The following is a 288,358-nucleotide window of genomic DNA, read 5'->3' on the forward strand; positions in this document are numbered from 1 at the left end:
TAATTCATTTTCTATCCCTGACTCCCTTCTGTTTGCTTCTCTGAAGAGAAGCCCAATGACCTAGAAAAGTGGGTCCAAGGCTGAGGGCCTGAGCACTCCCAGAGGATTTAAAACTCACTCTTGACTGGGGTCTAGGCAGGATGGAGATCTCTGTCTGTGGAAGTGTTTTTCAAAGACTGGATCCACACTTTCCGAATGGTGGGAGTTTGGCTCCCTGAAATGCTGTACTCTCAGGTGAGGAGGAAGGTGATCCCAGAATTAGCTGCTGGATGAGGATTGACGTGCCTTTCTGACAGATAAGGAGCCTTCTCTTGGGATGAAGAAGTATGTGAGGGGCCAGAGGCATGCCGCAAATTGGCTGTGGACACGTGGTCCGGCCCTCGATGGAGTCTTCCTCCTAAATGAAATGGAAACAACAAAATATTAGCAGTGGTTGGGGCACTGGGTGGAGTTATTGCCTATCCATGTAGGGTGGGAATACACAGTATCTTTGTTATGCTGTTCCTCTGTGCAGTAAAATAACAGACAATATCCCAATGAGTTCCCAATAATAATATTTTATTAATAACCAAAGCAATTTAGGAACAGAGGGTTTAAGGAAGACAGTGAGCAGTAGTGGAGCTAAAGCATTGCTGACTCCAAGACTGAGCAGGAAACCCCATTGAAAATAGTGGCTTCATGAGTCTTTGAGGCACCTAGAAAAAGAATATTGAGGAATGGGATCTCTGAGAAGAACCCAAACATTCAACCACACAACAGTCAAGAGATTAAGAAGGAGACATGATATGCTATATACTAACCCTGCAAGCAGCTCTTATCTGTGAAGCTGTGAGCCTGTGGGCCAATCTCAGGCTTTTTCACAGAATCATAGAATCACAGAATATCAGGGTTGGAAGGGACCTCAGGAGATAATCTAGTCCAACCCCCTGCTCAAAGAAGGACCAATCCCCAACTAAATTATCCCAGCCAGGGCTTTGTCAAGCCGACCTTAAAAATATCTAAGGAAGGAGATTCCACCACCTACCTCCCTAGGTAACGCATTCCAGTGTTTCACCACCCTCCTGGTGAAAATGTTTTTCCTAATATCCAACCTAAACCTCCCCCACTGCTACTTGAGACCATTACTCCTTGTTCTGTCATCAGCTCCCACTGAGAACGGTCTAGATCCATCCCCTTTGGAACCCCCTTTCAGGTACTTGGAAGCAGCTATCGAATCATAGAATCATAGAATATCAGGGTTGGAAGGGACCTCAGGAGGTCATCTAGTCCAACCCCCTGCTCAAAGCAGGACCAATCCCCAATTAAATCATCCCAGCCAGGGCTTTGTCAAGCCTGACCTTAAAGACTTCGAAGGAAGAAGATTCTACCACCTCCCTAGGTAACGCATTCCAGTGTTTCACCACCCTCCTAGTGAAAAAGTTTTTCCTTATATCCACCTAAACCTCCCTCACTGCAACTTTGAGACCATTACTCCTTGTCCTGTCCTCTTCCACCACTGAGAATAGTCTAGAACCATCCTCTCTGGAACCACCTCTCAGGTAGTTGAAAGCAGCTATCAAATCCCCCCTCATTCTTCTCTTCTGCAGACTAAACAATCCCAGTTCCCTCAGCCTCTCCTCATAAGTCATGTGTTCCAGACCCTTAATCATTTTTGTTGCCCTTCGCTGGACTCTCTCCAATTTATCCACATCCTTCTTGTAGTGTGGGGCCCAAAACTGGACACAGTACTCCAGATGAGGCCTCACCAATGTCGAATAGAGGGGAACGATCAAGTCCCTCGATCTGCTGGCAATGCCCCTACATATACATCCCAAAATGCCATTGGCCTTCTTGGCAACAAGGGCACACTGTTGACTCATATTCAGCTTCTCGTCCACTGTAACCCCTAGGTCCTTTTCTGCAGAACTGCTGCCGAGCCATTCGGTCCCTAGTCTGTAGCGGTGCATGGGATTCTTCCGTCCTAAGTGCAGGACTCTGCACTTGTCCTTGTTGAACCTCATCAGATTTCTTTTGGCCCAATCCTCTAATTTGTCTAGGGCCCTCTGTATCCTATCCCTACCCTCCAGCGTATCTACCTCTCCTCCCAGTTTAGTGTCATCTGCAACCTTGCTGAGGGTGCAATCCACACCATCCTCCAGATCATTTATGAAGATATTGAACAAAACCGGCCCGAGGACCGACCCTTGGGGCACTCCGCTTGATACCGGCTGCCAACGAGACATGGAGCCATTGATCACTACCCGTTGAGCCCGACAGTCTAGCCAACTTTTGATCCACCTTGTAGTCCATTCATCCAGCCCATACTTCTTTCACTTGCTGGCAACAATACTGTGGGAGACCGTGTCAAAAGCTTTGCTAAAGTCAAGGAACAACACGTCCACCGCTTTCCCCTCATCCACAGAGCCAGTTATCTCGTCAAAGAAGGCAATTAGATTAGTCAGGCATGACTTGCCCTTGGTGAATCCATGCTGACTGTTCCTGATCACTTTCCTCTCCTCTAAGTGCTTCAAAATTGATTCCTTGAGGACCTGCTCCATGATTTTTCCAGGGACTGAGGTGAGGCTGACTGGCCTGTAGTTCCCAGGATCCTCCTTCTTCCCTTTTTTAAAGATGGGCACTACATTAGCCTTTTTCCAGTCATCCGGGACTTCCCCAGATTGCCATGAGTTTTCAAAGATAATGGCCAATGGCTCTGCAATCACATCCGCCAACTCCTTTAGCACTCTCGGATGCAGTGCACCCGGCCCCAGGGACTAAATAGTCCCGAACCACGTCTTTCTCCACAGAGGACTGGTCACCTCCTCCCCATGCTGTGCTGCCCAGTGCAGTAGTCTGGGAGCTGACCTAGTTCGTGAAGACAGAGGCAAAAAAAGCATTGAGTACATGCGCTTTTTCCACATCTTCTTTCACTAGGTTGCCTCCCTCAGTCAGTAAGGGGAATCTGAGCTTAACTATGTGGCTCAAACACTCATCATCCCCTTCTCCCTGTGCACTAATGCACATAATGCAAAACTCTTTTCTTACCAAGAATCCAGCACTGACTTCATGTAGTCCATCATCTAACAATGGGTATTCAGACTGAAAATGAATAAAAACACAGACACTAGGCATTAGAAAAATAGAGAGTGTTAAATAACTAGAAAATTAAATAGCAATGCTCTGGCCAAAGGAATTAAGTGCCTAGCGAACTAATGGAGGTTCTGTCAATGAAGATGTTCATAAGTGAGTTAGATCAGTGTATTCTCTATTTTCCATGATGTAGTTAATTTGGTAAGAGTGTTCCATTGTCATATACTTTCTCAATCCTCCTTTATTTTGTTCTCATTTTTTTTCTTCAAACCATCAGAAAGAGCTGTATTTCCCTTTGATGGTCCATGGATAACGTCGAGAGATTCACTGGGTTGGATGAATTTATAGTAGATTAATATAGTGGAGAATCTTAAATGATGCGGTGGGGAGGGAGGTAGAGTGGATGATGTTTCAAATTCCACCCAGTTCTGATCAGCAATGAAACTACTGAGGAAAGGGTATGTTTCTCATCATGACTATCACCTTGTTTTATTGTCACCATCCTCTGCAGCAGTGAAATGCACAGATGCTATGGTGATTGGCACTACCTAAAAACCTGGGATCGCTAGCTAGAGAGGAAATTATACTTGACATTGGAAGGACTTTTCCCAGGTGATTACCACATCATTAGTGACACAGCACAGGAATTTACCCAGCAATGATGTGATTTCTGCAGCCTGGCGTGGCCTTCCCTTCAGAAGCCGCCAGTGAGCAAGTGTGACAATGGAGTGCTCTGCTAGTTCCTTCAGGACAAGTCCAAAATTAGGTTTGGAGCCCTTGGAGAGGCATTTTGCTGCTTTGCCCCACACAGTAGCTGCTTTCTTCCCATGCAGTTAATGTATCCATGAAACAAATTGTCTGTATTGCTGTGGCTGTTAATTCTCCCAGTGGGCTGTAGCTCACGAAAGCTTATGCTCATATAAATGTGTTAGTCTCTAAGGTGCCACAAGTACTCCTTTTCTTCTGTAAAGAAACGTCATAATATGCAGTCCTAGGTGCTGCATTCCAGCACATGATCTCTGATCAGTCCTTTCCCAAATGTGCCCATCATGCACCACAGAACTGGATAATACACAGGGTGCTGCCCTAGGATCATCTAGGAGCTGCTTTAAGTCCCTTCAGGAGTATGTTTGAAATCTCTAAACCAGGGAGTGGGCACAATTGAGGATGTGGGAAGATTGCCATGACAACTACATCTTAATTGTAAAGGGTAGCTCACCTTAGAGTAGAAACAGGTGCCACTACTATTTCCTTATGAAGGACACAGTGAGCCTCATTGTTTCTGAATTCATGAGACACATATCAACCCATGACATGGACTTCAATCTAGAATTAGTGTGGGAGAGAGTTTTTTATGGCCCATAAAATTTCTTCAGTTATTTTCAGCAGGAAGTGATGTTTCCCCCTGAAACTTTAAATATCACAGGATTGGAAGCAGAACCGATGTTCGTAAATTTACAGAATCAAGATTATATGGGGACTGAGTGGATTAGGGGATTGTCTCTAGGATACTACTACTTATATGGGCCAGATCAGTAGGAATAGGAAGCCTGTGGCAGAATTGGGATTAGATCTCAGAAGTCTGGCTCTCAACCCCCCGCACTCATTACAAGGGAAACATCCATTCTGACAACCAGTGATCCAGGTTAAAATCTCCATGACTGAGGAGGATTTATAATCTCAGATGTCAATAGGTGATAAGCTCTTTGAGGATATTAAAAAAATGTTCAGGTTAGACTGAAATACACAAGAACCTTGAAAGTCAGCGCTGCAGGTGGATTCAGCATCTCAGTTGGCCTGTTGTCTATAATTCCTGCCCTGCTCGGCTAAGTTTCTTTCCAGGCTTTGCTTTATTGACTTTTGCTTTCCCTAGGAATAGTCCAGGTTCAAATTAGGAAAAATCTTTTCAATATCCACTAAGACTGGGCTGAAACACTAGTGGCCCCAGAACTCCCTTCTCCTCTATTGCTATCAAATAAGGGAGAAGAGAATCGCTTTCTTCTATATGAAGTTTGAATGGAAAAACTGGAATCTGACTCAGCAGAACTTCTACAATAACTGTGATACAGCAACCCACTCACCAGCTCTTCCTGATACAAAGCTGAGCCCTGACTTGAGCTGAATGCACTGGTAGCTGGCCTTGGCCTGGGGGACTTCATAATGAGGGGTGTGGTAGAAACGCCATGCCAACCAGGTGCTAATTCCGTAAAAGGGAAATCCACAGGCTACTATGTATGTATACAGCCTTGCCCTGCCTACCCTGCCTAGTGTTTGTGTTCTCTATAGGCTAGTTCAGTCAAAGCCCAGTACGAACACGCAACGTTGCTGCATTTAAAGAACTATTGACGAATGTCCTTATAAATACTGCACTTTTCAACAATGAGTTTTTTTATACTAGTCAAGGTGCCTGCACTAAACTAGCAACTTGCTTCCAAGATCCTTAAAATGGCAACAGTTATTAAGCCGGAATACACAGTGTGGAGTAGGTAAATATTATCTCCATTTTAAAGATGGAGAAACAGAGGCTCTGTGATGATAAATATTGGAGATAGATCCTAATATCTATCAACCATGAAATCAATCAGTTTCTATCTATAGGAATAATATTGTCTGCATTAAGTGTTGGATTGGAGGTAAACAGTAGTCAATAGGGGTCTCCATTGAATGTAACTGGTTTTGAATTAGGCCCTTAGATAACAACACATGCTTTCAAAGATCTCAAAATGCCAAATAATAAGTTATACAACAACTTTTCAAATCCTTACCATTAACTTATTTTAAAGGTGAATAAAGTGAGGCGCCACGAAGGTAAATGATTTCACTAAACCCAGAGCAAATCAATGCCTGAAGTGAGAGTAGAGCCCAAGAGTTGTGCCTCCCTAATCTAACCACCAAAGACCAACTTAGTGAGAATGCTTGCTGAATGTCCAGCTCTAGTACAGACCCACCACATAGACCCACCATGTGGACAATGCTTGAAATCCTCAATCTGATTACAGTCAGTGGGATTTTGTATTTTATTGCCAAAATGTACTAGTGAGCGTAGAACTCTGACTATCCCACAGTTGGACAACTGTCCCAGTTGACATTCTGCTACAATTCCTAACATGGTGAGCTACATGTAGCCTTTTATTTATTCCTCATGTTTTCTGTGGGAATAGTTTTACTTCAGAAGGACAGAAGAAACGTTTTAAACACTCAGTAACAACTGGTCTGAAACCCCTGTGGACCCACAACTCAATTAATAGACAGTTTACACAACTGTGTTACGTTGGCCATCTGAGAAAACAGAAATCAAAGGTCCGAATGCCAAGTGTCGAGTCTGACACCACAGGGATTTCCAAAATTGCAGCAGTACAGCACAGCACCAACCAGCTCTCTGGGAGGCCAAGTTGAGCACTGACTAGAGCTCAGTGCCCCAGTAGCTGTGCTTGGGCCAGGTGATGTCATAATGAAAGATGTAGCAGAATTGCCATGACACCCAGGTGCTAATTCCCCAAAAGGCAATATACTGGGTCTTATGTATGTGTGCATCCCTGCTTGGTCTGCCCAAGTGTTTGTCATTATCTTGTCCTCCCTAGCCCAGAAAGAGAATAAAAGCTGAAACATCAAGGAGAGCTGATGGTGGTTCTTCTTTAGATCACGTGACAGGCCTGAGTTTTTGGAATTCATGATCCTGAAAGCTTAGCACAGGAAACAAAACACTTGGCTTCTGTTATGTCTAGCTGTATTAAGCCTCAAAAGTAGTAATTTATCACACGTGGGAGAATAGTTAACTCTGCTGGAGTTTCGAAGGGAAGAATGAGAATCAGGAGAGCTGGATTCCTTTTCTATTTATGCCACTGATTTTCTGTGAACTTGCCTGTTACTTAACAACACTGCCCCAGTGATAGAATGGGGATAATATTTGAACCATATAGTCTTTTAGCTAAAGCGCTGTGGGTTTCATCACCAGGATACATTGGTGGAGGGGAGACAAATAATTTTGTTCTATGGGGGTACATTGGGGGTAGAATTATATTGATTTTGAGCAACGGGGATAAGTTGTGGAGATGGGGAGAGCTGAATTTCCTTTTGTGGTTGGGGTGAGTTTCAGGGAGGGAGATGAATTTGTTTGTGTTTTCAGGAGAGATTTTGTTGTTGTTGCTGTTGTGGGGGGAAGTTGAATTAATTTTGCTTCTCTGGGTGATGAATTGGGTGTAGTTGCTGGGGATGGGAAGAGGAGTTTAATTGTTTTTGGTCACTGGGTGCACAGGACAGAAGAGGGTCGAACTGTTTTGTTCCATGGGGGTCCCTTGAGGGGGGCATTGAATTGGTTTTGGTCATTGAGTGATATTAAGGGGGTGCTGACTCTCTGTTGAGTTGCCTGGGCATGATGGTGGTGTGAAGAATTGAATTGTTTTTTTGTCACGGGACATGATTTTAAGGAGAGATAGAGGCACTGTGTTTTGTTACCCCAGAGTGTTGGGCGGGGAGTTGAACTGGGCTTTGTCACTGGGGTGTGCTGGGTGAAGGGGGAAATTGCTTTGGGTTTGGCTGTTGCTGTAAGGGAAGTTGAATTGGTTTGGGTTGCTGGGGTGGGGGAGTTGTATTTGGCTTCGTTATTGGGATGCTTTCATGGGTGGGGGAAAGGAGATTGAGGGGGTGGTAACTACGATGGTGAAGCTTATTCCTTCTCCTTTCTCTTGTCCTTCATTCAGCCAGCATTTCCCTTTGTTTTGCCTCCATGTGTCCATATTTCCCCTCCAAAATCTTTTTTTTAAAAATCCCAAAAGAGAGTGCTGGACAGAGTAGCATATCCCCTCCTTATTGTGTTCACCAATTAGGCCTAATTTGTGACACCTGAATTTTGTCCATTAATTTCCAATCCCACGCTGCTGTTCTTTACCAGACATAATTTTAACACAGCCTTTGAATTATTTCAGCAGGCCCTTTTGTTTAAACTAATTCAGCCTTTGTCTCCGTCACACTGTCAGGAGAGGCTCACAAGCATTACTGTCAACCTCAGGCAGACTGAGCTGAGATAGTAGAAAGTTGCTAAGAGGCTGGAGGAGCTGAGCTGCAGAGGGCGCTCCTGGCTGGCTGAGGGAGCTGAGGAAGGAACCCGAGGCCTGTACTGAACCCTCTGCCAACTCCCACCATTTTTCTTGTGAGCAACAGGGTTTTTTCTGGGGTGGAGCCCTGTCTGGAGATGATGCTAGAAGCTCTAGCCCTCTGGGAAATCCCCCTCTGGCTGGCTGCCTGCCCGCCTGGCTTGCCCGCTGCCTAGAACAGAGCAACCAGTCAGAGGTCCTGTAGAAAGAGCTCTCTCAGGACTCATTTGCCTGTGAATATCGGGTGATCCTGGCTGCTTAGCCTACCTAACTATCTGAAGGCCATTTTCAGGGGTCTTTTTCAAACCCACTAATTGACAATACCTTTGATGTCTGCGTTTAAAAAACCACTAAGCTTTTATCCACCCAGATTAAACATGCAGAATTTTCTAAGGTTAATTTCCTAGGAACTTTCCTATCTCATCCCTTGCAGAAGCCAGTTTCAAAGGTTACCCAGAGGTGAAGCTCTGTGGTATTAGAGGATAGTATTGGGCAGATGGAAGGAGACAAAGGAACATTAGACAATTAGCAAAAGATTTTCAAAGGGAGTTGTGATGGGGGCCACTCACCTTAGTGCTCCTACTGGTAGGGTATGTCTGCATCTGCACTCTCTCTCTCTCTCTACTTGTGCTGCTTATGGTGACCCCTGCTGGCAGTCAAATTTTTTCATGCAGGCTTCAGTGATTCAGCCCTCCAGGCAACTCATGCACAATCTGTATGTGACCACACACAAAACAAACTCCTTCCAGGGTGCAAGGTTCAACAGGGCCTATCACATTCAGTACAGTGATTGCCATATTTGAGGTCAGGAAGGAATTTCCCCCCCAGATCAGACTGGCAGAGACCTAAATTCCTGCTAAATTGTGTGGACACCGATTAAGTGTTGCGCAGACTCTCAGGGCTGCGGCGGGGAGAGATGCCTCTCCCCAAGCCCCAGGCCTGCCCCAGCACCCTTCTCCCAGCCCCGACCCAACCCACCCCTGGACCTGCCACAGCTGGGGGACAGGTGCCCCTCCCCTGGCCCCAACCCAGCCCCAATTCTGCTACGGCTGGGGGACAGGCGCCGCTCGCATGACGCAGCCCAGCCCAGACCTGCCGCAGCGGGGGAAGAGATGCCCCTCCCTCCCAGCCCAGGTGCTGCTGTGGGGAGAGAGACCTGGGCTGGAGAGTCCTCTCTCACACATCACCTCGATATTTGTGCACATAACAAAATTCATTCTGCACATAGGTGGGAAAAATTAGAGGGAGCACCTTCCTCTGCAGCATGGGGCACGGGTCACTTGCAGGTTTAAACTAGGGTAAATGGTGAATTCTCTGTAACTTGAAGTCTTTAAAGCATGTGATCTGAGGACTTCAATAACTCAGCCAGAGGATAGCGGTCTATTGCAGGGGTGGGTGGGTAAGGTTCTGTGGTCTGTGTTGTGCAGGAGGAGATCAGACTAGATTATCATGATGGTCCCTTCTGATCTTAAAGTCTATGAGTCAGTAAAGTTTTCATCTACAGCCCTGTCCCGGGGTTCAGGCCCTGTTGGACTGATTGAGGATCTATCAGAGTACTCTGGGAAATAAACAAGATGATCATGGAAATGTACACACAGTAATGCAGTTTCACTACATTAATACAGAACTTTTAAATTGCCTATTTAAACCTTATATAATGTTAACTACTGACCAGATTAACTGTTAGAGTGTAAAATGGTCACTTACTAACAGAGCTTTCCACGATTCTGAAACAGCACGTTGTACATTGCCAGGCTGTCATCTTTGACTGAGCATCTGTCATCATACAAGATAACTTTGTAAGATGAAAATGATCTCTCACAGTCTACGCTGTTACTGGGCACCGATAAACACCTCAAAGCTATTATGGCCAGGCTTGGAAAGCGATCGTTTAAGTTGCCCCAAAATTCCAGAATGTCAAGGCACTTCAGTTGCCCTACTGTAGCTACAAAACTCGGGTTTTGCCATCTCATTGTCTTCAAACATGGGGATAGACTCAAATACATTTAGTGATGCAAGGTCAAGAAGTTTGGCCTGATTGGGATCAAACGCTCAGCGGGGTTTAAGAAAACTGGCAGTGGGTTGACAAAACTGTTCAGAACCAGTCATGTAGGCTTCGACTTTACACTGTCTTAGCTAACAGGTGGTCAGTCGTGCCACTGAAGGACTTTGACCAACTGGCAAGATCAATCAAATCATTGACCACCTTATGTGATCTGATTTCTGGTTTTTCATAAGCTGTGCGAGTTGCCATTATTCTTGGTGCAAATGCTTCAATTGCTGCAATATCTTCTTTTATTTCCGCTGATTTACTTAAAGTGATCACATCTGCAACAGATGAACTACAGCTTCCCTCACACACCTCCTCAAAAAAATCCACATAATCCTGCAGGTGGCTGGTATAAAAATGGACAGCTTCAAACCAGCTGTTGCACTGTCTGATTACTGGGGTAGGTGGAATCGCAGGCACTTTCCCTTTTTTCTGCAATGATTGACAGAACCATGCTTTGCGGGCTGGGCAGGCAGTGAATGCATGTTTTACCGCAATGCAAGTTCATTTACTTTTCCAAATGTTTTTTTTCCAGGTATTGCCCACTAAGTTGAGAAGATGTGCAGAGCATGTTACGTGCACTGCACTCAGAAAAAGTGGTTTGAGGCTTCGTTCCCAGGTTTTGTTCATATATGCAGCATTGTCAGTGGCAAAAGCAGTGACTTTATCAAAAGGAATTCCCTATTTCTGAACTGTTTCCACCATTGCATGACTTACAGCTTTAAAGTTAACAGTCTCCAAACATATACACTCTATTAGCAAAGACTTCAGTTCCAAACTATCTTCCCCTTGTCAGCTTGAATTTCTGTAAAAGGCAAACAGGGCACTGCCAGGATATTCAATATGTAGCGCTCTTCAGCATCAGTTGTTTCATCTGCTTTGAGACTAATTCCAAAACATTGATTCAGCAGTTCTTTCAGGTCATTGACATGCCTTTCAAATTTTTTTGGCAAGTATGCTCTTCAGAGGTGATCCGAAGTAGGTATAACACCAATGTTTTTCAAAGAGCTTTCCAGATAGCTTTTCATAGCAGGGTTATCTTGGACATGTCGGTACAGAAAACCTCTGTAAGTCAGTAACCTTCTATCCTATCATGCAGCTGTTCTTTGATCTTTACAGTAAATAGTCACTCACTGTTCTTTGTAGTTTAGCTTTCTCACTTGGGCTTGATTAAAGTTCTTGTGCCTTACGCTTATGCAAAGCACTTTATATATGTTTGTCACAGCTTCCTTTTCATGTGTAATCTACAGGAACATTACATGCTGTACAAAACATCAACCCGCCACTTTCATGAAATTTTCCCTTTGGGTACTGATTACTTCTCTGCTTAGCAGTGGTTTTTGCAACTTTGCTCTTTAGTGTACTTGGGGTTGCCATTTTTTTTCCTCTCAGCCAGCTAAACCTTACACACATGCTCTGGACGCTCCAATAAGATTTTTTGTAATTAAACAGTTGCTAAGCAACAACCAGGACCTAGAGTGGCCTGGGCCTAGGGCAGAAACTAAGGCCTGGGCCCGACTCTGCCTCCTGCTGCCAGGAACTGAAGTGGAAGCCCAGCAGCCAGGGGCTGATTGCCCAAGCCCCACCTACCACAGCTAACAGCCCCTGAGAGCCTGACTGCCCTAGCCCCAGTGGCGGGGGGGTTGACAACTGGCTGTGGTTGAATGCCTAAGCTCCTGCTGATTTCTCTCAGGCTAAATTTCTCTCAGGGTCCCAGGAACTGCTGCTGGGGCTCCTGCCTCCACCAGCCAGTTGCTGGGCGGACTCCTACAGGGGGGCTGTTCATATGTCGGTTGCTGGGCGGGCTTCTGCAGGATGTGGGGGAGGGCGGAGGGGAGGCTGCTGTCCACGGCCAGTTGCTGGCCAGACTCCTTTGGGAGAGAGGGGGCTGAGTACTCCTGCCCCAGGGATGCTGCTCCAGCGGCTGCTGCAGGACCCTCCCCTGACCAGTTGATCTGTGGGCTTCCTGCTGCGGGGCCATCCTCCGACCAGCTGATGGGCGGGGGCCCTTGTGCCATCACGGGGCTGTCCTCCGACCAGCTGATGGGCAGGGGGAGGCTCCTGGTGTGCAGGGCCGTTCTCGGCTGAGCTGATGTGTGTGGGGGGGCTCCTGTGGCGGCGCTGTCTGTGGGCCAGCTGCTTTTATGGCCCTGGGAACCCTTGCTCAGGGGACTGCTGCACCCCTAGGCTGACAGCTGCTCCAGCCCTGCCAGGGTGGAAGAAGTCATGGAGGTCCCCAGAAGTTACGGAATTTCTGTCTTCCATGACCTCTATGGCCAACTCATAGCCTTATGAGGTCCTTCTGTGACCTCCTCGGCTAGCTTTCAATGGTCCCGCAGCCCCTCCTGGCATCGCTTAAGTGTTGTCTCTGTTCTGATATGAAACAGTATCCCCAGGGCTTCTTCCCTGGAGACTCTTCTCTCTGTAGCAAGCCTTTCTGACCCCAGTTCTCCAGCTGAGCCACTAGTTCAATTCAATCCCCCTCCTGGGGATTAACATAGTTCAATTAAATGTTGACCCTCTTTGGGGTCTTTTGTCCCCTTCTCTGGGTTTGGTTAAGCTCCCCTCTCTGCGCTTAGGCCACTATGCCTGTGGGATGTGGATCTGCACCCTCCCACTACTCTGGGTCCCAGCCCAAGGACACTATAAGTAGAAGCCACCTCAACTGCTTGCTGCTGCATTTACCTGGGCCACTTCCCATCTCAGCCCCATTTTCTTTCTGCTTGCCTCGCTCCAGCCAACAAGTGATCTGTCAAGCCCTGCAGCGCCTACAGCCGGCCAAGAGCATAGTCCTTGCTCCCTGGTTTCAGGCAGCAAACTGCTCTGTCCAGGTACTGCAACTGTTGCAACCAGCCAGGAGCACCATCCCTACTCCTCTAGCTCCAGCCAGAAACTGAATCTGCTCTATCCAGCAGCTCCTTTTATATGAAACTGCTGGGCTCTGATAGGATCCTCCCTGTAGCCTCTCTCTGATTGGCTGCTTCCCCACAGCCTCTCTGGGCAGGCTGGAGGACCCACCTCAACTGCTTTTTCCTGGGGTGGGATTTGGTGGGGCTGTGAAGCCTCCAACAGGGCTTCCAGGCCTGGTACAACCTCTCATAGAGGCAAATTTATGTAGTTAATTTTCAGAACATACTAGCTACCAACTCTAAAAACCTGAAAGTGCTTGGAGGCTTTGTTTTAAATGTACAAGGTTGTTCCAAATCCGCCTTATAATGGCATCTGGGTGCAATCCTGGATGTGAGAGAGGCTACAACACTCTATAAAGCAATGAACTGACAGCTGACTGGGTGAGGGTGAAACTGTGACTTAAAAGTCAAAGAGCACCATTAATTCAGGATCAGATACAGAGAAATCTCCTGGGAAGCACCTGCCAGCCAATGCCCTTGTCTGTTTTTAAAATTCTCCTCTGTGTATTGAAGGAGAGGCCTGTCTCTTTAAATCTCAAGAACTGTGGGCCCCTCCCTTCTCTCCATCCTGCAGTGGATGTTCTGGGAAGCAACAGTTGCTGCCCCACATTCGTGGTGCCAGGACCTCAGATTGCTCTAGAATGCACTGCAGGAGCTGGAGCCAGAGAGTGAAGCTGCCTGAGCCTGTACAGAGTGGATCCTCACAGCAACCTTGGGGGGTGGTAGTGGTGAAGGGCTGCCCCTCTCTCCCCTGAGTCCTGATGGGGAATTTCAAGAGCCTGGCTGAGCTCAGGATGCTCCCTGCAACAGTAGCTGTCTCCTGGCTTGCAGGGAGGGTGGATGACAAGTGTGTGATGGCTTCCTCAGACCTGGTGAAGCAGTGAAGAGTAGCAAGTAGCCCAGGATGTGGCCATGAAGATGAGCCTCCAAATAATTACAGGGAAACTAAAAGTGGGTTTTGCAACAGAGGGTGAGTTTTTGGGGTGGTATTGCATTGTTTTTGGTCTTTGGGGTGCCAGGAGGGAGAGGAAATATTGAATTGGTATTGGTTGCTGGGAGTGAGGGATTTTTTTCTTTTGGGGTGGGAGGCAGTTGAATTGGTTTCGGTTGCTGGGAATGAGTTTTTTTGGCATAGGGTACGTGTTTATGTGATGCTGTGTGGGATATGGGAGACCCTTTAGGATATCATGAATACCAATATTGTAAAATGGCAATAAGTTGTTCCAGATATACCATGTGAGGTATCTGCAAAAATGTTATAATTTGCCCAGTATGATAATCTTGTTTATATATTTGTATCACCTTTGTATTATGAGTTATAAATATGTAAGGGATGTCTGTATTTCCAACTTGTGCTGTGTGACTGGGTGACACGCCCAGACAGATTGACATTAGCACTGCCTAGCCTGCTTGATGCCCCATCAAAGACATCAGATATACAATTGACCCATTGAGAGAAGGCAAGGGATACACCCTATGCAAGGCATGCAGGGATATGCCTATGGACAGAACTCTCAGGCTTCCAGGCCATGTGCTAGGCAACTTGTGTTTGGAACAAAGAAAATACAAGCTGCATGGCAAAAGATTATAAAAGGCAGCTGCATCTTCTCCATTTTGTCTTCATTCCTGCTTCTTACCTCTGGAGGAACTTTGCTACAAACTGAAGCTCTGAACAAAGGACTGAATGACCCATACAAGCTGTGGATCTACTCCAGAGAGACTTTCAAGCCAGCAAACTGACCAATACTGCTCAGAACCTGATACATGGACTTTGAATCTTTGTATGTATGTGATTGCTTTACCATTTAACATCTTTCTTTCTTTCTTTCTTTCTTTCTTTCTTTCTTTCTTTCTTTCTTTCTTTCTTTCTTTCTTTCTTTCTTTCTTTCTTTCTAATAAACCTTTAGTTTTAGGCACTAAACGATTGACTGGCAATGTGGTATTTTGGGTAAGATCCAAACCTATACTGACCTGGTAATGTGGATGACCCTTTGGGGTCAGAAGAACACTTTGTATATGTGAGAAGAGTTTTTTAAATAACTTCTTAAGCTGTCCTGGGATAATAGGGAAGGTCTTCTCATGGACTGGTAACTGGTTAAAGGATAGGAAATAAAGAGTAGGAATAAATGGTCAGTTTTCAGAGTCTAGAGAAGTAAATAGGGATGTCCCTCAGGGGTCTGTACTGGGACCAGTCCTATTCAACATATTCATAAATGATCTGGAAAAAGAGGTAAACAGTGAGGTGGCAAAATTTGCAGATGATATAAAACTACTCAAGATAGTTCAGTCCCAGGAAGACCGTGAAGAGCTACAAAAGGATCTCTCAAAACTGGGTGACTGGACAACAAAATGGCAGATGAAATTAAATGTTGATAAATGCGAAGTAATGCACATTGGAAAAAATAATCCCAACTATACATATAAAATGAGGGGGTCTAAATTAGCTGTTACCGCTCAAGAAAGAGATGTTGGAGTCATTGTGGATAGTTCTCTGAAAACATCCACTCAATTTGGAGTGGCAGTCAAAAAAGTGAACAGAACGTTGGGAATCATTAAGAAAGGGATAGATAATAAGACAGAAAATATCATATTGCCTCTATATAAATCCATGTTATGCCCACATATTGAATACTGCTTGCAGATGTGGTCGCCCCATCTCAAAAAAGATATATTGGAATTGGAAAAGGTTCAGAAAAGGGCAACAAAAATGATTAGCTTCCATATGAGAAGAGATAAATAAGACTGAGATTTTTCAGCTTTGAAAAAAGATGACTAAGGGGGGATATGGTTGAGTTCATGACTGGTGTGGAGAAAGTAAATAAGTATTTTTTCACACAATGCAAAGTCAGTCCGTGGAACGCTTTGCCAGAGAATGTTGTGAAGGCAAAGACGATAACAGGGTTTAAAAAAGAACTAGATAAATTCATGGAGGAACGGTCCATCAATGGCTATTAGCCAGGATGGACAGAGATGGTGTCCCTAGCCCCTGTTTGCCAGAAGCAGCGAATGGGCCACAGGGGATGGATCACTTGATGATTACCTGTACTGTTCATTCCCTTTGGGGCACCTGGCATTGGCCACTGTTGAAAGACAGGACACTGGGCTAGATGGACCTTTGGTCTGACCCAGTATGGCTGTTCTTGTGTTTTCTCTGTCCTGGACCGAGGTGCTGATTAGGAGCCAGAGAACTGGAATGCAATCAAGGGGGCTGTGTGATTACTTTTCTGCTTCTTGATAACCAGTGTGGGGGATGAGAAGAACTGTTTGTGTGTGGTTGGGGAGTTTAACGTCAATGTTACCCACCAGTCTTGGGAGTATCTTCTCTCCCTTTTGCAGCCTGCCCTGCCCTGGGCATTTCCAGTGCGGGATGCCCTAGGCAAACCGGGTCACATTGGTGCAATCAGCAGGATCCACAGAACCAGATCATTTGGGTTTTGGATCAGAACCCCACGCTTTTCCAAATTTGAAATTTGATAGGGAGAGTGTTAAAGGTTAAAGTTAGTCAGAATGAGTGATCCACAATCACAGCTGCAAGCCCGGGAAGATTTGTGCTCACAAAGGACTTTATCCTTTAAGAAGAAAGCCACTGATCAAGAACTGAAAAATCTGCTAAAGGACTTTGACCAGAAAGAGGGTAACCAAATATACCCCACCACTGCCACCTTTTATGAAATGCTGTTACTGTGAGCTCAGGAGGAGGTAACCCCATAAATAGTGCCCGTCTTATGTATCCGTGTGGTCATAGGAAATTCCTAAAGAATGTAAAAATCAATGGGCAAGTTACAGCTTCTAACATCACTCTAGTTAAAGCAGATCTTGTCAGAGAAGAAGATTACTTAGCAGATAAGAGTGTGAATATTGTAATCCTTTATGAGTTTACTGTGAGTGTGCCTTTAACCAAAATCCACCCTGAATGGAATGGTATGAAACATGAAGTTGTAGTAGGTGTAAGGAAGTTATTGCCAAGAGATCCTTTGATTGGGAATGATATTAAAGCTACGTTTTATCAGGGTAATGTCAAAACGCAGCCCCAGAAAAAGTATGAATGTGAATCCTCTGTATTATGTGTATGTATCAGGGAGCTTTGCGAAGGGGTATGTGTGTGTATGACCAGGTGGAAGACCTAACTTAGGAAGGAAAGAGTAGATTTTTGGTGGGTGATGGATTGTTGGCAAGTAAAGTTTGTAAAAGCGAACCTGAAGAAGGTAAAAGTAATTTGCTTGAAGTAGCCCAGTAGGATGAGCCCCTGTTTGCGAAAAAGAGCAGTTTATCCGGGGGAGAAAATGTCTCCAGTTGTTTGTCTCTTGGGAGTGGCAACGTGCCTGTTAAGGAGGCTGCCCCAGTCTCCCACTATTTGTCTGTAAAGAGCCAGGAGTGCTGGGATAAGGAAGAGAAAGGCTAATAAAGTTCAGATGAGCCTAGGCAGCCTTGTGAGCTGATGGCTTTGTCTGATCAGGAGTTTGGGAAGGCAAGCTTAGCAGACCACGAGTATCCCTCTACCTTACCTGTTAACGAGTGTGGACAATTGTGGCAGTAAAGGAAATGTTCCTGTGTCTGTTAGGAGTAATGACTTGCCCAGGGAGGGAGCTGCCCCAATCTGCAAGCAGTTGTCTGGGAACAGCCATGTGTGATGGGACAAGGGAAAGGAGATCTGAAATTGTTTGCCTGTTTAAAAATAGCAGCAGGCCTGCTGAAGGAGAAAGTACCTCCAGTCCAGCAGCGCAAGTAGGGCAGCATGGTCCAGTCCGTTATACCAGGAAGATATTTACAGCTGGTATGACATACCGGAAAGAGGAGGAGCAGAAGGTGGGTCCGCTCATGCATTCTTACAGGTTCCGCACCATCATGCTGAGAGAGAGCAAATAATGGAGAAGGCTGATTCTCCCGTAGTAGAGAGAGACAGAAACCAAAGAAAGAAGTAAAATGATTATTTTATTTTGTTCAATGATGTGCTCAGTGCAGTACGAAACAGAAGACAGTTCTTAATCCCAGGAAGTTGACAGTGGAAGAAACGTATATAACTTTTCAGTGGAGGATATTGCAGTCGATGATATGGAGTCTCACAGGAGAGCTTTCTCCTGATGGAAATATAGCCCAGTGGTGCAAGATCTCACAGGAGATGTTTCCAGTAGAAGAAACATCTATCAGCTACGGCTGATTGTATGTGGTCTTACAGGAGATGTTTCCCATGGATATTTGCCAAATAGGAGGTCTCGTAGGAGTTGTTTCCTAATGATGACGCTGGACCCTGATGGCATGTGGTCTCGTGGATGCATTTCCAGATGTTTCTTTCCAGCCTGATAAATATTCTATTTTGGACAAACATGGAACCTAGAAAGCAACCCAAAACTTCCAGTTATTTTTCCATCTTCTCTTTGACACTTTATATGCTCTCATTTCTTTCATATTAAAGACATATTTCTTTCATATTGACATATCATTTAAAATATCAAGGACATCATTATGCTCATACGATCATCCCTGGGACTGGGGAGAATGTGCAGGGAGGATGTGGGAGATGTTGTCTGTGTGATGGAGGCTGAGAGGTTAATCGCTAAAATAGAAGAAAACAGAAGGTGGTGAGCAAAAAAGAGAGGTTTTTGAAACCCATCTTACTCTTACCTGTGAGCTGGGAAGCAGCTGTTCTAACATCAGCACGGGTGTTTTTTCCTAGATCAATACATCTGGTGATGAGGAAATTCAGCCTTTGTCAGTGGTTCTGTACAAAGCAAAAAAGGAAAGGAATGTACAATATTCTAGAGCTCTGTTTGGTGGAACTCTTGCAACTAGGCACTGTTTAATATTTCTTTGCAATTACGGAATACAAGGGGTAACGTGAGGAAAAGATACAACATACCTTGGGTGTTCAATAACCATTTGCAAGGTTTAGCCAGCCTGTACCCTGAGCCTGGCTGCCGGCTGACATCTCTATCAGATAGGTTTCAGAGTAGCAGCCGTGTAAGGTGCCACAAGTACTCCTTTTCTATCAGATAGGACGCCCTAAGCTGACAATGCGGCAGTGTGTGTGTCTGTGTACAGTTTGACCAGATAGCTTACCTCCACTACAAGACTTGTAACGATCACAGGGCAAGCTGCACAGGTGGTTATTATATAAGAGTGGAGCGCAATAAGCTGCGAGTGCCAGAGGATTGTCTACTTACTGCAGTGTGGTTATTGAGAACCACAATGAAAATCCAAACTCATTTAAGAGTTGACGTGTTTTTACTTTTCACTTCTCTCCTCCTCCTCCTGATCTCTCTTGCCTCATCTTCCTTTGGGGACACCCATAGTCCCCGTGTGAGTTCAGTGGGTTCACAGTTCCCCTCCACGCTCCCTGATCTTTGGGCAGAAGTTCACAGACAATGCTGTAATTTCCCCCAGCAGAGATACCTGAGATACTAGTTGAGAGGTTCAGACTGAACAGATGTTGCATTGATACTCATGTTTTTGTTGGAATTGCCTCAGGTAGTTGCTGAGTCTTTCTCTCCTCCTCCTTATGGCCAGCAGTGTCGCTCCTTGAGAGAGAGAGAGAGAGAGCACAGATATCCATTTGGGAGCACCTGAAGTCTCTCTTTGGTGCACACACCTACAGGGGACAATAAGCCCAGGGTCAGTCTGTTTGATGTGTTTCTACTTCCAGGCTCTCCCTTTGTCCCTTCTGAAGTAACGCTGTCGCAATAGATGAGGTCTTGGGGTCCTGACTGTCCTGACTTCAAAGTCGTAACTGCACTGAAGCTTTCTTGCAACTCATACGCTGCATTGCTAGACATTGTGGGAACTTCAACAGTGGTGGCCATATCTGTGTGATGGGGAATCCGATTCCCTGTCCTCTGGGAGGGACAAAATATCTGATCAGTGCCTTGCTGGGGAGTCTAAACCTCTGCCCAGCGTTCACTGGGGGAGAATAAACCTCTCTTGAATGATCTGTTGCGTATGGGGGTAGAAACACCTCTCTTTATCGAGAGAGACTAAATCTCCAGAAACGTAACTTGTCGTTGTCATGTATTTTCACCTTCACTTGATGCAGTATGTTGTGCAGTTGCAACACCCTCCATACATAGAATAAGGAACTGGACTAATCCCTCTGTCTTTTTATCCTCTTCCCTGCTAAACCCTGAATTCACTTAACTTTCATTTTCAGCTCTGAGTTACTGGATGTAACTGTGATGGGGAATCTGATTCCCTGTCTTCTGGGAGGGACAAAATATCTGATGAGTGTCCTGAGGAATCTGGAATTTGGTGCCTCCTTAGAATGCCTGGAGCAACATAATCATCTTCTATTTACGTTTTCGGGTAGATGGCAACTCTATTCCATGCTTTAACCTGAGCCTTTATGGACCCCTCTCCTCACAAAAGAAAGAAAGATGTACCTGCACAGTAGATCTCCTGTACTCACTGAATGGAAGAGGGTCTGCTCTAAATTAAAGCAAACCTCCTTCTGGGTCGAATGGTTGGACTGAAGCCTCCCAGGGCAATGAACACACTGTGATCTGTTCAATGGCCAGATGCTGGAGTCCACATCCTAAAAGGACAGAAATAGAAAACTAAATGTTCACCCAAAGCTGAGAAATCGCATTGCATACTCTGTATAGACCTGAAATTTGACATGCACATCACAGCGGTAGGAATCCACTCTCCTTCCCGCAGACTACTCATCAATTCCATCATGTTTTCAAAGAGAACATGCAAAGCTTCTCTGCCCATGGAGGGCAGAAGAAGTAAGTAAAGGATTGTGGTAGACACCAGCAAACTCCAGTATATTACGGAGAACTTGCATTATTGGAGGGCAGTGAGGGGCAGAGTTTGGTGTAGGCTGAATGGTTGTAGGCTGTCGTTCTAAATTTTCATTTTCAGCCCTGTACAAATAGGTAAATAGCATTTCTAAGGTACACTCAGGGAAGAATGGCTGAGACTCTGAATACTCACTGCGGGGAAGACAATGAAGTTCAGTTGTCTGGAAAGCCCCAGTCCAGAATATGAGGTTGATCTGGGGTAAAATAAGGGTCTTCAGTTGCCAGTGATGCTTTAATGGCTGATGTAGAGAGCTCAACCTTTAAGGAAATGAGTTGAAGGATCAGCTGCTGTGTAGCAAACCCCTTTTTCCGCTCTGCTAATCTGTATTTAAGTCATATCTGTATCAATTCTCCTCCCTTCGCGAATAAAATGGGTATTGCTTTAAAGGAGGCAATACGAGCATCTTTCTTCTGGGTGAGGATGAAGAAGCAACAGCCAAACACTAAAGGAAGGGGAATAATGGGTTTTACGTCTTTCCCTTTCCCTTGTCAAGAGAGATTGTAGGGTCTCCAAGCAGGGACCTTGCCTTCATCCTTCTCTGTAAAGTAGTGTTGGAACGATATAAATAAGGAAAGGGTGGGACAAATAGCTCTAATTATGGATGTTAGGGTGTGGAGTGTTATGGATGTTAAGGGGTGGAGTCATGGCCGGGACTATTCAGGGGTTAGACAGTGCCCAAGTTGAGAGAGAGAATGTCGAGCTTTCTTACAATGCCCAGACGGAGAGAACTGTCCTGCATTTTCAGGAAGGTGGCAGCACTATTGCTTACATGTCTCTGAGCCCTTACGGACCCCCTCCCACACCATCCTTAATGTACACACAAGCTAGAATTAAGGAGAACTTGAATACTCACTGAAGAGGGAAGAGGGGATTGGAATTACATGGCCCGCCCAAGCTTCTTGGGGCCGATCACTGAATGTGAGAGTCTGAACTCTCGGCTGATGTATACTGTGTCCTAAAATAAGAGAAATAGATGCAAAATATTATTAGGAGCTGAACAATGTCCTACTTGTCCTAAATATGCCACAGTGGCTCCTGTTAATGCACAGCTAAATAATTGTGGGAAGGGGACCAAGCAAAGCTGCTTTACCCAAACAAGTGTTACTATTACTGTATTACAGAGATAACAGGATCTCTCCTACAAGTAGCGGAATTCAAATATCATACTCGGAACTGCAGAGTTGTCAGAATGGCAGGTGGTAGGCTAGAGAATTCAGGATAATCTGTAACTGGGCAGTTCTGAGTTCCCACTATAGGAATAGTAGTAAACTCCTTTGCCAAAGCAATAACTGACTCTTTGACTCACTCTGCAAATATGTTAAGACTTTTCCTTTCCACTGAAGTGCAGTGATACGGGAGAATATGACAATCACACAAATAAAGAAGTGAAGCTCTCAGGAGCCCCTTCCCCACATTGCACTGTAGAAATACCTTGATAAGTACTTTGTCCTCTTAGTAGAGCTATTCCTCACCCACTGCCTACCCTACAGTCCAAATGAAATACAGAGAGCAAAGTTGAGATCACACTAGACATGTGACTGCTGCATTTTCTGTTCCTAATTCCCTTATTTTCTCACTCTTGAGAGCATCATAACTTAGAAAAATGGGTCCCAAGCTCCAGACGTGGACATTCGCAGAGTATCTTAGACCCAGACTTTGCAGGGGTCCAGGCAGGACACAGACCTCTGGCTAAGGAGGAGTTTTTTGAACAGCGCTGCATCCATCCATCTTATTTTCAGAAAGATGGGGGCCCTGTTCCACACATGTACCTGAAACCCTGCAGTCCCCAAAGTACTCTCACCGAGGGCAAGGAGTATGCTCATTGCCAGAATTACCTGATGAATGAGGATTGATGGGACTTTTTGAGAGGGGAGGAGGCTTCAAGTGGGAAGAAAATGTATGTGAGGGGCCAAAGAGTAGCGGCAAATTGGGTGTGGACACGTGGTCTGGCCCCCGATGGAACCTTCATCCTAAATGAAAGGGAAACAACAAAATGTTAGAAATGGGTCGTGCACTGTCTCTCGGTTTAGGGTTGGAATACACAGTATATTGATTATTCTGTTCCTCTGTGTAAAATGACAGAGAATATCCCAAGGAGTTCCTAATAAGAGTATTTTACCCGTAACCAAGGCAATTTATGAACAGTGGGTTTAAGGAATGCTGTGAACCGTAGAGGAGCTAAAGAATTGCTGACTCCAGCGTTGAGCAGGAAACGTAATTTAAAAGAGTGGCTTAATGAGTTTTTGAGGCACCCACAAATATTCTTTGAGGAAGGAGAGGAACCCAGACATTGAACCACTCAACCGTTAACGGGGTTCAGTAGGAGACATGCGACACTATACACTAAGCAAAGTTGCCTGCAGGATTGTGTGTGAAGCTGTCAGTGGTCTACATGACATTCGGAGGCTTTTGGCTACACTAAGAGGCCCAAACTCTGACCTTTTCCACCGTCACCACCCCCGCATACACTCTGTCACGCTGTACAGCGTGTACAATGTAAAACTTCTCTTATCTTCTTACCAAGAATCCAGCATTGACTTCAGGTAGTCCATCGTCCACTAATGGGTCCTCAGACCTTAACTGAATAAAAATAGAGACATTTACATTAGACGTTAGGGAAATCTTCCATGCGGTTAAAGAGAGATGATCTGACAATGGGAGTATCTTGTCTTCTGAAAGTGACCAGTGCCAGATGCTTCAGAAGGAATGAACATTACTGGGCAATTTCAAGTGTTTACAGTCCCAGCTTCTAGCAAGCAGCCTGACGTTTAGGATACCCGGAGCATGGGGATTGAGTCCCTGACCATCTTGGCTAATAGCCATTGATGGACTTATCCTCCATGAATTTATCTAATTCTTTTTTTGAACGCAGTTATCCTGTTGGCCTTCACAACATCCCTTGGCAATGAGTTCCACAGGTTGACTATGCATTGTGTGAAGAAGTATTTCATTTTGTTTTAGATCTACTGCCTATTAATTTAATTGGGTGACCCCTTTTTCTTGTGTTATGTGAAGAGGTAAATAATACTTCCCTAGTTTGATAGATGGCTAGAGAGATGTTGTGGTGATTGGTGCTATATATATATATATATATATATATATATATATATATATATATATATATAGTATCACTGGCTAGACAGGGGATTAGTATTGTCTTTTGAAGATCGGGCTGTTTTTCAGGTTGGTACTCATCTAATTAGTGACAAGGCAAAGGAATTCATTTGAGGCATGAGGTGATCTCTGCAGCTGACCATGGCCTGAAAACTGTTCCCGTATCTCCTACAATATCCCTGTGGTTTAAGGGACTGATTAAGTCATGTTTAAGGTTCTTCCCGGCAAACAAACCCAGTGAGCTAATGTGACGGTGGAGTACTCTGCACTGAGGGAACCGAGTGGATTAGGGGATTGATCCCGAGAACACTGCTCTTTATATTGGCCAGATCAGTATTGAAAGCAGGCCAGTGGCAAAGGTGGGGACGAGATCTCAGACGTCTGGCTCTCAAGCCCCAGCACTAACTACAATGAAAATAGCCACCCAAAAAACAAATGATCCATGTTAAAACCCCCATGACGGAAGGAGTTGAAATCACAGGTGTAAGTTAGACCCCAAGTAATGTTCAGGTATGCCTGAAATGTCTGGAAAGTCAAAGCTGCTGTTTGATTCAGCATCTCAGTTGACATTCTATCTATAATTCCTGCCATACTCGGTTAAGAGTCTTTCCAGGCTTTCCTTTGTTAGCTTTGTTTTTGTTTGGAATCATCTCGGTTCAAAGGTACAGGAATAATCTATCTAATGCCCACGAAGAAGAACTAGGCTGAAACCCCTGTGGCCCCACAACTCCAGTCATAAAAAACTCACACTGTTCTATTATGTTGGGTACATGAAAAAATGCACTTACTTCTGAGGTCTGAGTGCCAAATCTTGAATGCAAAGTAACAGAAATGGTCAGAATTGCTGCAGTACAGCACAGCACCAACTGTCTCTCTCTGAGGCCAAGTTGAGCACTGACTTTTGTTCATTGCCTCAATAGCTTTGCTTGGGCTGGAGGAAGTCACAATGAAGGCTGTGGCGCAATTGCTATGACAACCAGGTGTTAACTCCCCAAAAGGGGGTGAGGTAGTGGCTGTTATGTATGTGTGCATCCCTGCCCACCCTGCCCATTTGTTTGTGATGATATGCCCTCTCTAGAGACTAGCCCCAAAAGATAAATCAAAGCTCCAATTTTAGGGAGAACTGGTGGTAATTCTCTTTTTGCTCAAGTGACAGGGGCCTATTTTTGGAGCTGAAGATCCAGAGTTCTGCTTCCCCTGCTTGGCTAACAGCTGGCATCTCTGGTGTGTGTCTGCAGTCAGCCCTTTTTCTCAGTAGAAGTAGTTCATCCCATAAGGGATGAGAGGTAGCTCTAGAGAGGAGGATAGAACAGGAGAATCAGGAGAGCTGGGTTCTTTTTATGGTTCTGCTTCGACTGAGTGGGACTCGTTGAAATGACTTCACATCGGTGCCCTGTGCCCCAGGGACAGACTACAGATGATTTTTCAATTATCTGCTTTGTCTTTTTCAGTAAAGCACCTGCTTAGGACATTTTGTTACAGGTTACAGGATACTGGGCTAGAAAATAGGTTACAGGATACTGGGCTAGATGGACCTTTGGTCTGACCCAGTCTGGCTGTTCTTATGTTTTCTCTGTCCTGGACCTAGGTGCTGATTGGGAGCCAGAGAACTGGAATGCAAAAAAGGGGGCCGTGTGATTTCTTTTCTGCTTCTTGATAACCAGTGTGGGAGATGAGAAGAACTGTTTGTGAGTGGTTGGGGAGTTTAACGTCAATGTTACCCACCAGTCTTGGAAGTATCTTCTCTCCCTTTTGCAGCCTGCCTTGCCCTGGGCATTTCCAGTGCGGGATGCCCTAGGCAAACTGGGTCATACTGGTGCAGTCAGCGGGATCCACAATGTTCCGAGAGCTTATTCCTTCACTCTCTCACTTCCCTGGTCCTTCTCACATGAACAGGGAGCAACAATACCCAAAGTCCGAAGGTGCAAACAATTCAATGTTTATTGGGGTGAACTTCCAGCAAGCTTAAATCCAAGTTCCTTTTTCCTTATTTTTGAATCCCAACTCACTTCCTGTTTGCCCCTAGTTTATATAGTAATATTCTTAGCTATACCTTAACCAATCAGTCTTCTGAAATTTAACTAACCAATCCTAACATACTGTAACATGATTACCTAACCAATTATATCCCACCACCTTAATCAGTTTAGGCCCAGCAAAATTAATTATACAGCAGAGAGAAACAATCACAGAACCAGAGAGAGAGACGGTGCCAATAAACAATAGCGAAGTGGGAACTATAATGACAAAACAATACAGAAGTGAGGATTTCACAACAACATCTATAAAGACTGTGTCTATTGATAAGTGAGTTCTTACCAGACAGAAAACTACCAACCTAAATTTCCTTTTACATCTTCTAGGCTCTTCCCTTTCTCTGGAGGTGATAGATCAGATCACCTTCCTAACAGCCCCAGATTGTCTAGTTTGGAATGTGAGGATGTGACCGTACGCTTCCCAGCTTATGGCTGCCTCTGCTGCTTAGCCAAAGGCATTGGCCTAAGAACAGGGCCTCAGACTGTCACAGTGAGAGAAGGCCCTTACACGGATTCTTTCTTGTATACCTCTATTACTAGCTAAATGATAAACATAAACCTACATTCTTAGAGTATAGGCCTTTACAGAAAGGCCTGAATCTCTATATCCTAGAACAAGATCATTTGGCTTTTGGATCAGAACCCCACGCTTTTCCAAATTTGAAATTTGATAGGGAGAGTGTTAAAGGTTAAAGTTAGTCAGAATGAGTGATCCACAATCACAGCTGCAAGCCTGGGAAGATTTGTGCTCACAAAGGACTTTATCCTTTAAGAAGAAAGCCACTGATCAAGAACTGAAAAATCTGCTAAAGGACTTTGACCAGAAAGAGGGTAACCAAATATACCCCACCACTGCCACCTTTTATGAAATGCTGTTACTGTGAGCTCAGGAGGAGGTAACCCCATAAATAGTGCCCGTCTTATGTATCCGTGTGGTCATAGGAAATTCCTAAAGAATGTAAAAATCAATGGGCAAGTTACAGCTTCTAACATCACTCTAGTTAAAGCAGATCTTGTCAGAGAAGAAGATTACTTAGCAGATAAGAGTGTGAATATTGTAATCCTTTATGAGTTTACTGTGAGTGTGCCTTTAACCAAAATCCACCCTGAATGGAATGGTATGAAACATGAAGTTGTAGTAGGTGTAAGGAAGTTATTGCCAAGAGATCCTTTGATTGGGAATGATATTAAAGCTATGTTTTATCAGGGTAATGTCAAAACGCAGCCCCAGAAAAAGTATGAATGTGAATCCTCTGTATTATGTGTATGTATCAGGGAGCTTTGCGAAGGGGTATGTGTGTGTATGACCAGGTGGAAGACCTAACTTAGGAAGGAAAGAGTAGATTTTTGGTGGGTGATGGATTGTTGGCAAGTAAAGTTTGTAAAAGCGAACCTGAAGAAGGTAAAAGTAATTTGCTTGAAGTAGCCCAGTAGGATGAGCCCCTGTTTGCGAAAAAGAGCAGTTTATCCGGGGGAGAAAATGTCTCCAGTTGTTTGTCTCTTGGGAGTGGCAACGTGCCTGTTAAGGAGGCTGCCCCAGTCTCCCACTATTTGTCTGTAAAGAGCCAGGAGTGCTGGGATAAGGAAGAGAAAGGCTAATAAAGTTCAGATGAGCCTAGGCAGCCTTGTGAGCTGATGGCTTTGTCTGATCAGGAGTTTGGGAAGGCAAGCTTAGCAGACCACGAGTATCCCTCTACCTTACCTGTTAACGAGTGTGGACAATTGTGGCAGTAAAGGAAATGTTCCTGTGTCTGTTAGGAGTAATGACTTGCCCAGGGAGGGAGCTGCCCCAATCTGCAAGCAGTTGTCTGGGAACAGCCATGTGTGATGGGACAAGGGAAAGGAGATCTGAAATTGTTTGCCTGTTTAAAAATAGCAGCAGGCCTGCTGAAGGAGAAAGTACCTCCAGTCCAGCAGCGCAAGTAGGGCAGCATGGTCCAGTCCGTTATACCAGGAAGATATTTACAGCTGGTATGACATACCGGAAAGAGGAGGAGCAGAAGGTGGGTCCGCTCATGCATTCTTACAGGTTCCGCACCATCATGCTGAGAGAGAGCAAATAATGGAGAAGGCTGATTCTCCCGTAGTAGAGAGAGACAGAAACCAAAGAAAGAAGTAAAATGATTATTTTATTTTGTTCAATGATGTGCTCAGTGCAGTACGAAACAGAAGACAGTTCTTAATCCCAGGAAGTTGACAGTGGAAGAAACGTATATAACTTTTCAGTGGAGGATATTGCAGTCGATGATATGGAGTCTCACAGGAGAGCTTTCTCCTGATGGAAATATAGCCCAGTGGTGCAAGATCTCACAGGAGATGTTTCCAGTAGAAGAAACATCTATCAGCTACGGCTGATTGTATGTGGTCTTACAGGAGATGTTTCCCATGGATATTTGCCAAATAGGAGGTCTCGTAGGAGTTGTTTCCTAATGATGACGCTGGACCCTGATGGCATGTGGTCTCGTGGATGCATTTCCAGATGTTTCTTTCCAGCCTGATAAATATTCTATTTTGGACAAACATGGAACCTAGAAAGCAACCCAAAACTTCCAGTTATTTTTCCATCTTCTCTTTGACACTTTATATGCTCTCATTTCTTTCATATTAAAGACATATTTCTTTCATATTGACATATCATTTAAAATATCAAGGACATCATTATGCTCATACGATCATCCCTGGGACTGGGGAGAATGTGCAGGGAGGATGTGGGAGATGTTGTCTGTGTGATGGAGGCTGAGAGGTTAATCGCTAAAATAGAAGAAAACAGAAGGTGGTGAGCAAAAAAGAGAGGTTTTTGAAACCCATCTTACTCTTACCTGTGAGCTGGGAAGCAGCTGTTCTAACATCAGCACGGGTGTTTTTTCCTAGATCAATACATCTGGTGATGAGGAAATTCAGCCTTTGTCAGTGGTTCTGTACAAAGCAAAAAAGGAAAGGAATGTACAATATTCTAGAGCTCTGTTTGGTGGAACTCTTGCAACTAGGCACTGTTTAATATTTCTTTGCAATTACGGAATACAAGGGGTAACGTGAGGAAAAGATACAACATACCTTGGGTGTTCAATAACCACTTGCAAGGTTTAGCCAGCCTGTACCCTGAGCCTGGCTGCCGGCTGACATCTCTATCAGATAGGTTTCAGAGTAGCAGCCGTGTAAGGTGCCACAAGTACTCCTTTTCTATCAGATAGGACGCCCTAAGCTGACAATGCGGCAGTGTGTGTGTCTGTGTACAGTTTGACCAGATAGCTTACCTCCACTACAAGACTTGTAACGATCACAGGGCAAGCTGCACAGGTGGTTATTATATAAGAGTGGAGCGCAATAAGCTGCGAGTGCCAGAGGATTGTCTACTTACTGCAGTGTGGTTATTGAGAACCACAATGAAAATCCAAACTCATTTAAGAGTTGACGTGTTTTTACTTTTCACTTCTCTCCTCCTCCTCCTGATCTCTTTTGCCTCATCTTCCTTTGGGGACACCCATAGTCCCCGTGTGAGTTCAGTGGGTTCACAGTTCCCCTCCACGCTCCCTGATCTTTGGGCAGAAGTTCACAGACAATGCTGTAATTTCCCCCAGCAGAGATACCTGAGATACTAGTTGAGAGGTTCAGACTGAACAGATGTTGCATTGATACTCATGTTTTTGTTGGAATTGCCTCAGGTAGTTGCTGAGTCTTTCTCTCCTCCTCCTTATGGCCAGCAGTGTCGCTCCTTGAGAGAGAGAGAGAGAGAGAGAGCACAGATATGCATTTGGGAGCACCTGAAGTCTCTCTTTGGTGCACACACCTGCAGGGGACAATAAGCCCAGGGTCAGTCTGTTTGATGTGTTTCTGCTTCCAGGCTCTCCCTTTGTCCCTTCTGAAGTAACGCTGTCGCAATAGATGAGGTCTTGGGGTCCTGACTGTCCTGACTTCAAAGTCGTAACTGCACTGAAGCTTTCTTGCAACTCATACGCTGCATTGCTAGACATTGTGGGAACTTCAACAGTGGTGGCCATATCTGTGTGATGGGGAATCCGATTCCCTGTCCTCTGGGAGGGACAAAATATCTGATCAGTGCCTTGCTGGGGAGTCTAAACCTCTGCCCAGTGTTCACTGGGGGAGAATAAACCTCTCTTGAATGATCTGTTGCGTATGGGGGTAGAAACACCTCTCTTTATCGAGAGAGACTAAATCTCCAGAAACGTAACTTGTCGTTGTCATGTATTTTCACCTTCACTTGATGCAGTATGTTGTGCAGTTGCAACACCCTCCATACATAGAATAAGGAACTGGACTAATCCCTCTGTCTTTTTATCCTCTTCCCTGCTAAACCCTGAATTCACTTAACTTTCATTTTCAGCTCTGAGTTACTGGATGTAACTGTGATGGGGAATCTGATTCCCTGTCCTCTGGGAGGGACAAAATAACTGATGAGTGTCCTGAGGAATCTGGAATTTGGTGCCTCCTTAGAATGCCTGGAGCAACATAATCATCTTCTATTTACGTTTTCGGGTAGATGGCAACTCTATTCCATGCTTTAACCTGAGCCTTTATGGACCCCTCTCCTCACAAAAGAAAGAAAGATGTACCTGCACAGTAGATCTCCTGTACTCACTGAATGGAAGAGGGTCTGCTCTAAATTAAAGCAAACCTCCTTCTGGGTCGAATGGTTGGACTGAAGCCTCCCAGGGCAATGAACACACTGTGATCTGTTCAATGGCCAGATGCTGGAGTCCACATCCTAAAAGGACAGAAATAGAAAACTAAATGTTCACCCAAAGCTGAGAAATCGCATTGCATACTCTGTATAGACCTGAAATTTGACATGCACATCACAGCGGTAGGAATCCACTCTCCTTCCCGCAGACTACTCATCAATTCCATCATGTTTTCAAAGAGAACATGCAAAGCTTCTCTGCCCATGGAGGGCAGAAGAAGTAAGTAAAGGATTGCGGTAGACACCAGCAAACTCCAGTATATTACGGAGAACTTGCATTATTGGAGGGCAGTGAGGGGCAGAGTTTGGTGTAGGCTGAATGGTTGTAGGCTGTCGTTCTAAATTTTCATTTTCAGCCCTGTACAAATAGGTAAATAGCATTTCTAAGGTACACTCAGGGAAGAATGGCTGAGACTCTGAATACTCACTGCGGGGAAGACAATGAAGTTCAGTTGTCTGGAAAGCCCCAGTCCAGAATATGAGGTTGATCTGGGGTAAAATAAGGGTCTTCAGTTGCCAGTGATGCTTTAATGGCTGATGTAGAGAGCTCAACCTTTAAGGAAATGAGTTGAAGGATCAGCTGCTGTGTAGCAAACCCCTTTTTCCGCTCTGCTAATCTGTATTTAAGTCATATCTGTATCAATTCTCCTCCCTTCGCGAATAAAATGGGTATTGCTTTAAAGGAGGCAATACGAGCATCTTTCTTCTGGGTGAGGATGAAGAAGCAACAGCCAAACACTAAAGGAAGGGGAATAATGGGTTTTACGTCTTTCCCTTTCCCTTGTCAAGAGAGATTGTAGGGTCTCCAAGCAGGGACCTTGCCTTCATCCTTCTCTGTAAAGTAGTGTTGGAACGATATAAATAAGGAAAGGGTGGGACAAATAGCTCTAATTATGGATGTTAGGGTGTGGAGTGTTATGGATGTTAAGGGGTGGAGTCATGGCCGGGACTATTCAGGGGTTAGACAGTGCCCAAGTTGAGAGAGAGAATGTCGAGCTTTCTTACAATGCCCAGACGGAGAGAACTGTCCTGCATTTTCAGGAAGGTGGCAGCACTATTGCTTACATGTCTCTGAGCCCTTACGGACCCCCTCCCACACCATCCTTAATGTACACACAAGCTAGAATTAAGGAGAACTTGAATACTCACTGAAGAGGGAAGAGGGGATTGGAATTACATGGCCCGCCCAAGCTTCTTGGGGCCGATCACTGAATGTGAGAGTCTGAACTCTCGGCTGATGTATACTGTGTCCTAAAATAAGAGAAATAGATGCAAAATATTATTAGGAGCTGAACAATGTCCTACTTGTCCTAAATATGCCACAGTGGCTCCTGTTAATGCACAGCTAAATAATTGTGGGAAGGGGACCAAGCAAAGCTGCTTTACCCAAACAAGTGTTACTATTACTGTATTACAGAGATAACAGGATCTCTCCTACAAGTAGCGGAATTCAAATATCATACTCGGAACTGCAGAGTTGTCAGAATGGCAGGTGGTAGGCTAGAGAATTCAGGATAATCTGTAACTGGGCAGTTCTGAGTTCCCACTATAGGAATAGTAGTAAACTCCTTTGCCAAAGCAATAACTGACTCTTTGACTCACTCTGCAAATATGTTAAGACTTTTCCTTTCCACTGAAGTGCAGTGATACGGGAGAATATGACAATCACACAAATAAAGAAGTGAAGCTCTCAGGAGCCCCTTCCCCACATTGCACTGTAGAAATACCTTGATAAGTACTTTGTCCTCTTAGTAGAGCTATTCCTCACCCACTGCCTACCCTACAGTCCAAATGAAATACAGAGAGCAAAGTTGAGATCACACTAGACATGTGACTGCTGCATTTTCTGTTCCTAATTCCCTTATTTTCTCACTCTTGAGAGCATCATAACTTAGAAAAATGGGTCCCAAGCTCCAGACGTGGACATTCGCAGAGTATCTTAGACCCAGACTTTGCAGGGGTCCAGGCAGGACACAGACCTCTGGCTAAGGAGGAGTTTTTTGAACAGCGCTGCATCCATCCATCTTATTTTCAGAAAGATGGGGGCCCTGTTCCACACATGTACCTGAAACCCTGCAGTCCCCAAAGTACTCTCACCGAGGGCAAGGAGTATGCTCATTGCCAGAATTACCTGATGAATGAGGATTGATGGGACTTTTTGAGAGGGGAGGAGGCTTCAAGTGGGAAGAAAATGTATGTGAGGGGCCAAAGAGTAGCGGCAAATTGGGTGTGGACACGTGGTCTGGCCCCCGATGGAACCTTCATCCTAAATGAAAGGGAAACAACAAAATGTTAGAAATGGGTCGTGCACTGTCTCTCGGTTTAGGGTTGGAATACACAGTATATTGATTATTCTGTTCCTCTGTGTAAAATGACAGAGAATATCCCAAGGAGTTCCTAATAAGAGTATTTTACCCGTAACCAAGGCAATTTATGAACAGTGGGTTTAAGGAATGCTGTGAACCGTAGAGGAGCTAAAGAATTGCTGACTCCAGCGTTGAGCAGGAAACGTAATTTAAAAGAGTGGCTTAATGAGTTTTTGAGGCACCCACAAATATTCTTTGAGGAAGGAGAGGAACCCAGACATTGAACCACTCAACCGTTAACGGGGTTCAGTAGGAGACATGCGACACTATACACTAAGCAAAGTTGCCTGCAGGATTGTGTGTGAAGCTGTCAGTGGTCTACATGACATTCGGAGGCTTTTGGCTACACTAAGAGGCCCAAACTCTGACCTTTTCCACCGTCACCACCCCCGCATACACTCTGTCACGCTGTACAGCGTGTACAATGTAAAACTTCTCTTATCTTCTTACCAAGAATCCAGCATTGACTTCAGGTAGTCCATCGTCCACTAATGGGTCCTCAGACCTTAACTGAATAAAAATAGAGACATTTACATTAGACGTTAGGGAAATCTTCCATGCGGTTAAAGAGAGATGATCTGACAATGGGAGTATCTTGTCTTCTGAAAGTGACCAGTGCCAGATGCTTCAGAAGGAATGAACATTACTGGGCAATTTCAAGTGTTTACAGTCCCAGCTTCTAGCAAGCAGCCTGACGTTTAGGATACCCGGAGCATGGGGATTGAGTCCCTGACCATCTTGGCTAATAGCCATTGATGGACTTATCCTCCATGAATTTATCTAATTCTTTTTTTGAACGCAGTTATCCTGTTGGCCTTCACAACATCCCTTGGCAATGAGTTCCACAGGTTGACTATGCATTGTGTGAAGAAGTATTTCATTTTGTTTTAGATCTACTGCCTATTAATTTAATTGGGTGACCCCTTTTTCTTGTGTTATGTGAAGAGGTAAATAATACTTCCCTAGTTTGACAGATGGCTAGAGAGATGTTGTGGTGATTGGTGCTATATATATATATATATATATATTTAGGATCACTGGCTAGACAGAGGATTAGTATTGTCTTTTGAAGATAGGGCTGTTTTTCAGGTTGGTACTCATCTAATTAGTGACAAGGCAAAGGAATTCATTTGAGGCATGAGGTGATCTCTGCAGCTGACCATGGCCTGAAAACTGTTCCCGTATCTCCTACAATATCCCTGTGGTTTAAGGGACTGATTAAGTCATGTTTAAGGTTCTTCCCGGCAAACAAACCCAGTGAGCTAATGTGACGGTGGAGTACTCTGCACTGAGGGAACCGAGTGGATTAGGGGATTGATCCCGAGAACACTGCTCTTTATATTGGCCAGATCAGTATTGAAAGCAGGCCAGTGGCAAAGGTGGGGACGAGATCTCAGACGTCTGGCTCTCAAGCCCCAGCACTAACTACAATGAAAATAGCCACCCAAAAAACAAATGATCCATGTTAAAACCCCCATGACGGAAGGAGTTGAAATCACAGGTGTAAATTATACCTCAAGTAATGTTCAGGTATGCCTGAAATGTCTGGAAAGTCAAAGCCTCTGTTTGATTCAGCATCTCAGTTGACATTCTATCTATAATTCCTGCCATACTCGGTTAAGAGTCTTTCCACACTTTCCTTTGTTAGCTTTGTTTTTGTTTGGAATCATCTCGGTTCAAAGGTACAGGAATAATCTATCTAATGCCCACGAAGAAGAACTAGGCTGAAACCCCTGTGGCCCCACAACTCCAGTCATAAAAAACTCACACTGTTCTATTATGTTGGGTACATGAAAAAATGCACTTACTTCTGAGGTCTGAGTGCCAAATCTTGAATGCAAAGTAATAGAAATGGTCAGAATTGCTGCAGTACAGCACAGCACCAACTGTCTCTCTCTGAGGCCAAGTTGAGCACTGACTTTTGTTCGTTGCCTCAATAGCTTTGCTTGGGCTGGAGGAAGTCACAATGAAGGCTGTGGCGCAATTGTTATGACAACCAGGTGTTAACTCCCCAAAAGGGGGTGAGGTAGTGGCTGTTATGTACGTGTGCATCCCTGCCTGCCCTGCCCATTTGTTTGTGATGATATGCCCTCTCTAGAGACTAGCCCCAAAAGATAAGTCAAAGCTCCAATTTTAGGGAGAACTGGTGGTAATTCTCTTTTTGCTCAAGTGACAGGGGCCTATTTTTGGAGCTGAAGATCCAGAGTTCTGCTTCCCCTGCTTGGCTAACAGCTGGCATCTCTGGTGTGTGTCTGCAGTCAGCCCTTTTTCTCAGTAGAAGTAGTTCATCCCATAAGGGATGAGAGGTCGCTCTAGAGAGGAGGATAGAACAGGAGAATCAGGAGAGCTGGGTTCTTTTTATGGTTCTGCTTCGACTGAGTGGGACTCGTTGAAATGACTTCACATCGGTGCCCTGTGCCCCAGGGACAGACTACAGATGATTTTTCAATTATCTACTTTGTCTTTTTAAGTAAAGCACCTGCTTAAGACGTTTCGTGTTACTGACTATAGATTAACTGACTTTTCTTTTAAAAATAAAACTGCTCCATGAATGTGATATCTGAAACTTTACTTAGCCAATACTACGTAGATATGTAATTCTACTATGTACGAAAGGGCTCAGTTACCTTAAGTTCCTTCGGCCATTTGTCAATTCTCTCTACTTCCCTTTGTGTGGTGTGCTACATGAAATGCTGTAGCAAGAGTGTCTCTCTTTTGGCTTTAAAACATACAATTAAGCGTTGGTCTCTGCTGCTATGTATCTTACCAAACGCTACAAAAAGATCTGATGTGATATCTACATTCTTGACAGAAAGCATCACATGTGAGATTGCCAGACATGATGGGTGTGATCAAAGATGTGAGTCCAGCTAAACATTGGTGCCCTGCCTTAGCTGTTCTGAAAGCCGGTGGTGCATGGTTCTGCAGTGCTTACAAGGAAATTGTTAAAGTAGAAATTGTTGCCATGGAGGTGCTGTCACAGAGGTTTCAGGAGTGTTCCAGAACCTGGACGGTGAAGGAAATGGATTGTTGTGGCTGGATTCTTAGGATGGGTTTTTCCTCAAAGGGTTCAGCAGTCTGGTGTGTTGGGGGAGCTGTTATTCCCTCCAGTGCTTGTCCTAATTTGTGCCCACAGCTTCTGCAAGCAGTGGCTGGTTAAGGTCCTTATCTGCCAGAACCAAGGTCATGTAATAGATGATTCTGCTTCTTTCTGTGCAGGGAAATAAGTGTAGATGTTAATTTAGTCTAGTCACAAAACACAGTGTGGAGCAAATAGGTGTTATCTCCATTTTAAAGATGGATACTCTGAGGCATAGTGAGAATTAATACTGATAAATAGCCTATTAAATATCAAACGTTAAATGTGTCACCTTTTTATTTATATGCCTCACTTTTTAGTTATCTCATGTAACAGAACTGTCATATTCACATGCACATTAATCAATGATATACCGCTTCCCTCTCTTACTTTCTCCAAGTCCTTCTCCCAGTATCCTAGTTTATTTTTATTTTTTATTTATATTCTTTGTAAAGAACAACTCAGAAAACAAGAAAAAAATTGCATATTTTATTTATCACAACTTAATATTAGTACTGCTTCCTGTCTCTAGTTTTTAAATTCTTTTTTCTGACTCTACATTGTTTTTAGTTTCTAATTTTATTTTCACTTTTTGTCACTTTTGCAGAGATATGAACATGATCTCTGAGAGCACGTTTGTTGTAGTTGTGTGCTTTTTCAGATATCCAAGTCATGTGTAACTTACAGAGTGATTTTGTGTGGTAACATGCTGAAAAACTTAAGACATTTTAATTCAGCAACAAACTAAACAGAATGACTGATGGCAGTGGAGGTGGGAAGATGGCAGAATGCAGCTCATTCATCATAATAGCTTGATATTAATAGATTATAAACAAATGTTCTCTATTACTAACTGCTGTTGGCAAGAGATTTGTGTATCTGGCGATGTGGGCATCATGGCAAATTTTAGTAAAAGTCATAGGAAGGTCATAGTTATGTTAAAAATAACCAAATTTGGTTGTATCCAAATTAGCCCTTTAACTTTATAACAATAGTATTAATCAGTTAACTTCTCCGTACCAAAGCACTCAGCATATAGTACAACTATATTGTTCAGGTACATTACATATTTATGTATGTGCATGTGTATATGTGTGTGTGTGTGTATATATATATATAATTAAAAAATAATAAAATTAAAGCCTTTACCAAAAATAGAAATGTAATTTCTAAGATATAAACAATTTTGATTGAAAAAGATGTTGAGAAGATAACAACCCAGAAGAAAAGATGGGAGAAGGATTTGGACAAAAAATTGATCTGGAAGAGTGGGTATCTATGTGGGAAAGGGGATTTACATCTTCAATTTGTGTAGCTCATAAATAAAATTTATATAAATTTACTGTGTAAATGACATTAGACTTCAGTTAAGATCCATCATATTGTTGTTTCTACAGAAAAACTCTGTTAGAGAGATTGTGGGGAAATGGGAACATACTTGCACATGTGGTAGTCCTGTCCATAAATTAGAAAGTTTTGAGAGGAAATTATTAAAGAGATTCATTTTATGACAAAATGCTGACTTTCTAGAGATCCCCTGACCTGCTTACTTAATGCTCCATTAAAGGATCTGCATTTTAAACAGAATGACGAAGTTCTTGGTAGCAGCTAGACTTTGTATTGCACATTACTGGAAAAATGTGACTCTTCCTCCTAGGGAATTGTGTTATATAGAAAGTAAAATGTGGACTGTCTTTGTCATGGAAAAGCTTTCCCACCAAGTACGTACACAAGAGAAACTCCAGAAAGAGGATAGGTTTTTAGAAATTTGGTCATCCTTTTTAACATACTCCGAGGAGGAGAACTCAGACAGCAATCCAGAATCTTTAGCCAGGTTCTTTGAATATTAATCTGATCCTGAATAAGTAATAAGTAATGTATAATTAGTATGATTACAACCAGTAATGTAACTTTGCCTTAATAAGAAATTTCAAAAATACAAATAAATGAAAAGAACCAAAATACTGAAAGTTTTTCCAGCACTTATGAAATAAACTTGTCTCCAGTGGTTTCAGGAAGACGAGGATGAAATGGTTAAGTCAGATCTCCAGTGGTATAAGAACAGTAAGAAAAATGTATGCGCATTGCTAACAGTGGTGAGCTTTGGACACTTTCCTTTTCCTAGAAACATTTCTTGGCACACCTTACACCTAGAAAGTAATGGCCATTCATATGTAAGCATTTGTTAACAGTTATTGCATCATGGCATCTGAGATTATTTCTTGACATCTGTTGTCTTTTAGTACCTTCTTAGATATGTAGAAAAATAGAAACAATTAAAAATTCTATTTGGACAATTCCCAGCAAGACAGCAACAAAATGGAGGATTGTGAACAATTCGTACAAGAAGGGCGGACAAATAAAGAAAGCAGACAAATAAATGAAACTGTGATGCGGTGTTCACCCCACACTTTCCTTGAAAGGGTTAATGCAGACTGAGAAGAGGGCTAATTAACCCAATAGGCCACAGCGGAGAGGAATCAGGTGACTAAGCAATCCACTGATTGAATGAGGAAGCCAGCTGAGGAGGAACAAGCTGGGCTGGGATTATAAAGGCTGGAAATTGGCAGCCGAGGAGAGGAAAGTCTGTAATCACTCCCTGGGAGAAGGGAGGTGTGTTTGGGCTGGCAAACCCAGTGAGAGGAGAAGCCAGGTCAGGGCTCAGGGATGGCTGGCTAGAAGGTCCCTGAGCCAGAACCCAGCGCAGCAAGCTGGCCCGTGTTCCCTTGCCAGCCGTTTAGGGAGTGGCACTACAAGGCAGCGAATAGGAAGACTGCTTAGGACTGCCGAAGGAAGTCTTTGGTACCCCAGAAGAGGAAAACAAGAAGAGTGACCCCGTTGGAAGACTGAGTCATAAACAGGCAGCAACAGCTCATGGTGTGATAGAGGGGCTGCAGACGCAGAGAGAGGTGGAGAGACAGTGGGCAACTGCAGAAAGAGGTGATGCCCTTGCAAGCTATTCTGCAGAACTTCCAGGAGGAGGTGCCATCTTAGTGGAGTGGAACCCCTCATCACAGCATCTTTTATTTATTTAAAGAAATAGTATTCTTCTTCGAATGCTTGTTCATGTCCATTCCAATCAGGTGTGTGCACGCCGCATGCACGCCAGACAGAAGATTTTTCCCTTAGCAGCATCCGTAGGGTTGGCCTGGGCGCTCCCTGGAGTCACTCCTTCATGGCGTCCAATATAGGGCCCTGCCGACCCTCCACCCTCTCAGTTCCCTCTTACCACTGATGACGGCTAGCTGGAACAACTGTTGCGCTTGCATTGCAAGCGTTTTTGGTAGTGTCCACTTCAGTTTTCATAATTTAAAATAGTTAGTTAGTTATTAGCCATAGTTAGTTGTTGTATTTATTAAGAATTACTGGGGGTTCCCCCCAACAACGTTTTCCCCGGTTCTGGGGTATGCCCTGGTCCCCAGGGTTCAAACTCTGCAAGGTCTCTGGCAAGTTTATGCTGAAGAGTGACCTGCACTCTTCCTGTCTACGGTGCCTCAGGGAGAGCCACCAGAAGGACAAGTGCAGAATCTGCAAGGGATTTCGTCCTAGGACCCTTAAAGACCAGGATCAAAGGCTGAAAATCCTGCTCTGACTGCAAGCCAACCAGGGGTTGGCAGAATCCACGCCAAGCACTTCCTCGTCGGTCTGCAGTGCTCCGGCGCCAACGGTCCACAAGCTGGTGCCGAGGAAGGACCCTAAGGACTCACGGCACCCTCATGGCTTCGCCCATAAGAAACCTTCTTCTGTCGGGCACCGTTCTCAGTCCCCGGTGCCGCAGAAGAAGAAAAGGCCGGATAGGGGTCACTCTTCCCCTCCAAAGACCACGGGACCTGTGGCATCAAAGCACTTTCCGAGCCAGGCCACCTTGTCTCTCCCACCTTCCAGGGTCTTGTCGACTCCTGCCCTGTATGGGGGTCCGAACCCTCAATGGTCCCCAGACCTCCAAGAGGATCACCTCCAGCTTCCCTCGATACTGGAGGCATTTGAGGCAGCCAAGTTCTTTATATGCCTCACAGTGCCGTCCTCCCTGCAGAGGAGAGACAAGTCACCAGTGACCGTGGGGCCCCAGTTCCAATCAAAGGGCAAACCAGCGATGATGGCATGCCAATCACCATCTCCAGCGCATCTCTCCCTGGCATGGCCCATCCATGGGGAGCTGCACTGGTCCCCAACCTCTCGGTACCACTCTCCGGTGGCCCAGAGTACCATGGTCCTCCTAGTTGGAGACCTTGGAGGTGGAATCCTACCACTCTGATAGGACCAGGAGCAGGAGGTCCAGATCCCACCACGACCACCAGCCCTACCCAGCACTCTGCCCTCCACAGTGGCAAGCTTCAATGCAGTGGCCCTTTTGGACATCATGGGCATATCACCAGAGCCAAGATAGATCCAGGGCTTTAGGTCCAGGTCGCTGTCCTTAGCATCCTTCGTCCCCCTGCAGGCACTGCCAGCAGAAGCACCACCGACACCGCTGTTGTCCCCTGAAATTCCGGCACCGACCGTCCCAACAGCGGCACCACTGACAACTGCATCCTCGGTGCCACCGACGTCAACAATATTGGCACCGCTGGAATCAACAACTTTGGCACCGCCTGCCTAGGCAGCGATATTTCTGCTCCCAACAGCCCTGGCACCGCATGCTTCGGACCTAGGGGGTCAGCAATACCGCATGCCATGAGACCCACAGGGTGCTGAAGGGAGTGAGCAAGGCCTGCTCCTAGGCCTCTCCTCCTCATCCTCCCCGGATGAAGCTGTGGTGGGGACGCCGATGGCCCCAGCTCTGGAGGATAGCTGTTATGTCGTGTTGCCCAGAACTTGGGCATACAGGCGGAGGAGGTGGTAGAGGAATCTGACCCAATTGTCAACATCCTTGTGTCTTCTGGACCCTCTCATATCGCCTTGCCCTTAATAAAGATGATTACAGAGACAATGAAAACCCTATGGCAGACCCCTGCATCTCTGGCCCCTATGGCCAAGAGGAACGAAAGGCGGTACTTTGTCCCTTCTAAGGGATATGAACATTTGTACACCCACCCACCCCCCCGACTCCCTGGTGGTTGATGCAGCCAATCAGTGAGAGTGCCAGGGCTACCGGGGCCCCTTCCCTAAGAATAGGGATGCAAAAAGACTAGACCTTTTCAGCAGGAAGGTCTATTCCACTGGGGGACTACAGCTCCGCATTGCAAATCAACAGGCCATCGTGAGCAGATACGCACAGAACACCTGCGCTGCGATGGCCAAGTTTGCAGAGCTACTACCACAGGACTCTCGTGCAGAGTTCTTGGCATTGGTGGAGGAGGGAAAGCTGATCTTCCGAGTGTCCCTACAGGCGGCATTGGATGCAGCAGATGCAGCCTCACGTACAGCGGCCACGGGGGTTGTAATGAGAAGGGGCTCCTGGTTGCAGGTCTCTGGTCTGCCCCATGAGGTCTAGGACAATCCAGGTTCAGCCCTCTTCTCCGATAAGATGGATAAAAGACTCCATAGTCTGAAAGACTGCAGGACCACCCTCAGATCTTTGTGGCTCCATACCTGCGCCACTCAACGTAGGCATTTCTGGCCACAGCCTCCCTCTAGGTTCTGCCAAGCTCAGAATTGCCAGGATGCTCCTCATAGGAGGAACAGGAGTGGTAGAAGGAGGCAGCACCCCTCCTCAGGCCAAGGCTTGGTCCAGCCTAAGCCACCGCCTGGCCCCAGGCCAGCCTTTTGAGGGTGCAGTTGAGGACAGTACACCAGTGCTGAAACTGGATCCAACATTACTTACCTTTTCTTCCCAACTATTCCCTTTCTACCGTTCATGGTCCCATATCACTGCTGGGTGCTCCACATGGCAGAGAGAGGATATTCCATCCAATTCTGTGCCCTCCCACCTTTCTACCCCCGCACCCATGTCCCTCTTCAGGGACCCCTCTCTCAAGCAACTTCTTATACAGGAGGTACACTTGCTCCTCTCTATAGGGACAGTGAAGAGGTTCCTCAGGAGCAAAGGGGCAAGGGCTTCTACTCCTGGTATTTCCTAATATCGAAAGCCAAGGGTGGGCTCAGGCCCATCCTAGACCTGTGAGAACTCAACAAGTTCATCAAAAAACTCAAGTTCTGCATGGTCTCTTTGGCCTCCATTATCCCCTCCAGGAGACCGGTATGCTGCCCTCAACTTGAAGGACGCATACTTTCACATGGCGATAATTCCACCCCACAGAAAATACCTCAGGTTTGCGGTGAACAACAGCCACTATCAGTCTCTAAGGTGCCACAAGTACTCCTTTTCTATCAGTTTACTGTCCTCCCATTTGGCCTGTCGGTGACATCTCAGGTGTTCACCAAGTGCATGGCAGTCGTGGCGGCATATCTGCACAAGCAGCGGGTACAGGTGTTCCTGTACCTCGACGACTGGCTGCTCTAAGGCCACTCCAGATCTCAAGTGGAGGCTCAGGTCAGCTTCATAAGAAGGACGTTCGACAAACTGGGTCTCCTTCTAAATGATGCCAAATCGACACTGTTCCCTGTTCAGAAGATAGAATTTATATTGGCAGTCCCAGACTCGACTCAAGCCAGGGCATACCTCCCAGAAGCCAGGTTTCTGTCACTGGGCAACATCATACGGGGCCTCAGGCAGTTCCCCACCACTACAGCAAGGAATTGCCTGAAGCTTCTAGGGCACATGGCTGTTTGTACCTATGTAGTACACCATGCCAGACTCAGGCTTTGCCCACTTCAGTCATGGCTAGCATCGGTATATCGACTAGTTCAAGACTCTTTGGACAGTATCATAACCCTGCCTCGCCCGATACTAGACTCCCTCCTGTGGTGGGTCAACCTGCAGGTAGTATGTACAGGGGTCCCCTTCACCAGCCCACAGCCATCCCTCTCATTAGTGACAGATGCATCAGATTTGGGATGGGGGGCACATTTGGGAGACCTGAGGACACAAGGCCTCTGGTCTCAGGCAGACCTTGCTCTGCATATCAGTCTCAGAGGACTGAGAGTGGTGCGCTTGATGTGTCAGGTTTGCAGAGTCCATATATGAGGGAGATGTGTATCAGTCTTCATGGACAACACCATGGCAATGTTTTATATCAACAAACAGGGGGGTGCATGCGCCTCTCCCCTGTGCCAGGAAGCCCTCATGCTGTGAGACTTCTGTGTAGAGCACTTGATACACCTGTAGGCATCATACCTCCCTGAGATACAGAACTAGCTGGCGGACAGTCTCAGCAGGTCTTTTCACAGCCTCGAGTGGTCCCTCTGGCTGGACAAAGTGAGCTCAATCTCCCAACACTGGGGCTTTGCCCAAATAGACCTGTTCACCACACGGCGCAACAGGAAGTGTCAGCTATTCTGTTCCTTCCTGAATCACAGCCCAGGCTTCATCGCAGATGTGTTTCTACTTCCGGTGGGGGGGTGTCTCCTATATGCGTTCCCGCCAGTCCCTCTCATTCACAAGGTGCTCCTCAAGATTTGCAGGGACCATACAGACTATACTCAGAAGTATGATAGCCTATCCCAGCTTGGGACCTCAATCTGGTCCTTTTCAGACTTATGGGATCACCATTTGAGCCATTGGCAACATGCTCCCTGCTTTATCTCTCATACAAGGTGGCATTTCTGGTAGCGATAACCTCAGCTAGGAGGGTGTCTGAGCTCAGGGCCCTAACATCAGAGCCCCCTTACACTGTGTTCCCTAAGGACAAGGTTCAGCTCAGACCCCACCCGGCTTTTCTCCCAAAGGTTGTCCCCCAGTTTCACATCAACCAGGACATCTTCCTCTGAGTATTCCACCCTAAACTGCATTCCAGCGGCAGGGAATGGAGGCTTCACTCACTGGATGTCCGCAGGGTGCTAGCCTTCTATATTGAGAGAACGAAACCGTTCCAAAGTCCATCCAATTATTCTTGGTGGTGGCCAATAGAATGAAAGGCCTCCCTGTCTCATTGCAATGTATCTCATTGTGGATCATGTCATGCATTCAGGACTGCTATGACTTGACAAAGGTACCCGCTCCCCTGACCACCGCACACTCCACCAGGGCTCAGGCCTCCTCAGCAGCATTCCTGGCACAGATCTCCACACAGGAAATCTGCAGGGCAGCAACATGGTCCTCTATACACACTTTCACCATGCACTGTGTGATCACTCAGCAGGCCAGAGACAATGCGGCCTTCGAATGAGCAGTGCTCCAATCAGTGGATGACTCCGACCCCACCTCCTGAACTTAGGCTTGTGAGTCACCTGATTGAAATGGACATGAACAAGCACTCGAAGAAGAAAAAATGGTTACTCACCTTCTCATAACTGTTGTTCTTTGAGATGTGTTGTTCATGTCCATTCCAATACCCACCCTCCTACCCCTCTGTTGGAGCAGCCAGCAAGAAGGAACTGAGGAGGTGGTGTGTTGGGAGGGCCCTATATTGGGTGCCATGAAGGTGCAACTCTAGGGGGCGCCCAGGCCGACCCTATGGATGCTGCTAAGGGAAAAATCTTCCAGCTGGCATGCACTCAGTGCGCACACACCTGATTGGAATGGATATGAACTGCAGATTTCAAAGAACAACAGTTATGAGAAGGTGAGTAACCATTTTTTCCCCTTTCAGCTTAAAAGTCACAAGAATAGACTCAGAAAAAGAAAGCCACAGGGATTTGTTTGAAGTTGTAAAAAAAACACAAAGAAGAGGTGATGAACTTTCAGGAAATCTGGAAATCCCAATTAGAGCAAAGAGAGGACTGACCTACCCTCTAAATGATCTACTTATTTTGGCCCTCTTTGCTTGAGACAATAAGTTTGGAGGGAAGAAGATGCAGGAAGACAAAACAGAAAACTTCCTGAGCAATTTAGTCAAAAAATTGAAGTATATTTTAATGCATTAAAATAAATGTACATAGCGCATTAGGCAACTCCCCATGACATGTGATGGCTTGGGTATAAAATCTAAAAAGAAAATGAAAAAATACCGCTCCCTCCCAAAGAGATTTATCACAAGACCTAGCCCTAAGCAAGGCCAAAAAGTCTGAAGCTTTTCCAGCTCCAAGCATCTGTTTGTTTTTTGCTGACAGTCTTGAGGAGTCAAATTTTTATAGAGTCCTCAACTTGATTTCTAAGGCCCTGATCCTGCAATGGGCACTTTGTGTATGGATCCCTGAACCTGCATGGAGCCCCCCGACTTTCCTGGGACCCTGCATGAGTGCAAATCAATGTGGAGCTCACTTGCAATCACAATGTTTCACGTCTGCTCATTAGATTAACTCCCTGCACAGAACTTACAAGCACAAACATTTATGCAACGACTCAGGTCATCGTGCATAATTGATGGCAGAAGCTTAGAAACTTTTTGATCTTTAAATTGACTGACTAATTTAGAAAAGAACAAATTGATATAAGTGAAGATAGATTTCTCTTTGGGCTGTCCCGTCATTTCCTTAACAACCTAAAGGATAAGTGCACTAGTGTCCTGCACAAAGACTGACAAAATGGACTTTGTGCAGGAAACCATGAGTGGCTTGGGGAAGGGCAAAATGACAAGGGTTTGTGTCCACTGGATTCATGTAATTACAGACTCAATTACTTTGCTTGATGTGTCCCTTGACCTGTTCTCCTCTGTGGTGGTCTCTGGAGAGCTGGACCCCAGGTTTGCTACACAAGGCTTTGTCTTCCAACCCTGGCACATCAGAACCATAGCAGTTCTGTTGGGATCTTCTACATCCTCTGCACCTCCTGGTGATTGCTTTCTACCTGCATTTAAAATGAATGTTTATTTACTGCTGGTGGCATGGTAAGTGGGTCACAGACTCCTATTTCTGAGAATCTTGGATGGTTTTATAAACTCCTGGCTCATATTTTGCAACTGAAGTTCTCAATATTAGCTTTGTGTAATGAAGATTTTTATAACATCCCACCTCCATCTCAAGTAAGTATGCATGTGCCTTGAAGTCCAACAGGCATCTGTGAAAATGGCATGCATTTTGGAATGTCCTTAAATACAGATGCTAACTTTTCTGGTGATTGCCTGAGAATGATTATGTTGCAGGTCAGTAAGTTCCAGTGTGTTCATGAGTCATAGTCAATATTTTGATGTTAAAGGTCACTAACAAGTTAAATACTTCGCGAAGTTTCTTTGACGTGATGAGATGGAGTGTTTCATTTTTGGAGAGTTAAATTTCCCAGGAGATTGGACTCCAGTTGTGTGAAATGCAATAAAATCAGGTGGCTAGAAGGGAAAAAGCTTTTAAAGTTGAACTAAGGAGTTTTTTCTTTAAAATAAAGGATTTTATGTTTGTGAAGACTATAGAAAGATGCATAAATACTAACAAACACATGTAATAGAAAGTATGGGAATTACAGTCCCTCTATGTTTTGCCTCCCCAAGAGACAAGCCTATGCTGCAATTTCAGAGAAAGACATCTCACAATGTGAAGGTGTTCAGATCCCTAGTTCTGCTTTGACCTATTTTAAAGACAGCTCAGATTCAAAATTTTTGTCTGGATTTTGAAGAGTCCCCAAGGTTTGGCATTGTTCTGGTCTGGGATTTTGATTCAGGGCCATCACTACTGTAAATAAAGGAATCCAGAGCCACTTTTGCATTAGACATCTTCGAAACCACCCAGGTCTAGTTTATTATCCTCGCCTTTACTGTTGGTTAGACTGGGTTTGATGTCTCAGCTCGTGCTGTGGGGAGTGAGGAGTGCGGGGAGGAGTCTAATGGAGTGTATGCTGGAAGAGCAGCAGCAGCCTTTGAAACAGGGAAGTATGAGCCTCTCCCACACCAGTCTAGCAGAGAGCAGGGGAGAGGAGATGATGCCAGGGCTCAGCATTCACTCTCGCTCCCTCCCCTTCCTGCTACCAGTTGCTCTAGCCTGGATCAGTAAATTCACTCTCAGCAGGGTTAGAGAGTCGAAGAAGGCTCTTTATGCCCTTCCTCCTTTGTTCAATTGTGAAGAGCCAGCTAAAATCTGCCCCTAAATGCACAGCAAATGCTATACATCTCTGCAACCTAACAAACTGATAGAAGTTAGAAAAGGATCAATATCTATCTGAATGAGTTTGCCACTCAGTAACATCTCTTTGGGTACTAAGCCTTTGCTCCTAAGCTTGCTTGCTGGCAGTCAGCTTGGAAACTGAAAGGCCAAACTGCTCTGATCAGACCAGCTTGACTGCTTTCCTGTCTGATAATGCAATTTTCTGTTTGTAATGTCTCTGTGTGGATCTTGTATGAAGTGTTGCCCCACAGCAGCAACCCATTCTATATCAAGCTCTTGGTCTGGAAAGTGATAGCACTTCCACTCCCTGTGTTCTGAGACCAGGCAGGAACCAGCTGCCTGCTTGTCTCCAGGCTGCTCTAATTTATGCTTTGCTTCCCAGAACATCCTGTGGGTCTCAGGGAGCAGCTAATAGACAAACTATAGTATGCTCTGGCCACACCCTTTCCCTGCCACCAACAACGGGGGCTAGGAGCAGCTTGTACATGAATCAGAGTTGGGGATATTTTCTGGGAGTCTTTTCCTCCCACTTCAAGATACCTTTACACTGTCAGAATGGCATAGATGGGCCTTGGTGTGCAAATGAGAAGAAGGTCCGTACACTCTTCTTCTTCTGAATTGTGTGCTGCCTGAGCTGCTGAGGAGTGAATTGGAAGCGCAACCCAGTCCTGTGCTAGAAGTTAGATATGGGAGACTGGTTATTGCTTGATCTTAGGGAAGAGCGATATCTGTGGCAGTAGCCCACATCACTGAATAATCCTATCTACTTAATCAGTGTTTTGAATCTTGAGGGAGCTAGGAGGTTTTAAAATGGGAAATCTAGAAGAACCACAAAGGGATTGTCATGATTCAAGTGAGGTGTCTTATTTATTCTTTTATCCTCTTTCTATGGTGCAACTAATCAAAGGGCTTTGTCAAACCTGACCCATTTAAGGTCAGGCTTGACAAAGCCCTGGCTGGGATGATTTAAATTGGGGATTGGTCCTGCTTTGAGCAGGGAATTGGACTAGATGACCTCCTGAGGTCCCTTCCAACCCTGATATTCTATGAATGTTTGTATATCAGACACTCCTTATATGCCTGTGTGATACCATTTCCTTTACATCTACACATTCTGACTATTTCTTCAGAATGAAATTCTGTTGATAGTTTCAAACTATCCAGTTCATAGTACACATTATGTACATCAATGATTTCTTCTTGTTAGGGTGACCATACCTCCTGTTTTGGATGGGAAACTCCCTTTTTTTAAACCCTACCCCAGCCTTCCCAACTTTTTTGCAAAAGTGGGCATTTGTTTCATTTGCTCTTGCCAACTTGATCAGTGGGCAAGATTAAACAGGAAAAAAGCCCACTTTTGTCAAAGTGGGGTGTGGAGGAATGGTGGGGGAGGCAAGGCTCAGATGAACTACGACACCAGTCCTGCGTGGCGAGGGGAAGGCTCTGGATGAGTGGCTTGAGCTAGCCCCATGTGAGGGGTGTGTGTGTGTGTGTGTGTGGTGGGGGGGCGGGGGACTTGGCTCAGGCTATCCCCAAGCAGTGTCCTCTTTTCCTTTTGGGAAATATGGTCACTCTACCTGTTGTGTGTGTGGGGCAGGCCCACTGTTAGTAAATTTGTTTCTTTCCTGTGGATTCTAAAGATCTTTGTCACACAGGGTGAAATTAAGCTCCATACAGAGGGATAGCACAAAACCAATGCACCACTGAAGTATCACTCAGTCCCTATATCAGGAGTGGTGCACGTACCATTTGCTGGCCCATTCACAGAAGGATGAAATTCACTCTCAAAGCAGATTTTCTTCAAAACTAAGTTTCAGAATCTGGGGGAATAAATAATATTTGCACTTGACTCCTCCTCCAACAACCTGGAAACATTTTATGAACATTAAATAAACCTTGCCACACTTCCTGTGCAGGAAGTAGTATTGTATCGATACTACAGATGGGTAAATTGAGGCAGTGTTTGAATCACTTTCTTACCAGGCCTGGATCAGTTATTTTGACTTCCACTCTCCTTCTCTAACCACTACATCAGTCTCTAGTTAAGCTTTCCATAAGTTCTTCATGCCCTTATATTTATCTTACAGAGTATGAGAAGGAGAGTGAATTTTGTTATTTCTATTTTTAAGTGCTTGGGATGCACTCACATATTAAGATTATATATTCCCTATCACAACATGAGTAGAAAGTGTTTACTCAGCCCTTGTTCTTCCTCTCCTCTTTTTGCTAACATTTTGATCCACACTAATCTTGTTAAACAAGCTTTTAACTTAGTTTTCTTTTGTCACTTTACAGCAACTGTGGATAATACATTTCATTCTATCTCTCATCTGATTATCCCTTTTATCCAGCTTTGTAGATATCATCTTAAATCTGTTCTGGTGAATTGCATTGACTTATGTGCAATCACATCATTGATAAATTTGACTCATCCTCTTTTCCCTTTGGGTTTTAACCTCATATCTGTTCCTCACAAAATCCTGCACTGTTTCCATTTTACTCTAGGGAATCTCCACAGACTCTCTTTAGGTGCTTTAAGGATGAGGTAATAGTGTATTTTATGTGTCAGATGGCATTTTCTCTCTGATTCCTAGAGCTGTGCAGTTTAAATAAATCACCTAAAGCCATACCCACTGAATCTGTGTTTTAATGGATTATTTCTTTGGCAGGCGACTCCAATGAAAACCAAAGGGTTGCAGGATATGATTTAAGTATGTTACACTCTTCCCTCTGAGTCAGTAATAAACTCATGCCACAACATGACCCTAGAACAGCCATGTCCCTTAAGTAGTATCTTTTAGAGGAGGTGTTAAAATTAAGGCCCTGACCAATGATCTGTCAATTTCAAATAAACCTATTGTTAGGTCTGTTAGGTTAATGACATTCCACGTATCTAAGACAAACCTGAAATTTCGGTTGCAGATGATATTCTTCTTTCCCTGTCCTATACTGTTATGTAGAGTTTCTGTGCTTTTTAAATTGGTGAGTCATTGCACCCTAAAGGAACATTTCAGCTGTACATTAGATGCACACACAGTGAGATTCTAAAGCATAAATCATGTTTATTACAGTAGTGACAAAAGGGCATCGAAGAGCATGGCCCCATTTTTCTAGGCACTGTGTAAAAACAGAGTAGTAGATGGTCCCTGCCCCAAAGAATTTACAATCTAAATAGACACACAGACACAGGGCGGGGGAAGGGACAGAACACACAAGCAGAGTGAACTATGTGATGGCAGAAAATGTCATGTTAGTGCCACAAGATTTTTGCTTTGGGTTGAGTTATGAGGGGATCAGCTAAATGGAAGGGGATTAAAGCGACAGGGTGTGGAGAAGAGGGAATAAAGGGCAGGTGTGGAATGAAACTGAGGTGAAGAGATTGTGAGATACCAGGTGGAGGAGACAGCTGGAGCAAAGAGTCAGCACAGGTCAGAGTCCAGCCCAAACTGTAAAAGTTCTCAGTGGCCAAACGTCCCCTGCTTTGGCTGCTTCTGTTCCTACTGGATGGATCCACTCTGTAGTTTTCCCAAAAGGCTACATGGTTGAGGCAATGGGATATACCACCTGGGACCTACTGCCTGCAGGCTTAGGGTAGAGATCTCCCCTGCCCAGTTCTGGGTCCAAGAGGATGCTGGAGGGAGGTCTGACCCTGGTTGGGCCCCATTTTACCCTCTCTCCCTGCAGTACAGCAGTCCCTGCTTTGGATGCTTCTGCTGGCTGGAGTCTCTGGCTGGCTCCTCTTTGCAGTTTTTCCCCCAGGCCACAATACAGGAGTAAGTTTTATGCACATATCCAAGGGATGTGATTCAGCTTGTTTTTGATTTTGACTATGTTTTTTCCCCCACCTACATTGTTTTCCTCAGTCCTGCTATTGTAACTCCAGATTGTTTGCGCTCCACTCTTCTAAGCGACCAAAATATTTGTTCAAGCAGTTTCGCAAATGGAACAAAGCTCTCAACCCATCTGTTCAGGTCTGGCTACCAACTCCATTTGGTGTACATCTTTTATCAAAATGACCTGATGTGATGCTAGTATTGCTGACTCTGCAGCAGTGTTTTCTCAACATGTCCCCTTTATCAGAAGCTGGAATGCCACCTCGAAGTGTCATGACTCAGCTTCATTCTTTGGGTGGTTATTTTCTCCTGTCAGTCGAAGTTAGCATTTAGGGTCTTGAGAAAAGTAATTAAAATGACCATTCATGTGCTGTAACTATCTTTCACCTTCCAGTAAACTGGGTCTAAACCATTAAGTCAGTTTGCAAAGAAAGACCCTTCCTGACAGCTTGCTCTCTATCACCATGAGAATGTTCAGACTCAGGCAGCAAACAGTACTCTACCATTTGTTCCCTTAGCTCCTCAAAAGAGGAGAGATAATTGGGGGAACTGGACATATGTCATACATTAACTAGGACAATTTTATGCTGATTACTATAGTGCTCTTTATTCTGCACCTGCTTGTATCCTTCCTCTGTATCCCCCTCAAGGTAGCTGACTGAATTCTTACAGGGCTAAGAGACCAAATTAGATGGTTTCACTGTCTCTTAGGGAGCTGTCTTTAAATCTCTGGACAATACATATTAGCCAATAATCATGTTTTATACCAGTTTATTTATATAATAGGTACCCACACAGGGAGGCTATGCTAATTAGGGCATGGAACCAAATTCCAGGTACAGTTTGTGTAAACAAATGGTATGGGTATCTCTGAATATACAAATATGCTTCCCCACTCTGACACTGAAGGCAGAAACAGTTTAGGCTGGCTCCTAGAGGAGGTGCAGGAACCTAAGCAAGCTGCTGCCTTTTTAAAGACAATTTTCTTGTTTAATAATCCACATATATGTTCTCTGCTGTATTTTACTGTATAATTTATTTTTATTTGGATTACTTTCATTTGCACTCAAAAACCAGCACACGAGCAATGTCTATTGCACCACAAAATTTGAATGCAATAACATTTTGTTGTAGTGGAGTTGTGCTAATGCAACACAAGAGTGGTTTTTTGTAAAGCCTGACAATGCAACTCATTGTTCTGATGCTGAGAGTAGTGCAAGATGCTGCTCTGAACGTGGAACCAGGAATTCCTGTGTTCTAATTCTAGATCTAGCCCTAACTTCCTCTAATGGTGAGTAGAAGCTTTATACAAGTAGAGAGCAGGGAAGGGGTTAATTCAGGTCAGAGGGAGATTGGCAGTGGATCAGGTGGGGTCTGTTAATAAAAAGACTGGGTTTTCATAGATCACCCTCTTTGAGACAGCAGAGAAGGAAGCTCTAGAGTGGGCTTTATGTACCTCCAGGTACTTTCATATGTGGAAGTCTGTGTACCCCGACTTTCTCCAGTATGCCTATGTAAGTGGGGGAATAGTTCCACTCTTGTGGGGAACTTTCCTGGCTTCTGCACTACCCCGGTGAAGTGGGCTAGCAAAAGGATCTGAGTCCTCGCTCCCACTTCCTTTACTCAGTGGCCTCCCTGCCCTTGAGGACTCCCCTTCCACTCTCCTGTCTGGCAGAGTCCTCGTAACCCCAACAAGGCTGGGCCCAGGATTCCTGGGGGCTCGACCCCCAACCCTGCTGTGGTCACCTAGGACAGTGTGTCCCCACTCCGGGGTACTCTTTCTGCACTGGGCACTTCTCTGACCCACTGACCATTACATACAAGTTAAAGCAAATGCAAGTTATTTAATCAACAATTAATTTTAAAAAGAATAAGGAAAAATGGGAAAGGTTAAAGGAAACACATCAATCCGCTCTGTGGCAGGGAACAGCACAAACAGTGTCTCTGGGATGTCCGGGCAGTTCAGTCTGCTCCTTGTAAGTCCCAGGCCTCCTTCTCAGGCCCTGGCTGTGCTGTAGGGGTGCTGTGGGTTGGACACTTGCTCTAGTGGTGGCCACACGCTCTCAGGGCCTAAGTAGTAGGACCCTTCTTCCCAGTGTCGCCCCCGCCCTGTTGGGGTTATGATCCAAGCCTGGCCTGCAGAGCCGGTTGGCTGAGGCGTCTCCGTGTGCTGGGCCCGCTGCCCAGGGTCCCCCTCGGTCTCCCTGGCTGCTCACTGCACTCAGCTCCGGACCGCTCCAGCCCCAGCTCCACCACTCTGTCTCAGTGCTGCTGCTGCTGCTCTGCCTCCAGCTCCCTGGGCTGCTTCTCTGGCCCCTCTGGTTGCTACAGCTCTGCTCCCAGGACAGCTCTGCAGGCTGCTTCTGTGACTCTGCTTCCAGCACTGACCTGCTTCGTGGGCTGCTTTTCTGGCCCCTCTGGCTCTGGTTGCGGCAGCTCTCCTCCCAGGGCAAGTCTGCTGTCTCTGGGCTGTGCCTCTGGCTTTGGGGGCTGCAGCTCTGCTCCCAGGACAGGGGCTGCTTTTCTGGTCCCTTTGGATCTGGCACAGCTCTGCTCCCCAGCTTAGCTTGTGCCCCTGCTTTCTCCTTAGCTCGGCCCCACTCGGTCTGACTCAGGCAAGTTCAGCTCACAGGGAGGACAGGACTTTCGTGGCCTCCTGACTCCCTGATTAGCCTGCTTGCCCTGTCATTCAGGCTGACCTGGAGCATTGCCCTCTCCCTATTGTTCCTGGAGGCTGTCAGTCTCAGGGTCCTGATTCCCCATCGACCCTTCCCCCTTTTTAGTACTGGGAGCTAGCCAACCAAAACACCCCACTGAATGTTAGTAAGGGGCCAGCAGTCCCCTGACACCTAGAGCACAAAACTGCCCTTCCTGCCTAACAAGCTGGGAACAAGTGGGAGACTGAGGTAGCAACTGTACCCAGAAGAAAGAGGTAAGGCACTCCTACACAATCGCACTATGATGCTAGTCCTATCACTTGACCTCTCTTTCCCTAAGGGCCTACCTTGTAAAATGCATATAATTTAACTATCCAATTTAAAAGAATTTGATGTGCATAAATTCACCTGTACTGAGAATATTCTTTGAGATGAAGAAGCTAAGTATTTTGTTCTTGGTATAGGAAAAGTAAGAATGTCCTTAAGAAACAAAGAACGCTATTAGACTTTATGGGAAGTTCTGCAATCTTAGAGGCCACAGGGCTGTGAGAAAGCCGTAGCAAAGATCAAAGAGAAACAGTGCCTAAGAAACAGGGAATCCTGCGGGAGAAGCACAGGCAGCCTGGTTCCCTTCCCCCTGCCCCTTTATTTACACTGGTGTGCATCAGGAGTAATTCTTTTCTAGTCAGTGGCAATACAGCAGTGGAAAACCAGTATGAGGTTGGACTCCAGCCTGGACTCTGGAATTTGTGATTATTAGCTAGAATCAAAAAATCACTGGAGCCTCAAGAGAGTGCTAATGAATGGATACAGTCATTAAGAAGAGCCTGATAAATGACCCTGCTTGTAAGGGGAGCCTTCATTAGATTCAGTCTGGTTTTAGCTACAGTAGCAACAGAGCAAATAGCTGCAATTTTGCATAAACTGTTGAATTAGCATGTTAAAGGAATAATGCTAACCCAGCACAAGATCTACATTTTGTTTTTTCATTCAAAGGCAGTTACAGTATGCTGGCTACTAATATTAAAGATCTCAATGTCCTTTACAAACAGTAATTAGTTTAGTGTGTCATCACTCCTGGGAGTTAAGCAAGGCAAGAAAATAGGCAACATTTTAAAAAATGGATAAAAAAGAAACTTTTTTTTGTAAAACATGATGCATAATTAACATGTTTAACAGTGAGATTCAACTGAGATATCACTCAGGCCAAGATGTTAGCATGCTTAAAACATAAGGATTAGTCACTTTTTATAAAGCCAACATTCAAAGTGGTTAGAGAGGCTGCAAAAATGTATTAAGGGTGTAAACCTTCATGCAGGAGGGCATAAACCAGCCACTAGCTGTCTGGGTTAGGAAAAACCTCTTTCCTATGGGCTGGTTATTCCATAACTGTCTATCTTTGGGTTTGTTTTACCTTTCTCTGAAGCATCTAATACTGGCTCCTGTGGGATCAGGATACTGGACTGTGTGGCTCATGGGTTTGGTTTGTTATGGCAATTTCTAGGATATCCTCCTTTTGAAGATGGAAAAAAAATGAGGTAAAATACACAGTGCTAAACTTGCTCACAGTTACACTGCAAAGCCTGAATTATAACTTGCTTCTCTGGGCGCCTGGGCCTGGGCCTTAACCCCCAGTCCATCTCTCCTCCCCTCTCCTGAAATCGAGATTACAAAAGAAAAAGGATTAATCCAAATGATTACTAATCAAGCGTTTAGATTCTGAGATCTCAAGATTCTTTTGCAGAATAGAGGTGGAAGGGAGGAATGGGCAATAATGATGTTAAAGTGGTCCTATATAAAGAGGATCATAGGGATCTAGTAAATGGCAGCAAAAGAAATGCTTCCTCTTGAAGGAGAGCGACTCTGGGTTCACAAAAGGAAAACCCTTCAATTTAATTACTAATCTTAACCTGAGTCAAGATATCTTTTCTTCCAGAGCTGTCATTTGCTTGCATAAAAAAGGCAAATGGCTGGAGGAGCAACTTGATGATTATGAAGCAACTAAGAGAAGAGAACTTCAGTTATGTGCTATAAGTGTGTGACTTTGGTTAATTAAGGCTATAATTGTATTGCCACGTCTGCAGCTAAGTGGGATTTAATATCCAATATCTTGCCCTAATGACTTTTCATTGCCTGTCTGAAGCCATGTTTCAGATTTGTTTTATCATTTTATAACTTTTCTGACTAAATCAAAGAATAAAACCATCTCTTCCCTAAGAGCATACGAAGGAGCATAAAATTAGTGACCAAGACCCAGATCCTCAAATGAATGTTGTCACCTAATTCCCTCTGCAACCAATGGGAGTTTGAGGTAGGATCCACATAGGTACTTAGGTGCCTAAGTCCCTTTTTAGGCCCCACTGAGATCCACAAAACTCCCCTTGGCTGCTGCTTACCCCCTGTAGGTTCCTAAACTAATTCAGTGCCAAATCATGCGCAGAAAGAGTACCCTTGGCGCCTACATTTCTGTGTGCATGTGCTCTGCTGCCTCACCCAAGGCACCCAGACGCTGTCTCCTGTCTATGCTCCAGACTGATCCACAAACCAGGGAAGACAGGCATTTGTCCGCCTAAACTGCATGCTGGGCCTGATCAGGTAGGCATGCCCAGAGGCTGCTTACTGGATCAGGCCCATCAGGTGAGTTAACACAACAGTTGCAGGTGGAGGAGGGAACCTTCCTATATAACCTTTAGCTTAGTGGTTATGGAATGTGGGAGACCCCCAGTTCAAGTCCCTCCTCTGTCTAATGAGGTGAAGGAATTTTAACAGGGATCTAACCACTCAGGTGAGCGCTCTAACCACTAGGCTATAGTGTCATTTAACTTTGTCTAGCCCAATTAATATTTAATTATTCAATTATTAAAGTTGAAAATCTTCAATAGAAGAGACCGAGGGAACCCCATATCAGGATATTCCATACCATCGTAGTTACGGTACTCACTTCAGATGTGGCAGATCTCTATTCAAATCCCTGCTTTCTCTCAGGAGGTTGGGAGCTGGGGGACTTAAACGGTGTGGGTTGTCTTCCACATCCCGGGTGAGTACTCTAACCACTAGGCTAAAGGTTAGAAGAGAGCTGCTCTCTGTTCCTCTTTCCCCAAACCCCAACTGTTTTGTGTAAACTCATCTAAGAGTCCTGATCCAGCTGGTGGTGCCTGAGCACACCAGCCAAATCTGGCCCACACACCACTTAGGTGGCCTAATGCTGGTCTTACCCCAGTTTGTGGCTCACTAGCCGAGATAGGTGCTGAACTCTGAGAGAAGCATGGGACTTGGATACACCCCTGTTTTCTGCATCTCCTGCTGGCTGGCTTAGGTGGATCCTAGCATGCTGGCTTTGTGGATTGCATTCAAAGGTGCCTATCACTACCTGTTCATTGCCTAGGGGCCTAAAAGTTAGGTGTTGTGATACTGATCATCCTATGCCTAAGTCCCTTTTGTATATATTAGCCTAGGTACCTAAATACCTTTGAGGATCTGGGCCAAACACATTTCGATGTAGGTGAGAGATAATTGGCTGACTTGATATTTTATGGACCCAGTGCTGTAATCCTTACTCAAATTGGAATTGTACTTACACTTGTGGGCCTGTGCGATGGGGTGTCCATCCCATACTAGGCCTGGTGGTGAAGATTAGACCAATTAGGCCTTAACATTTCCTGGCTTTCCTCCATGTGCAACCTGTGGGTAAATTGGCATAACTTACCCCTTCAGGCCATTTTGGGGGGTGAACACCCCATCACAGCCTGCTTGCCTGAATCTGCACCACTCATGAGTAAAAGATTCTGTAGCGGGGTGGTTACCCCACTCTGGCCCTGAAGGGCTTAAAACAGCCCTGGGAGAGGGCTGTGGCAGGGGAAAAGCTGGACTGACTGGGAAAGCAGCCACAGCTGTAGCCTGTGCAATCAGGGCCCAGCTGACCCTTATAAGAGGGCAGTGGGCTAGAAGGAAGAGATACTCTCTCTAGCTTCCTTGAGGGAGAAGGACCTGGGAGCTGAGAAGGGTACCTAAGGTGGAACAAGGCTGGGGAAAGGCAGAGGGAGCTGAGGCACTCTAGCCTAGCAAAACCTCAGGCTGCAGGCCTAATTAAAGGCCTACAAAAGGTACTGGGGTTGTAGAGGGGCAGCCCAGAGATAAGCAAAGGCAGCTGGTCCAATCCCCCCCCCCCCCTTGCCAATGATGAGTGGTTTATAGACTGCAGTCTGCCCCAGGGAGTGGGGCCTAGATGGTGACTGGCAGTAGCCACTGAGGTAAGGTGGGGCTAGAGGGTTGGGAGTTTCTGTGCGTGGGGAGACCCTGATTGTGGGTTGTTTCTAGGGGGCAGAACCTAGATGTAGAGTGGGGTCTGGGAGGGACATGTGGGGGGAGGGGGCAGCAATGGGTGAGACACTGGCCTGTAGAGGGCACTCTGAGCTGATTCCTTAGATGACCAGCAGGAGGTGCTGTGCTGATGAGTCCTCACTCCAGCACAGATGCAAAACCAGGAGCTTTTATTTGAAAGGATATTTATCAAAACCTTACATATGTTAGTGTGGTCTCTCATTATGCACAGACTCAGCAATATTTCCCACTCTGATCTACAGTGTGGATCTCCATAGCATGTTCTGCATGCAAAATGCCAACTGCCATCTAAGGGAGTTCTACTCGTGGAATGAAATGCAAATCCATAGCAATTGGGATCAATAGTGATTCAGACTGGAGGGGAGTTGGTTTGTAAAGCATGTTGGGATCCTCTGGTATGAAAGACAGATATTATATAAATGTAAGTTTTTATTTTTGCTTCCATGCACAATTTCATCTTTGGGTTTTCTAAAGGCTTCTGCTCTGAAATGTCAGGGTGTAGTGGTCTGAGGAGTGGAATTCAGGAACTACTAAGTCCTGTTCTTTGGCTTTGCCTCTTTGGTCTTGAACAGGTCACCATAGCTGTAGTTCTGTTAAAGGAGGGAGTAATACTTGCTCCACAGAGATGTAGTGAGGATTAATTGGTCAACATTTCTAAAGTACTTTTTAGATGAAACATGCCATATATTTTTCTAAGGATGATTATTCTTGCCAAAATAGATATAGGCTGTTAACCATACTCTCATTTATATTGTGATTTCCAGAATGTAGTTAAAATTAAAAGCATGCGGGAATTATACTTTGAACAGGGAAATTGGGAGGTGTGATTGCCATATGGCAATCTGATTTTATTTTTTTTTCATCAAGAATAAATGCTGCTTATAGCTTTGATTAGGAGGTGGACTGGCAACATCTTTTGGTTTTTTTGCCTTAAACGATTTAAAAGGCTGGTTAGCAGAGATTTAAATGTGATCTGATATTGTGTAAAGAGGAGAATGTAACTCTTACACAATGATTTAGTATTTCAGAGTAATTTATTGCACTACTATGTATGTTATGCTAATGTTTATTACTACATCACCTGTATTGACTTAAATGAGAGTTTTTTGCACATGTGAGATTACAGGGCTAGGTCCTAGTAGATGTGTTATATTCTAGAAGATCATAGAATATCAGGGTTGGAAGGGACCACAGGAGGTCATCTAGTCCAACCCCTTGCTCAAAGCAAGGCCAATCCCCAATTTTTGCCCCAGATACCTAAATAGCCCCCTCAAGGATTGAGCTCACAACCCTGGGTTTAGCAGGCCAGTGCTCAAACCCCTGAGCTATCCCTCCACTCCAAATATCAAAAAGAGCACTGGAAAAAAGTTGCTTTTCCATTTGCCATCATTACTGATCTACAGAAGCCGTTTGATGTGAGGTGCTCATGTCGTCTTATGTTTAGTAATTTGTTTTCTGATGGTGGTCTGAATAGCAAGAATGAAGCCTCCTCAACAACTTAATCCTTACAGGGTAGTTACAAATTGCTTTAAACCTAGCTTTAGTGGAAGGCAATAAAGATTTTCATCTATCTGAGATTTCTTAATGACCCCTCTGTAATTTGCACAGTATTCAACTTGTGTGTGTATATATGGATAAAATCATGTCACTGCTTGTTAATGTTTGTTTCCTACCAGAAGTGGAATTTTAAAAATCTGAGTTAATATATTCCATCTCCAGTTGAGAACAGGTGCATTTTGAATATTTCAAAATGTACCATGCTAAGACTCTTGGGATCAGGCTCAACACATTAGAATTTCTCTAAGGATCTTAGCCTGGAAGAGTGTGTATGGGGTGGGGGGTGTAAAATCTCAGCGATATCTTCAATCTCTAGTTTAATTTTCCTTTGACGTTCTTTGCACACTCAAATCTTTTGACTGGCGGAAGGACGCATCATCTTCTCTTCTGACCTCCCCAAATATCTTACTCCTTTAAGGCCCATTCAAAAACACCTTCATGGGTCATCACTATAAGTAGGCCAGCCCACTTTGACCATTTCTTCATTAGCTTCTACCCTCTTCACTGCATTAAATAAAAGCTTGAGGACCAATGAGACTTAGCTGCATCTTTACTTAACACACTATTGACCTATCGGTTTCTGCCTGTGCTTTGCTGCTGATGCCAACTTTATCCTCCTTTACCCTTGGGTTTGTTCCCCCTCCCACCCCCCAGCAGTCACCTTCTGTGCATTCTGCCAGGCCATGCCTCTTATGCCTGGGAGGAATTAAAGTCACTATCTTGTCCTTCTTTAAAATGACTACAAAGCTGCTGTGATATGGTTGCTTCTTATTAAACTAAACATAATCATTTTTGCTGTTTCCATTATCCTCTTGGATTCCCCTGGTTGTTTTTTACCTGTTATTGCTTGTCTTCTGTTAAGATTCTCTACTCCAAAGCATTTATAATCTTATCACATGTATGCAGCATCTAGCATAGTGGGGCCCTGATCACTGATTGGGGCTTGTAGGCATTGTGTCAATACTGTTAAGTATCTTCCATGAAACTTTCCCCCTACATTAATTTTTATATGGAAAATGAGTTTGGTTTTCTGTGTGTGAAAATTTTAATCAAGGGGGAGAGAAACTTTCATTATTCCCTCTACTGAACTAAGTTTTACAAGTGGGGAAATAAGGTGAAATCCCACCCTGGAACAGACTACATTTTCACATGTGCCACAAATTGAAATTAGCCATGTTTGTAGATGACAAGCTTTGCATTTGCTTGTGGAAAATGCAAAATTATGATATTGAATTTTAGAAGAACCTCCTGAGGAGTTCAAGGAATTAAGCTTCACAGCTCCTGGAGTTAAGGAGTGGAGCTGTGTGACTAATGGGTTTTGTAGTTTGCTAGCCTTTCTGAAAAATAATAAAACAAGTTCAGGTCAAACCTAGACAGATTTTTTGCGGGGTGAGGTGTGGGGGAGGATTTTCAGCAAATTGAGAAGTCAGAATAATTTTGCTTTGGGCTGAAAAATTTTTTGGTTCAATGTTGAGCATTATTAGCCTTTTAAATAAATAGGTGAGCACCCTAACCATTATGCTATAAGGGATTCTGGGGTGGGTCAGTGTCTCCTCTCCTATAGAAGCTGTTCAACTTTGTTACAATACTTGAATAGTTTATCTCCTCCCCTCCCCCATGCCATAACTATCAATGGGCTATAAAGTCATTAGGGCCCTCCCCTGGGAGTGTGGACACCTGTCTCTGCTCCGATAAATACTTTATTATTTGTACTAAGTGGATCTAGCACCACAAAGTTTTTGGCTGAAACTATTTGCAAATTCATTTAGAATTCACAAAATAGTTTTGGTCAACCAGAAACCTTTTTTTGGCGAACAAGCTATTCATCTGAAAATTTTTGCCCAGCTCTCATAGGGAGGTATAATTATCTATCTTTTTATGTATGGGGAAAATAAAGGCATGGACAAATTAAGTGACTCGCTTAAGGTTGCATAGTAAATCTGTGTCTGAGCCAGAGAGAAACAACCTAATGTTTTTTGTTTCCAAGTCCTGTGCTGCTAACCAATAGCTCCCTCTAACAAAAACTGAAGATAGAACTACAAATTGTTTTTAATTTTCTCAAAGGCAAATACAAATGTTTACCAGCCATGTAACTTCTTGCCCATCCCCTAAACTCAGTTTTATTGAGGAGTAGGGCAACTGGGCAAGAGTTGGTATTTAAAAGATTCACTGCACTGTCTCAGACTGGCCTAGCAGATTTTAGTATGGCAAAACTGAAAATCGAGTTAGTCAGTACTCTCCCATGCAAGTGTTACTAGAGATGTAGTATCTAATCCATAGCTACTGCATTAAACTGCCACTTAAATAGAAATGATGAAAATTTAATATTAATGCATTTTACTGCACATTATAGCATTAACTGGTTTGTATCACATAAAGGACCCACTTCTTACCTAGATAACACAAGATAAATATACATACTTGGACAATCCTTGATGCTGTACCCTGAGTTGCTCCAGTTTGGAATAAAGATACCATGATGTGGTAAAGCCGCTCACACTAAAAATCAAAACACAAGTTTCAGATGGTAAGAAAACCACTTCTGTTAACAGACTCCTCATAAATCTAAATGATCTTATTACTAGTTTTGCTTGCATAGTATTTTGTGTCTCAGCCATACAGATTTCTTTAGTACCAAAAGGTACATAGGCCACAAATTCTATGCATTTAAAGCATGCACTGCTGATTTGGCATTTGTCACTAAGCTCTGCTGAGCAGAACAAATAGCAAGCGCCCAGTTCTTTGAATAGGCTGGTGTCCTTCTCCTTGTAACAGGTTTCAGAGTAGCAGCTGTGTTAGTCTGTATCCACAAAAAACAGGAGTACTTGTGACACCTTAGACTAACCAATTTATTTGAGCATAAGCTTTCGTGAGCTACAGTTCACTTCATTGGATGCATGCAGTGGAAAATACAGTAGGGAGATTTTCTCCACAGAGAACATGAAACAATGGGTGTTACCATACACACTGTAATGAGTGATCAGGTAAGGTGAGCTATTTCCAGCAGTTCACAAGAACATGTGAGGAAAGGTTGGGGGGGGGGGAGGAATAAACATGGGGGAAATAGTTTTTACTTTTTGTAATGACACATTCACTCCCAGTCTTTATTCAAGCCTAATTTAATGGTGTCCCGTTTGCAAATTCCATTTCCCCATGTTTATTTCCCCTCCCCATACCCCACTGTTCCTCACATGTTCTTGTCAACTGCTGGAAATGGCCCACTTGATATCACTACAAAAGGTTTTCTCTCCTGCTGGTAATAGCTCACCTTACCTGATCACACTCACTACAGCGTGTATCATAACACCCATTTTCATGTTCTCTGTGGATATAAATCTCCCCACTGTATTTTCCACAGCAGCTCACTTCATCAGATGCATGTAGTTCACAAAAGCTTAGACTCAAATTTTAGTCTCTAAGGTGCCACAAGTACTCCTTTTCTTGTTTATCTTCTTGCTGCAATAAGTAAAGCAGGCCTGTGAATATCAGGTCTTGGGGGAAAGATCTTCACCTCCTCTCTAGTATGGCTAACTCCCTCTGCATCTGGCTGAACTAAGTGAAGTTTGGTGGGTTTTTTAACTTGGAGTGGAGGTGGCCCTCACCTTGGAGATGTGCATGCTCTAAGGAATTGTGAACTTTGTTTTTCCTGCTAGTCTCAGACCAGCTGGAGTTGGTGGACAGCTGCTCCACTCTTCAGGCAAAAACCCTAATAACTACTGTTTTAAAGACTATTGACAGAAGCATGGGTTATGTATACAGATGCAAAACTTAGTATTCATAGCCTAGGAGAACAAGGTGGTTGACTGTATTTTTTTTTAAAATAGCCAAGCTATCAGAGGTGGACAATAAAACACTATGACAGTAATCACAAAAACTGTTTAACTTTCAACACAAATGCCTGTTTGTAGAAGTGTCGGAACTACAATTACTATGATATTTCTCCACTTCATTCCCTCCCCACTTTGAACAGTATAGATAGTTACTTGGATGAGAATAAGTAATTCTCTTTTATTACCTTAAATAATCAGTGGCATACAGAGATGACTTAGGTCATTCTGTACATACTTTGCTGTTTTCAGTATGTATTCCATATCTAAAGTGCATCTGCAATGGCACATTCTTATGTAAGAGAGCCCAAATATTAAATGAAACAATGCCCTTCATTCCCATGCCCAACAATCCAATGGGCTGTATGGCAGTGTTGCCGGCAACCAGTGCTGAGAGGCTGAACAACAGCTTGAGCGGTTCGTTACCCGGTGTGCTACACCCAATAATCACAACGGGGTGGAGAAGCAGAAAAGTTTATTTGAAGCTTCAAAAAGGTACAGGGAGAGTTGAATCTCAAATCCTGTACAACAGAGCAGGAAGTTACACAGGCTTTTATACATCCTTTTTCCCAGCATACTTATCCAATAGCAAGCTGCCCCAAGTATCCATATAGCCAGCCAATCCAGTTCCCAGCTAGTTCCCTGATTCTCTGTATCATTAAACTATACATAAAGCTGCTTTATTCAGCATTGTTCTTCCATATCTGCCCTGTTTGGCCTTGCTTAGTTTCAGGCAGTCTGACTCTGCAACATACTGTTGCAGAGTCTCAGCATAACTGCTGTGTGTGCCTCCAGGCAGGGGGGCCAAGGACACTTGGGCCTAGCATGCAGAGCTGCTGCAAGTGCCTCCAGGCAGGAGGGGGGGGGCCAAGGACACTGGGGCCTAGTGCGAGGGGGGGCTTCATCGACACTCGTGGTCTTCCATCCCCTCGAGTTAACTAGTGGCTATGCCCCAGTGTCCCCAACAGCAGGAGCATCAAATAATCAGCAGGTTATGGCAATTGCTTAATTTCTTTTAGCAAAGTAATTTTGTAGTAAGGAACACACAAAGGCCACCTGAATATTCTAGAGTTTTTCAAATAGGACAACTCAAACTGCACCTTAAAAAAAACCAGAACAATATTAAACATCCACTCAAACCTTGGACTGAATATTGATGATACAGCAAAGTCACTGCTATTGTACAGTCACTCTAAAAGATGCTCTAGAGTCTGGGATTATTTTCATATGTTAGTATGCTACCCAACATAATGGAGTCCAATCTGAATACAGTTCAGCGGATGCTACTGCAATATTAAGCATGGTGCATATGACTTTAAGAAGGATGGTTTATATTATGCCTTGATATAAACTTACCCACTTCTTTGAAAAGATGTCACACTAAAACTTCATAGATAATAAGGTCAGAAGGGACCATTATGATCATCTAGTCTGACCTCCTGCACAACGCAGGCCACAGAAGTGCTACATTTGAATCTTGACTTAAGGAAAGTGGTGGTTTTATATGTAGTCTGACAAATTTCTCCTTATACCTTGCAAGAGTAATGTTCCCTCTTCTCCAGGAAAGCCTTAAGAGCTTATTTACAGGCACATTCAGTTGGTTAATAGGGGAGAAGCTCTGATGGCTTGATCGATAGAGTATTGTCTATTCTGTCTCTTACAACAAGTTCTCATTAACAGTTCTGTCACTGGGCTTCATTATTAGAAGCCCATCTCATTTGAGGTGTGACTAAACCATTAATTCATTGCAGCAAATGCATGTTGAAATGAAATGAATTAGATTTCTAGCACTCATTTCTGTTAGTTGCCTAAACAGCATGGCTACACAAGTGTAATGGGGATAATATCCTTCAACTAAGGCTAAGCCATTGTGTAGCATTCACCCTGGTGTGTTTTCATCTGCATTATAAAAACACATTAATATGTTAAACTTTATGCCCTGTCCTAAAAGATACGGAGCATCTTTGCCTCATCTTGCCTTTGATGCAGATAGAAGATACTTAGCAGGATTGGGTCCTTAGGAATGCAAAATGGAACTTCATTCATGTTCTTAATTAGCATTATTGATGTTAAAAGCTAATTTTTTCTTAGTTGCATCTGACTATCTTGGTGCATAGTTCTGAATTATATTTGAAAGATCAAATTTACAATGCTTGCAGAGAACTAAGCTCAGTGCTTAATCAATGCCTCCATTTTCTGAACCAAAAAAATCAATATTTGCTGTTTTTGTGCTAAACTAGTCAGTTAATGCCTGCATAGTGCAGAGATGATTGTGTTTGCACCAGATCATACAGTTGTTAGACTAACATTCATCTTCATAAAGGTTTCTATGGCTTACCTTTATTTCAAAGATCCTATAGGGAGACTCTGCTACCAATCCTCAGTGAGATGCATACAGGATATTTGAGATCTGTAGCCACTTTAATACCCAGCTGTGATGCAACACTAGATGGTGCTGATATAGGTAGAACTGGGTGACACTTCAGTGGACTAGTCCTGTTCAACAAAAATTGCAGTTTTGGGGCAAAGGTGTTAATTAATTTAGGTCAAATTTGGCAAATACCTTCAGATGACAGAAAAAATCAAACATTGAAACAGTTCATTGGCTGTTTGTCAAATGAAATTTCAAATTGTTTCATCTTGAAACAATACTTTGTTTCACATCTCAGCTAAAACTAAGTTGAGGTGAAAAACAGCCTTTAACTGTCCAAGCTGAGTATACTGTAATATAACAGGATTTAGATCACTGGCAATTGGAACATGTTATAAAGGAACACAAGACGACAAAATGAGATTTGTTTTGGTCAAACAATGGGGTGTGTAGGCCAAAGTAGCTCGCTGATCTTTTCAGGGCTGATGGGTTTGATCTTTGACACAGCAGCTTTTGTAAGGGAACAGTCAGCTGGAAACTGAACTCTTTATTTCCACTTGGTACACCTTCCTTTTTGCCAAAGGCCATTAAAAGGCTCAGTCTCACACCACAGGTGAAAGGCTCCAAGCAAGGAAGCTGTGAGACAGTGGTTAATGAGAGAGGAGGCTGAGCAATGCAGACATGACAGTGCTTGACCAATCACAGCACATGGCTTTTACCTCATGCCTTGCACACAACTTGCCCATAAACAAGCTGCCTTTTAGTGCAGTGAGGTTTTTACAATGAATGCTTTAAAGATCTATGGGCTGAATTTTCATGTATGTAACTTGAAAAATGCTATGAAAAATTGAAAGTTTTTTGCAAAAAATTTTCATGAATTTTCTTTTGCTAGCTTTCTGAAAGACACTTCTTTTGAAAGAAAATGGACACTTCCCCTCTGATTTTTAAAAAAAAAAAAAAAAAAAAAAATTTTGACCAGCTGTACTAAAAATACAGGTTTAGCTCTGTTTGGAAACATTAAGTCCTGTCATCAGTAAAGAAGTTACTACATCTGACATCTCTTCAGATTACACTTGATTAGGCTAACTTGTAATCTTTACAAATTACTATAGAATGACAAACTAATCGGCTAGGGACCAGAGGACTAGAAAAGAGGTAATAGGAGGTTATGGCACCTTTTTTTTTTCATCTACCTCCAGGTCACATACTGGGTCACCAGCAGAAGCTGCTCCCCTTTCCCTGCTGGCACACTGGGGTCCCTCTATCCAAAACCTTGCTCACCCTGATACAATGGTACCAACTAGAATGGAAATGAAGGACCCAGTGCATAAGGGGCTAAAAAGGGCCCAAAGTTGATGTCCCCAGCTCTTGTAACAGCCACCCAAGAGAAGGGACTAGATAGCAATCCCCCTCATCTATCCAGGAATAAGATAGATGCTACCAGCAGCCAAAAATGGGAATATGAGCAAGTAGAGCTTTACCCCTGCCTTTTAATCCTTTGAAGTACTATAAGGGCTGTCACAACAGATGCTGGGATATTGGATCATGAAGCAAACTGCAGAATTCCTCATCCTGTGAGGAAGGAGTTGGAACACCACTGCTTCAGGCAAGGGCCTCTGATTGCCATTATCAACCTGTGACAAAAGCTCTCAGTTCCCAATAGTCTGCTTGGAGTGGATTTGTGATTACAGTCCACCTCAGAGCTGACACTTGTTTAATTCAAGTGCAGAAAAAAAACCCAATTGGCACCCTTTCTGGTGCTCTTGGAGGCAGGCCCCTCATTCTTAGAGGAGGTGCCTCCAGGTGAAGTTTGAAGCCCTTTTGCCCACCAGTGCACCAGCCTCTTTCCCTTACTGTTCTTTCTCCTCTTGTTGCTTTTGATATTGGAAACTGAAGAAACATAGGCCAACTCTATCTCCCTCTCCCATTGTGGAACTGTGGGGACTGAAACTGTGTCTAGCCAGTGATCAATAAGAAAATAATATTTATGCTTTACAAGAGGTAAGAAAATTACATAATAATCAAATACCCACCCTAAGTTAATGAAGGAAATGGGATGCAGCCAGGGATGCTCTTTTGATTCCTTTCTGTCCAAGACGTACATCAGGCTGCGAATGAATGGTGTGACCATGGCTCTGCTGCTTCTCAGCAATTATTCACCCTCAGTTGAATAAATTGTTTCTGAAGTGCAAAGCTGTGCAAGACACTTGCATAAAAAGTGAAAGCAGCACTGTGTGCTGACTCCATGAGTAGATGTAAAAAGACCCTAACCTTGTTGCCAGAACCCAGTGCCGAGAGGCAAAACAACAGCGGGGGCGGGGGGGGGGGGTTCGCTACCCGGTGTGCTTCACCCAATAATCACAACGGAGTGGAGAAGCTGCAAAGTTTATTTGCAGCTGCGAAAAGGTATAGGGAGACTAGAATCTCAGCCTACACACAGAGCAGGAAGTTACACAGGCTTTTATACACCCTTTCTTCAGCATACTTATCCAATAGCAAGCTGCCCTAAGTATCCATATAGCCAGCCAATCCAGTTACCAGCTAGTTCCCTTGTTCTCTGTATCATTTGTTAAACTATACATAAAGCTGCTTTATTCAGCAGTTTTCTTCCATATCTGCCCTGTTTGGCCTTGTTTAGTTTCAGGCAGTCTGACTCTGCAACATATTGTTGCAGATCCTCAGCATAACTGCTGCGAGTGCCTCCAGGCGGAGGGGAAGGACACTTGGGCCTAGTGCTGGGGGGGGGCTTCATTGACACTCGTGGTCTTCCATCCCCTCAAGTTACCTAGTGGCCGTGTCCCCAACAACTCCCTCCTTTGAGAACACTCAACAGCCTTGGCTCTGAGTTTTCTCACTTTGGCTACTTATTTCTTTACAATAGGACTTTGCATAAGCACTTTGTTATAGCCCTGAAGAGAATGACTTACTAACTTCTGCAAAAGGGCCCTGACACATGATACTGCACAGCAGAATACCATTAATACAAGCAATACAGGAAAGAGAAGTTTCAATAACAGGCTAAATAAACCACCAAGACTACAAACCCCAGCCTGAAAACAAGGTTTGCAACCAATCACTCTCAGGGGCAGTATAGGCAACCTGTGCTCCGGCTCGGGTATGGGCCTCATCAAATCTATGAAAAGGTGGTACAGGCTAACTGCTATCATTTACATATACACAACATCGGGGCCTGATAAGGGCACAAACCCCTCCTTGGGATGCCAAGAGAGTCCAAAGCCAGCCTGTTTTGGAGGGAAAACGTCCTGAGCTGCTGTACCTCTTTATTTTAATGTTTTTACTGCTGACCCTAAATCACTGAGTCCTCTAACTCTAAGGCAACTTTCTCAGTACCATTTGCAGCCTTACAGTATAGCAGCCTATGCATGCCATGGCTGGCCTGGAAAAGAGTGGCGCTATTCCCAGTACGGAGCGCTCTACAAGCTTCTCGGTTGTGAGGGTACTCTTCATATTGCCCTCCAATGCCATAGTCAGTCGCCACTGGGTCTTTTCTCGTGACTCAACAGAGGTGTCTTGGGCATTTCTAATCTTTCCTTTGGGCAGTGTGGCAGTTATTAACAGATGAGGAACTCCATGAGCTATATAACAGCTACCTGTCCAGTTGGCTGGCAGCACCTTGTAAGCCTTTCGGCCACATACAAAATAATCACCCTGTAGGGCCCAGTAAGGACTGTTTCTTAAGGGGATTCCTGGGATATTTAAGGCTGCTTTTCCAATCAGTTCATATGCCCCTAAGGGGGCATCCCATCCTCCTTATGGGGTACAAGTGGGGGTGTTTCTAGTTGTGCCATTTAAATTACACTTGCCATAGGGACCACTACAAACCCACCATTGGCCTGCTACATTGGAGATATTACCTGGACGGCAAGTTATATTTCCAAACTCTCCTTCTGTGGTAAGACTATTTGTAAGAGTTTTTCCCTAAAAGGGGAGGAACCATTACACCCACACTACTGTCCTCCCCTTTTGGTCTTTGATCCAATACCCATCAGCCCACTGTGTGATAATAACACAGGAGCTTTTTCCCACAGGACACCCATAGTGATCAGATTGGTTTTGGGTAAAACAAAATACTCCCTCAGTGAGTACTGCAACTGAATACTCCTGGTCCTGATAGGTGGCTTGCTGTAAAGAGGTCTTGTTCCAGAACGGCGAGTCCGTTCTTTCCTGCTCTTTGGTGGCGGCTAATTCTGCTAGGGTCAAAGGCGGCATGTCAAGGGGCATTCCCGTTTTGGGGGACAATGGAGTTGGAGCACATACCCAGCAATCAGTCTGGTTTGTTAAAGTAGTAACATAGTGCACAAGTGAAACAAAGGAGTTATGCTCCTGATATGTACAGTTTGGAAATACCAATACAGAGAATAACAATGTTACCCAATTAATTATCACCAGAGTCTTCCCAACCCAGGGTCTCCAGTACCTGGGTGGGCCCATTTTAGCATTAAGGTGCCCGCTATTTGTGTCTTTTAAACAGTAGCTTTAGCCCGAGATCATCACTAGATGAGGAGTCAGCAGGTTGGATGGTCCACTGCTCTGCTGACGAGGGGGTGGGTACTGCCTTCAGACAAGAGTGATGGATCCAGTTCTTGTGTCCCTCGATCTTTGCCGCTGTATGGGAGACCAGCAGGACGGTATAGGGTCCTTTCCACTTTTCCTGGAGAGGCTCGTCTTTCCAGGTGCGAACAAGCACAGAGTCACCAGGCTGTAAGGAGTGGACGGGAGAGTCCAAGGGGAGAGGCTGGGAATCCTTGGTATACCTGTGAAGAGACAAGAGAACAGCACACAGGAAACACACATACTGTGACAAAAAAATCATTACCCAACTCCCATTCCCCTGACTGAACCAGGGTGCCATTCATAGGCCATGCCCTTCCAAACATAATTTCAAAGGGACTGAGCCCTAATCTACCCTTTGGGAGAACGCGGATATGGAGTAGGACGAGGGGCAAAGCATCAGGCCATAGCAGTGAGGCTTCTTGGCACACTTTTGAGAGATGCCGTTTAAGGGTCTGATTGGTACGCTCCACTACCCCACTGGCTTGCGGTCTCCAGGGCGTATGGAGCTTCCAGGGGATCTGTAAGGCATGTGAGATGCTTTGAATGATTTTTGGCGTGAAATGTGTCCCGTTGTCAGTGAGGAATGATCTCCTTAACAAACTTAAGGGCCACTGTTCTGGCAGTGCAATTACAGCATGGGAAGGCTTCTGGCCATCCACTGAACCGATCCACTAAGATGAGGAGATATCTGAACCCTTGGGTCCGGGGAAACACAGTAAAGTCTATTTGCCACACTTGTCCAGGGCCTGGAGTGGGTTCTAAGGCAGTTGGTGGCACAGAATATCCCGGTCGGGGGTTATTCTTTTGGCAGACTAAGCAGTCCGCTTGTACCTGGGCAGGTAGGGGTCGGAGTCGGGAAGTGATAAAGCATTTTCCCATTAGTTGGATAAGTGCTTCCCTGCCAGCATGAGTGGTTTGATGTAGTTTCTGCAGCACTGGCCGGATTAGGCCCTTTGGTAAGAGGACCTTCCCTTCTGGGGAATGGAGCCATCCCTCCTTTTCCCAGAGACTGAGTTTGTTAGTTAGCTGTCTCTCCTCCCCAGAGTACTGAGGGGTTGGAAGCTCCCCTACTGATGGGATAAGGGCATGCATATGGGCGTTCTCAGTCTGAGGGGATGGCAGGGTGGCAGCATGCTTAGCCTCTCTATCTGCCCAGGCGTTACCTCTGGCCACATCTTGATCCTCCCTTTGATGGGCTTTACAGTGTACCACCGCCACTTCCGAGGGAAGTTGTATGGCTTCTAGGAGCCGGAGGATTTGGGGCCCATACTTGACTGGGGAGCCTTGGGCTGTCAGCATTCCCCTTTGCTTCCATAGCTCAGCATGAGCATGCAGCACACCAAAAGCATACTTTGAATCAGTAAAAATGTTGACCCGCTTTCCTTTTGACCGTTCAAGTGTACGGGTCAGGGCTATTGGTTTGGCAAGCTGAGCAGAGGTCCCAGCAGGCAAACCTTCAGCTTCCACAGTGTCATGGAGGGTCACAACAGCATAACCAGTCCTCCTTTGCCCATCTTTTACAGTACTGCTACCATCAGTGTACCACTCATAAATCTGCATTTGGGAGGGGTACATCCTTTAAATCTGGACGGCTGGAGTACTGGGCATCTATGATCTCTAAACAGTCATGTTTTTTTGTTCCTCTGTTTCTGGCAAGAGTGGCTGGGTTAAGGGAGGGGCAAGGCTGTAAGGTGACTTCAGAGTTCTCTAACAGCTTAGCCTGGTACCGAGCAATCCGAGCCTGGGTGAGCCAAAGCCCTCCCTTTGCATCCAATAAGGCTTGGACCATATGGGGAGTATAGATTTGCATAACCCCTCCCAATGTTAGCTTCTCAGCTTCCTCAAGCTCTAGGGCAGTAGCTGCAACTGCTCGTAAACATGCCGGCCAACCCTTTGCAACCTGATCCAGTGGCTTAGAAAAATAAGCCATGGGCCGTCTCCATGCTTCTAAGAGCTGTGTGAGGACTCCTAGGGCCACCCTCTCTAGTTCATGTACATACAACTGAAATGGCTTAGAGATCAGACAGGCCCAGAGCCGGGGCTTCCATCAATTTTCTTTTCAGGATTTTAAATGCCCTGTCAGCCTCTGGGGTCCAATAGAAGGGGTCATGATCTGCTCCTTTTAGATAGTCGTACGGGGTTTAGCCCACAGTCCAAACTCTGGGATCCATATCCTGCAAAAGCCTGCCATACCCAGAAATGCCCTGAGCTGCTTACGATTACTTGGGGTAGGAACTTGACAGATAGCTTTCAAGAGAAAGAAAGGAAGCTGACGCTCCCCTTGCCGTATGTGAAACCCGAGGTACCGTACCTCTGGGAGGGCAATTTGAGCCTTACTCCGTGCTACCTGATATCCCCGGAGTCCAATAAAATTCAGGAGGCTCACACTGGCTTTAAGGCAGGGGGTTTGGCCCACAGTGGCAATTAACAAATCTATCTACATACTGCAGAAGGAGGGCCTCCTGATTATCCCACTCCTCTAGGTCCCTGGCCAGAGCCTGGCCAAAGAGGGTGGGGCAGTTTTTAAATCTCTGGGCCAACACTGTCCAGCAAAGTTGCTTTTTAACCCTATTTCGGTCCTCCCACTCGAAGGAGAAGATCTCCTATGACGGGGTGGCAACTGGGATGGTAAGGAAAGCATCTTTCAGATCGAGGACTGAAAAATGGGTATACTGTCCCCCTATAGAAGCCAATAAGGTATATGGGTTAGGGACAAGAGGGTGCAGAGTCTTAACCCGTTCATTGACTGCCCTTAGGTCCTGTACCAGCCAATACGTGCCATCAGGCTTCTCTATGGGTAGAATGGGAGTGTTCCAGGCTGACGGACATTCCCGGAGAATACCATACATTAGGAATTGATCTATATTTTCCTGTAAACCTTCTCTGGCTTCCCTCTTGATTGGATACTGTTTTACTTGCACTGGGCCTTTCCCTGGTATGAGCTGAATAGTAATGGGGGTCTGGTGGGTGGCCTTTCCTGGGATCCCTGATGCCCACACGAGGGGGTACACCTGGTCTTCCCACAGACTCCATTCTGGGGCTTGCATAGCTGAGGGCTCAACTGCAAGGGGCATGATCCATGCATTCTCAGGGGGTAAGGTAAAGGTTATTTCATCCTCAGTAAAATACAGGGTGGCACCAAGGCAACAAAGTAGATCCCATCCCAGCAGAGGTGTTGGATACTCAGGGAGGTATACCAGCTTCTGGGATATACTCCTGTTTCCCAAAGCGCATTCCGCTGGGGCATACACTGGGCACTTGGTGTCCCTGCCTGTGGCTCCCACCACAGTAAGGGAATCTGCTACTGGCAACTGAAGGGGTTGATTTATGGCAGTTCATGCCGCTCCAGAGTCCACTAAAAAATCTATTTCTGAGCTTCCCACCCGCATCTTTACTCGGGGTTCCGGGAGTAGGGTGGTCCTTCTCCCCTGACACCCCTATTCCTGCTTTGCCATCATAGAGGCGCTCCCCTTTGAGCACTCATTTTTCCAGTGTCCCTCTTGTTGACACAAGGCACACCGGTTGCGACCCCAGTCATCTCTCCTGCGAGCCCAGACGTTCCCGTCCACGGCCCCTTCCTCCCCGGCCACTTCCCTTAGTGCCAGCCTGTACTGCTGTTACCATCAGTCTCACTTGCTTTCTCTCCTTCTCTGTCTCTCTGACTATAAGCTCGGTTTGCAGTCTCTAAGATTTGTGCCATGGTCATGCCCATTAGATCCTCCTTTTTTTTGTAACTTTCTCTTAATATCAGGGGCTGCTCTGCTTGTAAAAATTCCCTTAATTGACTCAGTTGCCTGATCATCAGGGTCTGCATTAGTGTTCTGTCAAATTGTGTCCCGAATACGCTGTAGAAAGGCCCCTGGGCTTTCTTTTAGATCCTGCATTACTTCATATGGCTTTGCCCAATTATTATGTCGGACAGCTGAGTGACGGAGTCCATGCAAAAGCAACTCCTTATAGGAGGTAAGGCGGGTCATATCCCCAGGATCATTTGGATCGCACCTGGGGTCTGCTCGGGAGACTTGTGCATCCGGGTTAGGGACATTAATATGATCCCGGTAGTACCGTTTCTCGTCTCCTCCCTTGCTTTGAACACAACTTGTTGTCTTTCAACCTCAGACAATAGGGTTCACAGGAGGATGTTACAATCATCCCAGTCCGACTTGTGACTACTGAGGCACCCCTCAAAGACTGATATAAACCTGCTTGGGTTGGTGGAAAACTCTCCTGCCTGTGCTTTGAAAGCAGCCAAATCTACAGGATTAAAGGGCACATGAGTATAAACCTGCATAGTCGTGGCCGGACGCCTGTCCAATCCAGACCGGGCGACTTTAGCTTCGGTGATTAAGGGGTATAGGCCAACCATTGGGGACTTACCAGGTGTGGGTTTAGGGGCCGAAGGGGCCACCAGCTCTGCCATTACAGTGGGGGTGGGGGTCTGGGGACTAACATTAGCTGCTACCGAACCAGTTGGAGTCAGATTACAGCGCTGTAAAATATATGGTCGAGTACATAAAGTCAGAAACAAATGCGCATACATATGTTCATTCCACTTCCTTGTTCTCTGACAAAACAAAACTAATTGGAGGATCGTGTTGTAATTAATTGACCCTCCTGGTGGCCACCACTTCTGGTCCTCTAGTTGATATTGAGGCCAGTCAACTGTACAGAATTGTTTTAATTGGCTCTTAGTCATCAGATCCACACAACATACCTTCCAGTTTGTTAGAATGCATTCTAGGGCCGTACACCGTGCCCTAACCCCTGAGCTCTGTCCCTGTCCCATACCTACGGGGTAACTCTAAGCATCCCCAAGTTCCAACAGAGCATACAATCCAGATTTCAAAAGGTTCCTACCTTATCCAAAGGACCGGTTTCTCACCGTCGTCCACAGCCGCTTCTCCACTATATGAGTGCGTTGCACCGTTGTGCCCAGTGCACTCACCGGTGCGCACTGGGCGTCGGTTCTCACCGCAATCCTCGACCTCCAGGAGGGGTCCCGGCAAGGCTAAATAGCAGCCTCGTCACCCACTCAGGGACGCCAAAAGCTGTTGCCAGCACCCAGTGCCGAGAGGCAAAGCAACAGCAGGGGGGGTTCGCTATCGGGTGTGCTTCACCCAATAATCACAACGGGGTGGAGAAGCAAAAACATTTATTTGCAGCTGCAAAAAGGTACAGGGAGAATAGAATCTCAAATCCTAAACACAGAGCAGTTCCCTTGTTTTTTGTATCATTTGTTAAACTATACATAAAGCTGCTTTATTCAGTATTTTTCTTCCTTTTCTGCCCTGTTTGGCCTTGTTTTGTTTCAGGCAGTCTGACTCTGCAACATATTGTGGCAGATCCTCAGCATAACTGCTGCGAGTGCCTCCAGGCGGGGGGGACCAAGGACACTTGGGCCTAGTGCGAGGGGGCTTCATTGACACTCGTGATCTTCCATTCCCTCGAGTTACCTAGTGGCCATGCCCCAGTGTCCCCAACAACCTCTCCAGAAGAATGGATTTCAGACTCAGACAGCGTTTGTGGAGCAGTCCTTGCACAGTGCTTGAAGTAATGCTCTGCTTCTGTTCAAGGCTGTGCCTATAGGCACACTCTAGTTCTAGGTTTGCATACTTAAGCATTTGCAGTGGAAGTGATCTGTTTTTATATGGGATGGGACAGTGCTTCAGGAGGTAGGCAGATGGGATGCCAAAGAGCCAGGGCATGCAGGTAATTAAGAGCCTGATTCAAAGGCCACTGAAGCAAATGGAAAGACCCCTATACTTGGGCTGTAAATGAGCAGGGCCCAACAGCATTCTTTGCAGCTAGGACCACATACACATAGAGGATAACTTTCTATCAGTACTGCAGCCCAGCAAATTCAATGTGTTTAGAATATTTTATATGGATTCATTTAATACAGCAGGAGGCTAGTGCTCCCATCCCCCACCTCAGGACTAGAGATGGTTGAAAAACATGTCTCTCAGAAATCATGAGCAATTTTTACTGTTTTTCTCAAAAAAAATATTGGCGAAATTTTCAAAAATCAAAACATTCTCTCCAGATAGAAGGGGAGGAAGGAAAACTAGTTTTCCTTAACATTTTGATTTTGAATTTTAAATCAATTTATGATTAAAAATTGTAAAATTCATCAAACTCAGAACCCTGGCAAGGGGGCAGAGAAGTGCACCAGATTGGCAGCTGTCTGTGACCTTTGCAGCTAAGACAATGGACCCTAAATGATTTTAAACTGACTCATCACATTCATGCAAATATAAACTCTTCACTCAGCTAATAAATCTTTAGAGCAGCCTTACTCTCTTGGGAATGATTCCTTGGCAAGGCTTACATGGCCCCAAAGGGAAAAGACTGCATTTTCTGAGTTTCCCTAGCCCTTCTGTTTATACCTTCTACCTACCCTCAAGGGCTTTTCTACAGGGTCATGCATTAACTTGCACTTGCACTAACTAGTTAATTCACAAATGTCTTGTGTCCACACAACCTGTTTTCAGTGATTAATTTGGTGGCATAGGTCATAGTAAATAATCCTCCTTGGAACAGGAGTAATTCCACTTTTGAGGTGAGTTTGTTTGCTTTAGGATTCAAGTGGACCATTCCTGATCACTACACTGCCAGCAGTCCTCCAACTGGTATCCCACACTGCACTAGACCTGGATTGACCAGTCTTGCTATCTGTATGCCCTCCACTACCCTGGGATCAACTTGACTGGATGTACCCTCTGTTTAAATGCTGGCTGGCCCCTTCTTAATACCAAGAATAGTGAGTTTGCATATCTGTTATAGCACAGTAGGGAGCGTGACTGCTCCCTTGACTCCACAAATGCTATGGGGTCTAACCAGCAGGAGCTACTTGGTTGGGTTTTTTTTTTTATGTCCCTTAGTACCTCTAACTGTGTGTGAAGAGGGTAGTTTATCCTCTGCAGCGAGGCTGTCAATTGTTGGGAGGTGTGGGGGAAAGATAAAGATCTGTTCCATGAAATACTCAGTTGATGTCAGCAGAGGGCCATGAACGTAGAGTTGTGGAGGGCAGTTTTCTGGAACATTCTCAAAAGATCAGAATGGAGCATATGGCCCTTGAGAGGGATATGCTGTAGACAATGTAGAAGCAAAGAGCTGTGGTGGGGCACCTTCTGCTGTAAACGCCAAGCACTGCTCCCTAACATTCTAATGTCCCTCAAAATTTAGAGGATATACCATACTGGCACCACCATTTCAGTCAACTTAACTACACATTCTTCCCACCACCATCAACCCCCAGGAAATGGAGACCCCTGCTGAGCATATCACCTATAGTAGTTCATGAGCATGCCTTGGTGCTCAATACCAATCCCCTTATGTTTGCACAGCCTTCCTTGTTAAACTCTTCAATAAAAACAAAGAATCGCTGTCACTTTTAAAAACTTAATAAATGTATGTTCAAATATGTATTGAAAAAAGTGAACTCAAGTACAGCTCAACCCATAACTGGCATAACTCCCACCACCCCATGCAATTAATTCATTATAAAATCAAACCAAAACACATCTCCTTGATTACAAAGTGTTCATTAATCACTAACCACCATTAATATTGGTGAGTCTTCCATTGTGATTTGTGCATCAGCAGGGGGGAAATAACCCTTCTTGTTGACAATCTTTTGCTTGAGGTGGGAGGCAAAGAACAGGTCCTATGTCTCATCAGTAGCACCTATGCAGTTTGGGAACTCTGTGCAAAGCCAGTGATAACCTCTTGGTCATTGCCAAACAGCACTTTCCACAGGTCTTCATAAACCTCCATGAAAACAGTCCTGAGAGTTGAGCTACAAACAATAAAGCAGATAGCTATTGATGGGGCTGCAATTGGGGGTGGTGAACTTTTAGATGGTGATAGCAGCATGCTTCTCTATGCTGAGAGGAATGCTTGTGTTAGTCTTCTGCTGCTGCTCTGGAATGAGCTCTGTGCAGATCTCCAGGAAAGTAGTCATCCCAGTTCTGCATCACTATCCCGTCCCACCAGTCCCTGCTAGCTGGCTGAGCCTATAAGTGGTGCTTCACTGAGAAAAGTACTCAAGGTACATGCGCTGCAGAATTAAATAGCCAGTTTCATCCTCTTGCTCCACGTCCACCATTAGCCATGCTACAGCAGCATCACCAGCCCTATGAAATTTCAAAGCCCAATCCATCCACCTGCAGAGCTCAAAACACACGTGCATTATGATGTTTGTAATGATGACTGTGATATGGTGCCCAGGCCTAGGTCCTCCACGCTGCCTGACACCTATTTGAAAATAGTGCTGGCAAAATGAATGGATGACAGGAGACAAATCATAGATTTTTTTTAGTTAGACCCTGTAGTTTCCAATATGTATCCCAGAATATAGCACATGGAAAAAACATCAGCTAGAGCAGCAGAACAGTGCACCATGGGATATCTACCTAGAATGCTGAGTGGTGAATTTGCATTGTTGCAGAGTGGTGTGGACACAATGAAAGTTCCATAACAAAGTGGTGTGGACTCACTTTGGTTTGCTACGGTTAAATCACTGCATTTAGGGCTAACAAACAACACTGATGTAACATCTCTGTGTATATGTGGCCTAAGAGAGTCAAAGCCCTTTCTTCAAGCCCTCCTCCTGATTCTAGGAGTTATGCTCATTCAGTCTGGGGACACAGCCAATGTTATGTGACCAATCACATCAATCTAAATACGTCAGCAAAGGATTTTATTTTGTTGAATAAAAGTCACAACCCCCCCCCCCCACTCCCAGTCTATAATTTCAAATAGCTGCTAAATGTGAAGAAATCCTATTCAGCCTATGGAAAGCAACAAAGACTACGTTAACTGAAGATATTTTGTTGTGAATTATTTAACTCTTACCTTGAAACACAACAAATAAATTATGCATTGCAAATATTAGTATGGCTACTGAAACCTACTTGGATTGAATTTAATGCTCCTAAAGTCAATCATATGCCTTAAGAAAATATTTTTTGTTCATACCGCTCTATACTTGCAGGCTTTTTTAACCCATAACTTGAGAGTGAGTTCAAAAGGACTTCTAGATGCCTTTTTACTTTCTTCCTTCCCATTTAGTATGTGCAAAGATATTTAAAGTGAATGGAGGCGGTCTAGACAACAGAAGCGTTATGTCCCTAAGGTACAACTATGAATTTCAAATCTGATAGTTGGAGACATCAGAAAACTACTTTGTAGCTTAGTTGGACAGAGCTGTGCAAAATCTTTTTGCATCAAAAATAGTTTTGTAGACTTTAACCTCCAGTATGTTATAAGCCATTAAATTTCACCCACATGGCCGTTTACTCAGACCAGGAATGGAAGAGGACTGTTGCCCATCAGAGCCTCTTTAGGGGGAGGTAGGCTGGGTGTGGAAAGATTGCCTTGTTTGGTTTCCAGTTACCAACTTAGGCTTGTACACCCAGGATGGGTAGAAGACTTTGTTTTCTTGTTATACTGTGGAATGGGGGAGGAGTAAGAGCCTGCCAAGCACTGAGACCGCTGGGAAACCGAAGCAGAGCCATTGCCACACTGCACTGTGTGTGTGGGAGGGTGTGTGACCAAAGGCATAAAGATAATGGGGATAAAAGAAAGGTCCCATGTACTCCTTCTGCTCCCATTTCCCCACTGGGGAAAAGAAGAAAAATAGAGGAGCAGGTTCACATCTCCCCTGACATCTTTCCACCCCCTTGAACACCTACCAAATTTGCATCACCCTTTTCAATTTTGCATGTTCTAAGATTGGTAGTGTCTCTTCTATTAACAGCCTTAGACTGAGATTCAGTCTGCAGTCTTACTCTGAATCTATCCACGATGGACCAGATGAGAGATGCCTCCGTTCCCACCACAAGATAGGAATGGGTATGCTACCAAGCATACCTCATAGATACACACCATACCATTGCAGGCACTGTGATAGGGAATCGGACACAGAGCATTGGCAAGAACGGCAGATGTCTCCTTAGGTTAGATGATCTTTACTGGCCTTCACCTAGATAGTAGTGGCACACTGATCAATCTCGTCCTGACAGAAATCCCTCCCCTACTACAGTTCAGAGAAAATCTCAGTTGGTGGATCCAGGACTTTCAGATCCAGTTTCCTGTCTGGGGTCTAGAGGGGTCATGTCATTCCCTGACATGCTTTTGGAGGGGTACTACTTGGAGCCAAGGGAGCAACAGCAAACAGATCTGGATCAGGATGAGCAGTCCTCTCCTGATGACACTCTGGGAGTTGCCTCTGCATTACCCCCACATCAGAGCATGTACTTCAGTTCCATGACCTGGTAGATAGAATGACATAGAATTTAAAAATATCTTCTTTCAGTGGAAAAGACCTCCCACCAGGTTTTTAATATTTTGGGCTCTCTTGAAAACAGGAACAACCTATCTCTCTTGGAAGGGGTGCTACAAAGAGTTTGAACACTCCTGCTTCCAGCCCATCTATGGCAAACAAAACTGACCCTGCATGAGCTGCATTCTGAAGGATTTTCATTCTTCCCTGCCCACCTGGCTCATAACTGGTGGCAATGGCAGTCCAGGGGTCAAAAGGAGGTGAGATACTTTCCACTCCATGAGAAAGAGAGGGCAGGAAGTTTTTTTTTCTCCTCAGCATCTTTGGTAATCAAAGATCCTAATGCCCAATCTGCAATGTCCAGGTATCAATGCCATCTGTGGGGAATGGCATTAGTTGCTAAAATGATGCCTGATGAGCAAAAGAAATTAGCCAAGGCCTTGATAGCAGGAGGACAGTTAGTGGCAAACACGAGCTAAGAGCATCCTTTGATTCCGCTGATACTGCTTCAAGAGCAGTAATGTGATGTCTCAATGTTGTGACTGATATCTGGCACAGATAATTGAGTCTTCCACCAGAAACTAGAACAAGCATGGAAGACCTGCCTTTTGAGGGTGATGGCATGTAGTGTGAGAACTGACAAGTCCTGGAAAAAATGAGAGACTGGGTTAACAGCTAGATCCTTAAGGGTCAACCGACTATCAAGAAGAAAGCCTTCATGAAACACTTCTCGCTAGACCTAGCATCTTGGTTGGATGCTCAGTTTGGAAGAGCAGTACTCCAGTTGCTATTTAATAGGACTCTGTGTCGCACTTTCCTCAGTTAATGGTAGTGCTTATCAAAGTACCCCATGAGTAGGAATGTGCGGAGGCCACTCAAAGAGGAAAGGAAGGATACACTTCTGTAACTGTAGAAAGGAAGGAACTGTAAGGAACTTGAAAATTCACACTCCCAGTCACATTCCCCTCTGCTTTGGAGTCCTAATTACAAACTCTGACCTGAGAGTGTGGTGGAAGGAAGTACGTCAGCCAGAGCACCATGCCACTTTTATGGCCTCATCCTCAGATGTTCCGGAACAGTGAGGAGGAGAAGCAGGAGGACACATGATAGTGCTCAAACAGGCAACATAAGAAATGTTGCACCATCAGAACTGCACCATTGGCATATGCCATGAGTGTGAATATGTAGAGTCCATCTCTAAGAATTCTGGTTACAGATGAGTAACCTTCATTTTTCCTGTTTATAAGCTGCATCTACACAAGGAAAGTATACTAGTCTAGCTATCCTGGCAAACCTTTTCTAGTATAGACTAGCCCTTAGTTCCATAGACAGGACACACCTGAGTGGAACAGTATAGCATCAGGATGATCCTACAGCAAAAAGCTCTTGTCAACACTTTAATTAAACCCTCTTCCTACATGCTCCCTCCTTTGCTGTGAGTAAATTGTTCCAAAGGAAAGCTTGGTTCCTAGGCTTCTGACTTGAGAATTATTGCTCTCGGTAAAAGTTGACCAAGGGTACTTCAATTTAGTTTTTGTTTTGTTTTGAGAAGAGATTTCCGCCCCCCCATCCCTTTACCCTTCCTCCTCCTCACACATGCTTGTTTTTGATACAGGCATTGCGTCTTAGGAAGAGAAAGGTGGCTGGATCTTAATATTTAAACGTGACAGACACTAGTCTGTCGTTTTGGACAACTGCTCTTAGGAAAGATAATGTTTCATACAATCAAAAAATGTTCATTTTAGGCATTTCCCACAAGCTCTCCATGGATGTAGGTTTCAGTGCTAAAATATTAATTTCACTAGAAATCTGCCATGACCCCCACTTCTCTCCCCAAATGAATGAAATTTCTAACATTCTATTTAGTACCAGGGAAGATGGCTATCAATTATAACTGCAGCCTCTTTGGAGGCTTTTTTCTCATTCATTTATTAATATTTCCTGTTAGTTCTAATAGCACATTCTGAAGGAAGTGTGTGTGTGTGTGTGTTACAAGCACAGGGAAGAAAATATCTGAGGATTTCTTTAGTCCAAACATTTATAAACTTATTTCTGAAGATGATTCAAGACTTGTCAGTGCATATGTTAGTTTACAGTTTGGGATGATACAGTTTGGAGGCAAAAGTTATCATCCAAATAGCTTAGGGTCTATATTTAGACATATTAGTCTCCGTTTCTCATAGACTGACAGTTTTCCTTGGTTTTTTATCTTTGTTCTGTGAGCTGGAAAAATAATTCAGCTACCCAGACGAACTGACAGAGGAGTAGCTTCAGAGGACAGAACCACTCTCTTACAAGTATGAAATACTCAAAAATATTGGCAAATTCATTAAGCTCTTGAAAGGAAACAAACAGCTGTAGAAATTGTTAAACCTTTTGATGTGGTTTTATGCAAGTCTTAGTGATGTTTGCAGGATTTATCAAATTGCACTAGTTTTGTTTAAGGTCTACTTATAAAAAACAATGGTTTTAATATGCTATAGTGACATAAAAACCGAGCTAGACAATAGAAAGCCAGTGATTGATAAAGGGGATCCTTACTGGAGCTGAGACAAATTTGGTTTTAGCATCATTCCACTGTGTAAGGTGGAATTGGTGGCACTCTCACCCTCACCGACTCCGCTGTGGTTGGAGGACAAACAGCATAAAAGTATTAGATTGTGGTAAGGCTCGGGCAATGTCAGTCTCCCAGGCAGTATGCCCACCCCTTTGCAGAGGACCAACACAAGGCCTCAAAACAGGGCTTAAGAGGGATTTCAAGTGGAACATAGGCCTTTCAAAATAAGTTCAAGAAAGTACCTGATTTTTTCTCATTTGCTTCCACAGCTCCTCTTGGGAGGTGTTTGCTGCTTACCCACACCCATTACACACCTAATATTTCTTTCCATGAGGCTCATACTGTCCTGACCCCATGAAGCTCCCTGTTTAACAACGAGAAACTTGCTTTATTGCTGCTACCTCCGCACCCAGTTCTGAGGAAGCACCAGGTGTATCCTTCGATGTCACACATTCCTGGGACTGTCTCTGGGTAGAAGGCTGAAGAGAATTCAGAAATATTTTCTTGGAACAACTCTTTTCCTTTGTCCCTTAGGAAGCTTCAGACTCTCGGGTGGCTCCATGGGGTGCCACAAGACATCCTTTCTACCCGTGCACTGTTATACGGCTACTCTAGGCAGTTGCCATTATAGCTTGCTGCATCCAACTTTTCTTTAGACATAATGGTAGCTGAGTCTTTCAGACTGTGCAACCAGATTAGACCTTGCTTTCAGAACTGGGATGTAGAATCTCACCCACATTGAGTTGGAGGCTGGTTTTGGCGTTTTCAGCAAAATGCCCACCTACATGCTTCTGAGAATCTGCTTTGTTGTCCATTCTTTATCCAAGTAACTGAAGGCACTCATTTCCTTTTTTGTAAAGTTCCTTAAGAACAAAGTTTAGGCGGCATTTATATAATAAAGCAAATTCTAAAAATAGTGATCTCTAAAGTAAGAAAAAACAAGATTATTAATAAATTAATGCATACAATTTGACTAGAAGCAGTAATGTTTGCTACATGAAACAAACCTGACACAGTGATGTTGCACTCCATATGTTTTATGGAAATATGCTTATGAGTGTGAATATAATGTAACTGGAATATGCTTTATGTAAAAGGTCTCATGTAAGGTGTCATAAAAAAGGTTATAAACTACTGAATATTTTCATCCTATTTGTATGCACGTATCATTCTTGTATCTGAAGCTAGAAATATGAAGTATAACTCTGAGGTCCTATTGTAATTATGCAAAGTGTGGGCCATTAATGGTGGTTTAGAATCTTGATGGCTCCCATTGACTAGGACAATTGGTTGTAAACGGTTTATTTACCTGCAAGCCTTCCTGTGTACATGTGGGCCAACCCAGGAAGAATGGAGACTAGGGGTCTTACAGTGACATGATACTGGAATCCATCTTAAATCTGATACTTTTCCATTGAGGAGGAGGTGGTGGGGATCCAGATAGACAAGATTCCCTCCTTGTGCCAAAGCTATAAAAGGGGGTGGAGCAGGACAAAAGAGGGGGCCAGTCATGAGAGAACCCTTGCTTACCACCTGAGATGTCTGCTGGAACTAACAAGGACTTTACCAGGAGAAAGGATTGGGCCCAGACTAGGAAGGAGTATAGTCTGTGAAAGAAGCTTATTGGAACAACTCTGAGGGTGAGATATTGCCTGTAATCAATTTCTTAATGTATTAGGCTTAAACTTGCATGTTTTTGCTTTATTTTGCTTGGTGACTTACTTTGGTCTGTTTGTTATTACTTGAAACCACTTAAATCCTACTTTTTATACTTAATAAAATCACTTCTGTTTGTTAATAAACCCAGAGTAAGTGATTAATACCTGGGGGAGCAAACAGCTGTGCTATCAGTGCTTCTATCAGTGTTTATAGAAGGCGGACAATTTATGAATTTACTCTGTATAAAGCTTATACAAATAGATTTATTTGGGGTTTGGATCCCATTGGGAGCTGGGTGTCTGGGTGCTGGAGCTGGGTGGTCTGCCGAGCTGTTTTCAGTCTGCAGCTTTGGGGGCATGGACCAGACCCTGGGTCTGTGTTGCAGCAGGCTAGCATGTCTGGCTCAACAAGACCGGGTTCTGGAGTCCCAAGCTGGCAGGGAAAATGGGCTCCGAGGTCATTTCAGCACATCAGGTGACAGTCCCAAGGAGGTCTCTGTGACTGAACCCATCGTGCATGTACTCTTTACCCTTTCACTCACAGACACACACCCTGTATGTTACTGTGATGAACTGGGAAATTTTTAGAAATAAGATATACACCAGAGGTGGGCAAACTACAGCCTGCAGGCCACATCCAGCCCATGGGACCCTCCTGCCCGGCCCCTGAGCTCCTGGCCTGGGAGGCTAGCCCCCAGCCCCTCCCCTGCTGTTCCCCCTCCCCCACAGCCTCAGCTCGCTCCACTGCCAACACAATGCTCTGGGTGGCAGGGCTGCGAGCTCCTGGGGCAGCACAGCTGCAACGCCCAGCCTGACCTCATGCTCTGTGCTGCACGGCGGCGTAGCTGGCTCAGCCATGCAGTGCAGCTGTAGCGCTGCCAGTCACCTGTGCGCCAGGCAGTGTGGTCAGGGGGCAGGGAGCGGCGGGGTGGGGGTTTGGATAGAGGGCAGGGGAGTTCGGGCAGGTGGTCGGGGGTGGGGTGTGGATAGTGGTCGGGGTGGTCAGAAGGCAGGGAACAGGGGAGGGTTGACTGGGGGCAGGGGTCCCGGGGACAGTCAGGGGACGGGGAGGGGGTTGGGGGGTTGGATGGGGCTGTTGGGGGCAGTCAGGGGTGGGGTTTCCGGGGGAAGTCACAGGAAGGGGGGCTGGATGGGGTAGGGGCCCTGGGGGGGGGGAGGAGAGGGGCTGGGCTAAACTTAGCTGTCCGCTTCCTGGCTGAGTGACTCAGAATATCCTCCTAAGCTCTCATCCCACATATGTGACAAACTCAAATCAAGGGACACAAAACATTACAGGAAGCAATACAGAACAAGTGGAACCTATTCTGGCTCCCACTGAAGTCAATGGGGGTTTTCCATTTTATTTCAGTGAGTAGTGGGGTCCTTACATTTCATCGATGAAGTTAATTGTTACACTTGGCAGTAGAACACACATAACAGGAACTGGGGAGCTACATTTTCCTGAACAATATCTAGTTTTCCTATTAGGTTGAGCTACTTACTGAGTCTTGTAATTTATCTATATGTGTACTGGACCCTGATTTGAAAAATGGGGCACTCACTCCCAATATCCATTAAGTACGTACTATTAAAATGCAGCACATTGCAGCACAATATGCTGATCTCCAATCTGATCCAATCTCCAACAGCAGACTTATAAACTTGCTCGTCACTGCTTCCTCCTGGTTTTCATTGGCTTTCTGAAGTGTGCTGATCCTGTCTCTCTCTCAACTCTTCCTTAAATGCAAATCCAACAATGTCTGGTAGAGACCAGTGTGGCAACAGATGGCCACTACTCCCTGATTTGTGGGAGAAATTTGCTTATCTGTACAAAGATTTAGTTAGTAAAGACACACTGGGAAATTCTTAGAATTTTGTCTACCATTAAATTGCATGGCATGGCTAGCAAGGAGGAACCTAGGAAAAGCCAGCCTGGGTCAGACAAGTGACTATCTAGTCCAGCCTCCTGTCTGACAGTGGCTAGTACCAGATGCTTCAGAGGAAGATATAAGGAACTCCATAATGGACAATTATGGAATAACCTGCTTGTGACATTGCAGCCCATATTAATCATAGTAATATTATTACATGATTATGGCATAAATACGATGGATTTTGTACAAGATAAGTCATGTGAGGTGTCATTGGAAAAGTTATGATTTGCTGAATATGATTATCCTATTTGTATTCATGTATCGTTTTTGTATCTGAAGTTATGAATATTGACTAGGGATCTGTATTTCATATGGGCTTACTCTGGACAACACCCACAGCTAGCCTGTTAGGTACAACAATGAAGAAGCCAGACGGGGCTGGTGACCCACCAGGAAAGACAATGGTCTATGGAATAGCTTAACCTTCCTGTAGGCATTTTGGCTAGCCTGTAAGCAATGGCTGCTATGACACTACAAGGGCATGTGTCCAGATCACCTGTCTCTGGACTCTATCTTGGATACCAATGTTTTTTCCACAAACTGAGTTGGAGACAGAGTTACCACCATGTGCTAAAGTTTTATATAAGGAAGGGAGTGATATCATCTGGTGTTCTTCACTCCCCACATAAGAGGATTCCTGGAAACACCTGAGGAAGAAAGACTGAACTTGGGGAAGTGCTGGACTGAGACTAAAGAGATTTTTAGCCTGTGTATGAAAACGTGGGAAACCCAAGCTCCAAAGCAAATACAGTTTGTGCCTTAAGAATCTGCAAGCTTGCTTGTACCATCACTCAGGGTGATAGACTGGATATGAATTAGCAGTTTATCTAGTACAGTGGTTCTCAACCTATTTATCATTGTGGGCCACATATGAGAGTGGGCCCAGGCTCTCCTGCCAACCCCTAAAAAGAGTCAGTGATGGAAGTCTATCCCTTGGGGGAAGATTCTGAAGTTATGAGGATCCAAACCACAAGACTCGAACCCAAGGGGAAGCCCTGAATCCCTCGCTGAATTCTCAAGACTTGCCCATTATCAGACTCTTTATATGCACCCTGCTAGGGGTGGACTTGAAAGTGTGACCTGTCCAGAGGGCTGAGCCACTGAAAGGACAGATCCATGACAGAGAAGACCTTTAACAATTAAGTGGAATGCCTCAAAGGAAGACAACCTGCCACCCCCCACCTGACCACTGGGTGGCACTGGCGGGGAGTCGTCGTCTTTCATATGGCAACTGGGTGGCGAGTGTTCCCTTTCACAAGGTCAAAAAGGTATTAGATGTAAATCCCATGAAGCAATTAATGCCAAGGAACCAGAGTCCATTAACGAGTAATGAATTAAAAAAATGGATACATGTCTAGTTTATTCTTCCAGCTAAAAATGTGTTTACTAAGCTGAACAAGAATTTTAAACATACAGGTACAATTGAGCAGTCACATCCATACCCCATATCTAGTCTCAAGATATACTTGCACTCTCAACTGTATGCTTTCCATTTAAAGAGAGTCTACGGCTTCACACAGTATATGAATCAATTAAGTCTGTATTTCAGCACTGGAAGTCTCACTCATTTCCAATAAGTTATTAAAGAAAATAATTTAAAACATCCAGCTTGGATTTAATTTGAGTGCTAGATTTGCCATTGTTTAAAATCGAATGCAATAACCATTAATATTCATTGATTACTGCAGGTATAGGTTGAGCCATCTTGATGGGGCAAATCCCAGCCCTTCTCTTTCTGGGAGCAATGTGGCATATGAGGCAGGAAGGTGGCAGGGATATCATACAATAGCTGAATGCAACAACCTCCATGAAAAAGAAAATGAGTTGGGGAGGAAAAAACTTTTCTTCATAGGTGGGGGGAGCTTAAGACTCCCTGGAGTTGTGCCATCTGTCTGATTATCTGGGGAGTTAGGTGGCCTTCAGATTGAGGGCACGTGTATCTTTAATTCTTTCTAGCTTCTATTCAGTAATGGGAGATCTCACTCCCCTTATTGGGACATTAGGGAAGCAGTTGCACCAATTTCATTGCTCCCCAGGTTATCTGGAAAACATGGTAGTTTCAAACACTACCTCTGAGGGACTGAGCATGACACTCTGGCCCCAGAGCAGCTACATGGTGGTGGCAGCTGCTGCGGGAAACTTCAGCCCCAAAAGATTTCATTTCTCTTCAGTGTTGTAGCACCTGACTGATCCAGAAGGCTTCACACCCAGTGCTTAATTTGTAATGGATGAGGCACCAGGGCTCAAGCAATTTTTTTTTACTTTTGTAACTGTTGCAGCAATTCCAGAGGTGCCAGGGCTATGAACTGCCATGCCTAGAGTTGCCAGGGCTCAGCCCTGGCACAAATTAAGGACTGTTCACACCATGGAGGAAAGTCACATGGGTCAGGATTTGTGCCATTATGTTTATTACTGAGCCATATGCTTATGGGAAAGAAACAGAATTTGCCATTATCTGCCTTGGCTTCCATTCTTTTCAGGAAGCAGGCTGTACCCATGGCATCTGAAGGGAAAACATTGTCCTTTAGTTGTGAGTAGTCCATCCTGTTTCTTTTGACCAAACACTGGGGCACAGCTCCCTTGATGTGAATTCTTAGTGGATGGGATGCAGACAACCCCCAGAAGTTAGCAGTGGGGGATATAGGGCTCTTCACTTCTAATTTGAAGATGGCCGAAATCAATAACAACCAGAAGTTGTCACTATTTGTTAAAAGGCCTCTCTCTAAAACAAACGAGGGTCTCAGTCCAGTTGCTAGTAGACAGGTGAGCACATCACAAAATCACCTCCACTGCTGGGATTATGTTCTTCTGCCAGGGATAGCCTCTTCTCCTCATCTCCTCTCAGTGCTCATACCTCCTTGTTGCCCTCAGCTTCATGGGCCTTCTCAAGACACTCAGAAGTTGCACCTGCAAGCCCAATTCATAGTCTTTCTTTAGATTGTAAGAAACTACCGTTCACATTATTCCTCCACACATCTTTGGAGACAGTTGTCTGCTCTTCAGGATGCAGATGAGTGAATGCAAGATGCATTGTCAATCAAGTCAGGAATTAATTGGGAGGAGGGGGATGCCACTTAAGTTGATTAGTGCACCATTAGATCCACTGGGGTGGGAGGGATTGTGAGATGTAATGCTATAACCAGAATGTGTGTGAAAGGGATAGTGAAAGATTTCTTCAAAATTCCCTGCTACTTGAAGTCAGTTTCTGAGGAGTGATTTTTGAAATGGACTTTAGTCATGGGGTTGTAATAAGACATCATAGGCTGGTTATTACAGTCTGTCTTATGGCAGAGTAATGTATCGTGGTGGAAGCAGCCTCATGTAGTATTTACCTTTCTGAGCAGGCTTCTTCACCTAAATTATGGTTTGAAACTCCAAAGCCTTGATTTTTCTGCATACCGCACCTTTATACTTCTAAGCACATTGCCCATTTGGAAAGACAGCAGCTGCTTTTTTCTTCATTTTTTTCTCAGAGTTGAGCCTGTGGTGGAAAAGATGTCACTGTGCTGTCTCAGGGAGTCTTTACATTTGTTCTATTTTTCTTCTTCTTTTTCTTCATCCAAAATGAAAGTAATTTTAGACTGAAAGTATGTCTGTGTTTCTGCATACAGAACATTGCTGCTGCATTATCACATATCATTTCAGTCAACAAAGATTGTTGTTCATACTCATAACTTTTAACTGAGACATTTTTGGCTTTACAACCGCTTAAGTAAATTCCATTAATTATGAGCACTTGAAACTAGATCCAAAGTAAAATGTCTCTGATCTTAGTTTTAACTCGAATCAGAAGTACTCACACAATTCTAGTCCTGATTCCCAGTCCATTGAAAAAGCCTTTATATGCTCTCCTTAATTAAACCAGGTTCAAACTTTTAAAAGAATTACTGTGGCATTTTCTCAGATAATCTTTAATGTGCAAAAAAGAGACAACTGATTCAGGGAAATAAAAATTTTCCCAACAGTGATAATTAGGAAAGAAAAATGTAGGTGCTACAGCTAAGAAATGTTGTTGATCATTCAGCAGTACACTCTCATTGAGTCCATACTGACTGCTAGGGGCCACTGAGCTGCTGGAGGGACCATTTGTCAGATGGACCCTGACCACTGGTTTCCATTAACCTTACTGCTCTGAAGCGCTCTTCTTACCCAGACACTGCAGTGGCATGTCAGGCAAGCTTTGAGATCATATGCTGTTTATGTGGCAAGCCTTAGAACTGATGTAGCTGGCCAGGAAGCAGCTTTTCCTAAACCAGTTCTGTAGCTCTTCCCACCAATGGCCTTTCCTCCTGCCTTTGTTGGGCCCTCTTTTGTCTGCCTGCATCCTGCTAGTATTCAGAGGCAACTGAGTTTAATGGGTTTTACTATAAAAACTCTTTGTCCAACATCCCTTATTTTAAAAGGGACAAACAAAGCAGATCTATTGAGTCTTTGATTTACAGTAACAATCTGAACATTTAGGGCTGTGTTTGGAGTCAAATGATGTAAGTTTTGTTCAGGATTGTTTTAAAGTTGTTAGCTTGTTTCTTACACCATTAAAGACACAACCTATAGAACTACGGTTGCACAAGCATTTCTATTTTCAGATGTAATATTCAGTTACTATTAACTCCCTGACTGACATTTGGAAGGTTTTTTCCCAATCCAGGAGTGAATGTTCTCATAAAGTTTGAGACAAAATGGTTCAGCCTTTCATTACAACAAAAAAGGAAAAATTCATCTTAATAAATTTTTTGGTTTTGATTTTTGAACAGCGTTAGCACCTCAGTGGCAGATAGTTGAAATTTGATAAGCATATAGTTCTTAAGTCTCAGCTCTGTCTCTGAAAGTTAGTTTTGTTTGTCCATGTTAATGATTTGTTGTACTTCATGCATGCATGCATCCTGGATTTTGTAATGGAATTTCTTACCAGTCTGCTAATGTCCTTTGTTCCAGTACGTGTGTGTAGCTATTTAAAGGCGAGAAATTAGATATATGTCAACATTTACAAGTTTTGCTTCTCAGATAACATTTGGGAGACACTGGCTTTTGTGGGTCAGGAAAGAAGGCCTTTGGTTCCAATTCATTCCATATTTAGAAGGCTATATCCTCTGATGGTGAGCCTTCCAGAACATGAAGTGCAGGCCTTGGGCCCATGGCAGTCTGCCTACTTCCAGGCTGATATCCACCCCACCCTGAGCAATGCTAGCTAGCCTGAAAAGTAATGCATGAGGTCCTCCCTGCCCTTCTCCATCCCTCCTCTTATTTATAGGATACTGGCTTACTTCCAGTCTCGCTGTGTTTCAGTTTTTTGTGTGTGGTGGGATGGCTCCTCATGATCTGGATTCTCAGCCATGCGAGAGTGCACTAGGCTCACAAACAGTGGCTACTCATTGACAGGGTTTCCTCTTGGAACCACCTGCAATCTCTGTGTTTTGGAAATCAGAACTTGCTATGGGATCAGTTGATGGTTTAGATTTTTAAGAGCTTTAGTAAAGCCCTTCTCCTCATCCGACAACCAGTGTAACTTCCAGTGGTAGACTCCTAAATCAGGTTTACAAAAAACAAAAAACAGCAACCTGCAGGAGTCTTTCGATGCCTGCCTCGTTCTGGATCAGTTAGCTCCTAGTAAATGGTGCTTTATAATGTTAATTGCTCAACTGCCTAGAGGTGCCACAGAGACACTTCTGCAAAGTCTAGAGGTTGAGCAGATTGCTCTGAGCACACAGGAAACACCACCAGGAGGTGGTTGCTGAGTCCCTAAAGTGGAAGGTTGAGATATGGCCGCTGAGAGATGGAAGGATGGTTTGGGAAACAAATGTAGCTAGGTACGTCAAAAAGTCAGAAACAACTCCTCTCAGGGGAACCAACAGAAAAAAGAAAGAGGCCAGAGGCAAGAGAAGCATTTCTTATCTCCATAGAGGAGCCACTGGATCCATCTGCCTCTGAATACTAGCAGGATGCAGGCAGACAAAAGTGGGCCCAACAAAGGCAGGAGGAAAGGCCATTGGTGGGAAAAGCTACAGAACTGGTTTAGGAAAAGCTGCTTCCTGGCCAGCTACATCAGTTCTAAGGCTTGCCACATAAACAGCATATGATCTCAAAGCTTGCCTGACATGCCACTGCAGTGTCTGGGTAAGAAGAGCACTTCAGAGCAGTAAGGTTAATGGAAACCAGTGGTCAGGGTCTATCTGACAGATGGTCCCTCCAGCAGCTCAGTAGCCCCTACCAGTCAGTACTGACTCAATGAGAACATATTGTTGAATGATCAATAACATTTTTTGGCTATAGCACCTAAATTTTACCTGGAGGTTTCTCACCCCACTTCCCCACCATGCTGTTTGGAAAGACACTGAAAAGCATGGGTGCTGATCAACATTTCAGAAACTTCCCAATGCACAGAATAATCTACTACAGACTTCATGTACTCTATGGGTCCAGACCTGTATAAGCTACAAACCAAAGCTGAATTAATTGAACTATTGTTAGGTGACTGGGAAGATAGGACTGAACAGACCACCCATTGGGCATGGATAGAATTAACCATCTGAAAAAGATGAGACATAATTCATACAGTTTTATCCTAGATAATTTGGCTTTCACATGAGTTATATTGTAGAGAGCAACATTTATAATGTATAGCAGGCACAGACCAGGGATGAGGTGAGCTATTGGTTTGGAATAAAAATATGCCTACAACTCCAGTATTTTACTCCTTTTAACTTATGTTCTATTCTGTTAGAGAATGGGTGTGTGGGCCCTGCTCTCCCTGGATGGTGCCTCATTGTACTTATCACATGGATTTTTTTTTTTTTTAGAAAACTTCAAAATCATGATTGAATTTCTCATGAAGTGATGATTCAACAAAGGAATGAAAGAAACATGAGTCGATGCAGATATAAATAAAACAGCCTTTGTGTTAAATGTTTTTCTGGGCGCAAGATTTTGTGAAATGACTAATTCATATCTTAAAGTATCTGAGAACAAATAGAAGTCCTGTAACCAAATAAGTATATAGAAACTGAAAAAAATAAGTGTGTGGGGGGGAAGGATTAAAAAAACAGAAAGATGAGAAGAAATGAGTAAAAAATCTGAAGGGTCCAAATGCAATTGTAATTTTGGGGAGATTTTTTTCGAAGAACCTAAGCAATTTATAAAAAGAAAAGGAGGACTTGTGACACCTTAGAGACTAACAAATTTATTTGAACATAAGCTTTCATGAGCTACAGCTCACTTCATTGGATGCATTCGGTGGAAAATACAGTGGGGAGATTTATATACATAGAGAACATGAAACAATGGGTGTTACCATACACATTGTAACGAGAAAAAAGCTAATGCGGTCTTGGGATGCATCAGGCGAGATATTTCCAGTAGAGATAAGGAGACGTTATACAAGGCACTGGTGAGACCTCATGTGTGTGCAGTTCTGTAATACTGTGTGCAGTTCTGGTCTCCCATGTTTAAGAAGGATGAATTCAAACTGGAACAGGTACAGAGAAGGGCTAGTAGGATGATTCGAGGAATGGAAAACTTGTCTTATGAAAGGAGACTCCAGGAGCTTGGCTTGTTTAGAAGGTTGAGGAGAGATATGATTGCTCTCTCTAAATATATCAGAGGGATAAATACTGGAGAGGGAGAGGAATTATTTAAGCTCAGTATCAATGTGGACACAAGAAAAAATGGATATAAACTGATCATCGGGAAGATTAGACTTGAAATTAGATGAAGGTTTCTAACCATCAGAGGAGTGAAGTTCTGGAATAGCCTTCCAAGGTAAGCAGTGGGGGCAAAAGACCTATCTGGCTTCAAGATTAAACTCGATAAATTTATGGCGGAGACGGTATGATGGGATAACATGATTTTGGCAATTAATTGATCTTTAACTATTCATGGTAAATAGGCCCAATGGCCTGTGATAGATGTTAGATGGGGTGGGATCTGAGTTACTACAGAGAATTCTTTCCTGGGTATCTGGCTGGTGAATCTTGCCCACATGCTCAGGGTTCAGCTGTATTGCCATATTTGGGGTCGGGAAGGAATTTTCCTCCCGGGCAGATTGGCAGAGGCCCTGGGGGTTTTTCGCCTTCCTCTGTGGCATGGGTCACCTTGAAGTCTTTTTAAACCATGATTTGAGGACTTCAATAGCTCAGACATAGGTGAGAGGTTTATTGCAGGAGTTCGTGGGTGAGATTCTGTGGCCTGCATTGTAAATATAAACACATAGCAACCATATAAGGAAAGTCATTTTTAAATCACTACCTAGCATAAGTGCAACAGGCCAACTCTTCAGGCATTTTTCTTTTCATTATCTTTTTCTTTTTCTTAGTTTCAACTGGTTCATCCATATCTTTGTCATCAAATTCATCTATTTTATCCTTCTTCCTCTCCATCTGATGAATATTGAGTCAACTCTTCATCTGCCATTTTCTTCTCTAATCTTAAATTGTGGTATACAGTCATCAGCTTCCCACCATTGGTCTGTTTCTGGTTTTTGAATGAATGGTTCCCCAAATTGTCCAATTTCATTCCACACATGCAGTGATACATGGAAGTGTTAAAAGAATTTCTGACACTGCAGCTAGAATACAAGGAGGACACAACCCTTTCCACTGTGACAGCTGCTGGGATTGCACTCCACTTTATTATTATTTTTTTGACTAAACAGGCTGCTTCTTGCTTTATAATTTGCTGCCTCTTTCAGAATTGTTTGTATATCATTTAAAATTTGCAACAGTCATTATGAGGTCACAAGCTGCATCAAATTAATCTTCAGAAAGGTCTTGGTCCGGGAAGTATGGCTCAGGAAATTAGGCAGCATTATGATTTTTCTGTGATATTTTATTATGTTTCTCTTCAGCTTTTGTAAGTGGGCTGCATTCAGTATTTTTAATATTCAGGAACTCATTCGTGACATCAGATGATGTCGAACTATCATTTTCCATGTTCTGAATGGACTAAGGTATGGTTCAAACAGTGAAATTAATTTTGCGTTTCACACCCAAAAGACATCATCAAGAATGTCAGTACTGATTATATGGGTGCAACACCTGGCCACCCCTTCTTCAACAGCAGCTGCTTGAAGGGCTTTCTTGCATATTTGAGGATCTTTGAGACGTTTAATAGAAGATGATGCTTAAGACTTAATCAGTATGGATAAAACTGAGTGCTATACTGTCACTGAAAAATGGCTGCTGGTAGGATTTTTGACTCTATGAAATGGTGTGTTGCTGGCAAAAATACCTCTAGCAAATGTTTGGTCAAGTTTTTCTGTTCATGGGACACGTTATCCAAAAACCTCATAATACCAATTTGTTGAACATCTGAAGACTTTCCAGACATTATCTGGCTAGTTCATTGACTGGCTTGACAAGCCTCTGCTGGCTTTGTTGGTATAAAATGGCTGTTGCACACCCCTGATATTGAGAGAGAGAACCTGCCTCCAATGTTGTTTATAAGACAAAGCAGAATCTCGGGGTAACTGGAGGTGGTGCATGGTGTGTCCCCCCCCCTTTTTTTTTTAATTCCACTGGGGTCATTCCAGTGTGGTCACTGACCAGAAACCTCAATATGGGGAAAAAATTAGACAATGAGGAGGGTAATTTAAAGAGAGCTTTTATTTTTAATTTAAGAAGAAAGAAGCAGTGTAACTTTTAGGCTTAGACTTCATAAATCAGGGTGACAACAAAGATTGAGCCAAAGATGTGTCAGCAGCAGTGAGACAAAAATAGAGCTAAGCACCATCTCTGCCACTGATCCAGGCTAATGGTGAAATGAAGCACAGAGAAGAAATCTCTAAATACTGCAGAGCTGAAATAATTCAGCCTCGTAACTCCATAGTGCACCCTGCCTAGATCAAGGAAAATGAGACTCCTAACTATAAACCAGGATTTCTTTTCATTTTAGCAGCGAGGATTAGGAAAGCTCTGATAGGAAGGTTTTATCAAAGGTAAATTGAGGGTAGATAAAAGAACAACCCATAGACGCAGAAGTAACTGAACCCATTTCAACACTAGTTTATCTCTGCACAAAGTTAATTATGTACAGTACATCTACATTGCAAATTCAGGTGTGATTTAAGCTCATACCACCACGTCTTCATTAGTATTGTCACCTCCGCTAGCTAGATTAAAGCTAGCGTGGTGTATACCTATCTGTGCTACAAACATACTTTGTGGTGTAGCGAAGAGGCTAGTGAAGTGTCAGGGACTATCACACAATACAGTGTGTATCTGCTTTGGAAAAGCAAACCTGGTATTTCTAATTTAATGTCCTCTCCATAAATAATAAGAGGTTCCATTGCCATTTTTACAGAGATGTTCATGTGGGTCAGTACTCTCTTACTTCACAATGGAAGCATACATGAGCAATGGATGAAATAGCTGGAAAAATAACAGTACTGGAAGTTCTCACTATTAATATCCTTTGTAAGAAGGAACAGTGTGTTCACAATTGAAGTGTATTCTGAGGATCCGGAAACAATAGAACTGGATAAATAATTCACAGCAAACAATTTCACTTCCGTACTGTCACTTTTTCTGCTTGCATTTCTACAAAATTCCAATTTCTGGCAATTTATGTGCCAAATCTCTTCATTGTACTTAGTCTAGTTGTTGTGAATATTCCAAATTTAAACTCTTGCTTTAGTTGTGATATTGTTTCTTTTGCTTGTCTGGATCAGTGCACAATCATATCTGTTACAAATACCAAAGTTAGCTTTTGGCATAAAGTCTCTTGGGCTCTGCCCTGCTAGGCTTCTAAGTCCTGTCAGTGTATGATAATGGTTTGCTGAGATGTAAAAGTCCTACTTTGCACTGAGTTCATGATGAGTCAGTTGTACAACTGGTGAGAGGGCTTACTCTCATGTCATTATTTCCTTTATTTCTTGGCATGTAATGCAGAAAGAAAGTGGTTAGTCACACTGAATTGTCGCCCCAAATCTCTGCTTAGTAGTGAAAAGTTAATAAAATTGAGTTTTCTTTTTATTATGATAAGAGATGATCCATGGACAAAATAACACACTATGGCCAACTCCTGATTTTATCAGGATTCTGGTGATATTTAGTGGCTTTCCTGGAATCAAATGATTGCATGAGAATCTCAACTTTTTGTCCTTAAAGTAAGAGTCTAACCCTCTTGGTTGCAGAGAAAATAGTGAAAAGGCGAACTCGTAAGGGGGTCAGTGTAGCCCAGTGGTTAGAGGACCAGCCTAGCACTCCAGACTCAGACTTGCATTCTATTTCCAGCAGCTCACTTCACTGTTCTGTGACTCCATTTCCCCATCTATAAAATGATGTTACAGATGCCTCATTTATAGAGCGATTTAAGATCTACTGATGAAGAGCAAGCTGTTATTGAAGGCTTAAAACAGCAGTTGAATAAAAAAACCTAAAATTTGTTGTTTCTAACGGCTCATGGTTTTACAGGGCCTGACTCCTGTTTTTTGAGTGCTTGGGTCTGGCAATACGGTTGACATTCCTCAAACTTGTCTCACCCAAGTAATAATGATTAGAACTGTGCAAATGCAGTAAAAATATTCAGTGGATTTTTAAAAAATTGATTCTCTTTGACTGGATACGTGCCTCTCATGTCTGCAGAGTACTGAAAATCTGCAGATATCCACAGATCATGTTTGCAGATCACAGATCGGATACAGGTACAAATTTTGTATCCACACCAGGTTCTACATATCTGGTCTTCGCAGATTCTAGTGAATGAGGTTGTTGGCTGGAATGTCCTTTGAAACAGCAATTTTTTTAAATCAAGTATTGTAGAAAGTGAATTTTAAATTCATAAAGCACTTCCTCTAAAAACTTGATTCTGAGAGTTGTGTTTAGGAAACAGAAACACATGTGATCTATATGTCCAATCAAATCAGCTCAGATTTTCAATATCAAATACTGCCATTAAACTGCTCACCAGTAAGCTAAAGATCAAGAATTATTTGCTGCAATTATTCAATGAGTAATTTCAAATAATAACTAAATGAGAATAAGTGTCTCATTCATTGAAAACTTGCATAGTCCAAAAGAGGTGAGATTCATTTAATCCATTTGAAATTAATTACAGAATTTTCTCTGCGCTAATAAAAATACTTAGCACTTTTATACTCCCTTACCTGTTAAAATTCTGTACTCCCATTATATAATGAATCTAAATGAAGTCTAAATTATAATCTTTTCAATATCTCTGCAACAAGCCAAGAAGAAATTCTGGGTTGACTGGGTTTGATCGAGGCCATAAAATTTAATGAGGGAGGGAAGGAAGATGTCTTTCATAATGGGATTAGAGAGGCTTTTAAAATACACATTTTTGGCAGAGCAGTTCATGCAGACCATTCTCAGTTGCTCTAGGTAAAATCATGAATGGCAAGAGGTGATCTTCCTAATCTAGGATTTGCACATTTTAAAAAAAATCTGGAAATACTTGAGTCCACTCAGCTATTGGCTGCAGGTATAATATGGTTGCACATGTGGTTCTACTTGTCTATTTCTTATCTTTTTCCTTTTTGGATATTCCCTTGATATGCTTGACTTTCGGTTCCCTCTATGTTGTTGTTGCTATTTATTTATAAACATTACAAAGAAATAAATCTCACAGGCCTTCAGAGAGAACAGTCACACAGATTTTTCTCTTTCATGAAAATATAATCTTGCATTAAGAAGAATAAAATTGGGTTGTGGCTTCTATTGTTTCTAGCTATTTCACTAAATAAAGGGGTTTAATTTCTCCTTGCCCATGGGCCTGAAAGAAGGGTGCTTAGGAAACCCAATTGTCTTTATGGAGGGCTATAGATCAAAGACTTGCTGAAAGGCAGTTGCCATTAATATATTCTAGCATAACCTTACCTAGCTCTGAGAGGTTAATGCTGCTGTATGACAAATCTGTTACATTCAAGCAAGTTGGGAGTTGATCAAGCTGCACTGTGCATGAAGAGAGCATTGCTGAATAGATGGCAAAATCTACACCAACCCACAAATGAAGGAAGGTTTCTCTGTGCAGGGAATAGAATATATATGAGCTGCTCTTATGTCAAGCACATGGAATCTGGGAAATAAAAGTGGCTAAAGCTAAGACACAAAGGGTAGGATTAACAAAGGTGCCACTGGCATTCACAGAACCCCTGCTCAGCTTCCTCCTAACCCTGCAGTCATCTAAAGTCCATAGGCACCTAAGTTTCAGTGGGCTGGGTCCGTGGTCAACCAAGTGAGCCCTGACACTGCTCAGCAGCTGGGCATTTAACTTGTACCTAAGCCCCAGCAGGATTTGCACCCACCTATCCTGATTTCAGGGTCTGGTCAGATAGATGTGCTTAGAGCACTCCTAATCCCCCACAAATCATGGCAGTGGTGCCCTTAGAACCAGTGGCTAAAGGTCAGAGCATGCACCCAGGATGTAGGAGACCCACGTTCAAATCCCTCCTGCCTGCTGTGAAGCAGGGATTTGAACTTTAATCTCCCACCTTATAGGTGAGTGGCCCAACCATGGCCTATGAGGTATTCTGGGGCAGTCTCGCCTGGTGAAGCTCTTCCACAGTATGTCAATATTGATTGGGCTATAGAGAGAATGACTCTGTAGCCCATTGGTTAGGGTATTCAGCTGGATAATAGGAGACCCATGTTCTAGTCCCTCTGCTCTAATGACTGTTTATGTATACAGAGTGGTAAACCTTCAACAGGTGGGACCTGCTTCAGAGTACCTCTCAGCCCAGGGGTTAGGGAACTCACCATGGGAGATGCATGTGCCTGCTCCACTCAGCCCAGGTGAGTGCACTAACTAGTGGGCTAAAAGTTATAAAGGGGATGGCACCACTTTCTCCCCCAGTTTATCACAGCGTGCTGGCTTTCATGAATCCCATTCTAAGGAGCCTCTCTCTCCCTAGGCATTATATAAGAAGCCTGTGTCCCTAACGCAGGATAATGACTTCCACTCAGTGGCAGAGCACCAAAAGTTAAGTGTTGCAACACTTAGCATGACAGCACCTTAATCTTCCTTGTGATTCCCACCCAAAGGTGTTTGGAGCTCCTGCTCCCAGACAAGTCAATGGGAGCTAAGGAACAAACTCCCATTCCTGCCTTTGAAAATCTGCCTCTAAATACTTATATATTTCATGGTACAATATTTAATATTGTGGTGGAGCGATTGCTGACCCATAGTTAAGCCTGTGTTATGTTACATCTGGATTCTAAGACTTCCATTTGCATATTCATTCTGTTAATATTGCTGTATCATTGCTTTTTACACATGTAAATGTGGTGGAAAATTAACCACGCGTTGTGTTTGGATCAGAACAGGCTAAAGGCCCCCTTTATTGATTACAAGTGCAGGGAGGTAACAGCTTGAAGTAGCTGCCCCCCGATGCAAGGCGCACACAGCTTTTTAAAGCTTAAAACTACAGACAAATTACACATACTTCCGTATTAATTATCTTATTTGGAATACATTGCAAAATTAACACTGGTCAAAAGCAAAAACAAGCGTCTCCTCCACTAGGCCCCTTCTTAATGACAGCTTTCAGAGTAGCAGCTGTGTTAGTCTGTATTTGCAAAAAGAAAAGGAGTACTTGTGGCACCTTAGAGACTAACAAATTTATTTGAGCATAAGCTTTCGTGAGCTACAGCCAATGAAGTAAGCTGTAGCTCACGAAAGCTTATGCTCAAATAAATTTGTTCGTCTCTAAGGTGCCACAAGTCCTCCTTTTCTTTAGGCCCCTTCTGTTATTCACTGTCTGTTCTTTTGCGGTCAGCGACCTTTCTAACACAACTGTTGCGGTTATATATTTCATAAGCTTGACTATTGCAAATTTGTTCTGCCTGGGGACTTTTCCCTGCCCCTTCATGCCCCTTGTGCACCGAAAACCATTGTTCCGTTTTGGGGTCTTTCTTCTGTGACTTCTCCTACCCCTTGACACACATAAGCAAGCAGGAACTCATTTTACAGACTGCAGGTAAGCTTGACCAAAGTCAGGGCCTTGACCGGAGTTTTATGTCCCGTTGATTTTCCCTCACGCTTCCCCCCCTTTGAGGCCTTTTGGCCTCACTTTGTTTTATCATACCTCCATTGTCATTAATTTCCTCTTTCTTCCTCACATACTACCTGCATTTCCTCATCTTCTTTTCCTCCGACCTGCATTTCCTCAAACACATTCATTGCTGCCTCTTGCCTCCTGTTATCATAGAGTTTATGACAATCATTAGTGCCACTTGTTCCTTTACATTGAGCTTAACAGGTCTAGGACCAGGCAGGCAATGATAAACACATCTACTACAACAGCAATAACATAACCCCATACCAAAAAATAATAAAACCAACAACATTTCTATGGCAATAAAACGGTGGGGTTGAGATTGCTGAATAGTCTTAGTCACAAAACACAAAGCATCATACTTAGTACATAAGGTAGACTCCCTATAGGCTGTATGAAAGGCATTCTTTTCAACTTGATATATATTTTGGAGCATGTGAATCTGTCCCTGTAGGTCAGAAATTTTCTGAACCTCTGATAGAATTGAAAGCAAATTTTGGAATTGGTCAGGCACTAGGGTAGTCCAACTGAAGGGTATGTTGCCGGCACCCAATGCCGAGAGGCAAAACAACAGTAGGGGCTCGTTACCCGGTGTGTTTCACTCAATAATCACAACGGGGTGGAGAAGCAGAAAAGTTTATTTGCAGCTGCAAACAAGGTACAGGGAGAATAGAATCTCAAATCCTGCACACCAGAGCAGGTCATTACACACACTTTTATATTTCTTAATGCTACTGCACTACACATCAGCCAATTAAAACTTTGCACAAATACTCTGCCTTCCTTATATGGGTTACAACAATATTTATTTCCTGCAATCTCTAACGAGCATTCCTAGCAACCAGCTAGGACAACCAGCACATTCTGTCTGGCCTTGTAACTATCTCCTATTATCTTTAACTTGGCGTCAGCAAACCTTACACTATAAGGCATTATCTGCGGCTGCAACATTGTTTTAAGAGCAAAAGAGCTCACTCAAACCAGCCAGGCCTGAATTCTATTAAGGGGGGTTAAGAAGAAGCCCTTAGGCCTTCAGCAGGGAGACCTCCTCGACTCTTATGGCCTTCCATCCCCTTGACTTAACTAGTGGCAATGCCCTGTGGTCTCCAACAGGTATTTGAGGTTGAAGGGCCGACTGCAAAATTCTCTCTGCAGGCCAACATATGATATGGCTTCCTGTAGCAGTGGTAAGATTAAAATGTATATTTTTCAAGATGGTGGCCTTAACAAGCACACAGCTGTCATTAGCTTGGAAAAGTAGGTATCCTGTCAGGGTAGTTGCTTGTCCCATACCCTCCCAACAAACGCCGTCTTAAACTGTGACAACTTTTCCTGGCTTCAGTTTATGTACACACGGAAGCTGTGGGGTTCTAGCTGCCAGAGTGTCCATTGATTTCCTATTCCTATCCAGATAGCGGGCATTATTTCAGGAACACTGACTATAAATTGGTTAGGCATACCAGGTGGTTTAATTTCCCAAATGTCTGGGTGAATTTCCCAATTCCACATGCATCCTCCCCACGGACCCAGCAGGATTCGGTATGTAGAAGCCCACATCCCTCCGACCAGCCCATATGCTTGGAAGGAACACTGCGAATGTCTGCATTTCTACCCAGAGAATCTTCAAGTATGTCTCCCTGGCCACAGATCAGATGGTACTCCCGAGGTGGCTGTAAGGGCAGAGGGCCAGGCCTGATGCTTGAGGTCTCTCTGAATGTCCTTTAGCTGGTTATTTAGAAAATTTTGGATCTCCAAACAGGTCAGATTCCACTGCAAAGCCTTCCCAGCCCCAGCGATACTAAGCGCCATATCTGTTATAAGTGTCTGGGTCATTGCACTAAGGGTGGAAAGAATATGTAATTCACCTACTCCCGCTTGTGTCTGGGTTAATTGTGCTCCAGTAATAAGGCCTGTGGCTTTTTCTAAGTGCCCCAATTTTTTTTCTCGTGTTCTTGACTCTTATGGATATTCCGGATTGCAGCTACGCTATTTGCACCATCCCATAGATGTCCAGCCATGTCCCTTTTCTTTCTAGGGGAAACCCAGGCCCTTTGCTGTGCTAACCTGATGGCAGCCCTTTTAGAGCAATTTGGATACGTAGAGGTAATTTAAAAACTGGATAAGGGCAATATGAATTTAATGGTCCCTAATGTGGCATTAATTACAGTCCATTGGTGTCCCAACACACTAACACATCTCTCCCTTGTGAAGTATTATACCACATTTGTTGGCTAAACACCTTCACAAAAAGGCGGAGAGGCATCAACATCAGTGGCATAGGAAGGGGTATATTGCAATAGGGCACAGGATTAATTATTAGTTACAGGAGTAATTTTCAGTACAGATAAAATCTCCAGTGGCAGATCAGACTTTTTGGGTATACGTTTGATTATTTACTAGTGAGGCTACTGACTGGTCAAGATCTAGAAAAATATTACTTTCCCATCCCCACCCTAAATTTGTTAAGGAGAGGCTAAGGAATATTAAAAGTTTTATCTTCAGGTAGTTTTGGCTAGCTTCTGCAAGCTATTCTTCAAGATTTCATAGTCTTAGTTCACTTAGCTGTCCAGCAATGAGGCAGCAAGGGAGAGGTTACTAGCGCAATCACTTTGCTTGGTTGGAGTCTTTATTATGTCCATGGGTGGAGAGGTTGTTCTCTTCAGGTGGAGAGGTTGTGCCTTCAAAGGCATGGTGGGTCTGTCAGTGGACAAAGGACAGGCTTTTCACCTTGTCCTTCACTCCTGCTGTCCAGAAGGAGCAACAACGCCAGATGGAAACATAGACCGATCATCAGTCGGAGAGCCATTACAGTGAGAAACATGGGCAGGTAGTCAATTCTCGGCACTTCACAGTGGTGTTGATAATTAACAGGACTTGACGAGGGTCTTTCAGCATGGGGTCAGGGCGGTTCCTTGCTGATGGACCTCTATGTAGATCCAGTCTCCTGGTTTCAGCGAGTGGCAGGTCTGCTGTATATAAAAAGACCTAACACATTTCGTTAGTGCCTGACAATAATTAAGCATTGTGTTGTTTATTAAATGACTGTGCATCTGAGCCAGGACCAGTGGGGCGCAGCCAGCAGTTGTATTGGGTGCCCTGTTAGAAATCTTATGAGGGCTGAGTCTGGTTTTTTGATTGGGAGTGGCCTTCAAAGGGCATTTGGCCATATTGGATCTGTGAAGCTGCACATAAATCTTTTATAATCTGTCCAGGTGTGCCAAATTGTGATACCAAATCCTTAAGCAAAAGTTTTACAACAGTTTTGGCATCTGCCTTTTACAAGGAAATACGTTACTAAAATGAACACATACTCACAATTACAACATTTAAACATTTGAATCAATCTGAATATTTACAAAAGGTCCCTAGGAAGGGGGATGTGCTGCCTGCCTAACCTTGACAGCTTTGCCAACATTATGGTGCTGGCAGGTTACACACTGTTGGCAATATTGCTTAAAATAGTCCTTTCTTTACAAATATTCCTTTGCTGATTGCAGGCAAAACTGAGGAATTACTTTCCATATTTTCCTGTATTTTGTTTTACAGGCAGGTCAGGTTTTAATGGTGTTTATTTTTATTTAGGTGATTTGCATTAACAGACATTTTTGGTTTGCTTTTGGATTCAAAGTTACCAGCCGACTCTGTCTCAAAAGGACACAATTAACTTTTAACTCCTGTTTTTAAACACACATTGATTTTGAAAAGGAAAACACAACCCATTTTGGCTCCTCTTTGGCTGAGTGCCTGTTGATTACACAGCTTAGTGTGGAGCACTGACTACAGCTTTTATTTGCTATTTGTTACCAAACAGATTTAAATCTTTTTCCATTTTTCTGGCTTTGTCTGCCCTACTGCAGCCACAACTTGGGTCTTTATTTAAAAACAATTAAAATTCTGTAAAGCATTAAGTCACTTTAAGGATTAAATGCTAAATACCAAAATTAAACAGTACTAGTTTCTTTTGTCTGGCAAAAGTATTTCTTGGTCTTACAACCTTAAACAACACCCATTCATTTCAAACTTATAAAACAAAGATTGTATACACCAGGAGTGGTGTTTAGCAAATTCGACTAACTTGTTTATAGTCAAATGATTCCACTTAAATATCCTCTTGCCTGGATTATCTACAGACATTCCCAAAGGAATGGCTGGAAAGAAACCAATAATTTTCTTTTTATAACACCTTCTTTTAACATTTTTACAAAGTTTTTTTTTTTTTTTTTTTTTTTTTGCTTTATTTCCTTTCAGTAACTACAGAGTTAACTTCTCATTTTTTTTCTTTCAACTTCCTCAAACTGCGGTTGCCTGCTTGTCTGGGCCTGATCTTTTTTTCTTGCTGCATTATTATTATTATCATATTATTATTTTTCATGGGCACAGACATTGTTTTACTACCAATTTAGGAAGGAGAGTGGGCTTTTTGACTAACCCCCCTTTTATTTATTTATACACACCTTTTCACATACACTCACACACTTTTTTTTTTTTACCTCATTTAGGTGCATCTTATTTAATAATAACCTTAATTCTTTATGTCCGGACTTAATACAATTTTTTCTTGAGGCGGTAACAACCCCTCAGCACCGGTGCTTTGTAGGAAAGGATAGTAGCAGGACTAGGGACAACGGGAAAGGTAGGGAGTACAGCAGTATTAACAGCACCGTAAATGGGGGAGTTATACTTACTGACCGTAGGAATAATGAGTCCTTGCTGAATGCAGGAGGTAAGAACAGGTTGGATTTTTTCCTTGGTCTGTTCTGATAGAGGGCACTGCTGCACCTCGGGAAGGGGTCTTGCTGGGTTTAGGCAAATCTTAACGGGTTGAGCCGACCCAATGCACCCAACTTGGTTGGCATGATCAGCTCACAAGGCTTACAAGGAGGGAGAGACCTTAGCTAGCAGTTCCTGTTGCAACGAGGAAGGGCTTGGGGTCGGTCTTCTCCTGTAAACTGCCAGGACCTCATTGTGAATGGGATCAGGCACGTCCAGATACACACCACAAGGGGTACAGCAGATTATACAATTTAATTTACACAGCAAGTCTTTTCCCAAAAAGGTTAGCTGGTGAACAAGGGCTTAGGAGGAAAGCATGACGGTCAAACAAAGGACCGATGCAAACGGTCAGAGGTGAAGAGACAGGGTGGGGAATAAGAGTATTACCCGTGCATGTGCAGACAGCGAGGTCTCATGACCCGAAGCACCAATGCCTGAGAATTGGCGCAAGGGGAACATTTCCTCAGTACGGAGAGTCACTGTCTGAGGGGTGAACGTACGGGGCTTTTGTTGCTTAATATTTCTTGCCGGCTTAGTTGGATTTAAATTCTTTGCCAATTTTCTTTTTATCTCTTTTAATTGTGTTGTAAGTTTCTCCTGGGAGTCCTTGAGACTCCTTATTTGAGATTCATGGTGCCAGTAGGAACTCCTCATAATATTGTCTGTCACGCCATCCACATGGAAAGAATTTAAAATGGGGAAACTGACGGTCCTGAACTACTGTGAATGGCATTAAAAATTGTAATAAATAAAATCCTTAACTGTGCAATGGAATTTTATTGAAACTTTGTATTCAAAAGACCTAGAATAAACGATCCAGTGACTACTGTGACCACTTTAATTGCCATGGAAGGGAAGTGTTGTTTAATGTTTGTTGAATAGCATTCATCATATGATATGTTTCAACTTTTGTTCTTCGAAGATTGTTTTCCTCACTTTGCTTTAAAATTAATATTTTTGAGAGCAAACATCAGTACTTCTGAGTTGTGTTAAGTGACAATGAAGGCTCTCTGATTAGATTCATTTGAGATGTGCAACCACTACACCACCCTCGTTTGCACTTTGAAGAAGGTACAGTTGAATGTCAGCTGATAACCACACTGAAATACTAAGCAACCACATAGAATAATCGGCTATAAAATGAATGGTAGTCGCAGCTCTGCAGAAAGAATTGGCTTCTGCCTAAATGCAATGGGGCATATCAATCATGTTTGGAGTATGGGGGATGTATTTCATTTTGTCTTTTTTGAAAAGTCCCTTTCTGTGACTGATCACTTTCAAATGTTAGTTAACCTTTCTCTAAGAAATCTCATTTATAGACGATACTGAGTAAGAATTCAGCAGATGCCATGCACTCATGGCAGTTGTATCTCTTCAGTTGGTGATGACTCAAGTGGCTCATTATGAAGCAGAAATCTCTTAGGTTGAATTAGAAGTAGTCATCATGCATACACTGATTTTTATCTTCAAATCAGGCCTTTTAATCAAAGATGAGTAGAAGTGGTGTCTAAAATGAAAAACAACTAGCTTTATAATGAAAAACTCTGGGTTAGTCCATGTCTACCTAATTTTTCTTTCAGTAAAAGGGCATCATTTCCTGACTAATCGTTTATTTTGTCTTTATCTGGTTTTGCATGGGAGGCATTATTTTTAATTCACAATATCTTAGAACTGTTGCCTAAAATAGGATAGATTAGTCATAACCTCTGGGATTATTACTTGTGTGACAGTAGTGCCTGGGGACATGAGGACCCCATTATGCTTAAGCTAACAGTATGTCCAATGAAGCCATTGGTGAACAGGATCTATAAAACAAGAAGATGCATTGCTCACCAAGTGTCATTCTTCTAAGGATATGACTTCACTGCACAGTTAACTTCAGTTATTTACACTTGAGTTACTCATTTTGAGTTAGTCTAGTTTGAGTGAGAGCAGCCACCCTGCTAAATAACACTGGAGCTGCTATGTCCACACTGCACTCACTTGTGTGTGACGCTAGGACTTCTGGGGGCATATCCCATAGTTCCTTGTGCTTCAGGAAGCTGGGTGGCTCTCTGAATTCTTTCCCAGTCAATTGTGGGAGAACTTATCTGTTCTTTCTGGGCACACGGGGGAAATTGTGGGAAAGCATTGGAAGAGCCGGGGCATTTAAGTGATGCTAGCCTGTGTCCACACCAGAGAATGGTCATATTAGCAACTGACTAGTTGTGCTAACTCAGGCTGTAGCATACACCTCCTGACAAGCCAACCAACTTGAGTTACAAGCATCACCACACTCGCATTAGGGGTGGTTGTGTGTGGATAAGGATCAGAGGCAAAACTCCTGTTGTAGCTTGTGTTAACTTTGCAGTGAAGACAAACCCTAAGCTATCACTTCTACTGTGCTTGGAGAAATAGGTGCCAATGCACAGACTGAGCCAGCTGAGCCACACTCTGAGGAGTAGCTCAAAGTGTGGGGCAGAAGGCATCTCTTCTCAGATCATGGAGTAGCTGCTCAGCTATCCTTGTGCTAGTTCAAGTATGGAATAACCTGTGTGTGGCACCTGTATCCCATAAGTAAAAGGAAACCACTGGTCCTAATTTCAGTGTAGTCCTGACCCAATAAACCTGATCACCGGTGGAATGCAAGGAGTCCTTGCAGAGCTGGGTTGTGTGTACTCTGTGTGAGCACCCCAAATCCTGTTCACCCTCCTCTGCAATGAGACCATGCCCATAAAAAAAGGGACAGGATTTGAGTTGTGTAGCTTATTAGTCAAGTAACAGATATCTCTGTTGTAAAGCGTGTGGTGCAGGCAACAATCTTCCTAAATATATTCTTCACTGAAGTCTTTAAACCTAATGTGGTTATAGGATAAAGGAAAGGTGGGAGGCTGTTTCTAACCATAAAATTTATAATGTTTGATTCTGAATGGCAAATGCTTCCTCTGCAAATAATAGCAGATGTGATTGTAGACGTATGGTTTGCTCATAAATATTTACAGTTCTTGAAAGCATGGATGCTGAAAAAATATTTTTGTTTAAAATAAAACAAATCCTCTTATGCCAGATGGTGCTCCAAGTAGTCACCTGCGGAGCTTCATATAGTGGAAAATCATCAGCTTCAGCAATGTTCCCACTTGAAATACAATTCCGTAAATTTGCCATAGAAATAGTCATGAAAGAGAAGGGGGAAATGTATCGGACCTTATGACTTATGTAGTCAGGACAAAATACTAGTGACTATATACACTATGCTGACAGAGAGGGATCAAAAGGCTTGGGTGGAATTTTCCATCTAAAGATTCTGTGGGTTGGATTCTAATCTAAAGCAGAGTAGCAGTGGTAAAATCAGTAGTCTTTCCTACTGTGCTTAATCTCCTGGGTTTTTGAATGGTAGTAAGCACTACATAGGCAGCAAGTTTTTGCAGGATTGGGCCCATAGTCTTTGCTGAGTATTTGTCTTTGCTTGGTTTGGAATGGGAGGCGGGGGGAAGGTTTTACATTAACCAAGATATTACGACTTGCAGACTGTATGCTGAGGATATGCAGTAGAAATGTTCTTTAACATTATAGGTGTGTCTTAAAGCAAAGACTGCTGTGCAAGTGTGTGCAGCTAGGTAAGTGTGCAGATATGTGCATGCTTGTTGACTTAAAGAATTCAGTGCCTGGTGAAGCTTACAAACTCCACTGTCAGTTGTAAACTCTCTACTCTGAACATCTTACACATTCCATTGGTTTTATTCTATGGCATCTGCTTGCAACCGCTCTATGGGATGTGTGCAGAGGCTCACATCAGGAGGCTCACATCACACCAAGGAGACATGGCTGATTGGTAATCTGCAATGCTCTTCTCTACCTGGCATAACTAACCCTATGGGCTATTACTGGTGATGCAATTTAGATCAACCCTTGTGCTGGGGGCTGAACTGGCCCCTGTATATTCCTTGGGATTGGAGCTATACAGCTACCTTTAGCTGTCCACTCATTATCGCCGACCTCCCTGGGTTCTGTGCCAAGCATAGGTCTGCCAAGCTTGAGGCATGTGTACCTTAAAGCCGAGTGGGAGACAACAATTCTATTTTGTGGCAACTTCTGAGGTTTTTGAAGTTTGTTTTTGCTGCGTATTTGAATGAAAACCAAACCTTTCAAACATTTTCACAAAACCAGAGTTTTGTCAATGTTTGTTTCCAGACTGGAGAGAGAGAGTGTGACATTCATGGTGGCCTGGGATGTTAAAGACCCAGGTTCAAAACCCTGCAGCTGTTTTTCATACCAGGTCTCTCTGAATCAGGCAGAGCAGGGATTTGAACCTGGGTCTCTCACATCCCATACCAGAGGGACTGGGGTAAATCAGGGTAATAACTTGTAACCATAAATGTATGTTTAATGTCTTTACCAATTTTATCACCCACAACAAAATCAGGGCCCAAGTACTCTGACTCCATGGCTGAGCATTAACCCATACAAGACATGCCATTGCCTTTGATGGGAATCTTGTGAGTAAGTTTCTACCAACTATTCAATTTCAGGACCATTCAGAACTTAAGGCCTTTCCTTTCCTCCTCCTGCTCCTTCTGGCAAAATCAGCACTGTTTTTTCCATCAGTTGGCAATGAGAAGGTCAAACAATTTAAGGCACGCACCATTGTTAATGTGATTAACAGGAAGGAAGTTGGATTTGCAAGGAGGGGCAGAATGAGCTTGGGTGTTGCCTTGTACTCTCACACAATACTCACATCTGCAATGTACTAGGCTCGGACAGGGTTGGAGCATGTCCTAAATCCAGCTCTCCCAGAGCAATTATGTCCTGTGTAGCCAAATTACTTATCTTACATCTGGCATCAGTGATATCTAATTGGATACTCTTGTAGTGTGGATACTCTTGTAGTGTAGGGGTCAGGGGAGAGAAAACCTTTTGTAGTGGTAAACACCCATTTTTTCATGCTTTGTGTGTATAAAAAGATCTTCTACACTTTCCACAGTATGCATCTGATGAAGTGAGCTGTAGCTCACGAAAGCTCATGCTCAGATAAATTGGTTAGTCTCTAAGGTGCCACAAGTCCTCCTGTTCTTTTTGCGAATACAGACTAACACGGCTGTTACTCTGAAACCTGTAGTGCTTTTTAGGCTACCATGGATTTTTCAGTGGCACTAGTCAAAGGTCATTTTATAATTCCTCACGGTGAAACAGCCAGGTCTATAAACAACAGACTCCTTTTGTTGCAGTCTTACAATTATCTCTGATGGGAAATAATTAGTTGGAAATCTTGCTGATCATAGATAGTACTCAACTGTAGTACTCTTTGAAGAATGTGTCACCTTAGACCAGCATTACTCACTGTATACAATTCTTAACAGACAAAGAGGTAAACAAAATATTATTGCTCTCTTGCCCAAAATTAATTGAATATGTATTTACCATTTTACAGTTACATATTCTTAAGACCCTTAAATATATCCTTTTGTACGAGTGAGATTTTAAACTGTTTTCTCTGCAAAGTCTGGGAACAATACCACGCCGTTGTTGATAAATACATTAGTGAAAAGACTGACCACCTGAATCCTTGGGCCAGGTCTTAAGCTGTGATGTGAGTGTGAGTGTTGTCCTGAGGGCCAGCCAACCCTGCTTTCCTTATGGGAAAAAATACCCATGTAAGAACTACATTTTCAAACAAGAAAAACCTGAAAATGTGTTGGAGCTGGCCAGAAAACAGATTTTTCTGCCCGGCAAAAAATTTTGTGTTTTTTTTTTTTCATCTCCAATCAGGACAAAAAAGGCAAACCTCAAAATTGTTCATTTAAATTAAGTTCCAAAAACATCTTAGTTTCAGATCAGTTAAAAAACATTCTGCCAATTTTGACCATTGTAAACAAACAAACAATTAATATAAAATCAATTTTGAAATGAAAAATCTTTTTGAAAAAAACAGTTGAAACTTTACAGTCTGAAAATGTCAAAATGGTTTTGACCTTTAGAAATGTTTTCTGTTCTTCAAAAGAAAATTTTGTCAATAGATACAGTTTTGTGAAAATTTGTTTAATTGAAACATTTTCCAATGAAAAACTGTTTCAGTAAAAATCTTTCAACCAGCTGTAGTGCTAATAATGCCAGATACCTGATCTTTTATGATTTTCCAAAATCTCCGCATCACGGCGTAGTATACATATACAGTTGGATTGTAGCCTATGTTACAGACCTGTTTGACTTGAGTTCAGAATGAATTGTTTAAAGTAGCCAGAATGTCTGCATGTACAACAGACCTGTTCAGACACTTTAGAGACCGCTCATTGTATAGCGAAAGGTGTGATGGGTCATCAGTAAAGAATAGCAGTACAAAATAACCATAGCAATTTGATTTTGCGCTGTTTGAGATGAAAGACCCTAACTGAGTGGTTTTTGTTTGTTTGTTTTTTAAAGAATGATGAATGACTTACGGCTCAGGATAATTTGATTTCAATAATATAATAGTAAATCCTGAGAGGTGCTGACCTCCAGGAAATCCCATTAACAGGAGTTGCATGTGTTCTGCATACCTCTCCTGATTTCGCCCAGGAAAATTTTATATATAAAAGTCATTAATATGTTTGGCTTAGTGCCATATTGTCTGATTCAGGATGAATTGTGTCATCTGGGCAAAAGGTGAGACTATTATCTAATAATGAATGATGTGCCAAATTTGCCAAGGGTGAGCAGATTTATTGGTTATGATTGATTAAACCTCTTAGAAGAAAAGTCAAGAATAAAACTGTTTTTTCCAATTAAAACAATATTTGAACAGCGTTAACAGGTCCATCAATCATATTAATGTAGCTGTTTTTGGGAGAGGGCATACGGGATTTTAGAGGAAAATATATAATGGAGTTTAGAAATGAATGAGGTTTAACATATCTTGCAGGAGAAGCCAAGCTCTCCCAAGAAAATGTTTTGCCTCGTTTGCCATATCCTTTCTGGTTTTGGCGCAAGAAATGAGAGTAGTAACTGAATCTTGTACAGGCAGAATATATAGTGGACAACACCATCATTCCACCTGTCATTCAGGCCTGTCACCTGGGTATCCTCTTCAACTTGGACTTCTCTCTAGGTCCTCACATCCAGGCTATGTCTAAGTCTTGCAGATACTTTGTGCATGACATTTCTAAGATACGGTCTTTGTTACCCATCTACAGAGCTAAATCTCTTGTCCAGGCTCTCATCTCACATCTCTGTTACTGCAACCTCCTTTTCTCTGGCCTTGACAAATGCAGTTTTGCCTCACTGATATCTATTCACAACAGTCCGTGATATCAGTCTCCATTGCCCGCTTGTTAAACTTTCAAACAAGCACTTTTGTGTTTTCTCCTATGCTGCCCCTCGTCCTTGGGAGAAGATGCCTATCAAATTAACTTTTTATCCTCCTTTAAAAGCCTCCTTAAAACCTATGTGCCATGAGGTCTACAAAATACTTGACTTTGATTAGGCTGCTGAAATGCTGAGACCACTACCTATCATGCTGCCCAATACAGTTTCATTGTTTCCTTATACTTCCCCATCCCTCCAATTTGTCTTTATCCATCTGTTGTTTCTTGCCTTATACTTAAATAGGAAGTTCTTCGGGGCAGGGACTGTCTTTTTGTTCTGTGTTTATACAGCATCTAGCACAATGGGGTCCTGGTCCATGACTAGGGCCCACAAGTGCTATGACACAAATAAATAATGTTTTTTGAGTGAGCTGAAATATCATGTCTTTGCATCATAAAATCATTGGAAAAAGGCATCGTATTTTTAATGGTAGGTACTAACGGAGATTGGGACCCTGTTGTGCTAGGTGTTGTACAAGCACAGAGCAGTAGACAGTCCCTGGTCTGAAGAGCTTAAACATCTTAGTAGTTTTTGGTCTACAACATGGCTATGGTTAAAGGTCAGAAAACATGACTTGTGAGGAAAGATTGAAAAAAACGGGTTTTGTTTAGTTTGGAGAAGAGAAGAGCGGGGTGGGGCAGGGGTGGAACTAACAATCTTCAAGTATGTAAAAGGTTGTTATAAAGAGGAGGGTGATAAATTGTTCTACTTAACTGCCATGGACAGGACAAGAAATGATGAGCTTAACTGGCAGCAAGGGAAATTTTAGGTTAGTTTAGGAAGTCTTTTCCTAAAGTCTGTAAGGGTAGATGAGCACTGGAACAAATTACCTTGGGAGGTTGTGGGATCTTTGTCTAACCTGTTTTTAAAAAAAACCTCTAATGACAAATACCTGCCAATGATGGTCTAGCTCTGTGATACTCGGACCTCAGTGGTTCAGAAGCTAAATTAGTGATCAACATTACCCATAAGAGCTGCAGTAGTGTGAATTTATTGTTTCATTTACTGTAGTACTGTATATTCATATTTAAACAGGATGACCAGGGAAATATTTAGTTTTATATATATAATTCTCACAGCAAAATGACTGACCAAGTATTATTATTCTGTCAACTACAATTGATTAATAACATAGTAAAAGCATCCTGATTGGTTAATAACTTAGTTCACTAATTAAATCACCCAACGTTTTAATATAATGTGCTGCAAAGAGCCACAGGAGACACATTAAAGAGCCACTTGTGGCTCATGAGCTTCAGTCTGAGTATCACTGGTCTAGATAATACTTAGTCCTGTGTCAGTTCAGGGGATTGAACTAGATGACCTATCAACATCTCTTCAGTCCTACATGTCTATGATTTCTATGAATGTGTTATATGAATGTCAATAAATGTCTGTCACATAAGGCATAGTTTTCGGGGGCATTGATCTCTGGAATCTCCTTTTGACTTCAGATGGAGCTGAAAGTACTTGACATCTCTGAAGATTAGAACTGCATTTCACCAAGGGCTGAAAATGGTCAGAAAACAATTAGCTCTAATGTGAACTCGTACCTCTACCCAGACCTTAATTAAACTTTTTACAAGAGATGGGACAAACTCTCTTTTCTTTTTCTTTAAAGAGGAGAGGTGGGAAAAGGCAAAAAAATTTTACAGTTCAAAGGAACTTCCATCTGATGTTTTACAAAGCATTAGTTAGCTATGGCCATATCTACACCACAAACTTTGGTCAATGCAAGTTACTCTGGCATAAAAGCCGCTGCAGTTATATTGCTTGTGAGTGTACATGCTTGGCTCTTCGTGTTTGGTGCTGTGCATCTTCACGAGGAGTTCGTGTGTCAATTCACAGGGTGGTGAACTATGGGTAGGTATCCCACTGTCCAGTGTGCTGTCTTTTGGGAAGTTTTGGCAGTGCATGATGGGGCAGAAATGAATTGCATAGGGGTGCAACCCATGCAGGCCCTCCTCACGGTCTGCCATCTCTGACAATCATGGAGTCTGCACAGCTCTTCACTATTGCCATAAGCATTGCATGCGCAGGCTGCACGATCCTGTGGTATTTACAGAGCCATAAGAAGACTCATATCAGCAAGAAACATGATGATTTTTTGGTGGACAGATTACCATGGGATATAGGACCACTTCCAGGCCTGAGAAATGACCACTGACTAGTCAGAAATCATTTTGTAGTTGGAAAATTTACTGAGATGGTCATTGTCATGCAAGTGTGCAGGACCATAAATAGTTTCCTGCAGTGCAGGACTATGACTCTCGGCAATGTGCAGGACATAGTGGGTGGATTTGCAGAAGAGGGGTTCCTGAATTGCGATGGAGCAATAGACAACACACACATCCTATTTTGGCATCAGACCACCTTGCCACAGGGTACATCAACAGAAACGGCTATGGTTATGCAAGTGTTGGTGGATCACTGGGGATGCTTCACTGACTTCAATGTGGGCTGCTCAAGGAAGGTGTATGATGCTCATGTTTTTAAGAACACAGGATTGTTCAGAAAGCCGTGAGCAGGAATTTTCTTTCCTGACTGGCAGATTACCACAGGTGGTGATGAAATGCCAATAATGATCCTTGGAGATCTAAACTATGCCTTGCTCCCCTGGCTCATGAAGCTGTACACCAGCCACCTTGACAGCACCAAGGAAAGGTTTAATTACCAGCTCAGCAGGTGCAGAATGACAGGTGAATTCACTTTTGGTAGACTGAAGAGACGCTGGTGGTGTTCACTCACAAGTTTGGATCTCAGTGGAAAAAGCATCCCAATGGTATAGTTGCCTGCTATATAATATCTGTGAAGGAAAGGGGAAAAGTTGCCACTGGGGTGAAGGTAGAGTAGCTGTATGCTGAGTTTGAACAGCCAGATACAAGGGCTATTAGAAGAGGTCAGCACGAAGCTATATAGATCAGAGAGGCTTTGAAAGACCACTTTAACAATGAGCCACAGTAATGCATTGTGGTGTACTGTGCTCTTTCTGGCCCTGCTGTTTTGGGGCTGTTAGGAATTGTGTGGTGCTTGGTGTACATCTATGCATATAACACTATCAATACAGCTATTAATTTTGCAGGGCTTGCTGTACATTTATGATTATCACTCTGTGTTTGCTACTGATTCTATGAGTTGTCACACACAGTAATAAGTGGGTGCTTTCAGAACTCCTGGGCACTCTGGAACATATTGTGAACTGATAAAGATGAATTAGTTTCCAAATAATAGAATTTTATTCAGTAACAAAATCAGTGCAAAGAAAAATCTGTGCAGTTTAAAAGCAAATACATTAAATACTTTTAATAAATTAATGGAACAGAACTTAACAAGGGGAAAACATTCATGTCCATTTCACCTACACATACACTGACCTGTGAAAACCACGGTTGCTGTATGTGAAGCTGTGGCTGTCCTTAATATTCCCTGGGGTGAAGGATGTGGCCCCTGAGCCACATGAAATACAAAGGGAAGGCGGTGCAGGGATGTGCTGTAATGAAGTTCTTACGGGCTTGCCTCCCTTCACAATCCATTAATTGTTGAACCTGTGGGTCCACAAGAGTCTGAAGCATCTGTGTTTGCTGCCAGAGACAATCCATTATGTCCTGGTGCATCTTCATCTCCTTTTCCTGTTGGGACTCCTGGGCCTTTCTCCTGTCTGCTCTTTCCTTGAGAACATAAGAATGGCCATACTGGATCAGACCAATGGTCCACTAGCCCAGTATCCTGTCTCCTGACAGTGGCTAATGTCAGATGCTTCAGAGGGAATGAACAGAACAGGGCAACTATTGAGTGATCCATCCCCTGTGCAGTCCCAGGACCTGGTAGTCTGAAGCTTAGGGACATCCAGAGCGTGGGGTTGAGTCTCTGGCCACCTTGGCTAATAACCATTGATGGAGCTATCCTCCGTGAACTTATCTGATCCTTTTTTGAACTCGTTTATACTTTTGGCCTTCACAACATCCTGTGGCAATGTGTTTCACAGGTTGGCTTTTTGAAGAAGTACTTCTTTTGGTTTTTTAAACCTGCTGATTATTAATTTCATTGGGTGACCCCTAGTTCTTGTGTTATGTGAAGGCATAAATAACACTTCCTTATTCGCTTTCTCCACACCAGTCATGATTTTATAGACCTCCACTGTATCTTCCTTACTCATCTCTTTTCCAAGCTGAACAGTCCCATTCTTTTTAATCTCTCTTCATATTTTCCATACCCCGAGTCACTTTTGTTGCCCTTCTCTGAACGTTTTCAAATTTGAATACCTTTTTGAGATGGGGTGATCAGAACTGCATGCAGTTCTGAAGGTGTAGACAATACCATGGATTTATATAGTGGTATTATGATATATTCTGTCCTATTATCTATCCCTTTCCTAATGATTCCTAACATTCTGTTTTCTTTTTTGACTGCTGCTTCACGCTGAGCAGAAGTTTTCAGAGAACTGTCCATGATGACTTCAGGATCTCTTTCTTGAGTGGTAACAGCTAATTTTGATCCCATCATTTTATATGTATAGTTGGGATTATGTTTTCCAAAGTGCATTTCTTTGCATTTATCAACATTGAATTTCATCTGCCATTTTGTACCCAGTCACCCAGTTTTGTGAGATCCCCTGGTAACTCTTAGTTTTAGACTTAACTGACTGTTGTCTTGAGTGATTTTGTATCATCCACAAACTTTGCCACCCTACTGTTTACCCCTTTGTCCAGATCATTTACGAATATGTTGAATAGCACTGGCCACCTGTACAGATCCCTGTATTTCTCTACACTGTGAAAACTGACCATTTATTCCTATCCTTTGTTTCCGGTCTTTTAGCTGGTTACTGATCCATGGGAGGACCTTCCCTCTTATCCCATGACTGCTTAGTTTCCTTAAAAGCCTTTGGTGAGGGACCTTCTCAAAGGCTTTCTGAAAGTCCAAGTACATTGTATCATTTGGATCACCCTTGTCCACATTGTAAGTTTGACCCTCTCAAAGTAGTCTAATAGATTGGTAAGATATGATTTCCCTTTACAAAAGCCATGTTGACTCTTCCCCAACAAATCGTGTTCATCTGTGTTTAATAATTTTGTTCTTTACTATAGTTACACCCAATTTGCCTGGTACTGAAGTTAGGCTTACCGGTCTATAATTGTCATGATCACCTCTGGAGCCTTTTAAAAAAATTGGCATCATATTAGCTATCTGCCAGTCAACTGGTACAGGGTGATTTAAGTACCACAGTTAGTAGTTCTGCAGTTTCATATCTGAGCTCCTTCAGAACTCTTGGGTGAATACCATCTGGTCCTGGTGACTTATAACTGTTTAATTTATCAATTTTTGTTCCAAAACCACCTCTATTTACACCTCAATCTGGGACAGTTCCTCAGTTTTTTTATCTAAAAAGAATGGCTCAGGTGTGGGAATCGCCCCCACATCCTCTGCAGTGAAGACTGATGCAAAGAATTTGTTTAGCTTCTCTGCAATGACCTTATCTTTTTTGAGTGATCTTTTAGCATCTTGATTATCCAGTGGTTCCACTGATTGATTGTTTGGCAGGCTTCCCGCTTCTGATATGCGTAAAACAAATTTTGCTTTTAGTTTTTGTGTGTGTTTTGCTAGTTAATCTTCAAATTCTTTTTGGCATGCCTAATTATACTTTCACACTTGCCTTGCCAGATTTTATGCGTGTTCCATTATCCTCAGTAGGATTTGATTTCCAATTTTTAAAGGATGTCTCTAATCCAGGGGTTCTCAAAATGTGGGTCAGGGCCCCTAAGGGTCTCAAGGTTATTACGGGGGGGGGTCAAGAGCTGTCAGCTTTCACCCCAAACCCCGCCTTCACCTCCAGCATTTATAATAGTTTTTAATTTATAAGGGTGGGTCGCACTCAGAGTCTTGCTATGTGAAAGGAGTCACCAGTACAGAACTTTGAGAACCACTGCTCTAACCACCTCTTTTACTCCAAAAAAAGAAAAGGAGTACTTGTGGCACCTTAGAGACTAACCAATTTATTTGTCTCTAAGGTGCCACAAGTACTCCTTTTTGCGAATACAGACTAACACGGCTGCTACTCTGAAACCTCTTCTACTCTGTCTAGCCATGGTGGCATTTTTTGTCCTCTTATTATTATTTTTTTTAATTTGGGGTATACATTTAATTTGAGCCTCTATTATGCAGGGGTGGCAGGTTTGTATAATTTTTGGCAGTGCCCAGAATGGGTCCAAGTCCCGCCCCCACCCCCACCACACCTGTCTTGTAAGGTGATATATATTTTTTAAAATGTGAGGACTCTGGGGTGGGGCTGTGGGAGGGGCTCGGACAAAGGGTGGGGGTGAGGGCTGTGGCTTGAGGTTGGGGATGAGGGGTTCACGGTGCAGGAGGGTGCTCAGGGCAGGGGCAGAGGGTTGGGGTATGGCGGGAGTGAGGGTTCTGGCTGGAGATGCAGGCTTGGGGGTGGGGCAGGGCTGGGGATGAGGAGTTTTGGGGTCCAGGCAGGCTGCCCTTGGCTGGAGCCAGACAAGAGGACTCCCCCCAGCCCTTTCCCACCCCCGGTAGCAGTGAGCTCTGGGGGAGGAGCCCCTGTCTCCTCCCTGGCAGCACACTCACCTCACACCACTGTCACTGCACATGCTCCTAGGGCCCCTCTCAGGTCCAGGAAACTCCCTCGCCTCCCCTGTGGTGGGTGCAGAGCTGGGGGGGGGCTGCCACCACATGTGCGTCTCCTCAGCTACTGCTGCCTCTCACTGTAGCCTCACTGGGGATGGGGGATGGGGCTGCCCCTTGCCCAGCATGGGGGCCCCCTGTGCTGGTGGAGGGTCCCACTGGAAAAGGGAAGGGTCTGTCCGTCCGAGGCAGAAGGTCAGGGTCAGCCTGGATCAGCCTTCCCTGGCACTAATGACTGGGGGGGGCGCTAGGACCCTGTTGTTGCAGTTGATCCTAAGAGCCAGCAGAGCAGAGTGCAGCACAGAGCTGCAGGGGGCAGTTGCCTGCTGCCTAGGGTGCAGGCAGGGATGCTCGGGGGAGGCGTGCATTGGCGGCAGGCAGGCTGAGAGAGAAACCCGGCCCCGAACATTGGTGGAGCTGGGACCTCAGGCCCTGAATATTGCTGGAGCATGGGCACCACGGGCCCATATAACTTGCTAGCCCGCTTATGGTGTTTTAAAAAAGTTTCCATGCAACTTGCAGGCATGTCACTTTTGTGACTGTTCCTTTTAATTTCCATTCAACTAGTTACCTTGTTTTAGTGTTGTTCCCCCATTTGAAGTTAAACACTACTGTGGTGGCTTCTTTGGCATTCCTCCCCTCCTCCCACTCACCCCCACCATTCCCCAGATGTTAAATTTAATTATATTATGGCCTCTACATTCAGCTCTTGGACCAGATCCTGTGTGCCACTGAACGGGAGAGGCAATTCTTGATTTAGTCTTGTGGGTTCCAGGACTAGCTGCTTCAAGAAGTCATTAATAGTGTCTAGAAACTTTCTCTCTGCATCCAGGCCTTAGATGACACGTTCCCAGTCAATATAAGGATAATTGAAATCCCCCATTATTGAGTTTTCTACTTCTATAGCTTCTCATCTCCCTGAGCATTTCAGAATCACCATCACTCTCCTGGTCAGGTGGTCAGTAGTATATTCCTATTGCTATACTCTTATTATTAGAGCATGGAATTTCTATCCATAGATACTCTATGATACAGTTTGATTCATTTAAGTTTTTTACTGTATTTGTTTCTATGCTTTTTTTCACATATAGTGCCACTCCCCCACCAACATGACCTACTCTGTCATTCATATGTATTTTGTACCCTGGTATTTCTGTATCACATGGATTATCATCCTTCTCCAGCCTGTCTTCAGTTTTCACCTACAAGGACCTTTGCTCACGCTCTGATGCAGCACTGGATTGCAGGATCTCACTGAGCATGTCAGGCCAAGTCCATTTCTTTCTCCTCCTTATCTGGCTCAGGCATTCCACAGGTGTGGAGGGGGAACCCCTCAAGGCTGCAACAGCAACATCTGCAGATAAAACAGTCAATTTGTGCCATTTGTCAATATAGTCACAACAAAGGGAAAGTTAAGTTTCAGAACTCCCTTCCCTTGCTCCCCTAAGTTTTAAACAGGACATACTTATTGATACTTCTGCTTCAGAGTGCTTGTGCATAGCGCCACTCACAGCACCAGCCATAGTGAGTATGGCCTGTGGGGGTGAGAGAAATTAGAGGGAATTGCTCGGTTGAATCATATAGGGCAAGGGTAGTCAATAGGTGAGCTACGGACCAAATCTGGACTGCCAGATGCTTTTGAACATGTCCCAAAATCTTGCCTATACCTTGACAAAGCAATGTGGACCTTGACAAAAAATAATTGACTACTCCTGATATAGAGGAATAGCACTGAATAGTGGCACCACTTTCCACAGGCAATTTTAGCTGGTATCTCACTCCTGAGGGTAACAAAGGCACAGAGAGCAAAGCTCTCAAGGAGAAGCTGCCAGGGTCCCATATGCTGCTAGCATGTGTACTGCAGTGGTGCCTGCTACAGTTATCACTGACTGGCATGGGAAAGCATCCTACCATGGAGGAAGAAATAAGGCTGATATACCTAGAAACCTTTGAGCAAGGATTGCAGAATACTTCCATGAAAGTTTCATTGAGAGATCTCAGGAGGATTTAATGGATATCGCTGTGTATATAAACAAACTGCTTTGCATGCCTGTCCCCACATCTGCTTGCCTAACTCTGCAGGGGAATAAAAAGCAGATAACTACTCTACCTCTCTTTGGGTAATTGTATTTCCCATTACAATGGTATACTGGTGGCGCCCCAAACTTAACAGGCCGCAGGGATCGACTTTTCATTGATTTACTCAAACTAGAGGAGGTAGTAGTATAAGACTTACCGAAGGTTCCTTCCCCTGCATCAAGCTTGCCTGTGTTTGAGTGCCAGGACTGACTGGACTGTGGTGGAGTGTCAAACAGGTCCTGGCTTGTGTAATAGCTGGACCCCCTGCTTGCATGTGCTTCGTCCTCCTCCTCTTCCTCATTGTTCACACCAGGGCCTAGGGTGACCAGGTGTCTGGTTTTCTACTGGAACACCCGGTCGAAAAGGGACCCTGGTGGCTCTGGTCAGCCCCGCCAGCCAGACTGTTAAAAGTCCAGTCGGCAGAGTTGCAGAGCCAAGTCAGGCTAGTCCCTATCTATTCCAGGGCACTGTGCTGCGCCCCGGAAGCAGCCAGCAGGTCCAGCTCCTAGGTGGGGGGCCACGGGGCTCCGTGTGCTGCCCCAGCCCTGAGCACTGGCTCCGCACTCCCATTGGCTGGTTCCTGGTCAATGGGAGCTGCGGGGCAGTGCTTGTGGGTGAGAGCAGTGCGTGCTGTGGAGCTTCCTTCCCCCCGCACTCCCTCGCCTACAAGTAGGACCTGCTGGCTGCTTCCGGGGCATAGCACAGAGCCAGGACAACCAGGCAGTGTCACTGACTGGGAGCCACCCAAGGTAAACCCATGCCCGAACCCTGAGCTCCTCCAAACCCAGAGCCCCCTCCTGCACCCCAAACCCCTCATCTGCACCCCCAGCCCAGAGCCCATACCCTCTCCTACACCCCAGCACCTCCCCAAACCCAGAGCCCCCTCTTGCATCCCAAACGCCTCATCCCCAGTCCCAGCCCAGAGCCCGCACCCCCAGCCAGAGCCCTCATCCCCTCCTGTACCCCAACTACCTGCCCCAGCCCAGAGCCCCCTCCCGTACCCTGAACCCCTCATTTCTGGCCCCACCCCAGAGCCTGCACCCCCATTTAGAGCCCGCACCCCCTCCCACACCCCAGCCCGCTGCCCCAGCCCAGTGAAAGTGAGTGAGGGTGGGGGAAAGTGAGCCACCAAGGAAGAGGGAATGTAGTGAGTGGAGGGCCTCGGGGAAGAGGTGGGGCTCGGGTGTTCAGTTTTGTGCTAACAGAAAGTTGGCAGCCCTACCAGGGCCTTGTGACTCAGGCTCCTAGCAGATATCCACAGCACGATGGTGGTAGGATCTCTGCCAACTATGGCATGCAGGTCTTTTTAAAAGTGGCCGGTCTGCAGCTTAGCACCAGATTGACTGTTCACCTCCCTGGCCTTCTGATATGCCTGACACTGTTCTTCACTTTCATGAGGCACTGCTGCTGGTTCCTGTTGTATCCCTTTTCCTGCATTCCCTGTGCAGTCTGCTCACAGATGTCCAGCTTTCTGTGGCTGGGCCATAGTTGTGCTTGCACAGCCTCTTCTCCCCACAGCCCAGGAGCTCTATATCGCCTGTCTACTGCAAGCCAGAGCATGTAGCCAGCATGGTCAGCTGGGCAGTTGTACACAAGATAGAGAGCTGCTAGGTGTGTCAGGAAAAGGCATATAAAAAATTCACAGAGCTTTAAAGAGGCGGGGGACTTCCAGTCCCCATGACTCCTGAGCAGTGGAGTTCACAATTGTGACCAGAGCTATCTATGTTGGGCATTGTGGGACAGCTGCTGGAGAAATGCTTGGGTCAACATAAGTAATACAGTGTCCACACTTGCACTGTGTTGACCTCAGTACACCAATCTTGGCTCAACACCGCAGAGGGAGGTGGTGTTACTGTGTCACTGTAATAGGGCACTTACATCGGTGGGAGACAAATTTTAAGTGTAGACACATGCAAAACTAGGTTAGTGCAAGGTGGCTTACATTGACCTCACTTGTAGTTTAGACCAGGCCTGAGATTCAACACATCTCTCTGGTAGGTTGGTATGTATTTTCATCCCCATATAAATGGGAAAACAAAGGCACAAAGAAGCTATGTAACTTGCCCAGGAAGAGCTAGGAACAGAACTTATTCCTGTGCCCTAACCACAAGACTCTCCTTCCTGTAACTACCATTTTACTCTCCGTTCACTCCTGAGAGACTAGCTAATCTTTAAAGAGACATAGCTATTCACAGAGCTGCTGCAATAGCTATGAAGTTACTACCTTCTTATGTAATGTCCTTGACCTAAGGGATCTCAAAGTACTTTAAAAGCCTATTTTACCTACATTATTAGAAATGCTTCACTCACCACATAGTTACTACATAGACACTTCTGGAGCTGAATATTAGGATAAGCAAAGATAGTCTTCCCAGTCATGAGTCACCATTTCCAAACCTGAGCATTCACTAAACTCTAGTGAGAGTATGCTTTGTGGTGCAAACACTTGAAACTTGGCTCCTGAAACTGCACAGGAAATCTTAGATTGGTAGGATTGGATTATCAGAAATGGAAAATGGTGAGGGCACTTGGCCATCAAATTCAATGCCTCCAGATTTCACGAAGTGTTGATTTGATCTTAACATTCAGGACTCAGTTCTATGTCTCTCTGGAAAAATAGCAACTCCATCAGCACAGTGCCCCCAACCTCATGCTAATCCTTAGATATAATACTGACTCAGAGGGAAGAATGGCAATTACTGAATTCCCATCACTAGTTTCTACTATCTACTATCTTAATTACAGAAAGACTGACTCATTACATTTTCCTTGCTATCCCAAGGTTCTCATAAAATATTTCTCTTAGAAAGAGACGTAGGTCACAAACTTTGGATTTGAATCTCAGTTTCCTAAAGTTCAGTCCAGGACTGAAGCTGGCTTCACGACTCACCAGAGTTGGCAACGTGAGTGAGTTATGGCTTCAGAACTTAATCACAAAACCTCAAAATGTTTTAAAAAAAATTTGGCCCATGTCTATTTAGCAAGGCACTTGAGGCCAGATTTTCTAGGATATTTAGGTGCCTAAAGACGCAAATAGGTGCTTAGTGGGATTTTCAGCAGCATGCCCTGGGACTAAGGCACCTAACCTGTTGAAGCACTTTTAAAAATTCCACTAAGTTCCTATTTGCATCTTTAGGTGTGTAAAAACCTTTGAAAATCTGGCCCTTGTGGCCTATTCCAAAGCCACTGATTTGACGTTGTAGCCCATAGGACTAGCTTGCCTATATTATATTATATTATTTATTTATTTAGCAGTAATGCAAGGAATCAAGGCCTGTATCTTGTAAGACATTAGGTTCAGTAGTTAGCATGAGGCTTGAGGCACAGATAAATGATCCAACAGTCACCCCTAAGTTTTGAGGAACTGGAAATAGAGTGTAAGGGGGAAATTTGGCTATAACGACACCAGTGAATCACAGAAACATGAGCTAACATCAGCTTTTGGAAACTTTTGGAAAGAACATCCAACCACAAGAGTTCCATGGCAACAAATTGATGTATATGATAATTTGAGATCATTAATATACTCACCTATAAGAGAAGGGCACCTCAACATTAATAGATTGAGGAAATACAAATAAGGAAGAAAAGAAATACCCTTACTGAATATGCATTAAATATAGTGGTGTCAGTGTTACATATTATAAAAGTTACATCCCAGCCTGTGGGCTGTAGGAGAGAGAGATGTAGCCCTTGGGAGATGCCAGAATGATGGACACTGGTGGGGATGAGGAAGATAATGGCTAATATTTCAGGTTGTTCTGCAGGAGATGGTGTGAGTATATGGATGTTCCGATGTACATTTTGTAGTCTCTCTATTTACCTTGCTAGGCTAGAGTGTTTGTCACTTTGCTAAATGTATTAATAAACTATATGTAAATATAGAAGTGTGATAATGTGAGCGTTGCAAATGTGCACATCAGGGTTCCCGACTATACAGTAATTTTAATAATACGGGGCCTGATCTTGGGACAAGAACCAGTCTACCCTCAAAGTGATAACTGGGAATTCTTAAGTAATCAATATAATAAATAATCTGTAGATCAGGCTACAATGTCAGTGGGAGTCTTACGGTTGATTTTAACTGGTGCTGGATCAGGCCTTTGATTGTGTGGGATACTTATTTTGAAAGCTGATCATATAGGACTTCATTTTCAAAGTTGATTTCAGAAACTTTGTCCACACATTAGATATAAGCAAAGCATTGTTCATACAACCTGAATTTGCAAGTGCATGAAACAATGTGTTCACAAATTCGAAGTTATAATGTGGTTTCTGATTATTTAAAAAAGAAAAATGCCCATTTTATAAATATAGAAACAAAGTCCAATGATACTGTGACAGACTGACAATATTCTGGACAAACCTTATGGAATTAAGATAAACTTTATTTAAATTAATCCTATTGAATGAAGTTTAATACTTTATGGAGTCCATTGTATTAAAAATACGATTGTTTATGTGTTATCGTAGGATTGTATTTAACTTTTCTAGGGATGTGACTAAAGAAAGTGTTAGGAATGGTTTGGGACAATATGTGTGAAGTGGGTTTCCGAGGAGGTACTTGGGAGGCCTTTGGAACCTATGTGTGGGGAACGGAAGGGAGTGATCCATTGTTGACGAATTACCTACTCCTAGAAACTCCAGCTCAAAGACCCCTGAACCGTATAAAGGAAGGACTAATCTTTTCATGAGGGTGCTAGTTCTGAGCTGAGACTGTTATGAACTTGTGACCATAGAAGAGATCCCTGCTCCTAAGTCAGAGTTGGGATGATGAATTATAAACTTGTAGGTCCTTTCATTGTTTTAATTAGGGCTGTCAATGAATTGCAGTTAACTCATGCGATTAACTCAAAAAAATTGAGATAAAAAATTAATCACAGTTTTAATTGCACTATTAAACAATAGAATACCAATTGAAATTTATTAAATATTTTGGATTTTTTCTACATTTTCAAATATTTCAATTACAATGCAGAATACAAAGTGTACTGTACTCACTTTATATTATTTTTCTTACACATATTTGCACTGTAAAAATGATAAACAAAAGAAATAGTATTTTTCAGTTCACCTCATTCAAGTACCATAGTGCAATCTCTCTATTATGAAAGGTTTCAGAGTAGCAGCCGTGTTAGTCTGTATTCGCAAAAAGAAAAGGAGTACTTGTGGCACCTTAGAGACTAACCAATTTATTTGAGCATGAGCTTTCGTGAGCTACATGAGCTACACAAAAGCTCATGCTCAAATAAATTGGTTAGTCTCTAAGGTGCCACAAGTACTCCTTTTCTATTATGAAAGCGCAGCTTACAAATGTAGATTTTTGTTGTTACATAACTTCATTCAAAAACAAAACAATGTAAAACTTTAGAGCCTACAAGTCCACTCAGTCCTACTTCTTGTTCAGCGAATTGCTCAGACAAACAATATAATATTGTTTTTATTACATTTATAGGAGATAATGCTGCCCGCTTCTTATTTACAGCGTCACCTGAAAGTGAGAACAGACGTTCACATGGCACTTTTGTAGCTGGAATTGCAAGGTATTTATGTGCCAGATATGCTAAATGTTCTTATGTCCCTTCATCCTTTGGCCACCCCATTCCAGAGGATATGCTTCCATGCTGTTGTGCTAGTTAAAAAAATAATGGGTTTAATTACATTTGTGACTGAACTCCTTGGGGGAGAATTGTCTGTCTCCTGTTCTGTTTTACCTGCATTCTGCCATATATATCATGTTATAGCCATCTCGGATGATGACCCAGCATGTTGTTCGTTTTAAGAACACTTTCACTCTGCAGATTTGACAAAACGCAAAGAAGGTACCAATGTGAGATTTCTAAAGATAGCTATAGCACTTGACCCAAGATTTAAGAATCTGAAGTGTCTTCTAAAATCTGATTGGGATGGGGGGTAGAGCATGTTCTCAGAAGTCTTTAAAAGAGCAACACTCAGATGTGGAAACTACAGAACTTGAACCACCAAAAAAGAAAGTCAACCTTCGGCTGGTGGCAGCTGACTCGGATGATGAAAATGAACGTGCATTGCTTTGGATCGTTATCGAGCAGAACCCATCATCAGCATGGATGCATGTCCTCTGGAATGGTGGTTGAAGCATGAAGGGACATATGAATCTTTAGCGCATGTGGCACGTAAATATCTTGCAATGCTGGCTACAACAGTGCCATGTGAATGCTTATTCTTATTTTCAGGTGACATTGTAAACAAGAAGCGCACAGCATTATCTCCTGCAAATGTAAACAAACTTGTTTGTTTGAGCGATTGGCTGAACAAGAAGTAGGACTGAGTGGACTTGTAGGCTCTAAAGTTTTATCATTTTATATTTGAATGCAGTTATTTTTTGTAGATAATTCTACATTTGTAAGTTCGACTTTCATGATAAAGAGATTGCACTACAGTACTTGTCTTAAGTGAATTGAAAAATACTATTTCTTCTTTTTACAGCGCAAATATTTATAATAATAAATATAAAGTGAGCCCTATATACTTTGTATTCTGTATTGTAATTGAAATCAGTATATTTGAAAATGTGGAAAACATCCAAAAATATTCATATAAATAGTATGCTATTTAGTGTTTAACAGCACACTTAATCGTAATTAATTTTTTTTAATTGCTTGACAGCCCTAGTTTTAACATATCTCCTCTGTAAGGCTTTTTACCTTAAAAATAAAATATGCTTGCATAAAAAGAGCTGTATGGTAACTAACTGTGGATAGTTACACGGTTAACACTTTGAAGGGAAAGTAAGCAGGCCTGCTTAGGCAGAGCCTCTTGGTGGGAATAACACAGCGAAGCCAGAAAACTGTTCAGAAAACTGGAGATATCCTAGTCAGAAGGGAAAGATGCTGGGTCTCCACTCAAGAGAGGTGATGCTCAGGGGAGCAAGGAGCTGGCAGCCCGAGAGTGGGTGTCCTTGCTGTATCATAGAGGGGAATACAGATGCAGTTGTCTTGAACTGTGACAGACCCAGCCTCTTATTGTAAGTGTCTCTACAACTGGGCTTTTCTTGTAGCTGATTGTGGGACCTGCTTTTTGTGCAAACAATCAGCTATATGTAGATACCAGTCTAGCAAATAGGTGATATGCGTGTTGTGTGGGTTTACAAGCAGCAGCTTTGCATTCAAAAATGAGAGTGCAAGGAAGATAGCAGCTTCAGCCTGGCTGAAAATGTGAATAAATGAAGACACAGAGTGTGTTAGAATGAGTCTTTCAGTAGGCCAATATTTCTATAGGCTTTCCATTACTCAGCCCAGTGTGATGCAAATGATAGACCATTATATTACACACACGGAATGGGAGTATGAGGATCTTTCTAGGGATTCTGTAATTGTTTTAAAAATAAACTAAGTAACTCTGAGCTGGTCTACTGTGAAAAATCTAGTGCTCAGTGGTCCTCAAAATTTCTCATTGCTCACCAGTTGTGCAGGTGCCTAGTGCCTACACATTAGGTTCTCTTTCCATGCCTGGGGTTTGTGGTTCTTTTAGCTGTTCAAGGGACCAAAGATCTCTCTAGGATGCTCTCAATTTCACTTTCCCTCAAAGGCCCTATTGTGCTGACTCATATAAAAGGCCTACAGTAGTGGGGGGCAACCTGTGGCCCATGGGCCACAAGCGGCATGTCAGGGTAATCCTCTAGCAGGCCGCCAGACAGTTCGTTTACATTTGCACAGCCGCCCGCAGCTCCCACTAGCTGCACAGTCGAAGTAAACAAACTGTCTCATAGCCCACCAGCGGATTATCCTGACGGACCGCAGGTTGCCCACCACTGGCCTAGATGTATGAGACCTATGGATAAAGAAAGAAAACGAAAACATCCTCTGCCCACACCACCACAACAGGAGGAAATAAAGCTAAAACTCTATTGTAAAAATCCTGGAAAAGTCACATAAAAACTTGGTTCGTGGGAAATGCCTAATTGATCAAATTAGGGTAGATAGACAAATTTTGTGGGCAAAGAACTGGACGTTCACCAGTTACTTAATGCTGGTTACAGCCTTTGAAGATACAGCACTCTTTTCAGTGGTGTGAAAATGAAAGTCCAATTTTTAAGTTGCAGAACTTGACTATATTATTCTTTACTTTATACCTGCGAGAATCTTGTCTTCATGCCAGGAGAGCAGGGTATTGTAGGCTAGACCTAGTAGGCAGATCATAAAGGAGAATTTTGCTCCTCATGTTTAAAGTATGGTTCTATTCTGAAAGTGGCTATGTAAAAATGGCACCTCCTTATTTTAAAGATCTTGTCTGTGTGTCTTTAGGGTCATAAGCGCATGTCATTGTTGACAAAACTATATTGCTACTGTTTTTATTTCTCCCCTAAAGAAGTAGATTGAAAAATCTTGAAGAGAGTGTTACAAGAAGTTAGTTTGGAGAACTTTAGCTTCTGTCCTACTGGCTGAGAAGTTTGTCCAATATAAGATATTACCTCAGCCACTTTCTCTCAAATATCCTGGGACTCTCACAGCTACATAAACGTTGCAAGCTACTGGCTGATTAGCAGTCATGAAACCACTATCTATATTAAGCCAGTTTTCATGATTTAACCTTTTTAAAAACCATTTTACCTTTCATGCAGCAAATAAAGCAGTGATTATTTGGCCTTTGAAGCATGGGGAGAGAGGCCACCTCTTGTTTTGAGTTGGAAGAGGCATGCTGGAAAGACATGTTTAAGCGTGCCTCATTCTTAAATTTGTTCTTCTGGCCTCCATTTTTTGTAGGTATGTGTGATTTCAGACAATGCTGCCTTAGTTTCCTGTTTAAAAAACATCAGCCTTGTATGTGTAAAAACATAAAATGTGAAAGTGATGAATGAGTTCCAGGCTTAGGGAATAGTCACATCTTCCTGGTAAATGGTGATACTAACGTATGGATCTACAAAATAAAGCATTCCCATGTAAACTGAAACTTGCACCTTGGATTTTCCCCTTGTAGTGATCTTCACTTGTAGGCCAGTAGGCCTAGTGGTCAGGCCACAACCAGTCTCTCTCTGAGACTGGAGACAGCTCTTCCAGGCAGACTGAGGTCCCGGTGGCCAAGCTACAGTTTGTTGCCCCCATGGAGTCCTCTGGGATCTCTCAGGGGGCTGGGAGAAGAGGAAAGGATAGGGGGACCCCGGGCCTCCCTCTTTACCGGATCCTGGCCCAGAGCCCTAGGAGAGAGAAACGAGGGGTGATAGAGTCCTTTCTGGCTGCCACTGCAGATCAGCCTTCCTGGACTGCTTCCTACTTTCCCTGTTTCCCTTCAATTTGGGGCTTAGCCCCAGCCTCCTGCTTACACAGTCTCAATTGTGTGGGGCTTCAGCTGGGAGGGGGAATGCTTCCCAGCTCACCCTCAAGGTATGTCTACCCTGCAATTAGACATCCACGGCTGGCCCATACCAGCTGACTCCAGCTCACAGGCTCAGGCTAAGTGGCTGTTTAATTATGGTGTAGACATTTGGGTTCAACTTTCAAGGTCCTTGAGCCTGGGCATCAGCCCAAGCCCGAATGTCTACACTGCAGTTAAACAGCCCTGCAGCTCAAACCCTGCGAGCCGGAGTCAGTTGGCATGGGCTAGCAGTGGGCTTTAACTGCAGTATAAATGTACACTCAGAGTCCATTTGTTCGTCCCCACGCCTTAGTCAGAGGGAAGCAGGGGTCCTGACCAAGTCTTACTGCCCAGTCCTTCCCCTGCAGATTGCTCTGCCTCAGCGGCTGCAGCTTGCCTGCCTTCATGCAGCCAGTCTCTCCTCCACACGCCCTCTCTGCTGCATTCCCAGAGCTCCCTTTTAAGCAGGTCCTCCATAGGGAGCATGCCTGGAAGCTGCAGAGGGGCAGGGCCTTCACAGCCTAATACTGTACCATTCCTTTTACCTTAGTGTGGGTCTGTAACCCGCATCCCACCGATTGATGCAAAGAAATCTGATTAGAGCTGTAGCCCTCCATATTCATGGTCAGATGGAGAAATGTTTGGTTATTAACATTTTATCCTCCATCAGCTTCCTATTCATAAAGAAGAGTGTACTGAAGGAGGAATTGGGAGCAGAGAACTAATGGGGATTAGAGTCAGAAATGCATATGTATGAAATGTATGATATTGCTAACCTTCACCATAATCATCATTTTCCAAAGAGATGTGATCTTTCTTACTGTGTTACATCCTACTGGTTGTTTCTCTACATTTACTCTGGCTTTAGATGTGTGTGCCCTCTTCATTTTTCCCTTTGGGAAGACTTATCCTCTCTGTTACTATCAAGCATTTATATTTGTTCTTCTTTCATCTGTTTGGTCAGGATCATCTTTGAGAGCTGCATTAATTTTAACTGGCATTCCAGCTGGGTCACTTTGCAAGATCTGTATATTTAATCTCATGCAAAAGAAGAGAACAACATCAAAATTCTGGAATCTGATTCCAAAGTGGTGGTAATAAATTTAAATTGGCTATCTGAGCTCTTGCACTTAGAAGCTGCATTTTGGTGAGGTTTCTTTGCTACAAGAAAAATCTCAGGACTCTGCGCAATCTGTTGAAAAATATACATTAAAAATTACAGACAATAATTAGGTGTGACAAAAAAAGCAACCTAGACAGAAGGATAAGAGGAGTAGGGATTCAAAATATTAATTAGTAGGTGAAATGAGGTGTATACTTATGGGAGATATGAAAGTGATTCCTAGTGATTAAACTATTCAGTGCCATAGCCTGTTAGACATTTATTCATTTAACTCTGCAGATGGGTGGACGAATTGCCCAGATGCCTGAAGCTCTCCATTTATTCAGTTTATGGATATCCCATGGGTGGTGGTGGTGCCAGGTATCTCACAAATGTGTCTTACCTTAGAACTAGATGCAACAGCATGCACATGCAGTCCTTGGCTTCTGTACTGAGGCTATTAACCAAGGTACTTGTGTTGCAAGTATTCTTTTGATGTTGGCACTTGTCCATTAGGAAGTAGAAGGAGACCCTTAAGTAGCTGTCAGGTACAGTAACCGTCTGAGCCAAGTTCAATGCTGGTATAAATGGGTGAACTGAGAGCTGGGCAGAGGGGGACAATTCTGTTTTGTGAAAGATTTTGAGATTTTAAAATTTGGTTTCATTTTTAATTGAAAACAAAACCCGAAAACTTCAAAATTCTCTGAAGAGAAATTCCATTTTTGGGACCAATCAAAACATTTCATTTTATATTTTATATATAATAAAATTCTTAAAATTGTTTCAAAATGAAAAACGGAAACGTTCCAAAAGTGTTGACATGGGATATTTTCAACATTGTTAGAATGCTTCCTGTTTTCTTTTCCTCCAAAACAAAATTTCAGCAAAATCAACACTACTTCATGGAGTATTTTGATTTCAATAGACTGCATTTTCCAATGGAGCATATTTGTGTCAAATTTTTTCTGAGTCGCTCTAGTGACGCTCTCTTAAAGACAATGGAGCTGGGCAAAAAAAAATGGTCTTCTTGCTCTTACCTGGGCAAAATACAAACCAGAAGCTTGGAGGTGCAAGATTCAGATCTCTTACCAATCCTGAGCCATCTGCTTCCCTTCCCATATATGTGCATTTGTATATAGCCTGCCAGGGGTACTTGAATTCTGCAATGGGATTGATTTCAGAAAGCATGCAGCACAAAACACCTGCAATACAAATAGTTCTGACCAGAATGCTTGTGCTCTCCTATGGACTACAGCGTCCCTTCCACACATGCACAGAAAGCCCCTTTTGGGATTGCACTTCCCCTGCCAGTACAGCAGCAAGGGCAAGACTGCTTCTATGGAAATAGGTGTACCTATTGTTCCCCGGGGGCACGTATCTACTGGTATTTTGGGCAGAAACAGCTTCACTGAATAAAGGTGATGGAGTACAAGGGCTGCTGGTCTCTGTGGTATTATCCTGTGCTCAACCTGTGGATATCCTGCAAGTATCTTAAGAGTCAATGCTGGGAGGTCCCCTCGTTTAGAGGCTGCTGCTGAGCTACTGATGTAGTGCTCACTAATAGTAGCATGGCCCCAGCAATAGCTATACCATTATGTGACTGGGAGGCCTTGGCCCCTGCCAACTCTTTGATCCCCAGGACCTTCTCCACCTTTGGGAATGCATCTTGGAAAACTCTGTGGGATGAACGTCATGGTGTTTTCTGGTCCCCTTCTGTGGGGTTTCCTAGGGGGAGAACGATCTGACCCATAATTCAGTTTTCACATCAAACCAGTACTCCGGATGTATCTAGACTGGTAGTGTTGTACAAACTATATATAAAAGAACACAATCACCTGTGCAGTGAAGGTTGGCCATCTTACATGAAGACAGAGTCCTTTATGTAATGCTTTTTTCTTTCTTAGATTTATTTAAAGAGGAGTTAAAATTGCCCAATGTGTGCATAATATATAATCTCAGTGATGTCTGGGAAAGGCAGTTATGGGTTATAAAACAGATGTTATTTTAAAAGCCAGCAAGGGACTGAAACATCAGTTGTGTAATGAGGCAATTGCAGTTCTAACATTTCAAAGCACACAATTGTTACATCTCCAGTAGTGACTGTCCAAACAAACCAAAGTGTCTTGATAACATAAGATCAATAAAGGTGCAGTGAATCATTGTAACTTGCAGAAATTTAATTCTTTAAATCAAAGCTATAAATTATATAAGCCACAGCAACTGCCTATGCTTAGATATACCCCCCTCATAATTAAGGTCATTAATGCATTTTAGACCAAGAAGTTAAACCTTTTTCCAAGCTCTCTTGGAGCCGTGGTTGTGCAGAAATATTGGGGTTGCTCCCTCCTTTTTTTTTTTTTTTTTTAAATAAAGGAAAAGGACACCCTTTTCTGAGCTTGTGCGTAAGCATTGAGAATTGACATATCTAAGTCTAGCACTTACAGAAATGTGTGCAGACTACATGTAGGGGTGCATTGGTTTGGGTATTTATGCATCCAATCTCCTTTCTTCCCATCTCTGAATATGCTGCCACAAAGTGGCAGTCTTTTCAAATTTCATAAGTTAAGCAGCATTGGGCTGCATCTGTTCTAGGTTGGGTAATATCTAAGGAACACCTTACCCATATTGCACTCTTCATTCTATTGGTACTAAACCAATACTCCAGCACAGGATCACAGAGTTGCCAACTCTTGCAATTGTATTTCAAGTCTCACGATATTTTGTGTATTTCTTAAAGCCTTAGCTCTAGCAGTAATGTGATTATGGGAGAAAATGAACTTTCACTTAAAAACAAGTTTTCTGGCCCTCATTGTTATGGAGAAAAGCTTTAAACCATCCATTCTAAAAGCTCAAAAACAAGAAGGCAAATAGAAAGAACCCAACGTTTTTTTTTTGTTTTTTTTTTAAAAAATCTCATGAGACTTGTTTAAAAATGAGGATTATGGGGGCCTGGCTCATGGTTTTTGAATGCTTGGCATTCGCAATACTGAGATTACAGGGCTCTGTGCTGTTGGAGATAACGTTTTTCAGATGATATGTATGAGAGAGACCCTCACCATTTGAGGGTCCTACGTACACCCCACTTTTTAAAAGAACAAAGATGGTGGCCTCACTGAGTTCTGGTCAAATGCTAACATTTAACTTTGGATTCTGCCTAACTAAAAATCACACTCTTCCAGTTGGTGTAAAGGTCTGCTTCACTTCGTATCTGGAACTATGTAATGTTGTTGTGTTCTGCTGGATGTCATGCTTCTCCCCAGGAAGTGCTGCAGATAGGGACGAAATCCAAATCACTCCTCAACAACCGCAGTGAAAGGGAAAAAGTATTTCCTCCGTTGTCCCATTACAAGAGATACAATAATGAGGCCAAATTCTGTCGTCGTCGTTCACATTTGAATAGTAGCTTATTCGGTGAGTAGTCCCATTCAGAAACAATAGGATGGTGGCACTGGCTACTGTTCAGTGTGAATAATAATGGCAAAATCTGGCCCTTGACATGGAAAATTTCAAAGAAGATTTAGGGAACAAAAACCTTCCTGTGCTGGTGTCTCACTTTGTAGCTATAAACTCTCTGTATTTCTTTCAGTTCTTAATGGGGAATGACATGGAAAAGTGAGAATTGAGCCCACTATCTTCTCTTGAACCAGGTAGCTAACAGTGTTTCATTGTCATTTTCCTGTTTCATTTGTGTTCATGGCTCTACCCAACTAAACAAGGAGCTGAAAATCTTTCTCTGTTCTGGTGTTTGTTTTGCAAGCCATCTTGTTTCTCAAATTGCCTTTCTTTCTATTTTCATCAGTTCCAGCACACTGTAATCTTTTACTCCTCAAATCCATTTAGGATTTGCTTTATCTTTATGCCATTTCTTGAATTTCCTACCTTTCTACAAACTATTCCTTGACTGCTCAGTAATCCTCTTCCCTGTGGGGGTTGGCTGAGAACTGAATACGAAGAATGTTGCTTTTGTTGTTTTCCTGTCTAAATACATTTGTTTATAAGATTTCTTCCACATTTTGTGCAGACCTCTCCAGATATAAAAGGGAAATATAATGTAACTGGGTTTTACCCTTGAGTGAATTATGTACTCATTGAATTACTCTTGTTTAAATGAATTACTTACTTAATTGGCCTGTAAACTGGATATGTTCAGACAGTTAGATGAGCAATGTACTGATATAAGCCCTGTGGCTTGAGTCTTTGGAGGGTAAAGAACTCTCTGCTCCCATCTGTTGGTGAACAGGGGAAGTACAGCTCCAGTTTGATTCATTTGCAGAAGTTTTCTACCCAGAATTCCTCCAGTGATGATTTGGGAACCACCATAAGTGTACACAAACTCAGAATTGGGTTGGGTAATGGAACTGAACTGAGAGAAGTGAAGGGTTCCTACTTTGTGGTAAGGGCTTGCTATTTACAATGTGAAATTGTGCATGGGGTTTAGTGGAAGTGAAATGATGAAGTGGTAAAGTTACATTTGCCTACTGGGCATTCACACCAGCAGGTGGGGAACTAAGTTAACAGACTACTGCCGAGGTTACTGTGGGGGAGTCTTTTACTTATTGATCACATAAGTGTGTGATTGCTGTGTTTTCCCCAAGTTGATGCTATGTTTCCTTTTTCCCTCTTGTTTCATACACTGACTCAGTACTTGCAGTCTCAATAGTACGGAAACCCAGTCTTCTGGATGACAAACTAGCGAGACTAATCGAGTAGGCAATAAATTAACAAAAGGAGAGATTGTAAACAGTGGTAGTGCTCAGATATATAATTGACTTAGAGTTATTTGAGGTCTGGAAATCAGGCTTTAGTGAGAGTTAAGAAGCTCAAGTTATTTTGTTCAAGAAGAAGGTTAAGAGGTAACTTGATCATCATCTAAAGGTATCTACATGGGAAAAAATTTTTTGACAGAGGACTTTTTAATCAAGCAGACAAAGACATGACATAAGATTTAGTAGCTGGAAACTAAAGCTAGGCAAAATTGTAACTAGAAATATGGTGTAATATTTTTACAGTGAGGGTAATTAAGCATTGGAACAACCTACCTAAGACTGTGCTAGATTCTCCATCGAGTGAAGTCTTTTTATCAAAGATAACATATTTGAAAGATATATGTCACAAGGTAACTACTTCTGTATTCCCCTACCATGGTCCCTCAAAGGCACTTCCTTAAGTTTTCTGGCTCCCAGCCATTGTCTGTCTTGGGTGGAGATCTGTGTCTTTCTCCTTTCTGATTGGGGGTTTTAAGGCTGCACAGTGCCCTGTCTACACTGTTATATCCTCAACAAGCTAGTCTGCCGAAAGGCCAGCACCTGTGCTTTGCTTTCTCTTTCCGAGGGCTATGAACAGGGTATTGCCAGCAGTTACAAGTTACCGCACACCTCTTTCTAAGCAAGTGTGTTTATTCTTAAGGTAAAAACATTATAGAGAAAACATATAAAAACAACAAAAGTTCCTATACAATGCAAAAATTTTACAAGAGCTCACCCATCAGTCTCATTGGGCTTTAGGAAATCAAAGTCTTTCCAACTTTTCAAGGATCAGGCCTGCCTTGAACAGAAGGTCCTGCCCATTTCTGGATCAGAAAGAAGGCCCTGTGTCAATTCAAACTCATCCTTCTATACCAGAAGATCTTTTTTGTCTCCCGGTCTCTGGAAAACCCAGCTTGAACCAGTATATGCAAATCACACCAGGGATAGTACCTCTCTAGAATTGTTTAGTCATAGTGACTCACCTTAATAATTCCCCATTGGTTTTAGTTCATGCAGGAGCTGTAGCAACCCTCCCCCATGGAGTAGAATATAATCATACATACGCCATTCATAAATTTAATCCAGTGTTTCCCCAAAGATATTGCATGGGATTGCAATATCTGTCACCATAAGTTGTAGCTAAACCAAGATTTATGGGCTTGATTATTGCATGAAATTCCATGGCATATGTTTTGCAGCAGGTCAGTCTAGGTTATCTGAAAGGTCTCTCCTGGCTCTAAAATCTGTAATTGCCTCTGGGAATGGCCTCTAAAGCAGAGTCTATAGAGACATAAGAAAGGAAAACTAGTCAGGTTTGAGAAGTACCATTTCTGTGGTTATATGTTCATAAAATGCTAACACAGTCTTTTTAACATGTCTCACTGTCACACATTTCCATGTTTCACTCACTTTTCCATCAACTGCCACTAGCCTTTCATGCACAAAGTCAAAGTGCCCTGTGATGTGTGGTTACTGTCAAGTACTATAAAGAGTTGAAAAGCTAAGTGAAAGAGTCTGCTTTTTTTGTTAATGAGCACAGAGTTGTTTTACAAGCATATCGTCAGGCAAATCTCATTGTTTTCTGAGCATCGCCACAGAGGGACATTGCCACAAATGAGCTCTTTTAATTGTTTCATCTCTAAGTGCTACATTAGAGAGTTGAAAGCCTATTAGACTTTCATTAAATTCTCTTTCTAAAGGTTACATGTCACTCCATTAAAAGGAATGAAGTAGAATGAGAGTAGGTGAAATCCAATTTGTGTTCCCTATAAAACATCTCTTTCTAGGCATTTGTATCACACTCTGAGCTGGTATCCAGCATAGATAATTGAGATGAAGCATTGTATATGCTTGATATAGATAAAGGAAAGGGAAACTCAACTGCCAGAGGTCCCTGATGTAGATGCAGGTGTTGGACCCGGTGTCCCGTATCTGTTCTGTATTTTGGCTAATTGCAGTCTCACTTTTCAAACTCAGAGCCACAGCTGGTCAAGATCTTAAACTGTCAAATTCTTTAGGGCCTTCTCGAAAGTCCACTGAAGTTGTTGGACAGACTGGATCAGGTCCTCAATGAATAATATTTAACTATAAGAACTGCTGGTTGACAGTAGCTAGCTAGGCATGTGCCTAAATGAGACTACAGCCTACCGTGCAAAATATGTTCATTTTATCATTTCCTTGTCCTCCCACAATGTTCACTCAGCTTGTCTGTTTGTCCACCTGTCTTGTCTTATAAACCTAGATTATTAGTTCCTTAGGAGACAGGCTCTTAGCATGTACTGCTGTGAGCATAATGGGGCCCTGATCCTGGACTGGGGACCTCAGGTGCTGCTGTAAGACAGATAGTAATAAAGCTGTTCAAAAACTGACGAATATATTAATCAAATAAACTGTTCAATGATAAACTGGAACAACAGCTATAAGTATTAAACCACCTCTAATGGGAAGCCAAATTCTGCATTTACATGTTCAAACAGCAGTGAGAACACAGCACAGTTGTTTAGATGCTTACGTAGAGATTTGGACTTTCTGTAAATCTGCATCTCTTTGAAAAGTGGACTTTCTAGAGCGAAAAAAAGATTGTCTTGTGTGTAAGATGAGGAGGCTCTGGAGACTGATTCACAGCACAATTGAGATATGTGGGAGTCTCTGTACCCCATCTGTAAATAGAATAATAGAATATCAAGGTTAGAAGGGACCTCAGGAGGTCATCTAGTCCAACCCCCTGCTCAAAGCAGGACCAATCCCCAATTTTTGCCCAAGATCCCTAAATGGCCCCCTCAAGGACTGAACTCACAACCCTGGGTTTATCAGGCCAATGCTCAAACCACTGAACTATCCCTCCCCCCATTCCATTAGGGATAAGGGTAAGAGTGTTGTAAGGATAAATTGATAAATACTTGTGAGGTATACCGGTATTACAGTGATGAACACCATAAAAAGCAAAGAAATACTATAGAAATACAGATTCTTAATTTATTCAACTAGGTTTAACTGTATGCTCATTTTAATTTTCAGTGGTCTCTTTTGAGTTGCCTGAAATAACCTATCACTATTCAGTTTTCTTCTTTGTCCTTTTTTTCCATAAAGGAATAGAGATTATTAGTAAAGGCTCTCAAGAGAAGGATTTAGAGTAACACACACGTTTGTCTGCTAGCCTGAAAAGAGACATGCAAGTTTCCCTAACGTGCATTAACAAATACCATTTAACAGTTTGGTGGAGCAGAAGTATCTTTTTAAAATGTTTTGCTTTTGTGTACAGAAGAGTACACTTACAAGATTTCCCTGTCACCCTTTCCATAGGCATTCTTCAAAATAGACTGCACAGTATGCAAATGTACATAGGTTTGTGCACCTTGCTTGCCTTTTCTGTACTCAGAAAGCATAATAGAAGCCTCTTCTGATAGAAAACAAAATGAAATCCTCTACAAAAGTTATTTTTAAATAGTCCATATAAGTGTCTTCTGAATGTTATTGTCTAGAACAATGCATAAAGCAATGAAGTATGTCAAAAGATCCTTCATTCACATGTTTCGTTCCTCCCAACCCAAACAGATTTATCATCTTCACACACTCTTAGATTAACTATCTGCATCATTGATCCTTCTCTAATCCTTTCCTTTCATTCCTCCTGAACTTGATACCCCATTCTGGGCCCACTCGAAAGTCTGTTCTACTCCCAGGTGCCTCGCCCTATCCTATACATTGCATAGTGTTAGTATGACAGTCAGTCTCTGGATTGTGTGCTTCATACTGTACCTTAGGAAAGATTAGGCACTTTGGAGATTTAAAGAAAGGAGCTTGGCCAACATAGGTTGACAGATATGCTGATCTGTTGCACTGTATATATGGGCTATTGATGAAAGAAAGCAGGCCTGCTAGGAGCTTGGACTGAGTAGAATGAGTATATCCCAAACATCTGAAAAAGCTTTCATTTGGGATACTTCTGTCTGTCTTCCCTTTTTTTCCAAACCAGTTCATCCCTCTCTAGTCATTTAAAAAAACCTTCACATTTCCGAGAGAATTTACTCTGACTCCAATGCATACCCCCCAACCCAGTGTTAATCTAACAGTGATTTATATCTTATTGCATTTTAAAAAAAAACTCCTCCATTCTCAACTTGGTTCCAGAATATGTGCCCTTGAATTCTCTCTTTTCCTACACTCTTTCTAACATCATGCACTTGTTCATTACTATTAGGTCATCCTTTTAATGTATCCAATGCTTTGGCTGAGATTCTCTTTTTAAATCTGATATTTACAGCTTCATACATTTGTTTTGGGGGGGGGAAATGATATAAAGCAAGAGTGACATCCTGTGGCCAGAGAGATTAGTGAAGATGGCATAATATGCTATGATAGACGGAATTAGATTTTCATTTTTATTATGGTACCTCTAGTTTTGTGACATCAAGTTATAGCTGAGGAATGCACACCTATGTCTAAAATGCACAGTAGCAAGAGGTCTCATGAAAAGAATAGAAATGTATTCATTACCTATAGTGAGCCTTTAGTATTCTCTTCTCAGCTATGTGCCTATAGTTACATCTATGGAGGGAAGAATACTTCAGCACATCCAGATTTACACCGTTGCCCAAGAATGCCATTTTAGGAGTACAACTTTTTATTACATTTGTTGCAATAATAAAGAAACATGACACCATCCAAGTTGATAACAATATCCCCATATCTATAAGTTGAGTCAGCATTTTTATTACAGGATATGAAACTTCAGTGATTTCAAGGATTATCCCCAAAAGACTGATACAGTAAACTAGAAGACATTTATTCATGCACTATTATTAATTCTCAGACCCTCCAAAATAATCTGATGATCTCTTTCAGTTGTCATTAAATGCATAGTATTGGAAACATAGCAAGCTGCCTGAGTTAAATGTTGCTGTTCAAAAGTGTGTTATGTTCCAACATTCAGTGTGTAATGGACTTCATTGGACAGAATAGGACCTGTAAGAGCATCTATAGTTGCAATGCACTTCCTAAATCAATCACATATTCCATCCAAACCAATGCTGACATGTTAGAGATTAGATGTGCCCAAACTGAGACAAAACCAATTCTGGCACTGTAGCAGCATTAACCCCAAAACGTTAAACAGAATTAGTGCTTTGATATTTATTCTAACCTCCAGCATAAACTTTTCTGAGAACTTGTCCATCCCCTACAAAACAGATACCCCTACCAGGAGCCATGCTAGCCTGAGAGCTGAGGTTTGATGAAGTCCTTTTCTTCTCATGGTCTTCCCTCAGTGATGCTGGAAAGGCAGGGCAAGTCCCACTTACTCTTCTTCCTTCTTGAAGGAATTTTTAGTGCTAAAGGTGATTAAAGTGTGGGGCATTTTAAAAATGCACCTAATTAACAATCTCCTCTCCCTAAACTACTGCAAACTTGTTGATAATGGGGAGACATTGCAAAACGTCTACAGCACATTTGTGCAGATCCCTGAGATTTTAGATAGGATTCCTCCTCCTCCTCCTATTCCTGCTCAAAGCCACTAGGAGCTTTCTAAACCAAGAAGAAATTGTGAAGGGGCTGACTGGATTCCTTCAGTAGAACATAGTGGGCAAAGAAATCCAGAATGTACTCCAGTTTCACAAAGCCTCCAAGCAGAAGAAAGAATCTGGATACAAATGTGGTTGAAGAGGGTTTAGCTAATACCATACATAGTTTCCAAAATTATGCTGGACACAGGGGTGAAAGTAAAATTGAGCTTTTACCGGTAGGGGGTGGAAGGGGCAGGGCCTCGGGCAGAAGGGGCGGGGTCAGCAAGCCCATCTGCGCTGCCTGGCCCGCGCCGCCCAGGGCTCCAGCGGTGATTTAAAGAAAACACAGGGCTCTGGCTGAGGCAACAGCAGCCGGAGACCCAGGCCCTTTTAAATTGCGGCCCCAGGGCAGCTACTTCTTTTGCCCTCTCCCCTGCCCGTCGGCTTTAACGTTGCTGCCCCTTTTGCACCCCCCCCCATTGGCAGCTCTGCCGGTAGGGACCCAGCAGGGCTGCCGACAGGGGGCGCAAAAGGGGAGCGACATTAAAGTGTGGCTGCAGCAGCACTTTAAAGTCAGCGGTACGGGCCGGTACCGGCAGCCACCTTTTATCGGTATGCTGTACTGGCCCCTGCCCCCTTACTTTCACCCCTGGGTGGACAAGGGAGTTGTTACAAAGACTGGGTGAATTGTTTGGGTGGAAATTCTAAATGTACCCAAATGTTCAAGTCTGAATTCTCAGATGTGAGTACAGTGCATCAGCCAAGACTCTTGCAAAGCATGAGTGGCAGTAGGCGGCCAGCTACTTTCCATGGCAAGACGAGGGCAGCTTGTATTCTCTGAGCTTATCCCCAGAGCACAACAGCAGGAGAGGGCCTGCCATATGGAGAAGCAAATGATCAAGGATATATAGTGGCTGGGAGCCCATGCCCAAAGAGCAACAGGAGTTCAATTTCAGGTACTGCTAATATGCATGCTCACCAAGCTTTGTGATTAACAGAAGCTGAAATTCCATTGTGCCTCCTCAGCCATAGATTAAATCTTTAGCTGCAGGGGGCTCACCTGAGTACAACTGAGGAGAAGGTAACTTTAAGTTATCTTTCCGCCTCCCCCATTCTTGGGGCTGCCAGGATCCCAAACAGCCCCCAAGGTAACTTTGATCAGTCTATGGATTGTTCTAAATTATATCACTGGCAGCAGGGTGCTTTCCAGCCCCTTGGCAAACAATTGTGCTCATATTCTCCAGTACTTTTATATCTTTTCATAGACTCAAGCCAAATGTTGAGGTTCCAGGTTAGAGGGGATTGTACAAACAGTCTCTTGGTCTTAGCTGAGTGAAGCCAAAACCACAAGCTGAAAATTCATAAATGTAGCCTGGTTTGGGGGCCAGAACTGTGAATCTTTGACAATTTCCATCTGTACCATCAAAACTGTTTTTAAATCCAGAAGGGACTGTTATTATCTAGTCTGACTTCCTGCATAACACAGGCCATAGAACCTCACTCAATTCCCATATCAAGCCCCCACTTTTTCCTGAGCTATTACATATCTTTCAGAAGGACATTCAGTCTTGATTTTAAGACTTCAGGTGGTGGAGAATCCAGCATGTCCCTAGGTATGTTGTTCCAATGGTTAATTACAATTCCCCTTCACTTACAATTCCCCACTTATTTCTCGTCTGAATTTGCTTTGCTTCAACTTCCAACCTTTGGATCTTGGTATGCCTGTTTCTGCTAGAGTAAAGAGCTTCTACTGTCAGACTGCTAAATCGGTCAAAGCTAGATCAAACCATAGCTGAAGTTTACTTTTCTGACTACAGTTCCATCGAAGTTCCTCCAGCCAGCTGTAGTAAGTATCATAAAAATGAAAATGGAGAACTAGAGCAGAGAGAGTGTGGCTGATACAGTGCCTATGCCAGGAGGAGTGAGATAAAGGATCAAAACATTGGGATAAACTGTCTGCATCGGAGTTCTAGCAATGATAAATTTTGCTCATTTTGCCTGAATGTGCTGCTGGTATTTATCACTTCATGCAGGCAACCCATTTGGTAGAAGCAAACCTGAAAGGAAGAAACATGCCTCTCCCACTGGAAGGCTCTATTGGGGTGAGACAGCTGATCTACATAGGGCATATCTAAAGGAAGATCAGAGCCTAGCCATGAGGGAAAGAACTCTGCTGTTCTGGCTGCCTCTGTGAGGCGATGAAAGTACTTCAGTGAAATAAGCTCTTCCCTGCAGATCAGTGAAAGCCTGGACTAAAGCTCGGTGTCCTTCTATTTTTCCCAGCTCCTGCCTGCCCATAAGGAACAGGATTTTGTCGGTCATACTGAACACATCCTGTACAGTAATGTAATGTACCTCTTAGCTGCCTGAGAACACAGGAGAGACTGTTTGGCCTGGGAAGCCAGCTTCACAGCAATTGTTACACACTCCTCCAGAGTGCCACCTGATGTCCTGGGATACCACTGAGCCCGCCAGTTCCACCAGCCTGGGCTCCCATACACTGTCCTGCTGAGCCAGGCCCTCAACTGCCTCAAGCCTCCACCAGCACACACACAGGTAGGGACACACCCAGCTGCAGAAAGACACAGACATTGAAATCAGCACTGCATGGGAAGGCTTCAGCTAAGGAATTGTCCAGCACTCAAGTGCACACCCCCTGTGGAGTGTAAACCCAAAATTGTATCAACTTGCGCTGCATAGAGAACTGTACATTTTAAACTCATACAATTCACTTCCTCCCTCAATGCGGAGGAAGATATGCACGGCTTATTGCCTCCCCAGTTATGAATTCCACAAATTGGTTTTAGAGAAAACAAAAACAAGTTTAGTAACTACAAAAGATAGATTATAAGGGATAGCAAATAGACCAAAGCAGATTACCCAGCAAATAAAACAAAAACGTAATATGAGATTAAGATACTAAAAAATTTGTTACAAGTAGTAGTTTCTTACCCTAAATGTTGTTTTAGGCAGTTTGCAGAGGTTCTTGCAGGCAAGCTGCTCTTGATTGCAGTTTAAAACTTCAGGTATTTTTTTCACAGGCTAGGCACCTTCCCAGCCTGGGCTCAGTCCTTCCCCCAACCCCCCACTTTGTCTTTGTGTCTTAGATGTTAGCTGTCACAGCAGTCATCCAGGGAGGGGATTCAGCGAACAACAAATGCTCATTGTGTCAGTCTCTGCCTTAAATAGGTTTTACATAGAGCGGGAATCCTTTGTTTTCCAGTGTAGTTCCTCCGCCCCCCACAATGGAAAAATACTGGCATTCTACGTGGAGTCCAGTACCAGGTTACATAATCACATGACCCCGCAGTGTCAAAGCAGCCATGAGTCAAAGGTCGTTTGTAGCACCCCAGGAAGGTGGGAGATTAGCATTTTCAAAGTCCTATTGTTCTCCCAAATGGTCCATTGACTTGTTCCTTGCTAGCCAGCCAGATTTATTGCATTCTGTCTGGTGGGTGTTCTCCAAGTGCAAACACTTTTGTAGTACAGATGTTGCAATAAATGAAGGGCTGGGGGTAGCTCCCTTTTATGGACACCCAGACAGCCAGTTAGCTATAAAGTCTCTCTTGGTTGCTCCTTGCTTTACCTGTAAAGGGTTAAAAAGTCCCCCAGGTAAAGAAAAGGGAGTGTGTACCTGACCAAAAGAGCCAATGGGAAGGCTAGAACTTTTTAAAATGGGAAAAAAACCTTTCCTTTTGTCTCTCTGTTGTTCTCTCTGGGCTGAAGAGACAGGGGCAGCTGGAATGCTGTGTAAAGTTTGACCAGGTATGAAAATCGTCATCCATACCTAGAAGAATTCATTAGGACAGAAAATGTTTAGATAGACGCAATTAGGTTTATTTCTTTTATTTTCTGTAAGGCTTGTGGACTCCTCTGATTTTTTTGTTTGCTTGTAACCTTTAAACTGAACCCCCAAGAAAGCTATTTTTGGTGCTTAATTTTTGGAATTGCTTTTTTAAAATCTAGCAAAAGCCTAAGTTCCAGATGTATTTTCTTTCTTTTTGTTTTTAATAAAATTTACCTCTTTTAAGAACTTGATTGGTTTTGTGTCTTAAAAGATCTGCGTGTATGTTTTTCAATTAGCTGGTGGCAACAGCTGGGTTTCCCTTTTGTTTGTTTTCTTTCCCGTCTTCCCTGAGGGATGGGTGGAAAAGCTGAGGGGCCTCAAGGAAAACTTCCCAAGTGAGTTTTTCCAGGATTTGCAAGAGGCAGTTTTTCACTTGGGTGGTGGCAGTGTTTACCAAGCCAAGGTCAGAGAAAAGCTGTAACCTTGGGGGTTTAATACAAGCCTGGAGTGGCAAGTATTATTTTTTTTAAATCCTTGCAGGCCCCCACCTTCTGCACTCCAAGTGCCAGAGTGTGGAATCGGCCCTGAGAGATGTATAGTCAATATTCCTAACTTTAGATACAAAAATGATACATGCATACAAATAGGATAATCATGTTCAGCAAATCATAACCTTTCCAATGATATCTCACGTACCTTATGTCGCACAAAACATATCATAGTAATGCTATAATCATATTATAACAATATTTCTATGAAGAATACGGGTGTAATGTTACAACATTATCTTCCTGTTTTTTCTCCATGTCCTCATATCCATTTGGAAGGAAGGTGGAACATGCCCTGTTCTGCTAAGGGCTGGACAGGAACCTCATTTTTTCCATTAGGACATTCTGACATAGCACTGCAACGGCATATAGTGTTGAGCAAGATCCATTAAATAGCTCCAGCATAACACAAGCTCACTCTCAAACAAGCACAGTAGCCACGCTGTCTGGAGCAGTAGTTTTCAAGTCTGCAATTGCATAACTTCTAGTAATGCTGCAGAATCGGAACAGCATGCTGTTGAGGGTTGGTGTGGGAGGAGTGGAGTGGAGTGGAGGAGAAGGTGCCATCAAAAATTCTCACCTCAGCAGTCTCTGCACGCCAGCCTAGAAGGGGGAGTTGTGGGGAGTGCTTCTTTCCCAAGTCAGGGAAAGGAGAGGGAGTTCTCCCTTATTCTAACCACAACTCACTTTGTGTATCTCTCGCATTGAGCCATAAACTGGAGTGAGAGGAGAACCATGACCTTTAAGTCCATTGACTTTAGCAGAGTTAACCCTGATTTACACAAGTGTAGCCAAGAAGAGAAGGATCTACAGAGCTGTCAGCAGGCACTGGCACTGGTGTTGGGGATGTGAGGGAAAAAGAGCAGGTGAAGAGAGGGTAATGTAGGATGAGGAACCCCAAACTATTAGCCTTTTTGATAGCCTATTATTAAATGTTTCTGGTGAAGTAGTTTTCTAGAAGTCCCAGAGTGCTAGGCACTACCTTCCCACAAGACAGCCAATGGCCCGAAGACCTTTAGATTGTGTATTATAATGTAATAAAAGGGCAGTTCTTTCTCAGGCTTGGTATCTCAGTTAAAAAAATGCTGCAACTGTTCAACAGTTAAAGAAAAGGTAGAGGGAATGCAAAAATAACCTCACCAAATTGCAAATCAACAATGTTAAAGTTCTGTAAGGTACATTCCTTATCTGGGAATTTGGGATTACTAGACCTGGTTGCAATTTTTCAAATGCATCATCTCCCGCCCCTTTTAAAAACCCTCAAATTTTTCTCAAAAAATTGTCAACATTTGAAATTATTTTGCAACAAAATTTAATTTGTTTCAACTTTGGAAATCAAAAGCATTGAAAACAGTAAAGCATTTTGTTTACTGAAACCTGGATTTTAAGTTAAGACACTTCAATAAATGTTTTAAATATAAATGTAGAAAAAATAGTGGGAGAAAAAGCCACAAAAAGGTCCACTCTGAATACCTCTGATTGAGAACTTCAGTATTTTGAATTTTTTCATAAAAATAGGTTTTTATTTTTCAGCCAGCTCTGGTAGCCATTTAAACTTAAAGTATGTATTGCAAGATTGTGTTACCATGCATTATTGGATGTGCACATGTACTGATGGATTGCATGTGCAGACATGAGTGATACAAGTTTGGTTCAGTCAGATCATACAAATAGCTAGACAGACATCTATCTAGCCATGTACCCATGTAAAATTGGGGGGATAGGTGTACTTACCTGGGAGAGGGAAAGTAAGTTCCATGTTAATTTGAGCCCAAAGGCATACTGAAAAATAGACTTGGAATTGATGATGTTAGCATTTCATTTATACTAGACATTCTTTCACCATTTGATGGCACTGTTTAATCAAAAAAAATTGTATAAACATTTGACCTAAAAAGTAATTTTTGAAACAAAACATAACAAAACCCACCTTTCCTCTGTTAGTCACTGAAAAGGTATAACTATTCCTCTAGGTATTTTGATTTTTCTTTTTTCACAAGGGGAAAAAAAACCCTATACAATTATTATACCAATATAGTGGAGGCTCAGGAACCATGCATCCTTATTCTTGTTTTTATTTTTATTTAATGTTTATATTCCAGTAGTGCTTGGAGTCCTCACTGGGGTCAGGACCTCATTGTTCTAGGTTCTGCACAAAACACATGAAGAAGCAGTTCATGCCTCCAATAATTGAATGTTTTCAGTATAGCCAACCCCTTCTTGACAGCACACACCTTCTTTTTTAAAAGCTGTAAGTCCTATCCCCCTGCAGCCTTTGTAGTAAAAGGTGAACATTGTTTAGGTATGAAATATGACCTACTGTAATACACAGAGAGAAGCTGCCAAATCATATTGTTTCTCATTTTCCCAAGGTGTTGCTCTTATATAAATCACTAAACTACATAAAATCAGGTTTTTTTCCTCTCTATAAATTGAGATCAAGCCATGTTTTCTGTTAGAGCTGGAAGAAGCTTGTAGGTACTTTATACTTCAGATGCTGATTCAGCCAACCTGGGGACTGACACAAAGAAGCAGAGTTCCTGGCTCATAAAAACACTTTCTATTGGGTTTGTTTGTTGAGTAAAGGAGGGTTTCCTGGGATGCAGCTGTACATTATGTTCTGCCTATGTGGGAATAATGGGCTCATTATCCATTTAACTAAATTGTTTTGCAGCCTCCACAGTCTATTGGTATGCAGAGTATTCTCTGTGGGTTCAGCAATATGGAAGCAAAAATCCTACCCACTCCATTAATATACATAGCTGTCACTACAGCAAACAACTCAGTGTATATGGTTCTGGCTGTCTAGCAAATAGTCATACACAAAATGGCACAAGTGCATTAAATGTCCCTCAGCACCGTGAAATCATAGCCTTTATGTAATGAGAAGTAAGTGTTGTGTTGTGTGCTATAGAGTAAGTGCTCTAGAAAGTGGGGAGCTGCCACACCTCCTGTACACTCTTCACGCAGACCTTGGGTTCCTGTGACACTTCCTGTAGGCTGGGAACTTGGGGAGCCTGGGACAGAAACAAAGGAGCACACAACACCGCAGTTACACTCTGCAGCTACGCAGTTTACTTCATTACTATATATTGTTCCTGTTAACAATAAAAAGTTTATCCTGACATCTGTTTGCTCATCAGTAAGATACTACATGGCACTGGGAGTGGAAGGCACACTTCAGTGGGGAGGTAGCATTGAAATGGCTGCTGCAGGGCCTCTGCAGCTGCATGTAACTTCCCCATCAGCCCTGAGTATTGTGGGGGATGCTGGATGTGCCTGGAAAAGACTCAAACAGCAATTTGAGCTGCATGAAAGCCACCGGGGCAAACAAACTGGAGGATCAGCGAAAGATTGCTCTACTCATAAAAGTGGCAGGCACAGAAGCCCCAGATGTAGATAATGCCTTCTGTGCAGATAGTGGTGGTGGGGAGAGAGGAAAACTTTGCAAAGCTAATGAAAATGTTTGAGGATCATTGTGTCCCTAGACAAAAATATTACGTATGTAAGATATATATTCAGGAGGAGAACACAGAATGAAAAGGAATTTGTCACAGACTTAAAACTGAAAAGTCAGTCTTGTGAATATGGGGTATTAAAGGACTCTCTCATTAAAGACCAGGTTGTCTTGGGGTGTAATGATAAAGTCTGTGAATGGCAACTAAGGAAGATGGATCTGACACTAGAAAGGCCAATATGTATATACTAACCAGCAGAACAGACAGAAGAACAAATATAAAGCCTAGAGAAAGGCACAGTGCATATGATTTTAAGTTCCATAGCTAAACCAGCAAGAGAAAAGTTCACAGAAATTAAAATGGCCAAGGACAAAAACACGGGAAGGCAGGAAACAATGCCAGCAATATGGCAATCAGTATGAGTTTAGGAAATGCCCAGCATTTGGGCAAATATGTAGAAACTGTGCAGAGAAAGCAGGAAAGTACAAGTATTATGTGAAGGAAGGGATTCCTCAAATGAAGAGGAAGAGCCGTTCTTAAGTACAGTAAGCAGGGAGACTGAAAATTCAAAAGACTGTCCAATTAAAATGTGGAGAAGTGGCACATATGTGACACAAAAGATAGACACTGGAGCACAAGTAAATATAACATAAATTGAAATAGAAAGATGGAAGGATCACATAAAAGTTGAAGAATCAAGAATGTCTGTGAAAGGCTATAACGGAGGAACAATTCCAGTGGTGGGAAAGTGCACACTGATACTTAAATACAAAGGAAAAAATTATAAAACAAGAGTCTCTGGTGGCATACGGAGGTAAGCAACCAGCCTTGAACCTACACATATGTGAGGTGCTTGGGCTGGTTAAGAGGATGTACATCGCGGAGAATCAGAAAACAACACAGAATCAGGAAGACAACGCAGAGCCAGATAATTAAAGAATTTAATAGCATCCTATGAAGATGTATTAATGGAAAATGTGTCCCTCCCAGTGACATACCAGGTATGGTCAAGAGAAGATGCAGAACCTGTGGTTACATAGTACTTGAAAAGTTCCACAAGTCTTGGAGAGGCTAAAAGAAGAGCTGTGAAATGTGACATGGTATTGTTTGGAGAATAGGAGAACCGACCGATTGGGTTCACACCTTAATAATTGTAGAGAAAAAAGGAAGGGGACTACAGCTGTGTATGAATCCCAAATAGCTGAACAAAAGTATAAAATGAGAACACTTCCACTTGTCTGGGATGACAGGACACAAATTCTTCAGCAAAGAACTGAGATATGCTCCTTCAACACACCATTTGGCAGATAGTGTTTCCTAAAACTGCCTTTTGGAATCTGTTTGGCTCCAGAAGTATTTCATCATACAAAGTCAGATGCTAGAGGAGCTAGCAGGCGTGAAAGTATACGTTGATGACATCATAATTAGATTGCCATTTCCGTTGAACATCAGGAACGACTGAGGAGAATACTCCTTTCAGTGAAAATGTACTTGGGAGAGAGACTGACCTCAAAGGAAATCTTGCCCAATTAATCAAAGATTTGGGCAATAATGAACATACCCAGGCCTGAAGAGAAAAAAGGAATTCAAAGGCTGCTAATCATGTTGAATTATGTCAGAAAGTTCATACCTAACTATACAGCTTGAACAACACACCTTAGACATCTCTTCCACAAAGTCACTGAATGGGCATGGATGCCAGAGCATGAAAGAGTTCAGTGATTTAAAGCACATTCTGACATCAGCACCAGTGCTGCCATTTTTTGATCCACTGAAAGACAACAGTCTCTCCATGCAAGCCTCAAAAAGGGGGCTGGGAGAAGCACTATTACAAGGTCATGGAACTGATGTGTTGCCAGGGCTATGACAGCTGCAGAGCAGATGTACATACAAATTGAAAAGGAGACACTACATCTTGTGTATTAGGGTGTACAAGATTTCTGAACATTCTCTATGGTTGTAACTTCAGAGCAGAAACTGTCAAATCACTGATTGCAATACAAAAAAAGGAACTTGGAGAAGCACCATCAAGGACACAGACTACTTCTGAAAATACAAAAGTATGATTTTGTGTTCCAGCCTTTATGTCACTTAGTAATGGCAGACACACTCTTAGGAGTACATTCTCCACCTGTCAGGACACAGTCTGATGATGTGGAACAGGTAGTAAACATGGGAACATGATAAAAGCATCACATGCTTTATCTCCAGGCTTATGAGATGAATAGAAGAGAGAGATTGCTAACAATGAAGTGCTGCTAGAAGTGATACCAATGATAATTAACAAAGGAAAACAATCAACACTTCCCAGACACCTATTTCCACTATAAAAATGAGCTCTCCGTGAGTTCGTTGGAGGGGACACAGATTATGGTTCCCACAATGGTGAGAAGGAAAATACTAGTACAAATACACGAAGGGCACTGGGAATGACCAAATCAAAAAGGAGAGCTAAGAAAGTTGTATTCTGGCCTCAGATGAATAGTGACATTGAAGAAATGGAGAGCCGGTGTAACATTTTAGAGTTAGAGATTCCCAGCAGAAAGAACCAATGATACTACAGAAACAACTCACAATTCCACAATTCCAGCATTGTAATTGACATATTCATTTTGAGAAGACATGAGCACCTGGTTGTAAATGGCCTACTGTACTGGTTTCCCAGATGTGGTTACTCTTGAAGATACCAAATCTCCAACACTAATAAGGCATATTACATCTGTATTTGCACATCATGAAATTCCAACAACAGTAATAACTATAATGGACCACAGTTCAAGAATAGAGAATTCTTGGTCTTTGCTAAAGTGTACAACTTTCATCATGAGACATCTAATCCCAGATAACCTCAAGGCAATGGATTAACTGAATATGGTGTATGCATAGTGAAGAATGTGCTAAAAAAAGCAAGGATACAAGAGAACATCCATATTTGCCACTACTATCCCATAGAGCTACCTCACTGCAATGTGGAAAGTCACTGATTGTATGCCTCTACAATAGATGTCTAAATACTCGATTTACCAGATATGGGACAAAAGCAAAGGATGATAATGAGGAAAAGACTGGGAAAGTACAATTAGACAAAATATTACAATATAAGAACAAGACCTTTCCCACTGTTGAAAAACAAAGACACAGTGAGAATTTGGCAAGATGGACATTGGCCAGTTAAAACTACAGTGATTAAAGAAGAGTCACCTCACTCATAGTCTGTGATCACAAATGAAGGCAAAAGCATCTGCTCAAGATACCTGAGAACTTAGCTGAGACAAGTGAAGTCAGGGCAGACATACAAGTCAAAGATAATTCACAAACTGATGACGTTGTTGACTGAGATTGAACAGTCTGTTACAGACAAGGATTTGACTAAACAGGGTTGGCAATACAGAAGATCAGGAAGATTGCGGAAATGCCCTAAGAGACTGATCAAAACATGTAAATGTTGTGTTAAAGTCAGTTATTGTGTTTATTATAGTTTGTTAATTTTAATAGTGTTTTAGTTCAGTCAGGAAATTTAGAAAGGGATCTAAAAAAAGGGAAGGTGTACTACAGGGTATGTTCTCCAGGCAGTGTAGAGATCCACACCTCCTGTACGCTCTTCATGCAGACTTTGAGTTCCTGTGGCACTTTCTGCAGGCTGGGGAGCAGAAACAAAGAAGCCCAGAACAGGGCAGTTGCAGGCTGCAGCTACAGAGTAGTAAGAAGTTTGTTACCTCATTTCCTGTTAATAAAGAGTCTATCTTGACACTGCAAAAAGAAAAGGAGTACTTGTGGCACCTTAGAGACTAATAAATTTATTTGAGCATAAGCTTTCGTGAGCTACAGCTCACTTCATCGGATGCATTCAGTGGAAAATACAGTGGGGAGATTTATATACACAGAGAACATGAAACAGTGGGTGTTACCATACCTGATCACTCTCATTACAGTGTGTAAGGTGAGCTATTACCAGCAGGAGAGCGGAGGGGAGGGGAACCTTTTGTAGTGATAATCAAGGTGGGCCATTTCCAGCAGTTGACAAGAACATGTGAGGAACGGGCCCAACAAAGAAAATAACAGAACGCCACTAGCCATCACCTTCAGCCCCCAACTAAAACCTCTCCAATGCATCATCAAGTATCTACAACCTATTCTGAAGGACGACCCGTCACTCTCACAGATCTTGGGAGACAGGCCAGTCCTTGTTTACAGACAGCCCCCCAACCTGAAGCAAATACTCACCAGCAACCACACACCACACAACAAAAACACTAAACCAGGAACCTATCCTTGCAACATAGCCCATTGCCAACTGTGTCCACATATCTATTCAGGGGAGACCATCATAGGGCCTAATCACATCAGCCACACTATCAGAGGCTCATTCACCTGCACATCTACCAATGTGATATATGCCATCATGTGCCAGCAATGCCCCTCTGCCATGTACATTGGCCAAACTGGACAGTCTCTACATAAAAGAATAAATGGACACAAATCAGACATCAAGAATTCTAACATTCAAAAACCAGTTGGAGAACACTTCAATCTCTTTGGTCACTCGATTACAGACCTAAAAGTGGCAATTCTTCAACAAAAAAACTTCAAAAACAGACTTCAACGAGAGACTGCTGAGTTGGAATTAATTTGCAGACTGGATACAATTAATTTATGCTTGAATAAAGACTGGGAGTGGATGGGACATTACACAAAGTAAACTATTTCTCCATGTTTATCCCCACCGCCCCCCACTGTTCCTCACACATTCTTGTTAACTGCTGGAAATGGCCCACCTTGATTATCACTACAAAAGGTTCCCCCCGCACCCCCCGCTCTCCTGCTGGTAATAGCTCACCTTACCTGATCACTCTCGTTACAGTGTATGGCAAAACCGATTGTTTCATGTTCTCTATGTATATAAATCTCCTCACTGTATTTTCCACTGAATGCATCCGATGAAGTGAGCTGTAGCTCACGAAAGCTTATGCTCAAATAAATTTATTAGTCTCTAAGGTGCCACAAGTACTCCTTTTCCTTTTGTGGATACAGACTAACACGGCTGCTACTCTGAAACCTATCTTGACACTGGTTTACTCATCAGTAAGATACTACAGTATTAATTAAAGGGGTTGCCCACATGAACAATTAAGTCACAGCAAGCTGGGGTGTGAATCTGTCCCAACTAGTCTGTCTTGGTCTAAGTGTTCCTTTGCATCCTGCTGTTGAGTGTTAACAATTCATTAGAGCGCTTTGAGCTATTACTGTTTCAAACAGGAATAGATTAATGCACTCTAACGAACCGTTAATATGCATCAGTCAGCAAGGTGCATTTGCCCTGAACTTGTTTGCATAGACAAGCTCTCAGATCCATTTATTTGGGTGAAAACAAATACATAGGCTATTATACCAGAAACATTCCCATCCAGGTTTTGTACAATGCCATGGCACTTTTCATGTAAATAAGGGCAAAATCCTCAATGTCCTGGAAACATTTCAGTTTGGCTATTTACATTCTGTTTGACTGAAATTCCCATGGAGTTTCAGTTGGCACAGCTTGGAATGAATTGATGATTAGCTTAACATCACCCTGACTGAAATGCAGTGAGGCAGGTAGTTGCATGTTGGCAGCAACCTTTAGGTTCAGAAGCACCTACATCTGTCCGAAGGAAAAGTTAACATCTGATCATAAAGAAGTATATAATAATTAGCATCTGTGGGGCTATGATTATCTACTGGTATGAGCTATTCTCACAGTCCCATGTAACTGAAATACACTTAGTACCATTTTAGGTTCTACTAGGTATCCACATGAGTGGGACTTAACTTCCAGAATATGTTGAGGTCAAAAAGTAGAAGATAGCTTAAAACTGCCTGAGTTTTGGTTTGTTCTCCCCTGTAGGCTTCTGCCCTTGGCTAATATGCTATACAAATTCAGGGACACATAGCTACATCCTTGTCTTTTTTCTTCATTTCAGAGGCCAGCTTGAAGTGTGTTTATTTCCAGGATTGTGTAAGAGCTTAGAAACCTGTCTTCCCAGGTACATAAATCAGAAGCTGAGAATGAATTGCACACTGCTGAAAGAGGGGAAAATTAGTATGTTTACCTGCTTTGCACCCAGACAAAGCCACACAGATTGGCTGGCTTGTGTCTACGGGTATATTTTCCTCTATCTTCCTTACCCTCATCCAGCTGCGGTAATTGTATAAGTTCTAATGTTTTCCCCAAAGTGTGAAATAAAGAAATCTCCTTACACATTGCTACACTTCTCTGATTGTATAATTTCACTCCTGTGTCAACAGTGAACAGACAGTTTTTTGGGTCACAGAATTTTTGGTAGGTTTGAGTACAAGGACATAAAATGCCATTCAGAATCACAGCAGCAATGGTGAAATGGATTAAAAGTGTATCCATAAAATTATACAGAAAAAAGTACCAAAAGAAGAGGTACAATTATTAAAAGGGCATGTAACTCACTGGCTGATTGCATTTTAAGGGGCTGGTATCACCATTATATAATCAGAGGACAAGTCTAAGCAGCAGCTTTGTTACCAGTACTTTAAACAGTGACCTACTAATTGAAATCAACAATAGGAGTCTACTCAACTCCAAGTACAGTGCACATGGCATGCTTCCAGGAAGCCGGAGTTAAAATGCAGATTTAATAAGTGATCCAATTCAAAAACTTTATGATCTGCTACAAACAACAAACTCCATTTAGGGAGTGACTACGGCTTTTCTACTGATGAGATAACCTTTTTCAGCTCACTCAAGATTTTACCACTCATGGGTTACTCAGTCACCCCAAATCATGAAATGTAAAGGTAGATTCAGATTCCAAGTACAACATGTGATATGTTAGTGTAAAACTTGTACACAAAGGGTATGCTGGTGAGCAGAGGAAAGTACTTTGAAAAGTTTGCAGCCTCAGTGCAGTCTACTTTGGTTGAAGGCAGATATCCACAATCGGTTAATTCGGTTTGGGCTTGCTATTGAATTTCACGCTGATGTTAAGCTCTCACATAGAAAGCATTACTCATGGCAGTGTCTCTTGTTGTCCTGGAGACTCCATCCCATCCTGGTGAACAAGGACCAAGCCTCACTTCTCATCTGGACTACAGAAACACGATATATGTGGGCAAGAAGCCCCCAGCCCCTAGGAAAATCCAGCTGCTACAGAATGCTGCAGTGTTCTCTCTTCTCAGATACCACAAAAAGGAGCATTTTTGTAAACTGGAGAAGACTGTAGCTTGTATCAGGTTTCAGAGTAGGAGCCGTGTTAGTCTGTATCAGCAAAAAGAACAGGAGTACTTGTGGCACTTTAGAGACTAACAAATTTATAAGAGCATAAGCTTTCGTGGGTTACAGCCCACTTCATCAGATGCATAGAATGGAACACATAGTAAGAAGATAGATAGATATAGATACATACATACAGAGAAGGTGGAAGTTGCCATACAAACTGTAAGAGAGCTTGTATGTTAGACTAAACTGGGTTTGCTTGTGATAGACCTAAGGAAGAGTCCTTACCTATCTCTTTTCTTAATTTGTCCTTATTTATGACATATTGTTGAAATAAACCTTTGCAGCACATCTCCTATGTGCAGATCTGATTTGAACTGACTAATGTGAGCATTATTTTCAATTTTCATCCTAAAATACTGTCTCTGCAATAACATTTGAAGTAAACTGGGGAGTGTATAAGCAGGTATATTTTGGAAGGACTGGAGAATATGGATATGAGAAGAGATCAGAGTAGTTAAATCAGAAGAAGGCCAACATGTGGATCAAGGCACAAACAGGTTAGACAGAAAGGGTAGCATCCTTGATATGCTGCCGAGGAAGAAGCAGTAAGGGCTTAGACTTGGTGATAGTTTGGACAGGTGTTAAATGGAGGGAGGAGTCAAAGTGGACCTCAGAGTTGAGAGTCTGAATGACAAGTGCCACAATGGTAGCAAAAGGAAGAGGTGGAGCAAGTTTGGGAGATAAAAATGAGGACAGTTTTGTTCATATTTAGATGTGGTGGACTCTCTGGAATGTTGTGTCAAAGATGTGGTATTGGACATGAAGCTACAGGGTAGGTGTGGAGCGGTAGATTTCTGACTCGGCAGACTCATGGCTCCACTTTCCCTTGCACACCAATAAGTGCTAGGGGGAAGCACTCGCTATGCCTTCTGAATCTGAAGAGTATAACAAATCCTGCTGCTCATTGCTCTTCCACAGGAGCCAGGACAAATCAGTTCTGGGCATTTCCAGCTTACCAATGCTAGCAGGAACAGTAATTGCTTCTAGTATGGGGAGATGGTAAGATAAGAGACCTTACAATCTGAGTATTATGTATGGGAAAGTTATTCGATACAGGGTTTTTATAGGGATTCCAGGGATTTAATTTCTCACTGCCTCCCAGCTTTGCACAAGCCAATTTATGACACAACAGAACATGGCTTTACAGGTAGAGGGATGTGAACACAGTACTTTTTTTTTTTTTTTGAGAATTCAGGTTTGTTTTTAATTGTCCCAAAGATTTCAAAAGTAACTTGTCAATAAAAGGTACCATACGCATGTTGGGGGTGCTCATCTACTCATGAGTAATATGACTTTCCTAAAAATGTGATATGACAGTTTATTCAAACCCTCATAACTTTTTCAGAACACAACCAATTGTCACCAAACCACTGAAAGGCACTCTGCGAACCAGGGATTTTGTCAGATTTTTATTTCAAAACCTCTGAGAATCTATAGTTGTTCAAAGAGAAAAGTCACAACATTTTATTTAAAATGGGAAAAGTGTACTTGGTTTGATCTTTGTTTTCAAGAAAGAACATAACGAATTTTGCTTAAACTTGTCAAGAAGATTCATTCCTAGACTGAGATGTGATCTACCAAATTTCAGCCCCCCAGAATACAGATTGGGAAAAGTTATAAGTAGCTGAGCATGAGCCCTTAGAATGAAAACACTTGTGCAGCCATTTCAATCAGTGTCACGACTTGCTGTGCCCACTGGTCCATCTAGCCTAGTATTCTGTCTTCTGACAGTGGCTGGTGCCAGGTGCTTCAGAGGGAATGAGCAGAACAGGGCAATTATTAAGTGATTTATCCCCTGTGATCCAGTCCCAGCTTCTGGCAGTTAGAGGTTGGTCAGGGGGTATTGGCTAGTAGCCGTTGATGGAGCTATCTTTGATGAATTTATCTTATTCTTTTTTGAACCCAGTTATACTTTTGGTCTTCACAGTATTCCCTGGCAATGACTTCCACAAGTTGGCTGTGCATTGTATGAAGAAATACTTCCTTATGTTTGTTTTAAACCTTCTACCTATTAATTCATTGGATGACCCCTGGTTCTTGTGTATTGTGAAGGGGTAAATAACACTTCCTTATTCACGTTCTCCACACTGTTCATGATTTTAATGACCTCTTATTATATTCCACCCTCAGTCATCTCTTTTCTAAACTGACCTATTTACATCACAATCATGTAGTGAAGATTTACTGGTGTTAGATGGCACATATAGCTCATTAGTTTCAAAGTGCTAAGTATTATCCTTATGACCATAGGCATACAAAAATCCAAAGAGAAGATTATCTGTGGAAGTTTCATACTTGCTGGGCCAAATTCTTCTCACTTGCACCACTATTCACTGGAGTTACTCAGGATTAAATTAATAGTGGCTCCAGACTTTTACCAGTGTGGCTGAGAGCAGAATTTGTTTCCTTATGTCATTAATAAGAACATTAACTATGGCTATTTGCAATATTAACACAAATTTAAGAGCATAAGTTGGAAAAAATGTATGCCTAAGGGGCTTTTTTGTATTAACATAACAAAAGGCTTCTTAGAAGTTGAACATACAGTACCCAAGCTAAAAAGACAAGAACTAATTGTCATGTAAGGTTTCAGTTGTTCCTCTAAAGAATAGAGTCTATCATTTTAGCAGTGATTTTAACTAGTGAAATTTTGGCCTTCCCCTTTCAATTATTATTGGTCCTATTGTTTATGGCTCATCAATGGTTTATTCTTGATGTATATGTTTGTTAATTTAGTCTACATTATTGTATGGAGAAATTATAATCCATTTTGTGAACAGCTAAATGAAACTAATTCCCTAGAGCAACCAAGGCATTGGGTCTAATAATGAGGTTGACACAGAAATGTACTAGTAATGTAATTTGGCTATCAATCACTGTCAGTGCTGGAGCACATGAGGCTCGTGGCAGCTGCAGGAACAGCTGTAACCCAGGTCTATTGTCTTTGTGACCAGCTCATGTATTTCTGTAGCCTATTAATGGCATTTTTAGGGCTTGAAGACTGGATGGTTGTAATATAAATCTGAATATTCTAAATAATACTCACTCATTAGGCATCACTTTCTACAATAATGTCTAATTTTTGAGAGTTCACTTGGCAAGAAAAGGCATTTAAAATGGCACAAGTGCTACAGCTTTACAAATGTGACATTTTCTTTTTTAATGCAAGAAAAGAGAGAGAAAAACATTCAACAGATGCATCTAATTTGCTCCTTTTACTCCATGCACTTTTATCATTTCCAGATATGATGGCAAGACTTTGCTTCTGTGAGCGTGAGGTGTATGGAGCATGGCCTGGCACAGAGTAGGGTCCTGAACCGAAGGTAGAATGGGTAAGGAGACTTGGAATAACAATGAACTCTGTAGCAAGATGTTGCTTCTCCAAGAAGGAAACAGCATGCTTCTGTTTAGCCACATGCTTCCATTGGTAGCAGATGCACAGGGGTCAAGAGGCTGGTTATGCCCCCAAGCTGGCCACCACACTCCTTGGGACCATGTAGCTCCACCATGTGTATTTGCCACATTTCCTGCCTAACACTCATAGCAGGTATAGAGTTGGTCCTGGGTAAATGCACTCAAGGTGCACATTGGACTTTTCAAAAAACTGATGGAGGTGGTATTGTCCACCAAAGTGAAGGACTAGTGCATTGATTACTGAACTGAGCTCTGGGCGGTACTAGTAGTTACAGAACGCGAGCAGTGGGCTTTGCAGGGAGCTGGCTGGTTCCATGCAACTGGTTTTCCTCCCTGCTTCCAGCTGTTAAGCACATTACTGGTATTTCATGTGTATTATCTACATTACTTTTACATGTAAACAGTTGCTGCAGTTGCCACAGGACTGTGTGTGGTGAGGGAAGCATGTAAAAGTTTCTAGACAATCAGTTACTCTCCAAACTTCCAGTCAGTCATTTTAATGCAGTGATTTGGAAGACACATGATAATGGTTTTGATACAGTCTGCCTGGCAACTGCAGGAACACTCAGTCAAATGTAGCCCAGTTGTAAGCAGCTGAAAATTCCACTGAAGTCCAATGGCACTTACATCAAGGCTGGATTTGGATCTCAAACTCAGGTCATAATTTTGCCAAAGTGGTCACTGATTTTTGAGTGCCCAGTTTCACACACCAAAAGGTAAGATGCCCAGAATCAGTGGCCATGTTAGGAAAGGTGGCTGTAATTGGTTTGCCTTGAAGTAATCTTGTATAACCTCAGTGCATAACTTTTAGTGAAGAATGTAAATGGGGTGACACTTCAGCCTTGGTAAGTCTGAGCTGTATTGCTCCTTGTCGAGGTGGACAGGAATTTTTCAGTGAAACATTTTGTTGTTGGAAAATGACAGTTAATCTAAACTGAAGCTTTTTGTGGAAACACAGTGGTTTTGCAAAACTTTCACCAGGCCCCTTCCCAATCCAGTATTTAGGGCACTTACCTACAATGTGGGAGACCCAGATTTGAGTCTTGCTCCAAATCAGGTACAGCAAGTGTTGAACCTGGGTCTTCCATATCCCAAGAGACTGTTCTCACACCAGGCTGTAGGGTTTTTTTCTCTCTCTCCAAAAAAAAAAAAAAAAAAACTCATTTGTGCTCTGATGTGGTACAAAACCAAATTCTGAACCCTCTAAACTTCTCCTGAGCCATAATTCTTGTTTGCCAGCCAGCACTACTTCTTGGTTTATGGGAAACAAGTGGTAGTAAGAGATGCTTGCTAATAAAACTTCACACTTTAGTCCTGTATCACACTGTATCAAAACCATTATGGGGGAATTCTGCACCACTGCGTGTACACAGAATTTATGTGTCCTGCAGATTTCTTTGCTTTCCCAAAGAAAAATGACTTTCTGACAGGGAAGCAAAAGGAAGCTGCAAGAGCAGTGACACACCATTCCCTAGCAGAGCAGATACATCATTTCAGGCACCTGGAGCAGCCAGTGGAGAGGTAAATCACCGCGGGGCTGGGGACACCCCAGACAGTGGCTCCTACCCTGAGCCAGGATCAGCTGCTAGTCCTGCTGGGCCAGAGGCAGAAGAGGACAGGATTTCCTCTTCTCCTGCAAAGAGTGTCTGGGGCTGGGTCAGACCCATCCCCAGAAATCTCCCCCAGCTGCAAGAAGCTCAGCATCCTCCTGCTTCCTGCCCCCATCGCTCCTCAACTGTGGTTGCAGAGTTACTGTACTGGGAGCTGCTCCCCCATCCACCCAACTTTCATGCATCCAGACCTCCCATACCCAGACACCCCTGCCAAGCCTCACTGGGTACATCCAGAACCCCCCTAGCCCTCCATACCCAAACCCTACACCACTGAACCTCAGTCCCTGCCTCTGGAGCCCCCCTGCACCTGGAGCTCCTGCCTCCGGATCCTCGCCCCTGCACCCAGACCACCCTGCACTGAGCTCCCTATACTCAAACCCCCATCCTGATGCCCAACCCCTTGCACCACACTGAGTCCCCACATCCAGACCTCCACACCACTGACTCCCAACTAGCTGAACCCAGATCTCCACCCCACCAAGCCCCACTTCCCCAGCACCAGAGCACCCCTCTGAGACCCCCAGATCTCTCTGTTGAGCCCCAACCATCTTCACCTGGAAGCCTCTACAGAGTCCCATTGCCCCTGCATCTGGATCCCATCCCCACAACGAGCCTCTATGCATCCAGATCCCCCCCCACACCTAGACCCCCACTGAGCTATCTGCACCCAGATTGTCCTACACAGAACCCTCTCACCCCACACCTGGATCCCTCCACACTTGGATCCTGCCTGGTTGAGCCTGCCTGACCCACACCTGGTGAAGAGGGGCAGGGCCCCAGGGTGTTTGAGGCAAGCCCAGGCCTTGTGCTTTGTCAGGGTCAGGTGCAGCCTCAACACTGAGTCCATATCCCAGGGCCAAGGGGGCTGCAGGGTGATCTCCCCACTGTCTGTGCTCCCCACTGCCATGCTGGAGGCTCTGCATTATTTATTGGCAAATAAAACTTGCAGAATTTTTCAGAATTTTAAAATATTGTGTGCAGAATTTTAATTTTTTTGGTGCAGAATGTCCTCAGGAGTAACACTTTGAGCTGTCTGCATGGGAATTCCTACTAATGCAGAGTTCCTGGTATGTTCACCTTCTCCATCAGTGATAAGGAAATCAGTGTTTTCTAGCTACAAGCTTTTATTTGAGAGCAGTAGTAAGCTTTTCTACTCTAGGTACTGCATGTTATAATTATCTTTGATGGCAAAATTCTACTTTGTACTAATATACCCTTTGTCCTGGAGGCAAAATGCTAGCCATTGTACACCATTAATGAGCTTAACAAACAGATCCTTGGCTCTAAAATGAAGAGCAAGACAACATTCATGTAGAATGATACCTTATGAGAGCGATTCCTATCATTATCTCTCTGACAGTTTCCACCAGTATCATTTTCTCTGCTAGAATCTTTTTGAAAATAGAAGCAGTGATTAAGGGCATCTTTGATTAATTTATGTGCCCAAATTAAAATCGGAGACATACAGCTGTTACCTGTATCTAGTGTGAGAGACTAGTTCTCCAGTCACATTAAAGATGCACCAGCCAAGTTCATCTATATGAGCAAGTCACTTCCATTCTAACAAACTGAAAAATCCTCTACGCTGAAGAATATTTTCATTGTTCTTTTCAATATAAAAACATTACATTTTCCCATTGTTTTAGCTCTGCAACTCAAACCAGTGCTTTGTTGATATACAGGACCAGATTTTAATGTGGCAGAGTGCCAGGGCTGTACACTGTTATGTGCTTAAGTTGTGCAAAAAATTCCTGAAATTACATGTCCAAAATCCAACTTAACCATCCAAATGGTTATTTGTATGCATAAATTGCCAGTTTCACAGTCATGGGGAGTGCTGATATAAATTAGATGTATAATTGAAGAAACATTTTAGTTTGCAATTAAGAGTTTTTACTCATTTGAAAATCTGGCTGTGTTATCCAGTCGTCATAGAAGCATGCAGCATATAAACATGCATCACACATCTTGCAGTACTCACAAATGTTTATTTAACACAACATAACACATATGTTTAGTCCTTTGCGTCTCCTTGACTTTGTAAAATATGCTGTTCACAAAGGATTACGAGTAGGCAGAAAGAATCAATGTTGTAGATTAGAGGGCAGCCTACTAAATTTAGTATTTCATTTTGAGTTGGCTGAGGCATTCAGGTGACGTTTGAAAAGTTCCACATTCCATAAATGAAGCTTCTTGCATTGCAAGGCAGCAGTAAAACCAGCACTAGCAATGATCTAAGTATTCTTAGAAATATACCTACTTCTACTGCTTTAGAGAAAATAGCTAAGCAATAGAGTAAGTTAGCATAGACAAACCTCATGTTCAAGGTGATGTGAGAGTGGACTGATATAGGGAATGAGTAGCTCAGAGGTGTCCCACCACCAATCCTCATGGCCAACTTTTCAAGATCTTTATTGGATATTTTTATTCCCAATACTGCCGTTGAAGTACACAGTGTAAGCTTGTGACTGTGCTAATGTTATGTAGTGCACAAAGATGTATCTGTACCTAAATGACCATTAAAAAGAGGAAGCAGAAGCCATGAAGCGGTATGTAAAAGACTGGAAATATATGATAAGAACATAAGAATGGCCATACAGAGACAGACCAATGGTTCATGTAGCCCAGTTTCCGGTCTCTGACAATGGCCAGTACCAGAGCTTCAGAGGAATTGTACAGAACAGCTTTTTGGAGAGATCCAGGCCTGTCTTCCACTCCCAGCTTCTGGTAGTCAGGTTTCGGGTCACCCTGAGCATGGGGTTGCATCCCTGACCATCCTGGCTAATAGTCATGGCTCCATGAATTTATCTAGTTCTTTTCTGAACCCAGCTATATCATCATGGCCATCACAATATTCCATGGCAATGAGTTCCATAGGTTAATTGTGCATTGTGTGAAAAAGTGCTTCCTCTTGTTTGTATTAAACCTGCTGCCTATTAATTTCATCAGGTGACCCCTGATTTTTGTATTGTGGGAAAGGGTAAATAACACTTCTTTTTCCATACCCTTCAGGATTTTATAGATTTATATCATATCCCCACCCTTAATTGTCTCTTTTCTAAGATGAACAGACCTAATCTTTTTAATCTCTCCTTGTATGGTGGTCACGCCGTACCCTTCATCATCTTTGCTGTCCTTCTCTGACCCTTTTCCAATTATTCTATATCCTTTTTGAGATGGAGCATGTCAAGGTTCCTCCCCCACTCTGAACTCTAGGGTACAGATGTGGGGACCTGCATGAAAACCTCCTAAGCTTACTTTCACCAGCTTAGGTTAAAACTTCCTGAAGGTACAAATTAATTTTATCCTTTGTCCCTGGATCTCCACTGCCACCACCAAACTCTCACTGGGTTTACTGAGAAACATAGTTTGGACACGTCTCTCCCCCCAAAATCCTCCCAACTCTTGCACCCCACTTTCTGGGGAAGGTTTGGTAAAAATCCTCACCAATTTGCATAGGTGACCACAGACCCAAACCCTTGGATCTGAGAACAATGAAAAAGCATTCAGTTTTCTTACAAGAAGACTTTTAATAGAAGTAAAGAAATCATCTCTGTAAAATCAGGATGGTAGATACCTTACAGGGTAATTAGATTCAAAACACAGAGAATCCCTCTAGGCAAAACCTTAAGTTACAAAAAAGACACACAGACAGGAATAGTCATTCTATTCAGCACAGTTCTTTTCTCAGCCATTTAAAGAAATCATAATCTAACACATACCTAGCTAGATTACTTACTAAAGTTCTAAGACTCCATTCCTGTTCTATCCCCGGCAAAAGCAGCATAGAGACAGAAACAGACCCTTTGTTTCTCTCCCTCCTCCCAGCTTTTGAAAGTATCTTGTCTCCTCATTGGTCATTTTGGTCAGGTGCCAGCGAGGTTACCTTTAGCTTCTTAACCCTTTACAGGTGAGAGGATTTTTCCTCTGGCTAGGAGGGATTTTAAAGGGGTTTACCCTTCGCTTTATATTTATGACAGAGCAAGTAGAACTGGACACTGTATTCAAGGTGTGGTGCACGCACCATGGATTTATATAGTGGCATTATAATATTTTTGGTCTTACTTTCTTTTTCCCAATAGTTCCTAACATTTTGTTAGCCCTTTTGACCACTGCTGTGCAGTGAGTTGACGTTTTTAGAGAACTATCTACGATAACTCTAAGATCTCTTTCTTGAGTGGTAAAAGCTAGCTTAGTCCCCATTATTATATATGTGTATTTGGGATTCTTTTTTCCCAATTTGCATTACTTTGTACTTATCAGCATTTAATTTTATCTTCCATTTTATTGCCCATTTACCCACTTTAGTGAGATCCCCTATAACTCCTTGCCATCAGCTCTGAATTTAACTATTTCTTTATATGATTTTTTATCAGCAAACTTTGTGAGTTCACTGTTCACTCCCTTTTCCAGATCATTAATGAATATGTTGAATAGGATAAGTCCCAATACAGATCCACTGTTTACCTCTCCAATGTGAAAACTGACCATTTAGTCCTACCCTTTGTTTCCTATCTATTAACCAGTCATTGATCCATGAGAGGGCCTTCTCTGCTATCCCATGGCTACTTAGTTTCCTTAAGAGCCTTTGGTGAGTGACCTTGACAAAGGCTTTCAAAAAATCCAAGTACACTATATCAGCCGGATCACCCTTATCCACATGCTTGTTGCCACTCTCAAAGAATTCTAATAGATTGATGAGGGATGATTTTTCTTTACAAAAGCCTTGTTGACTCTTCCCCAATAAATTGTGTTTACCTATGTGTCTGGTAATTCTCTTCTTTAATATAGTTTCTACCAATTTGCCCAGTAGTGAAGTTAGACTGGCTGGCCTGTAATTGCCTGGATTGCCTCTGGAGCCCTTTTCAAAAATCAGTGTTACATTAGCTACCTTCCAGTCATCTGGTACAGAGGCTTATTTCAGTAATAGGTTACATAAAACAGTTAGTTCTGCAGTTTCATATTTGAGTTCCTTCAGCACTGTTGGGTGAATATCATTGGGTCTTGATGACTTACTACTGTCTAATTTATCAGTTTGTTCTAAACCTCTTCTACTGACACATCAGTGTGGGATAATACTTCAGATTTGTCACCCAAAAAGAATAGCTCTAATGTGGGTTTCTCCCTCACATTCTCTGCAGCGAAGACTGATGCAAGGAATTAATTTAGTTTCTCTGCAATGGCTTTGTCTTCTTTGAGTGCTCCTTTAACACCTTGGTCATTTAGTGGCCCTACTGCCTGTTTGGCAGGCTTCCTGCTTCTGATGTACTTAAATTCTTACTGTCAGTTTTTGCATCTTAGCAAGTTGCTTCTCACATTCTTTCTTGGCCTATCTTATTATACTTTTATATTTAACCTGCCAGAGTTTGTCCTCCTTATCTTCACTAGGTTTTTGACTTCCAAATTATAAAGGATGCCTTTTTCCCCTCTAATGATCTTCATTATTCTGCTGTTTAGCCATGCTAGCACTCTTTCAGTCCTCTTATGATCATGATTTGCACAACTGAATTCTTCAGTTAACTTCTTTTCAGAATTTTTGGATAGCTTCTTAAATATATGTAGGAAGGAGGCAGGTCCATCACTTGTCTGGATCTTTATTGCTTACTTCAGATTTGTGGGCTGGTGTCACATGAATAAGAAAAATGATCTTCTGGTCTTTATTTTTAGAAGTGTTTGATTGACAGATAGTTATGGAATGGTGATTATATAAAGGGAGCTGTACTGGTGGACCTGGTGAGACAATGCTGGCAACAGTTATGTACTGGTATCACTGTTATATGGTGAAGCAGTGTCCTCTGATAGATATGGCACTTGACTGGGATTCTTGAGACCTGCATTTGATTCCTGGCTCAGTCACTGAGGTATCTTTCATGAATCACTGAGTCTGTTTCCCTTTTTATAAAATGGAGCTAATGAGGCTTGCCTCTTTGTAAAGTGCTTTGAGATCAATGTGTGAAAAGTACAATATAGAAGCTAAGTGTCTGCCCCTTTATATTTAAATATGATTGAACAATGTAACTGTCTTGTGTGTTTGGGGGGAAATCCTCCTCTTACACAGGTCCCATAGTAGCAAAACCAGTATGGTGCCACTGTGCAGTGGGGAGGAAAGGATTTCGGAGTGCACAACCATTGTGCTCATGGGCAGAGTGGGGGCAGGACCAGAGGTATAACTACTTGGTATGGGAGCTGGTTTTGGGCCTTGAAATAAATGAAATGTCAGTCCCAGGTCTAGTGATGAGCTCATTACCTTCCTTCATCTTTTATTGGACAGGGACTTTCATATATTTCAATGTGCTGCATAATTCATGGTTTGTTCTGTGCCACCAGAGAGGGACAACACACAGCCTTTGATCTAGAGAGTCACAGCTTTGAAGTGCCTTGATTTATATGGAGTACACTCCAGAGTACTCTCAGCATCCTAGCTGTGCAGCATATACATATATAGGCTGGGTCCTGCAAAAACTCCATGAGTGTGAAAGAAGATGTATCCTTGAGCAAGTGGCAGCCTTAACTCTGTAGCCTGATTGCCACTGGCTATCTCAGGTGCTTATCTCCGTGGGTTTACATGGGTCTAACTAAGAGAAGAATGTGTCCTTCTGTGCCTCATGAATTTAAAAAAATTAATGCCACTGGTACTGGCCATGGTTGGAGACAGGACACTGGACGAGATGGACCACAGGTCTAATAGGGTTGCCAGGCATCTGGTTTTCAACCAGAAAGCCCAGTCGAAAAGGGACCTTGATGGCTCCAGTCAGCACTGCTGACTGGGCCGTTAAAAGTCCAGTTGGTGGTGCAGTGAGGCTAAGGCAGGCAGGCTCCCTGCGGCTCCTGGAAGTGGCTGGCATGTACCTGGGGCCCCTGGGTGCAGGGGCGGACAAGGAGGCTCCGCGCACGGCCCCAGTGCTGGATCTGCAGCTCCCATTGGCTGGGAACTGTGGCCCATGGGAGCTGCGGGGGCAGGGCCTGTGGGTGCAGGCAGTGCACAGAGCCACCTGGCTGTGCCTCCACCTAGGGACCACAGGGACCCATCGACCACCTCTGGGAGCTGCCTAAGGTAAGCACTGCCCAGAGCCCACATCCCGAACCCCGTCACATCCCCCAACCCCTTCCCACAGTCCTGAGCCCCCTTCTTCACCCTAACTCCCTCCAAGAGCCCTCCCGCATACTGAACCCCTTAGACCCAGCCTGGAGCCCCCTCTTGTATCCCAAACCCCTCATCCCTGGCCCCACCCCAGAGCCCATACCCCCAGCTGGAGCCGTCACCCCCCTTCACCCCTGCCCCAGCCCAGAGTCCCTTCCTGCACCCCAAACCTCTCATCCCTCACCCCATTCCAGAGCCCACACCCCAACCCCCTGCCCGGCTCAGAGCCCTCTCCCATACTCCGAACCCCTAATTTCTGGTCCCACCCCAGAGCCTGCACTGCCAGCTGGAGCCCTCCCTCCCTCCAACCCCCTGCCCCAACCCAAAGCCCCTTCCCACACTCCAAAACCCTCGGCTCCACCCCCCAGCGCAGAGCCCCTTTTCCTGCACCTTATGTCTGGCCCCACCCCAGAACCCACACCCCAGCTGGAGTTCTCACCCCCTTCTGCACCCCAACCCCTTGCACCAGCCCGGTGAAAATGAGTGAATGAGCAAGGCTGAGGAAGTGGGGTGGGGGGGAGGGAATGGGCAGGGCCTTAGAGAAGGGGCCGGGCTTTGGGCGGGGCAAGGGTGTTTGGTTTTCTGCAGTTCTAAAGTTGGCAACCCTAAGGTCTGATCTAGCTTGGCAGTGCCTATGTTACCTCCACACATTGTTTGGGAAGAGGACATGCATAGTTCATATGATGTCTGTGCTATGAATTGCCAGTGAAGTTTCTGACAATGCTTAAGATTTGAGTAGTAGTTTGGCCATGATGAAGTCATTCAAAGCTAATCGTTAGAACTTTGTCCTGAAACTTGTCACAAACTTACCCTCTTGTCAACCAAATCCTGAGAGCCAGGAAGAAATACCCTTGAGGGCTATGAAGTGTGTAGGGAACACATAGACTCAAAATACCTTCCAAATTATTAGGCTTGTATAATAAGAGTTCATTTGAAATAGACTGGAAAGGACATAATTTAATTATACTTGATCTAGTTTCCAGGCAGCCAAGTATGGTAGATAAAGTCTTGCAATGCTGCTATTGAATGCTGTTGGGGCCAAAGACTAAATTAATAGTAAGAAAATAGAAAAGGAGTACTTGTGGCACCTTAGAGACTAACCAATTTATTTGAGCATGAGCTTTCGTGAGCTACAGTGAAGTGAGCTGTAGCTCACGAAAGCTCATGCTCAAATAAATTGGTTAGTCTCTAAGGTGCCACAAGTACTCCTTTTCTTTTTGCGAATACAGACTAACACGGCTGTTACTCTGAAACTAGTAAGAAAATGAATTCTTAGTGGTAAATCAGAACTGCAAAATTGTTTAATAAGCTGATTGTTACGTCTAGCATGTGAAGCCTGTTCTAGAGATTTTGTACCAGTAAAACTCTCAGCTAGGAATGTGATTTTATTTTACTAGTATAGTTATCCAAAACTCAAACTTGAACCAAACTTTTTCTGAGATTCTGGAAAAATCTGATAAGGACCCTACATTTCCGTCCTGGCCTCCTCCAGAAGGAGACGATCCTGCCATTCCAATCCTCCTACAACCCATTTTCCCCATTGAAAATTCTTTTTTGAGGAAGAGGTCAGGTGGCTTTCAGGAAATATAAAAGCATTATGTGGCTAAGCCACCACAGAGCATGGGCTGGTACTCTCGAATTGATATTCTAATCCTCCTGGTCTTCCTCAGGGCTTAACCCAACTTCTAACTTAATGGGGGGCAAAATAAAACTTTCCTGGGGCGGGAGGGGGCAGGTTAACCCATGACTTCCTACTGCTGGGTTTCTTGTACCTTCCTCTGTAGCCATTTGTACTGGCCACTGTTGGAGACAGGATATTGGACAAGATGGACCACAGGTGTCATCTAGCATGGCAGTGCCTATGTTTCCTCCACTTTGTTTGGGAAGAGGCCATTCATGATGTCTCTGTTATGAATTGCCAGGGAAGTTTCAGTATATTACCAGCCACATAAATAGTGTATATAAATATATGTTCGATAATATTTATATAAATCTAACCTATGCTATTTAAAATTTCTGCATGGCACAGCTAATGCAAAAGTAACAAATTATCCTTACTATATTTTACTCATAGTCCAGTAGTGACATATTCTGCTTCTCTTCAACTTCAGGCTTTTCAATTGGGGTATCTGTGATTTGCTGCAATTAATTGTGGTTCATTAGCATGCCATTTTATGATGCATTCCCATTCCTGTCTGTTGCAATTTCAAATTTAGTCCACCGGGTGGCACAAAGAAATAAATAACAATTTAAATGAGTATGGGCCTGTTTCCAAACATCAGGGAGGAGAGGGGAACTGATGTGTTTTTCGTCCAGAATCAAGGCGCCATTTTAAAATTTTGCTCCAATTCTGTTATCTGAACAGGGATTGTATCACAATATGCATCTCTTTGTCTGCAGTCTTCACTTGCAATGCTTTGAGAACCATTACATCTTCACTAGTCAGTATTGTGGACTCCACAGCATTTTAAAGGGCTCTGGTTTGGCTAAAAGAGTCGATTCATGTCCCCATGAAGGCATGGAGGGAATGCTGGCTGGTCATAAAGTGTTTTTCCCATGTGGAGATGGGACATTCCATTATAAAAGGGGTGTTTCATGGCTCTTGAAAAGCTAACCCTAAGTGCAAAGGAAATGTGAAGGATGAACAATAACAGCACTAATAAATTAACACGTGTTGTCTGGGGTGTGCTTAGGGGGTATGTCTGCTGGTTCAAGCAACTTCCAGCTCTCCAAAATTTCTGTATCATCACCACAATGTTTAGTGGTACATATTCATTCAAGTCTGGCATGAAACATGCTCTGAAGATGCTTCTCAGTAGGGACATCCGGCATAGAGATTAGCAGATCTACTCGACTCTAAAGAACCTAAATTGTAAAGTCAAGTGTTTGATTTGACTGCTTAGATCAGTACAGCACCTAGTTTTGCTGAAAGAACATTTTATTCAATGAATTTTGCCTCCCTTTCTGCTCACAGGCAGAGTAGATCACCTTTTCCTTGAAGTTATTTGTTGTTCAAAAATACTTTTTTGTTTTTTGGCTTCTTCTGTGGACTGATCATGAATAGTTCACAATAAGAATTTGATCTTTGAAATTCAGGCTGTGCTGGTTAGTTGTGATTGGTCACATAAGTCACATGGAATTGTTTCTCTTCCCTGGCTGGATAAGCATAATTCTCACAGTTTGGAGGTGGGCTTGAAGGATGAGAATTTTACAATTCTCAAGGGGGAGAGAGCAGGAGTCTTAGAAAATGTCAAACCTTTTCCTTTTGGGACCTGGTCAAGGAATGATTTCCAGAAAAATGTGATAAGACTGACTGAGTATAATCTGGCTGAATATAATGCAATGCCCATTCCTGCAACAGGAGGCAGATGGAGGGCGTGAGACACAGTGTGGGGCAATTCAGCAGTGGTTTGTCATGCTGGGAAGGTAGTGGTATGTCTTGCTGAGAAGATCATATACGCTGTTGTAACCCTTCTGCCCATCAGAGTTGGCAGCAACAAGGGCCAGGTTCAGTATCTAGATTTCAGAGTAACAGCCATGTTAGTCTGTATTCACAAAAAGAAAAGGAGTACTTGTGGCACCTTAGAGACTAACCAATTTATTTGAGCATGAGCTTTCGTGAGCTACAGCTCACTTCATCGAATGCATACCGTGGAAACTGCAGCAGACTTTATATACACACAGAGAATATGAAACAATACCTCCTCCCACCCCACTGTCCTGCTGGTAATAGCTTATCTAAAGTGATCATCAGGTTGGGCCATTTCCAGCACAAATCCAGGTTTTCTCACCCTCCACCCCCCCACACAAATTCACTCTCCTGCTGGTGATAGCCCATCCAAAGTGACAACTCTTTACACAATGTGCATGATAATCAAGTTGGGCCATTTCCTACACAAATCCAGGTTCTCTCACCCCCCTCCCCAAAACCACACACACAAACTCACTCTCCTGCTGGTAATAGCTCATCCAAACTGACCACTCTCCAAGTTTAAATCCAAGTTAAACCAGAACATCTTGGGGGGGGGGGGTAGGAAAAAACAAGGGGAAATAGGCTACCAGTATCTAGGGGTTCTGTTTCAATAACACAATGCAAAACCGGCTCAAGCCCCTGCCCAGTGACCTGGGAGAATTACGTACCACCCCCCTGGGCGCCTCTAAGAGGCAATACTTCCCCTCTCGCAAGCACAGAGTCTGAGTGTAGCAAAAGCGTTTTAATAAAGGAGGGAAACACCAAAACAGGATTCATAACACCAACCATGAGCAAAAGACCCACCCCCAAGTAAGTTTTTAGCAGTGTCCTTTTTTCCCCTCAGGGTCTTAAGTCCAGCAACCCAATAGTCATACCCCCCACCACCCGCAGTTTCTGTCCTTGGTCAGTGCAGCCCCCCAGAGTTCAGAAGTTCATCTGCAGAGTTTACCTCCCAGTCTGGGTGGAAGTGGAGGGAGGTATGGGGGGCATCTTACATGCTCCGCTGCTCGGGTCAATGGCCGAGTGCCATGCCTCTCCATGGGGTTCTGCTGCAGTCTTCACCGCCAGCTGCACCTCTCCGCCAGCTGTCCTGCTGGCCACTACTTTCCGCCAGCCACCCTGCTATCTGCTTGTCAAGGTTCCTTCCCCACTCTGAACGCTAGGGTAGAGATGTGGGGACCTGCATGAAAACCTCCTAAGCTTACTTTTACCAGCTTAGGTTAAAACTTCCCCAAGGTACAAACTATTTTACCCTTTGCCCTGGGACTTTTGCTGCCACCACCAAACGTCTAACACCAGTATTATTATTATTAGGAAAGAGTTCATTTGGAAACGTCTTTCCCCCCAAAATCCTCCCAAATCTTACCCCCTTTTTTCTGGGGAAGGTTTGATAAAAATCCTCACCAATTTGCATAGGTGACCACTGACCCAAACCCTTGGATCTTAAGGGCAATGAAAAAAGCATTCAGTTTCTTAAAAGAAGAATTTTAATAGAAGAAAAAGTAAAAAAGAATCACCTCTGTAAAATCAGGATGGTAACTACCTTACAGGGTAATTAGATTCAAAATATAGAGAATCCCTCTAGGCAAAACCTTAAGTTACAAAAAGTCAAAAACAGGAATATCCATTCCATTCAGCACAGCTTATTTTCTCAGCCATTTAAACAAACAGAATCTAACACATATCTAGCTAGATTACTTACTAAGTTCTAAGACTCCATTCCTGTTCTGTCCCTGGCAAAAGCATCACACAGACAGACACAGACCCTTTGTTTCTCCCCCCCTCCAGCTTTGAAAGTATCTTGTCTCCTCATTGGTCATTTTGGTCAGGTGCCAGCGAGATTATCCTAGCTTCTTAACCCTTTACAGGTGAAAGGGCTTTTCCTCTGGCCAGGAGGGATTTTAAAGGTGTTTACCCTTCCCTTTATATTTATGACACTGCTCCACTCCACTCCACTAGCCATCCTGCTGTTCACTCCTCTCTGCCAGCCACCCAGCTATCCGCTCTGCTCTAGCTGTCCTGCTGTCCGCTCACCAACTTGTCTTCAGGCTCCCCCCTACTTAACACAGTTCTCAGTGATCTCAGCTCTTAGTAATTTCAGCTCTTTAGTGACTTCAACTATCAGTGATTTTTGGCTGGTAGCAGAGGAGCCTCAGTGCTAGTGCTCCACTAGCCCAAAGTGGGTCTAATGCTTAGACCTAGGTATCAGTGATTCCATCTCTACAGCATGTAACAAGACTCCTATCCCTAACCTCTCTCAAGTCACTGGGCTTTGGAACCCATGTCCCTTGCCTAGCGAGTGCTACTTAGTTGAGGGCAAGTCCCTCCATCATAAAATGCCAAGTACAGTTCTACTGTCCTTGATTCACATAACCAGGATAACAACACTTTATTACTCCTGCTCCAATAACAAAGAGACTGGGGATCCCACAGCAGCCAAAGTGACCATTTGGGCAAGCAGTCCATCATGCTAGGCAGGGTGGGTGTGCCCATGCAAACGAGATCAGCTCCTGAAGTCCTTTTTCATTCTGACTCTGCTTACATCATGTAGAAATGGAGCAGGCCTTGTGTAACCTGAGGTTTAAACTCTGGCTAGGTCTACATAAACCGGCTGTGACTTTGAGTGCAGAAGAAGAGATTAGGTAGAAAGGCAGGAAACTAAGCCCCCTGAGGGACTGTGAGAAGGCACTGGAGGACTATCAGCATATGAGTTCTGGAACTTGGATTACAACCCGCATCCACATTATACACTAATGCAGGATTAGAGCTTGCATTAAAGTGAAACCCAGGCTCTAACCTATACTTCAGCCGGGTAAGGAGGTCTGGGTTCAAAACACAGAGACCATCTTTTTGTTCTGTGTTTGATCATGGGGTCCTGTTCCATGACTAGGGCTCCTAGATGCTATCATTGTAAAGATACATAATATAAGACCAGGTAAGAGCTGTTTTGTATGGATGCTAGGGTAAGGGCTAAAACCCAGGAAATAGCCCAGGTTAACTACAACAAAGACATACCCTTTGTGACTGGTGTCTTTGTGATGTGACCATGTCTTTCTCCTGGATGTAAAGAGTGTAGCACATTGGTACTACTATAGCATTAACAAATGGTATTGATCGCGATATCCCAGGAGCTGTGAATGTGCCATGGTATCTCAGTCCTATCTGAAAATTGAGAGGATAGTGTATATACTAGACTTGTTCCCTCTTTGACATCCCTGCTGAAAGTCCTAGCAAAAGTGCCAGTTAATCACGTGTGGAGGTAATTTTTGCTGAGGCGGGGGCACTTTGCTGTAGTAAGTGGATAGAAAGAAACTACCAGCTCATTTCATAGAGGCAATCTCTTTGGTGCTGTAATGTGGCAGGGAAGGAGCATTGACCCCTTGAACACAGTCTGCTACTACATGCAGTACTGCATGTAGGTCATTTCCTGCTCCTGGAGCCCTATGTGGGCTGTCGTCCTCCCTGGGCATGTCTGCAGTGGGTTGGCACTCTGGCCAGGTCACACAATCAAACCCCTTCCAAGGTAGGGAAAGTCCAACAAAGCTGTCTGTCTGCCCTCACCATGGTCTTCAACCCCGGCTCTGGGCCCTTTAAATTCAGCCTTTCACTTGGGCCCTGTCCCCTTCTTGGGGTTTATGCCATTTCACCAGTAGTTGGTACGGGAACCCGGGACCACCCACTACTCTGGGTTCCAACCTTGAGACCCTATAAACAGCAGCCACATACTGCTCAGTTCAATTTGTTGCTGCTACTTCCCTGGGCCTCTTCCCACCTTGCCCCTCTGGTCCGAGCCAGGAACTGACCTGCTGAGGCCTTGAAGCTCCTTTTATTGGAGCCTTGGTTCAGAGTGGCTGCATCAGTGAGGCCTGCTAAGTAAGCCTAGAGGACCCACCTTCACTGCTCCTTTCCTGAGGCAGGCTGTAGTAGGACCACGGGACCTCCAGTAGGGAGCCACAAAGGCCAGGTACACCCCGCCATAGGCTCCTAATCAGGAAAGCACATAAGCATGTGCTGAACAGGGGCCCTTGTACAAATTTTTGGTCACAAGGCATGATGGTCCAGATTCAAAATAGCAACCTAGGGACAAGGCTCTCTATCCAATTGGCAATCCCCTTCGCCACTCACTCCCACATCTACCAATGGGTTTGTTTTGAAAAATTGCCTGCTATAAAAGAGACTGGCTGTGACCCAGAAAATCACAGCTCAAACCACCACAAAAAAGACTTAGAATGCAGATTTGCCCTATAAATTGCTTTGGTTTTTTATACATTGTTTCTGGTTCTGTCTCCAAATCAATAGTCATCAATAAAGATGTAGTGTATTCAAAGGATCCTAACAGACTTGGATTAAACCTTAATTTAGCTAAGACATTTTAGTTTGATGCTTGCAGATTTGGATTTATCCAGAGACTAGACCCACTCTTGAATTGCATGAACTAGACTAGCTTTTAGTTGACACAAAACCTTTGTGGTCCTTAATGTGTAAGTTGGTTTTGGATGTTTAGTATTTGGTTTGGTCACCTATAAAATGCAATACATTGCAGAAAATCTTGAGATTTTATAATATATAATGTATATGCACAAGGGGCTGTGATACAAGATACAATCATGCAAACAAAATGACAGTTTCTATAGAACTGTCTTCCAACTATTCAGCTATTGAGTATTTGCTCTGAAGTGTATCTCTGCAAGCAGAACATACAGAGATAAACAAGCAAGGCCAGCAATATCACAGAGATATCACTGTTTGACCTTTTTGATGGAGTGAGGTAATTACTAGATACTAGAAAACCAAACATTAAAGATCTTGTCTGGAAAACAACCCTTGTTCCTGTACTGAGAAAATTCTCTTATTCATTGATGCTAAATTGTTCTAATTTCCAGTGGCATCTTAACTGTTCCTGAGGCAACAGACTGCTCTATGAACCAGCCAGAAGGAGAGATTCTTCAAAAAATAAAAAATAAATCTTAGCTACCAGCCCTCCCGCTTGCCTCCCTCAAGAGGGGCTGCATCGCCTCTGGGAATCAAATCCTCTTCTGAACTGGACCTCTCAATCACTAACACAGTGCTGTCAGGAAGAACTCTGCCTTTGGTTGTCTTAATGTGCTCTGTTTAGACACTAATAACTGAATGTAAGAAAGTTATTGAGGAAGATATTTCAGAATTTTACTCCACACAAATGTTAACTTAAGCTTTTAGCTCACAATCGGGTAACATGAAAACTGGTTGTAACAAAGGACAGGGCAGGTTACCAAGAGGGAAATGACAAAGATTCAGGTATGTCCAATCTATGGGGCACTTCATTCGCCAGTGTAGAGGTAGAGGGAAATTCCTCACCACTCCTGTTTTGTCCATCCCTGCAGGGCTGCTGCTAATGCCATCCCCTCACCATCACCCCCAGAAAGGCACTTCTGGAAGATGACACTTCTAGAGATCCTCGTTTGCTGCTTTCTGAAGCCCAGAATATACGTGTTCTTGGGGCAGTGCTTCTGGGAATGACACATCTAATAAATGGCTCATGTGGGTATTCTTGGAATACACCGAGGCAGGTACGGGCAATGGGCAGTGCTACATCTACCCATCTTTAGGGACTGCTGATTAGAAATCTAAATGCTCTGAGCTTGTCTTCATTCAACCTCAGAATAAAGCAAAAATTATTTCTACTCCCATATACAATGGGCTCAGCACCTGGATAGGTTCAACTTTGATTTAGCCATGACAATGCTGCAGCCTGATGTTTGTTTAAGGAGCCCCAAAAAAATGAGTTGTCTTGTGCTGTTAGTCTGAGCCATCTTCTTGATGCTCCCTCATTCTCTGACAGAATAGTGAATTTGAAGCTCATCTGTGTCGGCCCTGAAGCAGCCTCCTGATTCAATGCATTTTTTATACATTTGTCATTTGTGCAGATACCAAAATATACAAAGCCATGGCTATGCATGTGATGTATTATATTAGCATGAGTTATATATGCAAAGCCAACCCTGGAACTGAGACACTTCAGGAAATGCAACTGACAAGCCATAGGTAAAGAAACTTGCTCTTACTTTCCAGACTGTTTGTCATTTTAAAATCTTCTTTATTCTTGTTATTCTCAAGGGAAGCATTGGGCATGGCCATTAACTCCTTTGGTTCCGGAGCTGTGGGCATTAAGATAATTTCACTCAAGACTTTAGGAAACTGCAGCAGTTCATCCCCGCCCCACCCCTAAAAACACATGATTGATTTATCTGAGTGAGGAACTTCTACAATGTCTACCACCATGGTATCGAAACCCGGATGCTCCTAACCAATAATGAGGACAGAGGCAGACAAAAGCTGGAGGAAGTGAGGAAGCATAGAAGGGAAGGATCCATGCCTCCTTGGCAGGTTCCTCCCTTCTTCTGAACACATGAAAAGATCTGGGCAAGAACAGAGCCCAGTGAGCACTGAGAAAGTGTCAGGTATGCTGCCACTTGGACCAGTTGGAATAGCTCCATAGGGACCATTTCAGGATAGCCAGAGTACAGCGAATTGTGGCCCTGTTACAGCTGATTGATGTTAGGGGAGGTACAGGAGCGGTGGTGTGGAGCTGGCTACGCTAGCTTTACACCACCTGGAGATCCCCCGACTTAAGGACAACCCCCAGCTGCTCACTTTGGGCAGCTCCCAGCTGCTTTGTTGTTGCCTGAGCAGTGCAGATGCGAGGCCCTGAGGATCTGGCTCACTGGTTTTAAAGCTAAGACTAATGCTCACTATCAGCAAGGGTCTCGGTGCGGAGCTACAGTTGTCATTTCTAGTTCAGGCAGCTAATCTTCACAGTAGGATCTTGTTGTTCCAAACTCCATCTTGTTTTGACACACTGGCATAGAGGCACAATTAACCCTAGAAAGGAATACTCCTCTGCAGCTGGTAGCAAAAGAAAAAATGAATAATCCATCACTAAGTGCAGCATCAGTCCTGTGCTGCAAACAGCAACAGGGCAGTTTATCAGGAGCTGTCAAGTTTGCTGATAAGAGAGAGGCTCATTTCTTCACTTCAAGGTCATCAGACCAAGATGAAAAAGCTCTGCCCTGTGTTTGATTATGACGGATGAGAGGCAGGCTGGCATGGAAAACATGGCTATTGGGATGGAGCCAGCCATGCCATGCCATGCCAAAACCCCAACCAGAGTATTAAAAAAGAATAAAATGGCACATATATACCATATATAATGGAATTGGCTGTGCAGGTCGTACGGTGCTTTTGGAATGTGTCACTTTCATGCTGCTGGCATTCTAAAATGTCCCCATGACATCTCCCTATAGTCTCACAATGTAGATAAAGACTGCAGTGCAAAGGGGAAAATAATTAGAGGGTCTTGTAGACTACCTGACAGAGTTCTCTTTAAGAGCTTTCCTGTCCCTTTTAGCAAGTGGATAGAAGACAAACCAATGTGGAAAAGGTTGGTTCCTCCAAACATGAGAGAACCCATCTATTTCAGGACACACCCTCACCAGAGGGTTGGCTAACTGGACGGGAAGTTACCTAATAGCATATACAAAATCCCAGTACTTAGGGTAGCCACTGCTGCATCCCCAGAATATTGGACATTCCAGTACTTCCAGGAATGATGTGGGCCCACCCCCACCTGCGTGACCCTGCCCCTGCCAGCATGATCTCATGCATGTAAAGTCACATTGCACGGAGGATGCCATTTTAAACAGTGCACCACCTGGTCCATGCCAAAATGACCTCACAAGCATGGGGTGTACTAGGTCATCCTGATGGGACAGGGAGACGCGCTCTTCAAAATAGCATCCATGATTCCTGATAAAACCATATCCAGTTTTGTCATAGTATCAGATGGGACAAAACTATAGAAAAAGAGGATTGTCCATCCTAAAACTAGACAAATAGCCTCCCTACCAACACTACATTATATGTATACATTTCACACAGCATGTGCCCACACCAAAGCCCAGCATCGGAATGCCCCTGAGTTTTGGGAAAGTTTGGATCTGAATTTGTTTCATACAGGTTCTGTGCAAGGCCTGTGGACTATTTAATGCCCGTCTGAAGGCTCAAGCAGAGCTTAAATGCAAAGGTTGAAGCTCTTGTGTTGAATTCAATGTGTTGAATTCAATTCTTGTGTTATTCAATTTCATGAAAGGAATAACAAAACTGCTAATAGGATATTGTACGTTTTAAACTTATGACACTGCTAAAGACACAGGTATTTATTTCCTGTGTTAATTTATATGAAAGCCACCTTGTGGCTCATGAACCTGAGGAGCTTCATTTGGAAAAACATGATTTGAGCTGCAAGTGAGATGGATATTGTTATGCTCTCCTATGTCCAATCTCACAGGCAGCCTAAAGGCACAGTGACCCATGCGGTGGAGAGGATTCCCCTCCTAGGCTCATGATTCAATGGGAGTTAGGAACCTAAATACCTTTGTGGATCTGGGCTTAGGTGATTTGTCCAAGGTCACACAGGAAGCCTATCACAGAGCAGGGAATTGCATCCAGACTGTCTGAGTCCCAGGCTAGTCCCTAACCACTGGCTATTCTTCCCCTCCATTTATCCTCTCTTCTGCAACACATTAAGCACCACACTGTTTACTGCTCCACTAAGCCCTTGCACTAGTCAAAAGAAGGAAGAGGGGAACTGGAAGACTGACAAGCTTACCCCCGCCCCACCAGAGCTCCTGCAGCCTGATTAGGCAGAGCTGGCCATGACCGTAGGAGTTTTAATAATGGGAAAGGCTTTTGTCGTGGGTATTTTAGATGATGCTCAGGCCTGGTTCACTTTTCATTCTATTGGTGTAAATGTGGAGTTACTCCTGTGAGATCAGTGTCAGCGAAGACCTGTAATCTGTTAGGACTCTGTGATCATTTAAACTATAAGTTGAAATCAAGAGGCTTCAAAATGCAGCGTAAAGCAGCAGTCAGTTATTTTTAGGCTTCCTTTGATGGTGTGATAATTATGGAACCAATCATTGCTTCTATTATTTACCTCAAGCAACTGCATCCAGTTTTAACTCCAACCAGAGAGAGTGTCATCCTGCAGAGTTTGTGCCTGTATTGCTCAGATTGTATGCTTTTCAGGGCGGGAACTGCCTGTATATTGAGTCTAGTGCAACACAGAGCACATTGTCAGCAATAAAGTAGAGTAAAACTGGAGAAGCCATTCAAATGTCACTAAATGCTCTCCTCACATCTGTTTTTTTCAGTGTGTCCGGATAAGTCATACTACAGAACAGTAGCAGGACTGTTGCTCATAGTGACGTGAGCGGAGGCTGGGCTGATACTTCATGCTAACTCCAAAACTCTCAGCTGGGACAGCAGAAGCAGTGGGGAAGCAGGGAAGAAAAAGGCCTTTCAGGTAAGGTAAGAACTCATGAAGTAGCAGGGGATCTAGTGGCATGACAGTGTTACTGGACTAGTGGATAGTAGGGAAGCGGTAGATGTGATATATATTCATTTTAGTAAGGTTTTTGACACAGTTCTCAATGTCATTCTCATAAGCAAGCCAAGGAAATGTGTTCTACATTAAATAACGATAAGGTGGGTGCACAACTGTTTGAAAGTACGTATTCAAAGGGTAGTTACAATGGTTAGCTGTCAAACTGGAAGAGTATACCTAGTGGGATCCCGCAGGGGTAAGTCCTGTGTCTGGTATTTCATTAATGCAGAACTGCTAAGTGTGGTATGTTATCTACCATTTAAATCATCTTCTGGACCAGATGACTGGAGGATAGTTAATGTGACACCAATTTTTTGAAAAGGCTCCAGAGGTGATTCTGGCAATTACAGGCGGATAAAGCCTAACTTTAGTAGCAGGCAAATTGGTTGAAACTACAGTAAAGAACAGAATTATCAGACACCTAGATGAACACGATTTGTTGGTGAAGAGTGAACATGGCTTTTGTAAAGGGAAATCATGTCTCACCAATCTATTAGAATTCTTTGAGGGAGTCAACAAACATGTGGACAAGGGTGATCCAGTAGATATAGTATACTTGGACTTTCAGAAAGCCTTTGACAAGGTCCCTCACCAAAGGCTCTTAAGCAAAGTAAGCAGTCACGGGATGAGAGAGAAAGTCATCTCATGGATCAGTAATTGGTTAAAAGACAAGAAACAAAAGGTAGAAATAAATGGTCAGCCTTCACAATGGTGAGGGATAAATAGTAATGTCCCCCAAGAGTCTGTATTGGGATTGTGCTGTTCAACATATTCATAAATGATCTGGTAAAAGCGGTAAACAGTGAGGTGGCAAAATTTTGCTGACAATACAAAATCACTCAAGTCCAAAGGAGACTGTGAAGAGTTACAGTGGGCAACAAAATTCAATAAAGATAAGTGCAAAGTACTTCACTTCGGAAGGAAAATCAAATGCACAACTACAAAATGGAGAATAACTGGCTAGGTGGTAGTACTGCTGAAAAGAATCTGGGGATTATAAAGGATCATAAATTGAGTATGAGTCAGCAATGTGATGCAATTGCAAAAACAGCTAATATCATTCTGGGGTGTATTAACAGGAGTGTAACATATAAGACAGGGGAGGTAATTGTCCCGCTCTACTCTGCCTTGGTGAGGCCTCAGCTGGAGTATTGTGTCCAATTCTGGGTGATACACTTTAGGCAAGATGTGGATAAATTGGAGATATTCCAGAGGAGAGCAACAAAAACAATAAGAAGTTAAGAAAACCTGTCCTATGAGGAAAGGTTAAAAAAACTGGGCATATTTAGACTTGAGAAAAGAAGACTGAGGCGGGATATGATACGTCTTCAAATTTGTTAAGGGTTGTTACTAAGAGGACAGTGATCAATTGTTTGCCATGCCCATTAACGGTAGGACAAGATGTAATGGGCTTAAACTGCAGCAAGGGAGATTTAGGTTAGATATTAGAAATGTTTTTCTAAATACAGGGGTAGTTAAGCTCTAGAACAGGCCTCCAAGGGAGGGTGTGAAATCCCTGTCATTGGAGGTTTATAAGAACGGGTTGGACAAAGGCTTGTCAGTGATGGCCTAGGTATACGTGGTCCTACCTCTGTGCAGGGGGCTGGAATAGATGACTTTTCGAGGTCCCTTCCAGTCCTATATTTCTATGACTGGCATTCAGTGACAAGACCAGCATTCCAGGACAACAAGCACATGGAGGCCAGGATTTAAGTCCCAGAGATGAATCATGAGGGACAGGGTCTTGGAGGAGGTGGCCCTGAAGAACAACTAGGTGCTGAATGGACGCTCACAGAGGCAGTAGAATTACAGGCAGCTCAGGGAAGAGCCAGTTAGCAGTGGAAATGGCATCCAGTGAACAGGGCTGACTCTAGGCACCAGCAAAACAAGCAGGTGCTTGGGACGGCACCTTTCTAGGGGCGGCATTCCGGCGCTGGCCATGCCGCCCCTAGAAATGTGCCCCCGCCTCCTCAGCTCGCCTCCGCTTCACCTCCACCTGCTTCCCTGAGTGCGCCGCCACCGCCGCTCCGCTTCTCCCCCCTCCCTCCCAGGCTTGCCGTGCACGAAACAGCTGTTTCACGCAGCAAGCCTGGGAGGGAGGGAGGAGAAGCCGAGCGGTGGCGCACTCAGGGGAGGTGGAGGCGAGCTGGGGTAGGGAGCGGTTCCTCTACCCCCCCCTTTACTTCCTGTGCTCCGCCCCGCTCACCTCTGCTCCGCCTGCTCCCCTGAATGTGCTGCCTCTCCCTCGCCTGAGAGGGAGGGGGAGAAGCGGAGCGGCGGCGTGTTCAGGGGAGCAGGCAGAGCGGAGGTGAGGTAGGGCGGGGAGTTGCGGGGGGGGGAGGGAGCCGCAGAAAGCAATGGGGAGGGAATGTGGCATGCCCGGGGGAGGAGGCGGGGCCGGGGATTTGGGAAGGGGTGGAGTTGGGGCAGAGCTGGTGGGGGCACGAAAAAGAAGCGGGGGTGGCCAAAAAATGTTTTGCTGGGAGCGGCAAAATCCTAGAGCCGGCCCTGCCAGTGAAAGCCAGACCCAAGAACCATGCTTCCAGCAGACAGAGCTCCGATGAGGGCGTGCTTTCCTAAAGAGCAGTTGTTTAAAGGGCTAACAGCAGTACTGGGGCACTTGTTGGGCCTGACTCATAGGCGCCGACTTCCTCTCTTCCCGGGGGGTGCTCGACCCCTGCTCTGCCCCAGGCCACGCCCCCACTCCACCCCTTCTCCAAGTCCCCACCCCGCCCCGCCTCTTCCTGCCCCTGCTTCTCCCCCTCCCCCCCAGCGCCTCCTGCATGCCGCTGAACAACTGATCGCGACAGGCAGTGCTGGGAGGGACAGGGAGGAACTGATCTGTGGGGCTGTCAGGGTGCTCCAGCCCCACAGCACCCATGGAGTTGAGGCCTATGGCCTGACTCATGATTTTTTAGTACTTAGGGTTCTCAGTACTGAGACCATCACAATTAATTAGAAGATAAAGAGGTTTTGGCCTTCCTACTAGGCACACAGATGTACAAGAAGAGATTTAACCCCTCTGTCCCGTTGAAAGCAGAGGCTTATCACCTCTCACCCATTAGTACTGTGGAAACTGTTAACAGCCTTATTCTTAGTAAAGGTGCATGGGAACAGAAGTGCCCATAGTTGATCAGGACCTTAACCATCCGGCTAATTTAAATGATGGCTCCATGGTGCCTACTGTGTAGTATCACTAAGTGCCAAATATCCTGCTGTGGCACGGGGTATGTGTTGACTCAGATTGAAGAGCACTGCCTAGTGAACCATCAATGCCACTTCCTGCAACACGTTGACCTCTCCAACACAGGAGGACTGAATTCAAAATAGCAATTCTTTAGATTCAGTGGGACTTAATGAGTGTGCTTGCATTGAAGCAAGCTCCTCACTAGCAACATTTGTAATAAGAGCTGAATGGAAACTGGAATTCCCATCCCTGGGGAAACTCCAAAATTTAAAAAAAAATTGTTCTAAAACAAAAAATGAAATGTTGACATTTCCTGCAGAATGGGAATTGCAAAATTTTGTTTTGAAAAAAAATCAAAACATTTCAGAAAGGTCAAAACAAAATGATCTCTTAGGCTCCCTGAGCTGCCTAGAGCTCTGCCAGCCCACCAGGTAGGGAGCCTGTGAGCTTGGGCCAACCCAAAATCACACAATCGGACATTTGCACAGCTCTGTGTGGAAGCCCTGTGATTTCAGGCTGCGAGGGAGCTGCCAATCTGGCACCTTGGGAGCGGGTGAGCTCTCAGGAAACCAGGCAGATGTTGGAACCTGCCTGCCAGCTGTTGGGATTTTTTGCAGAATTACGACAAATGAGCATTTTCTGACAGATTTCTGACCAGTTCCAGTGATAATATCAATAGTACTTTTGTCAGTGCATCCTCATTTGAATCTTCTGTTCTCAGTATAGAGCCAAAGGCTACTGATGTCATCAGCAACTCCCATCTTTCTCAGATTGCTACAGGGAAACTTTACATAACCTTTATTGATTTATTTTAATGGCTTTATGAATAAGGGTAGGTTCCTGTACTAGGACAGTAGGGCTTTCTGAGTCTCTTTGTTTGGCCTTTCTTAAATGCCTAAAGCCGTTTGGTCTATACACAAACTGAACATCACACTGAAGCAAGCTGCCAAGCGGCGCAAGTATTGCAGGTTTTTGGGTTTTTTTTAAATTGTACTGTATTTCTCACTTCTTTGCAATTTTCTCTCCAAATCCTGTTGTCAGAGGCTAGAGTTTCCAGGGGGACACTTTGATCTAATAAACATAATTAAAGATTTTAACACAAAGACACAGTGCAAAAGGGAAGACCAGTGTTGTTGCTGCACAGACTCCTGGGTCTGGCCTCCTCCCTCCAGCGGCTGAGAGGGGAATGCAGATGTTGATTCTGCTGCTTAGAAAACACTGCCAATGTTGTGCTGAGGCACTGCCCAGCTGAAAACCTCTCTAACAGAATTGAGAGATGCTAACTAGCTCTTCAAGAGCTTTAACTTCAAACATCTACTTTTCAGTCAGGATTATTTCAAACTGTAGGGGAAAAAATGGGCCCAGAAAAACACAGACCTGAAAAGGTTTTACAGCCACAGGTCTCATGGGGATATGTACGTAGGATAAGAGCTGCCAGATCAGCTGCTAAATGCCTGCCAAAAGCAGTGGGCTCTGATTAAAATGATCCTGCTTATGATTAACTCCTGCAGCCAATATGAGCACTTGGAGAAGATGAGGAGTCGTACGGGCTGGCATCTATCAACTGGCTGCTGGGACACTTATCCCTTCACTGATGTCCTAGTAATGCTTCTAGCTGTCTAATCCTCAATATCCTCAGGCTGAAAAACTTGCAACTAGTTATAAAAGCAGCACAAATATGCAAGCCCTGGAAATCATGCCAAGAGCTGAGGGAAACATGCCTATGATGGAAGTGGGTTGCTGTGACCATTAAGATACAAACATATCCTGTAGTACATGTGGAATTGGAGAAATGCCCCTGGAGGGAGGAAGGGAGATGGAAAGAGGAGAGTTGGTAATAAATAGTGGTACAGATAGATCTCACACACATCAAATCTGCTAATATTTGAATCCAAGGATGTTGATTCCAGCGAAAGAAGGGAAATCTAGTGTAATGCACAAGGATATAACTAAGAGTAATTGGATGAAATTGAGAAAGGGAAAGTTTCTTGACAATTCAATGTAGTAGTCTCAAATGGAAAATGGTGGAAGTCCCATCTGCTGGGACTCGAGAAGATATTGAAAAAAACTGTAACATCAGGGGTATCCAAAGGAATAAAGCAAGGCGTTTGTTTAAAAATCCAACTAATTTTAATGGAGCCAAAGTCCTCACACAGCAGCACCTGCCTCCTGTGTTGACAGGTGCACCGTCCAACACAGGAACTCTTTGTTTCAATAGCCATTTCCCCCTCCACCCCCAAACTGCAACCCTGCCAGTGGGGGCAGGGAAGCCCATTGCAGTGCCTGGCAGAGAGGTCTAATATGGCCTAGCATGGAAACTCTTTGGAGCAGGGTCTATCTTTTATTTTATGTTTGTACAGTGGCACAGTGGGGCTCTCATCCTGACTGGCACCTCTGGTTGGGACTGTAACACAAGTAATAACCTTTCATCTCTAAATTGTACCATAGAATTCTATGCCACCACAGAATTTAATATAGTAATGGATAGTACTCCAAATCTGGGATCCAATGGAACTGTGTAGCATAGGGCAATAAACCAAGGAACATCAGTTCAGGAAGTGGTAATCCAGTAGATTTCACAGATCTTTAGGAACCTCGGTCACTTTTGCTCTGCTTATATTCACAAACTTTTTATAGGTGCTGTCTTCAGATTCAGAACGCTTACCCTTTCCCATACTTCCTTTCCCTCTCCCTTTAATAATAATTGTCCCCATTAGTCATCAATTTGCACACCAGTACATATTTAGCTCTTTTAATCTTTCCTTCCAAATCAGTCCCCCCATCCCCTTGATCATTTTTATTGCTGTCTGCTGAACTTCCTTTGCTTTGTCCATGTGCATCTGGTTTTGAGGTACCCAGAACCAAATGAAATATTCCACGTGCAGCCTCACCATAACCTTAGAGAGCTCAGTCCGGTAAGGTGCTCAGTACTGCTTGTGAGATGCTGTGTGTGCTCAACGCTTATTGAAGTTAATGGGAAGTGGGTGTATACTACTCACAGAGGGCATTCTACATTTTTCAGCAATGAGCCCATAGAAAACTCTGCTACCTTCCTACTCTGTGACATGATATTTTGGATTATGCAGGACAAAATCACATTGGACTTTCTCGCAGCCATATCACTCTGACAATTTATATCTTATTTGTTGCCCTCTATGAGTCCTAGTGCTTCCTATCTTTCTCTTTCCTGCTGAGTTTATTTGTTATGGATTATTTTGGAACATACAAATTGCCATATCTTATCAGATCACGGCCCATCTTGTTCATTATCCTGTGTCAGATCTCCACAGAAAAGTACAATGACTTTTCCAGAGGGAAAGTTTTTTTCTAAATCCCCATGAGCGGCTGGTTGGTTTGTGCCCTGGAGCATGATAGGTAAAACTATAGGGAATATAAACCTCTCTCATGTGGATGTTATCATTACTCTTCTAAATGTCTTCTCTTTCTGTGAATGCTGCTAAACCCTTGAGCTCAATGCAGTCTTGTGGCAGTGAGTTTCACGGGTTAATTAGACATTGTGCACAAAATTTGCTTTTATCAGTTTCTATAATAATTGCTTTTCAGTTTCATTAAATGCCAATCTGATTTTTGCATTATGCCAAAGAGTAAATAGGAGCACCTGGCTAACCTTTTTGTTCGTTATTTTGCGTATCTCTATCATGTCCAATTTATTTCCTTTCTAAACTCAGTGTTGCCTTTTCTCATTAAACTTTGTCTACAGCCATTGAGTCAGGTGTCAGTCCATAGAAAAATGATTTTATCCCAGCAAATCTGAATTAGCTATTTCATGAAAATTTCATAAGACATAATATCAAAAGTTTTACTAGTGCATAAATATATTGCATCTACTATATCCCCTTGTCCACTAAAGTCTACTAAGAACAATGAATTCTGTCTGGAAAAACTTTTTTTTTTTTAATAATGCCTTCATACTGCTTATTGTTTGCAGTTCCATTATTATCTGGATGAATGATTTTTTTTCTCTTAATAGTTGCTTCTTTATTTTGCCAGCAACTGAAGTTAGGCTTCCAGGACAATAATAACCACGATCACTTATTTATGCGTATTTTCTTCCATTAAGCACAGCAGACCCACAGTCTTTAGTGTCTACTAACACTCTCTGTTGCAGGATTGCCATGTATAAACCTTTCCCCCCAGCAAGCCTTTCTGGTGCTGGCCTTTTAACTGGTCAGAACTCTAGCAGAGCTTTCCTAAAGGGGCCATTTTGCCACTGATTGCTGCTAAATGTCTCTCAGTCCCAGCTAGTAAGTACCTATTATGTTGTCCTACTTATTCAGTTTGGTAAGTGAATGGCTCATGCTCACCATGTGCTTTCCAGCTTCTTCGTGTTTTTCAATAGTAACTAGTTAATGTTTCAGTGAATTCACTAAGTTCCTTTATGCATTAGAATATGTAGTATCTGGACTAACTGACTCATTTGGCAAATATTCCTTTACCTGCTCTCATACAGTAGAACAAATTGTTGTTACAGTTGTGGTGCCTAGCCTTAAGTGTTAGGCTTTTATTTATAATGGGTCCAAACCAGCTTCTCTTTGAATTTGCAGAGAGTTTGGATCCAATCAAAATATCACTGCTTGAGCCCATCTCTAAGTTTTTAGATAGCTCTTATTGGGAGCAACAGCTGCTGCTGCTGTTTTGTGTGCAGTCACCAGCAAACCCATATAGTGAATGGCAGCAAGATAGTCTGTTGTGGTGTTGGTACTTGCTGGCGGGGCTTTGGAGCGGAGCCTGGAGCTGGAGCGCGGAGCAGCTCTGTTGCAGTAGAGTTGCAGGCTTTTGCCTGGAGCGGAGCGGAGCTGGAGCACAGCTCCAAAGCCCTGCTTGCTGGAGCTGGCAGCTTTCTCAGGTAGGATGGTAGAGCCCTGAGCTCCACTTCTTTGATGAAAACAGCAGCAGTGTCTTGAGTTACAGGGTGTGATAGAATAAGAAGGAAATGCTGACTATAATAAATGATCATTGCAGGAGTGATTAATCAAAGCCATTACCATGAGTAATTTGCATTTATGTTAGGTCCCTTTGGCCACATGATCAGGCAGGGGAAGCAAATGAAAAATTGCTGAGACATGAGAGCCCAAAGGATTGTGTAATGTGATTAACTTGGGTAAAATTGGGGCTTTAAGAGGATATGAAGGAGCTACAGGTGCATGGATTGTATTCAATTAGTGGAAGAGAATATTAATTAAAAATAAACTGTTAAAAGCAGAGAGAACTACTGATGGGCCTGAACCAAAGCCCTAGTTCTGAACTGCCCTAGCTTTGCGTGGCAATGAGGGAGTTTTACAAATGAAACTTGAATTTTGCAGCTTTATTCCCATAATGAGCCAAACCAAAACTCGGTCTGAACTTCAAAGTATCTGAAATCCAGATCTAAATGTTGTGGTTTAGTGCCCCTCTTTAGGAATAAATGCGGTGATGGTGAGGGAAATAACTCCAGAAACTGCACAGGGAGCTTTAACTAACAGTCTCCACAATAGATCAACCTAAAGGATTGGAGTGAAGAATGCAGACACACACAGGCAATTTAGAAGAGTGGTCTTAGGAGAAAAGGGTGGGTATGGGGGGTCTTTCTTAATTAACATGTTGCAAGGAAGCTGTACAGCAGGCAAGACTGACTGTATCTTTCCAACCCATGCAGTTTAGGTGGCTTTTCAGAGCCCTGTGAAAAAACTTTCCTGTGATAGGCGTTTACTTACACTGCAAGCTGAAAGGATCCAGTGCAAGAGACAAGTGAACAAAATGAAAGTAAACGCTTCCACCCCCCCCCCCCTTTAAACACTACAGTACAAGGAGTATTTTCAAAGCAAGGGTTGCAGGTGTCAGCGATTTTAACTATTAGTAATTCAGCCAGAAGTAGCAGTCAGAGTAGATGACAGTTCACTAGGAGACCGTTATGCTCACAACCTCTTCTTTAATAAACAGAAAAATCAAGCATTTATCAGATATTGTGATACGCCTGGTGCTTGCTTGTGGAGCATCAGTTTATATTTGGTTATCTAACAGATAAACTGATAGTACCAGACTGAGTGTGGCACTGTGTTGTGTTGCAGTTTATACCAACACTACCGTATAGAAACAGGTGGAGGTGGATAATTACCACAGAACAAGAGATCTTCCATGTTCCATGTTCCTCATGGAAGAATATGTGTAGATTGTCTAATGCATGAACTTGTTCCTCCACCCAAAGTAGCTTGGCCAAATTACATCAGAGTGGACAATAGAGCCAAGCAGAGGTCTGTGCTAAGCTACATTTTCTGGTGAAGACAAAAAATAGAGGAAAGTAACAAGAATTTAAAGTTCTCCATAGGAGAAATTGCACTGCCTGTGATTGCAGATAATAAGCCAAAGGCAGAACAGTTGAATGATTGGCTGAGCCACTGCTGTTCTTTTTTCAGGACACTATAGTCGTGACAAATTCCACATTACTGAATAGCAAAACATGTGCATTTCATGCTGTCACAGGCTAGTGCTTTTGTTGGCTACAATAGTGTATGTTTTTAATAGTAAATAAAATTAGCGTGTAGGAAAGGTGTTGTAAAGGCTCATGTCCTCAGTTCACATGGACATGCCATAAGGTCCTGTAGAAACAACAGAGTTATGTTAAAACCATAAAGCAGTTGGTCCTGTGCATCTTAGAGAACACCCCAGGGAGCATGGGAGACATAACAGAGTCGAAGAAATCCAGCTAAGTGTTTATTCTTTCTGCTAGAATATTAATGTCTGTGCATTACTGTTCTCAACTGTTGCAACAGAAACTACACATGGGCACCTGCTAAATGCCAGGCTCCAAACATTCCTGGACTTGTTGGGCCTATTGCTAGTAGAAATAAAATCTTGTGATCACTGTTGGATCTGTTATGCTAGACCACTCCCAGCTTTGCCACTCACTTGCTATGGTACCTTGGGCAAGTTGCTTAAAGTGTCTTTGCCTAGATCGCCCCATCTGTAAAATATGTGTATATAATGATTCCTCAGAAGAGCATTGTAGGGTTTAATTGATGTTCTGCTGTAGAATGCAAAGTAATTAATAGTTCTATTAGCCTACTCCTTCCCAAGTCTCTGCTTTGGCTAGGAATCAAACTGAGTAGGAACCACTGATAACCAAACTCTAATATGTCACTAGTCTAGAACGTTACTTTCTCCTTTTATGTCATTAGCACGATTAAGATGTGGCTTTTTCTGTTGTTCCAGCAGTAATAGGCAGTTATCAGCACTGTTCAGAGTCTACTGTAGTGTTTAAGCAGGAGGGGGGTTGTTTGCTTTTATTTTGTTCACTTGTGCCTTGCACTGTTCACATTCTGTTACAGTGTGTGCTGCTGTATGTATTGTGGTTAATAATATATTTTGTGCTAGAGGCTATGAATTAGTATTAACAATGGTATTTGTGCACATGTTGAAGATCTAGAATATCAGAACAGCAATAAAATTCCTACAAAATCAGAACAGCAATAAAATATGGAAGTATCAGCTGTATATTAGTAACACCTGCTGTGAAAACCATAACATTTTTAAGTTAGTGGAACATTACAAAGCCATTCATGATAGTCAGCATTTGTACTACTAGGCACCAGGCTCTATGGTGCTGCAGGGACTGTCTCTCAGACCACTTGAGTATTCATGGTCCTAACCAACTATGCTCATTAAAGATTCCGTGTCACTTTTCATAAGAGTGAATAAAAAATCACTTTCAATGAGCTGTTTAGTCTTTTACACACTTCAAATGGGAAATTTGTAAAAAAAAAAAATAAATAAAATAAAATAAAGTCCTCTCAAGACTATATATTTTTAACTCACTTACAGATGTGAGTGTGTGCCTAGGGGCAGAGAATGTAGACACTGAAAGACCCTTCGTCATAGGACTACAAATGGGCCACCAACACAAATAATGAATATCCACTAAGACTAAAAGGCTAGTATGAGGAGAAGCTCAAACCTCTGAGCCACTGAATAAGACTCTTAAGAGGAGGTTTAACTGAAGGTCTTGAAAACTTTTAACGACTTAGAAAATGTCAACTTGAATGACTTTTTTTAGCCCAAAGTGGTTAAACAGGACAAAAGGATGTGCATCTAAATTAAAGAGAACCAGATTCATAACAGAGAGCCAGAGGTGCTTGCTTCCAAAGAGGGAATTTTAAATGTGTGGACAGCCTACTAACAAAACATTCCCTAGGCTTAGAACACTGTGGATGTTCAGCAAAAGGTATGAGGGTTATTACTAAAACAGATTGCATACAATCTATTGTGGAATTGCCATAGGGCTCACTAGGAAGAGTATGAAGTATTTAGGGAAAAAATAATGAGATTTGAATTCATGCTAACATATCTTCCCTGCCCCCACGTTCCCTTGGATGGGTCCATTCTCCTTTTTGCTACGCACTCCTTAAATCAGAAATGAAATAAACCAAGTGAGTGAACATCTTTTAGGAAAGAAAGTAAATATGGGGGAGGGAGAGCCAGGAAACAATCACAAAGGGCAAGACCCTCCTTTGGAGTAAATCCTCATCAGTCCATTGCCTTCAAAGGAGTGACAACAACCTACCCCAGCTGAGGATCTGGCCCAGAGTATTCAGAAAATGCTTTTGAGAAGGGGAAGTCTTGCTATTCTCTGATTTTATTTTTATCCAGTGTTCTGTATTTGAAAACAGCCACATTTTGCCTTTCTACCCCTTTCTTCTAATAAGCAGCTTCCTGTTTAATTCTCCTCCTTCAGTTGCAAGAGTTGACAATGGGTTCTCTTGCAAGGGTTTTGCAAGTGTTGCCTTATAAACTGGTCATAAAAGACATTCAGAAGGGTCAGAGTCTTGTCTGAAGCTTGTTAAAATTTTTTCAATCAAACACAATGTTTTCTTGCATGGCTTTAAACAACGTGTGGTGGTGATGGTATTGGAGTGGGAAAAAAAAGCAATCTATAGTAGGCACCCATCTGCAAAAGTGACTAGTGGTTTTGGGAGCCCAACTGCAGATACCTTAAACCGGCTTGATTTTCAAATGCCTAGTGCTCAACACTTCAAAAATGAAGCTTTTTTTGGGTGTTTCAAGCTCAACTTGAGTATCTGCTCTATTCTCTTGTTATATACATACTATAGGAAATGATCCTGAATGATGAATACCCTGAGCCTACCTCCCTGCAATTCTTATTTAGTTATATAGAATCATAGAATATCAGGGTTGGAAGGGACCTCAGGAGGTCATCTAGTCCAACCCCCTGCTCAAAGCAGGACCAATCCCCAATTTTTGCCCCGATCCCTAAATGGCCCCCTCAAGGATTGAACTCACAACCCTGGGTTTAGCAGGCCAATGCTCAAACCACTGAACTAACTAACTAACTAAATTTTGTGTACTACCAGTGTATCTCCAGTTGGAAATACTTTCAGAATAGCTGCAATGAGTATTTCAATGTCTCTGCTCCTAAATGTAGGAACTGGAGACATGCTGAAGAAGTTTGTTTTTGTTTTTTGTTTTAAGTTTTACCAAACATTTTAGAATCTAATCAAACCAGATCCTGTTGCTGTTGTTACCAGCAAAGGTTCAAGCTGGGTTTTATGTCATCCAAGTGGTTTCATCTGTCCTTGCTAATCACTGAAGAAAGAAACTATGCAAAAAGTCTGTAAAACTAGTGGACACTTAGTATGTGATTCAGTATTTTCATAAACATCATTGAAAGTTAAACTATATATTAACAGGGAAATAGCTGCAAAATGGGAAACAAAGACTAGTAGAGATGATAAATAGGAAACAAACTATCTGAAAGTCACTTTTCCCCTCAAAGATTCAGATTCCAATGTTTGCCATTGCAAATGTGCTTGAGTGCTGTCCTAATTACTGAATTCCTGCCTATCTGTGCCTTCATCTCTACTGCAGGTCAAAATTTATCATTTTAATGGTATTTATTAATTTTATTGACATACATGCTCCTAGTGCTTAGAAGAAGACAGGCATCGTCGTTGTCCCAATTGAAGTGGCGTTAAAGAGCATCTACTCTTGTGTGCCCATGCCGGCACAAAATGGTAATGATGCTTTTATTCTGCCACATCAGATGATCTGTTTGCAGCATCTGTGTGAATGGTGTTGACTGATGCTAAGGTCATGATTTGTGTGACACCAGTGCACGTTGTTGCTAAGCAACACTTAGCCACTTGCAACCTACAATTCTGTTCCTTCAGTTTCATATTCTGTATCTATCCTGACACTCCTGTGTTCAAAATCAAGACACGTTGAACATGCATTTTTGTATGTTTTTGCATGAGGTAATTAGGGATGCTAGAACTCATTTTGCCTAATTTGAGACTGCTGGAATGGAGTGGCTTGAAGGTTGGATTCTGATGTTATCAGGTAGATCTTCAAAGTAGGAGAGACTGTAGAAAAAAGAAGCAGGAAATGAGGAATATTAAATCACAAGAAAATGAGGCCTCCAGACCCTTCAAATAGGACTACATTAGTGTGAATTGGGGACCTTTCAGTTCGCACCTGCAGCATCCATGTGGGGGAGTTACAGTGCAGCATTTTGGTGTGCACAGCAGTTCACACTACTGTGACCTGAACTGTGGGGCAGGGTAGATATGTTCTTAGACATATGTGAGGATCTTGCAAACTTGAGCATATGTTTTGCAGACTCAAAATAGGTTTGGAAACATCTCATTGGTTTGCCCACCTCTACAAATAATGCAGGTATCTAAAATGCACAACACACAGGTTCAAATTAGGGAATGTGTTCCTATGTCACCCACATTTTATATTTGGCTACACTTTGAGCTGAAATCTATGGTATAATTTCTATAGCTCCTTCCACATGAGCATCTGGAAGTACTTTACATACAGTAAACAAACCTGACTGTGAGGTATTATTCCCATTTTACAGCTGGAGAAACTGAAGTAGAAATAGATGAAGTAACTTGCTCAACTATGGTAAAGCAATAAATGGAATCTAGGTTTCCTGAGTCCTCGTCCTCTTATCACATGCTGCAGGGATCAGGTATCCTTTAGTACCTGCAAAGAGCATCTATCCACACTATATTTTGACTGCTTCCATTGCTTATTAACTATTGTGTGAACCTTATACAAATCTCCAGTTAAGCAGTAGTGCCACCAATATTAATAGAAAACCATCCCTGAAAAACTATTGGCATGCTACAAGGACTGAGGTTTGTTAGAAAGGGCTAGGCTTGGTGTTTATTCATTGCAATCTGAGTAGATACTGTTGATGTGGGGGTGGAGGTGGAGGAGAGGGATAATTAGCCCAAGACATGAACAAGCAGATAGAAAATTCAGCTGACTGCTTTGCAAATCAGCCAGGATCTTGAAATTTGTTGCTTGTATAAAGCATTAAATATGATGCCAATCACCATCTTTCACAAAGATGTAAGTAGTTTTCATAACACTTATTTGCATAATGCTACATTTTTGCATATTGGACCCACCCACTCCATACCAAAGTCCTAGATCTGCTATTTTACTGTTGTACTAGGCAGTGAGTGCTGACGGTGAGCTGTTTATTTTCAACTCTCTTCACATTTGGCAAACCTGAGTTTATTGGTTCCATTATGAACACAAATGGACCTGGCCCAGGAAAATCCACTTGAAGAATAAATGAGGACTCTGATTTAAGGCTTGATTTGCAGGGCGCATGTAAGATAGGAACAAAGAAAATGTATGGCGCATGCATGGTGCATAAAATTAGTTCTATTTGAGAGAGACTAGTAGTATCATGTACCAGTATGGCTGCCTTAAGCAAGGACTGCTAGAAAGTGACGAAATGTTTCTTCTATAATCCGCAGGAGAAGCAATGGCACACCAAGAACCATCGGATGCCCACATTAAAAGATTATTCAGTGTTATTCACTTGAAGAAATGACTTTTGGCACACTGGGGAGTTGACTAAATGGTGTCCTTTTATAGCGATACAAAACAGCAAGCGGAAGTATTTTCTTTTAGTTCAGTCAGTTTCTTCTGTTTTACCATCTATCCTCAACTATTCTGTTGCCTTTATCACCCATGTGTATCATGTTATCTCTCAGAGATTTTACAAGAATCCTCCAAGAGGACTCCTCTGGCATTTTAATGGTTTTTTAGGATAACTCTTCTTTCCCTGCTCTTTCCTATTAAATCATTCATCCCATGGCCTAGTTTTGCACTTTCATCACCAGCATCACCATTGCATAAGTAACCCGGACCTTTTGGTTATCACTTTTCCCCTTCTCACAGATGCTCACTACATGCTACAAATATCAGCAGTTTCATCTCACACTCATTAATTGTCAAGATTGGTAGCAATAGAAAAATAATTAGCTTTTCAGCTAAATCCGCTGAAGAGAGGCTGCTCAGTGTAGCAAATTGGCTGCTTGGCTACCTTCTTTATCTCTGCATATTCTCCACTGCTTTTGAAGTAACTGCACTACCTACTAAGTGATCTCCCTTCGGCTCCGTGTATTTCTGATTGTCCCTACCGGAGGTTGCTTTCTAGTTTTTCATCTTCAGCTGTCCTTTAATGTCAGGAAATGGGGAAGTCTTCAAGCCTAAAATGCTGTTTTTCAAGTTGGAATGAAGAGGTGTCCAGCTTCTGTGTTGAACATGGAGAGGACACTTGCTCAACACACTAATGAGACCGAGACGTGAGAGATCAACTTTTCAAAATCACTTAGGACCAATTTTTCAAGTACTCAGCAGGGGCCAGTTTCTCAAAAATACTCCGCTCCCATTCAGGCACCAAAATACGGTCCAGATTTTCAAGATTGCTCATGACTCACTAGCTACCAATGTGAAATTTATGTCCAAGTTTTCAAGAGCTTGACACCAGTGAGCACACTCTCTTGAAATTCTGGCTTACTTTGGTACCTAATTGGGAACTTGGGGCCTGCTTTTTTTTTATTATTTTTTATTTTTTTATTTTAAAGATAAGACACAAAGTGAAGTCTGCTACCAATGCAAAAATCAGATACATAGTAAGTGAATTAAAATGTCAAGAACAAACCTTCAGGCTTCAAATATTTAATTGTTAAAAGATAGAAATCTCTTAAAGGGCTAGTATGGAGAGGTGAGCCCATGGGAGAATATGGATAGAGTAACAAATAGACATCTCAGACTGGAAAAGTCAGAGAAGCCAGGCAAGAGGAACTAGAGCGTGTGCTTTCTGTAGAGAACAGAAAATGCCATACCTGCCAACACTGCGAGTGGCTAATGTGGGATGCAATACAAATAATCAATACAATTATGTTTATGACGGATGTTTGTTTGTTGTCATATGCCTATGACAATAACCAGTTCAAAATAATGAAAGAAACTAAGCCCAATAAATGTTTATCTGGCTTCACCACTGACAAACATCCCAACCCTGTCCCCCAACACCTCCCATTCCACCCACAATCTACATCTATCGCTCATCCCCCCCACCCGTATCCCGCAGATCCCAACATTCCCCATAGCCCACCAGTCACTTGCTCCCGCCTCTCACCCACGACTCCCAGGACCTTCCTGGCTACTCAGTAGCATCCCCACAGCTCAGCACTCTGCTCCTGTCCTGGACTAGGGCAGCTCCTCCCAATCTTGGCCTCCAGCAGTTCATCCCAATTCCAGATGTCCAGCACTTCTGCTCTCTTCTATTGCCCAGAGTGCAGGCCAGATCTGAGTGAGCAAGGCAGGTGGCAACACCACTCATGTTTGGCCAGTTGCAATGCCACCCACCCAAATCTAGTGGTCAGAGGGCCCCCCCTGATATGGGGGCCCTGTGCAAGTGCAATGAGTGCATGCTGGTTAATCTGGGCCTGAAATAGAGCCCTGAAATCTGACCCAAACCTGACAGGATTCAACTACAGGTGCCAGGTACAAGTTGAAAAACAATTTGACCTGCTTGGGTTGGGTTGGGTCTGCTCTCCTCAGGACCTAGGAGTTCTGACTTTTAATTCGCTGTTCCAACTTCAAGACTACATTCCTACATGTACTGTATTACATGCTGACAATGTGTACCAGGTTGTATGATCAATTTAATCAAAGAGAGATGCTGATCTCCTGTAAATTTGCTCTTTCTGTATCAAAATGTCTAGAAATGTGGGGGTAGGCTGGTCTGAAAAATTAAGAAAATAAGATTTTCTTTATTCCGTGGGAGGGACTGGAAAAGATCAGATTCTTCCTTGTAAACGTTTCACATACAGTATCACATTTCAAGCACTTTAGTTATTTCACTTAAAACAACCTCCTTACATTATCTTAGATAATTCACTCCCCGCTTGAGACCATGGATGGGCAAACTGTAGTGTAATTACTGCAACAGCAAACATTGAGAGCGTGCGAAGAAGTAACAACAAAAAGTGGTTGTCCAGTTTATCTTACCTGTTCATCTTGAATTTTTGTTACTCCTTTTTCATAATTTCCAGAACTCTTCCTCTTTTCAATATTCTTTGTATGTTTCAATAACTGTTTTTCAGTTGAATGTAGATTTTTTTTGATGTGTGGAGAGAACTGATTAAATTTCTTCATGGTATTTTTTGATAATATAGTTATTTATAAGTTTTCCTATGGCCTTGGAACCATGGTGCCTGAGCGCATCATAAACATTGATTAATTTATCTTCTTTATGTTGAATTTAACAGCTTTGGCTTGGTGAGGTAGGGAAGTATTATCCCCATTGATTGATTAGGAACTGAGACAGAGAAAGTGACTTGTCTAATGTCACATGAGAAGTCTGTGGCAGAAGTAGGAATAGAAGTCAGGCCTCCTGGGTCTCAGTTCAGTGGCTTTAACCACAAGACCATCTTTTCTCTCTCTTTCTAAAAGTCCCTGTTTAAGGCCCTGTCTACATGGAGAAATGTACTAGCATAATTATACTGTTATAGTTATAATTGTAGAGCTCCCGGTGCAATGCTTTATTCTGGTATAAGTGTGTATTTTTCTGGTTTAGCCTACGTTGCTTTGGAAGTGGTATAAGCTAAATTAGAAAAATATATCCTTACTCTGAAATACCAGTGTCCACACAGAGAGTTATACCAGTGCAACTATAGTGGTATAATTATGCAGGTACATTTTCCCCATGTAGATAAGCCCTAAATTTAATATGGAGGAAAAATCCAATCCAAATGTATGTTTTAAAGTAACAGCACCACAGTGCTAATTTTAGTTTGATAAATCAATGTGTGCAGTGTCATTGCATGGTTAATAATTGAAAGTGATATATAAGATCTACAGTTGCTGTTTTCAAGGAGGCAATTATGAATGAGATAAGATGACCATATTATATCCCCTGTTAGTTTCATTTAAACTTTTAACAAATTAGATAGGCTGCTGTATACCCTGAGAACATTTAGAAAGGTAAAGAGTGCAGTGATGGGCAAAGTCTTCTGCAGTGTTAGCAAAATAAAGGAAAGGCAAAGCTAAGGGAAGAGCAGGCTGGCGTTTGACTTGGAAGTTCATGTGTTGACCAGATTTTCACTCAAATTATCAAAGAGTATCAAATGGCAAAAAACACTCCTCCATAAAATCTGTAGGTTTTAAGAAAGTATTGGAAGCTTCCATTTGCAATTCACTCTGGAACATCTGTAAGTGTTATGGTATACCAACAAAATAATGATCATCAGTGCATTAGATGATCTGTTAAAGTAAACACAGACTTGAGTGAATGATTTAATATAGGCACAGATGTCAAACAAGGATGTATTCTTTCACCTCTTCTGTTCGGCATTGCCAGTGATTTCATCCTGATAAAAAGTGGAGACAGATGCAACACAAGCATCTCATGGATTAACGACAGTACTCTAGAAGAATTATGTCTTCAGAAAAATCTAAGTGACAACTCAACCAACATGCAAGCAAAGACCAAAAGACTATCTAAAATTGCAAAATAGGTGGGATTAATAATCAGTTATGAAAAAACAAATTTAATGAGAACTCCAGCAACTCCCAACTCCAATTGCTTTTGGAAGGCAAAGGAATACAAGAGATGAGTCAATTCATGTGCCTTGCCAGTAATATGTAAGTCAATGGGGACATGCAGAAGGAAATATCACAAATCGGCAAGGTGGCAGCTGCATTCACCAGCTTAACCAAGTTTTGGTCATAGAAAATCTACAATATAAAAACCAAACTACAACTCAAATGTTGTTTCCACTTGAACATATGGGTGTGGAAGTTGGAAATCCACCAAAGGTGTACTATAGCCAGATGTCTAAAGGCATTAAAAGCAAATGCCTAAGGAAAATACTAAGTATTGAATGGAATGAATTTGTAACATAGGCCAAGATTGGTCAGAGATTTAGACAGCTTGTTTTCTCCAATGTTTTCCAGAAAAGAAGATGGGAAATATTTGTAGTATTAGAACGAAGCCAGGGCATCTGCCGTAGCAGGTTTGCCATTGGGCAGCTAAGAGAAACAAGTAAAGGAGCTGACCAAAGTACTTGAACAGTGCTGAGAGAGGAAAGACATAAAGAGCATGCGAAGAGGAGCCCAGGGTAGACAGAGATGGCAAAGCCCTGTTCGTGTTCTCAGTGATGTCTAAAGGCACTGGAAGGATTCAGATTCAGCAAGTGCAGAATGACATAAAGTATTTCAATTTTGCAGGCTTCCAGTGCTATGGACCAAGGGAGTCAGCAGCAGTGGGATTATCTGCAGTTTTAAAAGCAGGATGAAAGAGATGGTGATTGAGGAATTTGCTTGTCTTGGCAGTCTGGTATGCCTCCAGGGAAGCTGATTACCTTTACTAAATGCGTACTGGAGACACGTTGAACACTCAGACCTAGGATTTAAAGTTCAATGGCTCCCAAGATGTATCTCATTTAATTTCCCCTCTTTAATATGCTTTTGTAGTAAAAACTATAATTAATTGTGATGTCTACTGCACCTCTCTTTGCTTTCGATGGCGAGACTCGCTAGGAGGCAGAATGGTGTTATGTGAGCTCTTGTGGTATTGCTCTGATTCTGGAAATGTGGCAGACTGTAAGCACTTACAGCAGTAGTGAAGAGCAGGGAAGCAAATATTGTGTAGCTAGTTTGGGGAGGGCTGTAAGCTTTATTTTAAAACAGCAGTAAAATGTGATGTTACTAACACCACATCCTCTGGGAACCAGCTTATGCTCATGAAGTCACTTCACATGCACAGCAATCCCCAGCCACCATCTAGCATTCAAAAGCAACCACTGGATAGTAATTTCAGACATTGCTGATTTGGACTAGTAAACTAGCAGTGAAAGGCTTTGTCTCCCATGTACAATTCTCTGAGCTGTTTGGTGTCCTCAGCATTTATTGGCTATTTCAGCTCAAACACTTTAAAAGTTAGAGAGAGTATTAAAATGTACATTTACCCACATATATAAATATACAGTAACCATATACGCATGTGTCTCTGTGAAGAGAGACACTCATGCAAACCCTCCTTTGAGCACTCATTTGACTAGTAACCTGGAAAGTGTCAATATTGTGAGAATTAGCAGCGTTTTTTAAAGTTTTAACGCATCTGAGAAGATCTAGTATATTGCAGGCTGAGGATTGTAATTTGCTTGTTGCTGACACAATGCCATTAACCATTGATCTTTAAAAGCTGTATGTTAAATTAGGAGCCACCTAATCATTTTATTCTTGACATATCTGTAGAATATTATATGCTTGTGAAAAAAATCCCTATATGATTTTCTATCCTCCTCGTTAGCGCTGTTGGAAACTTTGTCCTCTGAAGCTGAAGGAGTGGGTATATGACATATGCAGCTTGAAATTGTTGTGTTTCTATGTACTGCAACTTTAACTTTGTGTGAATCTTTCAATTTGTGTATTAACAACAAATAGTGTAGACTCTGATCTTCCCACAGATCCTGTTGTAAAGTGCCCTGCAACAGATGGCAACCGCAAAAGTTCTGAATGGCTTACTTGCTGCACCTATATACTTTATTTTGGAAGCCTTAGTTTCTCCGTGGTTAAGACTGTATCAGCTTTACAGTTCACATACAATATTGGTAAAGAAGCATAATTTAATTTTCCAGTTGTTTTGTATGCCGTCTAGGTGACGGGGCAGGTTATAATAAAGACTGTGCCACAGAAAGGTAATGCTCAGTTTGTCTTTAAGCCACAGTTCAGCATTAACTTTGTTGTTCCTTCACCTCCAGGAGGAAGAAAAGCAAAGCAAAAATAGTTGTACTTTCTACCATTCTTATTTATTCTCACCCCCAGCATCCTATTAAGATGCACAGCTACAGCTATCAAATCCTCAAACTATTGCCCTGTAGCTTTTAATGCCCCTGTGACTGCAGCTTTGGATATTGTAGTCATAATTTCAGTAGCTGTTGCAGAGCTAAACATGATTGCAGTCATTCAAAGCACTTCAGTCCAAATCACTTAAATGGGTAAAGCCAATATTTTAAAGATCTGCCATTACATGTGCTTCCCTGCTTCGTTTAATTTCTCTGATCTTGACTTGGATGCAGTTTTGAGAGAACCAATCTTTTAGGAAGACAAAGTAGGTGAGGTAATATCACTTATTGGACCGACTTCTGTTGGCGAGACAGAAAACCTTTTGAGTTACGCAGAGCTCTTCCTCAGGTCAAGGGAGGCAGAGATAATGGTCTCTTGCAACATGTGTTAACTCTTTCCAGGTGAAGTGGGCCATTAACACCTCTACAGTCCTAGAACAAAGGAGGGTAGTGGGTAGATTGTTGTAATGAGCTATAAAATCCAGTGTCTTTAATAAGTCCATGATTTTTGGTGTCTAGCAGAGTTATGAATTCAAGTTCCCCGGCTTGTCTTTTGAAAGTGTTATGCAGGTTTCCTTTGGGGACAAGGACGGAGAGGTCAGATGTAGAGTGAATGCTTTGTGAAAAGTGTTCACCCACGGATGATAGGGTGTTTTTATCTTTTATCATTTTTCTGTACGAGTTTATTCCTTTAGGAAAGCCTCAGTGTAACACAATTTTAATGGGGTCCTTTTCCCCCATAGTTTTAAGGCTGAAGCTCTCCTATTTTTATTGATCCTGCAGGGTATAGTAACCGCTTTGACAGTGATAGATACTTCATTAATGTTTTCACACAGATTGCTTACTCTGGATAGATAAAATGAAAGCATTTTTGTCTTAATACCTTATGGCACTTTCTTTTACCAGTTTACATGTCTTAGTTATAAAAATACAAAGGAATGAAAGAGTGGTCCCAAGTAACCGCCTGGGACCCTAGTAATATCCTGTATTCTCTTCTGTGCTTCAGCCAACATCAGTGCAGTCATAGGAACATAGGAATTGCCATTCTGGAACAGATTCTTGATCCATCTAGTCCAGTATACCATCTCAGACAGTGGCCAGCCCAGAGAAAGCAGTGACACCTACATGAACAAATAGAGCATGGTTCTTTCACAGCTCTGCTACATTTAGGACTTCTGAGAGATTAGGCTGCACGTTAGCCCTTCTCCTGGGATCTCTCCTGTTGCTTAGCCCATAGGTAGTATCCATACTTTCTGTTTGTGCCCTTGATATTGTAGTGTAGTCCTTTAAAATTGCTGCTAGCAAGTATGTTCTGGCTAACTCCTCTCCTGCTTCCTGCAGGCTCACTGAGCTCCATATCTACATCAGACTTTCAAAAGTGACTAGTGATTTTGGGTGCCCCTCTGGAATCTTCACCCTCTGAAAATTCAGGGTCCTTGAAGTGGTCTCAATTTAGACACAAACAATTACTAATCACTTTTGAAAATCTTGTCCTGAATTTTTACGCGAACCATCTCTGAAAGCTGTGGGGCAGGAATCCAAATAAGTAGCCTTTGGTTTGAGGATATTTTAAAACCAAAATTATTTTGCTATTTTGAATATGAAAGCTAAATGAATGCTAAATGTGAGTCATATTTTTGTCCCTTTCTGGCTGTGTGTATTCTGCTTTGTTAGTTCTCTTTAACTTAACTTGGAAGATTTTTTTTTCCCTACAGTTTGACAATGTGACTAAGCAGAATTGCTGCCACAAAGAGTTAAGAAGTAAATGTGCTTCGCAAGTCTTACTCCCCCACTTTAGTCTCTTCCTACTATTGATACCAAGAGCAAGTAGAATTTGATGTCATGTTAGATACTTACTGTCCCGTGTATACCTGTTGGAGAGGGAGATTCAATTAAGTACAAAATAAACATTTTGTGTGCCAAAAACATAATATAAACATTAAGAAAAGATTAGGTTTAATTAGACCAGTAGTTTCTCTGTAAATTCAGGGGAAGAACTATTAAGTCAGTGGAGATGAAGTGCTGTGGCTGGCTTCCACAGTTCATAAACCATTCCTCTGCTGATGAGTGTAAATGATAATTGTCATGACTATCATCAAGACAAGGAAGCCTCATTGATTTAGCTCAGGCAATATGAAGCTAGTAGACTATGAAGCACCATTAGAGAATTGTGAAAGCACAGATTGAAACATCTTGGAGCAGAAGAAAAATGAACCAAGAGCATAGAGCTGTGACTCAAGTAGCAGAAAGGAGATACAGGAGAAATACAAACTGAGCTGTTGTATTAAGGGTGTGTCATCTCATGAACAGGTCTGGTGAGAGAACTGACACACGTAGGGGATTCTTAATGGCAGCTATGCATTTATTAGAAACCATTAAAAGCTGTAACTTTTTTCAATATCTTGGTGGGTTATAGCATTTGTCTTTTATCCCTCAAGACCAGGGATCAAGTCTGATTTAAGATCCCAAGTGAAATGATTTTGCTGTAGAGTGCTCCTCCTTAACATTACAGGACCAGCAGGCATCTCTAAACACCATTCTCAGCTCTTGCTGAGGAGTGGCCCTGGACTGAGTTGAGAGGAGTGGAACAACCTCTCACTAGTCAGCTAGCTAGTCTTTGGCTTGAAGCCACTGGCAGGATAGCATGGGGAAGCTCTGAATTTAGCTCTCCAATTGTGCTTGGCATGTGGCATAAAGGGGGAGGGGGCTGACATTTTTTTCACTGAATGATAAATATGTCCAGTCCCCACACCCACCAAATCTCCTTTCACATTAGGCTTCTTGGTACCATGTTGCTTGTCGATGAAGAGCCAGTCAGTATTTGATGCAATTAAAAAAGTCTTCCAGCCATGTGAATAAACTACTAGTGGACTTTGACTGATGCACCGTGACACCAGGAGCTCCTTGTGGGGTAGACTGCTTCCTCATCAGTCCCAGTTCTGTGGAGCCACTATCTGGCCCTTAGTGTCAAGTATACTGAATGCCCAGACATAGCAGTTAAGTGGAGCTCTAACAAGGAACTGCCCTACTCCTCTTCACTTGTCTCTATTGTCAGACATTAACAGTTTACCCAACCACTAAAAGATGGCAAGATAAAGCAATGCACAAAGTATGCATTGGAAACTATTTAGTGTGAACTTTGATACCATGGGAGTCTGCTTATACTGCAGTGGGCTGTAAACCCCACATTTTGTTCTGATGCATTGCCATGTGCCAGTTATAATTCCAGTTATAGTGAGCTGCCATTCATTATGAAGCTCTGTTTGTTTGGAAAGAATGGACATTATATTGTCTTCACTGCAAAAAGGTGTGTGTTTTACATTGAGATAGTTAATTTGACATAAAACCACGCCTTCTTGCATTAAAGACATAGCCTATAATAAGGTTCCACTCCACATAAAACTGTATAAATCACACCTCCACACACTGCAATGAGATCTCTAGGCAGTGGAACTACTGCCTAAACATACAGCGGTGTGATAGCATACTCCCGAACAAACATCTCTGTTGAAAAAAGTTAAGGCGGAAAATGTGCTTCACTGAATCCAGCTAACAATGTCCCAGATTGCTTGATTTCTACACAGATATTCTAAAACCTCCAAAAATTCAAAGGCTGGATAGATGAATACAGTAGTTGTATGGCTAGAAATAGATACTATATATAAAGGGATTAGTATTAGAGGGACCAGAGAGATAAAAAAATAGATCTTCATCAGGACAATATTTCAGTAGAGCCACTCTGCAACATCATCAGTTTCATATACTGGTTTCTTAATGACTACCCTGTGTATAAATAGATGCCCATGGCATTAATAATACTAGGGTCACGTGAGGTGCTGAATGCTGTACTGAGTACAGACTAGTTCTGTGGGATGTTTTTAGCTGCTGGCTTATTCTAAGCACCCTAAAATAACAAAACCAGTTAAGCTGTATAATGACAAATGTTGCTTCCGCTTGTGTGTGTTCCTGATACATTTATATATTGGGGTTGTGCCTATTTAACCACTATCTATGCATCAGGCTGAGCTCTGTGTGTTTTCAGAGGGGTGATATTGTGGACACATTGAAGTCAATGGCAAAATTTCCATTGACTTGAATGGGCGAGAATTTCACCCTGAAACTGTGCAGGGTTAAGGCACCAAAGTCCTCCGTACTATGGCACATTCCCTCTGGATTGCTTCCCGTTCTTTTAACCCGATCCGCCTTCCAAAGTGTCTGTTCTGTCTCTTTCAAGAATTCTCTCAGTTTGGGTCTGGAGACTTGACTATTTTATAGGTGTGTGAAACAGCTGTTTTTGTCATGCAATTGTTAGTCACCCTGTTATTTAAGCTAACACTGTGATTTCTGTGCTGCACCTGTACTCAGTCTTGCAGCTCTTCTCTGAATATAGTTTAAACAAAAAAAAACAATGGTTTGTTCTCCTTCCAGCAGGATGGCTTAGCTCTTCTGTCTCCTACTACAAATCTTAGCAGCCTGTGGCCTTAAATTGGTACATTTGGATGGCCAGCAAATCACCTTGTCTTCCAATAGCCTTCATGTGAAAGTGAGTACATACTGTAAATAGTACTCTCTTTACAAAATGCCATCCAGCATACCTGGAATCTGGATGGGAATCCTCTAAGGAGAACTTTAGTGTGCTGCCAAAAATGATTCAGTAGACGGTCATCTTCCCTCCGAATATATTACTGAGGCTATGCGCTGGTAAAGTGCTAGGCATTGACTATCTCTGGAATGATCTCAGGGCAATTTAACCTGGGTCCTGGCCAAATTTTGGTTTGAGGAACTATTCTGCCTACCTGAGTTCCCTGTATAGTTTCATTTGGATGTCGTAGCCTTCATTTTTGTCCTGAATAGTTGCATATTGACTCAGTGGTCTGTTAAAGAGCTATCATGATCTATTCCAGAAATGGCAACATTTTAGTGGTGGCTGAATTCACTTCTCTGTCTATAAGGCCAAATCCTTAGCTGCTCTGGTGCAAGGCTGTGGGGGCGGGGGAGGGAGGGGTAGCGGAGAGGGGGCAGAATGAAATTTATCACTTGGAGCAAGCTGTAACTAACTGCAATAACTTCTAAGAGAGAATGGCTGCTTTCCCTTAGCTATGCCTCGAACAACCAGACAGCCATGAGCACCAGCTTCCTAGCTGCTTTGCATCACTGGAGCAGTACAAAGCACCCAGAGGGGCTGAAGGGTGCCAAGGATCTCACCCATAGTGCATAAGGTGTTGAGTTGCTTTAGGATGAAAGACATCATTGGTCTCTTAGATGGCAAGCTCCTTGAGGCAGGAATCATGTCTTTCTATGCAGCACTTGATGTACAAGAAAAAATTCTGTTATCTAAATGGAAAGTATTCCATTATGCAAATGTCTCTCCCAAGGTGAGAGGAATGATCAAATTTCAAATGCTTAGGTCTGTTGGAGAACTGTTTCTTGAATCCAAAGGTTCAAATCCCAGTGAGGAAATTCTTCCTTGGCTCCAGAGGACTGATTTGAGCCTGCTGCCAGGAAACTCACAAAATGCTGTTGTGAGGGCTGCTGGTGTACTGCTAAGGGATCTGAGGGATGAGAGTTGCAATTGGGCCTTGGAGGGACTTCTCTACATACAACCCCTTGGCTGCTTAGTTAACATAATTGGGCTAAGGATTAATTTAGCACAACTAAAATTGTTTTCACGGAAGCTGGCCTATGTGATGTTCCCCTGGGAGCGCAAATGCAGCGGGAGACTTCTCAGAGCTTGTTGGAGAGCTTCCATTAGGGACTTAACTATGATGATATGTGTATTCCTTTTCACCCTGATTCAGCAAGGTACTTAAGCAAGAGCCTAGTTTAAGCACGTGAGTAGTCTTACTGAAGTCAATGGGGACTGTTTTGTGCTTAAAAGTTAGGCCCATGATTGAGTGCCTAGCTGAACTGGGGGCCTTTATGGGCTGCTCTAAATTACATTAGAGGAACTGGCCCCTGCAACCAGCAGCCTGAGGGTCAGAGCAGAAATATGAGTTTACGGCACATGCATAGCATAATCACACAGACCTCTTCAGGCTGCGCTGCATGCAATTATGCCAGACTGAATCTGGTGCTCTGTCTTTATAAAGTGACACATCAAGGAACAAAACCATGACTACACCGGCTGATAAGTGCTGTCTGACAGAGTGATTGTAGTAATTCCTGGAAGTTATAGGGATTTGTGGAGGTGATATGTGTATGAATTAAGACAACCAAGATGGTATTTACCCACTGGTTCAGAGGCAGATCTGGTGGGAAAAATAGTTGATCTACTAAGAGAGTGGATACCCAGTTGGAAGCATTCAGAAGTATCCATTCTGAACTAACCCTCTTGTGATTCATCCCTAATGCATGAACATTAGTGTTGTGTAATTCTGGGTTTTTTCCAGGGGCAGGATGGGAGGGGATAATGTGTATTGTAAGGAAGGAATTTAACAGGTTAACTGAGATCCCAGCTGAATTAAATTACTTGTTCCGTAGTGGTCAATTTGGATGCTTCATATAGGCAGAATGTGCAAGTTGCCTGTGGATACACTACAATATGTAAAGGCGATTTCACATGGAGGAAATGTAGAGAAATGAAATGATTCATGAGGAATAACACTGGCATTAGCAGTCTGAGGTTATAACCCAAGCAATCCATCATATTTTACTTTGGCCCATTTCTTTTGTACTTCTCTTGCCCCGGGGTTTGTTTCTCATTGCAACGAAAGGTCAACATCCAGCACTAAGCAGAGCAGGAGTGGCACAGTTCAAGAAGATGCAAAGCAAAGAAAATGCCAGATGAGGGTTGATAGTAACATTTAATACCTGCTAATAAATCTCGCACTGGCTGGAGTGAGATGATTAAAAAGCAGCATCTGGCATGTAATTTCCACGGCATCCATCAGCTTGAATGTCATGCATGGGGGGGCATCTAAATCAGTTTAACTTGCTCCATGGTATAAATGATTCTTCTAAAACCTGACAAGGTGTGAGCATTTTCCGTGACCCCTAGCTCTAGAGAGAGCTGCTATAATTAGAGCTGAGATGTGAGTCTCAAGCCAGTGAAGACTGGAGGCAGCCTTTCACAGCCCACTGTGCTCACAGGTCATTCAAAGCTCATGCAGCTGCTGCCAAACGCTGGTTAAAATTAAGTAATGGACATTCTGAACAGTGCAGTGTGTGTGGTGCTCAGTTAAAGCACAGAGGAGCTTCAGAGCTGAGTTTCAAGCTAAGACATGCTATTTGTGATTTTTTTTTAAACTGGTTTAGAATTGGAGTTGTGAACATGGGAAAAATCAAGCCAGTCTAAACTTAAAGGGAAGCCAGTGTCCTGTAATGATGAGGGATGTGTTCTACATTCATTGATGCTTACTGTACTGGAAATTACCATCATCAGGCACAACAATGTTGAGATTAAAATAATCACATCTGGAGGTGCACAAAGACGGGGGACCCAGTTTGATTGCACATCATGTGACCTGCAAGCAATTTTCTGTCAAATTAAATTACTGCTTAAATGCAACAGAAAAAGTTCACTTCCACCCATGGGTGCTTCTGTCATTTTATAACTCTGAATATATTATAGACAGTGGTTTGCTTGCACATATTCTGTATTTGCACATATTGCTGTATTCTATTCATAGTTCCCCATTTCAGTGCAAATATAAATGTAATTGATATGGGGGGGGGAGCAGAACAGACAAATAAGATGAAATGAAGTGTCACTAGGCCTCCCTTTCCTTAAGCTGCCATGCTGCTTCTGTCTGCTGAATTTCCAGCCCTTCTGCTATGCTTCTCCTCAAAGCAGGCCACTTCTTGTATGCCTGTTGGAGCTGGGGCAGAACTGGAAGAGCCTTTTCTAGCTGACTGACGGATTTATACAAAATTGCCTTCTGCCTATGACCTTTGAAGTTTCTGGAGAAAGCCTAGACTGGGCATAATGCGTCATCACTGCACTGCCAACTACATATGTTACAACAAACGATCCATTGTGATGAATTTTATACTTCAACCTCTGATGGAAACACTTTGGTTGTTTACTTAGTGAACCTGACAGCATGTAAAACCCTGATTTATAGGTGATCCATCTAAATAATGAATATTTTTGTTTCTTATTAATTATCATTCCTCCTTTAGTTCCCCATAAAGCATGACCCGTCCCTGCAGCTATCACCTGTGTCCATTCCATCGCAACTATTCTGTCATCATTCTACCCACGGTGTGGTGTGATCCCTGCAGACAAAGATGCATAGAGCTATATTGCAGATGAGTGCAGAATGGATTTTGGCTTTTTTCTCTTGCTGTTGGTATATGATTGATTTTCTGGTCATTATTTTAATATAAAACAAAGCTTCCTGACATCATTATTTGGTGTAGTTCTGTGTGCCTCCATAACTGTACAAAACCACACATTCTCAGTGGGAATTTATGTGTAAATATACTTACCTTAAACCTTAGGTCTTCTTCATGTGCCTGTTCATGTTGATTCCATTCTAGGTGTGTGTGCCCATGTGCATGGTCATTGGAGATTTTTGCCCTAGCGGTAGCCGTAGGGCCAGCTGTGACACCCCTTGAGTGCTGTGTTCATGCGTCAGTATATCAGGCGCCTCCGGCCCTATGCCCTCTCAGTTCCTTCTTACTGACCGTGTTAGTCAGAGCACCTTTCCTTGCATAGCAAGGGCTAGTGGTTTTGTCTCTGATTTCAGGCCTGAGGGCCTTGTAAATAGTTTGTTTATAGTAGTTAGTGTTAAGTAATTGTTAAGTGTATTGGGGCATGCCTCGGTCCTTGGGGTTTAAGCCCTGCGTGGACTGTAACAAGCCTATTCCTGTAAGTAACCTTCCTTTCAGCCGCCTTTCTTATTCCATGGTGGGGGTGCTGGTGAATGCCTTCCCACCAGTGCCGTTGATTCACAGGGTCCTTGTGAAAATCAAGCATGAAAGGGTGAGAGTTATCCTAATAGCCCCCACATGGCCTCGCCAGCACTGGTTTGGCACGTTGCTGAGCCTATCGGTAGCAGCCCTGCTGCAGCTGCCCTTCTGGCCAGATCTGCTGTCCCAGAACCACGGCAGTCTTTTGCATCCAAACCTGGCGTCACTGCACTTGATGGCTTGGCTACTGCATGGCTAAGCGTGGATGCTTGGGCACAGGCATGCTTGGCCCTTGTCCAGCGGGTCTTGCTGGGTAGCAGGAAACCCTTCACCAAAGTGACTTACCTAGCCAAATGGAAAAGGTTCACATGCTGGGTCTTGGAATGGCATATTCAGGCTGAGCAGGCCCCACTGCAGGAGATCCTGGATTATCTGCTGCACCTCAAACCCCAAGGTTTGTCCCTGTCATCTATCAAGATCCACCTGGCTGCTATCTTGGCTTTCCATCCTTCATTCCAAGGCAGGTGGATCTTCACTTGTGACATGATGCACAGTTTTTGAAAGGTCTGGAGCGTCTCTACCCGCACGTCTAGGATCCTGTCCCCTCCTGGGACCTGAATCTCTCGCTCTCATGGCTCGTGGGGCCTCCCTTTGAGCCTCTGGCTTCTTGCTGTCTCCTGGAAGGTCTTGTTCTTGGTTGTGATAACATCAGCCTGCCGGATGGCCGAGATCAGGGCGCTTGCTTCGGAGCAGCCCTATATGGTATTCTACAAGGATAAGGTCCACCTGCGACTGCACCCAGCATTTCTGCCCAAAGTAGTTTCCCAGTTTCATACTGGCCAGGACATATACTTACCCGTCTTCTTTCCAAAGCCTCCTGTGTTCGATGAGGAGCACAGGCAACATACCCTGGATGTCAGGAGGGCACTGGCCTTCTACATCAGGGGTGGCAAACTTTTTGGCCTGAGGGACACATCTGGATATGGCAATTGTGTGGTGGGCCATGAATGCTCATGAAATTGGAGTGAGGGCTCTGACTGGGGGTTCGGGCTTTGTGGTGGGTCTGGGGATGATGGGTGTGGGGTGCAAGAGGGTGTTCTGGGCTGGGACCAAGGGGTTCAGAGGGCAGGAGGGGGATCAGGGCAGGGGGTTGGGGCGTGTGGGAGAGTGAGGGCTCTGACTGGGGTGCAGGCTCTGGAGTGGGGCTGGGGATGAGAGGTTTGGGGTGTAGGAGGGTGCTCCGGGCTGGGATCGAGGGGTTTGGAAGGCAGGAGCGAGATCAGGGCTGGGGTAGGGGGTTGGGAGCTGGAGGGGGAACATGCCAGCTGCTTCCCAGGAGCCGCACGGAACAGGGCAAGCCTGCAACCCCGCTCCCTGGAGGGAGCTCCAGGGCCAGATTAAAAATTCTGGTGGGCCTAGTGCGGGCCGTGGGCTGTAGTTTGCCCACATACATGTCTTCTACATAGACAGAACAAAGCCATTTTCTAAGTCAATGCAGTTGTTCATTGTGATGACAGACAGAATGAAAGGTCGCGCAGTGTCTGCTGAGAGGATTTCATCCTGGATCATGGCCTGCATCTGCTACTGCTATAAGCTGGTGAAAGTGCCTCTCCCTGCAATTGTGACGGCACACTTGACTAGGGCACAAGAGTCATCAAAGTGGCTTTCCTGGCACAGGTACCAATCCAAGAGATCTGTAGAGTCACTACCTGGTCATCTGTCCACACGTTCACATCTCATTATGTGCTTAACCAGCAAGCACGAGACGACGCTGGCTTTGGCAGAGCAGTGCTGCATGCTGCAAGACGGTGAACTCTGAGCTTGCCTGCATTTATTCTGCTTGTGAATCACCTAGAATGGAACTGACGTGGGCAAAACGGTTACCCACTTTTTTCATAACTCTTGTTCTTTGAGATGTGTTGCTCATGTCCATTCCATTACTCGCCCACCTGCCCCTCTGTTGGAGCCATTGGCAGGAAGGATCTGAGAGGGTGTAGGGCCGGCAGTGCCTGTTATACCGACACATGAGTGCGGCACTCAAGGGGACACAACTGACCCTACGGATATTGCTAAGGCAAAAATCTCCAATGACTGCGCACACACCTAGAATGGAATGGACATGAGGAACACATCTCGAAGAACAACAGTTATGAAAAAGGTGGGTAACCATTTTTTCTTTCTGTACTGCTGACACATCAGGTAGTCCATTTCCTCCATTGATTACAATTGCTCATTAGTTGTGATATGTCTTCCCAGGTAAAGTCAATGCAGTCAATATTTTCTGTCGCTGTCTTCTGCCAGTTCTTCCTTGGCCTTCCCTGCTTTCTCCAATTTAGTGCTTGTTTAGCATGTCTCCCATTTCCACCTGAACCTTCTTTCTTTGTTGCTATTTTCTAGCATGTCCTTCTCTCGGAGCTCACTGACTCTTACACTTGCCATTGTCTTTCCATTAAATATGTAGTATCTTCCTCAGCCATCTGTAATGGGCAGCTTCCAACCTCTTTGTTAGCTACCGGCCAGGTCTCTTCTCCAGACAGTAGTATGCTCAGTACAGTCACATGGTATAATCTGACCTTTAGTTTGGGGTGGAGACCTCTGTTTGACCAGAGATTGTTCATCCCTCCAAAAGGGATTTTTGCTTTTCCTCATCTCATAAGACTATATTTGTCACAGCCACCTTCAAACGTCACCACATTCCCAGATAGCAGAGCTCTTCTGCATGTTCAATTTCTTTTCCGTTCACATATTCCTTTGCATCTGCTGGGAAATTTCCTACCTTCATAATCTTGGTTTTTCTCTACATTTACTTTCAATCCAATTTTTGCTAATTCCTGTTCTACCTGTGATGTAAGGGCAATCATTCCGTTCCACATCATACTTAGTAAAGCAATGTCATTGGCAGAGTCCAAGTTGTGTAGCTTAATTCTGCTAAGCTATTGTATACCATCCAGGATGCCTTTTGTTGCTAGCTTCATCACCCAGTCTATTGCTAATGCATAGAGGGTTTGTGATAACATACACCCTGGTCTAACTCCAGTCACAATATCAAATCACTCACCTAGGCCTTTATTTGATCTTACTGCACATCTCCTTCCATCATATAAACTCCTTATTATGTTGTTCAGCTTGTCTGGTATTCCATAACTTCTAGTGTTATTCCTCAGGGTCACTATCAAACATTGTCTCAAAGTCAAGATGGGTTTTTGCCAAACAGTAGCTTTTTCAATGATTGGTTGAAGAGTGAATGCCTGTTCGCACAACATGATCTATCTGGATGGAACCCAGCTTGTTCTTCTCATAATTTTTAATCAAGGGGATCAATGAAGGGAAAGAAGGGAGCTCTCTGAAAGGAAATAAATAGATAAAAATAGCTAACACCATGCTCCTTAAAATTCCTGCATGTGTAGAAGCAGGACATGCTTTTGGTGAGAGGCTCCACTGCCTCGCCCCTTGTGTTGTCATTTACCCCTGTGTAAAGTGAATGGAAAGTGGGTGTAGTTTGCTGTCAACTTGTGGTGCTGTACACGTAGCCCTTTTAGTGAAGACGTTACTATGCCAACAGGAGAGCTTCTCCTGTCAACATAGTTAATCCATCTCTGCTAGAGGCAGTAGCTATGGCAACGGGAGAAGCCCTTCTGTAGACAGAACACCGTCTACACAGGGGTTAGTTTGGTATAATTGTGTCACCCAGAGGTGTGGATTTTTTACACCCCTGAGCAATGTAGTTATACCAATGTAAGTGTGTCGTGTAGACCTGGCCTCAGATTCTCCATTCACTTCCACCGGTGACAGTGTTTTTTAAACACAGCTCTGCACAGTTGTAAATGACAACTGTACAAGGTGTACAGCAGAAGAGGATCAGGTCCTAGATACTGATTAGCAACAGTTAAATAATTTAAAAAATCTGATGGATATTTTTTGTGAACACAAGTGCTGATTTAATCTTTAAGGTCCTGTTATTTGTTCATAATGTTAAGACATCAGCTTGGTATTTATGAACATGTTTAGTTCTAAATGCTTCATAAACTTTAGCATGAATGATTATTAACCCAAAAATGCATGCAGTACTAGGAGTGTTATCCATTATCTTTGAGCATCTAATATTTGGTATTTTCTCATTTAAAAAGACTGTCATCCAATAAGGGAGCCAAAACAATATCATGATTTTTAAGAGACCAATCACACAACACAAATAGTGAGCAGTGGAATATTTCATGAATAATCTTTAGGGTGGAAATTATTCATCCAGTCTATTTGGTGAATGCTTACAAATAACAAATATATCAGAAGAAATTCTTAAATAAGGAGGGGCTAAATCTGAAATACTAATAAATAGCGTGCCTAACTCTTAAGTATTCTAAATACAGATAAACCACCAGGGCCTAGGTTGGATATATAGGCTGTCCAATGCAAGTACATTTTCATTCTATAGAAAAAAATGCTATTTTTAAATAGTAGAATCCATTACCTACCACAGTTAGTGGCTCTTGTTTCTGGGTATTGTGAAGTTTGTCCAAAAGCTCTGATCCTGCAATTGATTTCATCAGGGCACCATTTGGGCACAGCAGTCTGTCTGCATGCTGTCAATGGCAAGATCAAAGCCCGAGAGTAGCAAGTAGACAGGCAGCGATAGGATTTCAGTGCTTAAAGGTCATGCCTGTTCTTTGTGTTACAACTCACAATGATAGAGTCTGTGACCCTTTAATGACACCCTTGCTACAATATGCACTGAAGTGTTTATAGCTGTTATTGGGTAAAAATTACATCAATGAATGATGGGAAGCCCTAACCCTTTAGGTATCACATCCTCATCACCCTCCCTTGGCTGAGAGGTACTAAGGGTATGTCTACACTACAAAATTAGGTCGAATTTACAGAAGTCGGTTTTGTAGAAAGCGTTTTTATACAGTTGATTGTGTGTGTCCCCACACAAATGCTCTAAGTGCGTGTAGTTGGAGGAGTGTGTCCACAGTACCGAGGCAACCGTCGACTTCTGGAGCGTTGCACTGTGGGTGGCTATCCCACAGTTCTCGCAGTCTCCGCCACCCATTTGAATTCTGGGTAGAAATCCCAGTGCCTGATGGGAGTAAAACATTGTCGCAGGTGGTTCTGGGTACATATCATCAGGCCCTCGTTCCCTCCCTCCCTCTGTGAAAGCAAGGGCAGACAATCGTTTTGCGCCTTTTTTCTTGAGTTACCTGTGCAGTCGCCATACCACGGCAAGCATGGAGCCCCCTCAGCTAACTGTCACCGTATGTCTCCTGGGTGCTGGCAGACGTGGTACTGCATTGCTACACAGCAGCAGTTAATTGCCTTTTGGCAGCAGACAGTGCAGTATGACTGGTAGCCGTCATCGACGTAGTTCTGGGTGCTCTTTTAATCGGGCACCTGGGCAAACATGGGAGTGACTCAGCCAGGTCATTTCCCTTGTTTCGTCTCGTGGCGATTCAGTCCTACTGACACTGCACTGTCTTTTAACCTCCAGCCAGCAGAAGATGATGGCTAGTCGTCATACTGCACCATCTTCTGCCGAGCACCGAGGAGACGACGATGGCTAGCGGTCACACTGCACAGGCTGCTGCCAGCAAGATGTATAAAGATAGATGAAGTGGCTCAAAACAAGAAATAGACCAGATTTGTTTTGTATTCATTTTCTCCTCCCTCCCTCCTTCCCTCTGTGAAATCAACGGCCTGCTAAACCCAGTTTTGAGTTCTATCCTTGAGGTTTTGAGTTCTATCTATCCTTGAGGGGGACATTCAGTTTCTCGCAAAGCCACCCCCTTTGTTGATTTTAATTCCTTGTAAGCCAACCCTGTAAGCCATGTCGTCAGTCGCCCCTCCCTCCATCAGGGCAATGGCAGACAATTGTTCCGCGCCTTTTTTCTGTGCAGACGCCGTATCACGGCAAGCATGGAGCCCGTTCAGATCACTTTGGCAATTAGGAGCACATTATCCAGCAGTATATGCAGCACCAGAAACTGGCAAAGCGATACCGGGCTAGTAGGCGACATCAGGGTGGTGACGTGAGTGATGAGGACATAGACACAGACTTCTCTCAAAGCACGGGCCCTGGCAATGTGGGCATCATGGTGCTAATGGGGCAGCATTCATGCGGTGGAACGCCGATTCTGGACTCGGGAAACAAGCACAGACTGGTGGGACCGCATAGTGTTGCAGGTCTGGGATGATTCCCAGTGGTTGTGAAACTTTCGCATGCGTAAGGGCACTTTCATGGAACTTTGTGACTTGCTTTCCCCTGCTGTGAAGCACAAGAATACCAAGATGAGAGCAGCCCTCACAGTTAAAAAGTGAGTGGCAATAGCCCTGTGGAAGCTTGCATCGCCAGACAGCTACCGATCAGTCAGGAATCAATTTGGAGTGGGCAAATCTAGTGTGGGGGCTGCTGTGATGCAAGTAGCCCACGCAATCAAAGATCTGCTGATATCAAGGGTAGTGACCCTGGGAAATGTGCAGGTCATAGTGGATGGCTTTGTTGCAATGGGATTCCCTAAGTGTGGTGAGGCCATAGAGGGGAACCCATATCCCTATCTTGGCACCGGAGCACCAAGCCGGCGAGTACATAAACCACAAGGGATACTTTTCAATAGTGCTGCAAACACTGGTGGATCACAAGGGACATTTCACCAACATCAACATGGGATGGCCGGGAAAGGTACATGACGCTCGCATCTTCAGGAACTCTGGTCTGTTTCAAAAGCTGCAGGAAGGGACTTTATTCCCAGACCAGAAAATAACCGTTGGGGATGTTGAAATGCCTATAGTTATCCTTGGGGACCCAGCCTACCCCTTAATGTCATGGCTCATGAAGCCATACACAGGCAGCCTGGACAGTAGTCAGGAGCTGTTCAACTACAGGCTGAGCAAGTGCAGAATGGTGGTAGAATGTGCATTTGGACGTTTAAAAGCGCGCTGGCGCAGTTTACTGACTCTTAGACCTCAGTGAAACCAATATTCCCACTGTTATTACTGCTTGCTGTGCGCTCCACAATATCTGTGAGAGCATATGTGTATGTGTGTGTGTGTGTGTGTGTATGTGTAGATATATAATATCTGAGAGGGGAGACGTTTATGGCTGGGTGGGAGGTTGAGGCAAACCTCCTGGCTGCTGGTTTCACACAGCCAGACACCAGGGCGGTTAGACCACAGGAGGGTGCGATGCGCATCAGAGAAGCTTTGAAAACCAGTTTCATGACTGACCAGGCTACGGTGTGAAAGTTCTGTTTGTTTCTCCTTGATGAAACCCCCTGCCCCTTGTTTCACTCTACTTCCCTGTAAGCTAAGCACCCTCCCCTCCTCCCTTCGATCATCGCTTGCAGAGGCAATAAAGTCATTGTTGCTTCACATTCATGCATTCTTTATTCATTCATCACACAAATAGGGGGATAACTACCAAGGTAGCCAGGAGTGGTGGTGGCGGAGAGAAGCACCAGGAGGGGTGGTGGAGGAGGGAAGGACAAGGCCACACAGCACTTTAAAAGTTTACAACTTTAAAACTTATTGAATGCCAGCCTTCTGTTGCTTGGGCAATCCTCTGGGGTGGAGTGCCGGGTGGCCGGAGGCCCCCCACTGCGTTCTTGGGCGTCTGGGTGAGGAGGCTATGGAACTTGGGGAGGAGGGCAGTTGGTTACACAGGGGCTATATCGGTGGTCTGTGCTCCTGCTGCCTTTCCTGCAGCTCAAGCATACGCTGGAGCATATTGGTTTGATCCTCCAGCAGCCTCAGCATTGAATCCTGCCTCCTCTCATCATGCTGCTGCCACCTTTCAGCTTCAGCCCTCTCTTCAGCCCGCCATTTACTTTCTTCAGCCCGCCACTTCTCCTCCTGGTCGTATTGTGCTTTCCTGCACTCTGACATTGTCTGCCTCCATGCATTCATCTGTGCTATGTCAGTGTGGGAGGACAGCATGAGCTCAGAGAACATTTCATCACGGGTGTGGTTTTTTTCGCCTTCTAATCTTCACTAGCCTCTGGGAAGGAGAAGATCCTGTGATCCTTGAAACACATGCAGCTGGTGGAGAAAAAAAAGGCAGTGGTATTTAAAAAGACACACTTTCTAGAACAATGGCTACACTTTTTCACGGTAAACCTTGCTGTTAACATTACATACACAGCACATGTGCTTTCATTCCAAGGTCACATTTTGCCTCCCCCCACAACATGGCTAGCCCCTCACCCCTCCACAGGCAAACAGCCCAGCAGGAACGGGCACCTCTGAATGTCCCCTTAAGAAAAGCACCCTATTTCAACCAGGTGACCATGAATGATATCACTCTCCTGAGGATAACACAGAGAGATAAAGAACGGATGTTGTTTGAATGCCAGCAAACATACACTGCAATGCTTTGTTGTACAATGATTCCCGAGTACGTGCTACTAGCCCGGTGTGGTAAAGTGTCCTGCGTGCCTTTTGCAAAGGCTTTGGGAGTACATCCAGGAGAGCCGCAAATGCCAGGGCAAATTAATCATTAAACATGCTTGCTTTTAAATCATGTATAGTATTTTAAAAGGAACACTCACCAGAGGTCCCTTTTCCTCCTGGCGGGTCCGGGAGGCAGCCTTGGGTGGGGTCGGGGGGGACTGCCTCCAGGTCCAGGGTGAGAAACAGTTCCTGGCTGTCGGGAAAACTGGTTTCTCTGCTTGCTGTCAGCTATCTACAACTTCATCATCATCATCATCATCTTCCTCGACCCCAAAACGTGCTTCTGTGTTGCCTCCATCTCCATTGAAGGAGTCAAACAACACGGCTGGGGTAGTGGTGGCTGAACCCCCTAAAATGGCATGCAGCTCATCATAGAAGCGGCATGTTTGGGGCTCTGACCTGGAGAGGCCATTTGCCTCTCTGGTTTTCTGGTAGGCTTGCCTCAGCTCCTTAAGTTTCATGCGGCATTGCTTCGGATCCCTGTTATGGCCTCTGTCCTTCATGCCCTGGGAGATTTTGACAAATGTTTTGGCATTTTGAAAACTGGAACGGAGTTCTGATAGCACGGATTCCTCTCCCCATACAGCGATCAGATCCCATACTTCCCGTTCGGTCCATGCTGGAGCTCTTTTGCGATTCTGGGACTCCATCGTGATCATCTCTGCTGATGAGCTCTGGCCAGCGTGGCAAGCTGCTGGTGACCATGCAAACAGGAAATTTGAAATTCAAAAGTTTGCAGGCCTTTTCCTGTCTACCTGGCCAGTGCATCTGAGTTGAGAGTGCTGTCCAGAGTGGTCACAACAGAGCACTCTGGGATAGCTCCCGGAGGCCAATACCATCTAATTGCGTCCGCAGTACCCAAAATTCGACCCGGCAAGGCCAATTTAAGTGCTAATCCACTTGTCGGGGTGGAGTAAGGAAATCGATTTTAAGAGCCCTTTAAGTCGAAAAAAAGGGCTTCATCGTGTGGACGGGTGCATGTTTGCAGCGATTTAACGCTGCTAAATTTGACCTAAACTCCTAGTGTAGACCAGGGCTTTATGTACTGCAATGACCGTGACAATGACAATAGCAGTAACAGTCCCTGTTTGGGAGGGTATGGGTCACTTGTAAGCCAAAATTCCTTATTTGGGGTAAACAAATGAAACTAGGTTTATGGCTGGAGACTTGTTTTCTGGAAATTATTGTTTTTTCTTAATTGTCTTTTTACCCTCTTCCTCCCCCAGTTCCCCCTGTTAATGTTCCCTGGTCCCAGTCCAGGCCTGTGTTTGAGACATGAAATTCTTGAAAGAATGCTCAGCAGCCTCTAACGTTTTGTCTTGCCAGTAAACTGGGATGCCAGGGGTGGGTGGGAACATGAGATTGGCTCTGCTAGCACTGTCCTTTGGGGAATCATGGAGTGCTGTAGAAGCACGCACACCAGCCTTCCCTCCCCCGGCTCCCTGGCAGGAACACAGTCTGCTATCCTTGACATGTGCTGACTTTCTACTAGCTGAGAGAGAGAATCTGGAATCTGAGCCTGTGTATCTCTAAGGCCAGGAAAATGGCTGCTAAACTGCTTGGCCCCTCTTCCAAGCATTTTAATTCTTTTTGGGCAGCTTTTTTCTGGCCCTTTCCTTCTGCAATACATAAGCATTCATCTGTTAGCTAAATTTTGTGTGAGTTTGTGTGTGTTTTTTCCTTTGCATATATTTGTTACAAAGTTTACTGGCCTTTCTTGGGTTCGTATGAGATCGTATATATTCATATGATCCTGTGTTCCAGAACTGGTTACACCAATGATTATAACATTCATATGTATTGTAAGGAACTTGTTAGTTTGAGGGAAACGTTACAAATTGGAATCTCTAAACTAATGAAGACTGAAATTTTAAGAAAATATTTGAAATATTTGAGAAAAACATTTGAGGTCAAGCTTCTTCTGATTTCCTACAACATGTGTGTTCATCCCTTTTCCTAAGCACCACATCTTCCAGGCATGGTATTTCAATTCCTGCAAGACTGAGAAATCAGGAATTGCAGCTTTTGCATTTAGGCCCTGATTCAAAACTCATGGAAACCTTCCATTGATTTCGGATTGTGCCTTTAATAAGTAAACTATAGTAAAGTAAATAAATAAACAAACCAGAAATATAATAAACAGAAATGTAAAACTCCAAGCTGAACAAGGGATGAGAGGAATTTTAAATCAATATGGCTTCTATAAAGGACAGTCATGCCCGGTTAATCTATTAGAATTCTTTGAGCACGTGAACAAAATGTCCATGAAGTGGCTGAGTTGCTAACAAAATTTTCAGTCTTATTAAGCGGCACTGGCCTGGGACAATCATGCCGTTCTGATCTCCTAGGATTCTGAGAGCAAGTGTCATCAACACATTGGATAATGGAGAACCAGTTGATATGACTGATTCAACTTCCAAGAGGCTTTTTCAAAAGTTCCTCATGAGAGGCTGTTAAAATTAAGCTGTCAATGGGGTAAGATGTAAAGTACTGTCATGGATTAGAAACCTATTAGGAGACAGAAAAATAGTAGTAATATATGGCTAACTTTCAATATGGCAGATGATTTACTTTGGGGACTGGCCAATGTTCTGTATTAAGACTGGCCTATAATGACCTAGAAAAGGGTGCAATGACATGGCAAAATTTGCAGATAATACTTAAAGAATAGAGAAGTCTATGAGAAATATGAGAGTCCCTAACCAAAGTAGGTGAATGGACAATACTTTGGCAGATAAAATTCAATGGCAATAAATACATAGTAATGGTGACTTGGCAGAAAGAATTTGAACTATTCAGATGCATTTCTGTGGAGAGCTCAGTGAAACCCTCCACTCACTGTGCTGGGCCAGTAAAAAAAAAAAAAGCATAACATGTTACAGTATTAAATAATGTGATAGAAAATAGCACAGAAAATATGATGATGTCATTCTATAAAACACTTCCTCATTTCCGGTCTGGTCTCGCTCTCTCAAAAAACATATTATATTATAAAATAGATGGGCAGCAAAACTAATTAGCAAACTGGAGAGGCTTCCCTAGGGGAGACTGAAAAGATGTTTTCAGTTTAGATTGATTAACAAGAGGCAACATGACAGAGGTAGAGAGAATAACTAATACTATGGAATCAGTTAATCAGTTGCTACTGTTTCCTTTTCTTTTAGAAGGTACAATCCCTCTATCATGTAGGGTGGGGTGAACAAAGGGTCCTTTGAATAGTGCAACCTGCTCCCTGCTGCCTGTAAGGGGTGGGTGTGTTTGTGAGAGGAATCCACAGCACAAAAGAAGCCATGGAAGGGTTAATACAAGCTGCATGAGGGAAACAATTCATATCTTGCCAGCTTTCATCCTCCCACCCCTCCAGCTGTGGATGCCTGACCCCATGAACGGTGTTCTGGTGGGGCCTAGGCTTATTTCTTCCCTCCCCACACTGCCTCTAAATGGGAAGTGGTGGATCTGTACAGAGGTGAACTTATAAACAACCAGGGTTGATGTATGGGACCAATCCTGATCCCATTGAAGGCAGTGGCCAACTCCAGTGGAACCAGAATTTGGGCCTGAATGTGATGAAAAGGAGCAAACTCTTTACTGTATACACCAGAGCTAACAGAATCCCACAGCTTTTGTATGCATTGTCTTCTAGAGAGGCTACTGAAAGCATTGGTCAAAGAATTACAATGGTACTCCGTGTTTTCCACCTGACCTGCCAATACATCCAGGTGCTATAGAACTGGATGACACATGAACAAATGGTTAGAAGCAATTGTTCAACATCACAGGACACACGAGATCAAATTCTCTCCACACTTTATGACCATGCAATCCCACCAATCAGTCAATGAGGTAATCGCATACAATAAGCAAGGGCAGAATTTGGTCTGTGGTTTTCATAAATTCAAGGTGAAAAAGAAGAAAGGAGGATGGAGACAACTATTTAGGGAGAGTTGGATTTTGAAATCCATGAACAGTTCCTCAGTGAAAGAAAATGGAGTCTAATTTATTCCTATTGTCACACTAATGAAGCCAATAAGAATTACTTTTGCTCAATAAGGGCTTAATCCTGCAAAGTCCCAAATCCTCTGGCCCCTATCCCACAAAGCACATGCATAGTTCCAACTTCTGATACTACACATGCACGTAAGTGATTTGCTGAATCAGTCAGAGTGTTCAGCACCTTGTGGGCTTGAACCCTAAATCTGGACTTGGAATCAGTGCAAGAGTGTCTCTCTAGAACTAAGCTGGCACACAGCACCCTAACAGTCTCTGTTGCTGCTGGCAGAAAAGGCTTCGGACGTTATTTCTCACATCGGCGCACTGATTTTAGAGTTACTTTCACGAGCTGCCCCCTTTTTCCCCTTAGAAAGCTATTTTAGATGTGCCATCAGCTCCTGTTCCCAAGGCCTTATGTAGCTTGCTGTCTGTGCTGCAGATGCTACTGTAAATACCCACACACTAATCAGATAGAGGCGCTGCTGCAGACATGTCTGCTCTTGTCCTTGTGCCTATGACAGTCCTGCTACCATTCCAAGTTCCTCCATGTTTTAGTTTCTGCTGCTTTTTGCAGCCATTTCTGTAGATGAAAATACAACATTGTCGTTTGGGGGTGCTCAGTTAGTACTAACTTTTATTTTTACCCGATTGGGGGGGGAGCTTAGTTTTTTTTCTATTACAATTTATAGGATGTTTTTTTAAAAATATAAATGTTCTTTTGTTAAGTTATACGGGATATATTTATAAGAGGCACATTGCACTTTTTTTGTAAATTACAGTCCCCTCACCCTAATTCCTCTAATCATAAATTAGCTCTAAAACTCACTTCCCCACTGAGATTTTTTAACACTTAACAGCACTTCACAGGAGCACAGAATGGATTCCACCATTATTTTGAACGACTGGTTTCTGTGAATACTCATTTTCTCTGTGAGCACATCAGTTTCAACCCCTTGACTGTCAAATTAAGAACCTAGTCTCCTCCCAACTTATACAAAATTAATTTGTTACAATGTTCCTGAATGTTGAGGCAAAAGAGAATAGCTTTGATTCAAAGGGTGAGCATGACATCAGCTGATACTGTACTTTTGGATCCTCTCTTTTCACCTAGAGCTGGGAGTTCTGTATATAATTGAAAGGAAAATAAATAATTTTTATAACTGTAGGCAAAATGTCTTACATCTTTCCCCAGCCCCTGCTTTTTGTCTTTATATGGTTATATGAGGGTGAACAAAATGTCTACTATGATCCAGCCATTGCTGCTGTTGCGAGTTATCTGTTCAGATTGTTCCTTCAGTGTTGCTTAATTTTTATAATAATGTGCATTAAAACATTACTGTAGTTTACTCTGTTTTGGTGCATTTGTGCTGATATGTTTAATGATATAAAAACTGTGAACCAAATTGGAATGTTTTTGAACCAGCTAACTACTCAGTAAGTTTTGGAATGAAGGGATACTAAAATCCTAATGACTATTTAGACTGAAATTCTGTTATCAGATTTGCACAGCAGAGATGTAGTCCGATTTTATCCCTCCCTATATGCACACGCACCTGTGAGCTTTATACATGAAGGGAATTCTTATTTCTTTGAATAACAGTAGTGCCTACAGACACCAACTCAGATTTTGGCTACATTGAGCCAGATATTGACTGAACCTATAGTAAGTGCTGCTACTTGCCAGGAACACCGTACTATCTCACGAGATGAGACAGGTGAAATTGTGGCAAAAGAGAGGATTGTTTCTATTTTACCAATGGAGAATTGAGGCCCAGAAACAGTAAGAGCCAAGTCATCAGCTGGAGCAAACTGGGGTAGCTCTCGTGAAGACAATGGGTGCTCTGCCAATGTATAGTACCTGAAGATGGTGCCCTAACTGATTAAAGTAAGGGAAAACCGAATGTTGGAGTTGATCTCTCAGAACAGCTCAAGGGGTAAGAATTTTGCCCTGGTTGAACCTAAGAATACCACCTACATATACAAGCCAAATTATAAATCTAAACATGTTGGAAATTTATTCTCAAGATCCCCAAAACTAATTGGGTTGCATTGTGTATCAATTACTGGACAAAATGGAAGTGGCTGGGGAAGTGGTACATCTTGTAAAATAATCTTGAAGCAGGATATTATTTTTTTATACTTGAAAAAAGACAAATGATTTTTTTATTTCCTCAAGATTTGGAAGATGTATTGGGGGGCAGAAGGAGTGCACATCAACACTGAGATCTTGGCTTGGAAATAAATTGCAGCCTGGAGCAACTATACTTTATGGTCAAGTTATAGACCTTTGATAATAGAGGTTGTAAAGAAAACAAATTCTACACCATTGCAGCATACAAATAATGCTGTATCAATAATTTACCCTATATTACATGGCATGTGTGTGATTTAAATATTTGCAACAATAAAACTTCTTGTTTGTAAAGTCCTGCTATTTTGTCCATAAACCATATTTACTGTCTCTTCAGTTGAAAAGTATTATGGTTCACTAATGACAGGTTTCAGAGTAACAGCCGTGTTAGTCTGTATTCGCAAAAAGAAAAGGAGTACTTGTGGCACCTTAGAGACTAACCAATTTATTTGAGCATGAGCTTTCGTGAGCTACAGCTCACTTCAGTGGATGCATATGCTGTAGCTTATGAAAGCTCATCTCAAATAAATTGGTTAGTCTCTAAGGTGCCATAAGTACTCCTTTTCTTTTTATGGTTCATTAATTGATTCTCCTTTTTATACTCTAAGAGCCTTACCAGATGCACACTTTGGCTAAGCAAGGATAGTCCTCCTTGTTTTAGTGCAGAATGGAGAGATGAGATTTTATGTAGTCTGAAAGACACTGAGCACCAGAGAGAGAGAGAAAGTTTCTGCTCCATTCTTGACAGTGTAGTTTTTCCCTTTGAATATCTATTATTTTGCTGTGGACTAGAAGGACCTAGAGCCTGTGAAGCAGCCATGTTGCCTAGCAACTAGAGGTGAACAAACCTGTTTGGAGAAATAAAGGCGAGGGGGAGGGATCATTCACATACATTGACTTGAAATTTCCTGATTTCACTTTTCTGTATTGGAAATAAGACAATGATTTGCTGAGGCTCTATTAGTCTATTATTTTTTTCTCCACAGCAAACATCCTTTGTGCCTGTCTCGCTAAGCGGCATGCATAATATTGTGAATGTCATGTGGGAAGAAATTTGTTGGCCTGGAAACCACAGAAAAGAAGGCTCCCTGGAGTGAATAAGATGCAAAATATAGTAGGGAGGACTTGGATTCAGTCTGTTTCATTGTTTGAATGCAGAAAGCTAGATCCAGAACTAGCTCATCCCAGCTCTTTTGGCTGAGTTCTGCAAAGCCTGGAACGCAGGTGGGATAATGAAAGGGGAAAGGTAGAAAACACCTAGTTTGGAACTGGTCCTGTTTGTTTGCAGATGCCAGAGGAGACTTAAACAGTTAGCAGAACCCTGCATGAGGTCCTTGGGCACTTGATGTATCTTATGCAGTGTTGCTGCAAATTGGACTCTTGCTCTGAATATATAGTAGCTGCAGTAGGAAAACTAAATGAAAGTGCTCCCTGTCCAAACTAGTCTTTCATTTTTCTAAAAAGAAACTGGAAAAATGATTTTATATAATATATAGAATACACAGACCCATGCAAGGATATACCCGTGTGGCCAACTCTTACAATTTTATTGCAGGTATTGTGGTATTTGATGTTTTTTTGTTTTTCTTTTCAAACCCCAGCTCATGGAATCGTGAATATGTAGGAATCTTGGTATGTCTTGGGGGAGGGAGGAAGTAATCTCTGCAGCCATAAAGGTTAGAAAATGATCTTGATCACATGAACCCAATGTACCTTAAAGGCTCAGAAATCAGAAAGGAAATAAAAAGATCCCAAAATGTGTTGTTTAAAAAAAATCTCATGAGTCTTTGGAGCCTGACTTACGATGTTTGAATGCTTGAAGTTGGCAGTATTGTATTACCTCCCTGTATGTCCCCAGCCTCTGCCACTATTGGATATTAAACAAAAAGATGTGCAAAGGCCGATTACTATTAAGATCAGCTGTAAGAAATGCCTCATTCAGTTTCCAGCTGAAAGAAAGTTAGTATGGCTCCTTCCAGCCGGACCAGAGGAAAACTTCTGGCTCACCTTTTAGGGATTAATGCAGGGGAAAAATGAGTAAGGAAGTCTGTTCCATGTTGTTTACCATGAGACATCTTTTGAGTCTAATAGCATGTCTGATGTGGTTTTAATGTAGGTAGTAAAGAGAGTAGAGTTGGAACAGCAAACTCATTCCACTTACACATTTTGCTGTATATGACCAGAATCACCCGAGTCACTCCAGTAAGGGTTGAATTGGCCTTTGGTATGAAAAGAGACCATTGTCTGTATGTAAACTTCCAAAGATAAAGACAGATCTTGTGTGAAACTGTCAAGGTTCCTTCCCCACTCTGAACTCTAGGGTACAGATGTGGGGACCTGCATGAAAACCTCCTAAGCTTACTTTTACCAGCTTAGGTTAAAACTTCCCCAAGGTACAAATTAATTTTATCTTTTGCCCTTGGAATTTCCACTGCCACCACCAAACTTTAACTGGGTTTACTGGGAAAACGTAGTTTGGACACATCTTTCCCCCCAAAATCCTCCCAACCCTTGCACCCCACTTCCTGGGGAAGGTTTGGTAAAAATCCTCACCAATTTGCATAGGTGACCACAGACCCAAACCCTTGGATCTGAGAACAATGAAAAAGCATTCAGTTTTCTTACAAGAAGACTTTTAATAGAAGTAAAGGAATCACCTCTGTAAAATCAGGATGGTAGATACCTTACAGGGTAATTAGATTCAAAACATAGAGAACCCCTCTAGGCAAAACCTTAAGTTACAAAAAAGATACACAGACAAGAATAGTCATTCTATTCAGCACAGCTCTTTTCTCAGCCATTTAAAGAAATCATAATTAACACATACCTAGCTAGATTACTTACTAAAGTTCTAAGACTCCATTCCTGTTCTGACCCCAGCAAAAGCAGCAGACAGACAGACACAGACCCTTTGTTTTTCTCCCTCCTCCCAGCTTTTGAAAGTATCTTGTCTCCTCATTGGTCATTTTGGTCAGGTGCCAGCGAGGTTACCTTTAGCTTCTTAACCCTTTACAGGTGAGAGGATTTTTCCTCTGGCCAGGAGGGATTTTAAAGGGGTTTACCCTTCCCTTTATATTTATGACAGAAACAATAAGGGCTACATTAATAAAAATGTGTAGGCAGGTCATTTTGCCCCTGCGGTAAAGTGGGTGGAATGCATGTGTGTTTAAGCATGTTAAAAAGCTGCTGGGCTTTTTGTGTGTAAAGGCAGGGAAGGGACATAAAGATAGTGGAGCACAAATAAAGTATTTTTTACTTTAAATTTTAGCTTATAGACTGAGTGTGAGGTGAATAATCAGTTATCTTTGAAAGCACATCTATAGAATAATTCAAACTGACCTAATGCTGAGACTGAAATACTGTTCAGCCCCCCAAACAGCCCTGGCATCTTATTCCACCTCCTTAGAAAATGTCAGGGTAAACAGAGAGTCATTGTAGTGAGCCTGGAAATTTAACAAGCGCACACAGTGTGGTATGTTGGGGAGGGAGTTAACTAGAGGTTATTAAAAGTACAGATTTCTATTCAAAATCAGAGCCATATACTAACGTGGAGTTACTTCACAACATACTCATAGATCAAAATATCCCTGTGACTAAATCCTGCTTCACTTACTCATGCCAGCAGTCCTATTTACTTCAGTAAGACCTACATTTATTTAGACCTGTCACAAACATAGGCCCTGATCCTGCAATTCAATTCAGTACTACAGACCTCTGTACAGAGGAATGGGGGTCCATTGTATGATCAAGACCAGAATTGATGCAGAAAACTTCAATGTGACCTAAAATAGTTGGGGCCAGATTGAGAGTCCTATGCAACAGCTGACATCGATGTGTGTCCCTCAGACTTTGCTTTATAGGATTTTTTCCTCACAAGGAAGACTTTCCTATATATTTGCTGCATCCCAGAGCTCAATCTATTTAGCTTAACAGAAAGAAGGTTTCTGGGTGACTTGAGCACAGCGTGTACGTATCTATATGGGGAACAGAAATTGCATAATGGAGAGCTCTTCAGTCTAGCAAGCAAAGATATAACAAGATCAAATGGCTGGAAATTGAAGCTAGACAATTTCAGACCAGAAATAAGGAGTAGATTTTTAACAGCAATGGTAATTATTGGAACAATTTACCAAGGATTGAAGTGGATGCATAACTGGCAGTTGCTGGCAATTTTAAAATAAAGATTGGATATTTTTAAAGATATGCTTTAGTTAAAAAGGAATCTCCTGGGAGAAGTTCTGTGGCCTGTGTTATTCAGGAGGCCAGACTAGATGATCACAATGGTCCCTTATGGCCTTGGAATCCATGATTTGCTGAGTCCCAGTGTCCTAACTCTGAGCTCATTTTTGCTTCCTCAACTGCTAAAGTTCTCTGGTAGTCTGGTGGGTCTCAAGATGATCCCGTTCTACAACTGTAAACTGCCACCACAGTATTCAGAGTTATCAGAGACTTTGGATGTAGGTATTGCCCTGGATAGTCCAAATGCCTGCTTATGGCTTCACTTGGCCTTTGCATAGAAAGACAATTGTGTGGTGGTGGTGGTTGGGTAGGGAATCTGCTACCTTCCCACCCAGTCCCTGTTCAGATTTGATTCATAGTTTGATTTGATTGTGAGACAGATGTTCATGTCTTGAAAACCTCTGGGTTGTGGTTCGCCCCCTTCCCCTTTAAGTGTTGGAGGGGGGAGGCTATTTGTACCTGAGTAGAACTCTAGCGAGTTTTCTCATCAATATATGTTTTCAAAGCCTGTTATCTTAGCACATAATTAATAAACAATCTGTGCATAGCGCTCAGTATGGTTAACACAGGATCACTTTACAGCTGGGGTGTGATTAAAATAGAGCCAAGAAAAGGGCTCATGTTTATATCTGTTGTTCTGATATCTTTCAGATTTACATACAAACAAATCATTTAACAAATGATTTCAGTAAATTAGGTTGATCCCCAATATGTTCCATTTAATAAGATAGTGTTTTAATGTTGAGGCTGACAGGATTAATCAACTTAGCAGAGCAACATCATGCTGCACTTTCATCCAAACTGTCTTTTTAATTGAAGATAATTTAAGCATGAGTTTTTGTAAATAAGACACATAAAATCACATGCTATCCTGATGTTTTTGTGTAGGTCTTTGAAACGTTCATCTAGAGTTAAACCTTTTAACAGGGGGAGCTTTGCTGGTGCTATGTTGTTCTTGACCTTGCTGTGTCCTCCAGAATTACTGAAAGCATAGCTGAATTGCTTTGAGGCTAATCTCAGTGAAGAATCCCATGTAGATATGATGTCAGTTACATGCCCCAAGGCTGGGAAGGTAGCCAGTGCAGAAGAAAAATAATATTTTCTGCATTTTTGTTTCAAAATCTTCTCTATAAATGTTAGTTTGTGACAAGAACAACTTTTACCTCAGCCTTTTTTGTTGGGGAAATAGAGAGTGGGAGAAAGGAAACAGTCGGTGGGGGAGGGGAGAGAGAGCAGGGACTGTGACAAGGAAAGTCTCAGAGATAATATAGAATATTAACACTTCTAATATATCAACTGCTTAACAGAAGAGGGAATATAACAAACACACACAATTCTTGCAATAAGAGAGGGGAAGACTGCAAAAATCCAAGAACGTTACTGGTTCAGATTATACTGACTGATCCAGTGAAGGGAGTTAAGTTAATGTGGGCAGTTCTGTTCAGAAGCCTAAACTGGATGAATTGTGTCTGTAATTTTGTTTTAATATATATTACATTGCTGTTGCAAGGCTTCTACTTAGAAAAAAGAGTTGCTGGGGAAAAAAATGGAACATTTTGGTTTAAAAATAAAAATAAGATCTGATCTGTAATCCAGTAGATTTTAAAATTCCCAGCAAGAGTGGTGTTTGTTTATGAACAAATGGAAAATACCAGCCCTTCAAGGTCGCTTGTATGGGCAGTGTTTTCATCCTCCTCTACGTATTCTAGGCAAATTGAGGGTTAAATATGTATTTCGTAGGTGAGAGTAGAGATGTTTATTATTTCATTCTGTGGCAACTACTCCTAATAAACAGCCAAAAAATAGCAGCGGTATTTTGCCTTCGGCATCAAACGGAACCTGTGAAAATACCAGAAAAGGATTTCTGATGAAAAACTGGGATTAGTCAGTGTTGTTTCAAAGTTGTGAAGACGAGAGTAGTGGATGTCTTCTCTCTTCCTGGGCAAGGCTGCAAATGACACAATGAAAAACATGAGAATAATTGTTCATATATTGTAAGAAATAAAAGCAACCTTTCCCCATTTTACTATAGTCTTGTTTCCATTTAGTAAGTCTGTAATTGTAAAGTATTTGCCAAATGAGGAAAGAATGGTTTAAAAATATCAAACAAGAGAATTATACTCTGGCAGGACTGGCTGTCCCAGGGAATGAGTAATGGAAGATAGGGTCTGTTGTTGCAAATCTTTACTAGTCCCAGGTTTCTAAAGAAACTTGGGCTTCATTCAAACCGGAAACCTTACTAGAAATGAAAGGCTACTGGCATAATGAAAGGTTTGCATGCCTATCTCTAGGTCAGCAATTTAAATCCAGTCAGAGTTAGTAACAGTGATTTGCCCTGATTGAGCAAGACTGGCTTGCTAGCTATCTGACAGATCTCAAAAAGTAGTTGTCAATGGGGGAATCATCACCAATTGGGAGTGTTTCTAGGGTTCTGCAGGAATCGATACCAACCATGATGCTAGCCAGCATTTTCATCACTTCTCTAGAATTAAATATAAAGTCACTACTTATAAAATTTGCAGATGACACAAAGATTGACAGAGGAGTAACGAATGATGAGACTATGCAGAGTGATCTGTATTTGCATGGTAAGTGGGCCCATTCAAACAAAATGCTTATTTAATAAAGCCAAATGCAAAGTTATGCATCTAGGAATGAGGCATGCAGGCCGTACCTAGAGAATGGGGGACTGCAGCCTGGAAAGCAGTGACTCTGAAAAGGATTAAGGAGTCACGCTGGGTAAGCAACTCAGCATGAGCTCCCGATGCAATGCTGTGACAAAAAGGGCTAATGTCCTCTACAGTCAAGTGAGGAGGAGTAGGGAGGTGATTTTACCTCCTATATAGGGCATTGATAAGGCCTGTCCTGGAATCCTGCAGGTACCAACATTTGTGTATAAAAGAATGTGCCTAAAAAAGCCACAGAAATGATTTGAGGGTTGGAGAGAGTGCCTTAGAGTGGGGGACTCTAAAAACTTGACCAGTTTACCTTATCAGAAAGGAAATTGAGAGGTGACTTGATTACAGTGTGTAAGTGCCTTCATGGAGAGTAAATACTGGATACTGAAGGGCTCTTGAATTTAATGGAGAAAGGCATAACGAGAACCAGTGGTGGAAAACTGAAGCCAGACAAACTCAAATTAGAAATCAGTCATTCTCACTGTTTAAAAAAAAAAATAAATTGCCTAATCTTTGGAACAAAATACCAAGGATTTGCCATCTCTGGAACTCTTCCAATCAAGACGGGATACCTTTCTCATACGTAGGCTTTAGCCAAATACAAATTATGCTTTAGAAGACGGCACGCGAGCCAATTTTTAATGGCACGCTGCTGTCTGCGGGGGACGGCAGACAGCAGGATGTCATTAAAAATCCGGCCCGGCCCAGCCCGGCCCGCTCTTCTCCGCCCCCCACCCACCACTCTCTCCTTGCAGGGCAGGCAAGCTTCCTCCTCCCCCCCGCCTCTTCCCCCAGCATGCTGGTTCCTGCCCCTCCTCCGTTCCCTCCCTGCGGCCAATCAGCTGGCAGCTCTTGCTATGGAGGGGGAGAGGGAACAGTGGAGCCGCAGCACACTCTCTGCTCGGGGGACCTTGGGGAAGGGGGTGGAATTGGCATATCCCCTCCAGCCCCCCACCGTGAACCACTCAGGGCAGGGGGCTGGGAGCACCCCCACGACCCCAGCCCTCTGCCCTAACCCCTGCACCCCCTCACACACACCCATCCCTCTGCCCTCACTCCTGCAACTCCCCACAACCCCAGCCCTGACTCCTGCACCCTCCTCACATACCCCGAGCCCCTTGCCCTGACTCCTGCACCCTCCTCACACACCCCTGCCCTGACTCCTGCACCCCCCACACATACCCAGCCCCCCCATGCCCTGACTCTTGCACCCCCACATCACCATCCCCACCCTGAGCACCAAACTGGAGCTCCTGCACACACACACCCCCACATTCCCACCTGCACCCCTCGCACCAAATGGGAGCTGCCCACATAAGCGCTCCACACCCAAACCTCCTGAGCCCCCTCCCTCATTCTAGTTCCTGGCCAGACCCTGCACCCCAACCTCCAGCCTGCTCCTTCACCCCCAGCCCTGTGCTCAGCGCACTCCCACCCTCATCTCAGTGCAGAGAGAGGAAGAGAATGGCTAGAACCAGGGAGCAGGTAGGTACCCACTCTATGTGGACAGGCCCGGGACCCCAAACCAGCAGCAGGGCTGAGCGGGGCTGGCACCCAGGACCCTGGCTGGCAGGAGCTAGTGGATGGACCCCCAGGCCAGCAGCGGGCTGAGTGGCAGCAGGCTGAGCAGCGCAGCGCACTGCTGGCCTAGGATCCTGGCCGCCGGCCCCGCTCAGCCCACCGCCGGTCTGGGGTTCTGGCTGCCGGCCCCTTGCCAGCCGGGGTCCCAGCCGCAGGCCCCGCTCAGCCCGCTGCTGGCCTAGGTGAACGGTGGGCTGAGCGGGTCGGTGGCCTAAGATCAGCATTTTAATTTAATTTTAAATGAAGCTTCTTAAACATTTTGAAAACCTTGTTTACATACGACAATAGTTTAGTTATATAATATATAGACTTATAGAGAGAGACCTTCTAAAAAACATTAAAATGTATTATTGGCACGCGAAACCTTAAATTAGAGTGAACAAATGAAGACTCAGCACACCACTTCTAAAAGGTTGCTGACCCCTGCTTTAGTCAAACACAATTTATCAAGTTCAATACATGGGTAACTGGGTGAAATTTAATAGCCTGTGATATACAGGAGGTCAGATTAGATGGTTCCGTCTGGCCATAAGCTATATGAATATATATTTAACCACATGAGTAGTGTCATTGCAATCAGCTTGCTGGTTCAGGGCCTGAAAGTTGTTACTAGTCTGGTAGACTTATGAAAAAGTATTTGATGATGAATCCAATTCCCGCACTACAAAAGACAGAATTACAACTCACCTCTTTCTTGGCACTTTCAGTGGAGAGGCTGACAAATGACTGATGTGGAGACCACTCATAGGTGGTCCCTCCTGACTATAATTATGGTATATCTGTGGAGTACTGTTGGGAAGTACTGCTGTACTTTATTGCTACTTCTGAGGCCAAAAAAGTTTACCAGCAGTCATAAACGTGGAAGATGGGATTAGCTAGAAATTGGCTTACAAAATTTTAATTAATTGTGTCCAAAATCTGAGTTAAATGTTTCCTTAATTTTTAAGTGCCTGCATACATTATTGCAGAAAATAGAGCAATCTGATTTTTTTTAAGCCAATCTGGATGCTCTGCTTTGCAGAGAAATGCTTGGGAGGCATTTGTGTGTGTGTGTGTGTGTGGGGGGGGGGGGGATATACATGGATGAGGGAATCATAGTTGATTCTGGAGCAAATATTAAACAGAGAGATTCTTAGCTGATGTTTCTGGAATTGTGGGGTCACACCATCAGTGTGATAGGGTGGAGTCCCCACACTAGCCCTGCAAGAGGTGAATAGGGTCAGGTGGGCCCAATGAGCTAATTAGGCTACAAGCAGGAGCAATTTTGCCTGGAGGGAGATAATTAAGGACAGACTCACCTGTGTAGGACCAGAGAGAGCCTGTATAAAGCCAGGTAACTGAGTGCAGGGTTGGGAGCTGATGCTGGGAAAAGCTTTAGGGAAGTAGGCTGTAGTCACTCCCTGAACAGACGGAGCTGGATGCTGGCAAACCTAGAGAGGCGGGAAGCCAGATATATAGGAAGAAGCCCTGGGAAACAGCAGGAAGAGGTTGGATTGTACAGGGACTGTGGCTGCTTTTATAGGGTTTCTGGGCTGGAACCCAGTATAGAGGGTGGGTCTGGGCTCCCCTACCAGCCTCTGGGGAGTAGCAAGGATGTAGGAGGCACCAGCCAGCTAGAAGGTCTGGAAAGACTGTGAATTCCCCAAAAGGGGAGGACTTTAGTGATCTAGTACTTTACTGCCCAACTTACATTGGCATACAGCCACCACAGTTATTAAATTGCTTGTTTATGCACACTTGGCTCCTTGTATTGATAGTGGGTGTCCTCACTAGGAGTGCTTGTATCGATTGTACTGTCAATGTAGGGCATTTTGGGATGGCTCTTGAAAGCCAGTAACTGTCGAGGTAAGCAACACAGTGTCTGCAGTGACATTGCATCAACCTAATTACATTGACTGACTCTACCCAGCTTGGGGAGGTGGTGTTTCTAAATTAGCATAGAGAGGCACTTATGTCGGTGGGAGCCAAATGTAAGTGAAGACGCTTCCACAGCTGGGTCAATGCAAGGCAGCTTATGTTGACCTAACCATGTAGTGTAGATCAGTCCTTAGCATCCTGTTCAGTCAGTCAATTTCTCTTAGGGCTTTCAACTCCCAAAGAAGGGAGGGGGGAAATATTCAAGTCCCAGCTACCAGAGCAGCCTTCACAAAACTGTTTCCACTCCTGGCCCAGCTCTCAGCATCAGCCTTGCTTCTTGGTGCCACTTTCCCCACTTCTCCTGGGCTACCAACATCCTTTTAAACTGTTCCTCCACTGAGAATATGCCTTCCAACTGTTGAGGGGCAGGGCATCCCTAGTCTATTATTGCTCTCTTCTCTGCACTGGTTCAGCATGGGGCCTTTGGACCCCATCACAGGAAGATAGTCAATGTGAAGAATGAGTGTCCTATGAATTAGAATTTCTGCATCCTAGTTGATCAGTGGACCCAGTTCTGCTGTAGAAATCTCTAAAGCAATATCATAAGCTTACTAGAATCTGTTGATACTGCAACAAATTGAAGGAAGGGAAATGCAGAAAATGCTCTGTATCTACTGTGTAGGTTATAAGTGCATTTGCAATCACCTCCTTAAGTAGATTAAGAATTTAATCTTCTATCCCTACAGCAAGCTCACAGTGAAACTTTTTCTCCTGGAAAATAAGGTTGCCAACTTTGGTAGGATGAATTCCTGGAGAATTCATCACATGACACAATCTTAATTAAAGATTAATCTTCAATTCCTGGAGACTCCAGGACAATCCTTCAGGGTTGGAAACCCTAGTGGGAAAAAAGCATTTCAGATCTCCAAAGTCCTAAAGCCTGTATGTACAGTTCAAGATACTGTTAATATCTCATTGCTGTGTCAACAGGTATTTTAATTCCAGATTCTTGTATGTGATCTATAGCAGAGCCTTTGAGTGAAAGAGTTGACTTTCCATGACTCTGGATAGTCATGTATGTAACAGATAAAAGCAAGTTTATTCTACGTCAGGAATTCTCAAACTCGGGTCAAGATGCCTCGAGGGTCACAAGTTTACTACATGGGGGGTTGCAAGCTGTCAGCCTCCACCCCAAAACCCGCTTTGCATCCAACATTTATAATGGTGTTAAATATATTAAAAAGTGTTTTTAATTTATAAGGGTGGGGGGGTCGCACTCAGAGGCTAGCTATGTGCAAGGGGTCACCATTGGAAAAGTTTGAGAACCACTGTTCTGTGTGATTCCACAGACAGCACATATGGGATGAATGAACCTGTGTCTTCTTAGACACATGCAGAGGGGTGGTGAAGGGAAACAGTTGGAAAACAATCACTTTACAGTGGCAATTCTTCAGGCCTGTAACTCTGTTTTTAACACTCTAGGAGAAAATTGGTCTAGGCATGTACACTAAGCAGCATCTCTAGAGTTTGTTTTTCAAACCCAGCTGGTTCCCAAGCCCCCAGATTTGTGCCAGCTGCAAAGCTCATGTGATGTGGCTATTAGCTTGATTGGTAGGCAAAGCAAGATGGTTTAAAGACAGTTTAATGAGGTAAATTATTGTGTTGCTGGGCCTAGTTTTAAAGTACTTTGTGTGCAACAAATTCTCTTAGAACATTGGAAAGAACAGTCTATTCTTCCTTATAATTCATTTTCAGAATGGTCCTTAGTCTTGACCATGTATGAGTGGGCAGACTGTGCATATCCAAAGCGATGAAACCCCAAAGGATCCTATTAAAAAAGCTTATAGAACCTCATGGTTCACTGAAACTTTAGAAGGAGGGATGAGCATCATGGGGAAACTCTTTTTCGCCCTTTTCTGCCTACTGTTAGTTGGGCAGAGGGGACTTTTTCATTTATCTTCAGGATATCTCAAGTCATGATGACCATCCTGCATTGAGAGCTGGGGATGTTTAAAGAGGCTCTGAACATATACTGTGATTGAGGGGTGGCCAAGAAGAGGCTGTATAGAGCACGATCCCTGGTGAACAGCTCTGGAATGATGTGAAGTAGTTTGTGTGACTTCAGGTGAATTATTTTTCCTGCCACACATGTAGTGTTATTGTTATTAGTATTACAGTAGAACCCAGAGGCCCAACTGACAGTAGGTCCCCATTGTAATAGGTGCTGTACAAAAACATAGTGAAAGAGACAGCTCCTGTCATGAGGTCCTTAAAGTCTAAGTGGAAAGAGAGACAAAGGATGGAAGGGAATCAGGCAGAGAGGTGACTAGTGTACTTAGGTTTTCAGAAAGCCTTTGACAAGGTCCCTAACCAACGGCTCTTAAGCACAGTAAGCTGTCATGGGATAAGAGGGAAGGATTGGTAACTGGTTAAAAGATAGGAAACAAAGGGTAGGAATAAATGGTCAATTTTCAGAATGGAGAGAGGTAGATAGTGGTGTCCCCCGGGGGTCTGTACTGGGACCAGTCCTTTTCAACATATTCATAAATGATCTGGAAAAAGGGGTGAACAGTGAGGTGGCAAAATTTGCAGATGATACAAAACTACTCAAGATAGTTAAGACTCAGGCAGAGCGCAAAGAGCTACAAAAGGACCTCTCAAAACTGGGTGACTGGGCAACAAAATGGCAGATGAAATTCAATGTTGATAAATGCAAAGTAATGTACATTGGAAAATATAATCTCAACTATACATATAAAATAAGGGGGTCTAAATTAGCTGTTAACACTCAAGAAAGAGATCTTGGAGTCATTGTGGATAGTTCTCTGAAATCATCCACTGAATGTGCACCGGCAGTTAAAAAAGCGAACTGAACACTGGGAATCACTAAGAAAGGGATAGATAATAAGACAGAAAATATCATATCGCCTCAGTATAAATCCATGGTACGCCCACATCTTGAATATTGCGTGCAGATGTAGTCGTCCCATCTCAAAAAAAATATATTGGAATTGGAAAAGGTTCCGAAAAGGGCAACAAAATGATTAGGGATATGGAACAGCTGCCATATGAGGAGAGATTAATCAGACTGGGAATTTTCAGCTTGGAAAAAAGATGACTAAGGGGGGATGTGACTGAGGTCTATACAATCATGACTGATGTGGAGAAAGTAAATAAGGAAGTGTTATGTACTCCTTCTCATAACCCAAGAACTAGGGTCACCAAATGAAATTAATAGGCAGCAGGTTTAAAATGAGCAAAAGGAAGTATTTTTTCACACAATGCACAGTCAACCTGTGGAACTCTTGCCAGAGGATGTTGTGAAGGCCAAGATTATAACAGGGTGAAAAAAAAAACTAGATAAATTTGTGGAGGATGGGTCCCTCAATGGCTATTAGCCAGAATGGGTAGGAATGGTGTCCCTAGCCTCTGTTTGCCAGAAGCTGGGAATGGGTAACAGGGGATGGATCACTTGATTACCTGTTCTGTTCATTCCCTCTGGGACACTTGGCATTGGCTACTGTTGGAAGACAGGATACTGGGCTAGATGGACCTTTGGTCTCACCAAGTATGGCCATTCTTATGACTTACCCAAAGTGGCAGACATAGGAATAGAACACTGGTCTCTGTATTACCAGTATCATGCTCTCTCCACTGGACAACATTCCCTCTCCCAGTCAACATTCACATGTGTCAGATATACCAAATAAGGGCCTGCAAGCATGTGATGCATGGAAGTCCTGTTGAAGGCAATTGGCATTCTGCATGTAGAGCTCATGCAGGATTGAGTCCTGAAAGGGCAAAGTTGACATAAATTCATCTTGTCAACAATCTTTTTCTATTTGTAAAAGTCGAACATAGCGCTACAAGATACAAACGTGCCGTACAGCCCAGTATCTCTATTCTCTGGGCAAGGGAAAGGAAAACAGTGATGCCTCTGGGGATGACTAAAATGAATTCTACGGTTTCATGTTGAAGTATTTGCTCTGCAAACAGATCTGCAGAAGTGCATTGTGTGCATGTGTCTCATCTGAGCATGTGCAACTCAAAACGTGTGTGTGTGTGCAAATACACATACACTGGTTGGTGTTCTGGGTTGTGTGCATGCAAATTCAATATGTGTAAACTTTCACCTGTTAAAAATCTAGCTTAATATGAACTAGTGATGTAACTTCTGGTCAGTTATACTAGAGTTATAAGGGATAAATGAGTTGTATGTGGCCCAGGATCTTGGGAATTAGTGTCAAATGACATTTAGGGGGAACACTTAGCATATGTACAGTGAGATTGCCAATAGTAATAATGGGTGGTGTTTTCAACCTTCTGTTAGAATATGAATTTATATTTGGGGTAAAGGTGCTTTTGCAGGCAGTAAGACATGTTGGAGGTAAAGGTACCTTGACCTCACACATGCCATTGTAAAGATACACTTTTCTGTTGGTGTCAGTCAAATGAAGGGCCTGTACATAGTGGGACATCAAGAAGTCTGAAAAATAAGCAATACGGTAGGAGAAACATCCATTCAAGGACATTTTTCTGTTTCCCACCTCTACCGAGAGACTGATGTTGGCTAATATAAGAACACTTGAATCTACTGACCATGAGTTTGATCCAAATGAAATCTTTCCACTAACTTCAGTGGTCTTTTGACCAGGACATACATGTCATCATGTGTCCCTGAGCCTTACGTATAGAGGAAATAGGATAATGGAGAAGCTGATCACACAAACCAGTCCCTGGCTGTCTTTGGAAATTTTAAAAGAAAATCAATTAAAACAGTTTTCCAAGTTGTGTGTCTACTTCAGGCCACAATGCTGCAAGCCCTCTCGATTTGAAACTGTCACTGAAGTCAGTGGAAGTTCTGCATGCAGAGAGCTTGTACAAGGAAGCCCTCAGTGGGTGTCTCTGCTATGACTGCAATAGCAACTACAGTGATTATGATTACAATTTTGAGGGTACTTTCCATTTTTTGTTTTCTGTAGGAGCTTCAGAAAAGTTTAAAGTCCAACAAAGGCAGAAGCCAGATGCAGCCTTAGTTGTGTTGGAGTCACTATTGCTTCACCATACTATGTGGAAAATGCTCAGCTTTTGTCCCTACAACTGGAATGTAAATTAAAGTTTCAAACAGATTTATTGCTGGGTTGAGGTTTAGCTCTTTGACTTTCAGAATTCATTTCAGTGAGGACAGGGTACTCAAAAACCACTCACCGCTGGTCTGACTCTGCTTTCATTGACACCAGTGGGAGTTTTACTTTCTCCTGCAATAGACAGTGTTAGCTCAATGAGCGGTTTTGATATCCTTGCCCATAGTGTACAATATGATGAGATGGGAGAGAGACATCTTTTTTTTTTCTAGCCATATATACAATATTTCTTTAGCTTCATTTCAGCTTCAAAAGATATTGGCCCTGAGAATGTGACAGCAGTTTTTCATTTCACTTGTGGCAGGTTTGTTTCAGTCAGCAAGAGGGGTGAGGAGGGTGTCTCTTCCTTTTTAGAGCTGCAGGAAAATGTCTTTCTCTTCTGCAATTAGTAATATGTGATTGAAAAAGAGCAAAGGGGATGTTTTGGCCTTAGTTGAACATCATAAAAGCCCATGTGCTTTAATCGCTTATTTAAATGTTATTCCCTGATGCGTTAATTGGGGAATGCTCTCTGGGCTCATACAGTCCTTCTTCTATCTACCTAGCTCCCATTCCACAGTGAGAGGAAACAAAGTCAAAATGAATGGTTGGTTTATTTCTGCTGTCTCACCTCCATTTAGAGTAAATATCTCTCTACAGGTCACGCTTTTAATGAAGGATCCTTAAAGTTACGATATCATTCAGATTGTAGTTATTGAATGGGATTTGGAAATTGGGGCTGATAAAATAGGATTACCTTAAACATCCTTCCTTAGCCTGAACTTTCTTAGGGTAAAAAGCTCTCTGAGTTACTTTGACATTCTAATTTTTATTCACTTTCACATGCCTGCATGCTTCTGTGTGCCAGCTGGGAACAGCAGTGTTGTGGACTGGCTGTTTGCTCCAACCCTCTTTTCACCCCCTGAGTTTCTTCACCTCAGTCGCACTCCACACCTGCACCTCTTATCCTCTCTTCCCCTGCCCTGGCCCAATAACTCCTCCCCCACACACACACACACTTCCCTTCAGTGTCCCTGTCCCTTCACTTTTCTTTCCATTTATACTCCTGGGGGAATTCTGCGCCACTGCACATGCATAATTAATGAGCTGTGCATACTTTTATTTTTTGCACAGACAAAAGGTTCTGCTGAAAACTGTTTGCAGTTCTGCCTTTTGCCCACCAGAGGAGCTGTGGCAACAGAACACAGCAGCTGCTCCCAGCCAGGTAGGGTAGAGAAATAATATAGCCTTCTTCATAGCGCCTGTAGGGCCAGGTCAGGAGACGGGCTATGGGGAGATAGACAGGATGCTGGGGGGTCAGACGGGGGCTCATAAGGGTTAATGGGGGAAGACAGATTGGGGCAGGGGCTGAATGGGAGTGGAGGTGCAGGGCCATGGGCAGGGAGATGCAGGGCCACATGGGCAGAGGGGGAGTGGGTGTAGGGCCACATAGGGATGGGGAAGTGGCTGAGTGGGGGCACAGAGACACATGGGGATGTGGAGAGGGTGCAAGGCAACATGGGGATGGGGAGTGGGTGTCTGAGTGGAGGTGGAGGGACACGTGGACATGGGGTGCAAGTCATATGGGGGTGCAGGGACACATGGGGGCATGGGCAAATGTGCCTGACTGAATGGGAGAGACTGAGGTCAGCCATGATCTGCATGGGGGTAGGTCCCTAACAGTCCTTCCCTGCCCCCTCCCCCCCCCAAAAAAACCTGTCCTATACTTTTCCCAAGCATACCCAACAGCCTTCCAAGTTCACATGTGCGCTCCTTCCCAGCAATTATTTCTGTCTCTCTCAGCTCTTCTGTTACCCCTGACTCCCCCAGCCTTTGCACTGCTTCTGTGATATGTGGGAAATATGGTTCTGAATTGTAGTTTACATTAATTATTTCTCAAAGTTCTCTACTAAGGAATCTAGTAAGGAATGTATTGGTCAAAAAACATTTTCTGAATCTCTTTTGCTGTCTGTATTGTTACAGACAAATTTGCTGACAGGTATTTTGAAATAAATGACGAAAAATAATTGAAACTGGTGTGATTATATTGTGTTATTTTGCCAAATAAAATATGCAGAATTTTGCAGAATTTGAAAATATTGTGCACAGAATTTTTAATTTTGTGTTGTAGAATTTTTAAATTTTTGGCACAGAAGTCCTCCAGAAGTACATTTAGTTGATCCCCCTCCTAGTCGCACTCAAAACAAGTGCAATTAACATGACATTTGCTGTCACCATATTGTTCACTCTGCTTGTGTGTTCTACCCCTTCCCACACCTGTATCTGTCTTGTCTTGTCTTGTCTATTTAGATTTCAGAGTAGAGATTGTCTCCTACTGTTTGTGCAGTGCCTAGCACCCATTCTTGGGTTAGTCTTTAGGCACTACCTTCATAAACATCATTATTATGAATGAAATAGAAGAGTAATGCTGTTGAAAGACTGTTGGAAGCTGCAGGTCCTAAAAATGTCATAAGAGAACATGTTCTCACTCTAGTTCCAGCCCATGTGACTTGAAGAGTTGTGGTATCCATTAGGTCAGCACATAAAAGGTTGGGTGCTTATCTAAACCCAATTGAAGCTATTACTACTCGGGACCTATAGTTGGTAGTGCTTGAGAAACACTAATTAATTACAGTTGGCAACAGTCCAGTGAGGAGATCCCCAGTTAGGGGAATTTGTGCCCCTCAGATCCAAGTGTGGCAGAAGCCCTCTGCACGTGGATCTCCGAGTGCCCTAAGGAAGGGATGTTCAGCTGCCTCCATGGCTAGTGCCTCCTCATTATTCCCTCACATTCCATGGCAGGTGGCTGTGGTGTGTGAAGGGCCAGCCAGGCCCAGTACTACGCCTGTTTTACAGTCATCAAGCAGACACAGGGAAAGGCCTATATTTTCAAAAATGTCGACTGCTGTCTCAAATTGGGCTGTCAACACTTAGGGCTTGGTTGTTTTCGGGCTGCTAAGTGCCCACACTCCAATTAGCTTCAATGGCGGGGTGGGTGCCTTGCACTCTTAAAAATAAAAGCTTTATGTGTCTCAATTTGGACACCCAAAAATGGGGAGACATGAAATTAACAGGCTCCTTTTTAAAAGTAGGCTTAGGTAATCACCTCAGGGCACACATCACACAGCTGCTTGGTAGAGACAGGATAAGAACTTGTGTGTGCCCCAGTTGCAATCTTTTGCTTACTTCTTTAGTTAGTACTGCTTCTTCCAACCTCTGACCCTTTCGAGGCTCACCATTGCTAGTCTTGACATCTCTCTAAGCATTGCAAGCCCCAAACTGATGGCCAATCTCTAGCTGCCACTGCTTCTTAAGTGTGCAACATGTGCAACTAGATATGATTGGTTCATAGGGAGTTTAGCGGAGCTTATTGTGCTAAGCAAAGCATGAAATGTGTGTTCTATGAGAGAGGCAATTCTAGCCCTGGCATTTTCATTTAATTATAAGAAAAATGGCTAACGATTAACACCTGTGCTACCAACACAGGATATAAAAAAGATGGCAAAGCACTGTCAACAATCAGCAGGGTTCATTTGTGTGTGAAGTCATTTCTAACTTTCCAAGTGAGTGTGGCTTAAGAACACGTTTTAGTCTAGGTCTTCAAGAGAAACATGCATTGCTTAAGCCATTAATACAGCTGAAGAAATGTGTCATCCAGTATAATTTATTCTCAATTTTTTTAATTTTAATTAACTTCTTTCAAATGTTAGATTTGCAAGATATATTTGTGTTACAAAGTCCTTGTTGTTCTGGTTTGTTTAAAATAATAAAAATAAAACCAGCCATCCGTGATCTAAGAATTACTAAGAAATACAAAGAGATCTAATACCCATTCTTCTGTAGCAAACTGGCTTTCATTTTTAATCAGAAATGCTGCCATTCAGAGCCTTTGAATAATTACAATTTATATCAAACTGCCTAATAAATGTACTGTGCGCTGAATGAAGGGGACTAGATTATTTCTGTCTTCTGTTGAAGAGGGCTTGACCAAAGTATCAGAGTTCTGGTACTTCAGTAAGAAAAATAGGAACTTTATGCCCAGTATGTCCACAGCAGAACCACATTTCTTTCCTTTCCGTGACTGCTACTTTTCCTTTTGTGCTGATGACAAGTAAAGGCATAGTTATATACTATGGGACACTGATTAACACAGCAGAAAGATAGCCTTCCGCAAACTCCTTGCCAGAGCTCTGGCTTGAAGGCAAATAAATGAGACAAACATGGATTGACTTATGGATTGACTTATGAGGAGAGGCTGAGGGAGCTGGGATTGTTTAGCCTGCAGAAGAGAAGAATGAGGGGGGATTTGATAGCTGCTTTCAACTACCTGAAAGGGGGTTCCAAAGAGGATGGATCTAGACTGTTCTCAATGGTAGCAGATGACAGAACGAGGAGTAATGGTCTCAAGTTGCAGTGGGGGAGGTTTAGATTGGATATTAGGAAAAACTTTTTCACTAAGAGGGTGGTGAAACACTGGAATGCGTTACCTAGGGAGGTGGTAGAATCTCCTTCCTTAGAGGTTTTTAAGGTCAGGCTTGACAAAGCCCTGGCTGGGATGATTTAACTGGGAATTGGTCCTGCTTCGAGCAGGGGGTTGGACTAGATGACCTTCAGGGGTCCCTTCCAACCCTGATATTCTATGATTCTATGATTCTGTCCATACCCTTTGAAACTAGGGGTACGTAAGGAGGACGCAATTGCTTTCAATATGTCCACACTACAGTTGCTACCATGTTTTAATGTATATTAATTAATCAAAAGGTTGATTACTACTGTTGACTTTAGTGAAGCAGGATTTAGTGCCAAAGTTAGGTGACAGCCTAATCTTGACCCCATATGAACTGATGGCCTAACTTACATTTGACTTCACTGGCACAAGGATTAAAACCTAGGTGACAAATATGGCTCATACACAATAGAGTGAAATGTGGTTGAGTTCCCCTGCTTCCCCATACCCCCACTTTCACTGCATATGCAACAGAGTATAAAGCACAGTCACTTTAAATTATCAACTGTTATCTCAGTTCTTGAGTTGAATCTTAGCCCTTAGGAAATAAAACAAGAATAAGCATTAAAAAATCCTTGTATCTAGCTGCACATATAGCAAGAATTTCCGTAAGATGATTATTCCTGAATAATCACCATCTCATTTTGCTGCACATTAGAGCGATCACATTACCATAAATTTGCAAGGCAATTTCAGGTTTGTTTAAAAAACAAGCTTGACACATTTTTGAGAACAGCAACAAGTTAGTGATTGTTTATTTGTTGATCAAGGTGCTATTCCAAGGTTCCATATAGTGTGATGCCTTAGAGGTTAAGCCAATTACAAATAATCATTCAAAATGCCAACTGGATTAATAAAATTGCCCTAGGCGGTAGAAATGGCTGGAGGATTTTATCACCAGTGAGTAGAGTTGGACACGAAATGGTTTTCCCATCCTGTCAATATTTTTGAGAAATTGACATTTTTTTCCTAGTCTTGAATTGGAACAAAAAAAAATCAAAATCTCAAAAATATTCATGAACTGAAAAAATGAATTTGTGTTAATATCAGGTCAATTGAAATGTTTTGATAAATTTGAAACATTTCATTTTGATTTTGACCTTTTTTTTCAGTCTAATCATCTTAAATTTCAAAACAAGTCATTTTAAAACTAAAAACCAGAATTTTTCTTATAAAAATGTCAAAATGGTTTTTACAATTCTGAAACTTTTTTCTCTACAAATGTTCAAGTTGGGAAATTCATCAAACCCAACGCTGTTCCATGAGCAGTTTCAGTTTTGAATGGTCATTTTTCAATGAAAAAAAATTGTTGAAAAATTCTGACCGGCTTGGCCTATGAGGTCTATTCCAGCTCTGGCTTTTGTGACGGAAACACCATCAAATATTCATTCTCCCCTGCCAGGTGCTTAGTATTTTAATTCATATTTTGCATTTGGTGGGTTCTGTGTGTCCTGGCTGCCCTGCCTGTGCGCTCTAGATGTGGAAAGGGTGGATGGGGACTTCCCTCTCTCCCAGTCCACATGTGTAGGAAAAAGCCATAAGATGTGTGACTCCTTGACCTGAACACTCCTGTGGGTTTGTCCAGCTGTTGGTGGCTATGTAGCCATGCCCCTTCCTCTTCCACACTAACCAGCCCCAACAAGGCAGTTATAGGGGGCGAACATGCTGTGTGTGACATCATACCTGGAGGTCGTAATGAAGGGAAGCTCATCTTCATAGACTCTCCATGGTGTGCTGACTGCCATTCAGTGTCTGCGTATGCCTAGATTGCAGTCACAGGCCGAGATTGCAGCTCGAGCTGACAGACCCAAGATAGCTTTAATATGGGTTTTGGGCAAGTTCATATAGCCCATGCTGAAGCTCATATTCCTGCAGCTTCAGTGGTTTCGTATCTGAGCTAGCTCGAGTAAAGCTAGGTTGGGTATGTCCTCCCGAGCTGCAATGACATGCCATGATTGCTTTGAGCTCTCATCCTGCAACATCCGGGCCTGTGGGGGTTTCACCATTGATTTGGATGGGAGCAGGAGCAGGATCTAGAAATGAATATGTAGTGTCTTGATCTGAAGGTCAGTGACGTTCCTTTTGTCTTCATTGTGTTATAGCCTCAGGCGTTTTAATTTCCTTAGGGCTGTTTCTGACTCATATCCTGGAGCCAAATTTATTTCACAATTACATCAGTGCAAGCAGTGGGATAGGACCAGTGTATAGGAGAGGAGAACTTGGCATTGTGGGGTATGTGTGTGAGAGGGGGGAGAGATTGGCGTTTACAGGTTTGGGCAGGAAAGATGGGAGGAGAACACTCTGAACATGCTCATTATAGTCCCCTAATATGTATTCTACAATAACACGTCCACCACATAGTGCAAAAGCTGCACAGAGCAACCAGACAGAGGAATAATATAACTGGCTCCCTAGTGGGAATGGTTTTGAATAAAGCTGTCAAGCAGTTAAAAAAATTAATCGCAATTAATCGTGCTGTTAAGCAATAATAGAAAACCATTTATTTAAATATTTTTGATGTTTTCTACATTTTCAAATATATTGATTTCAATTTCAACAACACAGAATACAAAGTATATAGGGCTCACTTTATATTTATTTTTTATTACAAATATTTGCACAGTAAAAAAACAAAATAAATAATATTTTCTATTCACCTAATACAAGTACTGTAGTGCAATCTCTTTATCATGAAAATTGAACTTACAAATGTAGAGTTATTGCAAAAAAAAAGTATTCAAAAATAAAACAATGTAAAACTTTAGAGCCTACAAGTCCACTCAGTCCTACTTCAGCCAATCACTCAGACAAACAAGTTTGGTTACAATTTGCAGGAGATAAAGCTGCCCGCTTTTTGTTTACAATGTCACCTGAAAGCGAGAACAGTCGTTCGCATGGCACTATTGTAGCCAGCATCCCAAGATATTTACGTGCCAGATGTGCTAAAGATTCATATGTCCCTTCATGCTTCAACCACCATTCCAGAGGACGTGTGTCCATGCTGATGATGGGTTCTGCTTGATAACGATCCAAAGCAGTACAGACCAATGCATTTTCATTTTCATTATCCGAATCAGATGCCACCAGCAGAAGGTTGATTTTCTTTTTCGCTGGTTCAGATTCTGTAGTTTCTGCATCTGAGTGTTGCTCTTTTTAAGACTTCGGAAAGCATGCTCCATACTCCGTCCTGATCAGATTTTGGAAGACACTTCAGATTCTTAAATCTTGAGTTGAGTGCTGTAGTTATCTTTAGAAATCTCACATTGGTATCTTCTTTGCGTTTTGTCAAATCTACAGTGAAAGTGTTCTTAAAACGAACAACATGTTGGGTCATTATCCGAGACTGCTATAACATGAAATATATGGCGGAATGTGGGTAAAACAGAACAGGAGAGATACAGTTCTCCCCCAAGGAGTTCAGTCACATATTTAATTAATGAGCTTCATCAGCATGGAAGCATGTCCTCTGGAATGGTGGCCAAAGCATGAAGGGGCATATGAACGTTTAGCATATCTGGCATGTAAATACCTTGCAATGCCAGCTACAAAAGTGCCATGTGAACGTCTGTTCTCACTTTCAGGTGACATTGTAAATAAGAAGCAGGCAGCAGTATCTCCTGTAAATGTAAATAAACTTGCTTCTCTTAGCGATTGGCTGAACAAGAAGTAGGACTGAGTGGACTTGTAGGCCCTAAAGTTTTACACTGTTTTATTTTTGAGTGCAGTTACATAACAAAAAAAAAATCTACATTTGGAAGTTGCGCTTTGATAATAAAGAGATTGCATTACAGTACTTGTATGAGGTGAATTGAAAAATACTATTTCTTTTGTTTGTCATTTTTACACTGCAAATATTTGTAATAAAAATAATATAAAGTGAGCACTGTATTTTGTGTTGTAAAAGAAATCAATATATTTGACAATGTAGTAAAACATCCAAAAATCTTTAATAAATTTCAATTGGTATTCTAATCACGATTAATTTTTTGAGTTAAGCATGTGAGTTAACTGCGATTAATCAGCAGCCCTAGTTTTGAATAATGATGTATTGGAAACCTTACAGCTACTGTGAGGTGGTTGCTTTAGTCAAGGGGATTGTCCGTTTTTGGGGTATAGTCCTGATGCTGGCTTCACTGGACAGCAATGGAGCAGAATGATGGATGGGTGATGGATGGGTGATGGGGCAGGGGAATGATGGTTTTTCTAGTAAGCTCCTGACATACCCTGTAATGTCAGAAATGTTATTAAAAAGCTGATAGGTGCTTCCGGAGTGAACAATCAGCTATGAGCTGAAGGAAATATTATCAAGCAGTGGAAGTCTTGGGACAGGCCAGTATTTCCCTATCTACCTATCTCTAATTATACTGCATGGACTCAGTAGATTTCACACCTGTTGTCTCCAGATAGTGTAGCTTGGTGGTGTTCGGGAATGGGCTATTATCTGTATCCTAGTACCAATGCAAAATGTTGTGCACAATGCCGGTATAAGTTTATACACCAACACAGTTTTGTTGAACCATTTGTTGATTATGCAGCTCTTGGTGAAGGTTTTTAGATGGTCCGTCTGTCAAAACCTTTCATGCAGCTTTACAGGTGTTTCTCAGCAATGTTTTCATCTGAAACAGTTACTGTTCTAGCAGTTTGCAAGATGCTACTTTTTGCTCCTGTTCTGATAGGCAGCTTTTCAAGGTGTATATGGAGAAACCTATTCAAGGGAGATATTTGAAAAATGGATATTGAAAGATGCTCATACTGTTCTCACTGAGTTCCCCTTGCTTTAAAGTAGAGGTTGTTACTTGCCAGTCATTTGGTTGCAAAATTAGCTCTTTGTCTGAAAGTTTGCTTGTGTCCTGGTCTTGATTCATATATGTATACATATATTCAGTATTCATAATTCACTGAACAGATTATGTCACCGTTTCAGCCGATGGGGTGTTTGTGTTCACTTAGAATATTCTATATTTACTGTTGGTTGCTTAAGTCACATGGTATTGTTTTGGAAATGTTTTCGCTAGAGGAATAGCATAAGAAGAATAGTAAATCACATGTTACTGGTGCAAGTGATGAATAATTTGACCACAGCAAATCAGACTCTGAGCTTTTATTCACAAAAATATCTATTGAACTATTATAATCTTCAACCAGCTCTACTTCAAAGAAGCAAATAGTGGAATGTATTTATTAAGGCACTGCTATGTCCACTTATGAGAAGATGGGCTGAGCTGCAATATTTTGCATTTACATAGGCAAGATCCTCAGCTGGTGTAAATCAGGCTAGTCCATTGACCGCAGTTGGAAAGCAAATGTAAGCTTGATCAAAGGAGAGAGGAGAAGTTTATTTATAGCAGTTTGGAGCTGAATACACCCTCTACCCCTTACTTTCTGTCACGTGACCACACTTCTTTCTTACCAGGACAAGTGAAGAATGATGTAATGATACCACATTTTCATTCAGAGCATTACTTTTTATTCCAGAATCTCCACTGACCAGGTTGTATTTCAGTGGTTCAGTTTTGGGGAGCCCTTATTAAAATCTGATCTTCCTCATGAGTGTAAGGGCTCACTCAGGCTCCTGACGAAGAACAATTGTGTAACACAAACTTCAGACAACTTTAGTGGTCATTTGGGAATCTAATAAAGAGTTTGTTGCAGATCCAGTTAAAATGAATCACATGCTGGTCCCTGGTGCCACAATGTTATGGTACATGCTATACTCAGTAATTAAAACAAGTGATGAAGGCTCCCTCTCCTGTGTCTTTTAAAGATTTTGTTAAGTAATTTGAGAACCTTGGTTACTGACTGAAATCCTCTGCTAATGTATAGAGCAAATCCACTCACAAGGTAAACTTCTCCACAGTTCCCTATACATTTGAACATCTGACTTGTGGTTGCAGCTGCTCACAACGGTGTCAATTAATATTGGTTATGAGGGTGGATTTTGTGCTGGGTGGACAGTTGTCAGCAAGAGACTGGGGTGATAACACTAACTCACAGTTCCCTCATTTATGTCCCTGTTCTTTATGTAGGCTGCCTCTCTCCTAAAGCCAGTATGCGGTGGGAGAGTTGCTAAATATTTTGATGATTCTGTCTTTTTTCCCCCTGATGTTTGTTTTTGACTTTTGTTCAAAAGACAGAAAACTTAAAATCTTTTCAGTTCTCAGTTGTTAAAAACTGAAACATTTTGGGCCTCAAAATGAAAATGTTTGGGTCTAAAACCAAGAATATGTTGGTTTTCTAACTTTTTTGAAGAAAGAAGACATTTTCATTTAGTCAGGAACACAAATGTTTAGATGGACATTTTTCAACTAGTCCTACTCTCTGTGTATCATTCCAACAGTTGAGATCTGCTGAGATGCTCCTGCTAATGGTCCCCATGCCACTTAGAGTTGGGGTATTTGTTTCCTCCTTGGGTCTTTTAACTCTTAGTGTGCACTGGAAATTAAAAACTAACACTTCTCTATTCACTCCAGTTTGTGGCTTGAGTGGCTATAACTTTGTGAACTGAAGAGAGGCTTCTTTGATTGACTTGTTGCCTATTCTCTGTTTTGTTACTTAGGGCTCTATATTGATTGTATGTATATCTAGAGATCACAGTGGATTTAATATATTAAAAATAAATAAATCCACAGTAGGCAGCTGGTCACTACTAATCTAGGCTAGATTCAAAGCAGTGACCTAAGGCAAAAGGCACCAGGTGGCGGAATCAGGAATCCATGCAAGAGCCATGACCAAGCTGGAAAGGACCAGGGCTTCTGTTAGTATCATCCTTTTCTTTTTGCGAATACAGACTAACACGGCTGCTACTATGAAACATATCAGACCTTGGACATTGTGTTGGGCTATTTAGAGACTTGGACACCTATATTCCTAATAACTGTATGTGTGAGTTCACACCACATAGAGGGAGCCATTTTATAAAGAAACATGTCAGATGCTTCAGAGGGAATGAACAGATCAGGGTGATTTATCAAGTGATCCATCCTCTGTCATCCAGCCTCAGCTTCTGGCAGTCAGAGGTTTAGGGACACTTGGAGCATGGGGTTATGTCTCTGGCCATCTTCATTAATAGCTGTTGTGGCACCTATCTTCCATGAACTTTTCCAATTCTTTTTTTTACCCAGTTATACTTTTCTGCGGCATCCATAACTCTCAGTACATTGCACTAACACATGCTTTTCCATGTCAAAAGTTAACAGGAGGGCCAAAGTTAGTTGTAAAAGGCTGTACAAGGTTTGTTTGTTTGTTTGCTTTCCTGACTCATTCCCCTGTAATAAGTAGAAGGCATGGGCCTCAAGCTCCATAGGTATACCAGGATCCACAGGGCAATCCTACAGGGCTTGGGCCACTTGCAGGATCCTACCTTCCCCAGAGTGCAGCTATGGCCCCTCAGGGCCACATGGAACCCAGAGGTCTGTTCTTCTGCAATGGGTCTGAAAAGACACTCTAGACATTCCTGTGGGTTTGCAGGGGGATTATGCTCCAGAGGGCACCTTGAGTCCTTGGGCCACAGCTAATTAGCCAGCCTAGCACCTCAGACAAAGAAGGCAGACTTCACATGGAGTGGGTGGAGCTGTGGAGACTGATGTGGATAATTCCACTTTGGCTTAGTCTTGCCCCGCCCAATCTGAGATATTTGACAAAACAAAGAGGACATCTTTCTGCTATTTTTCACTATATGTCTGTGGAATTATATGGCCCTGTGAGAATTTGTAAATGTTTAGAAAGAGAGTGTTTTCTTAAGGTTTTTTTTTTTTATTTGTTGAATTGTATCTATTCTGCCTTACATTCTGTGCTTTTCTGGTAAAACTCAGTTGATGCTATTCTATATGAGCAAATTCAAAAAACTCTAATCCTCTTGTCTCCAAAACTGTCAACTTACAGCAGTAGTGCTGTTTTCATTGAACTTCCAAAAGCATTGGTCATGGCGGATCATAGGATTGTACTATTTTAACCCAGGGGTGGGGTAGTGGCTGTTAGCTGTTAAGTTTGAGTTTTCAAATTTCTCCAGGCCAAAATAGATGATACATTTTTCCATAAGAGCTGGTATCAGACTTTTAGCTCGGGATCTATCTGATGTTCTTTGCAAGTGGAAGAAGTCTGTTCAGGAAGTGATAAGCACAGATATGATTTTCCTTGGGATTTTTAAATGATACCAGTCTAATAAATTTCTATTAAATGAGGAGAAAACACCATTGTGATCTTTGACTCCTATGAGCAGCAAACCAAGCATCTTCCCTTTGTCATTTTTTATTTAGAATAGCTCAATTGTGAACTATGAAAAGGGAAGGTAAAAAGGATAGAAGGAAAAGCTGTGATAGAAAAACATATTAGTAGTAGAACTTTTACATACACAAAAGCTTTTGACAAATGTGGGTTTTTTTAAAAATAGAACAAAATGAATATACTGGCTAGATCTGCTCAGAACAGATATAAGAGTTAGCATTCCAGATATGCAGCACATTACATTTGTTCATCATATGTGACAAAATAATAATGTGTCCTCAAATAAAAAATAACAAAAAATAATGTAGAGTTGTCTGAAATTAACAATTATTTTCACATAACTTTCAGGCACTTTTGTGCAAATAAAATCTTGATTTTGGGGGATCACAAAATCGGGGTTTTAACTCCTAAATGCAAAATTTGAGTTTTTGTTGATTTCAGTATAAAAATTAATCTTTGAAAAAATTGAGGTATTTGCAAAATATAGATCTTTTTTCAGAATGAAATAAAAATAGTATAAAAAGATCAAATTTCATTAGATCTTCATTAGTAAAATATGAAAATCTCCAGTTGCAAGGTTTTGCATTTGGTCATGACTGCTTTGCAAAGCCTGGTTTCAGGGGATTGTTTTCTTTATTTTTTGGCTATTCCCCAGTGCTTCTCAGGACACAACACTCCCAAGTAACAGAGGGATTTTCAGAATCACTCTGTATTGATCTAACTCTGCTGTCAGTGAACTCACTGGAGTTTTACTGCTGGCTTAAGGGGAGCTCAGTTATATCAATGACAAGGATGTCTGAAAATCCCACCCAAAATAAACATACAAGGTAATATTTTCAAAAGCACTGGAGTGATTTAGGAGCGTATGTACGTACCGCTTTCAAAGGTGACTTTATCAGTTAGGTCTAAATCCTCAAAGAGACTTAGGCAGCTAATTGCCACTTCAGCTCAGCATTGCAATGCGCAAGTCCCTTTATGGTCTTGGAAGCCTATGTCCCACTGACTTTCAATGAGACTGAGGTGTCTAAGGCCAGATTTTTAAAGGCATTTTGGTGCATAAAGATGCAGATAGGAGCCTAGTGGGATTTTCAAAAGTTCCTATGCAAGTTAAGCACAGAATCAATGGGAGTTATGCATCTAATTCTCAAAAATTCCTATCTGCTTCTTTAGGCACTTAAGTACCTTTAAAAATCTGGCCGTTAGTGCATAAGGGCCATTTTTAAAGGTGCTTAGGCAGTGCTGCTCTTAACGTTGCAACACGTAACTGATTTAAGAACCTAAATTTCATTTTCAAAAGGGATTTAATCACTTAGAAGTGCCTAAATCCCTTTTGAAAATTAAACTGAATTTCTTAAATCAGTGAGGCATGGTGACACTGAGCACTGCAATGCCTAAATAATTAAAAATCTGGGCCTCAGTCAATTTTGCAGATTGGACTTCAGGGCTTTTGAATATTTTATCCAAAAACAGAATTTTATACAGAAGTGTAAAGAGGGCCTAATACTCCACCCACACCATTTTTACACTTACCTGGAGTTACAGCTGATCTACAACAGTGTAAATGAGAAGGGAATTAAGATCATAACCCTTAGACCTCATGCATTGATATGTGCATTCATATCATTATAAGATGGTAGTCAGACATGCCGTATAGTGAGGGAATTGTAAACCTCAGGCAAGGGATGTCTCTTAACATGCGAAGTGCAGTACCTAGCACTAAGATCCTGATTGGAACCTCTGGGAGCTCCTGCAATTTGAATATTAAATCATAAGTCATTTTTCAAAATTCATAATGAAGATGAGTGAAGTTCCTATTCACCAGTTTCTTAATGGAGGTAGAGATGGATTTTCATATCAGTGCATGGGGAATATACCCACAGCAAGCACAGTAGCGCACAGAAAGATTATCCCCAGATATTGTTTTAAACTCTCAATAGGAGGGATTTTCTGTGGTTATAGGCAAGAGGTATTTTGCACGGACTAGGTAAGGATCTAGGAATAAATTTATCCCAGGCATGAGCAAGCAGTTTCCATGTAAATCAACTGAAAATGTTCTCAGTTGCATCAGAGCTAAATTTGGCCATGAGATATGAGCAGTTTTATAATAGTTGATTTCTTAAATGGCTTTCTCTGGGTCTACACCCAGCAGGAAAACAGTGTTTAAACCTTGTAAGCAGAAAGCATTATTAAGTCTGTGTTTAAAAATAGGGTGTTTTTTTTAAAATGGGTTTAAATAATAATAAATATTAATACCTAGCTCTTATGTAGCCATTTCCATCCATAGATCTCAAAGTTCTTTAAAAGGAGGACAGTATCATGACCCCTGTTTTACAGATGAGGAAAGTTGGGCACAGAGAGGGAAAGTGACTCACCCAAGGTCACCTAGCAGACCAGTGGCAGAGGAAGGGATAGAACTCAGCTCCCTGAGTCCCAGTCCAGTGCTTTCGCACAAGTATGGTTGGGTTCTGATATTAAAGGGAATTAGCACACATAAGCCGCCTGTGTTTCACTGAGGCTTTCTATGGGCAAAATTCAGACTTGTTGCTTTTCATCAGTGTAACCCCTTCAATTGCAGCAAAGGTGGAGGTGGTGGTGAAGACATTTTTATCGTTTCCTAACCCAACTTTGAGTAGATATATACATACACGTACACCCCATACAGCATTTCTTCTTTGTAACTTTATGTCCATAAAGCACCTTGTTACATGGGAAGTGCTGTAGCCCTTAGCTATTCAGAGCTAAGTTTTTTTGTTTTTTTTTTTTTATTATGTTGGGGGAATGTGTTTTACAAATTATTTCTATTCTGTGACTATGTTACGTGTACTCAGAATCACATGGCAGCATAGACATTATTTCCTAATGGAAATTATTTTAAAAGTTTTTGCTGTATTTGCATATCTTATAAGAGCATTCATTCACTCTGATAAAGTAGTCTCAATACTGGTTGTCATGGAAATTGTACCCGCTCTGAAGTCTCTTGCTTGATTTAGCTCTTCAAATTATACACTCTGTTTCTTTACTTTGCTCGCTCCAGAAACCAGTGTTTGTATGAGACAACAGAAGAAATCAGGTCTGTTGTTTTTCTTTGAGTATTGAATAACCCCTAGGCCTGAAAATGACACAAGTTTTTAAAAATAAGTTCTTAGGTGTATAATTACATTCTAATCACTATTTAAGAAGACAGTGCAGGCTAGCCATAGACACTGGAATCAAAAATCTTTTAAATACCTTTGCGGGAGGCGTGGGGAATTTCTCGTTTGAAGCCACTTTGTAATTAATCCTCTTTATCCAGTTAGCTGATGCTTATAAGAATATGAAAGGGGGTTTTAGGCTAGGCTGACACCAGCTCTGCTGCTGATTAAAGGTAAAATCATCATAATAATTCTTACCTGCTTAAAACAAACAAACAATAAAAGCACCCAACTTACCATTTTGTACTTGGTGGTTAAATAAAAAAATCTGCACAGCTCTTTGTTAGAGCAGGTTTATTTTGTTTTGCCTCAGGGAAGACACCAATTAATCAGCCATCCAAAATGTTTTTGGAGCTGAACAGAAAACGGCATGTTTTGCTCCAGTAGTCAAGTTGTATCCATTCCAGGACCATGCAGGCTATTGCAAGGTGCTCAGGAGTATGGGAGGAGGCAGGAGATATCACTGAAGTGAAAAAGGGTTTTTGTGCCCTGTGTTGCTGAGGGTGAGGGGGCACACAATTGGCTTCGAAGGCAAGGAAAACCTGGTGCTGGAATATCTTCCAGGACTGCATTCACTTGCGAGGACCTGCCTTCTGTTACTCCTCCCTCAGAGCTGGAGCATTTCTTCTTCCCTGTCCCTGTCGACTGGGTCAGAATCAGGAGCTCATCTCAAGACCTTCTCAGCCCCTAGCTACTCAGGCATTTCTTATCTCTCAATTCAGTTCCCATTTGGTCACTTCCAGCGGCCACGGATAAACCAGGCTCCAGCTCTCCATCGGTGCCAGTGGAGGCCAATGTCCATGTGGGTTGAGATGGTGTTTCCACTGCTGACCGCTTCCCTTCTGCGGGAGCTGTGCCAGAGGAGAAGCAGATTCAGAGTGCAGTGTGGGGTACTTTGGAGTCCTGGCAGTGGAGGTACCTGAGGAATGCCATGAACCAGCCTATCCTCTGGCTTCCTTGGCAATGTCCTCTTCCCTGTTGGGGTTCCTCACCTTTAGGATGCTGTTTGCTGACTGGAATCCTCGTGGTAGAGCAGGGATTGAGGTTGTCGCGTATCACTGCAGTCCTTCTCTAGGTTGACTCTCTGCCACTGGGGGCTCTTTGTCCTGGCATAACCTGGAGCTGAATCAAACTCAGGATGGCAGTGACCAAAAACAGCATATGGAACCATAGTAGTAGTGAGTGATGTTTTGATTGTCTTCCACCTTCATCGTAATTCAAGTTGGTCTAAATATTTTGGCAACATATGCGGCTTTGTCAAAGCTAAGATGTTTCACAGATAAAGAACTGGTAAAACTATGAGTCATGATCGCATCTGGTGACTCCCACTGTAATAATAGCTTGGATTACTAATAATTACTTAACAATGGTATTTATAGCCCCTCTCCCATACACACACACACACACACACTCACACACACATACACGAAAGAGTATATGTAGCAACCATGACAAGCAAGGAATTTTGGGAAAACCCACTCAAATGTTACAGTGAAGAGGGCCATATAAGTAGGGCCCTAGCAAATTCACGGCCATGACAAATGCTTCACAGACCTTGAAATCTGGTGTCTTGTGTGCTTTTACCATATACTATGCAGATTTAATGGGGGAGACCAATGTTTCTCAAATTGGGGTCCTGACCCCAAAGGGGGGTCACAAGATTATTTTAGGGCAGTCGTGGTATTGCCACCCTTACTTTTGTGCTGCCATCAGAGCTGGGTGGTCGGAAGGTGGCAGCTGTTGGCTGGGAGCCCAGCTCCGAAGGCAGCGCCTGCAAGCAGCAACGCAGAAGTAAGAGTGGCAATACCATGCCATGCCACCCTTACATCTGTGCTGCTGCTGGCAGTGGCTGTGCCTTCAGAGCTGGGCTTCTGGCCAGCAGCCGCCCGCTCTCCAGCTGCCCAGCTCTGAGGGCAGCCACTGCCAGCAGCAGCGCAGAAGTAAGGGTAGCAGTACCGCAACCCCCCTACAATAACCTTGCGACCCTCCCACAACTCCTTTTTGGGTCAGGACCCCTACAATTACAACACCATGAAATTTCAGATTTAAATAGCTGAAATCATGAAATTTACTATTTTTAAAATCCTATGACCGTGAAATTGACCAAAATGGATCCTGAATTTGGTGGGGCCCTACTTATAAGTAACCAAATAGGTAGAAAGTTAATGAATGTTGTACCTTTGGTGAAAATGAGCTGAATTTGATCTAAGTTAAACTGTAGCCTAGTGTCCCGATCTGTAAATCTTTCTGCTGCACTGGGGAATGGAGGAGCAATAACCACCAAGAAACCATTAAAGAAATACTGTTTACTGTAAGACAGGGGAAGTTATGTACCAAGAGCTTGATCCTGTTCAATGCAGGAGGAGGGCAATGCACACATAAGTGTAAAATAAAAAGTGATGAGGTCAGAGAGCATGGGGGGAGTCTGACTGTGCAGTAAGAAATGCTGCATAGATGCACAGTTGACTTCTAGCTGGTGTTGGTAAACAGGTATTGTGTCACTAGTAAGGAAATGGCGATACTAATGAATTTATGTAATGTCTCTCTGGAACTGACCATGCTAATGGTCATATTAAACCACTGAGTATGCCAGGGATCTAAATGCTTCTAGAAACCTGCATGTTCTTGGGCAATTGATGATAAATGTGGTGCATCCTCTTTTGATCATCTTGCTTCTGGAGTATTTCAATATTTCACCCTAACAAGAATTAAGAGAGTAAAGTGTAGCTTAGCACCTTTCTAGCACAACAAAGATCATGTCTCCTCAGCCCTGCGCAGGCCTCTCCCCATTTAATGGGAGCAAATGCTGAGGGGGCTCAGTGCAGATGATACCTTGCCATTAATCTTATTTATGCCTGGTGTCCTTACGTAGCCTCCACTTACATTTGTAGTAGAGCACAACAGCTGCGTATATCCTGTTGTATGTCATGCATGGGTCTGCAAGATCAAGGTCCAAGCCGCATTCCCCAGTCATACGTTTATTGGATTAAGGCAGGAAGGTACAAGGGGATTCGTTTGAGGTTGAAGAGCAAAGGAAGAGACAGTACAAATACCTAAAAATAACTAGAGGAAACGCACTGAATTCTATCATTGCACAAGCTTTATTCAGAGTAGTCTGCACAGTTGCCTAATGCATTAATATTAACTTTACTCTGGGCACTCAGGAAAATGATCCCTAGCAAGAGCTTAAATTTAGTAAAGTCTTGACACTCGTTTGTGGTAATAGAATTTGCTGATGATCATTGTAAAAAACCTTGAAGAGATAACAGCAGCTGGGGCAGCGTGATTTATGCCATTTTCATTGATGTACAACAGGTATGCTGATTGGTTCACAAGGGATTTGTAAGCCAAAGAAAAAATGAAAACGGTAGGTTTAAAAGGGAACTTCTAACACTAAGCATCAGTTGCAGTGATAAATTGCTCAGAAGCAATGTCTGAAGGTTTCTCAAAGTTGACCGACCTCCTGGTTTGAAAATAACTTTACTGAAAAGAATGTAGCTATTACCAAGGCAACTAGTCTAGTGGTAACATTTTCAAAAGCATCTAACTCCAGTTTTCAAAAGTGACCAAGGCACAGCTGGGTGAAATTTTTCACACTTAATATTTTTGCCAAAAAATTTGTATTTTGGTTGTCAGAAACATTTCATGAATTCATGTAAAATTTGCTGAATTGTTTCATGTGGAAAACAAAATTCCAAAAGAGTCAAAACATTTAATTTTGATCTTATCAAACTGAAACATTTTATTCAAAATGACTTTTTGTTTCAATTTTTATTTCCATATTTTAAAAAGGTGTTAAAACCCCTTGAAAATAGAATACTTTGTTTTGGGTCAAACTGTGAGTTTGTCTACATGGGAAAAAAGAACAGGAGTACTTGTGGCACCTTAGAGACTAACTAAGTTATTAGAGCATAAACTTTCGTGGGCTACAGCTCACTTCATTGGATGTATAGAATGGAGCATATAGTAAGAAGATAGATAGATGTATATACATACCGAGAACATGAAAAGGTGGAGTAAGAGGCTGGTTAATTAAGATGAGCTATTATCAGCAGGAGAAAAACACTTTTGTAGTGATAATCAAGATGGCCCATTTAGACAGTTGACAAGAGGGAGTGAGGATACTTAACATGGGGAAATAGATTCAATATGTGTAATGACCCAGCTATTCCCAGTCTCTGTTCAAACCCAAGTTAATGGTATCTAGTTTGCATATTAATTCAAGCTCAGCAGTTTCTCGTTGGAGTCTGTTTTTGTAGCTTCATCCGATGAAGTGATCTGTAGCTCACGAAAGCTTATGCTCAAATAAATTGGTTAGTCTCTAAGGTGCCACAAGTACTCCTTTTCTTTTTCTGTATGTGTGTGTGTGTGTGTGTATATATATATACACTTACTATATGTTCCATTCTATGCATCTGATGAAGTGGGCTGTAGCCCACGAAGCTTATGCTCTAATAAATTTGTTAGTCTCTAAGGTGCCACAAGTACTCCTGTTCTTTTTGCGGATACAGACTAACAATGCTACTTTGAAGTCTACATGGGAAGTTAGCATGCAGTAAGTGAGGGTATGAATGTACAGTGCAGAAGTTACTGTGCATTCCCTGTATGGATATTCTTACTGCACACTAAAAGCGTCTTTGTGTATGAAACTAACCCACCTGAGGACACTTTCAGTGCACACATAAGCGTGCTCACGTAAGGAGTTAGTGTTCACTAGCTTTTCTGTGTAGACAAGCCTTAAATGTTTCATTTGACCCTTTTTGTTTTGCTAAAAAATTTTGTTTGGATTTGATTTCATTGAACTGAAAAACTGGTTATTCACATGGCTCTACTCAGGATCCATTATCTTACCTTAGGACTTAAGTCTCATGGAATGTCTACACAACAATTAAATACCTGCAGCTGGCTTGCGTCAGCTGACTGCTCGCAGGGCTTGGGCTGTAAAATTGCTATGTAGACATTTGGGTTTGGGCAGGAGCCCAAGCTTCCTAGAACTCAGGCTCCAGCCCGAGCCCAGACATCTACGCTGCAATTTTTAGCCCTGCAGCCTGAGCCCTGCAAGCCTGGGTCAGCCCTGGCTGTGCTGTGAGTCTATATTCCAGCGTAGACATACCCTAAGTCACTTAGGCACTTTGAAAATCTTACCCTACAGCTTGAAACCTTCAGCTACGTCATTTTGTCAAGCATTCTCCTGACCTAACTCAAGGTATTTTTGGAACAGCTAACTTGTATGTCCTGCCAAACTTTGTAGGGATATGTGGCTACTTTTCTTTGTGATGACTGTTTCCGGTCCCATCTGTTCAAAAAGATTTCTATGAGAGTTCTTACAGCATCATTGTTCTCTAGGGCTGTTTCATAGTGTGCTGCGCTGAAGCTGCAGGTATAGCTTTCTCTAGCTGGGGTGATGATCCATGGGGATACTGGAGAGAGACAGTAAGATGTATTGTGCTTTAGAATAGAGGTAGATATTCCATTGTTGAAGGATGTTAAGGCTAGGCAGGATAAAATAATATGTATTGCATTAATAACTGCATTAATATAAGGAATAATTTATTTAAATGTAGCCCCCCCCCTTCCTGTGGATATTCTGCAAATACATCACTTCCTTATTCTGACTGAGTGGATTTATGGATTATAACAAATGCTTGAAAATGTAGCTGTGCTGCTTAGTTGTGATTGGTCAGATAAGTCCCATAGTGTCTGTCTTTCTTTCCTGACTGCATAAGCATGAAAGCGTTTCCTGCACAAATTCTTGCTTGTGCAAATAAGCTAATGTTTGGCTTCTGCATATATCTATGCATGTGGCTTTGAAATTTGCTTTCTATGGAGGTTTAGGCTGGTCGAATTTGGGCCCCCAAATGTGCCTCAGTTTCTCCTCTGTAAAATGGGGATAAATCAGGTTTCTCTACCTCATTAGGGGTGTGGTGCGGATAAATAAATTAACATTTGAGGTACTCAAGTACTATGGTGATGGGCACCATATAAGTACCTGTTGTGGTGTAAAGGGATGGGCCAGGATGAGGACTTCCATATGCAATAGTAGATTGTAAGCCCTGGGGGGCAAGGATCATCTTTTTGTTCTGTGTTTATACAGCACTGAACACATTGGGGTTCTGTTCCATGGCTGGGGTTCCTAGGCTCTACTGCAATATAAATAACAATAATAATAGTAATAATATCCAAGTGAGCTTACTTAGTTGTGATCGTTTGTGTTATCAAATACACTTTGTCTTCTTGAGTTCTGGAAAATATCAAATGACAAGTGAATAAATTATGGTAAAATGCTTGCACGGTTAAGCAAAATTACTGCCTGATTTTGCTGAAGAAGGGAACACAAATATGAATTAAGTGCCTTCTAACTATGAATAACCTTTCTTTGCTCCTTTAACTTTTTTAAATGACCCCATAATATTCCTTTATGCTTCATCATCTCTCCTTTGTCCTAAGGCAGTCATGTGGCTCAGGGTTCATGAGCAAAATTGACATATTCTAGTTTAACACATTAAAATCACATCTTAACCTTTCAAAGCTGTCCTCGCTCTAGTGTCTCGAGGATGTTGTAATGAAATGAAGTGATAGATTTACCAGGGGTGAAATTCACCTCTGAGCCGAGGATTATTTCAAGGCCCGTGTGTTATACACTGTTCTTTCCTATAGTGTGAGTCTGCCTTCATTTGTCCTACAACGAGAAATATTACTGTACATTTAAAGTTTGTGTGCAGTCATGTAATAGTGAATGTAATGATGACCTTCTGTTTGTAGTACATACAGTGCTGTATTTCAAAATGGATTCCAAAGCACTTTGCAAAGTCAGCAAGCTTGCATGTAAATGATGTGCCAGGATCATTTAATCAACTAAATGTGCCACCTCTGGGGTGGAATGTGCATGGGTGTGGTTTGCTGATCAGTATTATATAATGAAAATGGTGGGGGAAGATCGGTGTTTGCAAGGCTGACTCTATCATATGAAAAGATCAGGCAAGTGGCATCAAAGAGTGAGGCACTAGTTCCTTCTGTGCAGATATGCACTGGGGCAAGAGCTAGGAGTGTGAAGTGGGCATGTGGAGTGGCTGGAATCTCTCTGCTGGCAATCTGTGAATACAAAGGAGCTATTCTGCCTGCATGTGTTTTCCATACACTGCTGGGACAGGTGTGTCCCAACATGGCAGCATCTTTAAAAAACACCTTTAGCTGCTTCATAAGAAGGTGCAAAAGAAACCAGCAGTAGCCAGTAGAAAGATAATCTCCCCCCTCTACCCCACTTGGTAAGTTTCCTCCTGACCCTGAATAATCAGAGGTTGAGTTATGCCATGAAGTATGAGGGTGTATTATGTTGATTATAAAAATCCTGGATATTGTTGTTACCTTTATGAATGTCTAACCCTGTTTTGAATCCTGCTAGCCTCTTGGCCTCAGTCATGTCATGTGGCAATGGGTTCCACAGGCTAATTGTGCATTAGGTGAAAAAGTATTTCCTTTTATTAGTTTTAAATTTGCCATATCTTGATTTCAATGAACATCCCCTCGTTCTTGTGTTATAAGAGAGGGTGAAAAAAGGTTCCTAATCTATGTCATCTGTACCATTCATTATTTTGGATACTCTTAAGCTCCATGTTATTTCTTTCCTTTCTCAGATAAAAAGTTCCAGACTTTCTTTATATGCACGTTTTTGCATATCCTTAATCGTTAAACATAGTTATAATGCATAGATCTTAATACTTGTCAAGGCTAACAAGAGACTCTAACAGGCTGGACAAACCTGTGCATTAGTGGTGTTAGGGGGAGAATGGAATTAAGAAAGACATCTGCATTCTTTGTGCTGTATCTTTTCCATCAGCTAATTTAGAGTGACTTTTAATCCTAATTGCTTGATAGCTGCCAGGAGACTCCTCTGCAATCAAGAATTCCTTTTGAGAACATTCAAGAACTTTCTTTACTTGCTATAAAGTTCTCAGGAAGAACTCCACACTTCAGAGGCTGCACAATTTCCTGAGGCGCTTGCATTTCAGGGCAATTGAGAAGGGATTATTCAAAAATTAATTCCTCTTTATCAGTTGCCAGAATATGATGCTAAAAGATGGCTTTGGGAGAGAGCTGTTTCAGCTCTAATTCAGTTCCTTGACAAAGTGCTAGTGGAATGTGCTGGGTAAAAATATTTTCATTTCGCCAGTCTGCAGGCACAAGTGTGAGAATTTCTTATACAGATTAGGTAGGCAGTTGTAAACCCAGCTTCGAGCTGGTCAAAAAATTTCAGTTAGTAGGGTTTTGGTAATTTGTCAAAATTGGCATGTTCCACAAGAATGTGTTGATTTGAAAATTTCATTTTAAAATAATAAAAACAATTTGAAATGGTTTTGGGTTTCTTCTGCATTCCCAATCCTATAATTCTTCTGTGAAGGAAACTCCCTTTGATTTCACACTGTCCCTAGCATATTGTCAGCAAGATCAGTAGGTCATTAATAAGAAGTTTTTAGTACATTTTACACTGATGCCAAAAGCTACAGGCAAGGTACTTGTATTGTATCTTGTACTCTACTGTATACTGAGAAGTCAGCACTTACTAACAGTTACTACACAGCAGTCATGTATTTCAGGGATGCCACATTATTTAGTTATACTTAGAATGATCAAACATCAGTTTCTTAAAAAGTTTGCCTGATTGGAGAATCATGTCGTTTAATCTAAATATAGTAACTTTGTTCACGATTTCTGGTACTTGAATTTTATACTGTAAGAAACACAAACAAAAAGTAATAATCAAATGCTCTTTAGCTGACAAAATGACAGCATTATGATTGCACCAGAAGATGCTGTCATGTGGTATTTTTCAGTGCATGAATGGATAGAGTACTTAGACCAGCCTTTGGTGCAAGGAGACATATTTAGCTATGTTATATAATCAATTGGACCTCCCACAGAGCAACATTCCTAGAAGATGACTGACAGTGTTTAATAAATACAAGCGTCTCCTGCTGTTTTCTTTGGCAGAATTACAGTTGCTCTTTTTAGAGCTTGTATTTTGCACATTATGAATACAGTGGCGTATGTATAACCACTTTGAATCCATGAAGTTAGGAGCCAGTTTTCTAGTAGCTTTCTAGCAGAAAACCCCATAGGTAGTCCTATTGTATGCAGTTGTTGTTCTCAACTAGTAAATAGATATTTTCTTCCAAGTGATAATGAACAGGAAGGAAGGGAACAAATTCCAGTTCAGTAAGAATAGTAATGTCTGTATTTTCAGAAGTCACCAATGATTTTGGGTGCCTCTGGTTTTGAGTGCCCAGCCTGAGTCACCCAAAAAAGGGCCTGTTGTTTTTTTTTTGACTGTAGGTGCACATCACTTGCTGAAAATCAAGCCCCTTTCAGATGTGTCTAGTTGAGCACTCATAACTCGAGGCACCCAAAATCACAAGTGATTTTTTTTGACATACATGCCATTTATCTTGTATTTATAATAGTGTAACCCACAGCAGAATGTGTGTTACAGGTCCCCCTTTTTAGTTGATACACCAAAGATGAGTTTTTACCCAGCGCCCTAGCCTTGGCTTTTTAGCTTAAGCTGTAACAGTTCATGCTGTTAGGTCTGTAGATCCCCAACTCAGTTCCCAGTGTGTCAGGCAAGAGGGCAGCTATCACAATAGCACTAATTAAAGGCCTGCATCTGTGGCCGTTATTCACATTGGGTGGCATTTAACGTGAGTGAGTGTGACTACTTTTGTGAGTAACAACTACGCAGCATAAATATGGATTCAAGGATCAGGCCTGGGGTGCTTTTAGCCCAAGGCTGGCATTTTTAAAGGGTCTGAAGAGAGTTCAGTGCCAAATTGCTGCTCCGGCTTTCTTTACAAACATGAAGGCCCCTATTCAACACTGAAGTGTGTTAATTTACTTTGGCCATACTTTGACTTCATTGGGATTTAAGCATGTACTTAATTGCTTTGCTGATCAGAGATGGGATTACCTCTCTGCTTAAAGCTAAACATGTTGCTAAGTATTTTGCTGAATTGGGGCCTTTTATAGCAACTTGCATCAATAGAGTCCAATATGCTTCAAAAATTGTGCTTACAGCGAGGGTTACATTACTGTGCAAGAAGTCCCATTGGTATCAGGGATGGGCCCCTATATAAGAAGTGCATTCACCTCTTCTGGTGAAAGGTGGCACAGCCCAGTGATGCTAGACATCAAATGAAGAAAGGGAAGGATCTAGTTGAAGTCATAGGAAAAACATAAGTAGGCAGAACGGAATTACCTCAGCTGGGAATTTCACCAAAACTGGGGATTAGCGCCCCCTTGGATGAGACTTTCAAAGATTATCAAGAGATTTATCCACACACCCGCCATTGTCACAAATGGGAGCTGTGTGGTTAAAATCTCCTAGTCTGCTTTGAAAATCTTGATGCTAGTATATTCATTCATATGCAAAACTTAGCTCAACCTTAACTCAGCTGGTGCCTCTGTAACAAACACAGTTAGTATGGCAGTGAATGTGTGATGGACACTGGAGTAATGGGATGTTATATTTTAAAGGAATGGGTTTAGGGTTTTATATTTTAGGTTTGAATGGAAAGTTGGTTTCACAGTTAATTTGTATCTCTTAAATTGAAACATTACGCATCCTGATTAAGTTTACACAGTGGCTTTTTGAGTTTATTCCACAATTTACACTGTTTGTTGGTCTTGAGGGATAAAAAAATCATTACTTCTCAGCAGAGTGCTCTGGGAGATTGTCTGCCATGTGGTGTTGGACAGGTGAAGAAAATAACCACCAGAGCAACTCCTACAGAAAATTTAAATGACTGCTGGATCCATGGGGGACCGATCCCTAGAGATGCTGAGCGCTTCCCTCTCCCTTCCCATTGCAGTCCAGACATAGAAGTTTATTGGGACTCTTTTCAGATGACAGGTGTATGTAGGTCAATGGGAGCTTTTTGAATAAGGCCCTGTAGCCTAGAAGGTTAGCTTGCTTGCTTGCCTATATATCTTTTCTTATGGTTTTGATTGTTTGTTTTATTATGATAGGTTTATAGGATATATAATATATAATAGGTAATATATTTTATACTAAAATAGTTTGGCTGTAATGAAAGAGACCTACAGGCCATATTCTGTATGTTAAGCTAAGGCAAAGTTAGCATACATATGTCTAGGACCTTTCACCTAGATAGATAGTGATAAGTTAAAGCATAAGGTCCATATATGGCAGTGACCTTTAACTTAGATAGATAAAGGATGCATTGAAGCAGGGGAGCATAGGGGCTTTCCAGAGTTCATGCTCTCTGTAAACAGGTACACCACAAGGAAAGAACCAAAATAACCGGGAGAACAAAAATAACAAATGTGTGAATGATCTAATGTCATTAATACGTATGTGTATGTCCTCAATATGTACAAACATACCAGCCTATGGAGTAAGTGTATCCCAACAGTTTGGTGGGTGAGGAAACTAAGTTTGGACATAGAAGGAGGGCTCAAGCACTCATGCCCTATAAGGGGGGTGACCCACCATGCCACAACTTACCTTTTATCCAATCTAAGTGTCTAAGAATCTAAGCTTCAAGCGTCTTTCTGAGTTTATTAGTTTGCTAGCTTAATTTTAAATTTTAAGTCAAAGTGAAATTCTAAGCCAGCTTCAATAGCTCTTAGCTCCAGCTTCTTCTAAACTCTGCACCTCCCACTCAAGAATTGAGGACCCTGAGGTGAGGCTGGTCCTTGGTCTCTTATAACCGGGTCATCAAGGAAGGGTGTGAGTATATTAATTAAAAGATTTATAGTATATAATATCATATATATCTTTAAAATAGTAGTATTGCATTTGTAACTCTGATTATTTTACCATTTGATTACTCTTTAATTATAATTCATTTTTATCTCAATAAAAATCTTTAAGACTATATTGGTCTCAGTGTGAATGTCCTGTCATACCCCCCACAGTGTGCATATTCTGTGTAACCTGATTCTGGGACAAGAACCTTATCTTCTGATCAGATTGATTGGTGAGCCTATAACCCATACTACCCAAATTAATACTATTAACCTCCTAAATCAGGCAACTGCCCCATGCATTGGTTTGTGTTTAAGGTTTTCACCATCAATTTTCCTTCATATACCAGAAGCTAATGCTACTTTGTGCTAGGGTCAAATCTAGTGAGCCAAGTGGTACTGGATAAATTGTTTACGTACTTGGAGGTGTAAACAAGTGGCAAGGATTTGGAATTAACAACTTTATGCTCAAGATGAGATTCCATGGGAAAGACGGGACAGAACCGCCTCACTCATTATCTGGCTGTGCAAACTAACAAGGACAATAAGTTCAAACTTAAGTAGCATCTAACACTGATGAGCTTCTATTTTGAGAGAGGATCATTGAATTTAAATTAGTTTCCTTCTTTTATTGTAAAACAGCTGTGGAGGGGGAAGGTAATCCACCTGCTCTTCCTTTACAGCTTTGGCCCCAGTTTCAGTAAAGTTATGACTGCATGACACCTGCACAAAAGTGGAAACAAGAGGTTAGCATGTCTTGTAAGGGCAATCTATCTGAAGACTCTTTACTGTTGCTGAAAGTAGAGTTGAATGAACTCTTCACAGGGAACAATCTGAACTGTTGAACTTAACCCTTTCTCCCTGTTTGTGATCTGTGATGCTACACAAAGGACTGTTTTTTGCAGGATGGGGCTCTGATCTGGTTAAGCCTCTAGGTGTTGTGATACAAACAACAGCAAGTAGTAATAAACACTGCAGGGAGAGACACAAACATTTGTGGAATGAGAAGTGATGGTGATGTTAGTATATGGATGATTAAAAGGGCTTCGGCAAAATAATACATGGTCTTTTATTAAGGTTCACCAGAATGTTGTCACGCCTCATTAAAGTAATATCTGCCAAATTGTTCTGAACACTCTCCACTAAGACTAAGCTGACATCATTACTCTCATGTCATTGAAGACATGAGCTGACTCTGAGTCATAAAGCTAGAGGTTGAGAGCCACTGAGCTCTCAAGCATATGCAAATGCATTTATTAGTGAATTCTCCTCCTTCTTTGCCTTCCATTATTTGCATCAGTCACTAAAAAAATGTACGTGGTGTGTTTGAAGACTTAGCCAGTTTTGGCATTTGTACTTACAGTGACAAAATGCTACTCTATGCAGCGCATTGGAGGAACATTGTTCTGACAGCCCATTGAGTTGTGTATCTCCAAACTTTTCCTGGTTAATGTACCATGGAGCATGTTCCACTCCTACCCCCTCCTGACCCCCCCCCTTTCTTGTGCTGATGACACTGTTCTCTGAAGCACTATTTGTCATGGAACATGACAAAGAAACACGGCTTTCAGCTGGAAGCATCCCAGCACCCCTGTCTGAAATGCTTTCAGCTGCAAACAATGGGGGATGTATCTTCCCTTATGTTTATTTCACAATACTCCTCACCAGAATAAATCTGGGTACAGCAGTACATTATTTCATTTAATGTAAAAATGGTGGAGATTCTGCTGAAAAGATTTTAGAAAGAAATGCCATGGAGAAGGCAATAAAAATACCCCATTTAAGCAGCACCACTTGAATGTATAACAATTTGACATCAATACAAGGCTGCAGTGGGCTTTGTTTTAATTTGTGTGCTTATGTTAATGGCACCTTCTAATTAGGGTATCCATTAAACCTCGAAAGTACTAATTTAACAGGGAAACTTTTCAATTAAACGTATCCAAATTGGGCTGCAATAAACCGGATTTTTTTTTTTTGCACAAAGTAACGCCAAGCCCATTATATTCAGTTGCACAGGATTGCACGGCTTCATTGTGTATGACAAACAGGTTATATAAAGCTGGGCTGCGTAGTCACATGCGTTCTTAACCTTAACAAATACGTTATCGAAAGCTTCTGAGGAAGCAAATGTTGCCATACAAGCACAAAGGTGTATGGAATTCAAGCAACAAAACGTTAAGTGCAAGGTAACGTGGAGAATGTAAAGATCTAAAATGAAAGGTTGTTACTTGAGTATTACTATATTCTTAGGAATCCGTTGTTCTCCTGTTTTTGGTTTGTTTTATTACCATTTTATAAGAAATACTTCTAAATTCTGGGAAATGGAGCCCATAAAAGAGGAAGGCTTGAAAGCACGACAGCAGTGTGGTCATAATATCGTTTCTGAAAATGAAGACTTACTTCAGACCATTCAAGAAAATACATTTTAATTTTTTTGTATATGTCAAAAATGTATCTTTATGGCAGGAACCTGCAAGGTGCTGAGCATGTTGGCCCCAGTCCAGCATGTGTTCAAAATTAAGCACATGATTGATGAGGGTGAGTGTTTTTCTTTACTGGTACTCTCCCCTCCCCATTAGCACTTGAAGAATGGGTCTGGTCATAACTTCCATGGGACTTTGCATGTGCTTAGTTATACACATGCTTAATTTTGCTTTTCTAGGTTAAAGCCATGACAGTTGGCCACTTGCAGGACTGAGGCCACGAACCTGATCTGTCTAGGATACAAGAGAAGTAGAAATTTTAAGTTGATACTCTGCCATTCAGTTCACAAAACTCATGTAATCTATCATTGTCTGGCACAGCACAACGCAAATTCTATGATTCAACTTGTCATTTTGTTTACATGTTCTTAAACTGAAAAAATTAAAAGAAAGGACTTTTTATGTCAAAAGAAAATGACCATTTTTGTTTAATTTCAAAATGCCTATTTGAAATAAAAACTTCTAGTTCAACATTTCTTGATGTAACTTTGAAAATTTTCACTGGAATTGATACTTTCTCATCAAAACCCAAACCAAACAGATTAAATGAAACTGTACTTTTTGACAAGAAAACTTTCCAGATGAAAAATTTTAATCAATTCTATTGTTCTCTGCTATTAGTTTGCTCAGCCCTAGAAGGGATTAATCAAATCAAGGTAATTAGCCTACATCACAATGGGTTTATGTAACCTGGTGTGGAAAGGCAAGCGAATGAGGCTGTCATTTCAGTCATACCATTTTCCTGGTTAGTCGTCTCTGGCTGGTATTTAGCAATCCTTTTCAGTTGAGACTAATATAATATAATGTAATGGCTTGTGACTACATATATTTTTATTTTCTAAATGATGAAACATGGCAGACTTGTTCATATGCACATAGCAGCCCTCAATACCTGAAGTAGTGCGGACACACTTTTAGTTCACTTCCTGTTTTTCTGATGTTTACCATGAGTTATATCGCCAATATTATGTGTCTGTGATTGGGTAATTGTTATCTGTGAACATAAGTTTGCTGATTGAGGCCCAACTGTTGTATTGAGCTCCAAACTGCAGCTCATAGAAAATGAAAAAAATCATGAACATTTTGAATTTTTTTTTTCAAAACATGAAAAACACGTTATCTAGTTGTTTCTGAATAAAAGTTTCAGGGTTTTTTTTTTTTTTTTTAAAGCATTTTATCAGTTTAGTTGTATGGTGGGATTTAAAAAAATTTAAGATTTCGAAAAGTCAGATGTCTTATTTGAAAAATTGAAAAATCTTGATTAGAAATTTGTGAAGTTTACAGAATTTCAGAACCATTTTTTGTGAAAAATGTCAATAAAGAGCATTTTTATTAAATATTTTTGTTAAAAATTAACCAGCTCTACTACAAACTACAGATACAGATTTTGCATACAAGTTAAGGATGAGATCTCTCTTAACTGGTCTGAGAAATGTACTAGTTGCATATTGATTTACCAGTCCCCTCTCTTGCAAGGTATGTTAAACTTGTTATACCAGCTATGTCTGGTGGAGTGTTTGGGTTTTTTTCAGTTTATTGGGTAGCTGAAAGTTGCAAGTTTTAGTCCTGATGTTACACATATTCACATTACTGAAGTAGGCTGTCCTGTTTGTACATGTGACCAAAGATTGTAATGGCTCTGACTCAGCAAGGTACTTAAACCCATGCCTAAACTTAAGGAAGTGAGTTGTCCTACTGAAGTATAATATAGTAATGCAAAGTATTGTGCTAATTGAAAGTTCTGTGTAGTAATTGATATTGATGGAGCAATTCATTGTGACCTTTCTCCTTTATTCCTCTTTTTCAATACGGACTATGTGTGTATTTACCATTTCCAGTTAGTAGCAGTCAGTGCCAATATTTTGTTTTCACATAGCCATTCATTTGATCAGAATTAGAAATAGTAAAGTTTTTTTTTTTTCAACATGTAACTCTTGTAATACAAAATCACCTCTGGCTGGAATACAGCCAGAGTGTTTAGATAAAGTACTAATTTAATTTTGTTTTTTCCATGCCATTCACTATCAAAAAGAATATCCATGTGTTTCATGTTTTCCATTGTGTTGAGTATGTAAATATATGTGCATTTTTTGCTCTCAGCTATTTACTTGGCGTGTACAGGAGATTTTATCTGAGCAGATACATGTATTCACAAATAGGCTACCCTGGACTTTGATCTTGTTGGACAGATGAAATATTTTCATACCTGTTTTGTTTTGTTTTATTTATATTGTTTTGTCTTGTTTTCAATGCTATAAAAAGGAGTTAACCATGAGATATTTACCCTAGATCCTCATTCCTTTACATCTGGGAAATGGCACTAATTTCATGCAGAAATACCATCTTTTCCCAAGGGATTTAGCTGAACACACAATGTTTTCATTATCTGAACCTCTAGCCTTCAGTTACAAACATCATCTCTATATAGATTACCCTTACAAAGAAACAGCTTATCCTTGATACAAATCATCCAGTTTCCACAGTCCCTTTACCACAAAACTACATTATGACTGATGGAAGAGCTGGTAAAACAGCCATCAGCTCAGCCTGCCTTGCCACCACTTCAACGAACAGTTTAATGGACTTACTGCAACTTAGGAGGGGTCTCTTATTTTCAGTCAGCTACATGGTAGCTTTGCTACAGCCCCTGGTGTCAGGGAGCACGTGGAGGTACCACCCCAGGAGAAGCACAGGGACGTGTACCTCTTAGGTTTGTCCACACTGTAAAGCTGCGCAAAGGCTGGCCTGCCTGAACTAGCTTGAGTCCAGCCAGCACGGCTAACAATAGCAGTGAAGTCAGCACAGCATGGGCTTCTGGGCAGGTAGTCCAAGACTGGCACCGATGCTGGGTATATACTCAGCTTGCTAGCCTGCTCTGAAGCTTGCACTGCACTGTCTTTGCTGCTATTGTTACCCGAAGTAGCTGGATTCAAGCTAGCTCAGGTAGCTAGATCCTGCAGAGCTTTTGCAATGTAGACATAGGGTATGTCTACACTGTATACTAAGGCTGGACTTTGACTCTGGCCTGAGCCTCAGCCTGCTTCTGTCTACATGCAGATCAGTCTGGCTTGGGGAAGCAAGCACTCACGACTTGGATCCCAGAACCCTGCTGGGTGGGGTGGATCAGAGCCTGAGTTCCGCTGTGATGTGGGTCCAAGCCTGTCATTTTGCAGTGTGGACACAGCTCAAGCCACAGACCTGAGTCAGAAATATGGATGTGTTCACATGGCTGAAAGGCCCAGCAACTGTAAACCCAGGTTTACAGTGCAGTGTGGACACTCAAGAACTGATTGGGAAACATTGAGTCCACAAGCCCAAGTCCAACAGATCTGGGTTTAGTGAACAGTAATCACATGCCCAAGAGGCCCCAGTTCAGTGGTCCATCCCTATTCAAAGCACATAAGCACATGTTTAACTTTAGGCATATGCTTAAGTCATATTGACTTTGATAGAACATAACCATGGCTTTGCTGAATTGCAGCCCAAGGATGCCAAATTCTCAAAGCAATGGGGAAAGGTGTCATTAGACAATGATGTTCATTCAGGCTGAGCCGACTCCTAAAGGTCACAGATTACATCCTATTATAGTGATGCAGGACAATGGACCTAATTAATCACTGTGCCCATCTTCTGTCTTTGATGGAATTAAGCCTGGGATTAATTTAATCTAATTGGTTTGGGAGGGTTTATCCTTAGCTGGGTTTCTACCCAAATTCAGTTAAAAGAAATCTAGATTTTAATTTAAGGATCCTGAAGCAGACATTGAAAAATAGAGCTTTGTTTTCCTTTAGGTACTAGCACAGTTCACTTTGTTGGAAAGTGGCAGTGATTGTCCTTTGTATGCTAAAGATGAGAGTTTTATTTATTGCTAATATATGACAATTGGTAAAGAGGGGATTCAAAATGCTGGGCTCTGTCATTTTCGGGGCAAAGTTAGTGTTTCCTTCAGTGTAAATTGGTGTTTCTTCCACAATGTTTTGATTAATTATGTTGGTCACTCATTCAAGGAAACATTTTTGACACAGTGCAGTGAACTGAAATGACCTAGAAATAATTCCCTAACAGAACCTGACACTTCTGTTTATCACTAGATAGATATTTATTGTCTTGCTCACGGAAGATTTTTGGCAAAATACTACTGAGTTGCTCTCAGGGCAGTTGCATACCATCACCTGCAATACCAGATGGCATTAAACAAGCCAAGACATTTAATGACTTTCTGCACCAGAAGTTCTGGAGTTTGGGAATGAAAATTTGCTTGTAAAGATCCAGAGGCTGCCTGTTGTCTCGATGCTTGTAAACATACAGTGGCACCAACAAAAGATGCAGCATATTTTCAGGAATAGCTGTGGCAGCATCAGAATCTTCTGCGCAAATTGGTTGGACTAAATATTTTCCCTTTCTCTGTAATATAAAACCAATGCTGAGCATGAATGGAAGCAGCTCATTGCTGTTATGTGTATAAAGAGCTGTGCGGGTAAAACCTCATATAGTCAACAGAAAGAGAATCTCTCTGCTTGGACATGAAATCTGTGTTCTGTTTTCAATGAAGAGCCTCCATTGAATGCCCACAGCAGTCTAGTCACCACCTTGGTAGTTGCTGAACTCTTGGTAGCCAGTGTATCTGTCCAGTCCAGGAAAACAATCTATTAAAATGAAACATCTGGACAAGAAAAGTCAATTATTAGCAAATAAGTCACTTACCTGTTGACGTGTAACACACTGTACCACTGCTGTACTGTGCTCTTCCAGAGGATCTTTTCTCCAAGGATCTGAAGGCACTTTACAAGCATTAAGGAGGAAATCAAGAAACTGGGGTTAACAAGGGTGGGATCCTATATCTGAGGCTCTCAGCATATCATAATATCAGACCCCATGATGCAGGGAGAGGAGTGGAAATACTGTCTTGTTCACATGTACCATGGTCTCTTCTTTCTTCTCCGTGGACTGCTGTAATTGGCCTAGAAGTTTAGGTGAGTTGTGATGGTATAGGAATTGTGATTATTGCAAAGGCTTTTGAAAATCCTTTTTGGAAAATAAAACCAACCCCCCCAGGCCTTTCAAATTCACCTCTATTTGGCTTTTTTAGAAGTCATTGCTTTTCACTACAGTCCTTGTGTTGGACAGAAACTGTGCTTCTGCAATGTAGTAAACATGCCAGTCAGTTGATTGGGTTTTTACATGTACAGGTTGGGTATTACTTGATTTGCTCCAGTCTTGTTTGTGCAGAGAAAATTCCAGGCCCAAATGTAAAGGAGGTTGTTGTAAAATTTGGCCCTTTTCTATGCAGTGTTGCTTTAAAATGTTAAGTACCTGAGTGCTCCAGTTTTTATTCTATCCAAAGACAGATGATTAAGATATTCCATTATGACTAAAGCATCATTGCTGGCAAAACAAATTAATTTCTAGTTCTTGTGACACTGCCTCATCTGTCCAGTCCTTCTCTAAGGCAGTTTTGGCCATATTTAGCACCATCAAGTACTCATGACTCACAAATAATTCACCAGATTACTTCAGCCTTAACAATCAAAATAAGCATGAAGATCTGCTATTAACCCTAATATCAACCACTGAAGAGCTTGGAAAAATGACACCTGCTAGATGAGATCTTTATCTGGTGTAAATGGGTGCAGTTCCAAATTTAACTCAATGCTCCTTCACTGATTTCCACAGGCTCAGGATCTAGCCCATAGCAATAAGAAGTTTACTGGCAGGCCCTCTGGAGCTCTTCATGCTTAGAGTAGACTTGGCTCCAACACTAGATCTTACCTTGCCATTATCACTGACCAGTGGAGCACCCTTGTGAAACTCTAACCCTGAGGGCCAAATTCAACCATACTCTTTCAGTCTCATTTTGTTATTTGTTTAATTAGGAAACAAAGGGCCAGGACATGCTTGGCAACCTTCAAGCTGTTCTGAGGTAATATGCCACTTAATGTGCATCATCCAGGCAATGCCCTAATTAGGTCCAGGACAGCGGATTTTCAAAGGGAAGCTAGGAAAACAAGGAAACAAATCAGTTTTTCAGCCAGTAATGTGAACAGTAGTTACAATACACTACACATGTTCCCCTTCCCTGCAAGGAGCATTCTGGGTGATTGGCCATTTTGCATCTTAGGAGAGAAGTTGAATCTTTAAGCGCATTATGTTCTTAATTGATTGACATCAAGAATTTTGAGTGCTGCCTGCTCATATATTCATGTTGTTCATGGCTAGTGACAAGTCTTACTCCATTTGTGACCAGAGACTTAGGGGAAAATCCCTCCACAGCCACAATCAGGAATGTCCCTAAAATAGGAGGAGGAGGAAGGAGTCAGGATAGGACGATCCTATATTCCCTGCATAAACGTGGCTGTAGTCCACAGGGTTTCTTTTTGTCGCTGTGCACAGGAGGAATTTGGAAGGCGAAAGTAGCAGGGGCCACTGGGTCCATTGCTGTTGCTCTGCTATTCTTGTGATGTCTGGGGTGGAAAGGTTTCTTCCTTAATGAGTTTCACAGGACTCCAGTGTGACGGTGCCCTGCATAAGGCTTTATGGAAATAAACTTATGAATGTATATATGACATAACTAGAATGTGTTTTATGCTACATATATGGTGTAACATATCTCTGTAAAGGTTATGATCTACTGAATCTATTAATCCTGTTTGTATGCATGTATCATTTTTATATTCAAAGTTATGAATATTGGCTGCATACATGTTTTGATTCTGAGTAAGTTTTAGTGAAGCGGTTGGTCAGCTTCCTGAGAAAAGACTATTCTCAGTAAGTGCCCAATCAAGAAGCCCTTAAGCCAACAATGAACTTGGAGACAAGCAGTTCACATCTGAGCTTTCCCAGGAATGTGGCTTGGCTGGCAAGGAACTCAGTCATGCATGGACATGTGACTTGCCCAGGTGACGCCAAAACTCCATTTTGTAGCTGGACTTTGCATAGGGGAGAGGAGGGGGTCTCCACCCACAAGAGAGAGAGTCTATTTAAGCCCCTGGGAGACTCCTCCATTTTGTCTTCAGCTGGCTAAAGAGAGAGCCTCTCCACCCCCAAGGATACCTGAAAGAAACTGGAACAAAGGACAGTAACTACAGGGGGTGTGAGTGATTGCTGGACCCAGACTAGAAGGAGTCTAGTCTGTAAAAGGAAGCTTACTGGGTGAGGATTTTATCTGTATTCAGTTTTATTACTGTACTAGACTTAGACTTGCATGTTTTATTTTATTTTGCTTGGTAATTCACTTTGTTCTGTCTGTTAATACTTGGAACCACTTAAGCGTTATACAGGGTAAAGAGAGATTTCAGAGTAACAGCTGTGTTAGTCTGTATTCGCAAAAAGAAAAGGAGTACTTGTGGCACCTTAGAGACTAACCAATTTATTTGAGCATGAGCTTTACAATTTTACAGGGTAAAATTGATTTATTTAGGGTTTGGACCCCATTGGGAGTTGGGCATCTGAGTGCTAAAGGCAGGAACACTTCTTAACTTGCTTTCAGTTAAGACTGCAGCTTTGGGGCATGTGGTTCAGACCCTGTGTCTGTGTTAGAGCAGACTGGCGTGTCTGGCTCAGCAAGACAGGGTGCTGGAGTCCTAAGCTGGCAGGGAAAGCAGGGGCAGAAGTAGTCTTGGCACATCAGGTGGCAGCTCCCAGGGGGTTTCCGTCACATCCAGTTTATATGGACTGGGGACAGCATTCAGGATTTAGTCCTTGATCAGTTTTATCTTCCAGTGTTTCCAGAGCCAGAAACCTTTGTTTTTAATAGTGATAATATCTCAGTTTTTTACAGTGTAACGTCCTGCATCCACAAGGAGCCCCAAAACATTCTTCAAACCATGGGCCCAGTCCTGTAGTTTTTTCACAAAGAAAACTCCTCCTGATGTGAATGTGACATCTTGCTTGAGTAACGACTGCGGATGTGACCCCATAGACCAAACTTTCAAAACTAATTTCACCTTGCAAAATATGTTTGTGTTCAACACAAATGTCAACCAGTCTACAGCAGCGCTACACAACTAACCAGGATAGGAAATGAAGAAGAATCCTGCATTTATTTAGTATTTCTGTCCAACACAGATAGTGGCATGTAGAAAATAAAACATTTACTACATGGGGTTAATAAAACTCTGGTTTTGTTTGGGTTTTTGTCTATTGCCATCTAGTCTATGGCTGAGAGAGAACACTTCCATAAAATTATGTTGGGAGGTGGTGTGCTGGATTCAGAGCAAATATGTTTTCCTTTGGATTTTACAAATTTCTAGTCAATGTTAGTAACATATAGAAAGTGCTCTGTGTGCATCATTTTAAGCAATAAAAAAGTAAGTTGTTTTGAGTTGCTGTGATTTTTAGTTTTCATTATTCAGTGCAATTCATTTAGATTTGAATTTCAAAGCACTGATGGCCCTGGGATCATCCAGATAAAACCCTTAGTGTGTCTTCTCCAAACCAAGCCTGTCTGCAATGGCAGTGTGGTGTCTTTGAACATCTCTCTGGATATCAACTGGCACTTTGAAAAATAAATTATTTTAATCCTATGCAGTCAAATCTCGATCAAATCCGCTCCATTAAATTACTTTAAAATGCATGACATTTTATTTTAAAAATTTCATTTTAAAATATGAACTGTCCAAACTCCGTGTGTGTGTGAGTGAGAGGTGGGGGGAACACACCACACATGAACTTTGCATTCTCTCTGCCCCATCTAAAAAGTATCTTAGTTAGTTAGTTCTATGGCACCCATTATCATAATATCTGAGAACCAGATTTTAAAGGTATTTAGGCACCTAACTCCAGTTGATTTCATTGGAAGTTAGTGGCAAATTTTTAAAAGTATTTAGGTGTCTGAGTGCCTAACAATCTTGAATGTATTTACCCCTGTAAACTAGGGATTTACTGCTTTCTCCATTTTACCGATGTGGAACTGAGGTTCAGAGAAACTAAACCCTGGATCCTCGAAGGATCCTAAGTGACTTGACCAAAATCACAGAGGCATTCTGTGGTGGAACAGGGACATAAGCCCCAGTTTCCCAAGTGATATACTAGTGTCCTAACCACTGGACCATCCTTCCATTCAAAGTATCTATATCTACCAAAAGCAGTGTCTACATGCACACTCCTTTCGGTGATGTGTAGAATACATACACTATACCTTCCCCAAGCATGGATATAAGTAGCAGTATAGTAGATGGGGAGGCACTACATAGGTGAGTAAAGACACACCTGAACCTTGTGGGTATGTACCCCGCACAGCTCTGTACTTGCCCAAGCAGTGACTCCCCTCATCTATACTACTGTTTTTAGCCATGTAATGTCCTCCCTCCACAGCTGCCTCCCTGCAGCAGGAGACTTTCCCTGCTGTGGGGACCTGCTGAAGCCTTTCTTCACTAAAGGGAAAGACTCTGGCAGGGGAAAGGCACCCGGAAAAGGCTCCATCAGCTCCCAGCTGCTTCCTCCCTCCCAGAACCTTTCACTGGCACATGTATACGCCACAGGGTGGACACAACCTGTTTTCACTGTGGCATGTGGATACACATAGGCTAGATGCCACCACAAGTGGCATGCAGTGTAGGCGTATCCTCAGTCATCACTGAAAGACCACACCTTCTAACAAAATGCTCCAATAACATACAACTCTAAACTGAATGCTGGGGTTTTGCTCAATGTATTTGTTTTCTCCTACAGAATAAAGAATCAGACCCTGCAAAGTAAATGTAAAACATGAAAATATCAGTATCCGCTGTATCATGTTTAAACTAATTTTTGCACAGAAGACCAGCAATACAGACATGAATTAAATCTTCATGAAAAAATGTCAGCCCCTGAAAGGCTCAAACTCATCCCCTTTAGGCTAACAAAGGCCTTTTCAAATCAAATTGAGAATAGAAATTTCAACAAAGGGGGAAAACCGTTATTTTATAAAAATCAGTAAGTATTTTTATTTCGTCACAAGTCTTCTGCCTTTATGTCTGAAGAAAGGAAGAAATGTCTCATCTTATTGCATTCTAGGATTAGTTTGCTGGGTTGACTCCTGTATAGCTTAGAAGGGCAAAAGTAAGCCAGACAGGACAGAACTGACAAACATACAGTGCAAATGCTTAGAGGATTAGTCACTCTCATTCATGATTCATTTCATGATTCTAAGGAATGGAAGGAGTGAGAGCAGTAGAATGAAGACAGTGGACTTCAGAAAAGCAGACTTTAAGAAACTCAGAGAACTGGTAGGTAAGGCCCCATACGAAGAAAGGGATAAAGGAGTTAAGGAGAGCTGGCAGTTTCTCAAGGAAATAATATTAAAGGCAAAGCTGAAAACTAACCTAATATGAATGAAAAATAGGAAGAATAGTACGAGGTCAATATGATCCCATCAGGAGCTCTTTAATGACCTAAAAATCAAAAAGGCCTCCTACAGAAAGTGGAAACATGGATTCATTGCTACGGAGGAGTACAGTAGAATACTACAGCCATATAGGGACAAAATCAGAAAGGCTAAGGAAGAGAGTGAATTACACTAGCAAGGGACATAAAAGGCAACAAGAAGAGGTTCTTTAAATATATTAGGAGCAAGAGAAAGATGAAGGAATGTGTAGATCTGCTACGTACCAAGGAAGGAGAGCTAATAATGGACGATATCAAGACAACTGAGGTGTTTAATGATTATTTTGTTTCTGTCTTCACTAAAGAGGTTAATGGTGACCAGATACACAGCACAATTAGTATTAATAGAAAGGGAGAAGGATGCTAGCCAGAATAGGGAAAGAATATTTAAATAAGTCAGATGTATTCAAGTCAGCAGGGCCTTAGGAAATCATCCTCTGGTACTTAAGGAACTAACTGAAACAATTTCAGCATCATTAGCAATTATCTTTGAGAACTCCTGGAGGATGGGTGAGGTCCCAGAGGACTGGAGAAGGGCAAACATAGTATCTATCTTTAAAGAGGGGAACAAAAAGGACCCAGGGATTTATAGACTCTTCAGCTTAACTTCAATACCTGGAAAAATACTGGAACAAATTATTAAACAAAAACATCATATTCACCTTGAGGCTAAGAGGGTTATAAGGAATAGCCAGATGGATTTGTCAAGAACAGATCATGCCAAACAAATCTAATTGTCTTTGGCAGGATTAGTGGCCTAGTGAATGGGGGGAAAGCAGGAGACATGATATATCTTGATTTTTAGTAAGGCTTTTGCACAGTCCCACATGACATTCACATAAGGAACCTAGGGAAATGTGGTCCAGATGAAATTACTTTTAGGTGAATGTACAACTGGTTGAAATACCCTACTCAGAGTAGATATCAATGGTTTGCTGTCATACTGGGAGGGTGTATCTAATGAGATCCCATGGGGTCAGTCCTGGGTCTGGAACCATTCAATATTTTCATAAATTACTTGGAGTGGAGTGGAGCATATGCTTATAAAATTTCCAGATGCCACCAAGCTTGGAGGGAGGAAGGGGCATCAGGCACTTTGAAAGACAGAATTAGAATTCAAAATGACCTTGACAAATTAGAGAACTGGTCTGAAATCAGCAAGGTCAAATTCAGTAAAGAAAAGTGCAAAATATGTTGTTTTATATTCAAGTAATCCACTAGTCTTAATATTAATTCATGGCTAGTAACTTAACAACAGTCTTTATTAGATATGTAGTGATAACCATCTTAACTCAATCAGTCTAACCTAAAACCAACTGCCTGGAGATTCTATCATTCTCTTAAAGCCACAATAACACCACATCTTCTTTCAACTTTTTAGCACAAATTTATTCTTTTATATATTTATCAGAATTATCTTAACTTTCTATAAGTCTTTTAACAGGTCTTATCTGAGGCAATGACTGTCTAATTTCTATATTTGCTGTGTTATTGAATTGGTTCTTATTGCTTAGTGGAATTATGTCATTTTCATTTTCTTGGTGCTCTTGTTGCTGTACTGTATCATTTCTTCTTTCAGCTGAGTGCGGTATTCCAGGTAACCATTGCAAATGTCTCCACTTTCGTCTATACACTTGACCATTATTAGTCATGATGACGTAAGATTGAGATGCTACCTCTTTTGTTATAGTAGCTTTCTAAACCCAATTTCTACCATTATAGCTTCATATTCTATCATTCGGTTTCTAATCCTCAATCATGCAATCCTCTATCATGGCTCCGGATGTCACATTCCTTTTTGAAATATTAACTAATGATTTATGCTCTGTTTCTGCCAGTACAGCTCTACTAAATATTAATATAAGTATGATTTTCTTTTGCCTGCAAAAGCTAATGCCAAAGCATTTTTTTCTGTTTGAGTATGCTGACATTCTGTTTTTGACATAGCTCTAGATTCATAAGCAACTGGTTTCCATGGATCACAATACTTTTGTAGTGGAACTGCTCCTATGCCTTGTTTGGAAGATAGTTTTGAACATATAAATAGAATTATACTGGCGCTATTTTTATTAGTTGGTTAAGCTGCTTAAATTCTTGTTGATGTTGACAGTCCCAGTTCCACTGATTATTTTTACAAAGTAGAGCCATTAAATCTGTTGTTTTTTCTGATAGGCTAGGTATGTATTTTCCTATAAAATTAACTATACCCAAAATTTTCTGTAAAGTTTCCTTTTCTTTTGGGTAAACAACGTTATCAATGACTTGTATTCATTGTGGATCAATCTGTAATCCTTGACTGGTCAGTATTTCTCCTAAAAACTTTAATTCTTGCACTCTAATAACATTTATTTCTAATTCTGCTTCTTTTGCTCTAGATAATGCTTTAGTTAATCTTATATCACGCTTTTCTAAAGATCTTCCTCATTATTATATTATCCATGTACCCTTGTGTGACATCTATATTTTCAAAAATCTTTTGTAATTCTCTGTGAAATACCTTTGGAGCTGAACATAATCCAAAAGGGAATCTTTTAAAACAGTAATGTCCAAAAGATGTGCTAAACGTACATAGCACGTGACTGTCTTGTGCCAGTGGTATTTGCCAAAATCCATTAAAAGCATGTAAAGAAGAAAAGTATTTTGCTCCTATTTGTCCAAATATTTTTTCCATATGAAATATTTTAAAATGTTCCTTTTTAACATACTACCTTAAGTCTTTTGGATCTAAACGTAACCGTAAGGATCCATCTTTCTTGTTACTATTATTAATGAATTCACCAACTCAGTCAGCTCTTCCACTCTTTTAGTTATATCTAAATTAACTAACCTTTCCAATTCCTTTTGTAGCCTATTTCTTAATAGCTAAGGGTATTTTTCTAGTTGCATGTATAACTGGTTTCTTTGCTTCATTTAACTGTATTTTATACATTGTATCCACTTCACCAATGCCAGGGCATAACTGTAAATTAACGTTCTGTTTCCAGTGTTTCAGAATTCTGAATAATCTGAAATCTACCAATTAGATTTAGTGATAAACCTAAAATAGAAATTCCTTGTCCCTTAACTACTACAAATCTTATGTTTTCTTAATTATCTTTAGCTTACACCTGTAATTCACAAATTACCTATAAGAGGAAGTTACTCACCTTGTGCAGTAACGGTCGTTCTTCGAGATGTGTGTCACTGTAGGTGTATGTGTGCCCCTGCGCCTCTAATCAGAGATTTTTGGTAGCAGTGTCCCATTGAGCCTGCGCATGTGCCCTCCCTCCCTCCTTGTCTGCCTCAAGGCTATTTAGCACTGCATGGGCGAACCCCCTTCACTTCCTTCTCTACCGCAGAGCCCTATAGAGAACTCCAAAATAGAGGGGAGGAGGGCGGGTGGTGGAGCACCTATAGGCACACACATCTCGAAGAACCATCGTTACTGCACAAGATGAGTAACTTCCTCTTCTTCTTTGAGTAGTGTCCCTATGGGTGCTCCACTGTAGGTGACTCCCAAGCAGTACCCACCACTGGAGGCTGGGACTTCAGAGTGGAGTCTTTTGCTACAGAGAGTACCGTAGAGTCGAGGATGATGTCAGCGGCCAAATCTTCAGTGATCGCATAATGTTCTGTGAAAGTATGGGCAGAGGCCCAACTCGTTGCTCTATAGATTGCTGAGATAGGAGTATCCCTATGGAATGTGATTGAGGTAGAAACTGACCTCGTGGGGTGCGTATGGACTCTGGACTGGAAGCAAGTTGCTCCGTTGATAAGTGATTAATGCAACTAGAGACCCATTTGGATAGTCTTTGAGCCGATATCACAGAGCTTTTGGATCTTTCTGTGGACAAAAGGAAGAGTTTAGGGGATTTCCTGAAGTCCTTAGTCCTATCCAAGTAGAATGCTAATGTCCTTCTATTATCTAGCATATGCACAGTTATCTCCCAGTTGTCACAATGTGGTTTTGGGAAAAAACAGGGAGATGGATCTGTTGATTCATATGAAAAGTGCAGAGAAAGTAGGGAGAAACTTGGGATATGGCCTTAGAGTTACTTTGTCTTTAAAAAAAAAAAAGAGGCCATGAACGATGGATGTGCCATCAGGGCTGCTATTTCTCCTATGTGCCTAGCTGAGGTGATGGCAATTAGTAATGCTGTCTTCATGGACAGGTGTA

This window comes from Lepidochelys kempii, chromosome 7 (assembly GCF_965140285.1).
Source record: "Lepidochelys kempii isolate rLepKem1 chromosome 7, rLepKem1.hap1, whole genome shotgun sequence".
NCBI lineage: Eukaryota > Metazoa > Chordata > Testudines > Cheloniidae > Lepidochelys > Lepidochelys kempii.